General features: G+C 52.0%; 6 protein-coding genes and 2 long non-coding RNA genes across 42 annotated transcripts; 3 read left to right on the forward strand and 5 right to left on the reverse strand.

Annotated features, from left to right (window-relative positions):
- Window positions 1–47,267: 47,267 nt before the first annotated feature.
- MAP2K3 (mitogen-activated protein kinase kinase 3) lies at window positions 47,268–66,734 on the reverse strand. Its single transcript, XM_081583390.1, has 12 exons — window positions 66,477–66,734; window positions 55,948–56,014; window positions 55,624–55,672; window positions 54,779–54,892; window positions 54,564–54,683; window positions 54,025–54,141; window positions 53,066–53,117; window positions 51,850–51,977; window positions 51,352–51,429; window positions 49,508–49,647; window positions 48,407–48,452; window positions 47,268–47,919 (listed from the first exon to the last, which is right to left on the reverse strand). The coding sequence occupies exons 1-12, from the start codon at window positions 66,523–66,525 to the stop codon at window positions 47,836–47,838; spliced, it is 1,044 nt and encodes a 347-aa protein (XP_081439516.1). The 5' UTR covers window positions 66,526–66,734; the 3' UTR covers window positions 47,268–47,835.
- Window positions 66,735–77,014: 10,280 nt separating this feature from the next.
- Window positions 77,015–82,795, reverse strand: LOC145543069 (uncharacterized). Its single transcript, XR_014080422.1, has 2 exons — window positions 82,627–82,795; window positions 77,015–80,361 (listed from the first exon to the last, which is right to left on the reverse strand). It is a non-coding gene; the product is annotated as an uncharacterized LOC145543069 (long non-coding RNA).
- A 5,149-nt stretch (window positions 82,796–87,944) lies between these two features.
- NATD1 (N-acetyltransferase domain containing 1) lies at window positions 87,945–95,509 on the forward strand. Its single transcript, XM_081583429.1, has 3 exons — window positions 87,945–88,179; window positions 91,992–92,110; window positions 93,004–95,509. The coding sequence occupies exons 1-3, from the start codon at window positions 88,074–88,076 to the stop codon at window positions 93,118–93,120; spliced, it is 342 nt and encodes a 113-aa protein (XP_081439555.1). The 5' UTR covers window positions 87,945–88,073; the 3' UTR covers window positions 93,121–95,509.
- A 1,331-nt stretch (window positions 95,510–96,840) lies between these two features.
- On the forward strand, window positions 96,841–110,441 carry TMEM11 (transmembrane protein 11). Of its 17 annotated transcripts, XM_081583412.1 has the most exons (6): window positions 101,162–101,234; window positions 103,658–103,781; window positions 104,855–105,028; window positions 105,680–105,857; window positions 106,349–106,566; window positions 109,633–110,441. In XM_081583412.1, exons 5-6 carry the CDS (start codon window positions 106,451–106,453, stop codon window positions 110,147–110,149), a joined length of 633 nt encoding a protein of 210 aa, XP_081439538.1. In that variant the 5' UTR covers window positions 101,162–101,234; window positions 103,658–103,781; window positions 104,855–105,028; window positions 105,680–105,857; window positions 106,349–106,450; the 3' UTR covers window positions 110,150–110,441. The 17 variants fall into 17 exon arrangements, with proteins under 17 accessions (XP_081439536.1, XP_081439538.1, XP_081439549.1 ...); XM_081583423.1 differs by lacking the exon at window positions 106,349–106,566 and having other exon boundaries at window positions 105,677–105,857; XM_081583421.1 differs by lacking the exon at window positions 106,349–106,566.
- Window positions 110,442–111,501: 1,060 nt separating this feature from the next.
- Window positions 111,502–151,765, reverse strand: DHRS7B (dehydrogenase/reductase 7B). Of its 10 annotated transcripts, XM_081583399.1 has the most exons (8): window positions 131,650–131,701; window positions 129,876–130,011; window positions 123,538–123,716; window positions 119,165–119,274; window positions 116,252–116,468; window positions 115,817–115,909; window positions 113,312–113,464; window positions 111,502–111,967 (listed from the first exon to the last, which is right to left on the reverse strand). In XM_081583399.1, the coding sequence occupies exons 2-8, from the start codon at window positions 129,995–129,997 to the stop codon at window positions 111,762–111,764; spliced, it is 1,080 nt and encodes a 359-aa protein (XP_081439525.1). In that variant the 5' UTR covers window positions 129,998–130,011; window positions 131,650–131,701; the 3' UTR covers window positions 111,502–111,761. The 10 variants fall into 10 exon arrangements, with proteins under 10 accessions (XP_081439525.1, XP_081439526.1, XP_081439528.1 ...); XM_081583400.1 differs by lacking the exons at window positions 129,876–130,011; window positions 131,650–131,701 and adding an exon at window positions 151,732–151,765; XM_081583402.1 differs by lacking the exons at window positions 129,876–130,011; window positions 131,650–131,701 and adding an exon at window positions 151,436–151,765.
- Window positions 151,706–184,802, forward strand: USP22 (ubiquitin specific peptidase 22). Of its 8 annotated transcripts, none has more exons than XM_081583394.1 (13): window positions 151,706–151,951; window positions 173,482–173,614; window positions 175,859–175,972; window positions 176,467–176,568; window positions 176,947–177,116; window positions 178,235–178,382; window positions 178,690–178,795; window positions 178,888–179,046; window positions 179,700–179,826; window positions 180,602–180,693; window positions 181,391–181,453; window positions 181,897–182,099; window positions 182,313–184,802. In XM_081583394.1, the coding sequence occupies exons 3-13, from the start codon at window positions 175,870–175,872 to the stop codon at window positions 182,606–182,608; spliced, it is 1,569 nt and encodes a 522-aa protein (XP_081439520.1). In that variant the 5' UTR covers window positions 151,706–151,951; window positions 173,482–173,614; window positions 175,859–175,869; the 3' UTR covers window positions 182,609–184,802. The 8 variants fall into 8 exon arrangements, 7 of the variants coding, with proteins under 7 accessions (XP_081439520.1, XP_081439524.1, XP_081439523.1 ...); XM_081583398.1 differs by having other exon boundaries at window positions 181,897–182,046; window positions 182,364–184,802; XR_014080423.1 differs by lacking the exon at window positions 151,706–151,951 and adding an exon at window positions 165,368–165,661 and having other exon boundaries at window positions 180,602–180,725; window positions 181,316–181,453; window positions 181,897–182,046; window positions 182,364–184,802.
- LOC145543075 (uncharacterized) lies at window positions 155,907–165,216 on the reverse strand. Its single transcript, XR_014080424.1, has 3 exons — window positions 165,094–165,216; window positions 158,688–158,798; window positions 155,907–156,996 (listed from the first exon to the last, which is right to left on the reverse strand). It is a non-coding gene; the product is annotated as an uncharacterized LOC145543075 (long non-coding RNA).
- Window positions 184,803–186,982: 2,180 nt separating the features above from the next.
- TNFRSF13B (TNF receptor superfamily member 13B) lies at window positions 186,983–213,657 on the reverse strand. 3 transcript variants are annotated; one of them, XM_081583432.1, is made up of 6 exons: window positions 213,492–213,657; window positions 200,949–201,086; window positions 198,317–198,562; window positions 191,606–191,791; window positions 191,016–191,279; window positions 186,983–190,889 (listed from the first exon to the last, which is right to left on the reverse strand). In XM_081583432.1, the coding sequence occupies exons 2-5, from the start codon at window positions 201,055–201,057 to the stop codon at window positions 191,029–191,031; spliced, it is 792 nt and encodes a 263-aa protein (XP_081439558.1). In that variant the 5' UTR covers window positions 201,058–201,086; window positions 213,492–213,657; the 3' UTR covers window positions 186,983–190,889; window positions 191,016–191,028. The 3 variants fall into 3 exon arrangements, with proteins under 3 accessions (XP_081439558.1, XP_081439557.1, XP_081439559.1); XM_081583431.1 differs by lacking the exon at window positions 213,492–213,657 and adding an exon at window positions 213,324–213,389; XM_081583433.1 differs by lacking the exons at window positions 200,949–201,086; window positions 213,492–213,657 and adding an exon at window positions 213,324–213,389.
- Window positions 213,658–259,463: the final 45,806 nt, after the last annotated feature.

Genomic DNA, 259,463 nt, shown 5'->3' on the forward strand with positions numbered 1-259,463 from the left:
GCTAGGGAACAGACAGGAACACCTTGGATCAACTCTGTGTCGAACTCAAACAGGTCTTGGGACGAGGGTACCCTCAGCCCCAAGTACAGAGCTCCCACCCAGAGGGACAGTCTCAGAGCTAGTCAACCGGACCCCGGGGCCCCAGCCTCCCGCAGAACCTTTATCAGACCCATTTCCCAGAGAAGCAGGCATCTTCCCAAGGTCATCCAGCAGAGGTATAAGCCTGACTCCTCGGGCTCTGCAACTCCCTCCTGATCTGCCTGCCAGGTGGGAACTCAATTCCTAACCCTAATCGCACCCACCAGCAGCCATTTTGGGCCCTTGGCTGGGCAACAAGGGTCACTAGCTTCCCTGGGGGAGCATTCCCATGTCTGGATGCAGGCACTGTCTAACTGTGGACAGAGGGCTCATGGCCCTTCCAGGGCACTGCCCACAGCAGTGGGGGGCATCACACCTCCTTCTGATGTGGAGGGGGCCAAGCAGGGCCAGGTAGGGGGAACTTGGACTCGCCCTGTGAGGTACCACTTCCTTCTCTGTAAAACAAACCCCCTCCCACAGCTGTGTGAGAAGCCAGTGAGATGAGCAGGAGCTTCGGCTACAGCCAGCCCTTCCCAGCACACCTTACTCTGAAATACTCTCTTCTACTCCAGGGTGGGGCCCAGGCCCTCCCAGCTTTGAGTGGGGCACACAGTAGCTGTTCAAGAAATATTTGCTGAGCCGGGCATTCTCAGAGCCACAGATAGGCCAGAAGGGCAAAAAGACCCTTGGCTCAATTGAGCCACTCCTTTATTTGAGAAATGCGAGGCCCAGAGACTAGGGGCTGCTCCTGAGGCCACAGAGCCATGAGGAGCAGGAGTGGGTGGGTAGGGGACCCCGCAGGCTGGGGTTTACTGGGCTGAGTGGCCAGCAGGCTCAGAGCTGCCAGCTCCTATAACACTGGCATCTTAATATGACAACACCAGCGTCAATTAACCAGTGACTGGGATGTGAAAACCAGGCAGTGCCTCACTGGTACCTTGCCCTGCAGGCTGCCACCCTGAGGCTCCCAAGGTTCCTCTCGGTGTCACAGCCCCAGGAATTGCCTCCTCCCAGGAACCTGCCCAGGTCTCTCCTTCCTCAGCAGGAAAACCTCAAAACATACAAGGGGCTCACGGCCTCCCAGGGCAGGACAGAGAACCAAAGTCCCAGTGCTCCCCACCCTCAGCCTCCCTGTTCCTGACACACTGCCTGGCCATCCAGGCCTCGGACACCAACAGCTGGGTTCTGCTGCTGAGCCCTCCTCCCAGGTTGTTCTTCCTTCAGGGGCACCTCAGGGCACCTCTTGGAGAGGCCCGCCCACAGTCTCCCTTCCCCTGTTTTGCTTTCTTCCCAGCAGGCCACTTTCTGCAGCATCTTGTTTACTGTCAGTCTCCTCCAAGGTATGTCAGCTGCATGAGGACAGGGATAGCATGCTCACAGCCCACAGCCCCAGAACAGTAGGAAAGGATTGCCTGGGGAGGATGTGACAGGTGCGCAGGCCGAGGCTGAGGTCCTCTGTCAGGGGTGCTGTGGAGACATGACTGCAGGGAGAGGTCCAGAAAGAGACAGCTGGGAGCTCCTGGCCACGCATTCCCCTGTCCCTGGGCACCTGCAGGCCCTGGGCTGACCCTCAGCATCTATCTGAGGAGAACAGAACTCCAGGAACGGAGGGCAGCCCTGGAAACAGGACACTGAGTCCTGCCCAGCCGGTCAGGAAGCAGGCATTGATCTCAGCCTGGAGCGGGCTGGCTGATGTCTCCCTCCCGCAGGCTCTGCACTCAGCCTCCTCCCCATGCTGCCCCGCGGCTGCAGCTGTCTGGAGGTCAGGGGGCAGCACCCGGGTGAAGGCCACTCTGTCCAGTGTCTCCTGTCTGCTGAGCAGGTGCTGTCCTGGCTGGGCCACTTGGGAGGCCTCGGTGGTCCACATCCTCCCACTGTTTGGGCCCCTCTCCTGAGAATCTTACCCAGGCCAACCCTGTGCCCTCTGCCACCTGCTTGCTGGAGGGATGGCTGGAACCACAGTGAGCCCAGAACACAGGTGACCCAGCTTGGTTGTGAGCTTTACTGTGATTGGTTGGGGGTGGGCATGTGATCGAAGCCAACCAATGAGAACCAGCCCCGAGACTTAACTGGTCAATGAACTCTGTCCACAGGGGCTGCTAGGGACACGTGCCCCAATGTGGGCTCAGCTCACCTGAGAGGACCCCTCCCAGAAGAAAGCAGAGGTGTGAGTGCAAAAAACAGACTCCAGACGAGGCCGTGGGAGCCCCTTCAGAGCAATCCCTGGGCTCTGCTCCAAGCGTCAAGGGGTTGCTGAGGACCTAAGCAGTCCAGCAAGGCCTCCACACCACCCCCAGATTTCCCAAACCTCTCTCTCCTCCTCCTTGGCAGAACTGTGGGGGGTCCAAGACCTTCTCCCTTCCTCCGGAGGGGCTGGATGACCTGCGGGTCCAGGCCGACAGGAATAAAGGGCAACAGAGCAGGGGAGGGAAGTCGCTTCAGCTCTCACAGTTAAACATTGCTTTACCCAAGAAGGCCTCCCTGCTGGGTTAATCCACCCAGTGGGCCCTGCCTGCACCCACCGCAGTCTCCACAGGGGGCCATCACCCACCTATGGAGCCTCTGCCCCAGGCCAGCCCCTCACCCCTCCCTCCTCAAAAGGGGGCAGGGCTGGAGCTCTCTGCCTCCATCTCCTCTCCTCTGAACTGGGCCTGACTCCGAAATAGAGGTAGATCTGTAAGGCCAGACAACCGAGAGTGAATTGGCCAAGACACCATCTCCACTTCCTCACTAGCCCCCAGAGGATCAAGAAGCAGAACAGGGCCTATTACGTGATCCTATTTATGTTAAGAACAGCTACAGATAGATTTGCAACAGCAAAGCAAAAATTCTGGAGGTCTGGAGCCTTTTTCCCTCACTCACTTCTGTGTGGAGGCAAATGTCCACCCTGCTTCCTGAGTTCTCTGGGCTCAGGCCGGCCTGGAGGGTCCCTGCCCCTGCGCCGCCCCCCACCAGACCTCTCAGCAGGAGCTCAGCCTCCACCCTGAGGAACGAGAGTGGTTTGCACAGTACAACAGGTGGGTTTCAGGGCTGGTCGTTTGGGTTTTTTTGTTTTTTCTTTTTAATTTTGTGCAGAAAGCATTTATCACTTCAGCATTTTTTAAGTCAAGTTATCTTGTAAAAGTAACAAAGTGAAGAAAAAAAAAAAAAAAAAGTAACAAAGTGACAGGGTGGCCAAGGCTCCCTGGTGTCCTAAGTTCCCATCTCAGGGATCGGCCTGGGTGGAAGCACCTATTTAAGGAGCACCCACAGCCTGGGCTCTTAATAGGGGCAGGGCTGGCCTGGAGGGAGGGAGGAGACTGGGTCTCGGGGGAGGAGACTTGGCTCCGGCCTTCCCCTGCCATACCTCCGTTTCCTCTGCTGTGGAGCAGGTGCGGTGAGACCCAGGTATAGCGCCCAGCACCTGGGCGGCCCTCAGATGCTTCACTGGAAGAGCAGACAGAGGACGCGGCAGCACAGTAGGGGCTCCCTCGGCCTCGCTGGTACCTCGCCCTCCCAGGCCGGGTCCCACGCCTGCCCTAGGCACCCACAGCCTGCCAGCTGCCCACACATCACTGTCCTTCTCCAAGCCTGATTCTCCCTCAGACTGGGGGCTCCTCAAGAGCAGAGGGGACTTTCCCCCTCCCCTTCGCCAAACACATCCCCCTTCCAGCTCAGATAGCTCCCTCTCCACTGCATTGGGACCACCTCCAGCCTGGGTCACCTCCCTGCCTGCAGCCAGGCCCTGACATATCAACCACGGTCTGGCTACCACCAGCCAAGTTAAGAAGACACATCCCTTAATGCTGGGGATTCATCCCACACCCAGGGAGGTGAGGAACATGCTCTGTGAGGACACGGGTCTGGCAGTGCCACAAGACAGCACTCAGTAGGTACTCGATAAATACTTGCTGAATGAAGGTAATGGGGCAAATTCTTTAAGACACAGTGAAGAAGCACAATGCAGAAGAGATGGGATTGGATGTCATCAGTGTATGTTGCTTAGGCAGGGCATGTGCACACACACAACCTAGGACACCTTCTGGAAAGACACCAGAAACTGACTCCCCAGAGGAGGATCAGGAGGTTAGGGGCAGGAAGGAGATGTGCTGTTCTCTGTGGGTCGGTTGTGCCTTTACACCACCTTCAAGGGTTCCATGCACCACCACCCCCGCCCCCCCCACACACATCAATTCATTTAAAAATAGCTCAGGGACTTCCCTGGTGGTCCAGTGGTTGGCAGTCTGCCTTAGAGTGCTGGGGGCATGGGTTCGATCCTTGGTCCAGGAAGATCCCACATGCCGCAGGGCAACTAAGCCTGGGTCAAAACTACTGAAGCCCGCATGCCCCGGAGCCCGTATGCCACAACAAAAAGAAGCCACTGCAATGAGAAACTGCATGCCCACAATTAGAGAGTAGCCCCTGCTCCCTGTAAATAGAGAAAGCCTTCCCACAGCAAGGAAGACCCAGCATAGCCAAAAATAAATAAAATAAAAGCTGGAGGGGAGAAGGAGCTCCCTGCTGCCCAGGAGGCTGGTCCAGAGAGCCATCCTGACCCCCCTTCACTCCCCCCACCCCCCGCGGCTCCTTCCTGTGACTGCTCCTTCCGGCTCCAGATTCCCCATGGAGCTGCCCAACCCCGTCCTGTCTGTGGTGATTAATAAACACTCTGTGATGACCTAAATCTCACAGAAGGCTCCTTGGGGACAGCTTCGCCCTGTGCCAGGGGCCAGGAGGAGCTGCTGGTCTGAGGGACGGGAGCGCATGGTTCCCCAGTGGTCTGTAGGAGCCTATACACAGACCTGTGCCTGCCCTTTTCTCTTGGCCCAGTGCTACCCCTACTGGCATCTTGGCCACAGGCTCAGAGCTGGAGGGAACCCTGCCCCCAGACTGGCCCATCCACAGCTGGGGACAGTTAGTACCGCCTCCATTTAAAATCCATTTACCTAGGGATGGGGACGACAAACATAGAATCAACTGTACATCCTTAGAGCCTGGCCCAGCCCCAGGGAACATCCCTCTGTAAACACAGAGGGTTCAGTAATGACCACAGGTTCTGGGGTTAGATAGGCTTGGATTAAAATCCTGATACCATCACTTACAAGCTGTGTGACCTTGGGTGAGTTACTTAACTTCTCTGTGCATTAGTTTATTCCTCTGCACAATGGGGACTATACTAGTGCCTACCCTGCAGGCACTATGGTAAGGATATGCTGTGTGTACTTAGTTGCTTCAGTCGTATCTGACTCTTTGCGACTCTAGGGACTGTAACCCACCAGGTTCCTCTGTCCATTGAGATTCTCCAGGCAAGGATAATGGAGTGGGTTGCCATGCCCTCCTCCAGGGGATCTTCCCAGCCCCAGGATCAAACCCAGATCTCCTGCATTGCAGGCAGATTCTTTACTGTCTATGCCACCAGGGAAGTGGTAAGGATAAGACACAGAAAAATCACTCACCCAGTGTCTGGCACAGTGCAAGGCCTCCATAAAGACCAGTGATCGTTACTTATCACCATCCATCACTGAAGGTGGCATTATTATTGCTGCTGTTCTTCCTGGCAGAGAGGGTGGAAGCAGGCAAAATGTCAGGGATGGACTTGGGCCCACGTGTTTGAATGGGGAGAGTATCACTATTTTTACCAAGCACAGCTGAAATTTAGCATTTCCTTCAGCTGTAAATTGAAGCAACAAACCCTGGTATCTGCAGTAGCAGTAGATGAAGTAGTAGTACTTCATCACCAAGAAGAGTCACAGAAGCGTTCATATCCCACTCTTGGGGCTGGGGTTATGTCATTTATGTTCATCTCTGGCCCCAAAGTGTGGTTGAGATGAAACGTGCCGCTCAGCTTTATCATCAATGTGCACACACAGCTCACATCTTGCCATATCACAGCAAGCTTTTTAGCCTCTGTGATAACTGGCTCCATGGGGATCCTGGATCTTAAGTGATGCACTAAAAGCTAAGATTCTGAGGAGGTGTCTAAGGCACAGGAAAGGGCCAGAAAGCCCCAAAGAGGCGGCACTACAATTCTGGTCCTGGTCCTGGGCCTGTGGCCACACATCTCAGAGCCCCAAGCTCACCCTTCCTCGAGCACAGCTATCTGCATAAGCTCCAGGGTCCCCTCAGGGGGTCAGACCAGAAGGGGATTCTGAGCCCTAGGGTGTGGGCCGGGAAGGTGCTGTCTTTGGGGGTGGCCTAAGAGACCTCGTGCCTTCACTGCTGGCCTTGCCATTTCCAAGTCCACCAGGGAGCCGTCTTCCCCAGGTGCAGCTCTTGGTCCCTCCCCAGCATCCGGGCCAAGGCTCCTGACACCCCTGGAAAGCCAGAATCTCTAGCACCCAAAACCAGCACTCAGAAGACAGGGCAGCGAGGGAGATGAGAGGGCCCAGGTCGGGGAAGCTGGGAGGCTGCAGGCATTGTCTACAAGGGGCTCTGTAATGGGGCAGGTGGGTTGCCTGGAAAAAGCAGCCCTTCCTCCAATTCCCAAAGCAGGCATCTCCGCTGAATATGGGGGCCCAGAACCCGGGCTTCTTGGGGAGGCCCCAAGACCTCAGGATATTTTCAGCTCATCCCTGGGTTCAACACACTGAATTCTCCAGGCAACCTCTCCACCCACATCCCCATTCTCCCTGTGAGAGCATCTTGGCTACTTTGTGTTGAGGGGAACCAAGGTCCCCCTTGGACTCGAGAGACCTCGAGTCCGGTATCATACAGCCACGAAGTACTGACTCCAGACTTGAGGTTCACAACAGCTGCTGCCCACTTCCTGAAAGAGTCTCAGGGCTCAGTTTCCGCCTAGTCCTCAGGTGCCTAAAGGCCCAGCATTACAAAATGAGTGGGAGCAAGGTGGGCCTTTGGGCAGAGAGAAAAGACAAATGGTTGGTGGTGGGACCAGGTGGTAGGTGTGGAATCAAAGTCTCTTGGAGGCCAAAAGTCAGCCTCCTTCTGGTCCATTCTTCCTGCAGAAGAAAGAGCAACTTTCCCTACCACCGAAGCAGCTCAAAGCCAGACAGAGCTGCCGTTGGGGTAGTCAGAGCCACATTACAAGAGGTATGCAAGTAGCCAGGACTCTTCTGTCCTTGAGTAGCAGGCGGGAGCTGCTTCTGTCTGGGTGGGGTTCTGGTCAGCATGTTGTGTGTGTGTGTGTTCATTGGGACAGGGGGCATGTCGAGATGAGAGGGCAGTGCCCAGAGCTGGGGCACCACTGTCCAGGGATCCCTCCTGGGCCTTCCATCAAACCAGGTCTTAGGCACAAAATGGATGCAGTGAGGGAAGCAAGATGAGGAATCCGGGGTTTTGTGTCAGCACGTAGCTCACACCGGGTGAGGAGGCACTGCCCCTACCTGGGCCCACCATCCCGGTTGGGGACCCTTTCTGCCTTGCTGGTCTCAGGGACTCTGAAGGTTGGGCTCACACTCATCCCCAGCATCATTTAAGGAGGACAGAGGGAGGTTGAGAAAGGACTTTCGTCATTTGCTGTGAGCCCTTAGTAAGTCATTTCACATCTCAGACTCAGCATTCTTCATCTCTGAAATGGGGACATAAATGCCTCCCTCACCAAGTTGAAATGGGAATTTAATGAGATTGAGTATGTGAAATGCGGGCAGGGCACATAGGGATCCCTCAGTGCATGATTTTTCTCATCATCGTCATAACTGTCCTTCTCCTAGCCATCTGTTCACCCATCCATCCTCTCATTGATTGATCCATCCATCCATCTGCCTGTCTATCCAGCCACCTATTGATCCATTCGTCTATCCATTGACCCTCCATCTGTCCCTCAGTTCCCTTTCTTAATCATTTACAGCATCAGTTTTTTTTATTCACCTCTCCCCTACATCTAGCGGGGAGGTTGAAGTCAGATGGAGGTGAGAGGTGAGTGAAAAAACTGATACTGTAAATGAGGAAGAAAGGAAACTGGGGGATAGATAGGTGAACGAGGGCTCAGAGGGGTGGGCACTCAGGAGGGCCTCCTCTGGAGCCTGGAGAAATCTTGACCTTTGTCTCCACGGGAGGCAGAGCTGTTACAGCTACTGTCAATAACGCTGAGCCTCTCTAACACACTCAGTCCTCCATGGAGACCTGAGTGTTCCCATTTCACAGATGGGGAAGTGGAGGCCCATGGGGTGGCTCCTGGGAGCCCCCAGAAATGATTCTCCATCAGATTCCCATTTCCCAGCCACTGTTCCATTCCCAGACACATTTGTGAAGGCAAAATCATGATTTAAAAAATTAGTTTGAGGGGCTCCCCTGGTGGTCCAGTGGCTAAGACTCCACACTCCCAGTGCTGGGGTCCCAGGTTCCATCCCTTGTCAGGGAACTAGATCCACATGCTGCAACTAAGAGTTCATCTGCTGCAACTAAGGATCCCGAGTGCCACAACTCCTGGTGCAGCCAAATAAAATTTTTTTAATTAATTTGAAATTTAAAATTTAATTCTAAAATGGAATTCAAAATGTTCAGCTTTTCCTCACTCACCCTGACTACCTGCCAAGGGCCAGGCTCTGCTGAGGGCCGAGCTCCTAGGGATGACTGATCTCTGGCCGACCACTGTGGAAACCTTCTCCAGGGCCCGCGGGTTGGAGACCCTGATCCTTCCCAGCACAGGCACTTCAAAATTCTGAGATTTCAGTCCAGCCTCCATCTCAGCTGAAGAGATGAGGTAACTGAGGACCGAGGACACACCAGGGACTCCTGCCAGCAGGTGAGACACATGGGATGATTTACTGAGGAGAAAAGTTGAACCAAACCAGGAAAAAATGACATCAAGTTCTCCAGCTGTGAGCAAAAGGAAGATGGTGGTCCAGGGAGCAGGAACCTACCAGGCCTGGTTAAGAATCAAAGCGGCTCAGGGCAGGACCCGGCAGGGCCGGAGGGAGACCATGAGACGAGGTGCTGAGGACCACTCAGGCCAGGGAACTGGGACCTTATCAGGAGGGCGAGGTGGGACATGGAGGGTGTTAAGCCGGTGGTGACCCAGACAGAGATAAACGCTGGTCTGTCCTTCCCAGGAGGCCCTCCTTTCCACTTAGCATGATCAAGGAGAAAGGGTCTGTCTGCTTCTGGGATCCTCACCAAAGTGTCCCCCTCAGCACCTGGAATTCCTCCATCATGAGGGCATGAGCTTGTGGGGTAAGAGGACCCTCCTGGCCTTGCAACTTGAAGAAACTTCCATTCCTCCCACCCCCAGCACCAGCGCCCCCCCCACACACACACAACAGCTTTGCCGAGATTTGGGGCTCTCTCCTCACCCTGATGGGCTCGATATAAAATAATTGAGCATGTGTAACAGTTTTTCTCCTGTGCTTCTCAGTTGTTTCAGTCATGTTCAACTCCTTGTGACCCCATGGACTATAGCCCACAGGCTCCTCTGTCCATGGGGATTCTCTAAGCAAGAATACTGGGCTGGATTGCCGTGCCCTCTTCCAGAGGATCTTCCTGACCCAGGGATCGAACCCATATCTTCTGCAGCTCCTGCATTGCAGGCAGATTCTTCACCCGCTGAACCACTTCCTGGAGCATCCCAATTACAACACCACTTGACAGTCCTCCCACTTTAAGACCGTCTTCCCCTCCCCCCACCACCCCCTTAGCAAGGCAGGCAGGCGGCCGCCCTCCCACCGCACCCACGCACACTCCTCTCCAGCCTGTCCCCCATGGTTGGCAAAGACCGGATCCGGACCCTTGCTGAACCTCAGTTCCTTCCTGCATGAAGCCCAAAGGGTAGCAGCCCGCATCTCATCAGGGCCTCAGGAGGAGCCAGCAAAGGACTATTATGAAGCACTCAGTGTGGACAGCCTGGGTCACCGGCCAGTCCTGCCATGAGGGACGCAGGCGGCACAGGCTTTCAGCACCGCCTCTGCAGTCCACCAACACACTGGGGGCCTGGAGCGGGTCAGGCATGGTGGTTTCAGGGGCGGTTGAGTCGGAGTTGGGGGCAGGCTGTTTCAGGCAGAGGTGGAGGTTGACCCAGGGGGCTGATGCCACAAGGCCAGGAGCCAGGTCTCCTGAGCTTCCTGTCAGTGTCTGAGGCCAAGTGCCCAGAGGCTTCTCATTCTAGTTCTAACTGGGAGTGTCTAATCCTCAGATTCGCAAGGCTTCTAACTCCTGATGACTGGGACTCCAAGCAAGTCCAAGTCTGTTGCCGCCCTTCACTCTCCCTGCCTGAGACTCACCAAGACACTGGCAAGAGCCACCTCTCAGGCCTCCCTCCTGGCCCCTCTGCAGCCCCGCACAGCCAGACGAGCCCTTGGAAACGTGAGCTGGATGGAGTCCAGCACTGCTCTGAGCTCGCTGACAACTGTCCTGTGTGTAGCAACAAACCAGACCCCCAGGGTCCTCAGTGCCCCCATGCCCTCGCCCACCTCTTGCTGTGCTTCTCACTGGCTTCCGGGCTTCCTTCAGCACCCCAGGGCCTTCGCACTTGCTGTGCCTGCTGCCTGGAGCACTCCTCCCCTAGCGCTCCACTTGCCAGGCTCCTTCTCGCCATCCGGGCCTCAGCTCAGTGGTGTCCTCCTTGACAGCCCCCAGCCCAAGTCTCCAGACCACAGAGGCACCCCCCCCAACTCTTGCTCACGGGAAACCGCATTTTATATCCTACACGGCACTTTCCTTCAGAAATTGCCCCATAGGTCGCTTCACATGTTTATTTTCCACCCCGCCCCAGGAATATTTGTCTCTTTCACTGCTATGCTCAGGGCGTGGTATACAGTGGATGCTCAATAAATAGAATTAGACTCTCCCAGTTAGAGAGTATAAGAAGCTGGCAGGAAGCTCAGGAGACCTAGTATTGGTGAAAGAATGAATTCGGTAACTAGGGGAGTCTAAGTCTTGTTCTCACACTGAAGGTTTGATAGAACATTGCTGGCTGTGAGTTTGGTGGATGTTTGTTGACTGCCTACCTGTCTGGCACAGCTGCTCCTGGGTAAAAGGCACTTCACGCACGCTGGAGGGAGGACGCAGAGGACAGCATATGACCCCTACTTGGTAAAGGGACAGAGGGGAGTTTGTGCTGAGTTGCTAGCCCCACAGCCCACCCCCTCCCTACCTGCCATCACCCCCTGCTCAGAGGTCCAGCCACCAGCTCACACCTGCCAGGCTCTCCCTTGCCTTTGTCTTCCTCAGCCCTTTGCAGGCTAGCCAGCCCTTGAGCAGAGGTGGGGGCCTCTGAGCCTGCAGGGTTAGTGTGGGGGCAGAAGCTCTGCCAGGAAGTGCAGGTCCCCGGCTGGAGTGGGGGTTGGGACGGGGCTAATGGATTGTTAATGGCCAAGCCGCTGCTGCGACCTGACCCAGTGGCCCTCGCTTCCCCGGGGGCTGTTAACAGTGTTAATGGGGCTGACGGGCCCTCCAGAAGCAGCCCTCCCCTCTTGGCCCAAGGTCATCAGGGCTGTTAAGTGGATAAGTAGCAGAGAGGGAGGGGAAGAGCAAGCCCCACTCCTCCACTACCCTGGCACTCGGGTAGCCTAGGGAGTCTAAAAACCAGCTTGGAACCCGGGGAGAGGACACTGCCCTCCACGCCCCCTCACAAGTGAGAAGACAGAGGCCAGTGCCTGGGTCTGCTTCTGTTCATCCCTCTCCTTTGCCCCTGTGATCATGGCTCACCTCTTCTCTCTGGGCTGCAGGAGCCCAGTCACAGACCCTCAGGCACGCTTCCAACCCAGGCCAGAGGGGCATCTGAGGATGACTCAGCAGTGGGGCCCATGGGTTTTAAGGACCAACAGAAGGTGTAAAAGAGGAGAGCAGAGGGAACCTAGTAGGGCCGTGAAGCCCAGCCATGCTTGTAGTTTGGGCTCCTACTGTCAGCAGTAGCAGGTGAACAGAGGATCTCTGTGCTGGGAAGGTTGGAATCAGGTGCCAGAAAAATCCAGATGCCATGTGAAGAGGAATCTAGGTGGACAAGTGTGACCCAGGGTGGCCACAAGGCAGCCACTGACCATGTCCAGCCAGGGATAGTGGCAGTGGAGGTGGGAAGGAAGTTTGGAATTCAGCAGGTGGAACTGCAGAGGTTACTGAGGGTCTGGGTGGGGGGGAGGGGAAGCAAGAAAGTAAAAGCCCACCCCAGGGCCTTTGCACCTGCTGTTGCCTCTGCCAGGAATGCTCTTCCCCAAATGGATTCTCATTCAGTCCTTCACCTGCTAAGTCATTGCTCAGCCATGACCTGCCCAGGGAAGCCTTCCCAGACCACTAGATGTTAACCTGCAGCTCCTCCCACCTGGCAGCATGGGCCCTTCTCGCCTGCCTTTTTCTTTTCAATGCACTATGTCCCCCCGATATTTATTAATCCCCAACTTGAATGTCAGCTCCATGAGGACAGGGCCATTGTTCTGCCACCACTGTGCCCCTAGCCCCTTGCACAGGGCCTGGCATTCAGTAGGTGCCCAGTAAGTGTCATAGAATAGGGAAGACTGACAGGGAATGGGTTTGGGGGGCAGAAGTCAGTGAGCACAGAATTGGCAACCATTCATTCGACAATATTTGCAGAGCACCTACTGTGTGCCAGGCACAGCTCTGAGCACTGAGGGGTGAGCACATCAGATGATGTGGAGGTAACACTCCCCAGGGAGACAAGAGGTAAACATGCCAGTGCAGCTGTGGGAAACAGAATGGCTCAGGTGTGCATGGGGCCAAGAAGACACAGAACACAGGTGCTGGCAGACTGCCCAGGGTTGGCACAGAGGGGACCCTGCCCATCTTCTGCCCGGGGACAGGTGGGGACAGCTCCAGCTTCCTGGCGGTCTTGACACCCCATCTGATCTGGGGACGTTGTCTACCACCTGAGGTCCTCTGGGCCCCTCCCCCCGCCTGAAATGGGAGGAGCAACCCCCATCTGCCACACCGGCCTCGCACCTCTGGGAACTTCAGTTTGCCCAAGTGCTCGGTGGTGGTAGATGCACGGCTTCTGGCTGCCACCTCAAGCCAGGATGAGTGCCCCCACCCCAGGAGGGGAGAGGGGCCTGGATGATGGGGGAGGAAGGCAGAGCCCAAGCCCAAAATAGCCTGAGATGGCAGAATGATGGAGGCGGCGCGGGCTGGGCAGCAGAGATGGATGGCTGTGTGCCGGCCATGAATAAAACATCGGGCTCCCTCCACCCTGTGCTCAGTGTTCGTAGGGTCGCCCTGCCCGTCCTCCCTGGGTCCTGCCTTCTCCTACGTCTGCTTGACTCCTCAGTACCAAGAGGGCAAGTCGAGGCTCTCACAGGCCGGTCCTGTCCCCTCCTGCCAAGCCAACAACCTCACTGCACCCTAAACGCACACTCACGGCCACACCTCCCTGACTGGCCTGCAGTGACTCACCTGCCAGGAGGCCCTGCCTCCTTCTCACCTGCAGCAATAATTCCTCCATCTGGAGGGCCAGACAACATCAATCTCTCAGGAAGACTTGCCTGCCCCTGACACAGAACCACCCCTTATGACAGCCAACCACCTCACCAGGGGTCCCTCCCCCTCCCTCAACCTCTACCCTGCCAGTGCACTCCAAACTCAGTCGACTGGAGGTACCATTTCACCAACAGATTTTCAAAGTCCCCAGAAGGGCATGGGGAAGTGGGCATCACATTCATCACTGGCCAAACGGCCACCATGGGGGGCCATTCAGACAAGCTTGCCAGAGACCACTGACCCCCAGGCCCGATGAACATTTTTTTCTTGTTTAGTCACTCAGTCATGTCCGATTCTTTGTGACCTCATATACTGTAGCCCACCAGGCCCCTCTGTCCAATGGGATTTCCCAGGCAAGAATACTGGAGTGGGTTGCCATTCCCTCCTCCAGGGGATATTCTTGACCCAGGGATCAAATCTGTGTCTCTTACATTGGTAGGAGCCACATGGGAATCCCACTGAAGACTCTAGCTCAAGAATATCTGCAAACACGTGTGGCACGCCTGATGAAGGACACTTGCTGCACCCTGTTTCAGTTCAGTTCAGTTGAGTCCTTCGGTCGTATCTGACTCTATGCAACCCCATGGACTGCAAACGCCAGGCTCCCTGTCCATCACCAACTCCTGGAGCTCACTCAAACTATTGTCCATTGAGTCGGTGATGCCATCAAACCATCTCATCCTCTGTCATCCCCTTCTCTTCCCACCTTCAATCTTGCCCAGCATCAGGCTTTTTTCCAGTGAGTCAGCACTTTGCATCTGGTGGCCAAAGTATTGCAGCTTCAGCTTCAGCATCAGTCCTTCCAATGAATATTCAGGACCGATTTCCTTTAGGATGGACTGGTTTGATCTCCTTGCAGTCCAAGGGACTCTCAAGAGTCTTCTCCAACACCGCAGTTTAAAAGCATCAATTCTTTGGTGCTCAGCCTTCTTTATGGTCCAACTCTCACATCCATACATGACTACTGGAAAAACCATAGCTTTGACTAGATGGACCTTTGTCGGCAAAGTAATGTCTCTGCTTTTTAATGTGCTGTCTAGGTTGGTCATAGTTTTACTTCCAAGGAGCAAGTGTCTTTTAATTTCATGGCTGCAGTCACCATCTGCAGTGATTTTGGAGCCCAAGAAAATAAAAATCTGTCACTGTTTCCATTGTTTCCCCATCTGTTTGCAATGAAGTGATGGGACTGGATGCCATGAACTTCATTTTTTGAATGTTGGGTTTTAAGTCAGCTTTTTCACTCTCCTCTTTCACTTTCATCAAGAGGTTCTTTAGTTCCTCTTTGCTTTCTGCCATAAGGGTGGTGTCATCTGCATATCTGAGGTTATTGATATTTCTCCCGGCAATCTTGATTCCAGCTTGGGCTTCATCCAGCCCGGCATTTCACATGATGTACTCTGCATATAAATTAAATAAGCAGGGTGACAGTATACAGCCTTGACATACCCCTTTCCCAATTTGGAACTAGTCCGTTGTTCCATGTCCAGTTCTAACTGTTGCTTCTTGACCTGCATACAGATTTTTCAGGAGGCAGGTAAGGTGGTCTGGTATTCCCATCTCTTTAAGAACTCTCCACAGTTTATTGTGATCCACACAGTCAAAGGCTTTGGCCTAGTCAATGAAGCAGAAATAGATGTTTTTCTGGAGCATTCTTGCTTTTTCTATGATCCAACAAATGTTGGCAATTTGATCTCTGATTCCTCTGCCTTTTCTAAATCCAACTTGAACATCTGGAAGTTCTTGGTTCACGGAATGGACTGTTGAAGCCTAGCTTGGAGAATTTTGAGCATTACTTTGCTAGCGTGTGAGATGAGTGCAATTGTGTGGTAGTTCGAGCATTCTTTGGCATTGCCTTTCTTTGGGATTGGAATGAAAACTGACCTTTCCCAGTCCTGTGGCCACTGCTGAGTTTTCCAAATTTGCTGGCATATTGAGTGCAGCACTTTCACAGCATCATCTTTTAGGATTTGAAATAGCTCAGCTAGAATTACATCACCTCCACTAGCTTTGTTTGTAGTGATGCTTCATAAGGCCCACTTGACCTTGCGCTCCAGGATGTCTGGCTCTAGGTGAGTGATCACACCATTGTGGTTGTCTGGGTCATTAAGATCTTTTTCATACAGTTCTTCTGTGCATTCTTGCCACCTCTTCTTAATATCTTCTGCTTCTGTTAAGTTCGTGCCGTTTCTGTCTTTTATTGTGCCCATCTTTGTATGAGATGTTCGCTTGGTATCTCTAAATTTTCTTGAAGAGATCTCTAGTCTTTCCCAGTCTATTGTTTGCCTCTATTTCTTTGCACTGATCACTTAGGAAGACTTTCTTATCTCTCCTTGCTATTCTTTGGAACTCTGCATTCAGATGGATACATCTTTCTTTTTCTCCTTTGCCTTTTGCCTCTCTTTTCTCAGTCATTTGTAAGGCCTCCTTAGACAACCACTTTGCCTTTTTTCATTTCTTTTTCTTGAGGATGGTTTTGATCACAGCCTCCTGTACAATGTCACAAACCTCCACCCATAGTTCTTCAGGCACTCTGTCTATCAGATCTAATCCCTTGAATCTATTTGTCACTTCCACTGTATAATCATAAGGGATTTGATTTAGGTCATACCTGAATAGTCTAGTGGTTTTCCCTACTTTCTTCAATTTAAGTCTGAATTTGCACTAAGGAGTTCATGATCTGAGCCACAGTCAGCTCCCAGTCTTGTTTTTGCTGACTGTATAGAGCTTCTCCATCTTTGGCTGCAGAGAATATAATCAATCTGATTTCGGTATTGACCATCTGGTGATATCGATGTGTAGAATCATCTCTTGTGTTGTTGGAAGAGGGTGTTTGCTATGACCAGTGCATCCTCTTGGCAATACTCTGTTAGCCTTTGCCCTGCTTCATTTTGTACTCCAAGGCTGAACTTGTCTGTTACTCCAGGTATCTCTTGACTACCTACTTTTACATTCCAGTCCCCTATGACAGAAAAGACTTCTTTTTCTTTTTTTTTTTTTTTTGGTGTTAGTTCTAGAAGGTCTTGTAGGTCTTCACAGATCCATTCAACTTCAGCTTCTTCAGCATTAGTGATTAGGGCATAGACTTGGATTACTGTGATATTGAATGGTTTGCCTTGGAAACGAACAGAGATCATTGCGTCGTTTTTAAGATTGCACCCAAGTACTGCATTTCAGACTCTCTTGTTGACTATGAGGGCTACTCCATTTCTTATAAGGGATTCTTGCCCACAGCAATAGATGTAACGGTCATCTGAATTAAATTCACCCATTCTGGTCCATTTTAGCTCACCGATTCCTAAAATGTCGATGTTCACTCTTGCTATCTCCTGTTTGACCACTTCCAATTTACCTTGATTCATGAACCTAACATTCCAGGTTCCTATGCAATATTGCTCTTTACAGCATCAGACTTTACTTCCATCACCAGTCACACCCACACCTGGGTGTTGTTTTTGCTTTGGCTCAGCCTCTTCATTCTTTCCTGAGCTATTTCTCTGCTCTTTTCCAGTAGCATATTGAGGCCTGGCTCAGTGGTGGGAGCGACAGGCCCATGGAGGCTCCATGGTATAATGGTGAGCCTCCTGGACTCTGAGATCCCAGAGGAAACACTGTCAGCTGCTCACACCCAACCACACCCCACGGGGTGTCAGCAGCCTGGGTGCTCGTGGTGGGATGTTTAAGATTCAAGATGGTGGAGTAGAAGGATGTGAGCTCATCTTCTCCTGTGAGAACGCCAAGCTTGCACCTCACTGCTGAACAACCATCGACAGGAAAATGTTGGATCCCACCAAAAAAAGATACCCCATGTCCAAGGGCAAAGGAGAAGCCCCAACAAGATGGTAGGAGGAGTGAAATCGCATTTAGACTCAAACCCCACACTCACCAGAGGTGCTCGGAGAGCTCAAACAAAACTTTGTGTGCACCAGGACCCAGGAGAAAGGAGCTGTGACCCCACAAGAGACTGAGCCAGACTTGCCTGTGAGGGTCCAGGAGTCTCCAGCAGAGGCGAGGCTTGACAGTGGCCTGCCACAGGGTCAGGGGCACTGAATACAACAGTCCTGGGAGCCATTACCCCTACCATAGTTTGGCCTCAGGCCAAATTACAGGGAGGGAACACAGCCCCACCCATCAGCAGAAAATTGGATTAAAGATTTACTGAACATGGCTCTGCCCATCAGAGCAAGACCTAGATTCCCCCACAGCCAGTACCTCCCATCAGGAAGCTTCCACAAGCCTCTTATCCTTATCCATCAGAGGGCAGACAGAATGAAAACCACAATCACAGAAAACCAAACTGATCACATGGATCACAGCCTTGTCTAACTCAATAACACTACGAGCCATGTCACGTAGGGCCACCCAAGACGGAAGGATCATGGCGGAGAGTTCTGACAAAACGTGGTCTGCAAGAGAAGGGAATGGCCAACCACCTCAGCATTCGTGCCTTGAGAACCCCATGGACAGTATGAAAGGGCAAAAAGATATGACACTGCAAGATGACCTCCCCGGGTCAGCAGGTGCCCAACATGCCACTGGTGAAGAGCAGCCTGTTTGCAGAACGAAAGTTTGGAGAGTCAGGACGCCCACCACGGGGCACTGACACAACGGATGTCGGTGCCCTCAGAGCGTCACAGAGCTGAGACGGAGAGCACAGTGACTCGATCGCTCTGGCCAGGAAACACTTCCAGAGGTGACACATGAAAGAAAGGCAAGGTGTGGGGCAGCATTCACACATGCTGCCTTTTTCTGTTCAAAACAACCACAAAAACAATTTTGTGTCAATGCTGTGTGTACATGGGAAGGACACACAAGGAACCCAGTGGTCGCCTCTAGAAGGGGCACATGAAGGGCCGGAGGAGGCTGCTCCCTCAGACTCCGTCCCCACGTGTCCATTACAAGTTCAACGTAGAAATGAAACCCCCTGACCCACTGACCCAGGGACTTTACCACAGCCAGCAAACCCTCCAGAAATAATTAAGATATGTGAAGTTGTAACCTCAGCATCTGTTTTAGTGGCTAAAAGAGGTGAAACGGCCCGATGTCCAGCAGGAGGGGACAGTGTCTAACATGTGTGTGGCAGGTCTGTGGGCCACTGCCCACACAGAAGGGTCCAGCGGCACAGCCTGGGCTTCCTGATGGGGGCCATCAGCAGCATCGAACTCCACCCTGTGTGTGCCCACCCTGTGTGTGCCCACCGCCAGCCCTTCCTGCTGGCTCCTCCAGGACATCTGACTGTCACCATCCCCACCGCAGGGCTGGGCACCAGGGAAGGACCCGGCGCAGGCCCCACTGCTGGCCTGCCTCCAGGCTGCCGTTCAACTCACATTAGCTGCCCCCTCTCTGGGCTCAGAGACAGGGCCCCCATCTCCACATGACCAAACTGGCCCCAAAGAAACACACTCGCACTGCACCTCCCGGTCTCACACCCACAGGGAGAAACCGGTGAGGGGGACAGACTTGGCCGCGAGGAACTCCGAAAGGCTAGTCACCCCCACACAACACACCACACCCCTCCTTCCACAGACAGGATCCTGTCGGTGCCCTTAGAGGACTCGTAGGTAGTGGCCCCTCGGTTCCTGGGGCCCCACTTTGCATCTTGCCAGGTGTCCCCAGGCACAATGGGCACACTCTATTTGAGTGCTTGGGACTCATTTGGCCCCCGGTTCCAAGCTTCTAGGAAAAGAGCAGAAGAGGAAAGGAATGAGAAGCTGGGAGGGGCTGGAGGCAGAGCACAGCAAGGGCAGGTGCTGTGTGACCCCAGGCCAGTAGCTCAGCCTCTATAGAAAGCCTCACTCAGAGTGTGTAACGGGACCTTGTGTGCCCACAGGGCCGGCCCTTTGAGATTCCCAGGGCTGCTGGGCTAAGTCCCTTCCAGTGAGGGCTGGCCTCAGCTATAAGTCCCGGGATGCAGAGTTGAGGCCACAAAACGGGCCTTCTGGGCCCCACGCACCTGGCCCTAGAAACGGGCGGAGCCTAGGTAGTAAACCAGGCCTGAGTGTTACAAGGCTCTGAGTCCGCAGGAGCAAGAATGAGAAGGGCCCTGGGTCCATCCAGGGCCGGAGCCCCACACAGCTGCTTCGGAGGGGCAGGAAAAAGAAGTCAAGGCAGGGAGGGTAGCTGGGCCAGTCCTCTTGCAGAGAGACCGGAGGGCCAGGGTCCCCCTGCCAGCCGCCCCTGCTGCTGTGTGGACAGCGCCCAGTCCTGGACACTGGACCTCAACCAGTATCTGCTGGGGCTGTGGGAGGCCCCTCCCACACACAAACCAGAGGTGTCCCTGAGGGGCCTCAAGAGAGGCGTGCTCAGGGCAGGGGGCTCCTCATGACAACCTTGAGCCCGCCCACTGAACTTGCCCTGTCCCCGCCCACTCCAAGAGGGACAGGAAGTGGTATCATCTGGTGTCTGACATCACCAGACATCATCAGAGGTCTGGCAGCTAGTGTCTGCAGCCCTGACCCCTCACCTGTGGCCTCGAGAGAGCGCGTGTCCTCCAGGAAGCTGGGTCCCCTCCTCTCTAAGAGGGGATCACCCCTGGAATGCCAGCACCATCTAAGTGGGCCATGAGGCATGGGTGCACCAAGGCCCTCTCTGCCCCACTGGGCAGAGCTCTGATGTCCACCAGATGAAGGATACCAACAGGCAGACCCCAGGCTGGGAAGCGGGGCCCCAGAGCACCTGGAGCCCTTGGTTCTCATCTCTTCCTGCAACAGGGCCAGGTCCGAGGCAGCTTCCCCCACCATGCCCCATTGGGGCTTTTGACTCACCCCACCCCATCCCACCTTGGAAAGCTCTTGCTCCCGGCGCCTCGCCCTGCCCAGGTGTCCACTCGGGTGGTGCCTCCTCTGAGAGGCCTTCCCCAGCCTTCGCTGTCCATTTTTCTGTGTTATTTTCCCCGACAGTGTTGGTCTCCACCTACCATTTCACTATATCTGTTTCCCCAATGAGAACATTAGCTCAAGGGCTTCTGAGCACAGAAGGGGAACAACCCTTGCCTGCAATCCTGAGCCTCTCACCAGGCCCAAATCCGCCCCTCGGCCCTAGTGGGCAACCCACGTGCACAGTGAAGTGAAAGTCACTCAGTCGTGTCCGACTCTTTGTGACCCTGTGGACTATACAGTCCGTGGAATTCTCCAGGTCAGAATACTGGAGTGGGTAGCCATTCCCTTCTCCAGGGGATCTTCCCAACCCAGGAATGGAACCCAGGTCTCCCTATCTCAGGCGGATTCTTTATCAACCAAGCCACCAGGAAAGCATGCACAGTGAGGGCAGTGGTAAATATAGCCCCTCAGGGACACTCAGGGGCTTCCTCGGCCAGGGCAGGAAGACAGATGCGCTGGTCACGACGATGTCTACCAAGGGTCCACGGCTGCTCAGAAAGGGTGGGGGTGGCATGGCCAGCCGCGAGGGGCAGGGGCTGTGGAAGGAGGAGAGCCAAGGCCGCAGCCCCATCCATGCTGGCGCTGGGGGCAGGGCCGAGGGCCTTGGGTTGTGCTGACAGTCTCTTCCCCCTCTGCCCTAGGGCTTCAGGAGTCCAGGGGGAACTCTCAGCAGGCTGCCGTGGACGCAGAGACCCTCCCTCATGCACACCGGGAGCCTGTCCAGAGTACCAGTCACACCCTGGCCACTGAGCAGCCTGGGTCCCATCCCCGACGTGTCTTTACCCATTCGAGCCATGATGCTTCTTGGATACCTCCTGTTGAGGAAGAAAAATTTACGCGAGGCTGGCATTCTGCTGCAGAATCTGCCTGAGGTTTGCTCTCACAGGAAGTGTCACGCCCTGTCCCAAATTTTTGAGGAAGACCAATGCCCCAAGAAGAGGGACCATGAGTGCCCCACAGCTTGGCTTCCTCCGAAGTGAGCCCCCCACCCCTGGCCTGGCGACACAGCGACAGTGTGAGAGCCAAGACTCGGGGGTCCGGTGGGCCTTTGTCAAATCCCAGCTCAGCTCCTTGACACTGGGCCACACCCTGTTTCCCCGTGGGCCTTGACTTCCCTGTCTGTGACCTGGTTCCTCCGAGCCCTAGGCCCCAGGCTGCAGCCTGCGGGGTTGAGGGAGGGAAGGAGCAATGTGCAGCCTGGTGGGAGGACAGAAGGAGGTCGAACTCTCCAAACCCCAGGGACTGTAACTCAGAAATGCCTCTCCAAGGTCTCCACCCAAAGAAACTTAACCCAGGATTCACACAAGACCGTCTATGAAGGTTGAGAACATCACTGCCCACAATGGCCAAAGTGGGAAACAAACCAAGTGATGATCAGCGGATGAACAGACACACAAAAGGTGGTCTGTCCATGCAGTCAAATAGTACTCCACCCTGGGAAGACGACCCTGGAGGTTACTATGCCAAGTGAAACAAAGGACAAAGACCATGACTCCACCTACACAGAGTGTCCAGAACAGGCAAATTCACAGACGAAGGCTGCAGGGGTGCTGGGTGCCCACTGATGCATATGGGGTGCTGCTTCTGGGGGTGAAGACGCTCTGCAACTGGAGCGTAGAGCTGACCGCAGAGCACCGCAAGTATACACACCACTGAGCTGTGCGCTTTGGCTAATTCTACGTCACCTGGCTTTTACCTCAATAAAAAGAGGGGAGTCACCAAGGACAGGGCAGGACCACAAGCAGCCACAACAGGTGACAGAGTGAGCAGATGTCTGGGCACATGTGCCTCCAGCCACCTGCTGGCAGCGTGACCTTGGCCACGTCCCTTCTCTGAGCCCCCGTGTCTCCACCTGGCAGAGGAGGAGAACACACCAGCTCCGGGGCCATGAGGAGGGCCAGTGGCGGGTTTGGAGTGGGCCTGCTGCCACTTGACCACAACCAGCAAGGGCCCTTGCTGGCGGAGAGCTGAGCCACAGCGGCCATCCCTCCATGTCCCTGGTCAGCTGGCGTCTCGTCCCTGGGCCTTGTCCACCCGTCTGTGAAGGGACTGGACACCAGCCGTCTATGGAGCCCCAGGCCTAGGACCTTTCTGTTCCTGGAACTCCACAGGCTGGGCAGCGGGGATTAGGCAACAGGGGGTTCAGATCCCAGCTCCCTGCTGCCCAGCCCTCCACCCTCAGGACCACAGTCTGAGGCTCCGTGCCTCCGTCTCCTGATCTGTAAGTGTGGGGTAACTACAAACACTCTGTGGGGTGCAGGGAGACTTGACTGAGTCCTGCCTCAAGGCACAGGCTCCACAGGTGTGAGTCAGGCACCCAGGCTTAGGGCCCTCATTCTTCAGGTGAAGAGACAGAGAGTCAAGCTGGTGTGTGGAGAGGGGGCTACAGGCTGGGTTGCTCCACACTAGGTGGGCTAAGCCCAGGGCCCCCAAGAGTGGACACTCAGGCTGGCTGTGCCAAGAGGGGAGGCCAGGAAGGAAGGGGGCTGAACGGGGTGGCGGCGGGGTGGGAGAGCCGGCTCTCATACATGCGTTTGGACTTGCGTGCACACACACACACACACACACACACACACACACAGGCAGGAAGAGCTGCACACACACATACAGGCAGGAAGACACACACACACACACACACACACACACACACACACACAGGCAGGAAGAGCTGCACACACACATACAGGCAGGAAGAGCTGCCCAGAGGGACGGGTAGGTGGCCTGCATCAGGTGGATTCAGCCCTACCAACCACGCTTTATAAATTTTGCATCATCTCGGCTATGAATAGCTTCCTCCACAGCAAGACAGACAGTTCAAAGGGAAGAGAAGGGCCTGTGGCGGGTTATAGGGGTGGCAAGACGCACTGAACCCCTGCCTCGAGCTCTGGAGCCATGGCTGGCGGGAGTGGGGGAGTGCCGGAGAAGGGGTACAAGGGAGCTGGAGGACAGAAAGGACCAGGTGTGTCGGGCCCAGGAGGACACGTCTCAGGTGGGCATGCTGAGGCCCAGGCCTGGGATGAGCTGGGCCTGTGGTGAGTGTGGGAAGGGGCCCAGGGAGCTAATAGGGTGGGGTGAGTGGACCCCAGCGCATGGGGTCTGGGAGTGTGGGCGAGGTGGCTTCCAACAGCCACTTCAGGGCTGAAGGACCTGGGGAAAGAGGCAAGACTTCTCTGTGCTGATTTCCCAGGAATAAATGTGCGATGACACCGCAGCTGGTGGGGGAGGTGCACCCTCTGGGCCCCTGCCCAGGGTTCAAGCCCAGCCCTACTGCCCACTAGCCATGGAAGTGGCTCCCTGCAGAGTGGCCCTGCACCTGGCACAGCGTCACAGCCGCTCCCATTTGCCACCACAGTTAGTTTTCTGGTTAGTGAAACATGAGAGGCCCCTCACCCGTAAAGTCACTGCTGGGCAGCCCCACCGGCCGGGAGGGTATCATCCCTAGGTGTCTGGGGCCCCCGTCTGGTCCCCACTGGGCCATCGCCAGTGAGACCAGGGGACTCAGGGAGGGGACACTAGCTGCTGGCAGGCCACACCCCATGGGGCTCTGTGGGCAGCACGGCCTCATTCACCACCCACGTTCCCAGTTCAGGGACCTCAGGCCAGCGCCTGACCCTGCACTGGGGAGCAGGCTTATAAACTGAGGAATGTAGCCTGCCTCATGGGGCTTCTGTGGGAACCGACACCCCAGAACCTCATCCGGGCCAGTTATGAACACGACTCTGACAGCCGCCTTCACCCAGACACATACACGCCAGATGCTGTTTAAACACTCATTCCCCACTTCGAACGACTACTCACCCGAGGCAGATACTGAGAGCGTCCTGTCTGACCGACGGGAAACAGAGGCCGTGGGAAGCCAGCGGCCTGCCCCAGATATGGGCTCATCCTCATCGCTCCGTCATGATGCTCAGTCCTGGCTCTTCGCTTAGGCCCTAGGACACCCGTCCTCTTCCCAGGCCTCCACGCCCTCAGCAGCGATGGGTCTGAGGCGACCAGAGTGAGACCCAGTCCAGCCGCCCCTCTGCCTGCCGGCTGGGGAGGCAAGTCCCAGGCCTCCTCTTTCCTCCACAGAGCAATGCTCATGCTCCAGCACTGAGCAAGGCGAAGTGCAGGAAGTCCTGGGCAAGAGCCACCTGAGACTCCTCCTTGCCTGAGACTGATGGGAGGATGGGGCTCCAGAGAGCCAGGACCCACGAGGCCTGTGGGCAGCCAAGGCCCCACCGAGCAGGGGAGTCTGGGGCTGGCTGTCCCCAAAGCCTCCCATCTGCTAGAGCCCTGCCAGCCAGGCAGAGGAGGCCCCAAGGAAGCAGACTGGGGAGTGGGCCTTCCTTGAGGAGAAATATGGCTTCACCAGGCCCTCAAAGTCCCCCTTCCTGAGTACCCGCCAGCCAAAGGCCCTGGGCCTGGACGGCTCCCCTCCTGGTAGCTTGGACCCCAGACTCTTCAGAGTCTCGGTCACCCAGAAACCCTCTGGCTCCCCACTTCCAGCAACATGTCCCATCACCCAGATGTCGGGTGGCATGGCCCCATGGCCCTGAGGTCAATGGCTCACCTACTGAATCACTGGGGTCAAAGCCAGTTGGCCCAGGACCAATCTCAAGCTAAGTGACCTCAGCTGCTCGAGTGTCACCTAATAGCCCAGAGCCGACAAGACCATCACGAATACCTGTGGTGAACAACAAGCCCCAATCAGCACTTTTGAGCCAAAAAAGCCCGTTAGAGCTTGTGCCCCAGACCCACCTCCATGACCTCATTTCTGCATCGGATCAGAACTTCCCTCGACTTCTCACACCTTGGGTGTCCCCATCTGACCATGTCTGCCTCTTCAGCAATCAGAGCTTCTGAAGAGCAGAAACTGAGTTTGATTTCTCTCTGTGGCCCCAGCAACACCCAACATGAGGCCTGGGAGCTCAGAACTTGTTTACTGATTAAATGCATGATGGCTTTTAACCACACGTAAATTGCAACCAAGGTCACAGATTCCCTGTGTTGACCTCTATCAGGAGACAAACTCTATTCCCCGTCGCTTTGCATCACGAGCTTGGCAGCAACAGGAGGACCGGCAAAGGTGATGCCAAGACCAAGACCAGGTCTCTAACAAGTTTGCAGACTTCTGCCTGGGCTAGCCTGCTGGCAGGTACAGGGCCTTTTGGAAGTGAGGCCCAGTCATCCCACCTGAGTTGGCTAACAGTGAGCAAACCCAGTGGAGAACAGCTGAGTTCAACCCAAATCACCAACCCAAAGATGGTGAGCAAAATAAAAGTGCCATTTTGTATCTACATTTAGGGGGTGTTTGTCACAGGGCAATAGTTAATTGATACACACCATATCCCCACTTCACAGATAAGGAGATTTGAGGTTTCAGTGGGTCAAAGCTCCAGGCCTCATCTCCATCTGCAAAGGGGCATCCTACCCACCATCCATCGCTAGGAAGTCAGGGGACACAGAGGGAACAAAAAGTGCACACCCTCAGGATGGACGACTGTAACAGTCCTGCCAGCACTCTGACAGCTTATTGATAAAGATGCGTCATTGCACATAAAGCTCACACCAAGGGCGCCTTCTCATTCCTCCTGACATTTTGCACCGACAGCTCACAGGTTGAGGGGCAGCTTGGCCCCACCAGAAAAGAGTACAAGGACCAGCATCAGCCCGCTCTGCACTGACTCTGGGCCCACAAGGATGGGTCTTCTCCTCCACCTGAGAGTTGGCTGTGGCCTGCGTGGGGGCGAAGGGAAGGTGAGGAGGGGACTCAGAGCTGCCTTGCTTCCCGCTGGCATGCACCTGCAGCCCCAACTACACCAGGCTGACTGGCACTCTCTGCACTTGCCACATCCTCTGCCTGATGCAGCCTTTCCTCCTTCCTTGCCAGCCCATGGCCAACTCCTGGGCAACCTGCAAAGCCCAGCCACATTAATCTCCTCCTGGTCCTGCTCATTGTCCCTGATTCCAAAAAGGATCCATCTCTGTGTCCAGCCTAGCCCCGGGCCCTGAGCTAAAATGCTCAATGAGGCACATCTTTCCTACCAGCATCCCTCCAGCCATGCTGCCCACTCCCCGTCCTCCAGCCCTACATGGGCCAGGTCGCAGCAGAGACTTGACCCCAATTAAGATAAAAGTTAGAGGAGATAAAACTCAGTCACCACCTCTGACAACACTTGTCTGGGAAAATGCATTTCCCAGGTACCATGTCCATTGCAGCCATCTCAAACCCAGTCAGTCACAGTTCTGAGTCACTGGATGAGGACTAGTGGTGGGGTGGGGGCACAGTGGGGCAGAGGGGATGGGAAGGGTGGAATGAGGGAAGGGTGGCAGAGGAGGGAGGGCAGGGGTTCCACCTCAGACTGCAAATCAAATGCTATGTGGATGGGGATCTGGAATTTGCATTTTAACAAACTTTGCCCTCTCCGGCACATGACTCCTACCCATGGGAAGGAAACAGAGGTTCATACTGGGTCCCAGAGCACCCTAGGATTCACGTGTGACCTGGCACAAGAGGTACAGTCTCCCCCACCGTGAACCTCTTACTCCAGTTTCTATCCTGTTTTACATAGTGGGCCTCGGGAGTATGTTCCATTTTTTTCCTCAGTGGGTTTGTTAACTCCTCCCATACTGTGTGGATGGGAGTGTAATTAGGACAAACCCCTTGGAAGCCATCTGACAGCATCTGCGAAAGCCTGCCCATAGCCTGTGACCCAGCGGTCCACTCTTGGGTGTGAACCCCCAGGAAATGAATCCACTGGAAGATACACTACAGCGTTCTTGCCGCTTTATTCAGAATCGCCCTAAATTGAAGTAACTCATCAAGAGGAGGAAGGGCAAACACATCATGCATATCCACAGAGAGGCACGCAGCACAGCAACCATGGAGACCTGCCACGGGGAGCGGCCACAAGGACCAGCCATGAGGACCTGCCATGGGGAGCAGCCACAGGGACCTTTACTCAGAGAGAAGGGATCCAAACACAGAGCCACACACATGCCTCCAAATGAACCAAATGGTTCTGGGCGATGCTGTCGGAGCAGGGCTGCCTGTGGGGTGCTGGGCCTGACCTGGGCAGTGGCCACATGGTAGATGCATAAACACACTCATGAATTTTATTTAAGGGGAATCATGAAGAAAGGTTGACAAAATGAGCCTACTTAACCCTGCTACTGAGGGACACCTGCCCCAGGGGCTTTCGGATCCGGGCTTGCTCTAGTTCAGCCCCTCACCGGCCTCACGGCCTCAGACCTGCTCACCCCACAGAGCTTGCAGACCCAGATCAGGCCGATTCAGCCACTGGAAAGGGACACCATTGTCCTCTGAGGGGACCCCAGGCCCTGCTGCTGCCCTCCAGCCACAGCTACCCCCAGCCCTGCTGGCCTGGACACCCAGCAAGCTGCTCTTTCCATTCCTCACCATGAGCCCCTTGCACCTGCCCAGCCAGAACCGCTGTCCCCAGCCTCATAGACTTCATATCACCTCCTGCGGGGGGAGGGTCAGGCCTTAGGAAAGGCCCCCTCCCCGCCTCATTCCTCTCATGACTGGTTAGGATGGTTGTATCTCTGGCGTCTGTTCACTGCCCCCATCCACCGAGCCGACCCCCTGGGGCAGGTCAGGTTTGGGGCTATGTCCGTAGACAGCCTGCTTACTGTGGGTCTGGTGAACATGTGCTGGATGAGTGACTGAGTGAATCAGTGGATGCATAGCCACTCTCTACGCCTGAAACTGAGGGCGGGAAGGCAGGCAGGCAGGGATGGGGGGTGGGGTTCCTGGAGCAGAGGCGGCGATGGCAGGATAAGGGTGTCGGGGCCAGGTCTCAGCAGAGAATGGGAGCCGTGGACTTGGGGCCCTGGAACCAGCCTCACCCACAGGGTCCTGGCAAGCAATATGGCCCGGCACTGCCCACCTAAGCTCAGAACTCTGCACTGCACCCTCCAGAAGGGAGCTGCCCTGAGGTGGGGGCTCACTGCAAGTGGCATAAAAAGTGCTCAGAACAGAGCTGGCTGCACAAGTGTTAGTGTTTTGAGTACTTGCTGTGACCTGGCCATGGTCATGCTGGCATCCACCCCCGAGGCAGCACTGTGATGTCATTTTGCAGATGAGGAAACTGAGGCACGGGGAGGTAAAGTGACTCCCAAGGAGGAGCCTGGATTGCAGCTGAGTCCTCACTCCAGAGCCCAAGGCTCCATTCCCAGGCCCTTCAGCCCCCAGCTCTGCCCCACACACAGTGTGACTTTGGCCATGTCACCACCCTCTGGGCTCATCCCCCCACCACCACTCTCTCAGGAGGCCGGGCAGCCCATTCATCCTCCCTGATGGCCAGACCAATGCTGACTTCCAGCCCCGGCCAGCAAGGCTGCAAATACATCCACATGACGTTTCCATTGAATTTCTCTGACTTATGGGCTAGGGCCTGCCCCGGCTGCTTCAAACTCTGACTCCAGAGCCTCAGAGAAGATGCAGGCTCTGGTGGAGCCAGGCCAGGAGACACTGCCCCCTGCAGCCCAGTGGGACCACCTCACCTTCCCCCCACCCAGGGTCCGCCTCACGTTTCCCTGGGCACATGTGCACCAGGCCTCTCCGGCCCCCACCCCATGGCCTGCCCCCACCCCGTGGCCTATAGGCACTGCAGACTCAGAGTGTCAGTCAGTGGCAGCGAGGGTGCAGGGCTGTGCGCTGCTGCGTCCGAGTTTGTGCTCTAAGCAGGGCCTCCGCGGAGACACCAGGCAAGTGGTCGGCATGCTCACCAGAAGCTGGATATATGAGTCAGAGATCTTTATAGGTGCCCAGGTCAGGAGCTGTGCTTTCTATGGTGCCAGAGGTGGGACCAAAGTTTCTGGAAGGGATGTGTCCAGCGCATCTGCCGACCCACCACCAGGTGAGTTCTCCCCAGGGTCCGACCTGGGGAAAAACGGAAGTGCCTGTGGCCATGGGGGCCCTACCCTCCACACACACGCACTCACCTGATCTGCATCTACTCACCAGGAGTTCCTCAGCAGACCCATGCTGACCCTTTCTGAGCCAGCTCCCTCCTCCCCAGTATCTGAACCCAGACCTTATTCCAGCCATGCTCTCTGATACAGGAACCTCTCATCACACCTAGCTATTTAAATTTAAATTAATTAAAAGTTAAATAAAAATTCAGTTCTGCAGTCTTGCTAGCTACATACAGTTCAAGAGCTCGGTAGGGACATGAGACCAGTGGCCTCCATGCTGGGCAGCACAGATCCAGAGCATTTCCCTCTTTGCAGAAGTTTGTTAGCTCTAGAGGATGAATCTAGATGGGGCTAACCTGGTCACAGAGTCCCAGTGCCAGTGGCTGAACAGGGAGACATAAAGGAAGGCTGAGAAAAATGATCCTCCTGGCACAAAGGGACAGACCTGGGAGGAGTGGACACTTTACACACTGGTTACCCCCCTTCTCTGCAGCTTTTGAAGGCCATGGTGAAAGGATGTGAAGGCTGGAGCTGAGGCAGCCTTTTTGTAGCTATAAGGCAATAAACCTAAGAACAAAAGCCAACACACAGCAGGAGGCAAAACAGTAGGATGGCCAGAGACGGCTTCCACTGAACAGTGGAATAGCTGTCTCTGAACTTTTCTTTACATGAGATAATTCGATGTATTTTTTATTCAAGCTGCTGTACTTGAGGATTTCTGTCACCTGCAGCTTTCTAACTTAATAAACTATGAAACCATACCTGCATTCAACTTCCAGGCCTCCAAGTCATTCCCTCTAAGTGAAAGGTCTCTTTCCTCATCTCTCTTCAAATCCCAACCACGTTTTAGGGCCCAGATAAAGGGCCACCTTCTGGTAACATCCTCCAAAAAGCCGGAAGTGACTGCTTCTTCCTGTAACCCCAGGCAGGCCCATGTCTTCCAACATTTTGCACCAGTCACTAGCAGAGCGAGGATAGGGTCACTGTCCTCAGGGAGCTGTGCCCCAGACCCTACAAAAGTACCTGGCAAGTTGCAGACACTCAATATTTGGTGAAAAAAAGACTAGCTGCTTCATTTATCTCCTCGCCTTGTCCTGCACACGGTGTACCTTTAGCTCCTCCCCTTGCCCTGAACGTGGTGCACGTTTACACCAAAGCTTGTGAAAAAGTGGAGAAATTCAAATGTCTACCTCTACCTCACACCATCCACCCAGTCCTAGTCAATTAAAGGATCAAATACAAAAGCAAAGCATTCACATTTTTACTTCTTTCTTTAAAATTCTATGTGGATGGTCTATGCATGCAACAAAATGTTATTCAGCCTGAAAAAGGAAGCAAATCCTGACACTTGCTGCAACATGAGAACGTTGTGCTAAGTAGAATTAAGCCAGTCACAAAAATACAAATATTACTCTATGCACAGGAGGCACCTGGAGTCGTCAAGTTCATAGGGAGAGAAGGCAGAATGGCAGATGCCAGGGCCTGGGGGCAGAGTGGGGAGTTGCTTTTGTTCAGGACAGAGTTCAACATGAAAAGAGTTCTGGGGACTGGCTGCACAACAACGTGGCTGTACTTAACAGGAATGAACTGTGCACATAAAAACGGTTAAGACAGTAGTATTATCCTACATGTCTTTTGCCACAATTTTAAAACTTTTTAACGACATGTGGGATATATACAGACAGAATGGAGATACAAGATGACTGTCCAATTGAAGCCAGAACACTCGGATGGGACCCAGGGGGCCCACAGCCATCTGAAGAAATAGAGCTTCATAGTCCCTCTGAAGCCCTGAACACCTCTGTCCGGCTTCACCCCACCCCTTAGAGGAAACTGCCCAGCAGACGCCGTGGTCACTACCTTGCTCACCTTTACACTTTCGCCAGAGGTGTTCCTAAACAACAGGTAGTTCAGTTATAACATCTACATGAATAAAAATAAATAAAGCAAATGTATATCTCTTCTGAGACTTCTTTTTCTCTTGGTTCTTTTTGGGGTGGGCATTTTTATTCCTATTATTTGTTAAACTTGCTTCGTGTAACAGACTCTTTGGTATGTCCTATAGGCTTCACAGTTAAAAATAAATAGATACAGTGCTAAATGTAAAGAATGAAGTTCTTTTTTAGAAAGTGGAGGGGGCGGGGATCTAGGTGACTGTTTTTATCATCTTCAACTGAGGAGGGACTCTCTAAGTGTCACACAGAGACAGAGCCACAAAGGAATAGGCGGACGTGTTGGATGACAAAACAGCTCAAAAACGTCTGTGGATAAAAAAAAATGCCTGAAGCAGAGCTAAAAGGCAAAATGAAAACTGTGAAAAGTATTCACAGCATAAGGCAGGAGAGATTAACATCACCACTTTATGAAGGGCTCTTCCAAATCTGTCAAGAAGAAATGAACACGCTCCCACATGCTGGTCCTGATACAAGCTGGTGCACAGTTTCAGAACATAATATGTATTGATACATATCAAAAATCAGAAAAAAATGTTTATACCCTTTAACCTAGTAATCCCACGTTTAGGACACAACCAGAGATGTGTACCACCATCACATAGACAATGTCCTTCACGATCTTATCTGTAATTGGGAAAAAATGCAAGGGCCCTAAATGTTAACCAGGTGGAGATGCTTTGAATTAACAAAACCACTGAAATCCTGTTTCAGAAAAATGTTTCCTTAAGCAGGGAAATATTAATGATATACGAGTTAACTGTAAACACAGGTTATACTCTGATGGGTGGCTTATCAGGAGACGAAAATGGTAGAGTCACTTGAGAACACAGCTTAGCAGCTTCTTCTGGGGTCAAATATACATTTGCACACAACCAAGAAATTCTCCTCTAAGGGATTTACCCAAGAGAAAGGAAAACATGACCACAAAAATTTGGGCACAAATGTTCATAACAGCTTCACTCGCAGAAGCCCAAACCTGGAAAGAACCCAAATGTCCCTCCACGGGGAGGCAGAGCCATGCACACTGTGGAGGGCTGTTCGGCAACAAAAAACAACAGACTCTCCGGAAAACCTCAAAAGCATCATGTTAAGTGAATGAAGCCAGACGCAACAGGCTACGTACAGTGGGATTCCATTTATACAGCTTTCTGGAAAAGGCAAAGCCATCATGTCAAGAAGCAACTAGCCTTTGCCAAGAGCCAATGGCAGGACTGGAGGTTGACTACCAAGCAGCCAGAGAGGATTTGAGAAGAAGGAAGTGCTGTCCATTACTTTGGTGGATGTGATGGTTACACAGCTGGTGATCTTTCTCAAACTCATCAAGCTGTAACTTAAAATTGGGGGATTTTATTTTCTAGAAACCATGCTTCAGTGAACCTGATTGTTAGCTTTAAACAAGAATGTTATAAAAGAATATGGTTGGTAAGGTCTCAATGTTGTGTAAAAACACAGTACACACCTGTGTTGGTTAAGATGGACCAGAATATGCCAGGATGACAAAACCCCACAATCTTGGGGGTTTATGCAAACTCACGTCCCGGCCTAGACCAAGCAGGACAATGGCCGTACCGCTGTTCCCCGCATGCTGACTCCAACAGCACCGGCAGCCTCCACCCTCCACTCAGAACCTGCAGAGTTTCTGTCCAGAAGGAAATGGATCAAGGGGCTCCAGCTCCCATTGTGTCATTCTGAAGTCAACAGACGTCACATCCACTTCTAGCCCATGGCCGGGACAAGTCACATGGCCCTAGCTCAATGGCAAGGGGGGCTGGAGACACGGACCTCCAGCGAGCAGGTGCTGCCTCTGTCCAAGTCCTCCAAAGAGCCCTCCTCCGTCCTCCCTGCATGGAGAATCCACGCCTCGTCCCGTCCAGCACGGCCTCCAGCTCAGGGCAGGGGTCTCCGGGGATGGAAAGTGGCTACTGTCTGGTGGCTCCTCTCACTCCAGAGCCTCATGAACTAAAACAGTGGGTTATCCACCCTCTCCACACACTCGAGATGCAGGTGTCAGACGACCAGAGCAGGGTTCCGTCTGGAGCCCACCAGGAACACTGTGCAGCCCCATCTCGAGGGCGAGAAGGCTCTCTCTGTGAGTCATGTCCTTGGGGCCCTCACTCTGCCTTTTGGGGGTGTCCCTCCATGTTTCCTGTCTCATCTTCCTGGCTGCATCTGGAGTGACTGTCCTCAGTGCTAGGGCCACTCCCCGTCTGTCCCCTAGGAGGGTAAAGGCCCCAAAGCCATATCATCCCCTTTCAAACAGTGACAGGCAGAGGGCTGGCTACCCATGCCAGGTGTGTGTGACTGTAATGAGGCAATGTGTGAAGGGGCTGCAGAAGGCTCACAACTCTTAACATGAATAACTAAACTCCCTGCCAGGGCAGGGCCCCATACTGAGAAGGAGGTGCTGAGAACAGAATCCAAAATGAGCAGACGAGGCACAGGGGGTGCCAAAAACTAGAAATGAAAGGGGTGGGAGAAGAGAGGGAAGAAAGGGAAGGAAGGAGGAAATACAAGACCATTTTTTTTTTAACATGTCATGAAAACAACAGGAAAGAGTACTAAAGATTATGAAGCCGACCCAGTCCTGCTCTCCAAAGTTCTGAAAGTCATTTCAGATGAAAATGAACAACAGAGAAGATTATAGTCAAGTCCCATGCAAAGTTACAGGAGAAATGAAAAAACTTAACAGTGTCCTTACAGATAATGAAGGCATTCCAGAAACACAGGCCACAGAACCACAGCCAGAATTTTTTTTAATGCACCCTAAAACTCTTACATGAGTCAACAAAAAGTAAGACAGTAATAAAAGATACGAAAGAATAACAAATCAAAATGAGAAGACCTAAGAAAAGATGTGCTAGAATTGAGGAAAGAATTAGGAAGAAAAGAAAAACTCATTTCAGAATGACAACTATTAATAAACCAGAAGGAACACAACACAGCTAAACACAAGAGATGATGCCTAAGAGAATCAGAAGTTAGAATAGGTGGAAATTTTTAAACAATAAAAAAAGTGGAAGAGATAAACAGGATTTGAGAGAAAGTGACTACGTGGAGAACAGGCAGAAGATGGAATGTGTATAACACAAGTCGCTGAAGAAGGAAACCAAGTGTTCAGTCAAAGACTAAATACTGTAATAAAAAAAAAATGTTCCTGAAATATGTAACAACTTGAACAGCATTGAGTATATGGAAAAACTGATCCAGAACAGCCAACAGAGAGACATGTTATCCAACATGTTCTACGGCTGACTTTGGGAATTCAAGCAAAAAAAGATGAAGTCGGTTCCCAGGAAATCAGGCTGTTGTCAGCGTCTCCAACACAAGCCTTCCTACCAGCAGCCTCAGAGAGGGGCAGATCCAGCCAAACTGACCTGCAAGTACGACAGTCATAAACAGCTATCAACAGGCAAGAACTTCAGCACTGTTACTTCCACCTGCCTCCTAAGGACCCGCCAGCAAACAAGTCTCAAACAACCAAGATTACCAGAGAAACAGCCCTGAGGTCTGACTGTGAGTACTAAATGTGCAAACACATGAGAATCTACACAGTTAAGACCAATGATGGTTACACTTCGCATGCTGCTCAGTCGTGTCTGACTCTTTGCAACCTCATGGACTAGCCTGCCAGGCTCCTCTGTCCATGGGATTTCACTTGCAAGAATACTGGAGTGGGATGTCATTTCCTTCTCCAGGGAATCTTCCTGACCCAGGGATCGAACGCATATCTCTTACGTCTCCTGCATTGACAGGCAGATTCTTTACCATTTACCACTATGCCACCTGGGAAGCCCAATGGTTATACCAGATATAGTATATTTGAGGGAAAGTGGGAAGAGCATGTAAAAAACAGAATAAGCAAAAAAAAAAAAAATGGAATCAGCTTACTAGCTGCCTGTAGTTAATGTCTGGGCGTAAAAGGCGTGCGTGCGTGCTAAGTTGCTTCAGTCATGTCCAATTCTGTGTGACCCTATGGACTGCAGCCCTCCAGGTTCCTCTGTTCATGGGGATTCTCCAGGCAAGAATACTGAAGTGTGTTGCCATGCCCTCCTCCAGAGGATCTTCCCAACCCAGGGATCAAACCTACGTCTCTTACGTCTTCTGCATTGGCAAGCAGGTTCTTTACCACTAGTGCCACCTGGGAAACCCAAGAGTAAAAGGATATTAATTCAAATCAGATACTGTGGAAGACAACTGTAGCAAGTTTCAGTATCACTCATAGTAGGAAACCAATAACAAAAAAAGAGAGGACCAAGTCACTTACAGATGTTACTATAAAAGTAACAGTTGTGACAAAAATAGGAACCCTTCCTAAGTACCAAAAAATAAAGTGGAGTGAGAGAGAAAATAAAACCCACACTGAAAGACACATTGTTTAAAAGACTTGCACAGGTAGGTGTGAATGTAACATAAAACACCATGCAGAACTGAAGCTAAACATATTGATCGTTCCATCTTAACTCACCTATTAATAGAAAACATATTTTCAGGTTGGCTTAGAAAGGAAACTCCAGTGCTGGAGTGACAGCCAGAGCCTGCAGTCCAGGGAAACCAGGGGAGGGGGCCAGGGGTGTGCACTGGGGTCACCGAAGCTCCTCTTCAAAGCGCAAGTGGAAGAGAGAGTTCTGAAGACCTACTGCCCCATGATTCTGGGAAGACAAGTCCATGCAGGACGCACCTTGCAGTCTTCTTTTCCTCGTGGTGCTGATGGCAGCCCCTTGCTTGCATCCAGAGGGAGGACGGGCTGGCCAGGAGGCTCCCCAGCACAGGGCTTCCGAGGAGCCAGGCTCTGCGGCATGGTCCCCCCAGCAACTCGGGCCCCTCACGCCCATCTGCCACACTCTGCTGGTAGCTGAAGAAGGCCCAGTTCCCCAGAGTCAAGGTGGGAGACGGGAGTCCAAGAATTCGTAGCTGTGTTCACAACTACAAAGGCCACCAAGGGTAAGCCATCTTCTTAATGATTACATACAGGGGAGAGACCCTCAGGAAGGGTAATTATCATAATCAGTTGAAACACATAAAAGATCTTTGGGGTTTCAGATTTTTTCAATATTTATTTTTGTTTATTTATTTATTTGACTAAGCCTGGTCTTAGTTGCATCATGTGGGATCTAGTTCCCTGACCAGGGACTGAACCCAGGCCCCCTGTATTGGGAGCATGGAGTCTTAGCCACTGGAGCACCAGGGAAATCCCCCAAAATATCTTTGAATCCATGTGTTCCTAAGTGTTGTTTTAATCCCTACTTGATCACCATTGGAAGACAAACTTAACTCAGAAAACTGTTACAGGGACAGGCAAGCATACATCCTTGTTGTTGTTCAGTCGCTAAGTTGAGTACAACTCTTTTGTGACCCCATGGACTATAGCCTGCCAGGCTCCTCTGTCCCTGGGATTTCCCAGGAGAGAATACTGGAGTGGGTTATCATTTCCTCTTCCAGGGATCAAACCCGGGTCTCCTGCATTGGCAGGTGGACTCTTGACCACTGAGCCCCCAGGGAAGCCCAAGCTTACATCCTGCCTTTCCTTTAGAACCCACACCACCAGTGCAAACACTGGGGAAGGGCAACTTTCTCTCCACGAAAGCTTTCAGCTAACAAATGAAGCAGGAATGACAGAATTAGGATGTCACCAGTTTGCAACCTCTAATAAATTAGAGAATCCAGGCGCTGCAAATCAGTAGCTGTTAACACAGGAGAGATGGCAGGACGCTGTACCTCTCCCTGGGGGAATACAGAGCCCCCGACCTAATGTTCTTGTCCAGTAAGTAAATAAAGTCCCAGCCGAATCTGATCAAGTCTCCAGACCTGGCTCCCAACTTACAGGAAATACAGAGACTGTGGGAAACTCTATAGGTCTAACAACCTGGTTTTCCCAACTGGTTACAAGGAAGAAAAGACAGGGGGTGAGCCTTTAGATGAAAGGTATTTAGGAGATACATCAGGCAGAGTGATATGGGGATCTTATTCAGATCCTGATTCAAACCATATTTTGTTCATTCTGACATTGAGGAGACAACTGTAAACTTAGACTGGATATTTGCTAATATTAAGGAATGGCTGTTACACATGAAGATCTAAACAATGATACCGTCATTGTCTTTTAAGTCATAACCTTCAGAAATGTATTTTGAAACACTTGTGGATGAAATTACACGATGTCTGGGATCAACAGGATGACTGCTTGGGAGGGGAAGAAGTGGCAAGGGCAGAGATGAGACCATTCTGGTGTGTGCTGACCACTGCTGAAACTGGGAGCTGGGTGCCTGAAGCCTCATGACCCAACCTAGCACTGCATATGTTTGAACATTTTGTAATAAAAGGTTTATGCATGTGAATTTTTGCATGATAGAAACTTATATATGGGGAAAAAAGACTGGAAGGATATAAATCAAAATGCTAGCCGCACACTTTTAGCTCATACAATGTTATATGTCAATTTTATCTCAATGAAGATGAATTCTAAAAAAATGCTATCTATAAATATTTCCGGCAGATGGGATAATAGATAAATTTGCTCTTTGAATTGCTCAGTATCTTCTAAAATTTCTACAGTGAACAGATAGCACTTCAAAAATCTTTGAAAGAAAGACTAAACGAAACTGGCCTCCCTCCCCCTCCCCGCCCCGGGCTCTGCAAGCAGGTGGGCCACTCAGCACAACCCAGCCAGGAAGCTATTTGGCTCCAAAAGCCGTGGCCTCACAGGCAAATGTGCTTCCCTCCGCCCCAGTCCTCTTCTGGGAATCGTGCCCAGGGAAATCACCTAAATCTGAAATGCCAGCTGACCTGCTGCTCAAGGATGTCCATGTTATTGGGGTGAAAGCTTGGCATCTACTGGAGGCCACATCCTGCTAGGGGGTGCATGGTGAAGAAGGGACCTCATGGAGATGGACCACTGGGCAGCCACCAAAATGGAAACTCGTGGACTTGGTGCTGTATGAACCAAGAAAGTACATCTGTACTCCTGGCAGGATTCTGGTTTTGCAAACATATGTGGAAAATGAGCGAAGCCCTCATCAGCCCACGGGACATCCTGTGGGTATTTTAAGTTAAGACGCTGTGAGCCTGGCCCTTCATGGGGGAATTGGCTTTCTCTGAGATCCTTCAGTGCCACTCAAATCCAGCATGCTCTGGCCTGTGTCGCTCACATTCCCTGGTCAGCTCTGTCTTTTGCAACTATCCCCGCTGCTCTTAGACAGCCCCCACCCAGACTGAAGTGGGTCACACGTCCACTCAAAAGTAGACGCGGGTAGGTTTCACAGGAGGGGCTCCTTCCACAGACCACTCCTCCTGGCCCATTCCTGTCCCTGCCTTGCCAGCCCCCACTGCACTACAGGAGCCCTAACCTCCCCTGCACCCCATGGGCTTTCCCTGACAGGAGCGCCTTTACTGTCACAGACTCTAAGCATATTTTCTTAAATAAAGACCATTATCTCTGAAGGAAGAATACAGTTGCAGCTTCACAGTAATATTCTGTCCTCCCTCTGTGTCCTAGCATGAACAGATCTCCCCTGTTTCTGTCCCCCTCCTCCCAGACCACAGGGCCCCTGGGGTTTAGGTGGGCACTGAGCTGCATGTGTGGACTACATTTCCCAGCCCCCCTTGCAGTGTGGTGACTATTTGACTAAACTGTTCAACCTGAGGTGAGCCAATAATGTGTATGCCCTTCAAGGGGAGGGAGGTGCCGCTTCTCCATCTCTACCTGCTGCTCAGAACATGGGCTGGTGCCAGGGACCACCTGGAGTGGTGTGAACAAAGGCCTCAGACATCCAGGATGGAAGGAACCTAGGCCCTGTGCCATGAAACTGCCCTTTTGCTACAGACCGCTGACCCTCAAACTGTACAAGAGAGACAGATGGTTGTCTACCTGCTTTAACCATCGTTAGTGTGATTTTGTTGGTGTTTTTAATAAGCCGCCACACCTCGATCCTGACCAATAGACTCATCTGATTAAAATACACCCAAGATACCTAGTGCCAGCAGGTGGTCTAGTCAGATTCTCCCAGAAGCAGAGTCTGAGGCAAGGATTCAGGTTGCACAACCTCTGGAAGGATGCTCTCCCTGCTGAAACCAAGGCGGAGTAGGAGCAAGGGAAGCGGGAGAGAGCCAGAGTAGCCCACCAAGGGCGGGTTTCTGTCCTGGCCGCGGCCTGATCCCAGAGAGCTCTGGCCTGTAGATCACGCCTCTGCATCTGCGCTGCTCCAGGCGAGGAGCGCCACCCCTGCAGCAGCAGATGGGCGGGGTTGCCCCGGGATGCAGGCTCCCAGGCACTTGGACTGCACTGCGTTCTCAGGGCAGTGCGGCCCCAGGGCCTGAGGGCCACTCTCTGAAGCAGGTCTCAGCCAGCAGCCAAGCCCAGAACAACACGGAGACCAGCATGAGGTCCCTGTAAGGAGGTCTGCAGGCTCTGGTGAGGCGGCAGCGCTCCACACGCAGGAGGAAGCCCCCCAGACCTTTTGCAATTTCCATACTTTCAGCCTCTTCACCCCCTCACACCGAAGCCCCAGACACTTCTCCGGGACCCTCAGACAGCCACGACACCTGAGATTCGCTTGCCCAGTGAGCCATGTTGGCATTGGCCCTGAGGAGGCAACAAGTCCCAGCACAGAGCGAGTAAGAAGTGCAGTCACTTGCCCAAAGCCACACAGCTAAAGCGGAGCGACTGAGGGGGTGCGCCAAGAGAGGAGCAGTGTTACGACAGAGCCCTGAGGGAACCCGGGAGAAGTAGAGTCCAGATTCTGCGGAGAGCCCGGGGCGTCGACGGAGAAGGAGAAGCGGGGCGGGAGGGTCCCTGTGACGACTGCAGGCGTCACTTACCGAGCACATCTACGGACTGAAAACCTGACCTCGGTTAGCGCCTGCGTCCCCACCCTTTTTCACAGAGGTGCTCCGTGTAGCAGACACCGAGAAGGGTTTAGGTGCAGGGGAATCCGGGGCAGTGCCTACGAGGAAGCGAAACAGCGCGAGTTCCCACACAGTTCCCCAGGTTCCTGGAGCCGCACCCAGCTGAAGCAGCCAGCGGCAGCGCGGAGGCAGGAAACCCCAAGCAGGGGTAGCGAGGCACTGGGGCGGGGTCTGCAGGCAGGGGCAGGGGGCGGGACCCGTGGGGCGTGGCCTAGGCGTGGCCCGGTTACGCCATGGTTGGGGCGGGGCTATGGGCGGGGCTGGCGGGGCGGGGCGGGGCTGGCGGGGCGGGGCGGGGCTGGCGGGGCGGGGCGGGGCTGGCGGGGCGGGGCGGGGCTGGCGGGGCGGTGTAGGAAGACATGGGGCTGGATGGATGGAGGGAAGCAGGGAGCTGGGGGAACCCTGCAAAGGAGATGACCAATACCTGTGGAACTAACTTTTGAGGAATGAGTAGGAGTAGGAATTCACCAGCAAAAAGAGGGTGTAGGAAATATGTGTTTTAGGATGGGGTTGACTGTTCAGTACCCAAACTCCTTCTTAATGGGGAGGAGTCCCTCTGTGTCGAGTCCCCCGTGGGCAGGGTTCGATTTCCCACTACAGAAGCTGAAAGGACCAGACTTTGGTCTGGTCAGTAAACTACTCTTGCCTGGGACTTTGAAGCTTATTATCTGGGGGAATGATGACAACACAGTCCTGACAATATTGGCCTTGATGCCCAGGCCCTTGTAGCCCCTTTGGCACCTGAAAGTTCTCTTGTCTACTCTATAAGCCCTGAGATTGATCCGAGAAATGCCCCCCTTTACTTATGGTGGACAGTCACTTTGTGTTGCTTGCAACCAAGAACTCTGAAGGGAATTCCTGGAGGAAAGACTAAAATGAGCAAGAAAGGAAAGGGAGCAAGAGCATGAGTCATCCTGGCCCCCAGGCCCTGCACCTGGGTCCTGCCCTCCTCCCCAAAGCTTTCCTAACTGAGACCATTGGGATCACACAGGGAGCAGCCTGACCAATCCATTTCACAACAAACAAGTCTGAGCCTTGAGAAAAGTCATGACTTGCCCATAGACAGAGGGGACCAGTCAGCTCTGACAGAGGGTCAGACACCAGCTAGGCTCTGTCCTGGCTCCAGTCAGAGCCTCCAGCACCCTGAGATGCACAAGCCCATCCCCACCTGTCATAACAGCCTGTGAAATCTTACAGTTCCAAGGGCAGACCTTGAGACCAAGGTTTAAAAGTCAAGCCCAGGACTTCCCTGGTGGTACAGTGGATAAGAATCTGCCTCCCAATGCAGGGCATACAGGTTCAGTCCCTGGTCCAGAAAGATTCCACATGCCACAGAGCAACCAAAGCCTGTGTGGTGCAACTACTGAGGCCCGTGGGCCTAGAATCGGCCACCACCATGAGAAGCCCAGAAGAGTAGCCCCCGCTCACCGCAACTAGAGAAAGCCCGCGTGCAGCAACAAAGACCCAGCACAACCAATAAATAAATAATTAAAAAATTAAAAATTAAAAAAAAATAAAAGGCAAGCCCATCTCAGCCACAGACATGCATCCCGTGGTACCACAAATAATGAGGCTTTGTTTTAAAGCAACTGTGAGACGGAAAATGAATTTGGAGTCACTGAATACCATGCCTGAGACCCACAATTCATGCTCTGGGCCTAGCCCAAGAGCATTAACTTCATATCTACTGTGTGCCAGGATCGTGATGGACCTTGCGCTCTCCAGCATTTCCTGGAAACCACCTGCAATCCTGTAAGATCGGCATTACTAGTCAATTTGCAAAGAGGAAACTGAATCTGAGAGATGCTATGACATCTTCAAGGTCACTGTGCAGGGTGACAGAGTCAAACTCAGTGTATCTGAACCAAGAACTGAGGGTGGGAAGCCTGGAGCAGAGCTTTGAAGGCAAAAAGGCATGAGAACATCCTAGAAAGATGCTCCTCTCATTACTGTTGTTCTTCCCCCTCTGGCTCCAGGGCTTTTGCACAGGCTGTCCCTGGCATGCTTTCTCCACTCCTCACCTATGAGATTGCCAGGCCTCCTGCTGCTGCCTACCCTATCAGGTGGAGTATTCTGAGGCTGTGGGCTGCCCCCCATGACAAGCACTCAATAAGGGTCCTCCCTCATGTGTCCCCTTTTTCCTCCACTGAGTACAGATTATAATCCTCTAAACTAAACCATGCATTTTCAAGGGAGGCAAAAATTGGTTCTTGGAGGACTGAAAAAATAGATGTTACAATTATTTGTGGCCCCATATGACAAAATCATTTTCATTAGTATTGCATCTCTCATCAGAGAGAAATTAAATAATTTACTTAATTAAAGTGAGTTACTTAATTGCCGTTAAGTTTAATTAACTTAAATAATTTAATAATTCGATGCTTCTCCTTAGGGAATGACAATGGGAAGAGAGTGGGAAATGCTGCTTTAAGCTTTTATAAGTTTGCTTATGCTCCGTCTGATGCTCTCTGACCTCAAGGAGGGCAGGCCAGGTCTGTCGAGGTCCAGCTATAGCTCCAGTCCTAGAATGCTGCTGGCACACAGTAGGTGCTCAGGTGACACCTTCCTTGTGCCAAACCCTGCAGAGAATAATCTAAACAAGGCTCTGCTGTAGAAATGTGGAGTTGGGCCTCCTTTCCCTGAATCCCATGGGCAACAGGGAGCCGTAGAGGGTTTGGGAGCCAGGAAAAGAAGAACTTCTTGGGCTGGAGCATCCCCAGCCAGAAATGGCAGCTGCTGCTGCCTCCCAAGCATCTCCTCATCCAAGTCCTGCCACCAAGCCAGTCCAGGACAGAAACAGAGCAGCCCACGACTTCTGCAAGGCTGGAGGGGGTGAATGCAGCTAAACCCAGCTTGGCAGGTGGCTCACTCAGAGTGGGGGTTGGACAGGACTCCTGGGTTACTGAGCTCACTGTCTGGAGGGCCTCAGGCAAGCCTGGACCCTTGCTGAGGCTTTGTGATCTCCAGGAGAACCTGACTGCCCTGGGCCTGAGGATAAACGAGCTGCGATAAACATAGCACAGCTGATGTATATATAGACCCTCCCACCTGGTTTCCAAAAGTATTCAAAACGGCTTTCACAAGAGGCAAAGAAATGAACATTTTGAGTGTGCCAGAGTCTACACATGAGGCTCTGGCATCACAAGCCTCAGGGAGTGGAACCAGGACAAGAATCTGAGATCCCTCCAAGAAGCACGTCTGAATGAGACCGGGCTCCCCATCAGGGGAGGTGTGCAAGCAGAGGTCTCAGCCCCTGGTGGGCGTGTGACTAGGGAGGGATCCCCGCAATGGACAGAGGTTTGGCCAGATGCTGTTAAGTCCCTGCTGGGAGAGGAGATGACCCCAGCCCAGCTTTCTCATCCACTGCCCTTGCCCACAAAGCACTCAAGGACACAGCAAATGCAGGCCTGCATGCTGTGCCATGCCACATGCTGGCCCCTTCCCTTTCCCCTGAGCCAGAGCCACCCTGACAGGCTTAAAAACTGGAGAGGGTGGGAGAAGGATAAACCTTACTCACTGCCCTGGGACCACTGTGCTGACAACTGCAGTGATGCAGGCAGCCCCGTCCCCAGACCTCACCGAGATCCCAGCTCTGATGTTGCTCCCTGTGTGACCGTGAGCTCATCACTTCCCTTCTCTGAGTCCCCAGTCAGTACAATCAGGGGTGGCCTTGGTTCTAGAGAGCCCTCCTGGGACCCACAGCCTCAAAGAAATAGAAGGGCAGTCCCCAGCCCACCTCCGAGCCATGGCACAGACGTGGCAGAGCCTGGCTCTCTGGGCCCCATTGCATTGCTTCCAGCACCGTTCTGACACCAGAGGGCAGCTTCCCTGCACCTGCCTCTTCCCTGTGTCATTGCCTGGTCCTCTTCCGTGCCAGGCTCTGAGCAAGACAGACCCAGCTGGCAAGACAACTCCCAGTGTAGTTGGAGAGCTGCTCAGCAGGCAAGAGTGTGAAGAAAACACAGCAGGGCAAGGGGTCAGAGCGACAAGGCGGTCAGGGAGGCCGCTCTGAGAGGACGGCATCTCTGAGGTGAGCAGAGACGTCCTAGGCCAGCCAGGAGGACTGACGGGGCAGAGTGGCATGTTCTGGGCACAGAGAACAGCGAGTTCAAAGGCTCTGAGGCAGGTCTGAGCATGGCGTGGCTGAAGCACAGGGAGCAAGAAGGAGTATGGGGTGGGGGGGCTGGCTGGCGTGGGCCACCAGGAGGCATGGACTGGAGGAGGCAGGAGGCACAGCAGGGCTCTGAGAAGAGGCCAAGCTGATGTCTTAATGGGTGAAGCTACCTTCCCTCACTTCCAGAAAGGAAATCACCAAATCCCCCCGCAGGGGCCACCTCCTGTTCCCAGCTAGGCCCGGATGCTGGCTTTCAATGCTGCCCGGTGACGAGGCTCTCACTGCTGCACCTGAAGCAGACAGTTCATGTGGCCTCACCGTCTGTCAATCCAGAGAGACTCATTCACCCCAGGTCTGGGAAGGCCCCTGCCCACCAGGTCTGGTCCCTGTGCCCATGACCCCCACCCACATGGACAGTGGAGGGAGCCTCCAGCTGGCGTGCTCATGGCTGAATAAACCGTCATGTGATTTTGTAAATGTCAGTGACCTGCACGCAGGCTTCTCCCAGGTAGATACCTGGACTCCCTTTGTGAAGGCTGCAGGGTCCCCTCCATAGTACCCGAACCTGTAAACAACCATGTTCACACCAACGTGAAGAGGAATCTAGGAACTTTGTTTTGCAAACTGTGAACCACTGCTGGGTAAAAAGCGCTTTGCAGCCCTTCAGAGGGCCTTGTTCTCGGTCAATTATTACTTTGTAAGCTGTGTTTTGTGAACAGCTCTGGGCTTTGTAAACGGCAAAGTCCTTTGGACATTGCAGATGATTTACCAGCTATAGAGCGCAGTGGAGGACAGGGGAGCCTGGTGCGCTGCAGTCCATGGGGTCGCCAAAGGTCGGACACGACTGAGCGACTGAACAAGAGCGCTGTGAGCCCAGAACGGGGAGCTCCCCTCCCGGCATCCGCGTGGAGGACCGGCGCTTGGGCGCTCCGGGGTCGAAGGGTAGAAGCCGGGGGTGTGCCGCGCCGCCTGGTGGCTGCGGAGGGAGGAGCACCCCGGGCTGTGCCCGGGGCTCGGGTCGGCTGGACCTGCGCGCGCGGAGGACATGCGTGCGGGCGGACGTGTGTGTGTGCGCGCGCTTGTGTGGGGGGGGGGGCGCGCACACACAGAGCCACACTCGCATGCTGGCCGATCAGTCTATGCATGTATCCACGGGCGCACCTGCAGGACCACGCCCTCAGTCCTTTCTAGCGTGTTCATTCATTAGTGTTTCCACTGATCACAGGTGGAGCGCTCCCCGCTCCGCAGCTTCCGGCACTGGACACACGATAGTGGCGGGTCTAATTAGTACATCGATGGGGCCATGTACAGGCTGGCCTCCCTGGGGAAGTGACAGAGGAGTAAGGAGCACTGATAAGTAGGGACCCACAGAAGGTGGGAAGGGGCGTTCCAGGCACAGGGTACAATCACAAAGGCCCCCTCAGGTGAGAACGGCCTCCCCGCCCAGATGGAGCTTGAGGCTGTTAAATGCTGCATCAAGGAGGACTACCGGCAGAGGCTGTCCCAGGCTGAGGCCACCTTGGGCATGAAAGTCACACTCCGCCTCTGGCTGAACTGAAGATGGGAGGACTGGTGGACAGAGGCAGAGGAAAGAGGGACCCCAGGAGGATCCGTGGGAAATGGGAACATGCCATTTCCCCTAGAGGGCCAGCGAGGCCCTGCTCTCAGATCTTGGAGTGCAAGCCAGAGAACTCTCCTGAGCAGGATCCTTGCGGTCCAAGATGGGCATGAGGATGAGCCTGTGACCCTTCCCAGCCGAGAAGAGCCAACCCTGGGGCTTCTGCGGTTCTGGACCGCTTTGCTAAGCTGGCAGCAGCTACTGAGTCCTAACATGGCCCCATGTGGGGAGTGCAAAACTGAGACAGAAAAAACAAGTAAGGTGGATTTAAGTTCCACGGGAGATTAACCTGGCTCCTGGATCCCACGGTGCCTGAAGCCAGGCACACTTCTGCTTATGTGAGCAAATAAATTCCCCTCTACTCCCTTGTAGCTCAGTTGGTAAAGAATCTGCCTGCAGCGCAGGAGACGCGGGTTCGATCCCTGGGTTGGGAAGATCCCCTGGAGAAGGAAATGGCAACCCACTCCAGTATCCTTGCCTGGAAAATCTCATGGACAGAGGAGCCTGGTGGGCTGTAGTCCATGGGGTCGCAAAGAGTCGGGCACGACTGAGCGACTAACACTATACACTCGGTCTGAAGGAAGAGGGTTTCAGCCTGGGCCTCAGGGATCACAGAGTCAGAGCCCTGCCAAGGGTGCCGTCCTCCACTCTTGGGTGCCCCACTCCCTCTTCCCCAGAGCCTAGTTCTCCAGTCATAAGCTGTGTGGCTCTGGACAAGTTACTTCACCTCTCTGGACTCATCTGTGAGCTGGGGATAATGATATTACCTCAGTGAGGTGACTGCCCAGCCCAGGTGCAGCACCTGACAATGCCCGTATCAATGCCCCCAGGGGACTAGGCCTAAGTCTCCGCTCTGTCCAGCATCCAGCAAGGGCCTGGAGCCTCGTCACAGTCCTGAGGCAGCCTTGTGTCCTCGCATGTGGAAGTGCTCAGCCCTGGAAGGTCAGAGGCTCCCCTGACCATACTGTCCTGTCCCTGTCCCTCAGAGCCACCAGCCATCACTGAGCAGCAGGAGGCCTCACAGCTCTGACACACAGTCACACAACCTTTTGCCCCACTTTTTTTTTTTTTAATGAAAACAGCAATCAGCCAACTGCCCCAACCCATCAGGGACAGGACCCTGCACAGGCAGTCCTTTCTTAAAAAAAAAAAATATATATATATATATATATATACGTATGTGTGTGTGTGTGTATATATATATATATATTTTTTTTTTTAAACAATACCAAAAGCAAATCCACAGCCCCTGTTGAGCGGGTCCCCAAGGAGAATGAGCTGGATGGCTCCCCTAGCACCTCTCTGGGCAGAGACCTTAGGCCCATCTCCCAAGACCCCAGCCTGAGCAGAGAGGGCAGGTCTTAGCCTGCTGGTCCCCTAGCAGGTGACAGAAAAGTGATCGGCTCCAAACCATGCAAGAAAAACCAGCCAAACCCACAAAGCGAAAGAAAAATTCAGAAAGATAAATTAAAAAAATAAAGGTGAAACAACACCCCTAGAGGTGGCAGGAAAGGGCAAGGTGACCCCGGTGCCCTTAGACCCCCGTCTGCCAGTGCTGGGGTGAAGGCCTCGGCGGCTCTGGCACCTGCCTTGTGGGGGCTCCAGGGAATTCACGTGGCTCATCCCCATGCTGGGTCCCCCCACCAATGCCAGGACAGAGGTGTGGCCAGCCTAGGCCAAGTGTGCAAAGTTCATTCAGTAGAGAGATAAAAAAATATACAACTTGGGTGGCATCCAGGACTGGGCCAAGGCAGTGGCCTGCACAAGGCAGGGTTGCCTTCTCTGTGAGGGGCATCAGGCCCTTCCAAGTCCAGAGTCTTGGGGTCCTTGGAGCAGCAGGGGCAGAGGCACTGGGGGTCCCCGGTGGTCTGGTTCTTTGGCACTTGGGACCTTGCCTGTCAGGCAGGAGCAGCCCCCTGGATTCCTCTTGGGTGCCCAAGGCCAGGGCGGCAGTAGCTTATGGGTGTGGGCAAGCACTGCCCCAACAGAGGGCTGGAGCAGGTCCAAGCCCTGCCCCTACGAGTCCTCTCCCAGGATCTCCTTCACGAAGGCAGCGATGTCAGTCTTCTTGGTTTTGTGCGAGGTGAAGAAAGGGTGCTCCTGAGGGTAAAGAAGGCAGTCACCTTGGAGGGGCAACCAGCCAACTCCTAGTCCTAACCCACACCCTGACCCTTCCAGCACCTCTGCCCCTGGAGGCCCTCCAGGTAGAGAGTGTTCAGGCTTCCTCCTCAGCTCTCTCACTGCCACCCTCAACTCACTCTTGCTTGCACATGCCAGGACTCTGCCCACAATGGGCCTTCCATGTGGAGTGCCCTCTCCGTCGGCAAGGAGATCCTCATTCATCCTTTGAGGCCCACTTCCCCTGCAAGACCTCCTGACACCTCCAAATAAAATGGCCCACCTGCCCTGCTGGCCCTCTGCCCCACTCCAAGGGCCTGGCATGAAGGGTGAAAGAGGGTGCCAGAGTACACGAGTGAATGCGAGACAAAGTTCCTCAAAGAATTTTGAATGCAGAGGCAAGCCAGAGGAGCTGCCTGCTGCTGCGCATAGAGGCAGCCCTCTCCTAGAGAGCCCCACCCACACTCACCATCAGCTCCAGGTAGCTCATGCGTTCCGCGGGGTTCTTTCTCAGGCTAGGAGAGAACAGGGTAGGCTGGGGCCAGGATGGCAGGGAAGCAAGTCCAGCCCATCCAGGCCAGTCAAATCAGGCTGGGCTCAGCCCTGCCCAAGCAGCAAGGGGACACACATGCTCCCGGGGCTCAGGAAAGAAAGGGCTGGACTGTCCTGGGGGCTTCCAAGGGCAGAGTAGGTAGGATCCATGGTGCCCACCACAGAGACTGGACCAAGTTTCTTTGCCTCCTGGGGTGCGAGCTTTCTTATCTCTATAGTGACCTAGGAGATTTCCAATGATCCCAATACTAAAATGCTACCATTAACCATCATATGCTTGGTGTCCTTAATTAAGAGAGGACGTTCCTTACCATGGGTCCTGGGAGAGAATGACACTGTCTGCCAGACGCACCTGTTTTCAGACTTTCTTATTTTCCAGTGAAAAAAAGAAAGGCTGTGAATTCTCCCCTGAGCATTTCTCTGGCCACAGCACATAGCTGTTGGTATGTTATACTCTCACTGTCTTCACTCTCACTGCTTTATAATTTTATATTTTAGATCTCTCTTATAACCCAAGAGTATATTAGAAGAATTTACTTTTAGTTTCCTTGTAGCTTTTTTCTCCATAGCTATTTATTTCCTGTTCCATCTAATTACAGTCAGAGAATGTGGCCTATACGAATTTACCTCCTGCCTTTTCCCTTATTTCCTCTGTAATCTCAAACATAATTAATCTTTATAAGGATCTTGTGGGCATTCTTCAATGTGATACAAAGTTCTAAACATCAATAAAAGCAAATTTACTATGTATTTAAATCCTCCATATGCTCTTCATTTTCTTTTTTGATCTATGTGATCTGTCCATTTCTAGAGAAACTGTATTAAAAACTCCTCCCAGGACCATAGTGTGTCAAATTATCCTTATATGCTATTTCTGCCTACTATTTTGATGCTGTTATTTGGGTTTACCTGCTAAAAAAGGAGATTGGGCCCAGAGAGGGTGGGATCTGGCCAGGGCAGGGAGGGGGACTGTCTGGGCTCAGGGAGGCCCTCAGGTCTGAGCAGGATTGAGACTCACCACTGTGCAGTGAAGTCCACAAACTCAGGGGAGAAACGGTCAGCTGGGAGCTGGGGGGACGGCTCCTCCACCACCTGCTTCAGCTGCTGGAAGGGGGTCCCCCAGGACTCATAAGGAAACCGCAGAATGGCCATCTCGATCTGCAGTGGAGACAGCAGCACCAGGTTAGAGGCACCCACACTCTGCACACGGAAGCAAAGCCTTCAAAGATCCTGCCTGTCCTGGTCCAGCATCCAGAGCTGGACTGTGAGGCAGGTCAAGGGGCTGACAGGTGACCTCAGTCCAAAGATGAAAGCCAAGGGGACAGAGAAGTTAGTTCTTCTGTCCCAGCCAGCAGAGACAACAGCTCATGGAACAAATTCAACCCTGAGTTTTGACTGGCTTGGCTATTGGGTTTTCAAACAATCTGAATTCAGAAGGCTTTGCATTAAAACCCAGGTTCCAGCTAACCTGGAAAAATCAGAGGCAGCCTGGGGTGCTCCCCACAAGGCTGCTGTCAGCAAAGCGCCTTAGAAGAGCGATCAGCTTCGAAGTTCCCCACAGACCACTCCCTCCTCCCTAATGTCTCAGCAACGCCTTAGCGTCTGCTGCCATTTATGTGGGCTGTTGTTATTACTGAAAAGGCAAGCGGGAAATGAAATGATTCTCATGAGCTTGCAGGAGGAATGTTAGACTGAGAGGTTCATCTTCTGGACTGTGCAGCAATCCACCAGGCCCCATTAGGAAAGAAAGTCTGCAGCCCTTCCTCCTCCACAAAGCCCCCACCACCCAGCCACCAACACCTGGGAAGCCCATCTCCAATGCTTCCCCTCCAGGAAGCCTTCCTGCTCTGATCTTGTCACTGTTTCTCCCTGACTCCCTGGACACAAGGCTGCCATGGCCTCATCTCTTCTACTAGACCCAGATCTCCCTGTGCCCCATGCCTCGCCTGCAGGAGTCATTTGTAGGAAAGACTGGTTGGCTCACAACAAACTCTACTTTCAATTTTGACCACTGACATGAAAACTCAGGTCCACCTCCCTGACAAGCGATCACCGTAATAAACAGGAGAGACCTCAACTCAAGCAGACGCACCCAAACAGGTCACTAGTTGTGCTCAGGAAGCACCTTCTCATCAGGCTCCAGGCTCCCCTCCAGCCAAGACACAAACACGCCCACAGCTGGAGGTGGCACAGTGTGGCAGGTATGGCTAGGACCCTGGATTTTCATAGGACAAAGACAGCTTCCTTTTTTTCCTAGAGTTTCCACTGACTCCGACACACAGGAGTGAGGACCCTGCCTGGGCTGTAGAGAGGGATGAAGTGGCCACCAGAGCTTGTAAGGACGAAGACAGAGAAGTGTCCAAACCTTGGACCTAGTCATTCCTCTCCTGGTAATTCTTTTCTAAAACAGCTCAAAAAATGAAAAACAAAAACATAAGCAGCCTCTGGGCACAGAGACACATGGTACGGCATTATTTGTGGGAGGAAACGTGAGAAGGGGCAAGAATGAGCAGGGCAGGGCTGAGCCTCGCCACTGTTGTGAAGCCCTCGTGCACAAGGAGCCAGGTGGTCTGGGGCTGGCTGTGCATTCTCAGTGAGCACCACGAGCCCTGAAGAAGTCCAACAGGCAAGTCATCACAGACGAGAGCAGCATAACGCTGCCTGAACCCAGGGAGGGCGTGAGGCACCTGCGGACGCTCCGCTAAGGACACCATAATCTTTAATGGCACTGTCTCTGCTCACATCATGAAGCCAACCAACCCTTCTGTCCAGGCTAGACTATCTGGCCCCCAGAAGCTCACAGACCTGGCACAGCCCCCCACCTGTGCTCCACTCGACCAGCAAGGGTGCCCCAGGCCGTACCATGGTGATGCCGAGGCTCCAGACATCAGACTTGACATTGTAGCCTTTCTGGTTCAGTTCTGGGTTGATTCTCTCGGGCTGGAAGAGGAACCAGAGCAGGGTCACCAAAGCCCCCTCAGCTGGGTCTGGTTGCCCCCATAAAACTGAGGGGCCAGTGCTCACTCATCCTACCTCCCCCAGAACAAATGTGGAAGCTGAGGGCAGTGAGGGCCAGGGTCTTCAGGTGGAAGCCTAAGTCTTGCCAAACAGCTGCTACACCCAGGGGTCCGACCTTGGGGAACTCCCGCAGGCCCCACCAGCCACCTCCCTGAGGTGAAACTTATCATTCAAATGGACACGGTGGGGCCAGTCAGAAAGGGGTGGAGAGGGTTGAGCAGGAGACTCCCTCTAGCAGGAAATTCGGGGTCTGGGGAGGCCTCGTTCCTGATGGAGCAGGAAGACACAGCCGAGTGCCCAAGCCTGGCTGCTTCCTCTGCACGTGGCCTGGGAAGCACTTACGGCCATGTAGGGTTTGCAGCCAGCGTCCATTGTCTTGGCCACGGAATCCACCAAGTAACCACTGATCCCAAAGTCACACATCTTCACGTGGCCCTCCTTGTTGATAAGGACGTTGGACGGCTTCACATCTGCCAGAGGTAGGACATGTCTTTCAGCTCCTGGTTGTTGGCCCCCACTGCCCAGGTCAGAGCTGGTAGCCACAAAGTCAGGAGCCCCGGCCTCCAGCCACAGGTGGGGAGAGAAGTTGGCTCCAGGGCTTCCCCCAGGACCATGTCTTTGCAGCTTCATAGCTGAGACTCAGCCTTCACTTACCAGTGCAACCTCTGGCTCTGGGGTCCACACAGATGCAGTGAACCCATCACTAACAGTATGAGCACTGTAAACCACCCAATATCCACCCTGAGGAGTCAGCAGTCTTGGCCAGGAAGCACAAGGCAGCAGCTCAAACACAGGAGGCGGGTCTGTGGGAAAACCCAGAGCCCCAGGACTCAAGGTGGACACGGAGAGGATATGGAGTGAGCTAGGGGGCAGAGCAGGACCATCCAGCAAGCACAGGCACAGGATACATGCGTATCCCCCCTGCCTTTTATGAGGACTTCTGCAGGTGCACAGAGAGATGACCAAAGGTTCCACGACAACCTACCGACAGCAGTGACCTGGGGACCACTGAGTGGTCAAAGGGGCTTAGCCTAATGAACTCCGTGTGGAAAAGCAGACCCCTCAGAACACAGAGGGAGGCGACGGGCAGAACACACACAGCCCCACTGAGTCTCAGAATCATTGGGCCAATTGGGAGGCTGAGAACAAGCAAAACCAACCCCCGTGGGAGAATCAGTGGAGTCGGGGGCTGGGGCGTGTTGGGGCAAGAAGGGGAGGGGAGAGTGAGGGGTGACCCAGTGTAAAGGATGACCGGATTCATGCAGCGGTACACACCCCACCTGCACGCTCCTCAACACGTAAATAACACGCCAAGACAAGACGGGCCGGCTTTCGCGGGATGAAGGTCCACCCTGTCCATGCTCTGAGCACCAGGGAACAGAACTGGGACTGGGCCTGGGGGCTGGGAGGAGTGGCTGGGAGGAGTGGACAGCGGCCTGGACCCAACGGGCACATCACAGCCTGTCACCTCCCAGAGCCTCGGCATTGCAGGCCCAGCAGGACCGCGGGAACGTGTGTGAGGCCAGGCCCCTCCTCACCAGCCCGCCCAGGCACTGACCTCTGTGGATCACAGACAGCTTGCTGTGCAGGTGTTCCAGGGCCCTCACGATCTGGTGTTTGGGATAGGAAGTGGGGAGAGACAGGTCACATCAACACTGACAGAGCCAGAAGACTCCCCATCCAGGGCCGTCTGTCGCCGTCTCCCAGGTAATACCCAGCCCCTCACCACCTGAGGCTCCCGCCCACATCCCAGCCTTTGCTGTGGTGTCCTGGCCACCCTGATGTGGTGTCCTGGCCACCATGATGCTGATACACCCAGTTCCTACACTGCTCTGAAAGGGCCAGGGTCTCAGGTGATGTGACCAAGACCCTGCAGAGTCTGACTTATGAAGCCCCAGAGTGCTGTCCCTCCCTCCACCAGACTCCTGGGTAGAATCTGGCCCTTCCGCAGCCTCCTTGCATCCGCTCCCCACCTCCGCTACCAGCAGTCACTGGGCTACATGCTCAGAGCCACTCCCCACAGGAATCACCCCAAAGATTCTGACTCAACACTCTGGGGGGTATGTTTACATGTTAGCAGCTGCGGTCAGGAATGAGGACCACAGGTACACGGACCCCACTCCCCTTCTGCTTTGGCTGCTGGGTACTCATGCCCAGGGAGCCACCTGCCCTAGGACATGCAGTCTCAAGAGGCAGACCCATGGGTTTCTCCCCTGACCGCGTGCCTCTGCAAGCTGCCTCCAAGCATCTTCAGGATAAGGAAGCTGTGAACACTAAGTCCTCTTCTGTGGCCTTGAAACTCAGGAGCTACACAGGAAGGCCCAGAGATCCTGGCTCTGCCAAATCTGTGTGGCTCCAGGGCCCCGGGGTTTCCTGAGCAGGGAGGCTCAGGTCCAGGGCGGGGGCACTTGGGGCTTCCAAGGGCAGCTGCCCAGCTGCAGGGCCACAGCTGGAGGCCACACAGGGGGCCCAGCTCTGCCCAAGACACTACCATTGGGACCCCCCCACCTCACTTACAGACACAGCGATCTCCCCAAGAATGTCTTCTGGGATCGTCATGCCCTTGTCTAGCACCTTCCGGTAGAATTTGTCCAGGGACGTGTCCATGAGCTCCATGCAGATCCACACATCTCCCTGCAGGTGGACAGCCACAGCTCAGCCACACCCGCCCAGGGCTACCTAGCCCAGCATCCTCCCATGCCCATCTCCCTGGAGCCAGCCAGCCCCTGACACACCTCCACCCCTCAGCCCTCAGGGGTTCCCTGACCTCCCAGCCCCTCCCCCACAAGACTTGCCTGCACTGCTGGGTCCACATGGCAGCCTCCCCCCTCTGTCACCTCAGCTCTCCCCAACCAGACTCCTACTTCTATGGCTCATCCCAGCTCTGACCCTGGCCAATGGGTCCCTTCCCCAGCAACATACCGTCCCCCACCCTCACCCCCATCCAGGACAGCCTTCTGAGAAGGCTGGGTGCAGCATTCCCTGGGGTAACCTCAAGCTCCTGGGCTCCCTGCCAGCTGACTCAGCCAGTGGGGAAGCTGGCTGTGATTCCTCACCTCTCTAAAGAGGGCCCCGTAGAAGGTGACGGTGTAGAAGCAGTCGACCGTGCGCATGTTGACATCCAGGTCCATGAGCAGGCGCTTCTGCTCCTGAGAGTTCACGGTGGCCCGGATGCGCTGCGGGGGTGGGGCTGCGGTCAGAGCCTGGGCGGCAGGGGTGCAGCCCCAGGTGCCCGCAGTTCTGACGGCCCTGGGTCAGGGACACTGCTCACCTTCACAGCCATGATGGTGCCGCTCTGGGCATGCCGCACCTTCTCGACCACCCCATAGGCGCCTCGGCCCAGCTCTGAAATGGTCACCAGGTCATCCGCCTCTACCTCAAAGTTCTTAGGGGACAAAAAGGAGAGAGGGTTCAGGGAGGCCAAGTCAGGCACCAGTGGAGATGCTGCATCAGCAGAAAGAGAGAATCTCCAGCCAGTCAGACCTGTGCTCAAGTCTTGTACCAGCCACTTCTGCTGTGTGTCCTGGGGTAAGTCACATAACCTCTCTGAGCCTCCCCTCACCTTCTCTAAAACAGGCGCAGCACCTACATCCAAAGGCTGCTACAGAGTGTCAGCACATCACCCTGGGAAATGCTCCCAGCAGCGCTGGGCCCTAGAGAGATGCCCTTTTCCTCTCACCCCACCCTCTCAGGTGGCCACATTCACTCATTCATCACCTACGGTGTGTAAGTCCCTGTTTCAGGATCTGGGGACACAGATACGACAAAAGAAAGGCCTTGCCTCCTAAGGAGCAGCGTGCCCACCCTCCCTCTTGACCTGCTGCCAGAGGAAGCAAGGAGGCGGATGAACAAGACCCTTCAGCATGTCCTGTGGGCAGCACACGGCCTCCAAGCCCGCTTCCCAAGGGAACCACTGGCGTCGAGAGATGCCAGTGAAATGCAGGCCCTTTGGGCAGAGCCAGGGATCTGCACACTCAACACCATGACTCTAGCTCCCCAGGGCCCAGGAGGTAGCCACCAGATAGGCCACCTGGTCAGCATCGGGGAGCCAGCCCCCATCCACAGCCCAGCTCTGTCTACACCCACAGACACCTCCGAGGGTCTGTTGACACCTACCCTGTCTCCAATGGTGATGAAAGCCCGGGAGTCCAGGTTCCGGGGGAGCCTGCAGGGGAGAGCGGAGGCGTGAGCCCCAGAGAGCTCTGCCCTCTCAAGGGGGTCCCCGCCCCCCACACAGTCACCAAACATCTGCCGGGCAGCACATGGCCTGTCACATGGACAGGCCTTCAGATGGGCAAGGAGGGCTCCAAGAAGACGTGCAAGGCACACGGCCCCCACAGCTGCTTAGAGGAGATGCCGCCCGCACAGGTGGCCTGGCCCCCACATTGGCCCCTACAGGAGGCCTTCCAAGTAGTGCCAAGGGAACCAAGGCCGACTCACGTGGGGCTGGGTGCTGGCGGCTTGGACATGCAGGAGATTCGTAAATCCTTTTTCCTCCTGGACTTTCCTAAAAGGGAGAGAAGGGAGCGTGCGGTCAATCACTGGTCAACCAACATCCCCAGGGACAGAGAGGGCCCGGCACAGACACAGACGCCAAGGGCCAGTGTGGTCAGTGCCGGGATGGGACCCCAAGGCCTCTGGGCACCCAGAGGATTTGCCCAGCCCAGGCTAGAGGGTCCAAGCCCCACCGGTTGTCCTGAAACAGTCACTCCACGGTCATCTGAGAAAAGACAGCACCCTCAAGGAAGATGTGCCTGCTCCCCAGCCCCCATCAGGCCTCTGCGCTCCCAGGCCTGAAGAGTGAAAGCTGAAGTCCCAACACCCAGTACCTCTGAGCATGACCCTACTTGAGATTTACAGAAATGACCAGGTCACAGTGAGGTCACAAAGTGGAGCCCTGATCCAACACAACAGGCTCCTTAAAAAGGAGAAGCTTGGACACAGAGACAACACATGCATCAGGGAGGAAGACGACCATCTGCGGCTGCAGCAGGACCAGCCCTGTGACACCTAGATGGGCTCCAGCCACCAGACAGGAAGTCCAGTATTGAAGCCACCCAGTGAGTGGGGTTTTGTCTGACAGGCATCACCCACAGCCAGGCCCATGGGCTGGGACCTGGTATGCAGGCACCCTGTGTGCAGGCCCTGTGTGTGCAGGCCCTGTGTGTGCAAGTGCCCCATGTGCAGGCCCTGTGTGTGCAGGCACCCCGTGTGCAGGCCCCATGTGCAGTGCCCTGTGTGCAGGTGTCCTGTGTGCAGGCATCCCGTGTGCAGGCCCCGTGTGTCCAGGAGCCCCGTATGCAGGCCCCGTGTGTGCAGCACCCTGTGTGCAGGTGCCCTGTGTGTAGGCATCCCATGTGCAGGCCCCGTGTGTACAGCACCCTGTGTGCAGGCCCCTTGTGTGCAGCACCCTGTGTACAGGCACCCTGTGTGCAGGCCCCATGTGTGCAGCGCCCTGTGTGCAGGCGTCCTGTGTGCAGGCCTCGTGCATGCAGGTGCCCCATGTGCAAGCCCCGTGTGTGTAGGCGCCCTGTGTGTGTAGGCGCCCTGTGTGCAGGCCCCATGTGTGCAGCACCCTGTGTGCAGGCGCCCCATGTGCAGGCCCTGTGTGTACAGCGCCCTGTGTGCCGGCCCCCTGTGTGCAGGCATCCCGTGTGCAGGCCCCGTGTGTGCAATGCCCTGTGTGCAGGTGCCCTGTGTGCAGGCATCCCATGTGCAGGCCCCGTGTGTGCAGTGCCCTGTGTGCAGGCCCCCTGTGTGCAGGCGCCCTGTGTGCAGGTGCCCCGTGTGCAGGCCCCATGTGTGCAGCGCCCTGTGTGCAGGCCCCGTGTATGCAGCGCCCTGTGTGCAGGCTCCGTGTGCAGGCCCCCTGTGTGCAGGCGCCCCATGTGCAGGCCCCGTGTGTGCAGCACCCTGTGTGCAGGTGCCCTGTGTGCAGGCATCCCGTGTGCAGGCCCTGTGTGTGCAGCACCCTGTGTGCAGGCCTCCTGTGTGCAGGCGCCCCATGTGTGTAGGTGCCCTGAGTGTGCAGCGCCCTGTGTGCAGGTGCCCTGTGTACAGGCATCCCGTGTGCAGGCCCCGTGTGTGCAGCACCCTGTGTGCAGGTGCCCTGTGTGTAGGCATCCCATGTGCAGGCCCCGTGTGTACAGCACCCTGTGTGCAGGCCCCATGTGTGCAGCACCCTGTGTGCAGGCACCCTGTGTACAGGCACCCTGTGTGCAGACCCCATGTGTGCAGCGCCCTGTGTGCAGCACCCTGTGTACAGGCACCCTGTGTGCAGGCCCCATGTGTTCAGCACCCTGTGTGCAGGCGCCCCATGTGCAGGCCCTGTGTGTACAGCGCCCTGTGTGCCGGCCCCCTGTGTGCAGGCATCCCGTGTGCAGGCCCCGTGTGTGCAATGCCCTGTGTGCAGGTGCCCTGTGTGCAGGCATCCCATGTGCAGGCCCCGTGTGTACAGCGCCCTGTGTGCAGGCCCCCTGTGTGCAGGCGCCCCATGTGTGTAGGCCCCCTGTGTGCAGCGCCCTGTGTGCAGGCCCTGTGTGTGCAGCGCCCTGTGTGCAGGCCCCCTGTGTGCAGGCGCCCCCTGTGTGTAGGCGCCCCATGTGTGCAGCGCCCCATGTGCAGGCCCCGTGTGTGCAGCGCCCTGTGTGCAGGTGCCCTGTGTGCAGGCATCCCATGTGCAGGCCCCATGTGTGCAGCACCCCGTGTGCAGGCCCTGTGTGCAGGTGCCCTGTGTGCAGGCATCCCGTGTGCAGGCCCCATGTGTGCAACACCCCGTGTGCAGGCCCTGTGTGCAGGTGCCCTGTGTGCAGGCATCCCGTGTGCAGGCCCCCTGTGTGCAGGTGCCCCATGTGCAGGCCCCATGTGTGCAGCGCCCTGTGTGCAGGTGCCCTGTGTGCAGGCATCCCATGTGCAGGCCCCATGTGTGCAGCACCCCATGTGCAGGCCCTGTGTGCAGGTGCCCTGTGTGCAGGCATCCCGTGTGCAGGCCCCCTGTGTGCAGGTGCCCCTTGTGCAGGCCCCATGTGTGCAGCACCCCGTGTGCAGGCCCCCTGTGTGCAGGTGCCCCTTGTGCAGGCCCCATGTGTGCAGCACCCTGTGTGCAGGCATCCCGTGTGCAGGCCCCGTGTGTGCAGGCACCCCATGTGCAGGCACCCTGTGTGCAGGCCCCATGTGCAGGCACCCTGGCCCCTCTCAGCCTCAGCTGCCCCAGCAAGGGCCCGGGTGGAGAAGCATGAGGACACTTCCAGGTGGACCCACAGTCACACCTGACACCATCAGCACTTCACCCCAACTCACTCCCGACTGGTGGGGGGTGGGGAGGAGGTGGGGGGCTGGTGGGGGAGGTAAGCCCAGCAGGCCTACAGGGGTCAAGGCAGGGCAGACTCAGGCCTGAAGCTGGGCCCAAGGCCTCATCTCACCCCTGCCCACTGACCCAGGCAGGCTTCACTTCCTCTGGGCCTCAGATTCCCCATCTGGGAGGAGCCCTGTTCCCAGCTCCAGCTAAGAGGGTATGAGGTGACAGGGGACCAGCAGGGTCCAACCTTCCTGGGAATAGGCCCAGGCTCCTGGACAGGACACCCTGAGGCACAGGCAGGGCCAGCCCTGGCCAGGCCCACTCTCTCCACACCTGCACAGTTTGTGCCTTTGCTGTTTGAAGTTTGCCAACATCAAGGGCCCCACGAAGCCCGCTCCCCTCCCCAGGGTGCTGGATGGGCCTGAGCCCCAAGACAACACCTCCTCACCCACACCTTCTGGGGACCGACGAGGGGTCACCTCTCCAAGTAGTAGTGTCCTCGCCTCTTGGCCAGCTGAGAAATGTGGCCGGTGCCCGGCCTGCAGTTGGTGCTGAAGAAGAATGGGCATCACAAGCACTGGGCAGCCCTGGAACTAGACCAGCAGGAGCAGAAACAGTGACCACATGCCTCTCCTGCAACCCAGTGCATCTTCCAGCCTCTCGCCCGAGGCCTGCACCCCTTGCCACAGTGTGCACACCCTCCTGAAGCCACCTCTGGACTGGGTTTGGATCAAGCCTCCAGCACACCCTGCTGTACAGCCTCAGGACCTCATCTGTGAACCCAGATGGGCCCATGAGCTTGGGCCCAGCAGTAGGGGGCCAGCACTGCTTTCCAATGACAGGCAGGAGCATCAGCGCCCCTGGGGAGACAAGGTCCAGGCCAAGCTGTCCTGAGAGCGGGGTGAACCACCCACCTCTGGGAAGGGGTCCAATATCTGCCTGGGATGGGTGGACAGACACCTGCAGCCTCTCCTCAGAAGGCCCCCAGGCCCCCTTCATCTGTGGGCCTGTCTCTCTAGGCTGGGCATCCTGGGCTGGAGCGTCCTGGCTTGTGGCGTCCCACCTCTGCCCTGCAGATGCCAGCAGCATCTGAATGTCTTCAGACCTGTCCGCAGGGCCTGCTTGCTCGGTACTGAGGGGATGGAAGCTGTGAGCTGGATGGCTTGGGACCCTCCCATGGACTCTGCAGATGAGAAGGGCCTCAGGAGGTGGGGGCACAAGGGAGGCGGGGTCCCGGGGCTTAGGAAGCCAGCGTGTGGCCAAGTGGCCACCTTGCCACTGTTGAGGGGGGCGGGGGCAGGGCTGCTGGGCTGAGCGGCCCTGGCCCAGCCTGGTGCTCCCTGTGGGCTCAGCACTGGGTGTGCCATGGCAGGCGCGGGCCCGGCCATGGAGGCTCCTTGGAGTGGAGAGCCCTGGTTTCCCTAAGTGAGGTGAAGCGAAGAGCTCCTCCTCCAGGGGCATCATGGTGCCTAGAGGAGACAGGAAGGGCCTGGGTGTAAGTGGCAGGCTGCTGCTATCATGGGCAAGAGGGCGTTGGAGTGAGGCCCCCACCCCTGACAACCAGCCATGTTGCCTTGTCTGTAAAACGGGATGAAATCACTCCACACTGAGGTCATGGCTGGGCAGTTGGCACACCCCCGTGCTAGGGGCAGGCTCCGAGTGCCCGGTCAGGTCCTAAGCAGGCCTGGGCTGGAGGTACAGAGGTGGGGACATAGCTCGATGCAGGCTGGGCACTGATTTAAGTGTTCTGCCTGACAACTAGACAGGCAGGTGCTTTTTTCATCCCCACTGTATGAATGAGGATACTGAGGCTCAGAGAGAGGGAGGGACTTACCCAGGACCACCCAGACTGTAAGGCACAAAGGTGGGATTTGAACTTGTCGCAGAGAGAGCCTTGCTCTTGGCCACAGGGTTGCACAAGAGCCGAGGCAGGTGTGGAGTGAGTGGAGACCCGGCTCTGGGGCTGCGGGCTGTGCCGTCAGGACACACGCTCAGCTGTGGGCCCAGGGCCACCTGGGTCAGGGCCTTTGGCCAGGACTGAGCCTCTGCTGCTGGCCCCCAGACACCAGGCTCAAAGTATGTCCCTTTTCACTCCCTGATGGCGCCCAAACACCTCTGCTGACACCCGAGGTCCTTCACTTGTCCCCTTGCACCATTCACTTGTGCAAATCTTAAGACAAACCCTGGAAGCTACACAATGATGCAGTCAATGAAAGTCAGGGCGGGTGGTACAGCTGCCCAGGTGGAACACTGCACCACTGGGAACTTGAGATTCACTTGAAGCAATAACAGCTGCAGATGCTGAGACACGCTCAGTGCTTCCACATGTTAGCATGCTGACTCCTCAACAGAGGCCCCAGTATCACCCCCATGGTGCAGTTCCTCACTGCCGGCCAGTTCCAGCCTCTCCCCATCCCCACCACAAACCAGCACCGGCCCCACAGACCACGGTGTTGATGCTGGCCCAGGACTCCTGCAAGTCAGTGAACTTAAATATACCACATATACCTTAGGGCTCAATTTAAAGCAACAATACAGAAATGATGAGCACAAAAGTCAGGACAGTCGTCAGGAAGAGGCAACACTGAAGGGCTTCAGGGGCACAGAAATGTGAGATCTTTTTTAGCTGGTTGTCAGGAGTACAGAATTCCCTTTTCTTCATTCTTTAAAATGCAGAGGTACATTGTATATATCCTTCTGGCGTCTGCGATATCAGTTCAGTTCAGTCGCTCAGTCGTGTCCGACTCTTTGCAACCCCATGAATTGCAGCACACCAGCTGCGATATAACACGTAATTAAAACATGTAATTAAAACACGTAAAAGGAATGGATGCCCACCTGCTGGGAGGTGGCAGCAGAGGCTGCAGGCCCAACCCCCACACGGCAGGAGGACAGTTCAGGGTTGCCTGGAGGGGCACCAGGGGGAGAAGGGTGACTGGACATAGCCTCCCAGAGAAGCCAGGACAACCCCTGGGTTGCCAGTTCAGCCTGCAGTGACACCCCAGAGAGGGGTCCTCAGGACAGGGGGAGGGTGACAGGCACCGGTCTCCATCAGGGTGAGTCTGGTGACCCTTTCTGGGGGGGCAGGGATCTCCAGAGCCACTGTGGGGGAAGCAACCACAGAAGCAACTGGGCAAGAAGCCTGACTCACGTGGGCAATGCTGTGGGCCCCTCCAAGAGGCGCCGCTGAGGGGAGGCAGGTACAGTCCCTAGAGGCGATGAGCTCCAGTGTGCAGAGCTGAGCTCCGGGCAGGCCCACCCCATCTCCCCCATCCAGCCGGCATGGGGGTCTGTATGTTGTTCTTCCTCTGCAGTCCAAGAGTGACCCTTCCCAAGACACTGACAATGTTCCCCACGGCCACCAAGGCTCTGCCTCCCGGCTGCTCCCCATCAGCTCAGTGGCAGACCTTGAAGCTGGACCCTCAGAATCACTCCCCCACCACCTCCTTCTCTCCAGCCAGGGTGCTCCCCGGTCAGGACAGTCTTCACCCAACCCTGCATACCCACAGCAAGCGCCCTGCCTGGCCCTGAAGGGGCTCTGCCCACTGAGCAGCTGGCCTAGGAGGCTCCCACTCTCCTGACTTATGGTGCCACATGCCCCACACTGTGGGGGAGGCAACCATCCCATTCTCTCTGCTCCCGACGAGCCCTCCCCAGGAAGGCCCAAGAGGCCATGAAGCTCCCGGCTCCAGCATGGGGACCAGAGCCTGGCAGATGCCAGCTGCAGCCAGAGTCGTGTCATAGGGCTTAAAGTCCACCATCAAGGTCCCTGTCCTGTTTGTTCATCCACCAATGAACAATTGCCACCACCACAACAACGAGAAAATAACAGATGACATTTGTTTGACAAACACTATCTCCCACCTTTACCACCACTCTGAGATGGAGGGTTGGTTACTCTCACTTTACAGAAGAGGAGACTAAGGGTCAGAGAGGGCACTTGAGGAAGCTGGGAAGCAGCAGAGCGAGTCAGAATTCGAACACAAGCCCATCCACCCCTGAGCCCAGGCTCTGCCCCACTTCCTGTCTCACTGTGGTTCCTCGTAGGAAGAGGGCAGTCCCTGCTGTCCCTGTACCTGATACTCAGCGAGGGGGATGAGCTGTCTACACACGTCCTTACAGCTGCCAGCATGCAGGGTTCCCATAACCATTCTGCAGGTGAAGAAACTGAGGCCTTGCATCCGAGAGCTGGGCAATGCCAGGGGACTGAAAGCATTACAGCGGGCAGTGGACATCCAACATTACAGCAGAGGGGCTGGGCTGGGATCTGATCACAGAGTCTTTACCTCTGTGGAAGTTCGGGGCACCCCGCACCACCTCTGCTCCTCTGCAGCCTGGAGCCCCCAGCTGCACATCTGAGCAGGAGGAGCCCACAGGCCGAGGGCGGTAAACAGTCACCACCACCTGCTCTAGCTCCATGAGCAAGAGGAAGTTCCTGGGGGGATGGGCGAGGGGGGCCAGGAGCAGGGGTCTGGATCCACTCCGTACCAGGTCCAGGGAGGGGGCTGCCTCCACGTCCAACCCAGGACCAGAGGCCGGCCCATGAGGCGGGGACTCAGCCCCCCTCCCACCCACCAGAAGCCAGGCATTGGCCCTTTAAGCTGCAGCCGGCAGGCTGGCATGCCCCAAGAGTGAGTCAGTGCCCAGTGCCCGCTGACTCACCCGCCGGAAGCCTCCCGCTGCCCCGGCCCTCTCCCCACACAAGCGACTGAGAACTTTGCTCCCTTCAGGCCCTGAGCCACAGGCTGGCTGATAGACAGTTTCCTGTGTGTCATGCCAGGGGTGGGGGAAGTCCCCAAGATGCCACCTTCCAATCTTTCCAAGAGCCAGGGACAGGACGGGTAGGGGAGGGCAGCCACATGGCAGGAAGGGCCAGGACACTGTGAGCCTGCAGCCTCAGTGTGCCCAGGGTGCAGCAGGAGGCACAAGAGGATCAACCAGGAAGTGCCCACGGGGGCGGCACTCACAGTGCAGCTGGGGGCACCCCAAGGACAAATGTGGCTGGAGGCAGCAGACCCAGACTGTGCTATCCAAACGTGCCCTGGCCCTCTGACCCTGGCTGCTCTCAGCCTCTGATCCCAGGCAGAGATGGCCTATGGGCAAGGGGGCTGGGAAAATATCAGGGCTATGGGGCCTGGGGCCTCATGCACTCTTGGAAACTCCCCAGGCCAGTGGCAGGGAAGGCAGGGCAGGGCACCCCTGCAGGGCAGGAAGCTCAGGGGTAAAGCTCCCTAAGGTCAGGTGCCAACCACACCCTGCTTGGTCCAAATTCCTCAAGAAGGCGTGAAGGAGGACATCACTATGGGAAGGACTAGGTTGAGCCACTCCTCCTATCTGACCTCAGTTTTGTCACCTGTCAAATGGGCCTCACTGCAGTGAGCATAAAGTGTGCCAGCTGTAAAGGGTTGTGCACACATAAGGCACCATCTCTGGCTCAGGCCATCCTCCAGGTCAAGCAATGGGCTCAAGGAGATGCTTCCGGACAGAGGTGTGATAGGGGAAGGGGAAGTGTCCCACTAGCTCAGCACAAGCACTCAGCACAGAAATGGGACACAGGGGTGCACTGGGCACTGAGTACTAGAACCCCACCTCCATCTGTTACAGCTGTGTGACCTCAGGCAAGGCGCTGAACACCTCTGAGCCTCAGCTTCCTTGTCTGTGAATGAGGCTGTGAACCATAAATGGGTGAATACATGGCACATGGGAAAAGTTTGGGATTTTCTGGTGGGGGGGAGGCATTGTGGCTTCCCTGCCACGTGTTGCCACAAACCCCAAAGAGGTTAAGGGTGTCCCTGGGCCTTAAGTAGACCCCTGACCCTCCATCCAACCCACTCAACATCATCTGTTATCCTGACCCACAAACTGGAAACTCATCCTGGCCCTCTCTCTGCTGAGAGGCTCAAAGAAGACAATACCAGGGCTCAAGTCACACAGCATATGAGTGTTTCCCCAAAGTGCTTTATTCCTTCATATGCATGACTCCTCTCCCTTCCCAATCCTGCAACTCTAATTTTTATTTTGATGAGGCATCCCCTGCCTGGAACAGCAGAAAGGGACTTCAAAAACAAACACTGCTTCCAATCTCTTCTTTCTGCCCATGAAAACCCTGTGGCCCAGAGAGGTTGATGGACCTGCCTGAGGTCTCACAGCCTGGCCAGGCTAGGCCTACACCTGGAGCTGGGGAAGAGAAATGTCTGATTTCCCGGTTCCCAAGCTCCACAAGGTTGGCGCGGTGCAAGTCCCTGCTGGGTACTCACAGTAGCTAGGCAGCGGTCAGGGACCCAGCCTCCCACTTAGGTTAAGGCTTAATTTACCCTCCACCTGGCCGCTGGGCTCAGGTCCACAGCCACTGCAGCCACGAGGAGCAGCAGCAGGGAAGGAGGACCCACACCTTCCCTGGGACCCCACAAGCCCTCCAGCTGCCACCCTGGCCCCACCCAGAGAGAGAGAGGCAGGGGTAACCCCTGATTAGGGCCCCCTAAGGGCCAGCTGTTACCTTTCTCCTCCTCACTCTGCAGCTACAACCCAGGAGAGGCAAGGCCTGGATCCCACATGGCTGGGGCCTTTCCAGCAAGAAAAATGGTAACAGTAACACAGTCAGACTGTCTGCTAAGCGCTTCTCATCCTCATCGCCCACAATTGGCTAGAACTCTTTAGTATTCACTATCTCACATCCTACGCCTGAAGTCCACGGAAGGTAGGTGTGATAAGGACACTCCTGCTGCTGGCGTGAAGCAGCAGGTTAGGGAGGCGGGGGCAGCCCATTCATTACGGATGCGTCCGGTTTGGAAATCTCTCACACAGTCCAGCCCTCTGAGACTCCGACATGCCAAAAACATCCTTTCCTTTTCCTGCCAAAAAAAATCCCCCTTTCACCCTCCAAGTCTCATCCTCCCCCTCTGCATGACAAATCCTGCTGCCGCAGCCGCCACCTCACAAAAATTTCCAAGAAGGCCGGCTGCTTGGAGAAGACAAAAGCAAGACCATTGCATAGCCAGCAACCGTCTGGCAGTTGGCCCTGGACCCACAGACAGCCGGGACAGATCTGGTAGCAATCAACCCTGCAGACATCGGCACAAGAGGAGGTGAGGTCCCCCGGTGCAGAAAGAAGCCTGCAAGTCCAGATGAGCAGAGCCAATGGAGAGGCCATCCAGTAAGGTGTGGTAGGAGGCCAAGAGAGGTACCCCCCTCACTGAGACAGGGCTGAAGAACGACCAGGAATAGGGCTGTGTGGGGCCTACTAGGATGGAGAGCCTTGGGGGAGAGATAGGGGAGGGCTGGACTCCCTGGACTGGAGCCAGGACACCCACATGGGAGGGGGCATTTACAGAGAGATCCCCAGAAGGGCAGTTAAACCCCAGCCAGGATACAGCCCTGGGACGCAGAAGTGGAAGGGGGCTGGGTGCAAGATGGGAGTGAATCCCACCTGGGTCCCAACTGAGGGATCCAGACTGGGAGCGTTTGTTCCTGTCCATGCTGCAGTTAAGGCCCAAATGGGGAGGTCCAAGCAAGGTTTCTGACCTGGTGTGGGGTGATCAGAACGAAACCTTCGCCAGAGTTCGGGCTGGGTCCGAGACCGATCAGGGAGGGGTTCCGGGCCGGGAAGCTGCCCGGGTGCGGGCCCGGCCGGGAGACCGCGCAGAGGTCGGGTCCGCAGCCCGGGCGTTCCTACCTTTGGACGTGGGCACGCCGGCGGGCGGGCTCGGGGCAGGAGACTCCATGGTGCGGGCGGATCGGGGCGGCGGCAGAACTAGTCCAGGGGGCGGCGGGCTCGGCCCGGGCGGAGCGCGCTCATGGCTACGGGCGGGCGGGAGGGCGGCCCGGGTGGCGGGCAGGGCGGCAACAGGGACGTGTCCGCGGCAGGCGGCGGGGCCAGACTGGGCAGTGCGGCCGGGCCCTGGCCGGACGGCGCCGACGTAGGCCCCTCCCCGCGAACCCATTGGCCCGCCAGTCTCCGGGCCCGGCCCCCGCCTATCAAACCCCGGCCGAGGCCTGCCCGTCAAACTCAAGCCTCACCCTCCTGGGGCGCGGCTTCTCCCACAGCCTGTCAAGTCCGCCCCTCACCGGGAAACCCGTCAGGGCCCCCCCCTCGGGGCCCGGGCGGGTCCTTCCCGCTGCCGGTCAGGAAGCGAGCCCAGCCCACTCCCGGGCCCGCCCCGAGCGCGCAGGCTGGAGTGCCCAGAAACCCTGGGTACCCCTGGCCCGCCCAGCTGCGGCTGGGGGAGCGGGAGGGTGGGTGCTGCGGACGTCAAAGTGCGCCCGCCCCCTGGTGGGGTCGAGATCACATCCCGCTTCGACTACTTCCTGGCCAGGCTGACCTGGGCAAGTCATGTCACCCCGGAGCCTGTTTCCGCGTCCCCGCCTCCGGGCGCTGCTGAAAGGAAGGGACCCGGGCTTCCGCAGACACTCAGAAGGTGTTTGTTGACTATTCATTCCGGACGGACCAGCCCTCTCTTCTGCTCCCACGTGGAGCCTGGGGGATTTCAAGAGTCACTCACCAATCTGGCACTGGGACCAGGTCACTAGAATGAACAGTCTAACAGAGGTCACGGGGTCAGTCCCTCGCTTCACGCTTCACGTGGGCGTGAATGTGTCACCTGCCAGGTGCCTCATGTGAGGGAAGCAGATTCCACCACCTCCTAGAAAGGCTTGAAGCCTTCCCATTTGTAAGATGAGGTGGCCACAGGGCCCACCCTCACAGTGATGAGGAGGCCCGATGAGATAAGGTAGGGCCTCCTTATTATCATTATTTCCTCCTGCACCCGGGGCGTGTGTAGAAAGACAGGAGCTATGGACTCAGCAGGTTGCGAGTTCAAATGCCAACCGTGCCACTCAGAGGTGGGTGCTGAGCATCTCCATGCCTGCTGACATACCTGTGCCACAGGGACAGGGCAACCTCTCTGAAACGGGTTCATGAATGTGAGCTCACAAGTGCCTGGCTTATGGCCTGGCACTCACTAGATGCCCAGCAAGTGTTTGTGAACTTCCTATGGGAAACTGACGCGGGCTCACCACTCCTGGGTGTCTGGAGTGGCCCAGAGCACTTGGCCCCAAATGGGTCATGTGACCTCGGGACCTGCTGCTTACCCACCTGCAAAATGGGCAACAGTACAGACACCTCCCCACCAGGACTGCAAGCCTGGTCCGGTGGGTTTCCTGGGTTTGGGCCCCTGCCAACCACTGGGACTTGTGCTCCTCCCATGCTCCCCCTGGCACCCGCTCCACACTGTTAGCGGGTTCTCAGTGCTGCCCCTTGTACACACGAATACCCATCCTACCGTGAGGCCTGCACCTCTGCTGTTCCCTCAGCTTGGTACATCTTTTTCCCCCAGCCTTCCACCATGATTCCTGGAGCTGGTCTCTTTCATCTCATAGGCCTCCTCTTTTTTTTTTTTTTAAGATTTTTTTGATGTGGACCATTTTTAAAGTCTTTATTGAATTTGTTACAATATTGCTTCTGTTTTACCTGTTGGTTTTTTGGCTGGGAGGCATATGGGATCTTAGCTCCCCAACCAGGGGTCGAACACTTGACCCCCTGCAGTGGAAGGTGAAGTCTTAACCACTGGGCCACTGGGGAAGTCCCCTGCAGGTATCCTCTGAAATGAACTACCTTAAGAGGGCTTCTGGCCATGCACCCAAATCAGTTGTATTCCTCTGCACAGCATTCATGCCACCAATGCCTTTCCTATTTCCTCTGCTTTTAATATGACTCTCACTCTGGACCATCAGACCATCCTGGGCAGGAATCTTGCCAACTCACTCTCTGCAGCACTCCTGTTGCACAGCCCAGGGTTGTGGACATGTTATGCTATGTCGCACAACCCTGTTCCACATAGTAGGTGCCTAAAAAGTATGTGAGGAATGAACAAAGGAAGCATGGAAAGCATGCTACAGACACTGGAAGCAACTCCTGTCCCAACCCAGCCTGCTCCTATGGCTCCTATGACTCAGATGAGGCCTGCCATTGCAGGAGGTGACGCTTAGTCAGGGAGTCTGACAGACAGCTGGAGAATCACAAAACTCCATGTGGGCTGCTATAAATAGACACGTGAATGAGGTGCCAGACTCCACCTGGGTGAGGTCAGGAAGGCTCCTCAGAGGAGGTGACTTTGAGACTGGGCCTTTAAAGACCAGGAGGAGCTCATCAGGCAGAGAAGCCAGAAACAGAGGGTTGGAGCTGCACAAGGGACCGCTTGTGAGAGTGTGAGAGCCCGGCTTGGACGCAGAGCTCCTTGGTTGCAGCCATGTCTGTTGGCCTCCCTCTGCCTCTAAGCAGCACAGTGAAGCTGGGTTTCCCCTACCACTCAAAAGCCAGAAGGGACTTTGGACAGGGTGCCTGTAGCAGAAAATAAGTCCTCAACACCCTTCCATGTGGACTCAGGGAAAGAGGTGTAGCCAGATCAGAATGTGGGCCCTGAGGTGGGTTCAGGGTGGGAGGTGGGGCTGGAGAGAGGATGGCTGAACCCAGGGTGGCGGCCCTCCAGGAGGTGACTCTTGAGCGAACCTCACAAGCGAAATGCCCAAATTAAATTATAGTCGTCAGGGTATGCGTTCCCGGTAAAGGAGGGAAGGGACTGGCGGGCGTCTGAGGGCGGGGCTGTGATTTTAGAGACGGAGGAAGAGCCTCACTGCAGCCTCAGGAGGTGAGGGAGGGGAGGGAAGAGCACCCCAGGAAAGGGAACAGCGTGTGCAAAGGCCTAGAGGCAGGGGCCCTGCACGAGCTCACTCACGCCCTCGGCCCCCTCCCACTCGCGAGTGCACACGCCCCAGATACACATGCAGACGGTCGTGAGCACAGCGGGATGCACAAGCGTCTACCTGTCCGCGGAGCGGCCACTCAGGCTCAGGCACGTTCACAGACACCATCCACACACACATCTGGGCACACTCGCATACACACACTCACACACACACGCAGGCACGCAAGCACACCCGGCCCTGATGCCGCAGGGCACCCTCAGCTTGCGCTCACAGTGCCCTCTGGTGGCCAGTCCTGGCATGGCGCCTGGACCTCAGCTGGTCACTGTGGATCCCTGGACACTGCCAGGACCTCCTCTGCTTCCCCTCCCCGTGCTTCCTGCCCCCGGTTCCTCCGCAGCAGCCAGAGAGCCTTTCAAAACAGGGCTGGCCAAGCCCAGACGCTTAGCAGAGAGCCTCCCTAGGAGTCTCCCAGACCCAGCCACTCCCAGACCCAGCTCTCCTCCCTGAACTTTCCTTTGCAAAGGCTGTTCCCTCAGCTGGGAATGCCCTTCCCTGCCTTTTCCACCTGACTCATTCCTACCCCTCAAGGCTCAGTTCTGAAACAGGGAGGGGAGGCTCTCCCTGACACTGCCCCCGAGGGACCCCAGCTCTGCCAGTGGCTGCAACCCCACCTGCATCTCCAGCAGAATTGAGCTGCTCCAAGGTGGGGGCTGAGTTCTTTCTGGCTAGAGGTAGTGCTTTAGGGCTGTAAGTAGTTACCCTTGAGCCTGGAAGGAGATGGGAGCCTCTTACTCAGGGTCAGGCCTGGATGCTGCAGTCTACACAGAAGGAAAGGTCATGGGTGGGGGTGCAGGAGCTCACCTGCTCTATCTAAGCTGTCATCACTCTTGAGTATCAATGGTGAATTCACACCAGTTAGGTGGTTCTATGAGAAAAACAGCGAGTCTTACTATGTGCTAATCCCTCGAAGTGCACCATTTTGTGGACTCACTATAATCAAGCTGCATGGAGGCATGACTGCTCTGGTCACTGCAGTGTCCCCTCACACCACAGGTGCACTGTAAACTCATGTGGAAAGGAGGAAGGCCCTCAGTACTGCAGCAAAGTGCACGCTGCCATCATCATCTCTGTGTAACAGATGAGAAACGGAGGCTCAGAGAGGGGCAGGAGGCTGCTGGTAGTGCCACGGCTGCTGTTGGAATGGCCAGAAGGATATAAAGTTTTCCCCGCCCAAGCCTCCATTATAGCAGTTTGAGACACCCTTCTGGGAAAATCACATTGCCCCAAACTCCTGCCACGTCTTTCTGGGAAGATGCCAAGCACTTTGCTTCTGACTGAGCCCTGTGGTCTGTCCTGCCCAGGACCCTGCAGGGCTTCACAGATACCCAAGGCATCCCCCTAGGAACCTTCCAGGTGCCAGGAGACTCTGAGCATCCCGGGAGCCCTGGCCTGGAGCCTCTCTGTCCCCAAGTCCTCATGTGTAGCACTTCATGCCCAGGAGGCAGGGACAAAGTTTGACTTACAGGCATTGCACTCCAAGTCCAAGACTTCACGTGACCTGGCAAGGCTAGTGTAGACAGACCTTCATTTCATAGAGGAGAAAACTGAAGCTCAAGGTTTCAAGAATCTGGCTCAGGTCCCACCACCATGAAGGATGAAGTCAGGCATTTAGCCTTGACCAAGAACAACCTGCTATGTACCAGGCATTTTACTAGCAGGCTCAACATAGAACCCATAACCTGAGAGCTGTTCTCATCCCATGGTTTGGGGGAGAAGTACAGCAAACACAGAGTCAAGCCACACGCCCAAGATCACAGGACCGGGGGAAGAGAGAAAGAGCTGTGCCCAGACTGGACTGATGCCACTACCAGACATATCCCAGTATCTGCCTGCAAAGGGCTGTTTTCCGGTCTGAGGGGAGTCCTGGCTCCACCAGGAAGTAGCTGAGTGACCTTAAGCCAATCACCTGTCTCAGTCAGGCCTTGGAAGTGATCACATCCTTCTCTCAAGTATTTGTGTCCCCTGTCAGCCATCCCCAGGCCTGGACTCACCGCCCCCTCCATGAGGGTCTCACCTTCTCACTGTCAGTATCTTCCAATCCCAGCAAACTCTGACCATTACCAGCTTCTTCCTTAAGTTATGCTGAAGTTGCTTCTTGGAGATCCCAGGCTCAGCTACATCCATCTGTCCAACACATATTTCCTGAGCATCTATTTGTTTCTGATACCATGTTAGGTGCTGAAGGAGCAATTAAGAACAAGACAGACAGGGCCCCTGCCTTCATGGAGCAAGCCTTCTGGAGGAGATTGAAAAAGAAACCAAATACATCAGTGAAAGTAAATCTATAAAATAATTTCAAATAGTGATAAGAGCTAAAAACAAAGTAAGCAGGGCAACATGACAGGGTGGCTTCATTAGATGGGTGGCCAAGGAGGCCTTCCTGGAGGAGGTGTCTTCTGAGCTCAAACTTGGGTGACCAAACAAAGCTATGTGAAACTGGATGTAGGGGCCAACTTAAGTTAGTCCATAGCACACAGCAGATACTCAGAGAAAAGATGAGGGGGACTCCTACCTAGTTAACCATGAACTGAACCAGGATATTTTTCTCCCTTCCCTCCCAAATCCCCACAGAAGAACTGTACAAAAAAGATCTTCACGACCCAGATAATCACGATGGTGTGATCACTCACCTAGAGCCAGACATCCTGGAATGTGAAGTCAAGTGGGCCTTAGAAAGCATCACTATGAACAAAGCTAGTGGAGGTGATGGAATTCCAGTTGAGCTATTTCAAATCCTCAAAGCTGATGTTGTGAAAGTGCTGCACTCGATATGCCAGCAAACTTGGAAAACTCAGCAGTGGCCACAGGACTGGAAAAGGTCAGTTTTCATCCCAATCCCAAAGAAAGGCAATGCCAAAGAATGCTCAAACTACCGCACAATTGCACTCATCTCACATGCTAGTAAAGAAATGCTCAAAATTCTCCAAGCCAGGCTTCGGCAATACGTGAACCGTGAACTTCCAGATGTTCAAGCTGGTTTTAGAAAAGGCAGAGGAACCAGAGATCAAATTGCCAATATCCGCTGGATCATCGGAAAAGCAAAAGAATTCCAGAAAAACATCTATTTCTGCTTTATTGACTATGCCAAAGCCTTTGACTGTGTGGATCACAATAAACTGTGGAAAATTCTGAAAGAGATGGGAATACCAGACCATCTGACCTGTCTCTTGAGAAACCTGTATGCAGGTCAGGAAGCAACAGTTAGAACTGGACATGGAACAACAGACTGGTTCCAAATAGGAAAAGGAGTACGTCAAGGCTGTATATTGTCACCCTGCTTATTTAACTTGTATGCAGAGTACATCATGAGAAACGCTGGGCTGGAAGAAACACAAGCTGGAATCAAGATTGCCGGGGGAAATTTCAATAACCTCAGATATGCAGATGACACCACCCTTATGGCAGAAAGTGAAGAAGAACTAAAGAGCCTCTTGATGAAAGTCAAAGAGGAGAGTGAAAAAGTTGGCTTAAAGCTCAACGTTCAGAAAACTAAGATCATGGCATCTGGTCCCATCACTTCATGGGAAATAGATGGGGAAACAGTGGAAACAGTGAGAGACTTTATTTTTTGGGGCTCCAAAATCACTGCTGATGGTGATTGCAGCCATGAAATAAAAAGACGCTTACTCCTTGGAAGGAAGGTTATGGCCAACCTAGATAGCATATTTAAAAGCAGAGACATTACTTTGCCAGCAAAAGTCCGTCTAGTCAAGGCTATGGTTTTTCCAGTGGTCATGTATGGATGTGAGAGTTGGACGGTGAAGAAAGCTGAGCGCCGCAGAATTGATGCTTTTGAACTGTGGTGTTGGAGAAGACTCTTGAGAGTCCCTTGGACTGCACGGAGATCCAATCAATCCATCCTAAAGGAGGTCAATCCTGGGTGTTCATTGAAAGGACTGATGTTGAAGCTGAAACTCCAATACCTTGGCCACCTCATGCGAAGAGTCGACTCATTGGAAAAGACCCTAATGCTGGGAAGGATTGGGGGCAGGAGGAGAAGGGGACGACAGGATGAGATGGTTGGGTGGCATCACCAACTCAATGGACATAGGTTTGGGTAAACTGCGGGAGTTGGTGATGAACAGGGAGGCCTGGCGTGCTGCAATTCATGGAGTCGCAAAGAGTCGGACACGACTTAGCAACTGAACTGAACTGAAGAAAACTTTAAGGTACAAACTAAAAAGCCTCTTGATGAAGGTGAAAGAAGAGAGTGCAAAAGCTAGCTTGAAACTCAACATTTGAAAAAGAAAAAAAAGAAGAAAAAAACAAGGATCATGGCATCCAGTCCCATTACTTTATGGCAAATAGAAAGGGAAAAAGTGGAAGTAATGACATATTACTTTCTTTGGCTCCAAAATCACTGTGGATAGTGACTGTAGCCATGAAATTAAAAGATGCTTGCTCCTTAGAAGGAAAGCTATGACAAACCTAGGCATCATATTAAAAAGCAGAGATGTCACTTTGCTGACAACGGTCTGTATAGTCAAAGCTATGGTTTTTTCCAGTAGTCATATGCGGATGTGACAGTTGGACCATTATAAAGAAGGCTGAGCACCGAAGAAGTGATGCTTTTGAACTGTGGTGTTGGAGAAGACTCTTGAGAGTCCCTTGGACTGCACAGAGATCAAACCAGTCTATCATAAAGGAAATAAGTCCTGAATATTCATTGGAAGGACTGATGCTGAAGCTGAAGCTCCAATACTTGGACCACCTGATGCGAAGAGCTGACTCATTAGAAAAGACCCTGATGCTGGGAAAGATTGAACGCAGGAGGAGAAGGGGATGGCAGAGGATGAGATGGTTGGATAGCATCACCAACCCAATGGACATGAGTTTAAGCAAACTCTGGGAGGTAGTGGAGGGCAGAGGAGCCTGGCATGCTACAGTCCATGGAGCTGCAAAAAGTCAAACAGGACTTAGTGACTTAACAACTATAAAACACAAACTCACAAGAGCGAAGAGAACAGGAAAGTCAATGACAGGGACAGAATCTACAAAATTTTTGAAGCTGTCAAATGAATAGAAAATGGTAACCAACTTAGTAGAGTGGAGGAAGGTGAAATTAATGTCTGCAGGGGAGGAAGCCAGTCTGAGTCCAGACACCAATACAATACCAACACCAATATCAATACACCAATACAGACGTCCCCTTGGACATGGCAGCCTAGGAGACACCAGGTCCCGCTGAGGGTGGGAATACAGGTAAGGATGAAAACAAAATAAGCTAAGAGTTTGTAAAAGGAGCAGTTATGCCTTCCAACTTCCCAGAACTGAAGGCCATGAGTCCCAGGTTGAAAGGACCCCTTGAGTGCCCAGAGGGATGTAAGAAGAAAACAAGTCAATGATTAATTCCTGGAAAAACAACACAAAATAGAAAGTGTAGTCATAAACTACTGCACAGCTCAGCTGTGAACAATATTTACATAATCACAATATGTAAACCAAAGCACCAAATGCTAATGTATCTGGAAAGAGAGTGGGTGCTGGGGGAGGGGAAGTGCAGGGATCCATGTGTAAGGGACTAAGTCTTTGTCTGCAGTAGGAAGCGTCAGACACTGTCTCACACTTAAAACAAGCGTGTGACTGAGAAGTAAGGGGGCTAAGAGGGTTGGAAGCAGTCCTACGAGAATGTCAGCTGAGGGAGCATGTGTTGAGGTCTCTGCTGCACCCCCAACACCTAGAGCCCAGTATACAGTAGGTGCTCAAACAGTTCCTGTTTGTCCATAGATATTCCTGTTCTCCAGATGGTTCTTGCAATGCTGTCTGACTTCTATGTGCCTGCATGGCTTCTAGGAGAATTGGAAGTCAACTCAAAGCAGCACTTAAAGGCCAGCGTGTCTGGAGCAGAGCTCGAGCAGAAGAGGATCGGGGAGTGAGAGCCTGAGGCTCAGAGGTCAGCAGCCCTAGGTCGTGGAAAGCCAAAAATGGAATATTTTTAGAATATCTGGACTGCCCAGCCTGCCAGCCTCACCTCAGGAACAAAGATGCAAGTCTCCCCAGAGCCCTGTGGACCAGACGCCCTCCCACAGCCTCTGTGGTGCTGGCCCTGCGGCCACGCCTGGCGCCGCCCTTCTGCCCACAGCTTGGTTTCCAGTGAAGCCTGAGTGGGGCGTGGGTCAGGTGGGCACAAGGCCAGCGAGCAGTCTGCGGGGGCAGGGGGAGGAATCCAGGCCAAGTGGCCATCAGACTCCCAGTCAAGCCCCAGATCTGTCCAGCATGGTGCCCCACAGGGCACTGTGACAAGTGCTCTGCAGCGGAAAATGCTATAAATGTCGACTTTTTTCCACCAGCGCACTCCCCTCCGGCTGCCCAGGCCCTGCACTCGGACTGTTTCTAACGCCCTCGAGATGCCCAGCTCGTCGGACAAGCCCTCCTAAGCAAAGACTCCCACCAGCCTGAGTCTGGAGGCTACTATGCTTGGGGCGAGCCCAGAGGTGGTGGGAGGGGTGCTGGAGCTGGCATCCTTGGGCTGCTCTGTGAACAACCAGGGCACCAGCTGCATGATGACCTTGCTGTTGGCAGCTCTGCAGCATCAGGGGAGGAGGGCAGCACACCAGCACCTCCTCAGGGACAACATGCCCCATGCCTGGCCTCCTCCGGCTGGTGAGAACGCCTGTTTCTGCCAGCTGGTTTGTGCCTTGTTTGAACCACGGGGAGTATTTGCCCAAAGTTGCAGCCTGGTCCAAACTGCAAGGTGGGAAGGTAGGAAGAACTCCAACAGGCCAGCCATAGTGATTTCTGGGCCCAGTTTCACAAAGAATGTGATTATTTTCTTCATGCTTTTCTTGTCGAACATTCCTGCAAGAATTATGCACTTTTGAAAGTGTGAAAGTGTTAGTTGGTCAGTTGTGTCCGACTCATTGCCATCCACGATCTGTAGCCGGCCAGGCTTCTCCGTCCATGGACTTCTCCAGGCAAGAATACTGGAGTGGGTTACCATTTCCTACTCCAGGGGATCTTCCCTACCCAGGGATTGAATCCAGGTTTTCTGCATTACAGGCAGCTTCTTTACCATCTGAGCCATAGCATTTACCCTCTGCCACGTTACTTTTAATCTAAATTAAATTATATAGTATTTTAATATGTCAATTCATATATTACTTTGATATTTTAATGTAAACAAGCAAAATGGCATGATTATTTTTAGCTCTGGCTATTCTTTGCAACCAAATCTTGCCTCTTACATGCAGCCTTCCTGGATTACCCAAACTGATCCTCAAAAGACTTGACCACACCTAGTGACTCAAGACTCTACTCCAGTGATGTCAGGGATTGAGTATATGTAGTGGTTTGGGTGGGGGTTGGGGGGAAGATGGTCATGGCCAGTGTCCCCTGATTCTAATCCAGTCCCATAGATTTACAGGGAAAGGGTAAACAGTGGCTCTAGGATTTGACCTTGGGCTTGTTGTGGAATCTGGAGTCACAAAACACACCTCGGAGGACACTCAAGACAGTGGAGTACAGTTTATTACACCAGCAGGTCCAAGGGGAATCAGTTACCAACAAAGACCCTAATGTTCTGAGAGGCCCAGTTTTATACCCCCACTCCCCTGCTACGTGACTGGTTACATGTCAGTAACCTCTGTGTTGTATATGATTGAGCTTTACAACAAGTAGGTGCTAGGAGAACAATTAAGGTTAAAGGAGGGGAACAATGATTATACATCGGGGCATGGTTAATCTAACAGGGGCAGCCTGATCTCAACTATCTCCATTTGCCATCTGTAGGGAGGTCTCCAGGAGACCTGGTTTTTATTAGCATCGGTTTCCTCACTCTTGGGCAGGGTTCAGGCCCAGCTCACATCCTGTCTTTAAGATGGATGACAGGCTTCAAGACGGAGTCTTTCCTACTTTCCTCACATTGGCCCCAACAGGTTGAGTTCCAAGCCAGTGCCACTTTGGCAGTCCCCAGCCTCTCACAGGTCCTAGCAGAAATGGGTTGAGAAAGGAACAACATCAGAGATGGGGAGAGTCACAAAATCCCCCTCTGCTTGTTTCCTGCTTCCTTACAACCCTAAACCACTGGTGTGGAATAACTATTTTCTGACACTGTCTCTGTCCCACCATGTCTGGGGTCTCTGTTGGATTCCTTCAGAGAGTGTTTGTTTCCAAGTCTGGCACCTGGGCCAGGAGGACTCCAGGGCTGGGCCCTGTGGGGATGCAGTGGGCTGGAGCCCCTCTACACAGCCTCTGCCCCTGTTCAGGGCTTCTGCACAGGGAGAGGACAGAGGTTGGAAGCTGCGTGGCCCTTAATGCTGGTGTCACGTCTGCCTGACTCTACTGGCCAAAGCAACTGGCCTGGTTTTAAGGGGCCAAGACACTGAGGCTGCCCCACAGTGAGTGGAATGAGAATTGCAGCCATTTTTCAAAACCTTTCAAAACCCCTTCTCCAGCTTGCCAAGGGCAGTGGCCATTCACAGAGCTACCTACCTCACTTCCCAGGGTGTCAGGGTGACTCACAGTGTGGGACCCCAGAAGGGACTTCCTCTTCCAGGGAGGAGGCAGGAGAAAGTCCAGGAGGGGCAGGAAGGTGGGAGTGGGGTCTGAGAAAGATTCAGAGGCCTGAGTGGCTGGTGGGAAGAAGGGAGAGGATGAGGCAGGAGGCCACCTCCAGGCCCTGGAGGAGGGTGCCAATCAAGAGATAAAACAGGGCGGGGCAGTAGGTGTGGGAAGAGAAGATAGTGAGGTTGGTAGGAAACAGCTAGACTGAAGATCTGATGGCTACCTCATCCTCCCAGGCTGAGTGCCAGCACCACTTCCCCCAAGAAGCCCTCCCGGCTGCTCCAGGTGGAATTACTGCTCCCTCCCCTAGCCTCCCCAAAAGGGCTGTGCTGCCCTCATCCCACGAGGTTGGAGCCTTCAGTCCCAGGCTGGTGCATCTTTGGGGCCCAAGTCACCCAGGACAGGAGAAAGGCACCTCCAAGCTGAGGGGCCTTCTGTCCCCCCACAGGGAGAAGCTGAACCCTCTAACAGCTGCCAGGAGCCTCACAGACAGGACTTCTGCTCCTCTGCCTCCAGCTAATTAAAGGACTTCAGAACTGCTCTGAGCTTCAGTCTCCTCCTCTGTAAAGTGGGGGTTTTAATGGTCTTCACTTTTAAAAGTCAGAGTGAGGATCAAAGGTGCCTGGCACACAGTCAGAGCTCAGTGAGGCTGGGCTGTGAAACCAGCCTCCTCCTGAAGCCGGGCAGGGGCAGGCCAGGCATCAACTCAGTGGCTGCCTAGGGTTTTGAGCTGGACACCAGGCTCCTCCCTCGGGGGTGCCCAAAGGCCACAAGGGAAGGACTGATGGGAGGTGCCCCCCTAGAACTTATGGGGAGCAAATTTAGAAAAGGGAGCCCTCCCCCAACCCCCAGGTTACTCAAAATAGGCATTTCAGGGGATGGAACCAGAGGCAGCCTCCGGAGGAGGGAGAAATTTCAGTTTGAAATTCAAGCAGTGATAAGACGTGGAGTAAAAAGTGTCCCCTGCTCTGTTCCTCAGCACCCGGGCGCCCGTGGGGCATGACCAGTGTGCACCTTCACGAGGCCAGGCAGCCTCTGTTCTCTGCACACTGTCCCCTTGTGACTCAACGTCCAAGGCCACGGGTGTCCTTCCAGCTCAGCCTGGGGAGAGCAGCCATCCTCATCACAGCTACCAACAGTGTCCACCGGGTGACTCTCCCACAAGGCGTTCGGTGGTCCCTGCTGAAGGCATTTGGGTGCCTTCCAGTCTTCTGCACTGTTTGCCATGTAAACACCATGTCCCACCCACATGAGTGTTTCAAGGAAGACAGTCCCAAGGGGGCCAGAAAAAGGAACACACTCCTCCATGTAGCCAGATCTCACCACATCCCCCTCCACACTTCGGGGCCAGCAAAGGCTGTGAGTCAGCCACGTAGTCCACGGGGAGGCTCTGCTGAATGGGGAGGGAGGGTCCTTGGGTAGGGAGGGAGCGGGGAAGCAGCCCTGCACAGATAAGGGTGCAAAGACAGGGATGTCACAATGAGCTTGAAGGCAGAAAGGAAGTGGGGGAGTCATGGGCAAAGTGAGGGTGCCATGACTAACTTCCAGTGGGTATCATCAGTGAGGTGCATGCCACCCCCACCCAGCTGGGGCAGGCCCCACGGAAGGGACAGAGGCCATGGGTTCAGCCTGGCCCAGCAGTCAAGCACTCAGGTTAAGGGGACACTGATTTCTTCAGTGAGTCACCTGGGCTCCCTCAGCCTCAGTTTCCTCATCTGTAAAATGGGACCTTAACAGCTACTCCCTGGAGGGAGATCTTTCACCCAGAGCCCTGTGCTCAGGAGCCCCTGTCTGCTTCCACCTGTCCTCAGCCTGAGGGGCATCTGCTGAGTACCAGTGCTGCAGACCATCCCGTCGGCGCACGAGACCCAGGGTCTTCCGGGTGGTGGGTGGTGAGCTCTGGGTGGCCACATCGCCTCCTCTAGCCTCAGCTGTCTGGCAGACAGGGCGTGGATTCTGTGTGCCACAGTGAAGCACGAATGAGGGGACATGTCTGTGCAGGCCTGCCCAGCATTAGGAGCATGGACTGGGGATGGCAGGGACATGGCTGTGTCCTGCGGGCAGAGCAGGAGGGCAAGGCCACCTCTGGGGCTTCCTCTGGGCCCAGGCGGGCAGCCGGGGCCAGCTGGGTGGTTTTGATAAGTGAACATGTAAACAACAAACAACACAGATGTCCTGGGCTCCAGCGGAGGCTGCCCCCGCCCAAGGGAGTTCCAGCAATGGGGACCTGGAGGTGGGCAGCCGCATTGCAGGTGCCATGGGGAGCTCCGGGTGCAGATATGTGAAGTCTTGTTCTGTCAAGGGACAAAACAGAGTGATATGCAGCAGTAGTAAAAACACTCATAACGATAAGAGTACCCACTGACTTGGGCTTCCCAGGTGGCTCCGTGGTAAAGAATCTGTCTGCCCGGAAGGAGATGCAGGTTGATCCTGGGTCAGGAAGATCCCATGGAGGAGGAAATGGCAACCCACTCCAGTATTCTTTCCTAGGAAATCCCACTGACAGAGAAGTCTGGTGGGTTACAATGGGGTCACCAAAGAGTGGGACACAACTCAGCAACTAAACAACAACCCACTGACTTCATGTTTATGATGTCATTTAATCCTCAAAACAGCCCTGAGAGAAAATATTTTCAAAACACATCTCTGATAAAGGGCTTGTACCCAGAATATACAAAGAATTCTTACAACTCATAAGAAAACAAACAACCCAATAAAAACTGTGCAAAAGACCTGAGTAGACACCTCACGAGGAAGCTATCCAGACAGCAAACAAGCCCATGAAACAACACTCTCATCACCAGTCACCAGGGCTTGCAAACTGAGACCATGGAGAGTGTCCACTGTGCACCTGTTAGGATGGCTAAGGTTTTTCTTATACACAGATTTTTAAGAATTGAAGTGTAGTTGATTTACAGTTTCGTGTTAATTACTTCGTGCTAATTACTGCTGTACAGCAAAATGGTTCAGTTGTACATGTATATATATTATTTTTCTCATATTCTTCTCATATAGGGCATACATGCTCAGTTGTGTCCAATTCTGTGAGGCCCCATGGACTATGGTGTAGCACAGATTTTTTAAATAATTTTTTTAAATATTTATTTGTTTATTTACTTGGCTACCTTGAGTCTTAGTTGCAGCTAAGATCTTTCTTTGCGTGAGATTTCTTTGCAGCACACGGATTCTCTAGTCACAGTTCATGGGCTTAGTTGCTCTGTGGCATGCGGGATCTTAGTTCCCTGACCAGGGATTGAACCCAAGTCCCCTGCATAGCAAGGCAAATTCTTAACCAATGGACCCTCAGAGCAGTCCCATGTTATAGAATATTGAATATAGTACCCTGTGCTCTACAGTAGGACCTAGTTGCTTATCCATCCTATATATAAAAGCTTACATCTGCTACAAACAGGTTGGCAGTCTCCTATAAAATCAAACGTATACCTGCCTATGACCTAGCTGTTCTACTCCCAAGAGATGTGAAAACCTACACTGACACACATAAGAAACCTGTATGCAAGTACTAAGAGCAGCTTTATTTATTATAGCTAAATCCTGGAAAAGCCCTAAAGGCCTGTGAACTTGCGAATGGACAGATAGAGGTGATCAGTCTGTCAACGGGCGGCTGCTCAGAAACCAAGGAACAGGAACAAGACAATGCACCCCAAGGTGGTTGAGTCCAAGACGCCGAACCTAAAAGGTGACTCCGCAGGATCCCACTGTTTCCTGAGAGTCACTGGCATAACCTTCTTCTCCTACCCGTCAGCATGTGTCCCCAGAGAACAGAGACCTTCTCCTCACAAGCACAAGACAATTACCCCATCTGGGACAAAAGCCATCATTCCACAGATAGCTAACACTCAGGCCGAATTCAAGTACCCCGTTAGCCCCATGTGCCTTTTACAGCTGATTTTTTCCAAATCAGGATCTCACCAATATTCCCATATTCTATTTGATTTTATCTCTTCTGCCCCGTTTGTTTGGGTTTTTTTGCATTTTTTTTTGCTGCAAGCATGCAGGGTCTGCGCTCCCTGATGAAGGTCAAACCCACACCTCTGCCTTGGAAGCACACAGTCTTAACTGCCAGACCACCAGGGAAGCCCCCCCCACAATTTTTTATTTTTGAAAAATTTACATCTCCAGAAAAATGTCTGGAATCCTGCAATGAACATGCTGATGGACTTTATCTGCCAGATCCTCTGTCTCTCTCCCCAGTAAGAGTAGCAGCAGCTACATATAACTGTGTATTTAATCGGTTGCCATCATTTAAGCAACAGGAGACCTCACTTTAGTTTTGTTTCCAGCTCCTATTGGAAAACCAGAAGATCCGGGACAGGTTTCCTATGTGACCCATCAGATGGAGGGGGTAGGACAGGACACCCCACTCCGCCTTAGTCCACACTGCCCCTCTTACCTGGCACCTGGCCCGCCTCCCTGAACCCAGCCCGCCTCCCTGTGCCCACCACACTCTCTACCCCCACCTTCCCCAGAGGATCTCAGGGCCTCGAGTGGTCTCAGCCGTCCTTCACCTGCAAGTTCAGCCTTGGACTCAGCCTCACCTGGTTTGAGTCCTGGCTCTGCCACCTCCCGCCCGGGAGAACCTCAGGCAGCCTAGTGCCCTCGCCCAAGGGACCCCAACTTCTCAGGCAGGAGGGAGAGGAATTGCGATCCTGACCAGGAGCATTCAGCGCAGCAAGAGCCTTGGCGCCCACTGCGATGGCCCAGTGCGGGGCGTCAAGAGGGTCATTGTCTCCTTAAGGAAGTCTCAGTGGCAACAGAGGCTGTATTTAGAAATGACTCAGGAGCCCGGGGTTGCTGGAGGTGGGGAGGCACTGCCAGGGCCTCGTCATCTGCTAATGACATCATGGTGTCCACCTACTACCGTGCACCGGGCACTGACTGTCACTGGGTCCCCGTGGCTCAGTGACAGGCTTCACTTTGCGGTTAAATAGCAAGGGGAAGAAAGAATATACATTTTTATTTGGTCGGGTTTATGTATGGAAAACCAGGAAAATTCACAAAGTAAGAATGTTTCCCTCTGGGAGATGGGAAAGTGGGAAAGGACCGGGAAAGTGGGAGAAGGAGGTGGAGTGGGCCCTGGGGCTTGTTTTACTTTTGGAAACATGTGAAAATATTACATAATCAAAACTTAACCATAAGAATATCCTTAAAGAATGATTCTGTTGGACTTCCCTGGTGGTCCAGTGGTTAAGAATCCACAATGCAGGGAACATGAGTTTGATCCCCTGTCCGAGAATGTCTCTGGGCAACTAAGCACGGGCGCCACAACTATCAAGTCTGTGCTCTAGAGACTGGGAGCTGCAACTACTGAAGGCCACCCACTCCAGAGCCTGGCGCGCTCCACAACAAGAGAAGGCACTACAATGAGAAGCCCGCTTACAGAAACTAGAGAGTAGCCCCCTCGAAGCAACGAAGACCCAAACAAATAAATAAATAAAATTAAAGACAGGGAAAAAAACCCTCAAAGCATAAAAAAAGAATGCTTCTGTGGTTTTCTAAAGAACTTGCTCATAGTATTTTATTAAATTGGTAGAATGAGTACAAAACGGTGAACATGAGCCCATCTGTGTTGGAAGAGAACACTTTTCCTGCGTGTAAAGAGCTCACGCCAACAGCTTCAGTGCCTTGTTTGCCAAGTTCTGAGTGTAGGATCGGGGCCACCCGGCGGGACCCTGTGAGTTGCGAGGGGCTCGGTCTCCTGGGTGTTTTCCTGCTTATTCTGAAGACTGTAAATCAGCCCTCTCGTGCATCCACTCAGGCAGGAAGAATGGGAGAGGAGCCATCCCTGGGTGGGGGCGGCGGGCCAGAGCAGCATGGTGGGGTTCCCTGGGGAGGATGTGGGCCTGAGGGTCAGCACGAGCACCATCCCTCCCACCGCCTGCACCTTCCACACAGCCCTGGGGCTGCCAGAGGGAGGGGGTGGAGGGCCCCTGAGGTCCACAAGCAGAGCTGCCGCAGGACATCAGACACTTGATGACATTATTCTGACCCCTTAAGAGCGAGGCTCTGGATGCACCAGTGCAAATTCTAAATATGTTTCTTCTCTGACTCGCCGTGCAGCCTCAGTCCCCTCTTGTCACCGGAGCCCAGGATGCAGGGTGGTGTGGGCGCCGAGCCCTCCTGCCACCTGTACTGCATGCAGCAGGGTCCCCAGGCACCTGAAGCTGTTGGGGTTGGCCTCTAGGATTCTGAGGTCAAGCTTGGCTGCCTCCCTGGTGCTGGTGGCCCCTGGCCCTACAGTGGGGTCAGAGCACCTGCCAGTGTCCACAGAGCCCATTGGGGGCCCATGGAGAACCGCTCACGTTTGGGATGGAACAGAGAATAGTTGGGTATGAAGTGGACTCTGCCACAAACCGATGGTGCGACCCACGCCCAGCTGCCGCAACTCATCTGTGGAACCGTTCTTGCTGGGTTTCTGTAAGAACTGGGAGCTCAGGCTGGTCCTCAGCCTCCTGCTTCCCCTGCACAGTCCACACCCACGTGGTGGGCAGGAGCCTTGAAACAGTGGAACAGACCTCCTGCAGCCCCCTTTGGAAGGATCACCATGCAGTTCTATCTGGGGATAGAAAACAGGTCCGGTTGGGAAGAGTTGGAAGGGGTGGGCTAGGGGCTTGAAGGGGTCATAAAACTGCTTTATAAATGGGTTGTGACGGCAGCTGCAGGGAGCACACATTTGTCAAAGCTATATGCTAATGCCTTGGAACAACTAAGCCCATGCGCTACAACTACTACGCACTCTAGGACACTCAAGCCACAACTATGGAGCCAATGTGCTACAACTACTGAAGCCCAAGTGCCTGGAGCCTGGGCTCAGTAACAAGAGAAGTCACTGCACTGAGAACCCTGCGTACCTCAATGAAGAGTAGCCCCTGCTCGCTGCAACTAGAGAAAGCCCGCGCAAAGCGATGAAAACCAAGCGCAGCCAAAAATAAATAAATGAAACGATTAAAACAAAAAACACTACATGCTGAAAAGGATCATTTTTACTGTATGTAAACACTACCTTGGGCTTCCCTGGTGGCTCAGTGGTAAAGAATCCACCTGCCAATCCAGGAGACATGGGAAGATCCCCTGGAGAAGGGAATGGCAACCCACTTCAGTATTCTTGCCTGGGAAATTCCATGGCAGAGGAGCCTGGAGGGCCATAGTCCATGGGGTCGCAAAGAGTCAGACACAACTTGACTAAACAACAACAACCACAACAAAACACTACCTTAAAATTATTTTAATAAAAGAAAGAAAAAACACAGAAACAAAAACCTCAGCCGTGATGGGTGTGCTGTGGGCTTCATTTTATAATTCTATTTACACACAGGTTTGAAATTTTCCAATATTAAAAAACAAACAACAAATCCTAAGATCCTTGATCTGCTCAAAATCCTCCAGTAGCCCCTTCTGACTCAGAGTGAAAGCTGAAGACCCCATGTGGCCTCAGGGGTTTAAACCCACCACTGGGTCTTTGCACTGGCTATTCTCTCCACCTGGACTGGGCTCCCTCACCTCCTTCAAGTCTTTCACTGAATGAGCCACAATTGGTTGAGGTCCTCAATACCGTCTGAAGCCTCCCAAGGTACCTACTCACCCCTCCCCACACTGAGGCTCCCCGGCCCTTAGTCTCTGTTTCCTTCTTGGCTTGGTGTCTCCCTCCCCTAAAATGTCCCTCCTGAAGAGCAAGGAGTTTGGTCTGTTTGTTCACTGGGTGCCCCTAGGACAGTGACTGGCACACAGTGGCTGCTCACATACTTGGGACCCAGTCTCAGCATGGCCCTGCTCAGCCTTGGCCGGTGGGGCTTTCAGGACCCAGGGCCCATCCACCCAAGACTTCTGGGACCCAATTCTGCTTTCTAACTTTGGGGTGAGGGGGTCACAGGTTCATTCAGCAGCCCCTCCCAGATGCTCCTCCACAACCAGTATGCTTTGGGGTGGAAAGATAGACAAGCCCTTTCAACTCTGTAAACACCAATTTCTTGCTTCATTCTTTTATTGATCCACTGCCTTGTTCCACAAAGGATTTCTGCAGTATTTAAAAACTCCAACAAGATAACAGACATTTAAAATCAGAGAAGAAAGGAATCAAAAACAGGGAAGATCTTGGGCTCTCATGGTGGACCTGGTGTGCACTTGGCCCTGCCTGGAATCTCCCCTGGACCTGGGCTGGCAGGGGAGCTTCGATGAGGACTTTCCAAGGGAAGTGCATGTGCAAAGGCCCAGAGTGGGAAATGGCACTGCCAGGTGAAGGGATTTCCAGAAGCCTGTCTGTGTTCCCCACACCACTCAAGCTCTTTGGAGACAAAGAAGTCTCCTGAGTCATACACAAGGTTACATCTCCTTCAGGATTGCAGTCAGCCCTGATTCAGCTCAAGTCAAGGCCCTCTCTGATCTCAGGATCCTTTTCTATTTCCTTGTAAATGATGACTCACTCTTCAACCCTGTTTTGTTTCCAAACTCTGTGATACAATACACATGTTTTTCTTTAAAACGAAAAAAAATGTCTGCAAGGATAGGATATTCTCAATAAATATATCTGACAAAGGACTCATAACTAGACAACAAAAAGAACTCCAATTAAAAAAAAATACCCACAAAAATAGATACCAAAAGGGCCAAGAAGTGGATGAAGAAGGTTCAGCCTCACGGGTCATCAGGGAAAGGCATACTGACGCCTGGGAGCCACCACTTCACATGCACCAGAACGGCTGGAACTAGAGACTGGTGACACCAAAGGAATGCTCAGAATTGTTGGCAGGAGTGTACAATGAGGTAGCCACTTTGAAAAAGGTCTGGCTAGTCCTCATAAAACTCATGGTCCTAAGACGCAGCCACCTTCAAAAAGTGCCATGTTCAAGAATGGTCCTAGCACGTGTAATCATAACAGTCAAAATCCAAAAACAATCCAAACGCCCATCAACAGTGGGCAGATAAGTACATTGTGGAATATGCACCTGGTGGAATACTACTTGGTCATGAAAAAGATACACTCAACAACGTGGATTAATCTCACACAAAATGTTTTATTAAAAAAAACGCTGAATCCTGAAAGGGCTTACTATATGATATTGTTTACATGAAGTTTTAGGAAAAGCAAATTAGTCACGGGGTGGGGCAGTGGCTGGAGAGGGGAACACAAATGATGGGCATCTTAAATTGGGCGGTGGTCACATGGGAATGACGTCATGCTCACGCCTTCACCGGCAAACTAATAAAACCTGCAGTTACGTGACTCGGTGGGCCTCCTTAGATCCAAGCAGTTGGGGCGGGGGTTGGAGGGAGGTGTTGTCCCGTCCCCTTTCAGAAAAAATTGTCTGTTCCCCACTCACCCACCGAGTCCTGTGTGTCCTCAAGCAAGTCCCTGGCCCTCTTGGGACTCAATCCCCCCCCCCTCCCCCGTGAGTGGGTCCAGGGATCTCCAAGGCGCTTCCCTCATTTGTCTTTGGGGTTAGAGGTGGCATTTCACCAGATCCCAAGCCAGGCTTCTCGGGACAATCGTTCCAGCGGTGTGTGACCCTCGCAGGTCTCCCCCAGGCGCCTGGGTCAAGCGCACCTACTTCCCGGCTTCATGAGCGCTTCCTGCAGCTTCCGGGGCTTTGCTGCGCGCAGGCACACAGCAAGCGCTGAGTAGGTGGTGGCTGCGAGAGAACTGTTAGATCTGCCCTACAGGTCGAAACGTGTGTTTGAGACGGGGTCTGTGGGAGTGCCCCAGAGTCTCCCGCAGGTCGGGGCCAGAGACCCAAGGGCCCCGGCACGGAGCTGTGTGCGGCGCGGCGCCTTTAAGAGGCGAACGGAATGTATCAAAACAGAGCGGCTGCGCGCCCACTGGTCGCGCGCCGCACGTGACCGCACAGCTGATTTCCTGCTCCCCCCTTTTTGTTGCTGCGGCCGCCGCCGAGTGTCAATTTCCGCGCCGCCGCCTGCGGTCGCCCCCAGTGCGGCTCCGCGCGCCGCCCACCGAGCCCACCGCGCGCCCCTGGCCTGGGTCCGAGCGCCCATGGCGCAGCCGCCGGCAGCAGCGTCGCCTGGAGCGCCGGAGCAGGGCTGCCCCATCCGCGTGGAGCACGACCGTCGGCGCCGCCAGTTCACCGTCCGGCTCAACGGTAACGCCGGGCCCGCCCGCCCCCGCCTTTTGTCTGCGCGCCGCGGGGCCGGGGGCGCACTCGCGGGCCAGGTGGGGGCGGGCGCCCGGGCCAGCGCGAGCCCCGGTGCGGCGGAGGCAGGCGCCCGGCGGCTCCGGTCCTGCCTCGGCCCGGGGGAACCCGCACCTGCTTGGCCCGGCTGTTTTCCGGGCTGCTGCCGAGGTCCCGGGGAGCGATGTCCCGCCATTTCCCCTTCCTCGGTGTTGAGTGGCTTCTGGCTGCCCCTGCGAACCTTCGCTTTTTCTGCGCAGAGGGGACTGGAAGACCCTTCTAGGCTTACCGGGGGCTGACGGACTGAGGGGCTTCGGCCAGTCAGGGGCGAGGCGGGGCGGAGACGGGGAGGGACGGTGTCTCCTTCAGACCCCAGCGGCTTTGGGGCTTGGCCAATTTGCCTCATCTCTATGCGCCCGTTTCTCGCCTCTACAGTGGGATTAACTCCTGGCTGGTAGGAAGAACTGGATGCCCCAGTAAGAGTGAGGTTCAGAACAGCGCCTGCGGCAGGTAGTCAGTGCTGGAGGACATGGACTGGGCATTACTGATTTTTTTTTTTTTTTTTACTGGCAGGATCTTAGTTGCAGCAGGCGAACTCTTAGTCGCTGCATTTTTTATTTTTTAGCTGTGGCCTGTGGGATCTAGTTTCTTAACCAACCGGGCGCCTTGCATTGGGATCGCACTGGACCACCAGGGAAGTCATTGGGCATTACTTTTTAAACCATAAGCGAAGTCAAGTCCTCCACCGCTTACTAATCCACGCCCCCTCCGCCTGATTGTGAAATGGAGGGTTGAATTCCTTGCATCCCACCCCTCTGTGTTAATAACTTTTTCCTCCCTCCCAGCGAGGCCTTCTGTGGTAGTGTCCAAGCTGAATGGGCCCATATAGGCCACTGTGCCCTTGTCTGAGGAGGGAAGGGCGAGGCTTCCTGAGGTCAGGCAGTGGGGGGAGGGGCAGAGCTCGGATAGGGTCTTGTCTGGGCTGACTCCTCCCACCTGCGCTTGGCGGGTCTGTTGGAGCTGGGACTTTACCTTCTCAGACCCCGTTTGGCTGTGATCTGCTTTGAACTCGGTCCCAACACACGTCTGTTACAACACTCTCGTGACGTGGCCATCACCACCCTGTGTTCAGAGGAGTAAGCTGAGGCCCCCTCAGGCCAGAACTCAAACACCTTTTCCTTCCTCTTCCTCTGCTGTGATGCTATCCTGGCACACCTGGCCATGACTCTCAGGGCGCCCCCGCCCCCGCTACTCTCCTTCCAAGAGGCCCCCTGGCTTTTCAAGGCTCCTGAGAGGCCTCTGATTTCCTTATGGGTGCTCAGGAGACCCTCAACACTCAGAGAAAGAAGAAAAAGGGGACCTTTGGGGGTGTTCGTTCTTTCTTTCCCTAATGAGTACAGTCATTAGGATCACCCTCTTGAGTTGGCTGGGGTCAGGACTGGATGAGCCCAGCCGCCTTTGTAAACTTGCCCCGTCTGTCACCTCCTGCTCAGATGGCTAACTCTAAAGTGGACCAGGATCCCTGGCCAAGCCCAGGGAGCCTGTCCTCACCAGTCTGCAAGACCGGGCTGTGCATCCAGGCCCGAAGTGGTCTGGGTGTGTATAGGGGTGGGCCGAGGGCTCCTCTGTGCCCAGGCCCCCACCCTGCCTCAGCTGGGGACGGGAATGGCCTGCCATGGTGACTTGTGGCCAGGCCCTGGAAGCCAGCTCACTGTGCCCATTGAGAGAGGTGAACACTGAGGCTGAGAGGTGGAGCAGCCCTGTGGCTCCTAGCTCAGGTGTGTGCCAGCCATCCCCTGGCAGAGCTAGGCTAGTGAGTCTCCAGCAAGTTCCAGGTCTGGGGAGGAAAGAGCAGCTGTGTGCATTCAGTCCTTGGGTTCCGGGCATGCCCTTCACACTGGAGTCACTTACTTTATCCTCAGGATTGCTGGCAGTGTTGGTGGAGGGGCTGCTCTGCCCATTTTACAGAGGAGGAGACTGAGGCAGGGAGAGTGACCAACATGCCTGCAGTCTTGCACCTTGGAGGTAGAAGAACTAGGATTCATGCCACAAGTGCTTCTTGAGCGCTTACTATGTGCCACACATTGTTGTAAGTGCTGGGGGCTCAACCATCTGAGGGTCAGTGGACAATAAAACATAGACCGTCCTGAAGAACAAGACCTGTGAGAAATAAGGTTGGGGTGTTGGGAAAATGCCAGTGATTTTTTTTTGGCCACACTGCATGGCATGTGGGATCTCAGTTCCCCAACCAGGGATCAAGCCCTGCCCCCTGCAGTGGAAGCATAGAGTCTTAACCACTAGACCACCAGGGAAGTCCCAAGGGCTGTTGTTTAGAGTTAGGTGTCCAGGAGGGCCACCCAAGAAGCAGGCAAGGAAGGGAGCTACAGCAGCAAGAGTGCTCCTTGTCGAAGGGGTGGCAAGTGCAAAGGTCCTGGGGTGCCTGGTGTGTACTGGGAACAGCAGAGAGGGGAGAAACAGAGCCAGGCCACAGAACAGAGGACATCAAGAGGCATGGGGGCAGGTGGTGCGGGGCTGTGGAAGGCATTATGAGAACTTGGCCTTGACTCTGGGTGAGGTGGGTGCTTGGGAGGGTCCTGAGCAGAGGGTAGATCAGATGTCATGGGCTCCCTCAGGCTGCCTGGGGCCAGGCAGTGTGAGCAGATGGGGAGAAAGCCCAGTTCCTCAGTGCTTGCTGAAGGAAGTGTGGATGGGTCTTGCTGACATGGGGTGTGAGAAGACATGGGTGCTCAGGCTTTTGCCTGACCACCAGATCCAGAACCCCCTGAAATGCTGGGGTTATACATGGGCTAACCTCAAATAGTGAGGACCCAGCCCTGGGGGGCTCTGAGGGGGGTGGTGCCAGGAAGAGGGAGCAGCTGGCTGAGGCAGGTGCACCTGAGGGGCCGCAAGGAGGCCACTGAGCTGAGGATGGGTGGGATCTGACTCTGCTTCCACGGGGGGTGCAGGGGCTAGTGGACATGTGAACAGTGGTCAGATTCTGGGCACATTTGAAAGTTCTGCCCATGGGCCTGCTGAAGGCTCAGACTGGGGTCTGAGAGACATGTGAGAAGGACCCCAAGCACCTTGGCCTGGCTTGTTCGTGGCCATGTCCCCAGCTCCCGAGAACTGCCATGGATGGGCTCAGTGAACTTTTGTCAAGGGGGCAGAGGGGTGGGTGAGCATGTGGTTGGATGGACAGACAGGCTGGCTGACAGGCTGGAACTCCAGCTAAGTGTTTCTCCAGCAGGGGACTGGGGCACACTGGTGAACCAGGCCTGAGAGGGTGTGAAGGTCAGTTTCCTGTGCTTCCTGGGCCTGGTCACTTTCCTGCAGACTCTGGTTCTGCTGCTTCTGACCTTCCCCAGGGTCTAGTAGGTGGTCCAGCTCTCTAGTCTGTTCAGGCTCTGGTCTAGTTGGCAACTTGCTGAGCCCCGCTCTACATCCAGTGTTGGGCCTGGGGCTCCTATAGCATTGGGCAGGTGCTCCAGTGAGGGTGCAGAGAGCTGGGCCTTGGGGGGCACCAGGAGCCCTGGGATGCTAAGCTTGATGATGGCAGAAAAGGCCCACGTGGGGCTCGCTGTGTTCTGGGCACTGTTCTAAGCACTCTAACCCTCCAGACACTCCTGCGGAATGCTCTGTTACATCCATACTTTGTGGATGAGGAACTGAGGCTCGGAGAGGTGATTCCAGACCCAGCACTGCAGCCCAGCACTGAACCCCTGACCCTCCCCCCAGGCCTCCCTGCTGGTTCAGGGCCTCACTCGCCCACCCCCTCCCCACAGGATGTCACGACCGGGCAGTCCTGCTCTATGAGTATGTGGGCAAGCGGATCGTGGACCTACAGCACACGGAGGTCCCTGACACCTACCGCGGGCGCGGCATCGCCAAGCACCTGGCCAAGGTAGGGCGTGGAGGCTGACCCCACTCAGAGGAGACCAGGCCCAGTGGTGGCCAGGCCCCGCCCTCCCATGGGCTGCAACTGCCACCCACCCCCTTTCGCCTCTACACCCCCACCTCCCAGGCTGGGCCCCCGGGGACCTGGACACCTGCCTTATGTGGGGAGCTCACTGCTGGGACCCAGTGTGCATGGATGGTAGGTGCCCAGTGAACTCTCCAGGGGGCCGAGCCTGGCGCCAAGGCTCAGAGTGGCCGTGAATCCCCTAAAAGCTACTCGGGGCCCCGCCCTCTGCTGCCCTCCTGTCTCCACTGCCCCTCTGCCCTTTTCAGGAGCAGCTCTGTGCTGGTCTGTGGGGCCATCCTGTTACCAGCGAGGAGCCCTTGGTAACAGGAGCGGGGTGGGAATCTGCTGGGCATGAGGCCGCTTACCTGCAGCCCCCAGTTCATCTGCAGAATGGGAGAAGAGATTGGAATCCTGTCACCAGAGGGTCTCAGGCTGAAACCGGAGGTCAGGTGTGGGGTGCTGAGTGATCAGGCGGTTCCAGACCCACTGGGTCGACAACTGCAGGCTGACCGCTCCTACTGCTGGCCTTGGGATCCCTGTGAACACTGAGCGGCCTCTGCCGGGAGTGCCCTGATGCAGCCCACAGGGGTGGCTTCCTGGAGGAGGAGGCATCCGGTGAAGAATGAGTGGAGAAGAGGGTTCTCCCGGGGCGGATCTGACCCTGGCCCCCTCGCTTCCCTGCCGTGTCCCTCAGGCAGTTGATCAGTCTGCCCCGGTTTCCCAACTGTAATGGGAGTGGTGGCAGTACCTCTGCCTCCATCGCAGACCCAAGGGAAAGCCTGGAGTGTGAGGGACTGGGGCTCTGACCACTCTTCTCTCTGCCCGGCTGCCAGGCCGCTCTGGACTTTGTGGTGGAGGAGGACCTGAGAGCCCATGTCACCTGCTGGTACATCCAGAAGTTCGTCAAGGAGAACCCTCTACCGCAGTACCTGGAGCGCCTGCAGCCATAGCCCTGGCTCCACAGGGCTCGAGCCCGCCTATAGGACCCCCAGGCTTTGCCCTGGCCTCCGTGTGCTCTCAGGAATCCTGGTCCCCACAGGGGACGGACTCAAGAGTTATTTTTGTAAGGACACTCGTCTGTGGCCCTGGGAGGTGGCTGGCCGAGGATGGGCCGTGGTCCAGCTGCCATGGCGAAGCAGGGCCCGGCTGTTCCCACTCTGCAGACGGCGTGAGGGCCTGCAGTCGAGACCAGAACATGCGTCCCTCTGCCAGGCCGGGTCCCACCTGCTGCTCCGTGCTCTGTGAGGGGCAACAGGGGGTCTGCTCCCCAGATGAGGAGCAATAAGGAACTATATGTGCCAACTTCCAGGGCCATTGGGCCAAGCGAGGTGGCCCCCGTGCTGCCCCTGCTCTGACTGTGTGCCTGGTGCAGGAGATGGCTGCAACCACGGGAGCCCTCCCCAATGAACAGGGCCAGGAATGGGCTGGGTGCCAGTACAGGCTCAGCTGTGCGCGCGCACACACGCACACACGGCTGGTGTTTCTCCTTTATATACACATATGCGCGCGTGCACAGCTGGTGTCTCCTTGGAAACCCGTCCTGCAGGATAGTGGTCCTCTCCCTCCACCCCACCCCCGTGCCTGCCCTCCCCTTTCATCTGAGTGTCTTGGGGATACCTGCCCCTCATTGTGGGTGAGCTTTCTCAAAGAGGACCCTTTGGAGCTGGGGTGGGAGGGAGAAAGCTGTCCTTCACAGACCAGTCTCACCACTCAGAGGAAGCAGCAGTTCGGAGGGATTTCCTGTGCAAACAGCACACGTCAGAGTGTCCTTCCCTTCCTGCAAGCCCGTGGCCCATCAGGAGTCTGAGGCCCCTCCCAGACTGCCTTCCTGGGAACAGCTTGGGGAGCACCCCAGCACCTTTGTTCTGTGGAGCCTGCCTTTCTGGGGACTTCCTTTTGGGGGCTGGTTGAGGCTCAGAGTACAGTCTCCTGTGTCCTGCTCCCCACAAGGGCCAAATTCATGCCTGCTCCTCTGTAGGGCCAGAGGGCAGCTCAGGAGTCCCATCCCTCCAGGGCTGAGATGTGAGTTAACAGTGAACCCCTGGGATGACATAGCCCCTCCAGGCCACTGGCTAGGGTGGACTGCTTGCCCCAGTGACCCCTCCCTGTCTGACCTCGGCAGTCCTCTCCAGGGTGCTCCCACTTACGTACGACATCTCACCCAGCGGTGGGGACATCTCCATTTACATGTGTCCAAAAGCCTGGCAGCCTGGAGTCACTGTCCTCGGCCCCCACACCCCTCCCAGCTCCCAGCCCCGCTCTGGCCTCCAGGAATTCCTTAGAGGTTGCAGGGCACCCTCCCCTTCCCTCTGTGCCTCTGGCTGTGTTTGCAAAGAGATTTGGGGGAAGCCCCTCTGAGGCCACGCATGTGCCCTCCTGGTGCAGCGTAAGAGCAGAGTAGGTAGTAGGCCTGAGAGTGGACTGTCAGGCAGCCCAGGCTCTGGGCTATTTCCATCTCTAGCATCACCCCCTCCCCATCCACACTCCCCATGTTCAAGCACAGACTCCCATCATGAATACTCTCCAGTAGCTCAGAGAGCTGGTGCTGATGCCTTTGCGGCCTTTCAGGTGAGGCGACCTGGTTCCAGGAGGCACTGCCTGTGGGAGGGTGTCCTGCAACAGTGGCACAGGGGACCCCAGGGAAAGTTGCATCTGGAGGGACTGGAGGGCTGGGTGGCACGAGGGGGCCCGCCATGCACCAGCCTGCACCTGTGTTCTCCCAGCGGGTGACTCTGGCTTCCCAGCTGGCACACACAGCACTTAGTACTTGAACCAGGGATGTACAGGGTCCCCAGGGCCCCTGTGGCACTGGGCCAGGGACAGCTCGTCTCCAGTTTCTGCAGGTGCGACCTGGGCCCCCTTGCCTCGGGCTGCCTTACAAAATGCTGCTGCTCCCACTACGGCCCTTGACAGCAGCAATGGCCAACTCCCCCAATCGGGTGGGTGTGCTGCAGACCCAACCCCAGAACCCCAGTTCCCTCCACCAGCACTCCCAATCCTGACTGCCGGTGCTAGCCCGACTGTCCGACGTCTCAGCCTCGCCCTCCCGCCCGACCCATCCCAGGAAACTTGGGGAACCCTCACTCAGGAGGCAGGTCATGTGGGCCAGTTTGTGTGCCGCCAGCAGGGAACGGGAAAGCTCAGAGACCCACCAGGCCCCCAGCAGATGGCCCCATGGTTGCATGCTCTCCTGCCAGGGCCGTTTGGTAGGTCTCTCACCCAGTTGAGACAGGCGGCCACCCATGTGCCTTTCCCACTCAGGACCTGCTGCAGGTGGCGTCTGGGCCAGGGCTGGTCTCCAGACGGAGTGCGTGACATTTCAATAAAAGGTGTGACCCAGTGTGGCTCTAGGACTGCTTCTGGAAGGGCAGGGGTGCTCCCCTCCCTCGCCTCCGCTCCACTCCCAGGGCAGCCAGGCTCCCCAGGGTGGGAAGCCCTCAGGAGTGAGGGAGGAGCGAGAGGGCAGACCTGGCAGGTGCTCTGGACTCCTGCATCCTCACTGGCAGGGAAGCGAGGCCCTAAGAGGTGCAGGTGGCATCAGGATCTGGGGGTCTGCCAGCTAGGCCTGCTCCTCCCAGGTACGGGCTCCTATGAGCTCACGGTCATGCCTCCAGCACCAGGCTCCCCTCGCTGGGAGCAGCTGGACAGGGGGACTAGGAGGAGAATGTCACGTCATGTCATCTGCTCCATCTGCCCCTCTTCCCCCAGGAACCCTCTCCGGGCTTCTGTCCATCGGGGGAGGCAGAGCACTCAGGCAAGCCAGGGCCAGTGGCACTTAGGACACATGGGATGGAGAGCCTCCTGCGTGGAGTCTGGAGCCTGAGGACTCCAGGGTGGAGCATGTTCCTCTAGGTCCCCCGAGGGGCCTCTGTGGTCATGACCAGCTTGGCTTCCCTAGCAGCTCCATGAGAAACCAGGTATTGGGAACTGGAGGCTGGGGGTGGGGGGTCTGGAGGCTACAGAAAGGTGAGGAGAACAGGACCCATACCCAGTTCCTGCCCCCCCATGTCCGTGTCCTGTGGTGGAGCCCTTGCAGGGCGATACCCAGAGACATGCCCAGCAAATTCCCTACAGCAGCCTGGGGTCTAGAAGTAAAACCCATGTTACTCTCCACCCCGAATCTGAATGAAACAGTGGGGCAGGGACAGGACAGGCTCAGTGAAGTCCCAGTGGGAGAAGGGAGGGCAGGAGCCAGCAGCCAGGTGGCTCCGGGGTGGGTGTTGGGTGCTGCATGCCCCCACTTGACTGGCCCTCCCCCTCTGGTGTCCCCGCAGCCACCTCTCAGGAGTCTGCTCACTTTCCTGCCCACATATGTGTCAGCAGGCTTTCCTCCAAGCAGCAGCTCAGGGGCCCAAAGGCCCTTCTAGCCTGCAGAGCCGCCATCCCCAGAGCTGACTGTGTCTATCTGTGGCACAGGTGGGACGGGACCTGCTGTGGAGGAGGTTGGGGACAGGTTCCAGGCATACAGACAAGGAGCCTGTGTTCTGAGGCCTGGATGGGAAGAAGACAGCACAAGCCTGCTGGATCTGGACTAGGGGAGGGCTCTTTGCTCACAGGCTGGGGCAGGGTCCCCTCAAGGCAGCCTGGCTGGCAAGGTGACCCTGGGTGGTTCAAAGCTTGGAGTTAGATGGCAGGAGAGGCCAGCACACACAGCTCTTGGTCTCTGGGTAAAAGAAAGCAGTTTTGTTTTTTTAACTGAGGTATAGTTACTATACAATTAAATAAGTTTCAGGTGTTCAAGATAGTGATTCAGTTGGCCTGCTCAACACTTCCACAAACAATGCCCTGTATTAAATCCATTCCGTTTGAAATACCTAGGGTGGATTTTTTTCCCTAATTAGACACTGACTACTCCATTTACAGTTGAGAAGGGTGATATTCAGAGAGAAAATGACTAACCAAAGGCAAACCCAGTATCTCTCCTGTCACCCTGGTCACATTACTGGGTCACAATGCTCTGTCCCCAGCTTTTCCTTGTACACTCCTCCTCCAGGCCCCATGCAGATGCCATCTCTTGAAAAGACCCCTAGCCACCTGTAACTTCCAAGTCATCTATTACATCATTCTGCTTAATTTATTTTCACTCTGGAAATAGTTACTTGTTAATCCCATTGGACTGGAAACTCTGAGACCAACTGCAGGGCATGAGGAATCTTAGTTCCCTGACCAGGGATCAAAACCCTACATTAGAATTGCAGGGTATTAACCACTGGACCACCAGGGAAGTCCCAGACCAGGAAATGTTTGTCTTAATAAGTGCTGTGACTCTGGTGCCTAAGAGTACCTGGCACTGAGTGTGCACATGACAATTACTTGCTATAAGAATGAATGGCTCACTGGTAAAGAATCTGCCACCAGTGCAGGAGACACAGGTTCGATCCTTGATCCAGGAAGATCCCACATGCTGCGGAGCAGTGAAGTCCATGTGCCACAACTAGAGCCCAAGAACCACAACTAGTGAAACCCATGTGCCCTATAGCCTGTGCTCTGCAACAAGAAGCCATCACAATGAGAAGCCTGCACTGCAACTAGAGAGCAGCTGCCACTTGCCACAACTAGAAAATGTCGTCACAGCAATGAAGACCCAGCACAGCCAAAAATAAACAAAATTATATATATGTATGTATATATTGTTGTTATTCAGTTGCTCAGTCATGTCTGACTCTCTGCGACCCCATGAACTGCAGCATGCCAGGCTTCCCTGTCCTTCACCATCTCCCAGAGCTTGCTCAACCTTATGTCCATCAAGTTGGTGATGCCATCCAACCATCTCATCCTCTGTCATCCCCTTCTCCATCTGACTTCCATCTTTTCCAGCATCAGGGTCTTTTCCAATGAGTCGCATCAGGTGGTCAAAGTATTGGAGCTTCAGCTTCAGCATCAGTCCTTCCAATGAATATTCAGGACTGATTTCCTTTATGATAGACTGGTTCAATCTCTTTGCAGTCCAAGGGACTCTCAAGAGTCTTCTCCAACACCACAGTTCAAAAGCATCACTTCTTTGGAGCGCAGCCTTTGTGGTCCAACTCTTACATCCATACATGACTACTGGAAAAACTATAGCTTTGAATAGACGGTCCTTTGATGGCAAAGTAATGTCTCTGCTTTTTAAAACGTTGTCTAGGTTTGTCACCAAAAAGCAAGCATCTTTTAATTTCACTCACCATCTGCAGTAATTTTGGAGTCCAAGAAAATAAAGTCTCTGTTTCCATTGTTTCCCCATCTATTTGCCATGAAGTGATGGGACCAGATGCCATGATCTTCATTTTTTGAATATTGAGTTTTAAGCCAGTTTTTTCACTTTTCTTTAACTTTCATCAACTGGCTCTTTAGTTCTTCACTTTCTTCCATAAAAGTGGTATCATCTGCATATCTGAGGTTATTGATATTTCTCCCGGCAATCCTGATTCCAGCTTGTGCTTCATCCAGTCCAGCATTTCGCATGATGTACTCTGCAGTTAAATAAGCAGGGTCACAATATATAGCCTTGACGTACTCCTTTCCCAATTTGGAATTAGTCCGTTGTTCCATGTATGGTTCTAACTATAGCTTCTTGACCTGCATACAGACTTCTCAGGGGGCAGGTAAGGTGGTCTGGTACTCCCATCTCTTGAAGAATTTTCCAGTTTGTTGTGAGCCACACAGTCAAAGGCTTTAGTGTAGTCCATGAAGCAGATATTTTTCTGGCATTCTCTTGCTTTTTCTGTGATCAAAGGGATGTTGGCAATTTGATCTCTGGTTCCTCTGCCTTTTTGAAATCCAGCTTGAACATCTGGAATTTCTCTGTTCATGTACTGTTGAAGCTTAGCTTGGAGAATTTTGAGCATTACTTTGCTAGCGTGTGAGATGAGTGCACTTGTGTGGTAGTTTGAACATTCTTTGGCATTGCTTTTCTTTGTGCTGGAATGAAAACTTATCTTTTCCACTTATATATATATACATATAAATGCATCCTTTAAAAAATGAAGAATGAAAAAAAAAAAAGAATGAAGAAAAGAGTGGTAAGGGAAGTGGCACATGATTGCTGAGCACCAGACCAGCTAGAACCCATCTGCCCTGTAGGCTACCTCTTTGCCAGCAGTCAGTGGTCCCTGGGGGCCTACAGGGATTCCAACTGCAGCCAGTCAGATTGTGCCCTCAGTGGGAGCTGTTACTATATGCTGAGGGAACACTGACTGTGATGCTTCCGGGTATCTGTGCATTGGCAGTGATCCAGAGGTGACATTCTGAGGGGTCTCTGCTCAAGTTAGCAGGCTGAGGCAAACGGCCTATTAGAAGTGCAAGTGCGGGGAGAGGATCCCAGGTCCACAGCTTCTGAGCACTTTCCTCTGTGCACTAGACCCCAGCCTGACTCTTCCTGAGAGGTACCATAAGGAGCAAAATCTCAGCAATCAGATAGCTTGGGCTCAAATCCTGGCACATGAGGTCAGAGAGTCAATCAGGTAGGTTCTTCTCATTTGCAAAATGAGAATGTTGATAATAACAGTATCACTTTCATCGGGCTGTTGTGAAGATAAAAGTCACTCAAATTTTTAGAACAGGGCTTGTCCTGACTTAAGTCCGTTGATTGATTGTTACTTGTGTGCTGAGGTCCTCAGGTGTCACCTTATGTAATACTCATATTGGTCCTCTTAGGAGAGGCGCTAGCTAGTATCACCCCAAGGTTACAAACCAGGAGGCAAAGAAACAGTGGTTAAATACGCAGTCCCACATGGAGATCCACACTTCAAACCCAGCTGTCCTAGAACCCTAGGAAACCCTCTGAATCGGCAAACTAGAGAAAAGAGACTAACCACAAGGCAATATGGTCATCGTTCATCTGTCTCTAGTAGTGCTGGCATCTGGAGGTGGAACTGTGACCCAACGGAAGAGCAGGTACTGCTGAGGGACGGTTGGTGGGGAGAGAAAGGCATTTTAGGCACAGCATGGACCGTCTGTGGTTCACCTCGCACTCTCTGAATCTGCTAACCTGGCCAGCTTTAGGCAGGAAAGGGAGGTAATTGAAGCTGGAGCGGGGAGCAATCTCTATACTTGCGAGGGGCTTCTGGGTTGCACTAAGGAGCCTGAGTTGCATCTTGTAGGTACTGAGGGCTTGTAAGAGAATTTGACATTTAAAACTATTGTAGATCGTGAACCGGAAGGAAATCCTGGGGAATCCTCAACGACAGGAGCCTCACCTACACCAAAGTGCCCTCCGGCCCTGGCTCAGCAGGTTCCGCCAGCCCCGAAGGCTGACAGCAGGTGCCGCGGTTCTCCCGTCTCTGAACTCGGAGCAAGTTTCGACAGGAGAGTTGCTCAAATGCTCATAGGTCTAATTAATATGTCTAGCAAGGCTGTCGGTCGGAAGCAGGAGAGGGACTACACGTTCCAGGGCTGCGAGGAGCCCCCAGATCAGCCCCCGCTCGGAAGAGACAGCGGGCAGGAGTCACTGGGCTCCGTCCGCCTTCCCGACTCGGTAGCGTCCAGGCAGGGCTCCCGCCGGCGGGGTGAGGAGCCAGCAATCGCCTTCGAAGACGCCCGAGAGTGGAGCTCTGTCCTCGCTACCGCGGCCGGACGCGAGTGGGACGTGCGCGCGGACGTCTCTCTGCAGCCATCGCACTTTACGTTCTTCGCCTTCTCCGCTTCCAGACCCACTCGGCCAACAGTCTGGCAGCAGGGACTCCGCGGCGGCGGGGACCTCGTCTCTTGCCTTCCGAGTATTTGGGGGATGAGTGGCAGTGGCCCTTCGGTGACCTCAGCGGTCGAAGCTCTCAGAGCACAGGCGGCCGGGCGAAGTCTAGTCCGGAAGTGGACCCTCAGCGCCGCCTATCTGAGCCCGCGTTCCCAGGCGGCCGCGGGGAGGGCTTCCGGAGCGCGGTGCATTGTGGACTTTGTAGTCTCGCGGGGCCGGGCCCTCACCTTGCGCGCCGTCCGGGAAGGCAGCCGGACTACATCTCCCTCCCGCCCGCGCGGTGTCGCGCGGCCGCCCGGCGCGAGGCGTTCGCGAGCGGAGAGTCTCCAAGATGGCCGCGTGGGGAAGGAGGCGTCTCGGCCCGGGCAGCGGCGGTGGCGGCGCTCGAGAGAGGTGAGGCGCGGGCTGCTCCCCGCGAGCGGTTTAGGGCGGGAAACCGGCGGCGTTCTTTGGACTGCAGCGCTGTCCCCGCCTCCGCCCCGGGGTTCTCCCTGGTCCGCCCCTAGGCGCGCGGGGTCTCAGTTCCGGTCGACGCGGTCTCAGCGGGAGGCTCGGGGAGGGGTGATGGCTGGCCGGACACTGCCGGGCCGCGGCGGGACCCGGTTGTATGCCGCGAGCCGATCGGCGCTGGAGCTCCCGCCCGCCTGGCCGCGCGTGTGGTCTTCGCCAAGCTGCAGCGAGGAGTGGTTCCCGGGACGGAGAAGGAAGGAGAAGCTTTCTCAGGGAGCCGGTGCGGGGCGGACGGGACGGACCGCACGGTTACCGAGGGGCCTCAGCTTTCCGCGCTGTCGCTCCGGGCGGGGAGCTGACCGCTTTCCCCCGAGGGTGCTCCTTGGGACTTTGGAGGCGTCTCCGTGAGCGCCTCTGCTGTGGAAGTCCTTTGCAGTGACCTTCCCTAACGAATGTGCGTGGGTAGGGACCCGGGGGCTTGGTTCTTCCAAGGTAGATCTGGATGTGAAGGACTCATTTCTAGATGAGATTGGAGTAGTTCTCGTGTTTCTTGTTAAATTTACAGTTTTTGCTTCTGGAAAACAGTTTCAGCTTAGTAGAAGCTGTTCAGACACCAGAAGTTTGGGAAACGAGCTGTACTGGTGGAGTCACTCGCTTTGTACTGTCCTGACCCTTCTGTTACGAGTGGGCTGGTGCGGCAGAAATCAGCAGGATCTCCGTGGTGGTTTCTTTTTCTCCAATGAGGATTGTTAAACAGAAAAGTTATCTTCCCCACCCCTCGCCTTTTCTCCCAACTACTCTGCGTTATTCTTTTGTTGTTTTTTTTTTTGATCGTTTGCACCACCTCCTCTTTGCGGTCGCCTTCTGTTTGGTTGTGGTTTAGTTCGCTAAGTCGTGTCCCACTCCTGCCGACCCCATGGACTGTAGCCTGCCAGGCTCCTTTATCCATGGGATTTTCCACGCAAGAATACTGGAGTAGGTTGCCATTTCCTTCTCCAGGGGGTCTTCCCGATCCAGGAATCGAACCCGGGTCTCCTGCATTGCAGGCAGATTCTTTACCAACTGAGGTTAGTTGTGTTGATAGAACCCTGTAGCTTGCATTTTATTCTTGAGCCCAGAGTTATCCAACGTTGTCTCTTCTGCACTTCCTCTTCCTTGAAGTAGCAGCAGTAAATGGCAAAAAGGTACTTTTGTTTTTCCAACTCCCACCTGGTGTTTCTTAGATCGTACCATAAAAAGTTAAGGAGGTGATCGCCTCACTGGATAGAAACAACAGAAAGGGCCAAATGAGGATACCCAGACCTCATACAGGGCCGTGCCAGCAAAACAGAAGCCTTTACTGATCTAAGAAATAGATATTGGGGGTTTTTTCTCTTTGGTTTAAGGCAAGTGTTAATTCAAAATTGAGTTTGCAAACCAGGATCCCAAAGGCTGAATCCTTGACTATGACCCTCAGTTTTTAAGAGAATTTAAGTTAGTTATCAATGCTTGTAAATGGAAAGACTTCAATTAAAGTCTCCTTGGAAGGCTCTCAGTGGCTCTCTTTGATTAGGGCAGGTGCTCATCGTTCCTACCTGACTCATTGCAGTTACGTGCCCGGTCTCCTTAAGTGTTCCCACTACACCCTTCCACCTGAACAGCAGGCTCTGCTTGTACATGCGCGTGTTGTGTGTCAGACAGGAATAGGGCGTCTAGTTTTGTGGTTTGGGTGGCACCATCTGCCCTCCTCCCAGATAACGTGGTGTGGCTGTGGGACCCCTGTGTTTGCTCTGCTGGAAGAGCATTTGCCTGGGCCTGGTTTCCCTGAGCTCCTGCACACTGAGCACGGGGTGGAAACCTAACCCGCTCAGGCACACCTCCATTCCTGCTCAGTGAGTGGGAGGACTTTGGGGTGGGGCAGGCGGATTAACTGCCCACAGCATAGACTGAAGCCCAGGGAGACTAGAGGCTCCGTGACTACAGTAGGCTGTTTATGGCACTCTTAAGTGACTTTGTTCCATGTCACATTTGTGCTGACTCAGATTTCAGCTCCACACTGTAAGACCACTTTTCCAAGTTGTCACACACCCTTGACTGGAATCTGCTTTATGCTGACACTCTAGGAAACATGGTCTGGTTTGGGGCATTGGCTGGAGCAAAGCAATGCTTTGGGCAGGCTTTCCAGATTTGCCCAGCAGCAGCAGCAAACTCCAAAGCCTGCCTTGTGCTTGAAGGCCCTGCTTGGTGCCCGACTGTTGGCAGGAGTTACTGCTGTCATCTGTGTGTTAGTGGCTGTCCAGTTTAGAAGGCACAGTGTGTGGGTCCTCGCTTTACCTGGTTCTTGAGTCTAGAACTGTGTTAATTCAGTGCCCGTTTGTCATTTGCAGCAATTAAATCTAAATTAAAGTGAAAACTTCAGCTCCTCAGCGACAGTACTCACACTGCAAGTGCTCAGTAGCCAACCATGGTTTGTGGCTCATATACTGGATGGTGCAGATAGAGAACAGAAAGGTCAGTGCTGGTCTAGACCAGGATAAGAGAGGGATGGAAATAAAGAATGAGAGCCACTTTCATGTTTTTAAAGTTTGTTTTATTGAAATATAGTTGATTTACAATGTTGTGGGGTTTTTTTATTTTTATTTTTTTTTAAGAGAATCCCCAGGCTTCCAGTAGAAGCTGTTGGTCTGGACCGTTTTAAAGTCTTTATTGAATTTATTACAAAATTGCTTCTGTGTTATGTTTTGTTTTGTTTTCTTGGCTGTGAGGCATGTGGGATCTTAGTTCCCCAACCAGGGATTGAACCCAGATCGCCTGCCTTGGAAGGCGAAGTCTTAACCACTGGACTACTAGAGAAGTCCCTTTTTTTTTTTTCCAGTATTTATTTTTGACTGCATCAGGTCTTGGTTGTGGAACACAGGCTCTTTCCTTGAGTCATGTGGGCCTGCCTCTCTCGAGTTGAGGCACATGGGCTCAGTCGCTGCAGCTCATTGGCTTCCTTGCCCCTTCTAACTGTTGTGATTGATGCTGCTGTGAACATGGGTGCAAAAATATGTTTGAGTTTGAGTCCTGCTTTTAACTGTTTTGGATCTATACCTAGAAGCAGGATTGCTGGATCATATAGTAGCTCTATTTTTTGAGGAGCTTCCACACATTTGCCACAGTGGCTGCTCCAATTTACATTCCCATCAACAATGCATATGTGGGGTCTTCCCGAACCAGGACTTGAACCTGTGTGTCCTGTATTGGGAGGTGGTTCTTAACAACTGAACCACCTGGGAAGTCCCTAACTGGCCTTTGAGTCCACAGCATAGGATTTTACCGATTTCCTTGGCTCCCGAGGAAGTGATTTGGGGTTTGCCAAAAGTAAGTTTTCCTAGACCCCGGTGGGGGGAGGAGAGGGTTAGTAAAGGCAACCACCTGGTGTGGTCACATGACCCCATACTTCCTGGGTGGGAAGCAACTTTATTAATAGTTTTTAACAATATATTAGTTTAATTTTTACAATAATTTAAGTTTTTCAGCCACAGGTGCTCTAATTACTGTAGTTTTCTCCTCACTCTTTTTTTTTTTTTTTGCTGTGTTAGGTCTTCATTGCTGCATGCTGGCTTTCTGTAGTTACTTCTCGTGGTCTTCTCATTGTGGTGGCATCTCTTGCTGTGGAGCACAGGTTCCAGCTCAGGCTCAGTAGTTGGTGCACCAGCTTAGTCGCCGCACAGCATGTGGGATCCTCCCAGACCAGGTGTCCCTTGCATTACAAGGTAGATTCTTAATCACTGGACCACCCAGGAAGCCCTGTTGTCACTCCCTTCCAAAGTACTTCCTCTAAGTCTGTTGGGAACCTGACACTTTCAGGCCTGGGGCAGGGGTAGAGGGTGACTATGATGATGACAGTCACAGCCCTCAAGGAGCTTTGCGTCACCTCCTGTGTTTGAGCTGAGTACAGGAGCCCAGGGCCACTCCAAAAAAGGTCCCTAAAGCAGGTCCCTGCCCTGGTTCATTTCACCTGGTTCCAGCATGACCAGAAAAGATGGTGGGTTGCAGGGCCAGTGCCCACTTTAGTGGAACAGGGACACGGACCACAAGACTGTGAGACCACCTTGGCCGCGGGAGTGCAGGCCTCTTCGTGGGGCCCAGGAAGTTGTTGGAGCAGAAGGGGTTCTTTCCCCTCAGCTGGGAGGCCCCGGCCTGTCTGGTCTCCTTTACCTCAAGGGTTACAGAGCTACTGGTTTAAGAAAAACTTTATAAAACTTTCTCATTATAAAATAAACATGTATTTATTTTTTGTTTTTGAAAAGTACAGAAAACTATGAAGAAAAATAAAATTTAAAAAGTTACCTGTTGAGCCACCATCCAAAGAAAGGCCATGATTGGCCTTTCTCATGCATAGCATCTTTAATGCTTCCCAGCAGGTATCTTGTCTTGGAGTTATAAAAATTGTATGTTAAATCCATCAAAAGTACCTCTCATGTGAAAAGTTACAAACTTGCTACCACATGTGGGGCCCTGGAGGCATGAAGCTGAAGGAAGAAAGCAGCCCCAGCACATGTGCCCTGCGATGCCTTCCTGCCAAACGCCCAGAAGAGGCAGGTATGCAGTAGGGAAGTCCCCTGGTGATTGCCAGGAACGGGGGTCGTGGGGGATGGGGAGCAGTGGGGTTACTCTTTGAGATGAGGAAGACACTCATCTTTACTCATCATGAGGAAAACTGATTGTGTGTTAACTCAGTGACAGTGTCGAGCCACTGACTTGTGCAGTGTAAGTGGGTGAACCTATTTCAATAAAAGCCGTCATGTAGGAAGCACAAGTCAGAACTACCATAAGATGCCACCTCACACCCACTGTATGGCTACTATTGAAAAAAACAGGAAAAAAGTGTTGGCAGGGATGCAGAGAAAAGGGAATTCTTGTGCACTGTTGGTGGGAGTGTAAATTGGTGCAGCGACTATGGCAGTGTGGAAGTTTCTCAGAAAATTAAAAATAGAGCTACCATATGATCCTGCGATTCCGTTTCTAAGTAAATATCCAAAATAATTAAAAGCAGGGACTCAGACATACTTTTATACCTATGTTCACGGCAGCTAGAAGGTGAAACCTACCCATCAACCATGGATCGGTAACAGAATGTGGTCTCTACATACAAGGAAAAAAGGAAGGAAATCCTGACACATGCTGCAGTGTGGATGAGCCGTGAGGATATTATGCCAAGTGGAATAAGCCAGCTGCCAAAAGAAGTATCACCTGGTTCCACCTATATGAGGCCCTGGAGCAGTCATATTCATGGAGAGGCCGCAGAAGGGCAGCGTGGGAGTTGTGGTTTAATGGGGACAGAGTTTTAGTTTTGCAGGTCAGAAAAGTTCTGGAGATTGGTTGCCCAACAGTGTGAGTGTACTTAACCTTACTGAACTATATACTTAAACTGGTTAAGAGAGTAAATTTCCTGTTAATGTATTTTACCATAATTTAGAAAAGATCAATAAACTGAGTGCTAGCATTTCCCTGGCCACACGTCCCTCCCTGCAGAGAGCAACCACCTCACTCTTGAACCCTCCATCATCTGCATGACGACGTGTGTGTGTGTGTGTGTGTGTGTGTGTGTCTTTCTCTTTCTCTGCTCTTGTAAGAGGTCTTCTGCTCTCACCAGACAGTACTGCTTTGAACATTCTTGTTCAACCCTGACTTTAGGAGGATTCTCCAGACTTTGGGGTTCCATGCCTGAGGTTCCTGTTATCCCAGGTTCCTTTGAGACTGGCTTTGTGATGGTGTGGGGTCTGTCCTGTGGGTTCTTTGTGGGGGCCCCAGGGTACCTTTGATGACTGTTTCCTGGGTGCTGCTGGGGCTGATTCGGATGAGGAGAGGGGAGACTGACTGGCTGGAGGCAAGTTGATCAGCCCCTGACCCTGCAGCAGCAGGAGCCTGGCAGGCTATGCTGTGCACTGGCCAGTCCCGTTAGTTCCACAAAACCTACTGGATTCAAAGGCTTCCGAATCAGTTAGTAAAACTAGCTCCTCTTCTTCCTGGAGCCACTCCATTCCCTCCCCAGGGACAGTCATAACACTCAGGTCTTATATCTGCTCAGAAGCGTTCTGTGCATGTAGAAGCAAACATAACTCTGTTACAGAGATGCACTGAAGATGGCAGGCTACAGACACTGTTCTATACTTGACTTTTTCACTTGACTTTGAAGACTTTTCCATTATCAGCCTGCTCTCAGTTTTGTTTTTTAATATGGGCTCCTTTTACTATGTTCTCTTACTGTTCATTTCTCACCTTCAACACAATGCAAAAATATAGTCTCTTAGTAAGCTTAGGGCTCAAAGGATCCCAGTTAGCTATTGTTGTTGTTTTTAATTTGCTTTTGTGCACAGGATTCAAGTTGGCTGGTGATGCTGAGATGGTTCAAGGTAACCCTCTAACTGGGTTCTTTCCTTAGTTGGGTTACTTTTGACCCAGAAACACAGCAGGCCACATACAGTGGGTGCTGGGGTAGCCAGCCTTGGTGGCCGTGGCCCCTGGCTTCTGAAGCAATAGTCTGTCAGCTGGGGGACTGGATCTGGGGGTCTAGGCAGGGTGGAGGGCACCCCAGCCAAGGGTGTGGGCGCTGACCACAGGGTGGGTCCTCTGAGTGAGTGGCTCTTGTGAGTCTGTGTAGACCTTGCACTTGTCCCCTTCCCTGCACTGGACCTGTTTCTCTGGGTGTCGCAGTCCATCCTCTCCTGAGGGTCAAGAGGTTTGGCTTCTGAAGCAGAAGTACTGGTGAGGGCAGGGTGGCATGCCCACAGGGCTGGCTCCCAGCCTGCTGTGTGAGAGGGCCCCTGGGAGGGTTGGTTCATGGTTTTGGACGGGAGTCCACAGTAAGACCTGGGGGGCTCCAGGCGGCCACAGCGGGTGATCACCTGGTCCACACCCCCTCAGCCGGTCCATCCTGACTGCCCCGGTCCACTGACTGTTGCTCTCTCTCCTATCGGGGCTGAGCCAGTAGCCTGGAGGGACCTGTGGCACACGCACCAATCTGTGGGGATGGCCTTGTCCGGCATGCATGTGGGAGGAGCTGGGGAAGCCTGCCTCCGGTGTGGGTGCTAGCTCAGCCAGAGAGGTGAAGGCCAGGGAGCTGGGAAGGGCTGGATGAGCATCAGGTGAGGGTGGGGCCTGCCCACCGACATCCCCCCGAAATGGAACAGTCTGTTCAACTGATGCTTTCCTATTGGGCCTATCTTGTCACTACACTTTGGGTGGCCACAGTCTGCCAGGCAAGCGGAGCACTGCACTCAGGTAGATCAGGGTTTGGGCGAGAAAGCTCTGTGATTCCGACCTTGTCCCTGCGTCTTGCTCTCAGTGCTCCAGAGGGACTCAGTGGCCAGAAAGCTCCACTTGGATTCTGACGGCAAGGCCTCACCCCCAGACACCCCTTTGTGGGTTAGCAGGGTGCACAGACCCCACCCTGCCCTACCCGAGCTCCTCTCCCGCTGCCTGTCTCAATTATGAACTTGAGAGCACAAAGGAGATCCCAGGCCAGGATGGCTCCTCTGAGACTGAGGCCATGCCTTGTAGGTTTGCTTGTCTGCTAAGGAGCTGAGTCCCACCTGGAGCCTGTCTCCTCTCTGAGTTAAAAAATCAAATGGGGAGACTCCAGCAAGGCCCCAGAGGAAGACTGTCTCTTCCAGGTTCATTGATTTTAGTGGTTCAGCTCATTAACTGCCTAGAAAGGCTGCCTTGCTAACTGGACCCTGTAGGCAGTGCCTGGGGGTGTCCCATCCCCAGGGGACGGCTTCTTCCCACACCCACAGTTTAATCGGGGCCTGTAACTTAATTGGGGGGCTTCCCTGAGCCCAACTTAGGTACAGTTAACTATTCCAGAATAAAGAGCCCCTCTGCCTAAGTCCCAGGCCCCGGTGGCACCTCCCCACCCTCTCCCCTGCAGCCCCGGGAGAGCATCAGGCCCACTGTTCATCCACCTGGAGGGAAGCTCTGCCTCCTGAGTTTGCCCACTTATTTGCTTGGGTAGCTTTTCCCACCAAATCCCCTGGGAGAATGACCAGAAGGACATCAGCAGCCAGCTCCCCATCGCCCCTCCATCCTCCCAGAGCTCTGCCCGGCAGTCCGGCCTCTGCTGCCCTGAACACATAACTGTTTCCTGCTTTGAAGGAAACACTGACCATGGAGATTTCTGGGCAGTGGATATTTTCTTCACACACCTCCCCTGGTCCCAATGTGCACGGTCCCTGACTGGGAAGCTCCGAGCGCCGCTCCCAGTGGCCTTTGGGAATGCGCAGGGTGGTGGGAGGCTTGCCTCTGCATCTCCGGGCCACAGAGCAGCCACCAGTGCCTAACTGTCTCCTTTTTCTCCTCACCTCTCCTTCCTAAGGGTGAGCCTGTCGGCCACAGACTGTTACATCGTGCACGAGATCTACAACGGGGAGAACGCCCAAGACCAGTTTGAGTACGAGCTGGAGCAGGCCCTGGAAGCCCAGTACAAGTACATCGTGATCGAGCCCACCCGCATCGGCGACGAGACTGCCCGCTGGATCACCGTGGGCAACTGCCTGCACAAGACCACCGTGCTGGCGGGCACCGCCTGCCTCTTCACCCCGCTGGCGCTGCCCCTGGATTACTCCCACTACATCTCCCTGCCCGCGGGCGTGCTGAGCCTGGCCTGCTGCACCCTCTACGGCATCTCTTGGCAGTTTGACCCCTGCTGCAAGTACCAGGTGGAGTACGACGCCTACAGACTGTCCCGCCTGCCCCTGCACACACTCACCTCGTCCACCCCAGTGGTGCTGGTCCGGAAGGACGACTTGCACAGAAAGAGACTGCACAACACGATAGCGCTGGCAGCCCTGGTGTACTGTGTCAAGAAGATCTACGAGCTCTGTGCTGTATGACCGCGCCGCGCCGCGAGGCGGCCAGGCCAGGGAGGCATCTGGTGTCACGATTATTTTAAAGAAATAACAGGTGACAAGTGCACCAGGGGTTTTCTCAGCTCGTCACACTAAGATGTGGATTTCTGCCACCATGGGGCCTGCAGCTGTGGAAGTCCCACTGGGCAGCAGGATGTGATGGAAGCAAGGCTCCGGAGGGGGTGTGGATGCGCTTGGGGGTCGTTAAGTGTGTCATTTAACTGTACCATCCAGAGCCAGCCAGAGGCTAGTGACCATTAAAATGATGAGAATTTCAGCTCCAGGTGTCTGCTCTCTCGTGACGGCCCTGGTGGGAGTGTGCAGGCAGCAGGATTGGGCACCACTTGCAGCAAGAATAAGCCTCTCACCAGGCAGGCCCAGCCCCTCCCGGAGGAGCCTCATGTCTCACCTGGGCCTTGGTTCAAGGAGCACTGCCCGGGGCTGCTTAGGGGCGGGGCCGGGTAAGGCCAGGCTTGCCAGTCTCTGGGTCTCCGCTGAGTTTGCCCAGAAAGCTGGGGCCTGGGGTCTCTTGTCCAGGTTCTGATTTAGGAGAACACAAACTAACACCTGTGTTTTTTTTTTTAAGCATCGAGGGCGTCCTGCTGTGGACCCTGAGTTCAACCTGCTGCCCCAGGCTGAGGGAAGACTCCCTTCGTCTTCCACCAAAGAGGGGGCCCTGCCGGCCCCAGACTCTGCTCGGGCCCCACTGAGGGCACGTGCGTGAGTGACACCTGGAGTTTCAGAGGGTCCCTCGGGAAGATCAGATACCAGAATGAGAAGGGGTGAAGGGGAGGCATCGGGGTGCGTGGGGCAACGGGGCCATTTGTTTACGGGGGGGAAAGCCAAAGATTTTAGAACAGTTAGAGAAACTTGGACTTAATTCTAAGAGGCCTAGAAATGCTAGTCCTCAGCTGGGCGGCATATGGTCCACAGGTAACCTGGCAGTGACTCAGACCTCGTGTCCACCGTGCAGGGCCCACCACCCTCCTGAGCCTGTGGGTGGGAACGGGGTGCGGGCCAGATCTGGAAAGGGAGCCTGGCTCTGCCTGCAGACCAGATTGGGGGGAGGTGGCCAGAGGCAGACAAACCGCGGCCGCCACAGGGCAGCTGAGCAGAAGCTGTCACTGAAACAAGCCTGGTGCCGGAGGGCAGCTCCCACGCACTGCACAACGGGGAGGCCAGTCACATGCTGACCATTTGCTGCGTCGACCAAGACACTGGGGGCCCTGTAAACAGTTCGAAGGCCGCTGCCTTCTCCCTGAGAACCAGGTTCAGGTGACATGAGGGTGTCTTCTGACCCTAAGATGCAGGGCTGAGGTATGAAAGAGGCGTAGTTCTGCCTGCCCTCAGGGACCACAGCTCCCAGGCTCCTTCCTTTATTTCATGTCCCAGAGTTTAGACCCTCCACCCGGAGGAAGCTGTCCCTCACCCCTTCTGGTTCCCAGACGTCCTCCTAGTTCCCGTTCCCCGCCATCAGGCCTGGCCAGGGGTCTGCAGGGGGAGCGTGTCTCCCTCCTTCCCCACCCGTGAGGCAGAAGTCCAACACACACAGTCCCCTTGGAGCAGCGACTGCTCCACCTGCCCACCAGGATGGGCACTAGCTGTGCTTGGACTTCCGCTCCTTCCTGGCCCAGGAGGCCATGAGTCTGAAGAAGAGCCCAGGAGCCAGAGTTCGAAGGTAAACAGCCAGGGAAGGCATCAGGTCGGCCAGCACCACATCCTTCTTCTTCTTCCCCAGAGCAGCCAGGATGTCTTGGGCCACCTGCACAGGACTTCGGCCCTGGGCCGTGGTCTCGTCCATCACTGAAATGAAACAGGAAACTCACTGAGCTTGGGGGCAGCAGCCCCAAGGAGGACCTGAGCCAACTCTGGACGCTGGGTCTCCCAGGGGCTTGGGCAGCAGGTGTAGCACTGTTGCTGCAGTCCAAGGAGGGAGGTGGACAGCTCAGAACCATGGTCCACAGCTGGGGGGTGCCCAGCAGATGCTCCCTTACTCCCTGACCTGGGGCATTTCAGCCAGTTGGGGCAACCAGTGACTAAGGGTGCTGTGCCAGGGCAGTGGGCCATGCAGGGGGCCAGGTGGGTGGGAGGGCTGCAGAGCACGCTCGCTGGAGTGAGAGGAGCGAGGCAGGTGGCAGGGCCCGTGTCTCAGGTGTATGGTTGACAGGAAGGAAGCCTTGGTTTGTTTTGGGGACCAGAGGTCAATGCAGGGGCACAGGATGTTACTTCTTCCCTTGTCACTGGTGAACTGTGCCCACAAAGCAGAAGCAGCGAGCAGAGGGGAGGCCACTGACAGCCACAGTGGTGCTGCCTGGCTTCCTCTCCACCATCAACACAGAACAGCAGGTTTCTGGTGGCTGCTCATTTTTAAATGCCACATCATTTTTTAAAATAATTCTTGGGACTTCCCTGGTGGTGCAGTGGTTACGACTCTGTGCTTCCAATGCTGGAGGCATGGTTGCAATCCCTGGTCAGGGAACTAGATGCCACATGTCATGGGGCGTGGCCATTCTTCTAGGAATAAATGCATACGAACTTATCCAGCCCCGTGCCTCTGTACGGCTTCTGCCGCCTTGCTGAGTGAGGGGGCTGCTGCCCTGGGCATGGGTGGTCTTGGTTCAGGCTTGGCCAGGAGGCCCCTGGTGAACACCCAGCATACTCCCAGGAGGCAGCCCCGAGCAAGCGCAGGAAGGCAGCTCATGTCAGTCCACCAGCTGGGGAGCCAAAAGCCAGCTGGTCCTGGTTGGCCCCACCTGCACGCTGGGGCCTTGCTGATGGGGCCACTAATGGTGACTGCGGGTCAGCTTTGCTGTCTTTGGCCTCTGCCTACCCCTGAAGTCTTGTCCCCCGACACTGCAGGGGAACCTCTTGGGAAGAGACCTGGTCACTTTAGCACTAACAATGGGCTAGCTGGAGTCCTATTAGTGTCTCAGCAGGGGGCTCCCCCCAGCCCTGGGCCCTGACTGGGGGCCTTTTCCCACAACTTCTTCCAGCCTGCAGGGTTCAGGGTAGAGATGGTTGGTGCTGAGGTTGGTCATCAGTATATATGACCAACCTCAAAACGTGAGGTGGTTTAAACTGATACTCTGCATGAAAACTGCAAAATCATCAGGGAGCTTTCACAGAGGAAAGCAGCCGGGGCCTCACCTCCATACTTGGACCCGTCGGCTGTGACTGCGTTAAGGGAGAGATTGGTGTGGATGTAGCCAGGGCTGATGACCGTCACCTCGATGTCATGCTGCTCCACTTCAGCCCGCAGACAGTCAAAGAAGGCCTGGGTTGCATGTTTGGAGGCCGCATCTGCAAAGGTCGGTGACCAGGGAAGGTGGGATGATGCCGGTCAGGACCCTGAACAGGAGGGCATCAGGTCTCCCACTCCGGTTCAGGGAATACCCTATGCATCTTACGTACATGTACTCACACAGAATACGACACAGCACATGGTCAAAGGTTCATGGGCATTCTTGCTCCTGCAAGTTCTAAGTGTGAAATTAATCTAAATTAAAAGTTAAAAAAAAAAACTCTACTGTGTAAAACATTCAGATTATTCAGAAGGAACTAAAGTAAGAAAGCGAGAGTCCTCCTCACAGCTTCCAGCACAGTTCCTCAGAGGGGCCAGGCTGCTGGGGTCTCACGTCAGCCAGGTCCCTGCACAGAGGAGGACATGGCCACAGGTTGCTCCTATGGTCCATGTTACTCATGCTCAGGCTCTCTGTGGAAGGCTGGCTGGGTGGCTGCCGTGTGACTCAGGGTCACAGCCACAGAACGGGCTCAGTGTTGTTTCAGGTTTCATCACTGAAAATGAATGTCCAGGGATGCTCCCTGCCTGCATAGCAGCATGTGTGCAAACCCACGCCAGGCCTCCTCACGTCTGTCTGTCAACTCCCACGGGGCAGCCTCTTGTGCAGAAGAGTCCCCAGAGCTCTGCGTGCTCACCTCCTGGATCCTCCCACCTGGCCTCACAACAGCCCCAAGGGGACGAAGCCCCTCCCACTTCACGACTGGGGAGACCGCTGCCTGTGGGTTGGCCAGTGTGGCCAGGAGGCACCACCTTGTCCAGCCTGGAGGTTATGAAGCTTCCAGACCAAGTGTGACCTATGCAGTCACAGCCAAGAGGAGGGTAAAACTCAGAAAGACCAAATCCAGTGACGTCTAGAAACCACTCAGTACAAAGAGCACCATGCACCCCCCACCCTGAATCCCTGGTGTGGCCCCTGCTGTCAGCTGTGACGCCCACACATTTCCTGAGGAAGCCGTCCTCTGCTGGTGACCGGAACCACCCACCACCCCAGGACAAGTGTGGACATGGCATCCCCGGGTGTCACAGGTCGTCCTGAGTGTGGCCATGGGGGTGAGGGAGCTGGTGTGGGCTAGCGAGCCCCACAGCTGGCCCTGGACACAGGCTCGCACCAGGAGCGCTGGGCTGCATCCAGTTCTGAAGGGCTCCCTGTCCAGCTGGGTGTGGCATGTGGCCGTCCTCTCCAGGCTTTGCCCCTCCCCTCCACACGCCCTCTCCCCTCCATGCCCCCTCTCCTCCACATACCCCCTCCTCTCAGCCGCCTCAGGCATCTGGGGGTGGGGGGCACAGTTACAGTTTCAACAGAGTGTTTCCTTGCAGACAGGAGACCAAATAACGCAGTTACCAGGACAGTTTGTGACATTACCTCTTAACATCTTGAAACAAAAGTAGAATCTGCCTGCTGGTGCCCTGTGATGGTGCAGTCCCACCATCCTGGCACAGCTGTGCACACTGGGAGGTGAGTCTAAACAGGTTGAGCTGGCAGCATTTCCCCTTTCTGGAACTAATCTTATTGAAACCCTTTCACAGCGAGTGAGTGCCCAGAGATAAAAACACTGAAGGACGCTGCACGCAGCACATCCCTGCTGCTGGCCACTGAAGAAGGCAGTTAGTTCCCTCAGGCACCAAGACAACCCCTGAGTTATGTGACACCCATCCATTCAGCAAGTAGGGAGCTGCGTGGAAAGATACTGTAAAGCAGGATAATGGAAGCACAGAACTACATATAAGGGCCCCAGCGCTGTCCGTCGGAGAAGGCAATGGCACCCCACTCCAGTACTCTTGCCTGGAAAATCCCATGGACGGAGGAGCCTGGTAGGCTACAGTCCATGGGGTCGCTAAGAGTCTGACACGATTGCGTGTCTTCACTTTCACTTTTCCCTTTCATGCACTGGAGAAGGAAATGGCAACCCACTCCAGTATTCTTGCCTGGAGAATCCCAGGGACGGTGGAGCCTGGTGGGCTGCCGTCTATGGGGTCGCACAGTCGGACACAACTGAAGCGACTTGGCAGTTGGCAGCAGCGCTGCCCACCTCATCACATGCAGGAGAACTCTGGAGGCGTGTGCAGTAAACGGACGGAGGGGCAGCACCTGTGGGCTGATGGTGGTGGTGGCACTGGGAGGGGGCCTGGCATGCGGTCACACGTGGCGTGAGGAGCAGAGCTGGGACTGAGCCCAGGCTTCTGCTCAGGGGTACACGCCTCTCAGGTCCCCACACGCTCTGTGCTGAGCATCCCTCTCATGTCTGAATTCTGGATAGGGAGCCTGCTGTCTTCACAACAGGAGTAAACGACAGATGTGCGGGCAGGAGGAGTCTGGGCAGGAATGCCTGGCGGGAGGAGGAAGCACTCACATGCAGATCGGAAAGGCAGGCTGATCTTGCCCTGGATGCTGCTGATTGCAACCACGTGGCCCTGGCGCCTTCTGATCATTGCAGGCAGGAGCGCTGTGGGGAGAGGGGAGAGGACACCGTCGCTCACATGGAGAGCCCAGGGAGGGCCATGTCTGAGAGTGCTCGGCCCCCTGCACCCTGCTGTGAGAACCGTGGCAGGACCTCAGAATGCCTCTGCCGTGCCCCACCTGCACCTGGTAGGTCGCCAAACATGGTGGAAGAACATGGAGGCAACAGCGCAGGCCCAGGCCCAGAAAAGCCAACCCCGAGTCGCAAGGACAGCACTGACCCCACGGTGGAGTGGATAAGACAGCAGGTCCAGGAAGAAGGAACCACAGGAAACAAAAACAATGCTAACCTGCCCGGGCACTTCTCCCTTCTGACCCAAGACCTTACCCTTTGTCAGAGCTACTGGACCAAAATAGTTTGTCTCCATCACTCTCTTGTCCACGTCTGGGCTGGTGTCCACAATGGCGCCTCGGTAGCTGATCCCGGCGTTATTGATGAGCACATCCACGTGGCCAAAGCACTGCAGGATCTCGGAGGCAGCCCCTGCTATGGCCCCAGGGTCTGCGAGGTCGAAGGTCACCGTGTAAGGCTTGTGTGTCTGCACCTGGTCAAGTGCAATAGAAGACAAACGTACCTTCAGAGTGACGGTCTGGCCTGGCTTCTCATTGTGGGGGCGGCCTAGCGTGAAGGGCAGGCTGCAGCACTTCCCTGAAGAACGTGGCCTGGGGGAGCCTGCCTGTCATGCTCACACCTGACCTGGGCAGTGCTGTGGGCAGGGGTCACAGACAAGTTGAGCAGGGCCCCCTCCACTCGGGGCCAGCAGGACGCTGTACACTGTCCCACGTTACAGAGCTGCTATGCCGCTCAGGCCAAGTCAGTTTATTCTTTGTTCACAAAACATTTTTATACACTCCTATGTGCCCAATGCTGGAGACACAGCAAAAGCAAGGCAGACACGTTTCTGTCCTAAAGCATATGGTCTCATGGGGAAGACTGACACAGTATAGCTGTAAAGAACGTCGCGAGAAGAAAACGACTAGTGGACATTCTGACTCAGAGGATGCCCTGAACCTAAGCAGATGAGGGAGGGGTGTGGAGTCGGAGAGGACATGCAGGAGTTGCCCTCTGCCTGGACAGCTCAATGGCAGCAACTCAGCTCTGAGGTCAAACTCTTTGAACGCTTGCAGCTTCCAGGGGGCCTGCTTAGCCAACAAAGTATAGAAAATGTTGCCTGATTTCAACCATTAGCTCTGTGGTGGGAAGCTGTGAGAAAGGCAACCCACATTTCTTGTGCAGCTTCCAGGAGCCAAGGTAGACCCTGTCTCCCAAACACTGGGGCTGTGTTCCAATGGTGGATGCTGTTCTAATGGCCAGCCTGCGTCGTCTTGTCCAGGCTGCAGGATACAAGATCGATACAAAACACCCAGCTGTGTTTCTGCATACCAACAATGAATAATCTGAACAGGAAATTAGGTGAGCAAGATCATTTATCATAGCAGCTAAGAGAATTAAATCCTTAGGAGTAAATCTAACTAAAGAGGTGAAAGATTTGTACATGGAAGGCAGGAAGACACATGATAAAAAATGAAAGAAAATTTAAACACATGGAAAGACATCCCATGTTCATGGACTGGAAGACTTAACATTGTTAAGGTGACAATACTATCCAAAGTGATCTAGACTTAACACAATTCCTATCAAAATCTCAATGCCATTTTTTTCAGAAAAAAAAAAAAATCCTAAAATCCATATAGAAGTGCAATGGCTATTCAGGAATAGCAGAACAATTTTGGAGACAAGAGCAAAGTTGGAAGATTCACACTTTCAGTCTTTGAAACTTACTACTGAACTACATGGATTAAAACAGTATGGTACTGACATAAGGACAGGCATATAGATCAGTGGAACAGAATAAAGTGCCCAGAAATAAACCCTCAAATTTAGATTTTTGACAAGGTTGCCAAGGCCATTCATGAGAGAAAGGAACTCTGGGCAAACTAGATATCCACATGCAAAAGAATGAAGCTGGAATCTTACCTATCACCATGTACAAACATGGCCTCAAGGGCTTCTCTGGTGGTCCAAGGGTTAAGAACCCGCCTGCCAATGCAGGAGACAGGAGACTCAGTTTTGATCCCTAAGTCAGGAAGATCCCTTGAAGGAAATAGCAAACCTCTCCAGTATTCTTGCCTGGAAAATTCCATGGATAGAGGAGCCTGGCGGGCTACAGTCCATGGCATCACAAAGAGTCAGACAGGACTGAGCACACACACTCAATATCTAGAATATACACAGAACTCCTCAACAACAAACAACTTGATTACAAACCAGGAGAAGGACTTGAATTGACATTTCTCCAATTAAGATATATAAATAAGCACATGAAAAGATGCTCAGCACCTAGGGAAATGCAAGTCAAAACCACAATGAGATTCCACTTATATCTCCTAGGACAGCATAATTAAGAAACAGAAAACAAGAGCTGGCACGGATGTGAAGTCAGAACCCTGTGCAGTGCTGGTGGGACTGTAACTTGGTGCAGCTGCAGTGGAAAACAGTTTGCAGTTCCTCAAAAGGTTAAACTAAATCTACCACAAACCCTGCCATTCCACTCCCAGGGATGTCCAAAACAGCTGAAAGCAGGGACTGGAGCGTATACATGTCCACCTGTGTCCACATCAGCATCATTCACAATAGCCCACAGGTGGAGATGCCTTGCAGTACGTCAAGAAAATGGACAGACCAAGTGTGGAACATCCGTATACACAACGGAATACCAGTCCATCAGAAAGAGGAAAGAAGTTCGGACACATGCTGTAACGTAGATGAACCCTGAAGACATTATGCTTAAAGAAATAGCTAGTCATAGAAAGACAAATATTTTCACTTCTATGAGGTATCTAGAACAGGCAAATTCACAGAAAGTAAGACATTTCCAGGGACTGGAAAGCAGAGGAAAATGTGGATTGTTTAAGTGGCAACACAATTTTTGTTGGGGACAGACAGGTGATCATTACAAACATGGTGAATGCACTTACTATCACTGAACTGTAAGCTTGTAAGAGGTTAAAATGATAACTATGTGTATACCCTGACAAATAAAATGTTAAAAGTCATTGCCAACCTCCCACCACCAAAAAGAGATGAATAGGTACTGGGGGGAGGACGGGCAGAACTCGCAGAGAGACCTCTCTAAGCACACATTGGTACAGAGTGGTGGGTCTGAGCCCAGTCTGCTGTGAAGATCTGCAGAGGATGGGCTGCACCTCTTCCCCAGGCAATTCCCCCAGGCTCACTCACCTCCGGAGCCCGGGAAGCAGCAAGTTCTTGGCTGAGCTCCTCCAGGGCCTCGGCGTTCCGGCCACAGAGCACCAGCCTCGCGCCGGCAGCGTGAAAAACTCTGGCACATTCTAGGGGACAGGAAAGCAGCCTGTTGTCTGAGGAGACCCAGGCCTTCGGCCCCGTCAGCTCAGCTCCCAGCTCCCCAGCCTCTAACTGCGGGCCGTTTCTTCCCCAAGCATCGGTACTAGCCCCGCCGTGGAGGGCCGTGGGGCCGGGAGTCAGGGCCCTTGCAGCTGTGTTCAGGGCTGTGACACATCCACGGGCAGGAGGGAGGCTAGAGCCAGGGGACAGACTGTTGGGTACCAGGCTCAGGATTTTCCAACACAGTCTTCAGCTCTGATCCCCGCTGTGAGCAGGATCCCTGCTGTCACAGTGAAGAAGCTCCATGAGGCAAGGGACATACCCAACAATCAGCAGCACCAGAACCGCACCCCTCCCGAGGCCTATGGTTTGTTGTCACCTCAATATAACAGGCACACATCTGCCAGGGGTGCTTCTGTGGATGCACAGGACTCTGGTGAGAGGGGGTGGGGAGACCTCCCCAGACCTGAAGCCTGTAGGGCTGTTCCTCCCGAGATTGCCCAGGCCCAAGGGCTCGTAGACACACATGCTCTCTGCACACTACGTTGTTCAGTTGTGTCCAACTCTCTGCGACCCCACGAACCGTAGCCTGCCAGGCTCCTCTGTCCATGGGATTCTCCAGGCAAGAGTACCACAGTGGGTTGCCATTTCCTCTCCACACAGTGAGGACAAAAAGTGGGAAGGCTGACAGCCTTGCAAGGAGGTTAAAGAACAGCAGGGGGACAATAAGGGGGACATCATTTTAAAATGATGAGGGGCAGGGGGATGAGAGACCAGACTCCTCTGAGTCACTAGAGCATCCAGGTGACAACTAAGACCATGGCAGGGCAGAGTCCAAAACTACCTGGCCACCTGTCTTCGTCAGCATTCTTTGGTGGCAAAGCAAAAAGTGGGCTTGTCAGGAGGGTTCCAGGCAGCTCAGGAATTCAGAGAAGGAGCTGAACAGTCCAGACGGGGACAGGAGTGGGCTGCCCAGGGTCCCAGGCAGCAGGAGCCCAGCTCTCGGAACGCTGGTGGGTCCCTTCCCCACTTCATCCCCCAGCCTCTCAGAGCGGGTGGGGCTGTAGGCAACTCTTGGTTCCCACGAACACCACTCCCCAGCCAGACAAGGGGGCCTCTGACCTGTTCCCTCCAAGCTCTGGTGTCAGAATTTGAGGGAAGGGCCAGATTGGCCATGGTGGAGGCAGAATCACCAGGACTGGGCCAGCCAGGGTCACCTGGGAACCCCAAGACCACAATGAGAAGGGCGGCAGGAGCAAGGAGTGATACTCTAAACACGGCTGAGTGGTGACTGCCGCCAAGCTCAAAGCCCCGAGGTCAAGAGAACGGACGTGAATGAGGCTTCCTGTGGCGGACTCAGTCTCCCTGAGAAGCCTCCTCATCCCCACTTCCCTCTTGCGAGGACTGAGCGCATCCCGGCAGCCTCAGGCAGACAGAAAGTGCCAGCCAGGGCTAAGTGTGTTTCTAAGCCACCTTTTTAGACTGCTCAAGGGACATCCCTAGTGGTCCAATGATTAGGACTCCCCACTTCCACTGCAGGGGGTGACCGTTCAATCCCTGGTTGGGGAATTAAGATCCCACATGCCATGCTGCAAGGCCAAAAAAATAAATTTAAAACTGGATGTTGGCAAAAATGGAAATGTGGGGTTTAAAGGGCCACAGCCTGTCCTCACTGGAGGCTTGGTCTTGCTCAGGTGCCCACGAGCAGGTCTGTGCAGCCCCCACGGCCCCAGCTGACCATGCAGCCACCCTAGGTATCAGACTGAGTCTCAGGCCCAGCAGTCAAGTGGAGTCTTGGTGCTGTGGGCTCACAGGAGGAGCATGGATCCAGGTATGGAGGAGGCTCTGGGGTCCAGGCAACGTCCTTCCCCAGCCAAAGTGAGGGCGTAATGCCAGTATCCCTCAGGAAAGGAGGGAGGAGGTCCCAGGTGACAACACCCTCTTTCCAGATACAGCTCCTCCTGCAGTCTCACTCACTCCCTTGACCCAGGTGGAGCTTTCTGGAAGGAGGTTCAGGTCATGTGGTCTCATCTTCCCTGAAGCCCATCCTGACCAAGGGCTCAAACCCAGACTGAGTCGAGCCCCTGCTCTGGCCCCGGGTGGGCTGCTTGGGTCACAGCCCAGCTGAGTCTCCTTGGGTGGGGTGGGGTAGGGGTGGGGGGGTGCTCTCACAGAGACCCCAGCGTTCCCGAGGCCAGTTTCCTACCATTCCCAGAGCCCTGCTGGCTTCCTCCTCCCATTTCATCCTGACCTGACCGCCATGGTGGACATGCTGTGAGCTGCCACCAAGACGTAAGGTGGGGGACGTGGGGGTCCACACAGCTCTGGAGACTGTCATCCACTGTGCAGCGAAACAAAGGGAGGAAATTAGAGCTTGTACAGGAGTGATGGGGATGCAAACAACAGACTGGGGAGATGCCATTTCATTTCCTGAAAAAGCTGATACAAAGAGGCAGAAGGGTGGAGGGAGAAGGAGCACATTTATCTTGGCTGCCAACCAGTCCCCAGGCCTCTAGCCCTGCTAGCTTACAACCCCCCAGCTGCTCACAGCCGCGGAGCCAAGACGTGTCCCTTCACCCAGTGTCCTGCTGATCCACAGGGCAAGCTGGGAGACACAGCAGGAGGAACACGGAGGGCCGTCTGAGCACCCGGCATGCCTGCCAGGCCTCCAGGGTGGCCAACGTGGGCACAGCCATGAGGGTGGGCGAGGTCTCCTCCCCACAACCCATGGGCAGTGGCCAAGGGGTGTCTGTACTGAGGCCAGAGGAGAAGAGAAACACGGCCTCCTGGCTCTCTGATGGGACCCAGGAAACAGTGGGGAGAGCACAGACACACAAGGACACACAGGCCCCAGTGCTGCGGGAGGAAATGGGGTGAAGAGAGGACAGCCTCTCCCCTACGCATGTGCATGCTGGCCCCGCAGCCCGCCTCTCCCACACAGCCAACCCTCAGACGCTCTTCAAGGACGTTAAAAAAACGCTTCTCTCTGCTGCGAAGCGGCGGCTGCTAAGAATCTATATTTAGAGCTGAGTAAGGCCAGAGGCTCGGCTGTGGCTTGGGGCTGGCAGATCCGATGACAGGCCTCAGGTCACCCCCAAGACCTCACCTGAACACCATGCTGGCGCACGCACGGACCCCTGCTCCTCGAAGCCTGCAGGCACCCTGGCCAGCCGCACTCCAGTCCTCATCTGCTCCCCCATGTTCCCGCAGCCCCCGCACGGCCCTGCTACTCTGGGCCCTTCCTGCCCACCTCGCCACCTCCCCAGGGAGAGGAGATGCGGGCTTCCATTTGGCTTCGGGTTTCTGCCTACAGATCGCAGGAGTCATGCATTCTCTGAGTGTGTGGAGGACTCGGGAGATGAGCCTGAGCCAGTACACACCTGTGTGCCGTGCCTGCCGGCTGCAGAGAACACACGGGGTACACACGGGCAGAAGTCCCTCCTCTCTGCAAGACCCGGGCACCCCGAGGGAGGACCCTGCCTCCCGTCATCTGTCCCAGCATGTGGAGGGAGACACAAAGGTGCTGGATGTACCCCACCTCAGGGTGCCTCTCGGCCTGGTTCCATGCAACTGAGCACCAGCATGGGGAGTATGTAGGGTGGCGTGGCACATGTGCAGATTCTGACACACCTGCACTGGTACACTCTGCTGAGGGCGGCCTGGGACCCAGAAGCTCCATGTGGGTCTAGAACCAGACTAGAACCAAGCTCAACTGGAGACCGGCTGAGGAACAGCTGATGCCTTGTTGATGCTGTCCTGATCTGCCCGGATACACCTAGAGGCCCCGTGAAGAGCAGCGAGGAGAAGGTGACCCCAGAGCCTTAAACTAGGGATGCAGATGAATCCAGTAAAGATCCTCAGAGAGGCAAAAACATTCTTCAACTCAACAGACATGAGTTTGAGCAACTCCAGGAGATGGTGAAGGACAGGGAAGCGTGGCATGCTGCAGTCCATCTTTGGGGACCTCTTCGGGGTCGCAAAGAATCAGACACGATGGAGTGACTGGACAACAACTGGGAAGCTGGGTGCCACCACATGCAGATGCCCGTCTCCACACTGACTGGCCCCAAGGCCACCCCGGACACGCGCATGGCCTTCTCCCTGGCTGCCACCTCCAGCCCTGGTGTTCCCACAGCCTTTTCCTTCTGGACCAGGGGCCGGGAGGCCCTTGCTGCCCAGTCGCCGGCCGACCTCATGTGTCTGCACCCGCGCCACTGGCCCCTCCCCCACAGCGCTGCCCCAAGACCCACCTCGGCCCAGGCCTGACGTGGCGCCGGTGATGACCACCACGGCGTTCCGGACGTAGGCCCTCATGCGCAGCCACTGAAGCAGCTTGAAGAGGCTGAAGAGGCCCACGCAGCCCAGGAGCAGGGGCAGAATGGCCGTGGAGGTGATGAAGTCCATGACTCGCGCCCTTAGCAGACTCTTCCTGGAAGAACAAAGCACATAAATTAGTGACAAGCTGGGGGGATGCCAGGGACTTGGCCACCCTCTGCCCCTGAGTCTGACACAGACCCCAGGTCCCACGTCTGGGCCTCAGTTCTGAGCCCAGCAGGATCTCCCCAGACCCCGCACCCCGTGTGGACCGCTCAGCATGATAGAACCAGTTTCCTCTCTGCAGGGACACAAGTGGGCATCGCAGGCTTAGCTGGGTGGCTGAGGACCCGCTCCTGGAGCGCGTCAGCACCTACCAGAGTCTCCCTCATAAACCTGTTTTGGGGAAATTGATACCACCCAATATTATTTTCAATTCCTGGTATTTGTGAAGTGAGAAAAGTTTTTCTGTAAAAAAAGGAAGCCATACAATCCTTACACTCCTCTCAGAAGAGACGTCCCCTGGATGGTGACCTCAGTGGCCATGGGCCTCAGGACGCCCCAAGGGACTCACAGCATGGTGAGCACCCTCTGCGATGTGGGGGCAGACTCAGGCCTGGAGCAGAGGCCCTGCACACTATGGCCTGTGCCTGCCCAGTGTCACTGGTGAGCCATGTCCCCCGAAAAATCAGGAGGCCATGGCAGTGGGCACACAGCTGTGCATGGTCCACACTTAGGAAATGTCCACTCCTTCCAGGACCTACCCCCCACTCCCCACACCCCCATGCCCAGAGGGGAGACATGGGGCTAAAGGCACGTTGAAGAGGAGCTGAAGGGAGCAGTACCATGCATACCACCCAGAGAAGGTGGCCCCAGGCCCTCCAGGACCACAAGATTAGGGGCTCGGGGAAGAAGGGCTGCAAATCAGAAGGGATTTCAGTCATTCGTCGGACTGAATGACTTCAGTGTCCTTGCCCAATCCCAAGCCCTCAGTTCAGTTCAGTCGCTCAGTCATGTCCAATTCTTTGCAACCCCAAGGACTGCAACATGCCAGGCCTCCCTGTCCTTCACCAACTCCCGGAGCTTACTCAAACTTGTGTCCATTGAGTCGGTGATGCCATCCAACCATCTCATCCTCTGTCATCCCCTTCTCCCCCTGCCTTCAATCTTTCCCAGCATCAGGGTCTTTTCTAATGAGTCAGTTCTTCACATCAGGTGACCAAAGTATTGGAATTTCAGCTTCAGCATCAGTCCTTCCAATGAATATTCAGGACTGATTTCCCTTAGGATTGACTGGTTTGATCTCTGTGCAGTCCAAGGGACTCTCAAGAGTCTTTTCCAACACCACAGTTCAAAAGCATCAATTCTTCAGTGCTCAGCCCCACATATATAAAGATGTGTTTCCCCCCTTCCCATGACAGCACCTACTCTGGTACCTCGAAAGCAGGGACACATGGAACCCTCACAGGCCCACCTGTGTGTGCCTGTGCTGCACTGACCCTGACATCCAGGTTTGCGAGGGCCATCCCAATCTAAGCTACAGGGCTCTGTTCCAATCGGAACTGTCAATGAAGCTAGTTCAGTGTTCAGATTAACTTTTCACCTGCCTTTCCTATACACCTACACTCTTATTTAGCATAAAAAATTAACATTCGTGGGCAAACATCTGCAAAAATGACTCTTTCCTATCAACCTCTACTTAATCTACTTCTGAAACACCCCGGCTACTGTCTGCTAATTGGGCATTTTCCCCTCTCACCCAACACTGTGCCAAGCCCACACATGGATGTCCTGGCAATCCAAGTGGCTTCCAAAGCACCTAGCTCTTTACCTGGGTACTACTGGCACCAATGCCTGCCCTCAACTGAATGTTCAGGCGAGGCTGAGCCCCAGAAGCAAGGCAAGGCTCTAAAGGTCCTTTGTTTGGCACCTAGGAAGTTCTCAGAGAGGTTCAGTGCAGGCAGGAGCGCCTCTGGCACCCGTGGATCTGCGGGTACTGCCTGGAGGCCTTCACAGGGCCCAGCCCTGAAGACCGTGGGTGCACTTCAACCCAGTAAGACAGCTATGTGGGAAAAGCTTTATCCCCATGGCAACCCCAGATCCTCAATACCAGGTAGGTCCCAAGAAGGAGCATGCTGCTTGGCTCAAATGACCCAGGCCCACCCACTGCCCAGGAAGCCCAGGAGGTGGGGACACTGCTTATGGAAGGACAACAAGCTCAGCTTTCCGGAGACCACAGCCGTGTGGAGTCTGCCCATCTCAGACTTCACTGAAGGCTAAAAGTGAAGCACCAAGCACCAACACGCAGCCCTGTTGCCTCCCAAATTGAGAAGTTTCCGAAGCCTTCTGGAGAACACAAACACAGGGCAGTGGCAGCGCAGGGACTCCAAGAGGAGCCCTCGCCCTGCTGGCCGGCTGGCCGGGTGCACAACCTGCTTCGGCCTCTTACCAGCCTGAGTGGGGGCCACTCCCCTGGGGTCTTGGCACCCGAGTTTGTAAAGCGAGGTCTGTAAAACAGGTTTGTTGCGAAGGATGAATTAACACATAGAAGTATGTGTACGGTCCCTGGCCCAGGGTAAGAGCTCAGTAAACACGGCTGGCACCAGCAGCAGCATCATGACCCATCACTAACTGAAAGCCCAGGAGTCAGTTTCACAGCAATCAGATTTCCAAGGTTGTCTGAAGGGGTCTCTGGTTTATGAAATAAAGGAAACTCATCAAATATTGCTATAACTTAATTTTTATGCCTCGTAAACCTCCTGGTTTAATTAAAGTAACAAATAGGAAGAAAGAGACAGAAGCCCATATCCCAGACTTCCCTACTGGTACAGTGGATAGGAATCTGCCTGCCAATACAGGGGACACAGGTTCGATCCCTGGTCCAGGAAGATTCCACATGCCACAGAGCAACTAAGTCCATGTGCCACAACTACTGAGCCTGGCTCTAGAGCCCGGGAGCTGCAACTACTGAGCCCACGTGCCCTAACTAGTAAAACCCAAGCTCCCTAGAGCCTGTGCTCCACAAAAGAGAAGCCACTGCGATGAGAAGCTCACATACCACAATGAGACAGCAGCTCCAGCTCACTGAAACTAGACAAAAGCCTGCACAACAATGAAGACCCAGCACAGCCAAAAATTTAGAAATGAATAAATAATACTGAATATTAACATACAGAAATTGGTTGCATCACTTTACACTAACAATGAAATACCGGAAATGAACAACCAATCCCTTCAAAAATAGCATGCAACAAATAAAATAAAATACTCAGAATAAACCTGACCAAGGAGGTAGAAGACTTATATGCCGAGAACTATAAAACATTAATAAAGGAAACAGAAGGTAATTCAAAGAAATGGAAAGATATCCTGTGTTCTTCAACTGGAAGAATACTGTTAAAATGGCCATGCTACCCAAAGTAATATACAGACTTAATGTGACCCCTATCAATTTACCTATGACATTTTTCACAGAACTAAAATAAATAATCCTAAATTTTATATGGAACCATTAAAGACCCAGAATTGCCAAAGCAATCCTGAAGAAAAAGAACACAGCAGGAGGCATAAACCTCCCAGCCTTCAGATAATACTACAAAGCTACAGTCATCGAAACAGCATGGTATTGGCACAGAAACAGACACACGGATCACAGGAACAGAACAGAGAGCCTAGAAATAAATTCAAAGACCTATGGACACTTTTCCAGTAAGCAGCCTGAGGTGACCCCTAAAAATGGTGCGCTATTCACTTGACCCAGAAAACCCCACAAAATCATGCAAATCAAGAGGTTCAAATCTTCGTGTTCACTTTAAGAACATTCGTGAAAACTGTCCAGGCCATAAAGTGTATGAATATCAGAAAAGCCACCAAGTATCTGAAGGATGTCACTTTAAAGAAGCAATGTGTGCCATTCCGTCATTACAACGGTGGAGTTGGTAGGTGTGCACAGGTCAAACAGTGGGGCTGGATGCAGGGTCGGTGGCCCAAAAAGAGTACTGAATTTTTACTACACATGCTCAAAAATGCAAAGAGTAATGCTGAACTTAAGGGCTTAGATGTAGATTCTCTGGTCATTGAACACATCCAGGTGAACAAAGCCCCCAAGATGCGGCGCAGGACTTAAAGAGTTCATGGTCGGATCAACCCCTACATGAGCTCTCCCTACCACATTAAGATGATCCTTACTGAAAAAGAACAGATTGTTCCTAAACCAGAAGAGGAGGTTACACAGAAGAAAAAGATATCCCAGAAGAAACTGAAGAAACAAAAACATATGGCTTGGGAGTAAATGCCACAGAAAATAAATGCAAATAAAAGTAGAAAAAAAAAAGACCTATGGACAATTAATCTTCAACACAGGAGGCAAGAACATACAATATGGGGGGAAAAGTATGTTCAGCAAGTGGTGCTGGAAAAGCTGAACAGCCACATGTAAATCAATGAAGTTAGAACACACCTCTCACACCATACATAAAAATAAACTCAAAATGACTTACAGACTTAAATATAAGATGTGTCTGACTTTTTATGACTCCATGGACTGTCCATGGAATTCTCCAGGCCAGAATACTGGAGTGGGTAGCCTTTCCTTTCTCCAGGGGATCTTCCCAACCCAGGGACTGAACCCAGGTCTCCCACTTTGCAGGTGTATTCTTTACCAGCTGAGCCACAAGAGAAGCCCAAGAATACTGGAGTGGGTAGCCTATCCCTTCTCCAGCAGATCTTCCTGACCCAGGAATAGAACTGAGGTCTCCTGCATTGCAGGTGGATTCTTTACCAATTGAGCTATCAGGGAAGCCCAAGTATAAGACAAGACATCATAAAACACCTTGAAGAAAACACAGGCAAAGCATTCTCTGACATAAATGGTACCAATGTTTTCTTAGGTTAGTCTCCCAAAGAAATAAAAATAAAAGCAAAAATAAACAAATGGGACCTAATCAAACTTACAAGCTTTTGCACAGCAAAGGAAACCACAAACAAAATGAAAAGACTAAAAGAAAAATGAAAAGACTGGGAGAAAATATTTGCAAATGATGTGACCAACAAGGCTTAATTTCCAAAATACATAAACAGTTCACACAACTAAATAATAAAACAAACAAACAACCCAATCGAAAAATGGGCAGAAGACCTAAATAGACATTTCTCCGAAGAAGACATCCATGGGTAACAGGCCCAAGGAAAGATGTTCATCACCATTAATCATTAGAGAAATGCCAATGAAAACCACAGTGAGGGGCCAACTCTCTCCAGTCAGAAAGGCCACGATTAAAAGTAAATGTTGGAAAGGATCTGGCGAATAGGGAGCCATCTTACACTGTTGGTGGGAATGTAAGTTAGCGCAGCCTGTATGGAAAACAGTATGGAGGTTCCTCCAAAAACTAAAACTAGAGTTGCCATGTGATCCAGCAATTGCACTCCTGGGCATACACCCAGACAAAACTATAATTCGGAAAGATATATGCATTGTTAGGTTCATAGCAGCACTATTTACAATAGCCAAGACCTGGAAATAACCTAAATGTCCATCAACAGATGAATGGATACAGAAGATGTGGTGTGTATATACACACACACACACACATGCAATGGAATATTATTCAGCCACATAAAGAATAAAATAATGCCATTTGCAACAACATGGATGGACTTAGAGATTATCATACTAAGTGAAGTAAGTCAGAAAGAGAAAGACAAATACCATATGATATCACATATGTACAATCTAAAACATGACACAAATGAACACATCTATAAAACAGAAACGACTCAGACATAAAGAACAGACTTGTGGTTGCCAAGGGGGAGAAAGGGTGGAGGAGGGGAGGGTTGGGAGTTTGGAAATAGCAGATGCAAACTACTATACACAGAATGAATTAGCAACAAGGTTCTACTTGTATGGCACAGGAAACTATGTTCAATATTCTGTGATAAAACCATGATGGAAAAGAATATGAAGAAGTATATATATAACTGAAGTATATATACAACACTTTGTTGTACAGCAGAAGTTAACACAACACCAAATCAAAGTTTAAAAAAAAAACACAGAAAATGTGGCTGCCACCACAGTCACCGAGGCTGACACAGCAAGGAGAGAGCAGACAAGGGCTGCAGTGTCCTGTCCACTCCTTTATCACAGCCAGGGAGGAGCAGGATGAAGATAGACCCACCCAGCAAAGCACACCACTGACACAAACGCAGCTCCATGCACCTGTTCAAAGCCCAAGTCAGCACCTCTAACATAAAGAGAAGAGAAACCACACACCGTCTTGGACACATCTGGTGTTCCTTGAGCACCTGACACAACATCGCACACCAGCCTGGGTCTTCTGGCCCTGGGGACCACTCTGCCCGAGGCAAATACGGCACCAGGTTAAGGGGGTCCATTCTCAGCCCACTTTCTGTAAGGAGAGTGCACCTGCATTCAGTCTGGCAAGTTCTCAAAATCAGAATGTAAAGTAAACTAGAAACCAGCACCAACTCTGCCCAGTAGCTCAGGACGAGGGTGGGAAAAGGGACACCCCAGAGCAAGCCACTTATTTTAGAGTCAGGTTCAATTTCAGCATCACTTCCCTGAACAGGTGAAGCTGCAAACATAGACAATCTCACCTCTTTCTGGGAGTTTCTCAAATTCTTAAAGATCTCCCAACTTTCATTCTGCTCTGCAGTGCACACGGCCACACAAATGGGCCCCTGGGTCTCCTAAACTCTCAGAGGCAGCTGTGCCAACTCCTTTCTGTTTCACTCCCACCAGTGTGGATGGCCAAGAGAGCGAGACACAGAAGTAACTCAGCCCGGCTGCCTTGGTGTGATGTCTGGGCCTTCTCTGAGCAAAAGAGCGGAAAAGAACTGAGTCTCAGCTGGCCATATTTCCTGATCAAGAAAGAAATCTCCTAAATGAAGCAAAGGGTGTATACTGGGGGTGGGGTGGGGGGTGGGGTAACATGGCACATAACATGTTTATATATTTTGCATCTTATATCAAAATGCTTAACTGCTCGTTGTAGATATAAATGGAATACAAGACTGGAGGTTTAAAAAAAAAGGGGGGGAGTGGGGAAAAAAATCTTGCTCACGATTCCCAGCATTTGGAGATGAGCTTATAGCACGATGTGCAGTCAGACAGGATGGGAAGCACGTGGAGAGAGGGGAGGCGGGGCACGCACCAGCCAGGTGTCCCCTGGACTGGAAGCAATGGAAGCGTGACCACACACTGAGAGCCACGCCCACTCTCTCCAGGACAAGTCACGAGCCCAGGATCGGCTGGTGTTTTCAGGCCCAAGTCAAGTGCATGAAGGTGGAAAAGCCCTTTCACAGGCGGCAGGAAGGTTGTGGGTGTGCACTGCTCTCCTGCTCTCTACTGAGGTTCTTTAGACAGGCTTTCAGAACCTCAGTCTGGAACTCCGAGGAATCAACTTGAAGTAGGCTTGTCACCTCTTATGCCATCTGTTCCATTTTCCATCCTTTTTAGTCAGAATCCTACCCTGCATTTCACAGATGGAATCTGCTCCTAAGATCCCTTTCTTCTCTCAAACCATGACAAAAATAAAATAAACTGAAACTTCAATAAAAACAGGTTGTTAGAATCCACTCTAAAGCCACACACAGAAATTAAACCATTAACAGCCACATCTGAAAATCAAAGGCAGGGATCTGAGAACCCTCCAAAGTCAAAGATAATGATGAGTTCAGGTCTGTAAGGGTCAGTCATGAAATAATTTGCCATGTTAAGTACAAGAAAATGGGGCAAAAGGGTAGAGAAGGGTTCCAACCGGGCGGCAGGACACTGAGGCCACACGGCAAGGAGGGGCCTGGCAGCAACAAGAGTCAGGCTCCCGTTCCCACAGCCCACATTTAATTCCACACAGCTGTTCTGCTAAAGGTGACCTAAGCTACAGGTCATGCTTGTGACCCAAATCTGAAAATACATATCTAATTTCAGAAAGTAAGAACGACTGAAGCCATTCTTTTGTGCTCCTAAGCGTACAAGAAGCAGCAGCTAAGGCCATCTTCGACAGGAAAGACAAGACAGCACCTACCTCAGGCAGCAGGCGCTTCACCAGTGGCAGGTCCTGACACCGAATCTAATCTGGTCTTTTGACCTGAAGCAGAGTGACTCAGACCAGAGGCCAGAGGATACCTTCAGGTCAGCAGGCCCTCCCTGGAATGCTGGAACGAGCCACGGATGAGTGGCCTGTGGGGTGTATTTTGAGATGCCAGCCTTAGGGCCCCCAGTTCAAAGGAGTGCAGGCTAGCATTAGTGAAGACAGAACCAAGAGGAGGGCCTGAGAGTATTTCAGACCAGCTCCGGAGCGTCCCGTCCTAGAAAAGCAACCACGCTGAAGCGGGCACTGCTCTCCAGTAAGACGCTGAGCACCGACTGCACACAGCCGGTCAGGGAAGGTGGGAAGAGGGGCGCCAAACACAGCTCCAGACCCTGCAGGGTGGACTGCCGACACAAGGACAGGATGCTGGAGGCTAACCGTTTATTGTGGGCCAAAGTCTTCCTTCGGTTTTTAAAAACAACACTTAACGATAGCTGCCTAGACACCACGTCACTAAAAACAACTTTGGTTTCTAATGTGCTTTATAAAATGAATTTAGTATAACTAGAAGATACCCGCGTGACCTTGCCCTCTTCCTAGAACACACACCAGACCCGCACCATTGCCCCAACAGAAACCACACGGTGCTCACTGCAGGGGTAAAGCAGAAAAAGTACCAAGCTGGCACTGGGGAAGGGAGTTCAAGTTCACCTGTTGTGTCCTTGACACGTGAGCAGATTTACTCTCTGCAACTAAGCTGTGCTAACTTACAAAATGGGGCTGACTATTCCAATGAGAAACCACATGGGAAGCACTCTGTAAATGCTAACATCCTGCTGACTCATAAAGTGACTGAAAAAAAGCACTTCCAGAGAGGATCTCAGACAGGAACTGCACACAGGCAGCCATCTTGAAGGGCGTTCAGCAAAAAGACCAGGCTCTCTACTTTCCATCCACATGTCACGTGCAGAGCCTCTCAGCTCAGCTCTGGGATGGCTCTGGCCCACCTATTCATCTATGGCACATCGGCTTCCATTTGCACCAGGAGCTGGGCGGGCCAGGGCTGTAGGGCGATGGACCGGTGAGACACAGGTTCTGACCTCATGGAGTTCACAGCCCAGACAGACAGACGATAAAAAAAGAAACAAAAATTAAATGACTGGACTTGTGATAAGGTGGCCTGTCTAGAGGCCAAGTCTCACCTGAAGCTTTGATGCAAAGTCAAAATCACCCAAACAGGCATGCTGGCCACACGGCACACAGCCCATCCCAGGGCAGCTGCCAGCTGCAACTCCCGAGTTTTAGGAGAGAACACTTTCTAACTCATTCCATGAGATAAGCAAGAAAAAACAGTAAGAAAACTACAGACCAATACTCCTTTTGAACAGTGACACAAAAATCCTCAACCAAAAAAACCTAACAAACCGAATTTAGCAGTATAGTAAAAGGATTATACATCCCAACCATGTGGGGTTTGTTCCTAGGATGCAAGATTGGTTCAACACATGAAGGTAAGCAATGTAATACACCACATCAACTGAAGGAAATAAAAAACAAATGATCGTCTCAACTGAAGCAGAAAAAGCATCTGATTAAGAAATAAGCATCTGATAAAATTTGACACCCTTTCATGATGCAAGCACTCAACAAATAGGAATAGAAGGAAACTACTCAACACAATTAAGAGTCATATACTAATAAACCTCCATCAAACATCAGACTCAATGATAAAGAATGAAAGCTTCTCTTCTAAGATCAGGAACAAAGCAAGGATGCTGACTTTTACCATCTCTATTCAACATAGTACTGAAAATTCTAGCCAGAGCAATTGGACAAGAGAAAGAAATAAAAGGCATCTAAATTGGAAAGGATGAAATAAAATTGTTTGTTTGCAGATGGTATGATCTTGTTTGTGGAAAACCCTAAGGACTACAACATACACACACACACACACACACACACACACACACAAACATGTGTTTTAAAATGTGTTAGAATAGAGGACTTCTGTGGTGGTCCAGTGGCTAAGACTCCACACTCCCAATGCAGGGGGCCCGGATTCGACCCCTGTTCAGGGAGCTAGATCCTACATCAGTTCACTCGCTCAGTGTGTCTGACTCTGTGACCATATGGACTGCAGCACACCAGGCTTCCCTGTCCCTCACCAATTCCCGGAGCTTGCTCAAACTGATGTCCATCGAGTCGGTGATGCCATCCAGCCATCTTATCCTCTATCGTCCCCTTCTCCTCCTGCCTTCAATCTTTCCCAACACCAGGGTCTTTTCCAATGAGTCAGTTCTTCACATCAGGTGGCCAAAGTATTGTCCATGTGTAGAGTCATCTCTTGTGTTGTTGGAAGAGGGTGTTTGCTATGACCAGTGCATCCTCTTGGCAAAACTCTGTTAGCCTTTGCCCTGCTTCATTTTGTACTCCAAGGCCAAACTTACCTGTGACTCCATGTATCTCTTGACTTCCTGCTTTTGCATTCCAGTCCCCTACGATGAAAAAGATATCTTTTTTTGGTGTGAGTTCTAGAAGGTCTTGTAGGTCATCATAGAATCATTCAACTTCAGCTTCTTCACCATTAGTGGTTGGGGCATAGACTTGGATTACTGTGATATTGAATGGTTTGTCTTGGAAATGAACAGAGATTCTGTCATTTTTGAGACTGCACCAACGTACTGCATTTCGTACTCTCCTGTTGACTATGAGGGCTACTCCATTTCTTCTAAGGGATTCTTGCCCACAGTAGTAGATATAATGGTCATCTGAATTAAATTCACCCATTCCTGTCCATTTTAGTTCACTGATTCCTAAAATGTTGATGTTTACTCTTAGCATCTCCTGTTTGACCACTTCCAATTTACCTTGATTCATGGACCTAACATTCCAGGTTCCTATGCAATATTGTTCTTTACAGCATCGGACTTTACTTTCACCACCAGACACATCCACAACTGGGCTTTGTTTTCACCTTGGCTCAGCCTTTTCATTTCTTCTGGAACTATTTCTTCACTCTTCCAGTAGCATATTGGGCACCTACTGACCTGGGGAGGTCATCTTTCAGTGTCATATCTTTTTGCCCTTTCATATTGTCCATGGGGTTCTCAAGGCAAGAATACTGAAGTGGTTTGCCATTCCCTTCTCCAGTGGACCACATTTTGTCAGAACTCTCCACCATGACCCGTCTGTCTTGGGTGGCCCTACAGGGCATGGCTCATAGTTTCATTGAGTTAGACAAGGCTGTGATCCATGTGATGAGTCTGGTTAGTTTTCTGTGATTGTGGTTTTCATTCTGTCTGTCCTCTGATGGATAAGGATAAGAGGCTTGTGGAAGCTTCCTGATGGGAGGGAGTGGCTGTAGGGGAATCTGGGTCTTGTGATGGGCGGGGCCGAGCTCAATAAATCTTTTTTTTTTTATATTCATAATATTTTTATTTAAATGACAAATCTAAATTTTTTCATCATGTAATGAGTATTTTAAAATAAGAGCTTCTCCCCCATCCCGTACAAAATTTTCAAAACCTGATGTGTATTTTATACTTATAGCACTTCTCAGTTGGGGCTATCAACATTTCAAGTACTCAGTAACCATGTGTGACCATTGCTACCCGATTGGACAATGCAGACAGACATTAAAACAAGTTAAACTGCAATCAGTGTCTTAAAACGTTAAACGAATTAAAAGTTAAGATTAACTTTCTTTCTGCCGTTTTGTTGCTAAGTGCTCACTCGTGTCGGACTCTAGGACCCCATGGATTGCAGCCCAACAGGCTCCTCTGTCCATGGCATTTTTCCAGGCAAGAATACTGGAGTGGATTGCCATTTCTTCCTCCAGGTTCTGTTCTTTTAAATTAAAAAATAAAAAGCTTGAAGTCTCCAGATGCTAGAATTTAGGATTTTCCTGATTTTAGGCAGTAATGCAGACCATACCTATATATTACCTAATGTGTTCCATTTAGAACTCTGGAGCAACCCCGTGTGATCAAATGCATGAATATTTATGCTGAGAAATAAATGCACTAAACTGAATAAACGAAGACTGTAAATAGCCTAACATCATTTTAGGTCATGTTTTGATGCCAAATGAGTTTTGGTGTTAATTTTTTTAAACTCATATTTTAGAACTTTTCGGTATTCAGAATTGTAGGCGAAGAGATATATGCTACACAAGTTCAGGTCCCAGCTTTGCTACTTACTGTGACCTGTTTGAGCACTATTAAAAAAAAGACTTAATTATTTTATAAGGTTCATATGAAGTTCAAATAAGATATAAAGTTTACTGAGATAATATATAAATACTTGTGTGTGTGCTTAGTCAATCAGTCGTGTCTGACTCTTGCGACCCCATGGACTATGGGCTGCTAGGCTCCTCTGTCCATGGGATTTCCCATCAATAAATCTTTAATCCAATTTTCTGTTGATGGGTGGGGCTGTGTTCCTTTCCTGTTGTTTGGCCTGAGGCCAAACATGGTAGGGATCAAAAGGACTTATGCCAGCACTGTTGTATTCAGTGCCCCTGACCCTGTGGCAGGCCACTGTTGACCCACGCCTCTGCCAGAGACTCCTGGATGCTCGCAGGCAAGTCTGGCTCAGTCTCTTGGGGGTCACAGCTCCTTCCTCCTGGGTCCTGGTGTGCACAAGATTTTCTCTGTGCTCTCCAGGAGTCTGTTTCCCCAGTCCTGTGGAAGTTCTGTAATCAAATCCCACTGGCCTCCAAAGTCAGATTACCTGGGGGTACTCAGTCCTTTTGCCCGATCCATAGGTTGGGGAATCTGTTGTGGGTCCTAGAACTTTCACAACAGTGCAAGAACTTCTTTCATATAATTATTCTCCAGTTTGTGGGTCATCTGCTCAGTGGCTCTATGGTGCAGCTAATGGCCACCTCCTCCAAAAGTATTTATGCCACACATTGTGCCTCCCAGGTCTGCTGCAGCCAGAGCCCCTGTCCCTGTGACAGGCCACTGCTGACCCATGCCTCCGCAGGAGACACTCAGAAGCAGGTCTGGCTCAGTCTCTGTGGGGTCTCTGGGTCCTGGTGCGCACAAAGTTTTTTATTTGAGACCTCTGAGTGTCTCTGGCGAGTATGGGGTTTGATTCTAAAGGTGATTTCACTCCTCCTACCATCTTGTTGGGGCTTCTTCTTTGCCCTTGGATGGGAAATATCTTTTTTTGGTGGACTCCAACGTTCTCCTGTCAATGGGTGTTCAGCAGCAAGTTGTAATTTTCAGTTTTTGCAGAAGAGGAGCGCATGTCCTTTTACTGCATCATCTTCCAACATGTTGCAACTAAAAAGTCCCACTTACTGAAGGAGGAAACAGAATAGGCTCCATCTTGAAAGTAGGACTCCATCTTGGGCTGGACTGTGGACTTTGAGCTATATGCCCAGTATCTATGGAAACGACATACCAACTGGAAAACCAGACCCCGCACCCCCATGCCTCTCCCCAATTGAAGAGCCCTGGGGCTTCTACCTAGACTCTCCGTTGCCTAAAAAAATACCCTAATTATCTGTGTAACCGAATAGAATCATAAATTCTATTATGCTTATTGGGGTATGACCATAGGCCTATTGATAATTGTCCACTGTTAACTACCTAGGCTTAAGGCATATGAATCACGGGTTAAATTTGATTGTATCTTTCTTTTCCTTTGTTCAGACTAGTTTCAGAGAATTTGGGGAGGTGGGTTTTAGAATATACACTTAGGGTATATAAGGTTTTCACAAAAACTGGTCGGGGTCCTTGGCTAAGAGGAGACTCTGCCTTGGGCCCACCGGTGTAATAAACTGCATTCCACTACCTGCATTGTCCTTCTGAGTGAGTTTGTTTCCCAGAGTGCGTGACTACAACATTGCCACAACTAAAGATCCTGCATGCCACAACCAAGACCTGGTGCAGCCAAATAAATACATAAAAATTTTAAGTAAAATAAAATGTATTAGAATAAATCAATTCAGCAGCAGGACACAAAGTCAACACACACAAAAAAATCAGTTGTATTTGTATACATGAAAAATGAATAGTCTGAAAAAATTTACAAAAACAATTTCACTTACTATAACAACTAAAAGAATGAAATACTTAAGAATACATCAGGGAGGTGAAGACTTATACAATGAAAACTATAATATATTGCTGAAAGAAATTAAACAAGACATTAATAAATGGAAACATATCCCACGTGCATGAAGTGGAACACTTACTACTATTAAAATGTCAATCCTAATCAAAACAATCTGCAGATTCAATTCAGTCCCTATCAAAATCCCTACTATGTCTTTTGCAGAAAGAGAAAAACTCATCCCAGAATTCACATGGAGTCTCAAAGGAACCAAACAGTCAAAAGAATCTTGGAAAAGAGCAAAAGAGCTGGAAGAACCACTTCCTAATATCAAAACTTACTACAGAGCTAGAGTAATCAAAGCGGTGTGTTGGCACAAAGACAGACATAGACCAGTGAAATAGAGAGCCCAGAAATAAACCTTTGCATATATGGTCAAATAATTTTTGATAGGGATGTCAAGACAATTCAATGAGGAAAAGACAGTCTTTTAAGCAAATGACGCTGAGAAAACTGGATATCCAAGGACTTCCCTGGTGGTCCAGTGGTTAAGACTCCATGCTTCTACTGCAGGCGGCATGAGCTCAATCTCATGCCCTCTTCATGCTGTGTGGCACAGCCAAAAAACAAAAAATTAAATGAAAAAAAAAAACCTGTATATCCACATGCAAAAGTTCAAAGTTGGACCCTTTTACAAAAATAAACTCAAGATGGATCAGAGACCTCAGTGTAAGACCTAAAGCATATTTCTTAGAAGAAAAGAAGCAAAAGCTGATTTTATATTGCACTTGGCAATGATTTCCTGGATAAGACTCCAAAGGCAGAGGTAACAAAAGAAAAACTAGATACACTGGTTCATGAAAATTTATGTGTTGTGCATTAAAAGACACTATTCACAGAGTAAAAAGGTAACCCACAGGGTGGCAGAAAATATTTTCAAATCATATATCTGATAAGAGAGCAATATCCAGTATGGAGAACTCCTAAAGTTCGAAACAAAACAACCTGATTCAAAAATGGGCAAAGGACTTGAATAGACATTTCTCTAAAGAAGATATAAAAACAGCTAATAAGTATATGAAAAGATGTTCAATATCACTGGTCATTAGTAAAATACAAATAATAACTATGAATACAATGAGATACCACCTCACACCCATTAGAATGACCACTATCAAAAAATCAGAAAATGCAAAGTGGGAGGATATGGAGAAATTAGAACCTTATGCACCATGGGTGAGAATGTAAAATGGTATGGCCACTGAAAAAAACACTATGGAGGTTCCTCAAAAAAATTAAAAATAGAATTATCATATGATCTAGCAATTCTACTGCTGGATACACATGCAAAAGAACTGAAAGCAGGGTCTTGAAAAAATACCTGTGCTCCCACGTTCACAGCCGCATTATTCACAACAGATAAAACACAGAGATTACCCAAGCAAAATGTGATACATGAATACAATAGGATATATACACACAATTCAGCTTGAAAGGGAAGCAAATTCTGACACATGTTACAACATGGATGAACCTTATAGACGTTTATGCTAAGTGAAATAAGCCAGACACAAAAGCAAATACTATATGAGTCCACTTACATGAGCTACTTAGAGTAGTCAAATCCTTAGGGGCAGAAAATTGGGGGTTGCCAGGCGCTGGGGGCAGGGAAGGAAATGGGGAGCTGTGTTTTAATGGGTACAAAGTTTCCATTTTACAAGATGAAAAGAATTCTGGAGACAGATGGTGGGGATAGCAGCACATTATAAACGTATTTAGCACCTCTGAACTATACTTTAAAAACAGCTAACAATGTAAATTTAAATTATGTATATTTTATTATAATAAAAAATACTTAAGCATGTCATTCATAAAGGATAAAACATTACATGCTGTCTAATTTCAAGTAGGTTCATGGCTGAAATCAGATGATTCAAAAATTCTAACAAATTAATTTCCTCATGGATTTGGATAGATTTGCCTTGGCCCACTGTTCTCTCTTAGACAATTTACTTAGGATGATGGTTCACTCCGATTTCCAACTCCAAGTTATTTTTAGAACTGAAAACATAATTGTGAAATGTAACTATGAAAGGCCCTTTACTCTGAGGCAGTTTTTATAATGCTTCCACTTAAAGCATCCTCACTTTAATGCCAGAAAACATATGGAAAGGACCTTCCATCCTGGAAGGACTAAAGAAGCAGAGTAACCAGAGAGGGTTTTCCAGAGCCAGCCGCTAAGTTTTCACTTAAAAATAGCCTTGCTGGGGCCCTGTCACTATTTCCAGCACCCCACCAATCACTCCCCAAGGACACAGCCCTGTCGTCAAAGGTCAGGGCCACAGCAGCCATCAATCAAGCTGTTTATCTCAACAAACACTGTTGGCAGGTTTGCTTTTCCCTACACAGATTTCCCCCCTTATTTCTCACTCAGAGCCTTTTCAGGCTTGGAAAAAATTACTTGGCAAATTCCAGAGCTTATATTAAAAGAATTAAAAAAAAAACCTTAAGTCGAAAATGTCTTTTATGCTTTTACCACATTTATTGTTAGAGTATGTAACAAAAAAAAAGGCTATCTTTTTAAACTGCATTTAAACCAGAAAGTCAATATATACTGTTAAATAACAAAATTTTTCTGGTCATGTTACCATTAATAAGCTTAGCCACAGAATAAGGTGAAAGCAAACACATTTTAAAATCAAATTTATGAACCAGGAAATGCAAGATTTAAGTTTCTTTGCTCCCAGTGTAACAAAATGCCGATGCCTGTTGTCACTGGGCAGTGGGTACATGGGAGTTTGTCGTGTGTTTCTCTTCAAGCGTTTCTATAATTTCTCCTTCATGCTCAGCTTTGCTAAAATAAGGTTAGAAAAGTGAATAGTTAGCTACAGTCTAAGTATCAACCTTGTAAAATAAAACTAGCTAAAAAATACCACCAAATAGAACACCAAGAGGAACAAACTGGCCAATGTCAAGTGGCAGTGGCATCTTCATGGGCAGCAAGGTGGGTGGGCCTTGATTTGGACCTTCGATGGTACCTGAGACCAGGTGACTAAAGAGCAAGTCACCTGACTGTCCCAGGCCCACTCTAGTTTCTGTTATTTTTCTTCTGCTTACTTTGGATTTAATTTGCTCTTCTTTTGCTTGTTTCCTAAAGTGGAAGTTTAAAATGTTGATTCAGATCTTTCTTCTTGTTTAATATGGGTATTCAATACTATACAGTTGTGTCTAAGCACTGCTTTTACTGCTTCCTCCACATTGTGTATAAGCCGCATTTTCATTTCTATTTAGTTCCCCCCTCCCAAATTGTTTTTACCACTCTGTGCAGCTTGTGGGATCTTAGTTCTCCAACCAGGGACTAAAACCAGGACACGGCAGTAAAAGCACAAAGGCCTAACCACTGGACTGTCAGGGAACTCCCTGAGTTCAAAATATTTTTAAGTTTCTCTTAAGATTTCTTTGTTGACATGTGTTATTTAGACATGTATTGTTTAATCAGCAAGTATTTGGGGATTTTCCAGCTTTCAGTTACTGATTTCTACTTTAGTCCCATTGTGGTCTCAGAACAAACAGTCTGTTTTCTATTCTTTTAAATCTGCTAAGGTGTGTTTTTATGGCCCAGAATATGGTCCAGCTTCAGAATATGTGATATACTGTTGTGGGATGAAGCAGACTACAGATGTCAGTGATAACCAGGTGACTGATGATACTATTGAGTTCGAAGACGTCCTTAAGTGCTTTTCTGCCTGCTGGATCTGTCCGTTTCCGATAAGTGGTGCTGAGGTCTCCAGTGGTGCTAATTCACCTATTTCTCTTTGGAGTCCTATCAGTTTTTGCCTTGTATAGTTTGACACTTTGATGTTAGGCACACACACTCTCATGAATGTCATGTCATCTTGGAGTACTGACCCCTTTATCATTATGCCATGTCCTTCTTTATTCCTAATCACTGTCCTTACTCAGAAGTCTGCTATAAAATTAATATAGCTACTCCTATTTCATTAGTGCTGGCATGGCTCTCTCTATCCCTTCACTCTCCATCTATATGTGTCTTTATATTTAACATTGGGCTTCTTGGATGTGTATATTAATGTGTATAGTAACCTGAATAACATACCCCAAAGATGGGGGGATTCCACGTGCAGACCTCTAGAACCAATGAGTATGTTACCTGGCTGATGCAGTAAAAGGTACTTTCAGATGTAGTGAAATTAAGGACCTTGAGATGGGGAGATTATCCTGACTATATCTGGCCCAGTATAATTACAGGAGTCCTCACACAAGGGAAGGAGGAGGGTTGAGTCATAGAGTAGATATGACAACTGCTGAACAACAAGAGGTTGAAGTGATGTGAGGAGGTCCTGAGCCAATGGATGCTGGTGGCCTGGAGACAGGGGGAGGCAAGTGGACAGACTGTCTTCCAGAGCCTACAGAAGGTACATGGCCTGCTGACACCTTGATTTTAGGACTTCTGACCACCGAGACCATAATATAATAGCTTTGTGGGGTTTTAAGCTACTGTGTTTGTGGTAACTTATTACAGCAACAATAGGAAACTAATACAACATTTTTCATCAGATTTGGAGATATTAGGACATTATTTCTTCAAATACTTTTTTCCTACCCCATTCTCTCTCTCCTCTTCTTCTGGGACTCCCAAAGCTTGGCACCCTTGATGTGCTCTGGACATCTGCAGCTCTCTTAATTTGCCTTCCACCTTTGTTCTGCTCTTTACATTGGATGATTTCTACTGATCTTTCTCAAGTTTGACTGCCATCTCAAATACGTCCCTCTAAAGCGTTCTTCATTTCAGTTATTGGGCCTTTCAGCTCCAGAGTTGGTACCTGGTTCTCTTTTATATGCTCCCTTTATTCAGATTATGTGTTTGTAGAATCTATGTCATCATATTTCCCCTTAACTCTTTAAACATGGTTTCCTTTAGTTATCTGAACATATTTATAAGAGCTGTTTTGGAGTCTCTGTCTTCTTAAGTCCAAAATCTGGGCTAATTCAGGGTCAGCTTCCATGGAATGCTTTTACCCCCTGAGTTCAAGTCATACTTTCTTGTTTTTTCACATCTTATAACTTTTTTTTTGAACAACTGATACTTCATTGATACTACAACTGATACTACTACATCAGTGTCATTCTGATACTACATTGCAGCAACTCTAGATTCTGATTTTCCCTTTTGGAGACTGGTATAGTTGCTGGTGGGTTTTTTTTTTTTTTTTGATTGTTTGTTTAATAACTTGCCTATACTAAACCTATGGATTTTGCAGTTCAAACCCATGTTGTTCAAAGGTCAACTGTAGTTAAAATTTCCTTATCTCTTTTCATTCACCAATGAACAATGAATCAACCTTTTCTTTTTTCATTAATTGAGACCCTTCTACACAATACAATATTCTACAACATGCAACACACCAATGAATGTAACAGACATTTTCCTACAAAGTTGCATTTAAAAAAAAAAAATTCTAAACAAACTTTTTGAAGAGTAACCATTTGAGAAACACAGTCTGAAAAAAATTAAGTGCTATAATTTTTAAAATTACTTATTGAGGACTTTCCTGGCAGTCCAGTGGTTGGCACTCTGCACTTCCACTGCAGGCGTGCAGGTTCAATCCTTGATGAGAGAACTGGGATATGGCATAGCCAAAAAAAAAAAGAGCTGATTACAGCAAATGAGTTCAAACTACTGGTAAGCAATACTCAATCACTTCAGCTGCCATCAACAGATCTGAACCTCCAGTAAGCAGTTTAGGAGCCGAGTCTCAGGTTACCCCGAACTTCAGAAGACGGGAGGGACAACTCAGGTAGAATCTAAAGGAGAGGCAATTGAATTTCCTTAGCTTCCAAGCGGAATTTACATGCCTTTCAATATCATTTTCCATCCCCATATTTACAAACTTCCAAAGCAGACAAATGGAGGGTTTATTTCCACATAAAATCATAACATTACCTGGCAAAGGTCTTGTGCTTTGAGACTGGTGTTAAAAGAGAAAAATATGCTCAAAATGGAGTCACTGATACACAGCCCATGTCACCAAACTTCTCCTAGTTAGTTTCAGCCTCTTCCAGAAATGAACTTCCCTGATGGTCCAGTGGCTAATAATCTGCCTGCCCATGTAGGGGACACAGGTTTGATCCCTGGTCTGGGAAGATTCCACATGCCATGGAGCAACTGAGCCCATGCGCCACAACTGCTATCCTGTGCTTTAGAGCCCACGACCCGCAACTACTGAAGCCAGTGTACCACAACTAGAGAGTAGCTCTCGCTCGCCACAACTAGAGAAAGTCCATGCACAGCAATGAAGACCCAGTGCAGCAAAATAAATAAATAAATAAGAAATTAAGGCTGTTTTATTTTTCCTTCAGAAAAATAGCACAGATGGCCACCCCAATCACCAGGTGAATTTAGGATGAAAGCACAAACAGCAAATGGTGCTGTCTCATCTTTTTACATGGAGACAAACTATTATTAATCTTGAGACTATGTATGCAATGGTCTATAAACGGTAAGGGTTTGTTTTCTCTGTTTTGTAGTCTCATTGGCAGACTACCTATATTGTATTCCACTTTCGGTTAGTGCCTGTTCAATAATAGAATTCTTCCTTCTCCACATTTGTGGAGAGTATTTTCCAGGTTGGCCGGAAATCTTATTTTTATCTTTCCTCAACATAAATGTAGAGAAACTGTATTCTCACTAGACCACTTCACTGGTCCCACCTTGACAGCTCTCTCAATAAGGAAAAGGTAGGGACTTACTTCCCTGGCAGCCCAGGGGTTAGGACTTCACATTTCCACTGCAGGGGGTACAGGTTCCATCCCTGGTTGGGGAGCTAAGATTCCACATGCTGTGTGACAACCCACTTAGATTATTGCAAAGACATCTTGCTCAAAACGGAACTTATGTCCTTCCTCTGGGTTCCGATCTCAGGCACACGGGTCAGAAAACAAATCAGCCCTGAACTTCCCTCTTCTGTCTCAGCCCAGAGTGAACCTATTACCACTGATCCTACCATTTAAATAGCTCTCACACCCATGACTTCCACCTCCACCAAAGAAGGAGCTAGAATGATCTTTCATAAGATCATACACCTGCTGGTTCTATTCTCTTGACTGAGATTCTTCAATGGCCTCCCACCATTCTGAGCAGAAGCCCTGGACAACTGTCATGACCTGTGAGGCCTGCAAGGTCTGACCCCTGCCTACCTGTCCAGCCCCATCTCCCTGACTCAGTCCCCCTCCCTCTCTGTCCCCCAACCCCCAAATGGGAGCTTAAACTCCAGGAGGACAGAGACCATGTCTGTTTGTTCATCCTATGTCCCTAGCACAATGCCCAGCACACAGTAGATGGTAAATAAATACATCTGAAGAATAATATTGATAGAACAACTGTAGCATCTTAAATGGAAGGCAAATAAATATATGTCTGTACCCTACATAGCTAACATAGGACTTGGACCATCATGAGACTAAAAAATGTTAAATAATTTTGCAAACCAGAGACAAACAGGATGAAATACAACACTGGCACACCTGTTTATTCAGTTTTGCCACACAAGTTACCGACACTGAGGTCTCTGCCCCTCCAGACACCCGTCCCCAGCCAAGGCAACAAGAGGCCTAACCATGTCTGAAGGAGAAGACCAGGAACTGGAATACTGGCACGGTCTGTGGAGTTGATTATATCAAAGTGAAAGTTGCTCAGTAGTGTCCAACTCTTTGCAACCCTATGGACTGACTACACAGTCCGTGGAATTCTCCAGGCCAGAATACTGGAGTGGGTAACCTATACCTTCTCCAGTGGATCTTCCCAACCCAGGAATCAAACCAGGGTCTCCTGCATTGCAGGCAGATTCTTTACCAACCTAGCTACCAGGGAAGCAAACACACCCTGGGGCGCAGCATTGCTCAAATGAGCTCCAAACTGCATCCGCGTCTGCCTTGGAAGCACTCTCTACCGCTGGCCCATAAGGGCCAGACACGGCTCCTCCAACCCTTGGGGTCTCACGTCGGTCCTCCTTCTCTTCACTCTTTGCTCAACTGAACTCCAAGTCGGTCCTTAAGGTCTCAGCTGAACACTACCTGCTCAGGAAAGCTGACCCTGTCCTTCCTCAGCTCATCTGCTGCCGGTGGCCCCGTTATACATCCTCACAGCCCCCTCTACTGTCCCCATGCTGGGTACCACCACCACTGTCAATATTTAGCTGGTCATTTTCTATTTCCGGTCTGTCTCCCTTGCTAGACTCACTGCTGATGAGTTGCTACTTCAACCCAAGTTGCTACTTGAGGACAGGGGATGTGTCTGCTTTGGCCATCAGTGTATTCCCAATATACAGCACCTGCTGGTACAAACCAGCTGTTCCTTAAATATCTGTGAGTGAAGGGATGAATGAAATATACAGATAAGCACTAGCTTTTGAAGTGACATGAAACTAACTCTGCCCTTACTATCTCAGGGATAAATTTCTTCCCATCCCTGAGTTCATTTCTTCCACTATAAATGAAAATAAATGTTTCCACTTTACAGGATTATTGTAGGGATTGAAAAATCCCATAACTACTTAGCATAGTGCTAAGACTCTCAGTAACTATTAACTATTATTATTTTCTTAGAAAATGGAGAAAAAGAGGAGTGTATGTGGTAGGGAAGACACATTCCATGCTCTAGACTCAGGCACAAATATAGCTCCCTAATGCAAACATATAGTTGCATATCTGAATAAAAAATACTTTTTGAATATTTATTTATTTTTATTTATTTGGCTGCACCAGGTCTTAGTTGCAGCTCACAGGACCTTCGATCTTCCATTGCTGCATGCAGAATCCTTAGTTGCAGTGGGAGAACTTAGTTGCAGCATGTGGGATCTAGTTCCCTGACTAGGGGTCGAACCTGGGCCCCCTGCACTGGAAGTGCAGAGTCAGCCACTGAACCACCAGGGAAGTTACAGAATAAAAAAATAGTTTTAGATGATACTACAGGAATGTATCATCTAAAAGAATCATGAAATAGATCTGATGAACTATAGTCCATGGGGTCGCAAAGAGTCCGACACAATTTAGCAACTAAACAGCAACAGCATAGAACCAAGCATCTTGGAGGATGTGAGGTGATCACACATTTACTTCCTGGACTCTGTGCACAGCGTCAGGGTCTCTCAAAGCAAAGCACATGAGGAATCCATTATTTCAGGGAAGGAAATTCCAAACCTGTGCTTCAAAACCTAAAGGACCTCGGTCTAGCAGTGCTGACCTCAGTACAGGACATCTAGTTAGAACAATAGGTTTTCACCTTTAGGACAACTGCTCTTCCTTTCTAATAGGAAACTCCATACCTTAATAACAAAATGGCCCTATGCTCTAGTGTCCTCCAGCATCCCAGGGTCATCTGCTTCCCCCTTTCTGTGGCATTCCACATCCCCCAGTACTCCCCATTTAACTTTGTTTCCATCCTCGCTTAGATCTTCCATTTTTGGACACACCATTTAACTGCCACAAGTCTCAATTTCTTCATCTGTAAAAACGGAACTAAAAATGTACTTTCTTTTTGACTACATGGCATGGTATATGCCACACATTAGTACATGACAATATTGTTTTAGTGTCTCTACCAGATCCCTAATCAATCTACAACCTAGAAAAAAATCACAACAAAGATCCTTGCCAATGGTTTAAATGTGGTTTTTTTCAGAGTCTGTGTTTTTTACAATAAAAGAACCCCACCCACCCTATTAATTAATATACTAGAATAAAGATGATGCTGTTAAAAGTGCTGCACTCAACATGCCAGCAAATTTGGAAAACTCAGCAGTGGCCACAGGACTGGAAAAGGTGTTTTCAGTCCAATCCTAAAGAAAGGCAATGCCAAAGAATGTTCAAACTACCGCACAATTGTACTCACACACCAGCAAAGTAATACTCAAAATTCTCCAAGCCAGGCTTCAACTGTACATGAACCGTGAACTTCTAGATGTTCAAGCTGGATTTAGAAAAGGCAGAGGAACTGGAAATCAAATTGCCAGCATCCGTTGGAACATCAAAAAAAGCAAGAAAGTTCCAGTAAAACATCTATTTCTGCTTTACTGACTACACCAAAGCCTTTGACTGTGTGGATCACAACAAACTGTGGAAAATTCTTAAAGAGATGGGAATACCAGACCACCTGATCTGCCTCCTGAGAAATCTGTATATAGGTCAAGAAGCAACAGTTAGAACTGAACATGGAACAACAGACTGGTTCCAAATGGGGAAAGGAGTACGTCAAGGCTGTATACTGTCACCCTGCTTATTTAACTTACATGCAGAGTACATCATGCAAAATGCTGGGCTGGACGAAGCACAAGCTAGAATCAAGATTGCTAGGAGAAATATCAATAACCTCAGATATGCAGATGACACCACCCTTATGGCAGAAAGTGAAGAAGAACTAAAGAGCCTCTTGATGAAAGTGAAAGGGGACAGTGAAAATGTTCACTTAAAACTCAACATTCAGAAAACTAAGATCATGGCATCTGGTCCCATCACTTTATGGCAAACAGATGGGGAAACGATGGAAACAGTGAGAGACTTTATTTTCTTGGGCTCCAAAATCACTGCAGATGGTGACTGCAACCATGAAATTAAAAGACGCTTGCTTCCTTTAACATATTGAGTCCTTTTTATCTCTGTCTCCCTTTAAGATCAGAGAAGGCACTGGCGACCCACTCCAGTACTCTTGCCTGGAAAATCCCATAGATGGAGAAGCCTGGCAGGCTGCAGTCCATGGGGTCGCTAAGAGTCGGACACAACTGAGCAACTTCACTTTCACTTTTCACTTTCATGCATTGGAGAAGGAAATGGCAACCTACTCGTGTTCTTGCCTGGAGAATCCCAGGGACGGGGGAGCCTGGTGGGCTGCCATCTATGGGGTCGCACAGAGTCGGACACAACTGACGCGAGTTAGCAGCAGCAGCAGCAGCTCCCTGAAGAAAAGCTATGACCAACCTGACAGCATATTAAAAAGCAGAGACATTATTCTGCCAACAAAGGTCCATCTAATCAAAGCTATGGTTTTTCCAGCAGTCATGTATGGATGTGAGTTGAACCATAAAGAAAGCTGAGTGCCAAAGAATTGATGCTTTTGAACTGTGGTGTTGAAGACTCTTGGGAGTCCCTTGGACTGCAAGGAGATACAACCAGTCCACCCTAAAGGATATCAGTCCTGAATATTCATTGGAAGGACTGATGCTGAAGCTGAAATTCTGGCCACCTGATGAGAAGAACTGACTTATTGGAAAAGACCCTGATGCTGGGAGAGACTGAAGGCAGGAGGAGAAGGGGACAACAGAAGATGAGATGGTTGGATGGCATCACCGACTCAATGGACATGAGTTTGAGTAAGCTCCAGGAGTTGGTGATGGACAGGGAAGCCTGGCATGCTGCAGTCCATGGGGTCGCAAAAAGTTGGACACAACTGAGCGACTGAACTGAACTGGAATAAAATGTTGGTCTCAAAAAAATCTCCAAATGGTGCAAAGAAAAATGATTAAACTAAATGGTCCTCTATTTCCATGTATACCCATTTTTAGGATGCCTTCCGTTAAAGCAAGCCCTATTAGGATGACGTATACTTCAGTTAATCTGGAAATCTCACCATGTTGCTTCATGGCATAGCAAAATGCCACCAAGAGAATCTCAGCGAGAAGAAGCACTGTCACTGGTCACTCCTTACCAAGGCCTAATCACAACCTACCCCTTCCTTCCATCTCACTCCCACGCAACATAAGCCACAGGAGAAAATGGAAGCCTCGTTATCTTAGGAAAAAGTTGGGGACCTCCATCTGGTTGGTAAGATGTATTATGGCAACAATTCAGATTACCTTTAAATATAAATTCTTGAGCAAAGACCTCTTCAAAAGCAACACCTATACTGGAATGAGTATGTTTTATATAGAAGCCTAGTCTTATTTTTTCGGCAGAGCCTGGTGGGCTGCCGTCTATGGGGTCGCACAGAGTCGGACACGACTGAAGCGACTTAGCAGCAGCAGCAGCAGTCTTATTTTTTAATTATTTTATTTATTTATTTTTGGCTGTGCTGGGTCTTTGTCGCTGTGTGCAGACTTTCTCTAGTTGCCACAAGCAGGGGCTACTCTCTAGTTGTGGTATGTGGGTTTCTCACTTCGGTGGCTTCTCCAATTGGGGTGCATGGGCTCTAGAACCCAGGCTCGGCAGCTGTGGCGAAGGGGCTTAATTGTGGCTCACAGGCTTAGATGCTCTGCAGCATGTGGAATCATCCTGGACCAGGGAATGAACCTGAGTCTCCTACATTGGCAGGTGGATTCTTAATCACTGGACCACAAGGGAAGTCCAGAAGCCTAGCTTTAAAAGCCTGCTTCCCTCATTTATTGGCTGTGGGTGTTCTCAGCACCCAAATGGTCTGGAAGTACAGTCATGCCACTCACGACACTCTCCTGTGTTAGGAGTAAGAGATATTCACCGAGTCATTCTGGTGGGCTCTCAAAAAAGTTAGTTCGCTGCCTATCCTTCTTAAGAATTAGATCATTTTTGCTAATTCTATCCCTGAATCACGGCTTCCCTGGTAAAGAATCCGCATGCCATGCAGGAGGCAAAATGTGTTCTATCCTTGTGTCCATAAGAACCCCTGGAGAAGGAAATGGAAACCCACCCCAGTATTCTTGCTTGGGAAATTCAATGGACAGAGGAGCCTGGCTGGCTGCACTTCATGGGGTCACGAAGAGTCGGACACGACTTAGCAATCCCTGTATCACCACGTTGAGGATCCTTTTTTCTATCTGCCACTTTTCTAACAACTGACTTTCTCTGTTTTCCCCACGCATAGGTTGGAAGATGTGAAAAGCACTTCCTGGTAATTCCATTAAGAGAACCAAGTATTATGTTCACTAAACACACATGCATATGAAGGTCAAAAGTTATTTCAAAAGTAACTTGTCAACTCAAATCACTACAGCAAAGCAAACTAAAAATAGGGTTCTATGGGTACCATTTGTTGAGCCTGTTCTGTGCCACATGTAGTTGGAACAATCGGCTTTCACCTTTAGGACAACTGCCATTCCTTCCTAGTAGGAAACTCCTTGCCTTAATGACAAAATGTCACTTTGCTCTGGTGTCCTCCAGCATCCCAGGGTCACCAGCTTCACCCTTCCTGTGGCATTCTACTTTTCTCAGTACATCCCATTTAACTTTGTTTCTGTCCTCCCTTAGATCTAAAAACTGACTTTCTCTGTTTTACACACACACAGGTTGGAAATGTCAAAAGCACTTCCTGGATAGTGTACCATCCACGTGCAATCTCATCACGCTTCTCGACAAACTCATGGGTGGGCATTCTGCACATCAGAACACAAGTCCAAGCCGCACAACTTGGGGATGGCAGAGAACGGGCCGGAAGAGCCAGAGACGCCGTGGCAGTCCCGCGGGCGCGCAGCAGGCACCACCGCGCTCTGCCTCCGAACAAGGGTACCTGCTGCCCTAACTCTGCACTGGCCAGGTGCCTCAAGCCTTGGCCACGCCTGGCGCGGAATCGGGGAAACCTGGGGAACCGGATCAGCCGCCCGCCTACACTCACTTGTAGCCGCGCCAATCAAGGCTCCCTTGCGGCTCAGTGGTAAAGAATCCGCCTGCAATGCTGGAGACCTGGGTTCGATCCCCGGGTTGGGAAGATCCCTTGGAGAAGGGAAAGGCTACCCACCCCAGTATTCAGGCCTGGAGAATTCCGTGGACTATATAGTCCATGGGGGCGCAAAGAGTCGGACTGAGCGACTTTCACTTTCAAACCAAGGCTCAGAGAGTAGCGAAGGCGCGGCTCTGCACCAAAAAACCGCCGAGCCCGAACTCCGACGCGGGCTCCCCTCCGGGTCCGCTCAGCCTCCACACCGCTTCGTTCCCCTCAAGAGAGCGGGACGCGCTCGAGCCAGGATCCGCCGCGCGCCTCAGTTCAGAGCGGGACCCCAGTAGCCACCGAAGTTCCCCCGCCGGCAGCCCTACCTGGTTGCTGCGGAGACCATGACGCGTCAACGCCAACAGCCCACCAGTGACGTATTTTTCCCTCGCCCAGTGGTACGGCTCCGTCCAATCACGGCCGTGAGACTGCGCGTGCGCCCCTCAAGCCACAGGGAGGAGCTGCGGGATGGGGCTGTCTGAACCTTGTCTTCTGATGTACGGGCCCTACTTCCACATTCCGGAGGGAAATTAAGAAAGTCACGGTGTGAGTTTCGTGCACTCTGCTGTCGTGGGGGGAAGGGAGGGTAGGGAACACAGAGTTGGGGAATGTGTGTGCTCAGTCGGCTTACTCGTGTCCGACTCTTTGCGACCCTATGGACTGTAGCACGGCCAGGCTCCTCTGTCCTTGGGATTCTCCAGGCAAGAATACTGGAGCGGGTTGCCAGTTCCTTCTCCAGGGGATCTTCCCGACCCAGGGATGGAGTCGTCTCTCTTGCATCTCCCGCATTGGCAGGTGTATTCTTTACCACTAGCGCCACCTGGGAAGTCGTGAGAATGTATGCTAGGTAGTATAAAGCCTTAGTGATTAAAGCCGTGTAATATTGGCTGAAAGATGAATAAAAAGATCAATGGGAAAGAAGAGAGAGGCCAGAAACAGACCCTGGGGTATGTAGTCACGTGTTTTCTCACAAAAGAGTCACAGTAATGCAATAGAAAAGTTCTTAGCAAGAAAAAGAGCTTGATCTGTTGAATGTGGTTGTCAGGGTTGGGGAATGAACCGTAACCCCTACTTCATGCAAGAAAATAAATCCAAAATGGGTTGTGTCATGGTCTGTGCAAGGGTTGGAAAATAATTTCCAGACATGAGGCAGAATGAGAGGAGAATAGAGTTTATTAGAGCAGGTGACTTGTTAGAACAGTGGGCCAATATCCTGACAGATCTGGGAGAGAAGACCCTTTTCATGGGTTAGTAGTGCTTAGTCGTGGAGAAGGCAATGGCACCCCACTCCAGTACTCTTGCCTGGAAAATCCCATGGATGGAGGAGCCTGGCGGGCTGCAGTCCGTGGGATCGCTAAGAGTCGGACACGACTGAGCGACTTCACTTTCACTTTAAATGGCAACCCACTCCAGTGTTCTTGCCTGGAGAATCCCAGGGACGGGGGAGCCTGGTAGGCTGCCGTCTATGGGGTCGCACAGAGTCGGACACGACTGAAGCGACTTAGCAGCAGCAGCAGTGCTTAGTCCAACTCTAGAGGACCCCAAGGACTGTAGCCCACCAGGCTTCTCTGTCCACGGAATTTTCCAGGCAAGAATACTGAAGTGGGGTTCACTTTCCTCCTCCAAGGTATCTTCCCAGCCCAGGGATTGAACCTGGATCTCCTGTGTCTCCTGCATTGGCAGGCAGATTCTTTACCACTGAGCTTGGGAAGCCCCTTTCGTGGGTTTGTAGCCAATTTTTATAGTCTCAAGAGAAAAGTTCCTGCTGGAAGGGTGGTATTAGGTGATTGGTTAAGGCACTATAGGGTGAGTACCTGGGTGGGTATTTCTATCTAATATGGGGTCAGGGAGGTGGCCAGTAAAGACTAGGGGGGTTCTTAGCAACGGTTACACTGGGGCTTAGTCAGTTCCGGAGATGACCTTGGTGGGGAGCTCTGCATCTGTGGCCTTGGTACAAGACCTCACACCTGGTACAGGGCGCCACAGATTGTAGACCTAAATGTGAAAGACACAACTGTGGATAGTAACAGCTAACTGCAGAATATCAGGAGCACAGGCCCTAGGTGCATGGTCTTCAGTAGTCAAGGCACATGGGCTCTGTAGTTGCAGCTCATGGGCTTTAGACCTTGGGCTCAATAGTTTTGACTCACAGGCTTAGTTGCTCTATGGCCTGTGGAATTTTCCCGGATCAGGGATCCACCCGTTTCCCTTCCCACGTTGGCGGGTGGATTCTTAACCACTGAACCAGCAGGGAAGTCCAACTGGTAGGTTCTTGAGGGCAGGAACTGTGTTTCTCTACCTTACCCTTTCTGGCACAAAATAAGTGTTAAATACCTTTTCTTTTTAATGACTTTTTAAAAATTGCAGTTTGGGAAGGTGGATTTCCCATACACTTCCTGCCCCTACACATGCATTGTGTGCTCAGTGGCTCAGTCATGGTCAACTCTTTGTGACCCCATGGGCTGTAGCCCACCAGGTTTCTCTGACCATGGGATTTCCCAGGCAAGAATAATGGAGTGGGTTGCCATTTCCTCTTCCAGGGGATCTTCCCAACCCAGGGATCGAACCCGCATCTCCTCCGTCTCCTGCATTGGCAGGTGGATTCTTTATCACTAAGCCACTTGGGAACCCACACATGCATTGCCTCCCCCGTTATCAACATCATTCATCAGATGGTACACTTTCTACCAAGGATGAAACAACACTGACACATCATAATCACCCCAAGTGCTCACTTTACTTGAGGGTTCACTCTTGTTCTGTATTCTGAGCGTTTGGACAAACGTATAATGATGTATATCCATGATTATAATATCATATATTTTTACTGCCTTAAAATTTCTCTATGCTCTGCCTATTTATCTTTTCTCCCCCTCCTATTAGTAACCTTTTATTGAGGAAAGTTTATGACATAAAACTTTATTTTTTAATATATTTATTTGGCTGCACTGGGTCTTGTGGCACACCAAGATCTTCACTGCAACATGTGGATTCTTTAGTTGTGGCATGTGGAATCCAGTTCCCTGGCCAGGGATGGAACCCAGGCCCCCTGCATTGGGAGCATGGAGTCGTTGCCACTGAACTACCAGGGAAGTCCTAAGACATGAAACTTGAAAGCATCATCATAAATTTGTGGTTATGAATACTTAATTTCCCCCCTTGTAATTCAGGTTCTGATATATGAAGTCATAAGACTGATCTTGGGTGGCCTCAGCCTGCAAGGGCTTAGAGCGAGGCTTGAGTTCCCAACCAGAGACTGGGCTGGGTCATGTCAGTGAAAATCCCAGATCCTAGCCACTAGACCAGTGATCAGGGACAAGTGCCCTGGCCCTTTGGTTTTGCAGGAAAGAATTTCCACAATGACAGAAAGTAGTGAAGCAAGTAAAGTGTTTACCAAGAGGAAAAAAAAGTACAGTACGTGTGCATAGGTAAGGGGCAGACTCAAAAGGATGAGTTGTGCCCTCTTGGCAGTTTGAATCACTTATATGGGACATTTCTTCCAGTTCTCCTTTGGCCAATAATTTTGATTTGCCTGGTTCACAGTCTATATTTGGTATATCTCAGGATCCTTCCATGTGAGCACACATCTCTCTTAGCCAAAATGGATCCTACCACAAACTTATCTGGGTATTCCCTGACATTGCTCCCCCTTTGGCCTGCAAGCCGGAGGCTTTCTGCCCACTTGTGGTTGGGGAGGTCTCTGGATTTCGGTAATGAGAGATACGTGGTCTGGGCTTGGCCCAGCCTTCTCCCTTAATTGTCCAGCTATTCCTGTCTTGGAGTTTCAGTCCAGAGGGAATCAATCTCCAACTGCTTTACCCTGGGGGTTCATCTGCCTCCTGCCTCAGGACTACTAATCTACAAAGGGAATATGGACGATGGATAGTTATTTTGAGGTTGTAAGGCACTTTGGGGTCCAAATGTTAACTGGTGTATTACTGAATGCAGGCTGAGGGTGGCAAGCCTCATAACTAAGGGACCAGAAAATGCTTGCGGCCTCGAATTCTCTTAAATTCTGATTTCCTTTCCTCCCTTTGGGTTTCTGGTTCTGTGTGAAATGGATACCGTCCTCCTGGTGATTGTTGGGGAATGGGATGTCACTGTTATTTTTCTTTTTTGTTTTGTTCTTAATTTTTTAAGTTGTATAAAGTGAAAGTGTTAGTTGCTCAGTCGTGTCTGATTCTTTGCAACCCCATGGACTGTAGCCCACCAGGCTCCTCTGTCCATGGTTTTGTCCAGGCAAAAATACTGGAGTGGGTTGCCATTTCCTCCTCCAGGGGGTCTTCTCAACCCAGGGATCCAACCCCCATCTCCCACATTGCAGGCAGATTCCTTATGGTCTGAGCCACCAGGATATAGACTATTTAAAATGTTGTGTTAATTACTGCTGTACTGCAAAGTGACTCAGTGATACACATACACACTTTTTTAACATTCTGTTCCATTATGATTAGTCCCAGGATACTGAATACAGTTCCCTATGCAATACAGTTCTCTGCTATTGTTGCTCAGATGTCGCATTTTTTATTCCCACGAGTTACTCACTTTTCTTTTTCAACTGACATTGAAAGCCGGGAGATGCAAAGCCTGCCCCCCAGCTAGAGAGGGAGGCCCTCCGGGAGGGTGCTCGCAAGGGTTCTGGCACCAGAGACCTAAACTAGAGCGGAAGGTTGGGGAAGCACCGCAGGACTGGGCAAAGGCCCAGAGCGACCGACGGCCCTCAGGAATCGCCCGTCTGTCAGGGCCCTCGACTGTCAATCAAGAAGTCTCCTGGCGACTGGGCCAATCAGGCTCCGAGGCCAGGTCTCCGAAAGCGCTAAGGAGGGCAGTTGGCTGACCTTCCCAGCACTGGGTGCCATGATGATGCTGTGTTCTTCCTGTTGCTTCATCCCCACAAAACCCCCTTCCCTCACTGTAGAGGAAAGAAGCATCGCCCTTCTCAGCCGGCATCGCCAAGAGACCACCTGGCCCTCTAGGTCACTCTGCCCCACAGGAGACTGCACTTCCGCAATGCTTCACAGATAGGCGGGCCAGTAGGACGTCAGCAGCTTGCGACCACTTCCGGCGTCCTGGTGGCAAGTCGGCTGGGGGCTGTGACAGGCAGGAGGTCCAGACCCACGAGGTGGGGCAATGGGTCCCTGAAGCCAGGGAGGAACCCGGCTATTGGGGGGTCGGTGTCTCACGCCCGTTTTCTATGGGAAAGTCTCAGGATTTGGTGCCGAAGGGGTATCCTACCCTGTAACCCACCAACAGAAGGGCCGCTACGTGCCTGCCCGCCCCACTCCTAATTGCCCAAACCCAGGAACGGCCCAAATCATTCACCAACAGGCAGTTGGGGTAATCTTTCAATGGGCTGTCAGGAAATCGACGGATAGGGCAGATGGCTCCGTTGGCGGGTTGTAGAGAACTGTTACCGGACCAAGATGGCGGCAGTCTGGCTCCACCTCATTTCCTGTTATTGTTGTTAAGTCGCACAGTTGTGTCGGACTCTCTGCGACCCCATGGACTGCAGCACGCCAGGCTTATCTGTCTTTCACCGTCTCCCAGAGCTTGTTCAAACTCATGTCCATTGAGTCTCGGATGCCATCCAACTGCGGTGACCCAAGCACGAAAGAGCAGATAAAACCAAGTAAGGTCTTGGAATGTAGGAAGGGAACAACCAGGCCCTCCCCCATGTAACTATTAATAGAACTGTATAATCTGTCCCTCCTCCTACCCCATAGGCAGAAGGTATTTGCCCTGCTCTTCCCCCACCCAGTATACATGCCTCATCCAATTAGCAAATGACCCACAAGACCCCACAATATGCAACATAGACAGCATATTAAAAAGCAGAGACATTACTTTGCCAACAAAGGTCCGTCTAGTCAAGGCTATGGTTTTTCCAGTAGTCATGTATGTATGTGAGAGTTGGACTATAAAAAAAGCTGAGCACAGAAGAACTGATGCTTTTGAACTGTGGTGTTGGAGAAGACTCTTGAGGGTCCTTTGGTCTGCAAGGAGATCCAACCAGTCCATCCTAAAGGAAATCAGTCCTGGGTGTTCATTGGAAGAACTGATGTTGAAGCTGAAACTCCAACATTTTGGCCACCTGATGTGAAGAGCTGACTCATTTGAAAAGACCCTGATGTTGGGAAAGATTGAGGGCAGGAGGAGAAGAGGACAACAAAGGATGAGATGGTTAGATGGCATCACCGACTCAATGGACATGGATTTGGGTAAACTCTGGGAGTTGGTGATAGACAGGGAGGCCAGGCGTGCTGTGGTTCATGGGGTCACAAAGAGTCAGATACGACTGAGCGACTGAACTGAACTGAACTAGGTTGGTTACAACTTTCCTTCCAAGGAGTAAGTATCTTTTAATTTCATGGCTGTAGTCACCATCTGCAGTGATTTTGAAGCCCAAAAAATAAAGTAAGCCACTATTTCCCCATCTATTTGCCATGAAGTGATGGGACTGGATGCCATGATCTTAGTTTTCTGAATCTTGAGCTTTAAGCCAACTTTTTCACTCTCCTCTTTCACTTTCATGAAGAGGCTCTTTAGTTCTTCTTCACTTTCTGCCATAAGGGTGGTGTCATCTGCATATCTGAGGTTATTGATATTTCTCCCGACAATCTTGATTCCAGCTTGCGCTTCATCCAGCCCAATGTTTCTCATGATGTACTCTGCATATAAGTTAAATAAGCAGGGTGACAATATACAGCCTTGATGTGCTCCGTTTCCTATTTGGAACAAGTCTGTTGTTCCATGTCCAATTCTAACTGTTGCTTCCTGATCTGCATACAGATTTCTCAGGAGGCAGGTCAGGTGGTCCGGTATTCCCATCTCTTTCAGAATTTTCCACAGTTTATTGTGATCCACACAGTCAAAGATCCTACATGCTGCAGCTAAAAGATCCTGTATGCTACGATGAAGACTGAAGATCCAACTACAAGTAAGACCTGGTGCAGCCAAATAAATAAATGTATTGTAGTAAAAGGCGCAGGTTCTGGGGCCAGACTTCCTAGGCTTAAATCATATTTCCACCTCCTACTAGTGGTATAGACCTGAAGAAATTGTTTAACCAGTTTCCTCATTTGTAAGATGAAATACTCATATAACCTACCTCACAGGAATGGTGACTTAAATGAGTTACTGTATGAAAAGTGCTCAGGATGTCAAGAACAGAAGAGTGCATGCTGCTGTCATTGGTGCTCTAGGCCCTCATCATCTGCCCCTTCTCAGCCTCCCACCATCACCTGTCCCCCTTCACCTTCCAGTCTCACTCAAGTGAACTTACCCATGCTCTTTTACTTCTTGTCTTTTCCTGTGCCACTCCTTCTACCTGGAATACCGTTCCCCCACACTGGAGCACCTAACATGTAGTTTGAGCACCAGCAAAGCAGGGATCCTTCCAAAAAAAAGAAAGCGAGGGAAAAAATACATAAGGTGTTTGGTTGATATGCACCCCCCCAACCCCCAGGACGGAGTAGGAGTTATTATGGGAAAGCCAATACTTTACTGAACCGCATTGCACCTGTACTGTGGCCTAGAGTTATTTGTATTTGGGTTACATTTCAGTGGTGGGAGGAGACACAGCATAGTCTCTCCGGTACATGGGGCTATTACAAACCTTCTGAGGAGTTTATATTTTCCAAAATGGCCACAAAGATATCACCCATCCTACATCTTCTGAAGTGACAATCGATATAACCACCACTGAGAAGCAGACTCTTCACCCTTGGCGGATTCATGTTGATGTTTGACAGAAAACAACAAAATTCTGTAAAGCAGTTATCCTTCAATTAAAAGAAAGAGAAGCAGACTCTTCCCTCAAACCTGGGAGGACTTGTGACTGGCAAAATGAGGCCATTCACTTCCAGGTGAAGGTGGGATAGCTTTCTCCTGGTTCCTTTGGTATGCTTACTCTTGGAATCCAGCTGAGGACGTCCAGGCTGCATGAAAGGTTCTGGTAACCTATCTGTGGCTCCAGCTGGTGTCAACTATCTGATGTTTCAAGGATGAACCCAGTGCCAGCCACCTCTGTGAAACCATGAGAGATCCTGAGAGAGAACATGCTGACCAGCCCCGCTGACCATGAGAATTTGTCGTACAGAAATAGACAACTGGAATGGCTTTCATGGGTGCTCCTCCCACTCTCTCTTTCCATATCTGGATAATCCTATTTGTTTTACAAGATTGGTCCCAGGGACCCACCCTGACCTCTACGGCTGGGTGAGCTGCCCATCATCTGGACCTGTACAGCCTGTGTGCACCCTCTGTCATGTCTCCACCAGGCCTGATAACCACTGTCAAATTGTCGGATGCCCCCACTTAAAACTAAACTTCTATGGACAGTGACTGCATTTTTCATCCTCTGTTCCTAGTGGCTAGGACAGAGCTAGAAAAAAAAAAAGTAGGAGCTAGGGACTTCCCTGGCTTCCCAGTGGTTAGGACTCTGCACTTCCACTGCATGGGTTCCATCCCTGGTTGGGGAACTAAGATCCTCCAAGCCGCATGGAGCAACCAAAAAATAAAAGCAGGGGCTTACCAGTCAAGCAATGGCTGGAATATGGCAGAGAGGGTCAGAGTGGGCTTAGAGAAAAGATGGCCTAGTTCCCTGTTCCAGCTAGGCAACCCCAGGCAAGTTACCCAGCTGTTCTGTGTTCAGTTTCTGGACTACAATAATGGTTGAAGGAAAAAACCCTATGTACGAGGTTGTTTTTTTGGCCGACGTGGGAAATGCAAGATCTTAGTTCCCTGACCAGGAATCAACCCTGTGCTGCCCCCTGCAAAGGAAGTATGGAGTCAACCACTGGATCACCAGAGAAGTCTCCTTGTGTACAAATTTTGAGCCCTGAGTGAAAGTAATGCATACATTACTTTCATGTAATGCACACAAAGTCTGGCTTCCAGAAAAACTGGGAAGCAGATGAAAAGGGATACTGTGTAGAGTTCAGGTTATTATATACAATCAAATCTGATGGAGTAGAGTAGTCTTCTTTATGAAAACCAGATATTCCTGTCTTATTCATAAAAATCAGGACATGGTTTGTTTGAGATGCCAGGTTTTTGGTGTTTGTGCTTCAAGGATTTGGGGAGGCTTCTTTATCTTGGCCTGTCTCAGAATCCAAGGTTTTTATCCATGTAAACCTTTTTACTTTTCGTAGTATAAACATCTTTTGCTGCGGCAGGCTTAAGAGTGGTGCATCAGTATTAAGATAGAGCTAGTCTCCGTAACCACTTCATTAATCTGTCAGGAGGGTGTTTATATTAATGGAACACTGCTTGGTACAGAGTGTGTGCTCAGTCACTTCAGTTATGTCCAGCTCTTTGCGACCCTATGGAATGTAGCCCACCAGGCTCCTCTGTCCATGGGATTCTCCAGGCAAGAATACCAGAGTGGGTTGCCATGCCCTACTTCAGGGGATCTTCCCTACCCAGGGACTGAACCTGTGTCTCTTGTGTCTCCTGCATTGGCAGGCGGGTTCTTTACCACTAGACCCACCTGGGAAGCCCAGCTACAGAGTAAGTATGCAATAAACATTAGTTGTTGCCATTACTATTTGTATCACCGCCGTCCTCAAAGGCTGACAAAACCAGACTGCAGTCCTCATTCTGCCACAAAAACTCTGAGCCTAAACAGGGCCCCTCACAGGAAATTAATGCCTATTTCACAGGGCTGTTGTGACAATTACACAAAAGTATGGATGGTAAAGCGGTTGTATCAAGAAATATAAGAAGTTATTACTATCTTGAATGTTTTCCCAAAGAAAGTTAAATATAGGATAGCTTAATTTCAAAGAAGAAAAATTCAATACACTGCTCAGTTTCATGTCGGTATTAAGTAAGATCCGTATTCAGTCTTTACTCCATTTCTGCCAGCAAAAAAGCACTTTACAGATATGTTCTTTGCATGTGGTGTTGAGTAGGAGGCTATTTCAGAGCCAGGCCTTAAAAACTGGAAGTCTTAAGTATTAACAAGGGAGCTTCAGAAAGAATTGAAGATTTAAGTGTTAAAGAGAATGTTCTGCAACATAAAGTGTTTAAATTAATCTATTTAGGGACTTCCCTGGTGATCCTATGGCTAGAACTCCATGCTTCCAATGCAGGTGGCCTTGGTCAGGGAACTAGATCCTATATGCTGCCTATAAGCATTATCATGCTGCAATTAAAGATCTTGCAAGCCACAATGGAGATCAAAGATCCTGCATGCTGCAACCAAGACCTGGCACAGACAAATAATGAAATATTTTTAAAAATAATCTATTTAAAATAACTGATCTTAAATAATGTAGTCTTTAAACAGTTTGTTACAATCACAATTTAAAATAATTAGTTTGATAGGATGGTAAGTTGAGAGTGGTCATAAGATCCCATCCTCTGATGCGAAATTGGGACTGGTGTGACTATAACTTGTTTGTGATTAAAATAAATTTTTCTTGCAAGTGTTATTTGAACACAGAATCTATAGAAATTGTTGCCACATTCTGCAAAAGCGAAAAAAAAAAAGACCCTACAGAAAGGACTTTATTTCTACAGGGTTATATATTAGTTGATAGTTTGTGGGTCTGGGGGAGTCTTGTAATTGATATCTGTGTATTCTTAATAGGATTTATCTGTTACATCTGACCACAAGGATCATTGGCCCCTTTCCTTTCCCCACATGCATGACAGAAAATGTCCAACTCTCCTTGGATTATTTAACAATGGGTTTGAGAGTTTAGATGAAGAGTGTGAATTCTGCTGATTAAGAAATTGTGATCATTCAAACTGCTCAGGACAGAAGCTGATAGTAGCATCTAGAAAAACTTTTCCCCGACACCACAGTTTTATTTTTATTTATTTACTTATTTTTTTGGAGAAGTTCAAACTGAATTTATTGAGAGGCACTGGAATTACATGCAGACAGAGCTACATCAAAAGATTCACAAGTGGCATTGAGGGCCTCTGACATTTCATAGTTACGAGAAGGGGACTCAGCCAAGAAAACTTAGAAGGAACAGCAAGAATCTAAGATGAAAACCAGAATCTGGTGAGCAAGTTGTTTTGGACTTGCTGAGTCCAGATGATTTGAGAATTATCACTTAGAGTTTAGCATCTCTGTGGGCCTAACCCAGATTTCAGATGACAGGTAATAATATTATTCAAGTGTTTCAAGATTTTTCCTAAAATCTCATTAATCCAGATTGCATCCAACAGGCATACTATAAATAATTTATAAGAATGGCTAATATTTGAGAGCTTAATTAGAAATTATGTCCTTTACAATGCACACTCCAGGAGCAGAGGAAGAATTTAAAATGTTGGAATACAAATCATTCATTAAGAAATAAAGTAGGCCAAGCTGTAATTAACATAGCCAGTTGTGTTTTTTTTGTTTTTTTCTTTTAACTTTACAACATTGTATTTGTTTTGCCATACATTGACATGAATCCACCATGGGTTTACATGTTTTCCCCTTCCAGAACCCTCCTCCCACCTCCCTCCCCATCCTATCCCTTTCGGTCATCCCGGCGCACCAGCCCCAAGCACCCTGTATCATGCATCGAAACTGGACTGGCGATTCGTTTCACATATGATAATTTACACGCTTCAGTGCCATTCTCCCATATCATCCCGCCCTTGCCCTCTCCCATAGAGTCCATAATGCTGTTCTATTTATCTATGACACCACAGTTTTAGTGTTTGAATATAGTGGGCAGTACTGATTTCAAACTGAAAACCAAATAATACTTTTGGAATTACTTTATTAACACAATTATGGTTAGAAAGTCATAACATGATTTGGAGAAATTTTAACATTTCAAGATATTAATCACCACCACTTTTTCTATCTAAAATAGCTGAGGAAAAGAGCAACCAAGAAAACCAAAATTGATTAATATACACAAATATGATCAAAATTAAAGTGTGCATATTTATTAGTTTACTTTTTTTAAAATAAATGCCTTAAATTATTAAAAAAATATTTGGCAGGATCTTTCAGTTGCAGGCACGTGGGATCTAGTTCCCTAACAATAGATGGACCTCAGTCCTCTGCATTGGAAGCAGAGTCAGCCACTGGACCATCAGGGAAGTCCCATTAGTGATTTTTAAGTATGAAATAATATATAATTAGTTATTATTATAAAATAACTCAAATATTACAGGCAAAGTTCTCCCTCACCAGATATTAACTATGATTGATGGGTTTGTTTGTTTCTTCCAGCCCTTTAATATACACCTACATACAGTCTTATTTTTCAATAAACATTACCATACTACTTGTATTTTTCCGCAACTTGCTTTATTCATGTATCTTATATAATTTCTATATTAGTGTTATTATCAGCTTCCCAGATGGCTCAGGGGTAAAGAACCTGCCTGCCAATGCAGCAGATGCAGGTTCCATCTAAGTGGTGAAGATCCTCTGGAGAAGGAAATGGCAATCCCCTTCAGTATTCTTGCCTGGGAACATCCCATGGCCAGAGAAGCCTGGCACACTGCAGTCCTTGGGGTCGCAAAGAACCAGAGGCGTCTGACAGACTGAGCACAGCACAGCATTGATACCAGCACTTAGAGACCTATGCCATCCATTTTAACAGCTGCATAGCGTTCCCTACAAAGTCTAGTCAACAGTTTACTGAATCAGTCATTTGCCTGTTAATGGTCAGTTAGCATGTTCTCAGCTTTTTTCCCATTAGAAAAAAAAAACTGTTAAACAGTGTCAACCGTGACTCAGTTGGGAACTGCTTTCCAAGGATTGTGTTTTACTTTTATTTATGTATAAGGCTGTTCTGATTACAGGGCATTTGAAATCATTGCTTACAATTCAAGTAGATAGCATAGAAATTCTCCCATGTTTGGATGACCAAATTCATAAAAAATGTGCTTGATATTAGGGGCCTGAATTCTAAGGGCACATTCTTGAAACCGAGTCATATTTGTAAGAACAACAATACTGGAATACTCATCATACGTAACGTTAATAGAGATGAATCACATGGAATTTGTAATTCTTAACTTAAAATTTCATTGTTCACTTTTTTTAAACTGACACTCCTTTAACATATCCGTAATGTGCCTTATTTCACTCGTGTTTTAGTCTGAGAATGATTGCATTAGATTCTTCTATAAAAGTTTCTTTGGGTTAATTAATTCGCTAATTAAACATTTATTTTTGAAGACCTGCATGTAACCAGTGGGCACTGCTGGATACAGACTTTAATAAAACAGAAAAGTAATTACCATCATGGGAGATTTCGTGCTACTGAGGAAAATAGTTAATTGTTTAAAAAAGTGAATAAGTTCTTTGGGTAAGGAGATGAAGGGTTGTGTGTGTGTGTGTGTGGGGGGGTCGTAATGTCCAACAGGCTGGAAGGAAGGCCTCGCCGAGCTGGCAGGTGGCCCATGCCGCCGGGCCCCGAGCTCCAGCTGCCAGACAGCCTCTTTTATTTTTGTCTTTTCCCTGGGATGCGGGCCGGGGCGCATTTGAGCGGCCCCGAGAAACCTGCACCTGCCCTCACGGACCTCCCGTACCAGCGGGGCCGGCCCGCAGGTGGACAGGATCGCTCAGAGGTCGTGGACTCGCGCTCCCCGGGCTGCGAACGTGCCGCCCGGCGGGATGGCGACGCGCGGGCCGAACCGGACCGAGTCAGCGAGTATGTGATGCTCTGCTTCCCACCCGGAAGGCCTGACTATGGGGAGCACCAGTCCGAACTCACCGGATCCGACTCAGCGGACCGCTACCGGGACCCGCCCAGCAATCGCCCTCCCCTGCTCGCCAGTCCCTGCGGCAGCCCAGCAGGCGCAAACCAGCCCCGTCCCGCCTGCGCCCGCGCCCCTCCACGGAGGGTAGGAAGTCACCAATTCTCTCGGAAGTCTCCTCTGCCGACCAATGGCCAGGGGACGGGGCGGGACCGGGCCAGCCCGTGGGGGAGGGGCGCGCCTAGCGCACGCGCACCGGCCGCGATGACGTAGCGCCGCCCCGGCCTCGGCGACCTGCAAGCGCCTCGCGGGCGGTGCCCGCCACTCAGTTGCGCTGCTCCCCTTTGTCCCGGGCCCGTCCGTCAGCCGGGCCGCCTGCAGCCTCGCGCCGCGCTGGCGTCGTCCTCGTCCCCGCCGGCGCCCCGGCCCGAGCCGGACGGCGAGGCCATGGACGCGGAGCTCGTGGTGACGCCGCCGGGCTGCGCGCATCTGGGCAGTTTCAAGGTGGACAACTGGAAGCAGAACCTGCGCGCCATCTACCAGTGCTTCGTGTGGAGCGGCTCGGCGGAGGCCCGCAAACGCAAGGTGCGCTCCGGTGGCGCGGCTCCGGGGCCGGGGTTGCGCCCGTCCCCTCCCCCACCGCCTGCTCCCGGCGGGGGCGGGGTGGGCGCGGGCGGGCGTGGGGGGCGGTCTTTCCCGGAGCTGCTGGGTGGGAGGGGGAGGGTCTCCGACGTCGCCGCACGGGGCGTGTCCTGGGGGACCCTCTGGCGGGGGCGGGGCGGGGACGCTGCCGCGGAGGGTGCGGCCTGTGCCGCCGACGCTGTGCTAGTTCTCCGCGGTCCTGGCGGCTACTTGGGGGTCACTGGGCCGGAGACGGGCGGTCGGGCGGGGTCCCCGGACGCGAGTACAGCCGCCACGCACCTGGGGTGTGCAGAGACGCGCGCCGCTCATTTCAGCTCGGGGCGCAGAGTCCACAAGGACGCCCTCCCCCTATTTCAGTGCGGGGCGCAGAGTCCACAAGGACGCCCGCCTCCCCCCCCGCCCCCCCAGTATCAACGCCGGGCGCCCTCGGGTCGCAGGGTCCACAAGACGCCCAAGCTCGCCATTTCAGCGCGGGGCGCCTCCCCGACCCAGATCAGCGGGGACCCCCGCCCTTCCACTTAAGCGCGGGCCAGAGTCCGCGAGGATGCCCACCCCACCTCATTTCAGCGTGGGGCGTCTCCTCGGCCCAGATCAGCAGGGACCCCCGTCCTTCCACTTAAACGCGGGGCTCCCTCGGGTCGCAGGGTCCACGAGATGCCCCCACCCCATTTCAGCACGGGGCGCCTCCGGCCCAGGTCCGCAGGGACGTTCCAGGGTGCGGCCCCTCCCTCCAGGTGTGCGCGAGCGCGGATGCGGAGCGCCGCCGGCCCTTCGCTTGGAGTCGAGTCGCTCTTGGCATGAGGGGATTTGCAGGTCACCTGTCGCTGCGCAGGAGCGGTGTAAAGGGGGCCTATCTGACGCGGGCGCCTCCCCGAGGGAGCTGTACTCGGTGTCCTGCCTTTGGGCTTGTTAGCTATTTGGAAATTAGAAAATGGCGTTATTGCCTTCTCCTACCTGAAGAAAGTATGTTGTTTCGTGTATGGCGATTTTGCAGTTCGCAGCCCGAGGGCAGGCGCTGTTAGGCAATGTCCACCTTGAATAGCATTTTTTTGTGGTAAAACTAACATTTGCTGAGCACGTAGGGAATGTTAAGCACCATTTTCTTTCTTTTTATCAGTGGATGTTGGGAAGAACTGGCATTTAGGATGAACTGAAATCGGAGATAAAACAGGCTTCTGCTAGGATGGGAGTGAGGTTCTTGCTTATGGAGTTGTGTGCCCTTAAAATAAATCACTTGGTTGATTCTGTTCTGAAGGCGATAAGCTTGTTACTTACTGCTCCGTGTTGGTTAAGATGTGTAATTTTTTAATATCTCTTCAAAGAGTCAAGTTGAACCCCTCGTTAACTTTGCCGAATTTCCTGAGGAAAGATTGACTTTTGTTGTTGTTGTTACATGTGACTTGAATTAACCTTCTGCTGTTAATTGCTTAGTTTGAAAATTGTTGACACATGTCTGTATTACTCGCCAGTGAGAACTTGAGCTGCAGAGAGACAAGAAGTGAGGTAGAAGCCTCTTTCAGAACTCGGGTCTGTCGTGGTGCCGTGCGTTATGGTCAGTCCCGCCATTGAATCCTTGTGTCCTCCATCCATTACTCCCTGAATGTTCGGGACTTCGTGCACTTCTAGAATCCTGGTGGCCCAGCCAAGGAGGAGTGTGGTTTGAGAAACAGTAATGTACGTTTGGTAGTTTGCAGAAGTTTCTCAGAAGAGGTGCAGGCTTAGTAGTTTGGTTTTAACACTGGAAAGTTGCCTATAAAATACTTCACCCTAAGTTAAACTTCCTTGAGGTTGCTCAAGGAAGCTACAGTGAAGTCTCAGCTATAGTGTAACTACAGGAGTTCAAACCCTCCTTTAAGTAGAGGTGGGTTATGACTTCTGTATCCAAACTCTGCTGCTTCTCTTGGTGGGCACGATCAGATTTGAGAATTGAGGACTCAGCGCTGCTGTGCTTTTCTGGCATGGTTCTTGCCACTTGAGGGATTGTATGTGAAGAGGGAAACCAACAATGAGGACAGCAGGAATTTTCAGTTCCCCTGGTTGTTATGAGTTAACACAGTCTGTATTATATTTAAATATATAGACTTTTTGGGGGAACAGGTAATGTTTTTTAAACAATCATTTCTCTCTTTCTGAACTGTTTCTGTGATTCTGAAGTTTTCCAGCAACTTGTCCTCAAAAACACAGCCCTTTTTGTAGTCATAATAAATGTTTTTACTGAAATACTTCACCACAAGTGAGGCAGCATCAGCACTCTTGGGCCATTACTGATTCTAGTGTAGTTTGGACAGTAATCTGGAGGATGACAAACCACTTTTGAAGTCTTCTCAGTACAACATTTGGTGACAGCATTCCTAATCCTTTGGGTTGGAACTCTCTGAGAGGTTTTTTGAGGAAAGGGGCTGGAGACGTTGTCTTTTTGTTTCTGGGTAGTCTATATTTTAGAAGCATGGTTTAAGCCTTTGGTTGTGGTGTGGAAAGGGAGGCATTTCAGATGGAAAATGGTCTTATTTATCTTGAGTCAGTGTTACTTTACCATGTAGTTTAGAAAAAAGTTTAGGGTTCTTACTGGTCACCTCTTTTAATCAGTGTTGCTTCAATTCTAGAGTCTGAGATCTGAATGAATCTCTTATGTTTGAACTTTTTAGTAGAAATCATCTTTGGAGAGGAACAGTTCTGTTGTCACTGGCTTAGACAAAATACCTGAGTGACAGCATACAGTGTCTGGTAGGTAGATGGTAGACTTAGCTGTTAAATATCCAGTGTTAACTGACTGCAGTGACTAAATTAGTCTTTTTTGACCAGGCACTTAGATGATGGTGAGAATGCTGCAGACAGCTGTCTCCTGTCCCTTCAGTTTTGTTTTTTAATTCATTTTTTGGATATGTCGATTCTTTTAAGTAAAAGATTTTCTTTTTCAGAACTTCTTGCTTTGAGAAATTATCTTCTGCTTTATTTATTGATGAATTAGTTCTTTCAGGTTATTAGACCTGAGCATTGCAGCACTCACAGGGAGCAGAAGACAGGCGGTTCCAAGTAAAAGATCTAAAATGAAAACGTTCCTTTTGAGGTAATGTAGATTAACCTGCTGTTGTGAAAAATACAGAACTTGTGGGGTTTATCCTTATGGTAACATCTAGCAAGACTAATTCACTGTTAAAACCACTTGCCCACGTGGATACAATCCACAGCTTTATTCCTGATTTTCCTGGTTTCCACTTTTGCTCATTTGTGTGTGTGTATTTTGTTCTATGCAGATTAATAACAGTAGTTTTAGATTCAGGTTTTAGATTTACAGAAAAGTTATCAGAAATAATACAGATGGAGAAGGAAATGGCAACTCCAGTATTCTAGCCTGGGAAATCCCATGGACAGAGGAGCCTGGTGGGCCCCAGTCCCTGGGGTTGCAGAGTTGGATACGACTTAGCAACTAAATAACAGCAGCGACAGTGGAAATTCTAGACAATATATGAGAACAAAAAGTTGTAACCAATTGGGAGTTGGGGCTGAAACAAAAATCTTATTGTTTACAGATGTGATTATCTATTTAGAAAAACCAAAATAAACTGTAGCCGAATATTTTTTAAAAAATGATAATACAGAGGTCCTATATCAATCCCTAGCATCTTGCTGATGGTGAAGTTTTTACATTTCTGTGGTAACGTTTTGTTACAACTAATGCACAAGCGTGATATATCATTATTAACTAAAGATCATACTTTATTCAGATCTGATTAGTTTTTCTCTCATCCCGTCTCAGGAGATATTTAGTCCATGTCTCCTCAGGCTCCTCTGTTGCCTCTGCAACCTGGCTTGTGGGATCTTAGTTCCCCCACTAGGGATTGAACCTGCACCCCCTGCTGCTGCTGCTAAATCGCTTCAGTCGTGTCCGACTCTGTGCGACCCCATAGACGGAACCCCACCAGGCTCCGCTGTCCCTGGGATTCTCCAGGCACGAACACTGGAGTGGGTTGCCATTTCCTTCTCCAGTGCATGAAAGTGAAAAGTGAAAGTGAAGTCACTCAGTCGTGTCTGACTCTCTGCGACCCCATGGACTGCAGCCCACCAGGCTCCTCCGTCCATAGGATTTTCCAGGCAAGAGTACTGGAGTGGGGTGCCATTGCCTTCTCCGGCACCCCCTGCAGTGGAGTCCTAATCACTGGACCACAAGGGAAGTCCATTTGTCTTTTTTCTCCCCTATCTTCCACCCTCGGCTCCTTTGGATTGTGATGGTTTTTCAGGTTTGCCTTTTGTTTGTTTTTAATGACCGCAGTGGTTTTGAGGAGTATTGGAGTATTAATCAGGTATTTTGTGGGATGTGTCTCAAGTTGGATTTGTCTGATGTGTTTCTCACGGTTCGGGGGGAATCCTGAGCCCTGTTTGTGAAGGTCCGAGCTTTGTGCGGCAAGTGCAGGGTCAAAGCGCCCCCACCCCCCAGCCCATCCTCTGGATGCTGTCCCAGTGTGGCTGTTGTGTCTCGGTCTCCTCACCCCTCTCATCCCCATAGGGACCTGCTGAAGAGCTCCAGGCTTTGCCAGGATCATTCCTGGGTCTGGATTTGCTGGCTGCAGGGTTAGGTTTCATGTTTTGTTCTATTTCCTGTAAGTTGGCAGCCAACTCATAGGCTCCATCAGGCCTGAGTTTGGTCCTCTGGCAAGATCTGGAGTGGTGCTGTGTCTTTCCTAAAGGTTCTACTGTCTTGAGCACCTAATCTTAAGGGGGCAGGTGTCCAGCAGATGTTGAGAGGTGAGGTACAAATAAGGGAAATTGGTTTCTAGGGACTGAGCTGACCTGCCTCATCTTAACCTTGGCAGCTCCTGTGGCAGTGGGTTTGTCAGTCACTTTCATCACCTGTTCCAGGTTCTAGGGAATGAAGTGGGACCAGGAGGTTACATGAGGTTCTAGGAGAATCTGATGGCTCCCTGGAGGTACTTGTAATTGACAATGGGGAAGGTGATTGAAATGTGAATTAAGGACTGATTGAGGTGGTCAGTACAGAGGTAGGGGGGTGGGTGTTTGCCTGAGTCTTGCTTCTGCTCACCTGTGTGGCCTTTGACCTTGTGTGGTCCCACATCTCTTGGGGTCACAGACTTCTCATTTATAATACTATTACTTTGTATTTACATAGCGTTTTTCATATTATAAAACATCTCTCACAGTATTACATTTTGATTTTGGAACTCAGGTTCCACTTTTTAGGTGGCCTTGGCAGTTAAGTCTCCTGACCTGTTCAAGATTGCAGATTAAATGCCAAGTTTGGGCCTTGAAATTAAGTCAGTCTGACTCTGAAGTTTGTGATCCCACTAAATTATTTGGGCATGTTTTCCAGCGCCACCAAGTAATTGTCCAGTCTGCACCAACACTAACTGGGTGTCACATAAACCTGACCTAGTCTGACTGTGCGCACCTGGAGTTGGTGTCTGATCCTGCAGGTTCCAGCAGACACCCCCACTTCAGTGTCCAGTCATAAGACTCTGCTCCCCTCCTGTAGCTCACAAAGCTCAGGGAAACATTTACTGAGTTTTACTTGTTTATTGTAAAGGTTATTATGAAGAACACAGATGAGCAGCTGGATGAAGAGATACTTGGAGTGAGATCTGGGGGACCCAGAGCAGAGGAGCTTGTGTCCCAGTGGGTTTGGGGTGCATCCCCCAGCATAGCAATCAGTTCACCTCCCCAGAAGTGCTCTGAACACCATTATTTAGGGGTGTTATGGAGGCTTTATTATGTAGTCACGATTAACGGGCAGTGATCAAATCATTACACAGGTGTGACTGATTAAATTACAGGCTGATGGGGGTTGGAACTGGACATCAAAAATGAAAAGATAGTGAGCAGAAGAGGTTCTTGTTTACTGGTGTAGCAATTCTGTATTGGTAACAAAGAAGCAGCGTTTGATTGTCTTACAGTAGCCAAGTAGCCTAGCCTGTGCACTAATGAATGAACCATTGTAAAATGTTGATGGCCCACAGCATTGCTGTCCTGTTCAGAAGGTGGTATTAGAAACATTGTTACATTTATGTAACACCATGAAAAGACTGTGCAGTGTGTGTGTTGGTATAATTTCAGTGGAGTTGGGTATTTTTTGTTGTTGTCTGGTGTATAATCCGTTCCTTTTGTTACTCATTTTTATGTTCAAATCGGGCCAGAATTGCCTCGGGGAATTCCAAAAGCAGCTCCCATTCCTTCTCAGGCCCATCAGCATCAGCTGGAGTCAGTGGCTTGTAAGAGTTGCGGCTTGTGTTTGTTTTTATTTGGGGAGCACCCATTAATCCAAGAGTTGTTTACTCTGGGGTATGTGACAAATCCTTGGTGTTTACAGAAAATAGATTTGTGCTTGGGACTGCTTTCCAGTGGAGCCCTAGTTGTAAAATCTGAATCAGGGCCTTAAAATGAGTCCTGAGCATGGGCTTTTTTATGTGTGAAAAAGACTTAGTCAAATTGTGTGTGTGTGTTTGTTACCTCAGGCTTCCTTTCCCTTATCTTGATAGTTTCAGGATGTGACCAGTCTCTTTCTCTCTAGTTGTAGCCCATCTGCCTGTGTTTAATTCTTGTGGTTCCCTTTTTGTGTAGCTAAAATTCTTGACACCTGTTTTCTTTCAGCAGATTTTTCTTTGGGGAGGTGCTGCAAAAGAACAGGTGACGCAGATTTGGATTTAAAATTCAGGGCTTAAATTTTTATCTGTTTTTAAAACTTTTGTGTGTTTTAAAGGGAAATAATGTGTTAAAATTATGTACTTAACCTGATAAGTTTATATTTTGAGAGTAATACTGGTCTTGAGTTTTTTCTTGAATTATATAAACAGAATTGGATTGTTTGTTTATTAAGGTCATAGAAGAGTTTTTTTTTTTAATAAAACCATGGTCATCCATTTAATGTATCCAGAGTGATAAAAACAAGGAACACCTCTTAGTTTTTTCTTTACATCTGTAGCCATAGGGGGCGGTAAACAGATTCTAGGAGTCTGTTTGTAACAATATGTATATAAAAAGAAAACTTCCAGGCTACTGGGAAGCATTCATTGTTATACATCAAGTAGCTATTATGTAACTTAAAACTTCCCTTGTGTTACTGAGAACAATTAGAAGTAGTTAATTCCTTAGATTGATCGTTGGCAGAATAAATAGGTGATACAATTACTGTTTCTTGTATTGCAACATTTTAGAAGTCTTTCCCATGAACCTCCTACTCCTATGGAATTGCCCTGGAGCAGGGCTTCCTGCTGGGAGGGGAGAGATACTTGGGAGGGTTGGGTGGAAGAGCATTGTTTACCACAGTGCTCATGATTGCTGAGGTTATAAAACTTCAGGTTTCTGTGGTCTAGTTCTCACCCACACACCATTCTTTTTCTTGTTTCTGTGTATTGCTTTGATTCACATCCATCTTTATTGATTATAGATTTGCTGTGGTCTTGGAACCTGGAGTATCAAACTTGAAATGGTGTGCTGGTTACGGGTGCCCTGGGGGTGGGGGGGCCCTCGATGCAGAAGGACCTTTTCCGCTCCTGAAGCTTCACACGCTTGGTCTGAGTGGCTTTGGGTTGGTGTTTGAGACGGCTGAGTCCTCTTTTAAGGAGCCTGTCTGAGCTAAGTGACCTACGTGCCTTTTGGGTCGATTAACAAGATTAAGGAAAAGATCTTTCAGGTGGGGAGATCTTGAGAGGAAACCCAGGCTTCCACTTCCTCCTGAGCTGTGCCTGTCGGAATCACCTTGCTCCGGTGTCTCTGAGAACCCCAGGTTCCCAATTCTCTCTTCTGACTTTTAGGCGAAGTCGTGCGTCTGTCATGTGTGTGGCCTCCACCTGAACCGGCTGCACTCCTGCCTGCACTGTGTCTTCTTTGGCTGTTTCACGAAGAAGCACATTCACGAGCACGCCAAGTCCAAGAGGCACAACCTGGGTAAGACCCTCCTGATGCACACCTCCTGGGCTTTGGGGTCATCTTCCCAACTCGCCGCTGTGACTTTGACCTTCCACTCTCCCAGGAGTCTGCCCTTATCTGAAGTGGTTTGTGCTCTCCTTGGAACTCCTGTGGGAAGGGGAGAGAAACTGAGCCCACAAGTGTTACTGTCCAGCTTGCTTGAGGTCACGTGGAGTTGTGTGACCTAAAGGACGACTTTCTCTGAAGAGTGCGTTTCCTGCAACGGAACATCAGAGACTTGTCTTTTCCTCTGAAAAGCATGGTTAGGTGTTAGATTAGGCAGAAATCTGCAAAGGCCTTCCATGCAGCTTTAGGTTATTGATGTCATTATGGGGTTGGGGGTACTGGGTGAGTTTAGCGCTGTCTGTGAGGGGTTTGCCATGTTGTTTGTGTTCATGGAGAGGCTGGAGGTGCTGGCATCAAGGAGGGGTTACATGAAACTGAGTTTTGCTCTAGTTTTTATTTTCTGACTGCTGTCACTAAGTTTTTCTCTCCTTGAGAATTGTGTTTTCTGTCAAACGATGGTGAGGTGGTGAGGATTCCTGTAAGGAAATTGCTTTCACGAGGTCCAGACCACAGGCCCTTTCCTACAACACAGCTTCCTGTGACCCAGTCTTCCTGTGTAGAGATGGTGTCCAAACTCAGTCATTTCCAGAGGTCGTGCTTCATCTCTAGCTGAGAGCTTGAACCAGGCGGGGGAGGAGTCAGCCCAGGACGAGGCGTTAACTGGCCTTTTCGGAAGGAGAGCCGATAACACTGATGGTGCTTCATAGGCTGTGGGTGGGTGGCCGCCCAGTAGGGCCAGCAGTCAGCAGTGGCATCTCACCCAGAGGAACCAGAGAGAAGGGCTGATGGTCATGGTGGGGGGGTGGGATCCTGTGGTGTGTGGTAGAGAACTTTGTGCTTCATTCCGTCTGACTCTCAGACACGACCATGTAGGGTCTCACATGTGGGCTGAGAGTCTCTGTGGTTAGGAGGGCTGTGCAAAAGTGGGAACACGTTTACTCTTAAAAGACTGTCTGAAGAATCTTACTGAAACCCAGTGTTGTCTACAAGAGTCACTTTAGAAACTTTGTATTTGTTCATGTTGTCAGCCTGCTTGATAAACTCTGCCTCTGTTTTTGCCAGAATGAGTCAGTTTTAGGAAGTTTGCTTTAAGAGACAAAAGCACAGAACAGGAACAAGATCCTGCCCGTTGCTGTGTTAGAATGCAGTTTACAGAAGAGAGAGAGAGAGAGTGTGTGTGTGTGTGTGTGTCCGCTTCAGGTGCTCCAGATTTACATGTTTACAGGAGGGAGAGAGAGAGTGTGTGTGTGTCCATGTGTCCACTTCAGGTGCTCCAGATTTACATGTTTACAGGAGGGAGAGAGAGAGAGTGTGTGTGTGTCCATGTGTCCACTTCAGGTGCTCCAGATTTACATGTTTACAGGAGGGAGAGAGAGAGAGTGTGTGTGTGTCCATGTGTCCACTTCAGGTGCTCCAGATTTACATGTTTACAGGAGGGAGAGAGAGAGTGTGTGTGTGTGTCCATGTGTCTGCTTTAGGTGCTCCAGGTTGACGTGTTTACGGAAGAGAGTGTGTGTGTGTGTATGTCTGCTTCAGGTGCTCTGGGTTTACGTGTTTACAGAAGAGAGTGAGAGCGTGTGGGGGGGTGTGTGTGTGTGTCCGCCCGCTTCAGGTACTCCAGGTTTACGTGTTTACAGAAGAGAGAGTGTGTCTGTGTGAGTGTGTTCCAGGTTTATGTGTTTACGGAAGAGGGTGTGTGTGTGTGCGTGCGTGTTGGGAAGCCTTGGGCACGGGTCCAGGTTGTTTGCTTGGCGGCTGTGCTGCCTGCATCCTGGCAGTGAGCGCTGCTAGGTGCCTGGGTCACAGAGCTCGGGTCCCAGGAGTCTCCGTGGGCTGATAGGAATGCAAGTTTCCCTTGTTTCAAAGGACAGGCAGAGGGTCCTGGTACCGAGGGGTTGGGTCCTTTGTAAAGTACAGACGTGGCACCTCTTTCTCCCTCAGATTGCTCAACCCTTGAGGGAGCTTCAAGGGAGAATTCACATGCCTCAACTGCTTTTGGACACACTGTCTGAAGCGGGGGCACAGCCTTTGATAATAGTGGGATTTTCTGGTTAGAGAAATGGTACCTAGAAAACTTACGTTGTTTGTTTGTGTCTTGAAGTGTTACCTTTTGATTTTTAATTAAGTTTTGTTTCTTTTCTCCTTTCTCTTTTTCAGCCATCGAGCTCATGTACGGAGGTATCTACTGCTTTTTGTGTCAGGACTACGTTTATGACAAAGACATAGAAATCATTGCCAAAGAGGAGCAGCGAAAAGCTTGGAAGATGCAAGGTTTGGTTTTCTGGAGCTCTGTGAGCCTGGTTGAGTCTTACTCTGCATCCCCTGCCCCTTATCTGTCAGGGCACGAGGGGAGGGAGGTGGGAAGAGCCCCCATACCTGCCTGCTCCCTCCTGCAAGCTCTGGAGGGGCCCAGGGAGGCAGGTGCGGTGCCCACGGTTTCCTGGACCTGTGCTTTTGCCTGGGTACCCACGGGCTTGCGACTGCTGCAAGGGATTCAGCCTTGGTCCGTCTACTCCGGGATTAAGGCCAAGGAGATGCTGGTCTCAGGACCAGTGGCACTTCTCTGAACAGGTTCTGCTCTCCTCTTCTCTGGGAACGTGGCTTACTCACGGCGCATTCTCTGAAGGAAGCTCCTTTAAGTGTCTGGGACAGGGTCTTAGAAGGACCCCACATTGCCCCATCTTTGAAACACAGCCTAATAAACTCTGCTGCCACCACATTGGTTCATACACACAGTGTAGCTAATAGCACCCTCCACTGCTTAGGTGTCGGGGAGAAGTTTTCAACATGGGAGCCGACCAAACGGGAGCTTGAGCTGCTGAAACACAACCCCAAGCGGCGGAAGATCACGTCCAACTGCACCATCGGTGGGTGGGCGTGTGCCCAGTGGGGCCTCATGGGTGTGTCCGGCAGGGCAGAGCCCACGGGTGGGGCTCTTCAGGAAGCGGGTGTGAGTGTGAGCAGTCTCCCTGGCCCTGCCGATACTGCAGGGGACACGGCGTGGCTGCCAGCTTGTTGGGGAAACTTCTCTCTGACCTGTGCCCTTGTTACTGGCGGCCTTCAGGCAATTCTGCCAGAATGGTTGATGCTGAAGTTGGGGGCCAAATGCTAGGGGTCAGCACTCCTCGGAGCCTTTTCCTGCAAGAGGAGCACAAGCCTTGGAAAGAGGCTCCGTTCTTCTCACATGAGCGGGGCCGTGGGCTGGCAAGGTCGTGACACCCACTGACCCAGCCCTCCGCTGCCAGGTCTCCGCGGCCTCATCAACCTGGGGAACACGTGCTTCATGAACTGCATCGTGCAGGCGCTCACGCACACGCCTCTGCTACGCGACTTCTTCCTGTCCGACCGGCACCGCTGTGAGATGCAGAGCCCCAGCTCCTGCCTGGTCTGCGAGATGTCCTCCCTCTTCCAGGAGGTGCGGGGGCGGGAGGGGGCAGTTCTGTCACCTCACCTGCGGTGGGCATCTCATACACGCCCCTGTCATGGAACCATGTGTTCTTCCCAAGAGGATCTCTAGCCGAGAGACTCCGCGTCATTCTCAGAGGCTCACTGCTGCCATATATGGGGTATGAGCAGCGGATGCTGGCCCCCTCGCCCCCCCAGCCCCCATCCGTCAACTGCTGCTTTGTCCATAGGGCGGTGGGTCTTGTTGCCAGCCTTGCTGACTGAGTCACCAGAGGTCCCTGTCCCTGATGGGCTCACAGGCTGACCTTCCAGGCTCAGGGCCCAACTGCAGGACAGGGTCCCGCTCCTTGGGTGCTGGGAGGACCCAGGTGTCTTCAGGTGTTGGCCCCAGGCCTTTGATTGCATCCTCTCATTTTCCTGTTACACCTTGGCTGCTTGGAGCCTGCCTGACTACAGTGCTGGAATTATTCACCGTCTGGCCCTTTTCAGAAGTCTCTCGATCCCTGGCCCATCCAGTCCTCACGTTCCTGCAGCCTGCCAGCAGTGGCTGGGGTTACAGGAGTGAACAAGCTGAGTGGTATCGTTGGGCCAGAACAGGGGACATGGGTGCCGTGGAATAGTCTGGTGGGGGTCTCATTCGGGCACTGTTGGTGGTGAGTTTATCCTGTCACGTTGCTCTTTAGGCTCTGGTTTATGGGGGTACAATTTATACACAGCAAAAGTCACCTTTTAGTGTATATGTGTGTGTGGGTATTTAAAAAAAGCTTTTTATTCACGTTTGACCAAAGTGAAAGTGTTAGTCACTTCATTGTGTCCAACTTTTTGCGGACCCATGGACTGGAGCCCACCAGGCTCCTATGCCAGTGGAATTCTCCAGCTGAGAGTACTGGAGTGGGTTGCCATGCCCTCCTCTGTGTGTGTTTCGATGAAAGTTTGCCACAGTTCATCACTTAGACATATTTCTAGAAAATAGATGTGGGGATGGAGAAAACTTACGTGCAGACTCCAAATAAAAACACAGTTTGCATGAAAAGGAGAGGAAGCGACCATCTTGGCTGACTCGTCGGGTGTGCCCGTGGGGCCTCTGTGTTGCTCCTGATGAGGCTGCCGCTCCTTCTCTCTGCACAGTTCTACTCGGGGCACCGGTCCCCCCACATCCCGTACAAGCTGCTGCACCTGGTGTGGACGCATGCCCGGCACCTGGCAGGCTACGAGCAGCAGGATGCGCACGAGTTCCTCATCGCGGCCCTGGATGTCCTGCACCGGCACTGCAAAGGTGGGGCTGCGGGGGTGGACCTTCCAGGGTGGGCTCTGCAGGGGTGTAGGCTGCAAAAGTGAGCGTCCAGCAGGGGTGAGGACAGGGCTGCTCCTGGACCAGTTATTGCACATGAGATAACATTTAGTGTCAGACCAATGGCAGGCAGGTCTTAGGGAGAAACAAGGGGAGAAAACGGAACACACGGCAGGTTCACCCAGGCCCTCCTGCTGCAGCCTGCCCTAGGGGACCGGCCTTGTCCCTAGGCTCAGCAGCTTGATGGCAAGCTGCCTTGGGGCCCAGGGTCACAGAGCCGTGGTCTCCCCAGGTGACGATAATGGGAAGAAGGCCAACAACCCCAACCACTGCAACTGTATCATAGACCAGATCTTCACAGGGGGGCTGCAGTCTGATGTCACCTGCCAGGTGTGCCAGTAAGTGTTCCCCCTGCCCAAGGATTCTGGGGCCTTGTCACTCTGCTGCCCACAGGCCATCCTTGCTCACATGTGCCCCTGCTTGCTCCTAGTGGGGTCTCCACCACCATCGACCCCTTCTGGGACATCAGCCTGGACCTCCCTGGCTCTTCCACCCCCTTCTGGCCGCTGAGCCCTGGAAGCGAGAGCAGTGTGGTAAATGGGGAGAGCCACGTGTCAGGAACCACGACCCTCACCGACTGCCTGAGGAGGTGAGGTGGCCATGCCTTATGGGCAGAGGAGCCCTCCCTGTGTCTGCTTGGGGAGAGTCCTGGGAAACCCAGACCTCGGGCCCCACCTTCCCACATAGGAGCTGAGGGGGCACATTTGAGGAATGTTGTATCCGTAGAATTGTACATCATGTAATCTCTCATGGTTGACTTTTCCACTCACCTTAATTCTCTGGAGACTCATCCAGGTTGTGTGTATCACCAGTTGCTTTCTTTTAATTGCTCAGTAGTATTTTGCAGTGTACACCGGTTAATCACTCGTTTGCTGAAGGACATCTGCATTGCTTCCAGGTTTTTATTGGTCCTTACAAATAAAGCTGCAGTTAGGAATCACTCATGTACAGTTTTTTGTGAATGCTGGTTTTCACTTTTCAGGGAGTAATTTGACTGCTGTGTCTTACGGTAGTTAGAAAATCATTACTTAGGGTGAGAATTCTTTATGACAGAGAAGAGGAAGAAGTAGCTTTTTTCTTTTTTCATTGTAACGTCACAAGCGTCCTTAATTGTGCATGTGTTTAGGAACAAAATGAACTCACTGAAAGTGATAAAAAAAGCTTTTCTCTCTTCCCTCTCTTAGTGTTCTCATCTTTTTTTTTTTTTTTTAATTAAAAGTGCACGTTTTTGATGTGTTGCAGATTTACCAGACCAGAGCACTTAGGAAGCAGTGCCAAGATCAAATGCAGCGGTTGCCATAGCTACCAGGAGTCCACCAAGCAGCTCACCATGAAAAAGCTGCCCATTGTGGCCTGCTTCCACCTCAAAGTGAGTTCCCCAAGCACGTCCCGGGCCCGAGGTGGGTGTGCAGTGCCCATCTTGCCTCTGGAGCACATAGGCCAGTGTCTCCTGTAAGTGACTGTTCGTGTCTGTTGTCAGGAGGTTTGCTGTGAATCAAAAAGATACTACTTTATAACTAAAACAGAGCAAGTTACTCTGGGTAGGGGGTGGTTAGGGGTTTACTCCTCCTCCCCTCCAAATTCTTCCATCTTCAGCCCAAGTTTTCTGAATTTCTTTTACTTAAAAGCAAAGACCCTTTGCACTAAGGTCTAATCCTGGGGTCAGCATGCTTTCTGTGAAGGGCCAGTAGCAAGTGTGAGTCCTGTGTGATGAGTTAAGAAAGAATACGCGGCAGAGCTGCCGTGTTTGCTCTTCTTGGGCATTTTTTAATGGTCTCTGTTGCTTATTTTTCTGTTTTGTGACCCTTTAAAGGTATAAGACAACCCAAAACCCCAGCTCTGCCTTGCTAGTGGTCCAGTGTCCTGTTTTGTGGGGAAGCGTCCTGTCTGGCAGGGGACACAGGGCGTGGGGCATGTGCCCTGTTTTTCCTGCAAGATTCTGTGTCATGTCCACACCTGCCGTCAGGCCCATTGTTTCAGGGGTGGTGGGTTAAGCCCCGTGGGGTTTGTCATCCTGTGGATTCTGAGCTCTGGCTCTGGGCAGAAGCAGGGCACTTCAGAAAACACAGGAAGGCATGTTAGAAGCCTTGGAGACACGGTGGGAGGAGCCCTAACCTGTCTCCTCCATCCTTCCATTTCTGCAGCGGTTTGAACACTCAGCCAAACTCCGGCGTAAGATCACCACCTACGTGTCTTTCCCCCTGGAGCTGGACATGACCCCCTTCATGGCCTCCAGGTTTGTTCTCTCTCCATGGTCGGGTGGGTGTGGTGCCAGGTCCCTGATGAGGCCCCAGTGAGCCCTGATGTCATGGAAGCCCCTGACCCCGACTGTTCTGATCCCTCCCCGTGTGAGGGAGGCTGGCCCCCAACTGGCTGTCGTAGGACCGACTCAGACATAGGCTGTCTGCCCTTCAGCAGCATTTCAGCCACAGGCACTGGGGTTGGATACAAATCACCAGGGTGGTTTTGCAGCTGCAGATGTCATTCGTTTTGTTTTCGAGTCTTTGTTTCCTGGACCACTTAAAATTTACCTTCACACAACGCCGGGACACTTACTAGTGTGTCAGACAAGGGCTGCTGTGGTGGACAACTGCGGGGGGATGTCGAAGCAGCAGATCCTTGAGCCCATGTAGGCTGGGCCCAGGTGGGTCCAGTGAGGCTGACCCTCTGGCCAGGGGTGGGGTGAGGAGACAGGATGGGTTGGGGGAACCGTGGGTCCTGGCTGACTCCAGCTCTGTGCCTTGGTGTGGATGGTCCACTTGGCCAGCCTGGGCCTCGGTTTCCTCACTGTAAGTTGGAGGCCGTCTCTGCATGAGGCAGAGTTTCTGGGAGAACCAGACGCATGGAAGCCACATAAGCGTGGTTTGCAAGTCCCTGGTGAGGGTGATCGGTTAACGTTTTGATCAAGGCTGAGTCTGCCGCTGTCCTTACAGCAAAGAGAGCAGGATGAACGGGCAGTATCAGCAGCCGACAGACAGTCTCAACAACGACAACAAGTGAGTGGCTCCACCTGGCGGACGGGCTAGCGTCTTGAGTGAGAGTGGGCCCTGGGCCTTAGGGAGGCCCCACCTGCATTGCCTGGGAGACTGTGTGTCTGTGTCTGTGTGTGTGTGTGTGTGTGTGTGTGTGTCACTGGCCGGCCTCCTGTGGTGCTGTGGCCACTCCTCTGTCAGGGCAGGGCCTCCCCCACCTGCATCTAAGCTTGCCTCCTTTTGCAGGAGCCTGACCTTCCCAGCGCCTTGACTAGGCCCTGTCCTCCTTTCCCGTCCTTCCTACTGGCGGCCGAGGGGAGGCTTGCAGCAGCTCCAGTGTCTCCTGGGTGGCCTGTCCCCTTACCCTTCCTCGTCAGCATTCATTCTTGGGCTGCTGCCTGTGGGGACTGTGGTCCCGGGTGGTGACAGGTTGAGTGATCTCCATGTCTCTGCTGCCATCCCATCAGGTACTCGTTGTTTGCGGTGGTCAACCACCAGGGGACCCTGGAGAGCGGCCACTACACCAGTTTCATCCGACAGCACAAGGACCAGTGGTTCAAATGTGATGACGCCATCATCACCAAGGCCAGCATCGCGGACGTGCTGGACAGCGAGGGGTGCGTCCCGCAGGTCCAAGGTCCCCTGACCGCAGCTCCCCCTGTGCCCATCCGTGAGGCTCCTGCCCCAGATGACCTGCTGTGACCCTGACAGCATTTGGGCTTGGAGTTCTAGGCAGCAGGGCAGCCTTGAGATTCCGTGGTGGCCCTGAGAGATCTCGGTGGGTGGAACCTGGGGCAGGCATCCTTCAGAGAGGGACCCCCACCCAAGGGAGGGCAGTCTTGGGCTGGGGCGTGGGCTGGGGGCCTCGGCTCTGTGGGGACAGGTGCCCCACAGCCACCCCAGATGGGTGGTGAGCTTGCCTTCTCCTCCACAGGTACTTGCTGTTCTACCACAAGCAGTTCCTGGAGTATGAGTAGCCCTGCGGGAGCCCCTGCATGCCTGGGGCCATGCTGTGCAGATGCTTGGCAGGAGGTGGGCCCAGGGGTTGAGGGCAAAGGAGACAGTGCCCCCATGTCTCCCATGCCCCTTGGAGTGCCAGCAGCTCCAGGCTGGGGGCTCAGAAAGGGCCAAGAGGAGACGCGGGCCTTGCGATCTTTCTCGGTGAATTTGGGGTCTTGAGTATGCGTAGCATGGATCCAGGGCCCGGAGCTTGTGGAGCTGACAGCCCAGTGCGGCCTCCGGCTTGTCTGTCCTGCAGATGCCAGCATTGTCCTGCATGCGGAAGGACCTCCCCATTTTCTAGAAATAGGCATTTTCTTATTCTCCCTCTTTCTCTCTTTTCCATGATTGTGAATTTCATGAATGCAGTGATAGTAATGTGAACGAATTACCGAGTTCAGACTGAACCTTAGATCATTTTCCCTTGATTCTGGAGAGTGGGTCTTGCTTCTTCACTGGTGCTGCTTTTGTTGCCCCCACCCCTCATCCCCAGGGACCTCCGTGTCCGTGTCAGAGCCGCGAGTGAGGAGCAGGCTGGGCAGGGAACGGTCTCCGTCTTGCAGTAACTCAAGTGTGTCTGGTGGTTTCACTGTTTCTCTCCTTGTGTTTCCTTCCTGGCCACCTGGCCCACGAGCTCTCCCAGTCGCTGCCGGGCAGTGGACATGTTGGATGGTGTGGGGGGGCCTTGCAGGGATGGGGGGTGTTGCTGCATTCCACGCTGGGGGTCTCTGCTTTCTTTCTGCTTGTTTCTGTTGCAGCAGGAAAGACGGCCAGGACAGAGGCAGTGGGACGGGCTAAAGGAGCAGATGCACCCGTCTGTCCACACCCTTAGATTGTCCATTCTGAGAGAGTCCAAGCTGGAGACGGGGACAAGCCCGTCTGCCCTGAACTGTGAGGGCTACTTCCTGGAGAGGAACACATCCCCCTGCAGCTGGGTCCGCAGACTTTCCGCAGAGGGCCAGCTGGTTGGTGCTCCCAGCTTGTGGGCCCTGTGATCTCTTTCACAGCTGACACATAGACAAATGTAGCTGTGTTCTGGAGAACTTTACATGAGCATGGAAATACGAATGTCGCCTGCTTTTCTCATGTCACAGGGTGTTAACTTTTTTCACTCTTTAAAGGCGTGCACATAGTTCTCAGCCAATGGGCAGTGGACCGGGTCCAGCTTGTCAGCTGCTTGGGTCCAGGAGTGGCGTGGTTGCCGTGCAGGGTGGAAGGTGCTGGCTGGGGTCCCTAGGCCGGGTCATCATACCTGGCAGATACGGCCCAAGTGCCGGCCAGGGTCATGCAGTTCTGTTTCTGTATTTCAGGAACACAAGTTGTTAAGCTTATTTTGAAACAGCCATGAGCATCATCAGACGTGCGGGTGGGCACCTGTTCTCGGGAAAAAACCACCTGCGTGGCCCGTGCACTATGGCTGCTCTGAGGGCTCTGGGCAGAGGCCTCGCAGGCCAGGCCCTGGGCTGGAGGTGATTGTGGAGCTCTGGGCCTGGGGCCTCCGTGTTAAGTGGGGACAGAGTGGATATCCTGGCCTCTAGTTTCTGTCGGGTCACTCTGTCCCTCCCTGCACCCTTTCTGGGCCCTTAACTCATGTCTATAGCCCCTGGCTGGGGAGACAGTGAAGCCAGGTTTCTCTTTTCTAAATGTTATTTTTGAATTTTTATATCTGGATTAATCCTCTTGACTCCCTCTGGCCTGGTGTTGTGAGCACTTAGCTCTGTGTCTGCTAAAGATATCGCCCCCTGACTGGAAGAGCCACGTGGGGTGGAGGCAAGGTGGGCATGACGCTTTGGCTGTGCCGAGGTCCTGCCGTGATGTCAGGAACAGGGGCTGTGTTTGGGAGCCCTTTCTCTCAGCTCCCGATGCAGCTGCTGGAAACAGTTTCCCATTTCTCACAACCACCCGTGTCAACGTCCAGACCACGGAGGACTCCTGGGCGACTCCTCCCCCAACACTGGTGTATCAAAGTGACTGTCTCTCTGAGACATCGGCTGCTGTGTTGACACGTCACAGGGAGGCGGTGGCTCTCTCTCTCTGGGGTGTCCTGAGTTGGGGAGTGGGGGCCCTCCTTCCTGCACCAGAACGCCTGGGACTCACCCTTCTGCAGTGTGTACACTCGTGCTATCGTAGCTTGCTCAGTGTAGATGCTCCCATCGTATAAAATTGCCGTTCTTTTGACAGTTCAGGTAACTGATTTACTATAACTTTAACAAAATCATAAGAACAAGATGCCAGTGATTGTGCTGTGGATTTTATCATGAGGACGTCTCCATGTCCCTTTCCTTGCCGTTCTGAGGGACTGTTTGGCTCCTCTCCTCCCTAATGGCTTGTAGTCTTTCCTGTGTCGTAATAAAGTTGCATTTTATTCTGAAAACTGGTTGGTCTCCCATTACTGGTGCCCAAGGCCCGTCTGACGCCAGCCCCTTCATTTGCTCCAACCCAGACCTGCCCTGGGCCAGGAAGTCCATGTCGTTTGCATCTTCTCATCCTGGGGGTGAGAGTGACTTGAGCCTGGGGCTCAGGGCCATATGGTCTGTCAGATTTTGAATTTAATGTCACCTGAGGGGCTTTAAATGCAGGAATCCTTGGAGACTTTGAGCACAGGACCTGGGACGTGGTGCAGGGACACGCATGTGGGGAAGGCCACCCTGCTGTTGAGCAGGTGGCAGGTGTGAGTCAGTGAGCAGAGAAGGTCCCTGGCCTGGTCAGTGCTGTTTGACTCTGCACTTGTCATGGGCTGTGGCCCATCCACCCTTCATTTCTGAAGCGTCTTTTTCAAGGTACGTGAGGCGCAGACTCCTTCAGTTCCCTCACGCGGAAATACCAGCAAGCGCCAGCAAGCCCGTGGGGCTCCAGAGTTGCCATCCTTGCCTTACCCCACAGTCTCTCCACGTTAACCAGGACCACTGCTGTATCCCTGAAGAAAGGCACCCCCCCCGCCACCCCCCACTGCCCCCAGGGTCTTAGACCTTCAACCCAGAGTTGTCCAGGCTGGGATTGAAGACCTACAATGGGGTTGGTATAAAGCTGTAGTGTTCCAGCAGCCTTCGCCCTCCGTTCCAGGACCTGTGCGTGCTAACCATGGTCTGGTTAAAAGTGTTAAGTTGTCCTGGAAGTCGTGCCTTCAGCGGTTGGGCTTGTGGAGCGTCGTGTCCTGGGGAGTGTGGACAGGCAGGGCAGGCAGAGCTGAGTCCAGAAGATGGGTCCATCCCACGAAGACAGATGCTGACCCCTGTGTAGTCAGCTGGCCAGCAGGTGGCCACCTGTTGCTGTGATATGGGAAGTCACCTCCAGGCTTCAGAGCTGGTTTGGGAGCTGGGCTGGTCAGGCATCCTGCAGGAGTGGCTGGTGAGCTGGGCCCGGGGCCTGACATGGAGCCTGTTCCAGTATCCCCCCGCTACCCCATTTTGATGGCCCCTTTGTTGTGGGCCCTTGGAGCAGTGGCGTGGGGGCAGTGAGCCGTCGGCAGCTGCAACAGGCAGCTTCGTCCACCTGGTGAGCGTCCTCTGTCAGGCTTCTTGGTGAGCACAATCTTCCTGACCTGAGAGGTCTGTCCCCACCCACGTCTTCTGTCGCTGGCCTTTTAATCCTGTTCCTTCTGAGTCTTTAACTGTCCAACCAGCTGTTGGCACTGCCCCAGGAGTCCACATAGGTCAGTACTTGTAGCCAGTCTTCTTCCTGACAAGGTGGGTGACTGGATATAGTACTTAGAGTTTTGCTTGGGGCGAGGACTTCCCTTTGTTGCTGTCCTTCGGGATGCCCCTCGGGTCCCTGGTCACAGTGTGTGTGGATGTTGGGGCCACCACGCCCACTGCCCATGCGTGTCCACTGCTGCACACTCACTCTTGTGTGTTCAGGGCGCTCGGGCCATGCTGTGTCCGTGTCAGGTGCTCGGCCCGAGTAGCAGCTCTTCCTGTGGAGGAGGATGGACCCCCGAGGTGGGACAAGGTCAGCGTGCTCGCAGCACCTGTGCTGGTGCCCTGGGGTCCCTGCTGAACTCCTGATGCATCCTAAGGCTCAGTGGTGCGGCACGCTTGTGCTCCTGCAGGTCCTGCTTTAACTGGGAGCCATGTGCTGCCAGTATAGACAGGTGGACTTAACATGCCCTAACGTGTCAGTAGGGCTGCCTGTTCACACGGGAGGTGTGGGGGTGCAGTACCTTGTCTTCCTGCTTCAGACCATGGAATCCCTGGAAATGCCACCAAATTGGGGGGCCCGTGAGTTTGGGGGTTTCTCATGTATTTATAATTTTTTAAATTCTTATTTGCTTTTTTATTGGAATATGGCTGATTTACAGTGTCATGCTGGTTTCTGCTGTACAGCAAAGTGAATCAGTTATATGTACACGTATATCCACTCTTTTTAGATTCTCTTTCCATATAGGCCATTACAGAGTATTGAGTAGAGTTCCCTGTGCTTTACAGTAGGTCCTTATCAGTTGTCCAGGAATCTGTATATATGTCAGTCCCAATCTCCTAGTTTATCCCTCTTCTTTGTTTTCTACATCTGTGACTCTTATTTCTGTTTTGTAAATAAGTTCACTTGTACATTTGTTTTTAACATCGTGCTTTATTTAGTTCACTGTTACTAAAGTAGCAACTAGCCAAAACCAGTCTGCAGAACATTGTCAGCTTGGGGGCCAGCGTGATGCTCCATGCAGTACTGAGATGATACATGGTCTGTGGACTCCAAGCAGAAGCAGGGTCAGTGTGGCCCTGAAGCGTCAGCAGGAAGGACACTGAAGGCTCCTGCTCTGGGGTTGTGGGGTGGTGAGCAGCCAAGACAGGACCCCGTGGGGGAAGCACTGAGGGACACGGTGTGCACTGTTGAGGGAGGCAGGAAGGCACACAGCAGCTGGGGAGCCGCTCCCACCTGAGAGCATGACCCCGGGGGCGGGTGAAGCCAGGGGCCCCAGGGTGATCACAGCAACAACAACAACCCAGCCAACTCAGCCAGTGACTCAGCGACTCGGCCCCTCACTGATGGCCGGGCAGAGAAAGGCTGGCCAGTTCCAGACCTGGAAGCTTCATATCTCAGTCTGTGGCATCCTACACAGGTCTGGTGTTCAGTAAGAAAAGCACAGGACTCACAAAAGAGCAAGTAAAAACAGCTTCCTGCCAAGAGACGGCAGCAGAGCCAGAGTCCGATGACCTGAATGTTGAAACTGTCAGGCGGAGATTCTGAGTCATTAGGGTTAATGTGTTGAAGGCCCTCGGAAACCGTGTGGAACAGATGGGCCCTCAGTGGAGTGAGGGGAGCTCCTTGGAAGGACCTTCTAGGAGATACAATCATGGTGACAAGAAGAACACCCTTGACAAGCGTGTCAGCACTGTGTGACAAGGACAGGTACTGGCCTCAGCCAAGGGAGGAGGCGCTGGGACCACCCAAAGAGAGGAATGGGGTAAAAACCCAAAGAACAGGGTACCTGTGGTGTGGGGCAGTACCCAGCAGTTTGAAGGGATGACGGTAACTTGATAATGAAAAACATCAAATGGAAGATGCGAGCTTTCTCAGAGAACCCTAAGCAGGATAAGTAACAAACCTACCCACAGCAGAAAACTCCAGGACACATCTTCAAACTGCTAAAAAACAAGAATGTATAGGCACACATTGCAAAGAAACAAAGGTGGGAATTCTCGCAGCTGTCTCATCAGAAAAGGAGCCAGAGAGAGTGGAGCGATGTCTCTGAGATGCTCAAAGGAAGAAACTGGCTTCCCAGAATCTACCCAGAAGGAATCTCAAAAATGAAAGATTTTCAAACCAAATTCATCACTTGCAGACTCAGACAAAAAGTGCTGAGGAAAGCTCTTTGGACAGACCTGGGTCTGCACATAGAAAATGATTTCTAGACTTGAAGGTAAATATACACGGCATTGTTTTTCTTATTTTTAATCACTGTTAAGGTACTGAGTTTCTAAAGCAAAAATAATACTGATGGATCATGGGCTTCAGGGCAGCAACATGAAGATGGGGCAGCCAAATGAAATGCTGTTTGTGGGTTAACTGACATCAAGTAAAGGTGTGTGTTGCAAATAGCTCTTGCAAAAATGTAGAGAGGGGTAAGCATACAGACGAGTGTTTAGAGAAAGTGCCGAGTGGTGGTCACCTGGGGCTGGAAGTGGGGAAGGGGGAAATGCTGACCAAAGGCATGAACTCTCAGGGGTGAGACTGACATGCTGTGACGCTGTGTCACATGAGTGATCATCTCAGGGTCAGAGGAGGGTTGTGGTCGGGGGTCCAGGTGTTCCTGAGGCATGTAGAGCATATCCCAATGTATAAATGTGTCTTGTGTCAACTTGCACAGTGTTACCTGTCAGTTACATCTCAGTAAAGCTGGACATAAAGATGGTGAAGTGGGGCGGGCAGTCTGAGCTGGATCCTTGGAGCCCAGGCTGACCCACTGCCTCATCCTGGCCGGCCGAGTATAGCCAGAGTAAGTGGCCACAGCGGGTGAGTGCTGAGTAGTCGCTGCAGACTCTGTCATCACTGCCTTCTCAGAAGACCTTGCTGAGCTCTGGGCCTGGGAGACAGGATGGCCTCAAGGCCAGTGGGGACTGGTGTCCCGGGAACTTGGCTGGAGCTGCAGGAAGCAGCAGGAATCAGATCCATCAGAACAGAAAACATGGATAAAATGGTACTTAAAGTTTCAGATTTTCTCTCCAGCAAGGAAACTCTGTCTTAAAAAGGCAGTGGGGGAGAGGATGCCAAAAAAACCCCACATAAACTTATACAAAAGACCAGTGGAAAAACTGACCAAAAGATTATTTTTGTCTGTGGAGAGCTATATAGTCAGGCATGCATTTCCCAGGGTTTTCAGCAGCTCCCACTCCCCCTCTGCCCCCCACTTCAGAAGTCTCCCCTGGGGTTCAGAGAGCTGCAGAGGGAAGGGAAGTCTGCACACCTTTGAGACAAGCCTGCCTTCACGTCACGAGCACGTCGGTGCAGCTCAGAGCTGTGCCAGGACTCTGCCAGCACCCAGCAGGGCTGCCCAGAGACGCTGCACCAGGCCATCCCCATTGCCACAGGGGGCCCTCAGGACAGCAGGTCAGAGCTCTGCCTTCAGACTGAGCTGAAGCAGAGGCAGGCTCTGGAAGAACCATGTTTTGGGCAGGATGTATCCCCCCACTCTCAAGGGTTCAGGTCCTAACCCCGAGAACCTCTAAGCGCGACACTATTTGCAGGTTTACAGATATGATCAAGTTCAAGTAAGGTCATGAGGGTGACTGGTGGCCTTATAAAGGGAAATTTGGACAGAGACACGCATTGGCTGTTTGCAACCCATAGTGAGGGTGGGGTGGCTGCTCCCATCACTGCCATGGCAGGAACAGCCCTGGGACACCTCAGTGGGGAGGCAGGAGGGTTCAGAGCTGAAACTGCCCAGTCTGGGAAGCAGACAGGGCCTGTTAACAGAGGATGGGGAAAGAGGGAGTGTCTTTCCTGTCTGCACCTCCAGGAATGTGTGTGAACCTTTGATGCATGTAGGTGTGCCATGCAGTTTGGGGAGGTACAGGATGAATGGTTTCCATAATCTTGTGTTTATCTATGTAGCTGCTTAGAATAGTTTTGTATTTTCAGGTTTAAATGCTACTAAAATAAAGGTTTCATTGCTCATTTAGATATTGATATAAAATACATGGGCTTCCCTGGTGCCTCAGAGGGTAAAGAATCAGCCTGCAGTGCAGGAGACCTGGGTTCAATCCCTAGATTGGGAAGATCTGGAGAAGGGAAAGGCTACCCACACCAGTATTCTTGCCTAGAGAATCCCCATGGACCCAGGAGCCTGGTGGGCTACAGTGCATGGACTCACAGAGTCGGACATGACTGAGCGACTAAGCACACACATAAAATATATGTAACATCAAAAATTTGTGAATGCTCAGATACAGTGTTACCAGTAAAAAACCATAAAATTTACCAAGTAGGTCTGGAAGAAAAGTTGATGTAAAGAAAAATACTAAACAGTAGTGCAGGTTGGTGTCTAAATGAGAACACTCCCACCCGTGGACCCGTGGCATGGTCCCAGGCTTTCCAAGCAGCTTGATGCCTGGGCTCAGCCTGCCTGCCCTTCTGTCCACCCCACGCCCCTGACTGGTGGGGGCAGCGCTGCACATAGGCATGTACAGGGCACAGGCACACTGCTTCACGCCTTCTCGAGGAGAGATGGAAGGGAATGGGTTTTGTGAGATCGATGCAGGCTGGCACAGCCCTACTGCACCATATGTCGGCCACGTGCAGAGCCCACCACCTCCGTCCACATGTGATCTCAGATCCGCGGAGACCAGGCTTGGAGCCCAGGGGCAGCAGGAGCTGTGAAACTGGGTGGTCACCACAGGGAGACACAACCCAAACCAGGACAGTGAGGAGCGGGCAGTGTGGGAGGTTTTATTTCCGCGAAGGGGCCCCGGGGCTGAGTCCAGCAGGGGCGGTGCCTTTACCGCAGGTGTGTTGAGGTGACGGTGACCTACAGTGGAGACCTGGGGTCAAGAACGGGGTCCCTAGTCCTTTCCCCCAGCTCTTCTCCCCTCCTCCCCCATCACCTCTTGCTCCCCTTCTGCCCACCCCCGACCCCACTTCTCTCCCCCCTCACCATTCCCCCAGGTTCACGTGGCCAGGCCTCCTTCCTGCGCAGGCGTGTACACCACCTCAATCCCGCCATTCACAGCGCGCACGCAGGGCTGTCCGGCTGCGCTCTGGCCGTGGCGCGCCCTCCTCCCTGTGCGCTCGGACCCGGGTGTCGCGGGCGCGCCTGCGCTCTCCTGTGTGGGCGCCCTGCACTCCGGGAAGCAGAAGCGACACGTCTCCACAGGCTCGGGTGGCGCCCCTGCCACGGGGCCAGCTTCCATCCAGTGATCTGTGCAGGGAGGAGAGGGCGTTGGCCTCGGCGCAGGGGCAAATGTGCAGGTGCGGGCCTTACAGTCCCAAAGCGCCAGGGGACCCACCACCTCCGGTTTTAGCACTGCAGGCCCCGCATCCCCACCCCACCCCATGCATCCACCCACCCTTCCTCAAGCCCTGTCTCTTCTCACCTTGATGTTTGACCTGGTTCATCTAGTCTGAGAGGGTGCTGCACGGACGGACCGGCCCCAGGCCTCCCCAGGAGGAGCTGCCTGGCGCTGTCCACTTAGAAACAGGGAGGGCCAGGACAGAGAGATGCCTGGGACCCCAGTGAACACTCACCCTTGGAGGTCTTGGCCGGCGTGGGACACGGCCCTGGGCGGGTGGGGCAGGAGACCTGGACCCCCCTCCTCTTGAGGAAGCAGGCCACAGCCAGCAGGAAGCAGCAGACGATGGCACAGAGACACAGGCCCAGTGTGCTATAGACCAGGACCAGCTGGTCGGCGCTCAGCTTCAGCCCTGCAGGCGCTGCAGTACAAGGCCGGGGTGAGAATGAGAAGGGCCTCCCTGAGGCAGCTCTCCTCAGGGAGCAGCCCCTCCTCCTCACGCTCGCTCTTGCCCTGTCAGCCCATCGCAAGCTCTGTGGTTACCCTTCACTCCCTCGGAGGGTCAGGCTCAGCCTGCTCCCATCCCGGTCTGGAGCAGTCTCTGAGATGGTGGAGCTGGATGCCATTTTTGTCATCTCCTTTGGCATGTGACTTGGGGCAGTACCAGAGGTGGCTGGGTGAACAGGGAGATAGCTATCCAGGGAGGGTGTGTGTCTGTCTGACCTGGGGGCACAAGCTTCAAGAGAGTGACAGTGCACTTGCTTCTGAGTTTGGGAGGCAGGGGTAAAGCCGGGGGACCCTAGGGAAATGGGACACTGGTTCCTCTGCCTCTCAGGGCCTGAGCCAAAGCCCTGCCCTCGACACCTCCCCTGGGTCTCCCCCCACTTGGAGGAAGGGCTGCTGGCCGCCTGCTGCCCTTGGAGCATACAGCGCTTTCTTTAGCATCTCCCAGATCCTCGTGCTCTGGGAGTGAGGGCTGGTCGCCTCTTTAGAGACCGAGGTGTAGTCCGTGGCTACATAGCTGTGAAGTGGAGGAGGCAGGGTTCAGTGTGTTCGTAGGGTTATGCAGCCGCTGCCTGGGGGCGGGTCCAGTACCGCATCCATCATGGTGACCCTCCCCCTCTCAGGCTCCATTAGGCAGTCTCTGCACTAGTTCCAGCCACCGACAGACTCTTGCGGCCAGGGCCTTTGTGTCAGCCCCTCAGTGTGTTTCTGAAGCTCAGGCCTGTGGTCACATGTGTCATTTGTCTGTCCACAGGGAACACTGGAGTTCTGTCACCCTTTTGATGCTTGCAGGTTTCCTTATGGACCTTGTGTTCACTCTCATGGATGCATCCCGGGGGTGGAGTATGGAGCAGATGGCAGCTCCGTGTTGAGCTGTTTGAGGAGCCTGACGGTTTTCAACAGAGGTTGCACCGTCTTACAGTCCATCTTGCAGGAAACAAAACTGAGCCTCAGAATCAACATGGTCCCAATTGCAGAGCTGCAATCAGGGGCAGGCCTGATGGACTCCAGGCCAGGGCCTGGCCAACCACACACACACACATGATGAGCATGGACACTGGTCCTCTTCCTTACACACATTCCCAAGAGAGAGTTGTATAAAGTGACTGCTGGCCTGTGCTGCCTTGATGTTTACAGAGCTCTGAGCGGGCTGGTGTCACCACCCCAGGCCAGCCGTACTGACCAGAGCTCAGAGAGGCCTTGGGTGGGGGAGGGAAAGCAAAGACCCTGAGTGAGGCTACAGATCTGGAGGCCGAGATCCTGAGAGGTGAGAGGATCCAGGGAGAGGTCACAGGGTGTGCAGAACCAGGTGACACCATGTTTCCCAGGTCTCTCCGTCTGCTCCTGCACACCCCAGGATAAAGGGAAACCATCAGGCCGGCTGGACAAGCCGTCCCGTCAGAGGTGGAATTGCCAGCCACCAGCGTCTATTCTCTGACGCTGCTCAGTACACGGAACCTCCAGGTCAGTTCACAACCACACATCTGCATATTTCAGGTTTTTTCAGCGTGAATTCCAACACTCAGACTGACTGGAGACTGGCTGCTGGCATTCAGAGATGGTTCCCGATTTCTGCCCTTCAGGTCAGGCTGGGCTGGGCCCCCTGTTGCACCCAGCGGAACATAGCCAGGGTGACACAGGGTCTGGCTTGTGCTCCGAGGAGGCCTGTCAGCTGCTACTCTGCTTTCTTGTGTGCCCCAAGCCCCCACGTGAGAAGCCAGCTGAAGAAGCCCCATGGAGAGCATCCCCCTTGAACTAGAGGGAGGAGAAGCGTGGTTCAGTCACCCCAGCATCAGGGCTGAGCCTCTAGGTGACTCTATCCACAGCACCGTCCACCTGCCATGGTGATCCTGGGCGCCATCAGCAGGGACCCGCCCCCCGAGCCCCCCTGCCCCCTTCCTCTCCCTGCCCAGACCTGCAGAACCAGAAGTGAGAACAGGGGTGCTCTCCTGCCATCTGAGAGTTCAGCTGCTTTCAGATGCCACACTAGACACCCTGAGCAGGGACTCTGCTTCTGAAAGGCAGGTTCTGCCTTCTCTCTGTCTCTCGGCCCAGACAGAGATCTGGGGCTTCCCAGGGAAATGGAACTAGTTCCTGCCTGGCCCCCCTGGCCCCTGCACATGCCTCACAGAGGCCCTGGCCCGGAGGAGAAGTGCAGTTAAAACCGCAGAACATGTCACCTTCCAGCTGCATCCAGGCTGGAGACGCGGGCACGCTTTCAGAGTCCCACGGACTCTACACTGTCACTTCCGGTGACGTGGATGCAGTCCTTGACTGGGGACCAGCTGCATGATGGATACTGAGATGGGCTGGATCCCAGGGGTAGGGAGTGAGGAGGGAGGGGAAGGCGGGTACTTGGCTTACAGCCTGGGATGAGATGTGCTTTGATGGGAACACCTGGGAATCGACAACCCCGCCTCCAGCAGGCGTTGCTTCTGGGGAGAGTGCCCCAAACCTCGGTCTTAATGCCTTCTCTCTCCCATCACAACTCATGCATGTCACCCCTTCCAGATGGGAAAGCAGGGGGGAGCCTGCTGGCTGCCAGATGGGAGGACAGGGTCCCCGCCTCTGCTCTGCTTCCTGTGCTCAGTCACCAAGCCGTTCAGGTCTGCAGCTTGGTCGCTGCCCTGTCTCGGCCCTAGTGACCTGGCCCTGGGATGGAGCGGCCTGGCCCGGTGCCTCGCTGTCTGCTGACCCCAGACCCAGGGACTTCTGTCTGGAAAGGACGTGACCTCCGTGCTTGCCTGAGAACCAGGCCGGCAGAAGCAGTTCTGAGCACTGCCACTAGGGGCAGCGTTTGGTTCATTTCCAGGCAGGTTTTCCAGCCATCAATGCAAAGAAATAGAAGAAAACAATAGAATGGGAAAGACTAGAGATCTCTTCAAGAAAATTAGAGATACCAAGGAAACTTTTCATGCAAAGATGAGCACAATAAAATACAGAAACAGTATAGACCTAACAGAAGCAGAAGATATTAAGAAGAGGTGGCAAGAATACACAGAACTATACAAAAAAGATCTTAATGACCCAGATAATCACGATGGTGTGATCACTCACCTAGAGCCCGACATCCTGGAGTGTGAAGTCAAGTGGGCCTTAGGAAGCATCACTATGAACAAAGTTAGTGGAGGTGATGGAATTCCAGCTGAGCAATTTCAGATCCTAAAAGATGATGCTGTGAAAGTGCTGCACTCGATATGTCAGCAAATTTGCAAAACTCAGCAGTGGCCACAGGACTGGAAAAGGTCAGTTTTCATTCCAGTCCCAAAGAAAAGCAATACCAAAGAATTTTCAAACTACCACACAATTGCACTCATCTCACACGCTAACAAAGTAATGTTCAAAATGCTCCAAGCTAGGCTTCAACAATACGTGAACCAAGAAATTTCAGATGTTCAAGCTGGATTTAGAAAAGGCAGAGGAACCAGAGATAAAATTGCCAACATCCGTTAGATCATCGAAAAAGCAAGATAATTCCAGAAAAACATCTACATCTGCTTTATTGACTACGCCAAAGCCTTTGACTGTATGGATTACAACAAATTGTGGAAAATTCTTAAAGAGATGGGAATACCAGAACACCTGACCTGCCTCCTGAGAAATCTGTATGCAAGTCAAGAAGCAACAGTTAGAAACGGACATGGAACAACGGACTGGTTCCAAATCAGGAAAGGAGTACATCAAGGCTGCATATTGTCACCCTGCTCATTTAACTTATATGCAGAGTACATCATGTGAATTGCCAGGGTGGATGAAACATAAGCTGGAATCAAGATTGTTGGGAGAAATATCAGTAACCTCAGATATGCGGGTGATACCACCCTTATGGCAGAAAGCAAAGAAGAACTAAAGAACCTCTTGATGAAAGTGAAAGAGGACAGTGAAAAAGTTGGCTTAAAACTCAGCATTCAGAAAACTAAGATCAGGGCATCCAGTCCCATCACTTCATGGGAAATAGATGGGGAAACAATGGAAACAGTGACAGACTTCATTTTTTGGGCTCCAAAATCACTGCAGATGGTGACTGCAGCCATGAAATTAAAAGATGCTTGCTCCTTGGAAGAAAAGCTATGACCAACCTAGACAGCATATTAAAAAGCAGAGACATAACTTCACCAACAAAGGTCCATCTAGTCAAAGCTATGGTTTTTCCAGTAGTCATGCATGGATGTGAGAGTTGGAATATAAAGAAAGCTGAGTGCAGAAGAATTGATGCTTTTGAACTGTGGTATTGGAGAAGACTCTTGAGAGTCCCTTGGACTACAAGGAGATCAAACCTGTCAACCCTAAAGGAAATCAGTCCTGGATATTCGTTGGAAGGACTGATGCTGAAGCTGAAACTCCAATACTTTGGCCACCTGATGCAAAGAACCGACTCACTGGAAAAGACCCTGATGCTGAGAAAGATTGAAGGCAGAAGGAGAAGAGGACGACAGAGGATGAGATGGTTGGATGGCATCACAGACACAATGGACATGAGTTTCAGTAGATTCCAGGAGTTGGTGATGGACAGGGAAGCCTGGCGTGCTGCAGTCCATGGGACTGCAAAGAGTCGAACACGACTGAGCGACTGAACTGAGCTTTCCATTTGATTTGATTTATACTGTTTTCAGAACCAGTCTCACCTGGAAACTGCTGCTGCTGGGCTGGAACTCCGGCCGGCTAAACTGGCAGTGCTGTGACCATCCTGAGGGCCCTGGTGGCTTTGGCTTGGCTGGTGTGGCTGAGGTAGGACAGGATTTGAGCCTGGGCTCATGGCCACTGGTGCTCATGGTCAGGTCTGCCTTCTGGGGGAATGGGGCAGACACTCTGGCCTCCGTGCTATTGGCGCAGCCGGACCCAGTGGAACATTTGACCAGCATCCCTGTGGCCCTGGGTCAGCAAGTGGGGCAGGCTGGGGAGGAGTGAGGTGGGCACACAAGGCTGTCTGCACCTCTTCCCTGGCTTCAGGCCTGGGGCAGCCCTCACAGTGGTGACGTCGCATGTGGCAGTGGTGGGGATGGGAAGAGAAAACACTCCATGCCCCAAGATAAGCAAAAAGCCAGGGACAAGACCGACCACCAGGCTACCATGCCAGTGTGCCCCCAAGGAGCTCCCAAGGTGGGCACCCCCCCACATACATGTGACCTGATTTGTGAGAGAGGAGCCTTTGTGGATGTGACCAAGTTAAGGGTCTGGGGAACTTCCCTGTTGGTCCAGTGGTTAAGAATCTGCTTTGCAGTGCAGGGGACAGGGGTTCGATCCCTGGGCCAGGAAGATCTCACATGCCATGGAGCAACTAAAGCCCATGTACCACAACTACTGGAGCCCGTGCACCACAACTAGAGAGCAGCCCACAACTCACCACAACGAGAGAAAACCTGCTGGCAGCAACAAAGACCTAGTGCAGCTAAAAATAAATAAAGTTGGGGAGAAAAAGAATCCATCTTACAATGCAGGGGGCGGGGGTTCGATCCCTGTTTGAGGAACTAAGATCCCACATGCCACAGAGCTATTAAGCCCGAGAGCTGCAGCTACTGAGCCCTGAAAGACCCTGCATGAGGCAGGGAAGATCCCGTGTGCCACAACTGAGACCCGATGCAGCCAAAACAAAACTGTAAAAAAAAAAAATGTAAGGATCTGGAGATGAGGCTACCCTGGATGAAAGTGGCCCTGAATTCAATGACAAGTGTCCTTAGAAAGAGGAAGACAGACCCACAGAGAAGCCCCGTGAAGACAGAGACAGGAGGGAAGTGGCCACAGGTGTGGATGCCTGGAGCCCCAGCCCAGCTAAGCTTCCACTGTTCCCATCAAAGGAGTGGCCTTTCCCAGAGATGTGGAGTGGGCCGAGGTGGGGGTTGGCAGGGTGCGGAGTGAGTGGGGGGGCAGGATGTCGGGAGCAGGAGGGGATGGAGAGAGGTCAGCTCCGCTGTGTGACCATCTTCCATGCCCCACTCCCACCCTCAGGACCCGAGGCCTGGACTCGGCACCTCTGTTTACAGTCCTTGCCAAGCCCAGCTCTGGCCTCACCTGCACACACACACGTGTCGAGACACAGTGGGACTCGTGTAAGCCCCAAACCTCCGGAGGGACATGGTGTGGGGCAGACATGGTCTGTAGGCCCTGATGAGTCTCTGTTTCTCTGAATGGGATTGGGGGTCTTGCTCACAGGTTGGCTGTACGGTCACTTATGGCCCTGTGTTCTGAGAGCTCATTCAGAGGCTGTCAGGAGACTCCCAACTGTCTGGTCTTTTTTCCTTCTGCTGCTTTCTTCTTGCCCACGGACTTCTGTAAACTTTGCCTAGTTTTTCTTCCTGTGATGACCACCCCACAGTCGGGCTTCTGGTTATTTGCATGCACTAGACTTCCTGCTTCACAGCCCCTCCTTATTGAGGCCTGGTGCCTGCCTTCCACCCACTTGGACCTTGAACAAAGCGCAGGCCAAACACAGCAGGTGGCTTACCTGGACCCGCATCCAAGCCTCTGTGCTCTGGCACCTGGTACCTCCCCAGGGTGTCTGCTCGGGTCGGGGCCTCTCCGGCCTGCTCTCTCCTGACCTCTGGTAGGAGGCTCACTTGGCTCCTCAGCGTGTTCTCACAGTAGTGTGTGCACTGCTTGGGGTGACGTCCACAGATGGAGGCACAGCTGATGCATTCCCTCAGGAGCAGATCATAGTACCTGCCTTGCTCTTGGCGGCATCTGAGTGACTCTGGGAGACAGAGATCAATGATGTTACTGGGTGACGGACACACGCAGGACCTGCAGGTCTGGCCTTAAAGGGCATCCCAGTGGAAAAAATCCTAGTCCAGTTCCTCAAAAGCAATTCCAGAGTAATCCCAGTCCTTTTCCATGATGCAAACACTAGACGGTACCTTGTCCACTGTGTACTGTTTAGCTGCACTGTACGTGTTTTGATGTGTAGCATTTTTTCTCTATATCTAGTTTAAAATGTTATTTTCCATTAGTATTTGTTCTTTGCTCTACATATTATTTAAAAGTCCATCTCCTCGTACTAACCATATAAGGATTTTCTAGTTACATTTTAACACTGATATTTAAGCTATTATGTTGTCACAGGAGTTCTTTACTTGGATTTTTCAAATCTCATAAAGGAGAAGCATATCTCTTATTAATACAAGGAATAGAGAACAAAGCCAGCATACCCCTTGGGGAGTTGGGGAGGGGCCAGGACAGGAGGTGGGAAAGCTTGAACAACAGTGTTCTTCCTGTTCTAATAATAAATGACAGTCACAGGAGGTCAAACATGTATCACTACCAGGGGCATAAGTGAAGCAAAATGAAGGCCGTTCACACTTGCTCAGAGAGCAGTTCTGAGGGCGTTACAGATCTGCCTTTCTGCAGGGCAGGTCTCCTTTGTCTCTAAAGAGGATTCTGTTCCTATGGAACTGTGACTTGCTGGCAGATTTGCAGGCATTTTGGAGGCAGCACACGACAGAGGCCCAGAAACCAGACCTTGACGTTTCTCAGGCTTGGGGTGCCCTCATTCCCACTTCACGTAGCAGCTGGGCCTCTCTGTGACTCAGTCTCCTGTTTTCCAGGAGAGGGATAATCGCAATATAATATGGCGATTTCTTACAGTTGCTGTGAGGATTTGAAGTCCCCAACACAGTGTCTGACACATAGTGAATAATGCTCAAGGTTTAAGTAGAACATTCACCGCGCCTCTTTGCAATGCAGACAAGCCAGCCCTTATGTCCTTTTCAGAGTAGAGAACAAGACCAGGGAGGTGTGGATCTGAGACCTTCCCTTGCCCTGCCCAGACCTGGGCCCCCGACCCCAACACAGGGGGCGTTAGCTTAATGGCGGTCTTGTCCCAGGGTTGCCATGACCTCCTGCCCTCCTCAGGTCCCCCATGTGCCTGTGTAGGTGACAGCTCCACAGGCCACCACCCGCACTGCCAGACCTCACAGACTCCCCACTGGGCCTCAGTGTTTCTGCTGTATTTTCGGGGTCTTGTGCCTTTGTCCACACTGGTCCCTTCTCGGGGGATGCCCTTCCCCCTCATCTGGCCTCCACTTCCTCAGCCTTCAATGATCAATCTCAGGTGGTACCTCCTACAAGAAAAATTCCGTGCTCCTCAGCCCATCAGCAGGTGGTGGTCTCTCCCAGTCATGGTGCTTTATGGTTCATCTTTTAACTGTGAAACATAGTCATTTCCATTCCTCTTTCCAGAATTTGGTGGTCAACATAATGAATGACCACCTCACTAATGGATAGTGGCTCAGAGTCATGGTGTTGGCATCAGAGAGTCATTTTTCAAATCCTGTCTCTTCCACTGTTATGCTGTGTGTTCTTGGGCAAGTCACTTAGCCTCTCTGAGCTCCACTCAGCCAGTACTTATATGAAGCACTGTGTGTCAGGCACTGTGCTATGCTTAAGAAAGGAATTGAGCCCGCAGTCTGGTGGTTGAGACACACATAAAACAAACGCACAGGAAAGAACATGATACAAGTCACGATGAGTTCCATCAGGCAAGCAAAATACACTTGTCAAGACAATCAGAACTGGATATGACATGAGTGTAGATGATGTTAAAGAATTTCTTCTGGGAGTGATAAAATGTTGAGCTTGTATTTTGAAGGCCTATGTGTTAAGGATTCATGATCCAGTATTCACAGGTAAAATGATACAAGTTCTTGGATTTACTTTAAAATACACAAGTTAAAACATTGATTGGGGACCAAAAAAGCAGTATTTCTAAAGCTGCTGACGGGTAGACGGGTTTGTTATGCTGTTCTCTCTCAGTTTGATAACTTCTATAGTAAAAAGACTCAGAAAGAAGTGCAAGCAGAGAATGGAGAAGGAGTGCCCACTCCCCATCCAGCAGTCAGAGAAGAGCTCTGACTTGGTGCTGAGACCTAAAGGTCAGGCAGGAGGGAGCCCTGGTTAAATATCCCTGTGCAAAGGCCCTGAGGCAGGAAGAAACAGGGCACCCTCCGGGAAGCTGCAAGCTGGCAGGAGGGTCGAGAGGCAGAGGGTCCCACACTGTCCATCCTCCTCCACCCACTTCAGGTCCCATGTGTGAGGAGTAGAGGCTGCTTGCCTCCAGCAAGGGCCTGGGCCCCAGAACTCACTGCAGAAGGCCGCACAGGTGCGCGGAATCTGGCTGCTGCAGATGGGTTTGCAGGAGACGCAGGTGTTCAGCAGCGAGTCCCAGTACTGCTCTTCGGGGCAGGGCTCCATGGCCACCCCCCGCCGCGGGCCCTGTGGGGCTGAGAGGCGGGAGCGTGAGGGCAGCCGCAGGCCAGAGCCCAGGCGGCCTCCTACTCTGTGAGTGGAGGGGAACGGACAAAGCTGGCCTCCTCCCCAGCTGTGCTCGCCTGGCAGCCGGGGCCCGCCACACTGAGCCTCAGTTTCCCAGCCGGGACTCGCTGGTTTGGAGGCCCCACCCACGACAGCGAGCCCTGCTCTGCCTGTTCTCTGCCCGTGTGGACGCGCACCTCCTTCACGGGATCCTTGCGTGCGCTGGTCCCTCCGCATACCATGTTCTTCCTGCTGCGCGACTGCTCACTTCCTCCTGACCCGTCAGATCTGTTTCAACTTCGTTCTCACGGAGAAGCCTTTCTGACACCCTGTCCTCGCCCCCCATCTGCATGTTCTCCCATCACTGACTCCCCCTCTCTGGTGTCTCCCCGGTAACCAGTAGTGCCTGGCAGGCACAGGCGCTACTTGTTTTGTTTGCTGCTGGGTCCCCAGGATCTCAGTGGTGCCTCGGTCATCGTAGGTGCTCATTAAATGAATGAATTAGAAAGAAAAGCAGACCGAGCCAGTGCCTAGCAAACAGCAGGCACTCAAGAAGTGTCCGTTTCCATCCCTTCTGCTGAAACACACAGTGACATGTCTCAAAAGTGCAGCCTGACAAACCTTTCCATGTGTGCGCACCTGTGCCATAGCCACCATGTCAAGGTGGTGAATGTTTCTTGCCCCCCAGTGACTCTCATGGGCCCCGCCACCCAACACCTGCTCCCAGCGGTGACTCCTGGTCTGAGCTTAAGCTCAGAATTATTTCAGCCCACAGGATGCTGGCGCCACCCAGTCTTGAACTTCTATGTCTGGTTCTTTGGCTCCACAAGGCTTCTGGGACTCATCCCAGCTGGTCGTGTTTTGCTGAGTCTTCTCTAAATTTCTGTCTGATTCCATGGCATTTGCATACCCAACAACTTCTCTTAAACGCATCGTGAGGTTTTTGCTTATTCTTTAATGAAAAACTGCCAAGAAAAGACCAGCGGCTCCCACTTGACTTGGCAGCTTAAGCACAGGGGCTTATCTTCCTTCCCTCCTGAAACCAAACTAAAAGGACAGGAAAAGAGAGTTGTCCTCGGGGGCTTCCCTGGTGACTCAGTGGTAAAGAATCTGCTTGCCAATGCAATAGAGGTTCGATCCCTCATCCAGGAGGGTCCTACATACTGCGGAGCAGCTCAGCCCACGCACAACAACTATTAAGCCTGCGCTGTAGAGCCCAGGAGCCACAACTGGTGAAGCCTGAGTGTCCTTAAGCCCGTGCTCCACTAGAGCTCATTCTCCACAGTGAGAAGCCCAAGCACCGCAACTAGGGAGTAGCCCCTGCTCAACGCAACTAGAGAAAAGCCTGTGCAGCAGTGAAGACCCAGCACAGCCAAAAAAAGAATAAATAAATAATTTTTTAAAAATATAGTCATCCTCAAGAGTAGAATGCAAGAAGTAGCTGCAGCAGGGGACAAATGACAGCAACATCTTGGAAGGTGGAAAGCAGGTGGCCTGGGGTGACTGGCTTCAGGTGATGTCTCTTTTGAAGTTCACGGGGGAGGAAGCAGAATTGTGTCACTGAAACTTAGGAAGCTCCTGGAGCTGGAGGCTCTGGTGCCTCTGACAACGGCGATGGAGTGCAGAACCGTGGAGTAGGGTTGGGGGAAATTTACACAAAGAGGGCTTGACCCCAGGCAGGTGATGGCCCCTCACCCACCCAAGCAGGAGGTTGGGGGTCTCCTCAGACACAACTGAGGGTGGCTTTGAGGTCCACTCTCCCCCCAGCCATACCTCAGAAGTGTCATGGCTAGGTCTGTAAAAATGTATCCTTCCCCATTCTGCAAGTGGCAGAAAACCAGCAGATGTGGCTCTGGAAAAACTGACCCAAAGGAAAAGGCCTGGAGGCACTGCCTGGGAGAGTCTGTCAAGAAAATGACCACGCTGCTGCCTGACCGTTCGGAGCAAAACTTCTACATGAAAACCTTGTCTGTTTACCTATGACTTCCAATCAGCTGTCAGTGCCACAGTCTGAGTTGGAAACCACAGCCAGGAGTTACCCGATATTGGAAAACCACCTCTGCATGAAAGAGATCTGGGACAAAGCAAGCACAAGAAACCCACCCTGAGCCAATAGAGACAATTCAGGGAACAGGGGAAAACTAAGAGACGATCAGCAGACATCCTCAGAAAGAGAACTTTTGCATCCATGAAAAAGGTAATGTGCTACTTTTATTTTAGTTAGGATCTTAGTTCCCTGACCAGGAATCGAACCCAGGCCCTTGGGAGTGAAAACACAGAATCCTAACCACTGGATGCCAAGGAGTTCTCAATGATGTGCTACTTTTAAAGAATAATATGCATAGAACAAATGAAAATGACTAGAAGTTTAAAAATATAATAGCTAGAATCAAAACATCTATAGAAGGGTTATAAGATGTAATTAAAGAAACATCCCAGAAAATACAGAAAAGATATGAAAATATGGAATTATTTCAGGAGATATGTTGACCTATGGCAGTTTCAAGACATGTTTGAAAGACATTAGCCTCTAGATTCAAAGAGCCAGTCAGGTCTCCTGCACAGTAAGTTCTCTCAAACCAAGACCTATCATCATGAAATTCAGGAGCAACAAGGGACTTGGGGGAAATCTTTGTCAGGTCACTGGCTGACTGCAGAGATGAACAGAAACTTTGGTGACCACACACAAGGAATATATACTTTATAAAATAGTTTGGAAAAGTCACAAACAGACTCCAGCTCTCAACAACAGCAAAATCAGCAATCCCTGAGGAATGAGGGAATTAAATTTCCAGAGTTACCATAACATAATGCTCAAAATGTTCAGTTCTCAAAAAAAGTACAGAACATACAAAGAAATGAGAAAATGTGGCACGTTCACAGAGGGAAAAAAAAAAAAGGGTTTGACAGAAACCATCCCTGGGGAAACCTAGACATTGGAAATACTATTCAAAAATGTTAGATCTACTGTCTTAAATGTGTTCCATGAGCTAAAGGAAACCATGGACAGAGAACTAAAGGAAATCGGCCAAAGGATGTATGAACAAAATGAGGATATGAATAAACAGAGTGATTGTAAAAAAGGAACCAAAGCTTGGAAGCAGCCAAAATGCCCTTCAGTAGATGACCTGATAGATAAACTGTGGCTCATCCAAACAATGGAATTTATTCAGCACTAGTAAGAAGTGAGCTCTCAAGCTATGAAAAGACATGAAGGAACCTTAAATGAATATGACTAAGTGAGAAAAGCCAAGCTAAAAAGTCTACACACTGTGATTCAGCCATATTACATCCTGGAAACGGAAGACAAATCAGCGGTTGTCAGGGGTTGAGGGGAGGGAGAGAGAAAGTTGGAGCAGAGGGGACTATACAGAGCCGTGAGACCCTTCTGTGTGATACTGTCATGGTGGGTGCAAGTCATTATACATTTGTCAGAAGCACCGAGAGTGAACCCTGATGTGTACTGTGGAGTTTGGCTGAAAACAATGTGTTGATGTAGCGATGTGCCACTTTAGTGCAGGATGTTGGTAGTGAGGGAGGCTGTGCATGTGTAGGGGTAAGGAGTATATGGGACTTCACTGTAATTTCCACTCAACTTTTCTGTGAACCCCAAGCCATTCTCAATATTCTATTAAAAGATGGAAATGAATTCTGAAATTGAGAAGTCCAATAACAAATGTAAAGACTCCCCAGAGAGATTCAGTAGCAGATCTGAATAGCCAGAAGAAAGAATCAGTGAGCCTAGAGATAAGACTACCGAACTATTTAGAATGAGAAGCAGAAACAAAGAAAGATGAAAAGTAAACAGAACCCGAGGGACTCATCAGAGTCCATCAACTATACCACCGTATGGAATCATTTGGAATTCCAAACCCCAGAGAGAAGAAATAATGGCTTGAGACTTCCCCAAACTTAGGAAAGACATGTATATGTATGTTTGAGAATCTCAGTGGACTCCAAGCAGGATAAACTTAGAGACCCACATTGAGACACACTGTAAGAAAATCGTGGAGATCCAAAGACAAGGAGAGAATTGTAAACTATGAAAGCAGCAGCAAAGAAACTAACTCCTCCCTTATTCGAGGAGTCAGACATTTAAGGAAACCTTAGCTGGATTGACTGAAAAAAATAGAGGAAACCCAAATTACCAAAATCAGAAATGAAAGTGGGACATTGGTACACATTTTATAGATTTTAAGAGAGTACCATGAACAGTTGTGCACCAACCGATTGGGTAATCTAAATAAGCAGACAGTTCCTAGAAACATGCAATCTACAAAAACTGATTCATGGACAAAGACTATCTGAATAGATCTATAACAAGTAAGGAGGGTGAATCAGTGATCAGAAACCTTCCAGCAAAAAGCCCAGGACTTGATGGCTTCACTGGAGAATTCTACCAAACATTTAAAGAAGAGTTAAAACTAATCCTTCCTGTACTCTTTCAAAAAAGTTGAAGAGAGAGCACTTCCCAAGAATGAGTGACCCTGAATAGGCCAGCATTATACTGATGACAAAGTCTAATAAAGACATTGTCAGAAAAGAAAATTAAAGACCAATATGCCTTATGAATATAGATGTAAAAATTCTCAACAAAACATTAGCCAATCAAATCCAACAGCATGTTAAACAAAATTATACATTATTACCAAGTAGGATTCATTCCTTCCCAGAATGCAGTGCTATGTTCAACATACGAAAATCAATTGATGTACATTACTACATTACAAGAATGAAGGAAAAAACTACAGGGACCTCTCGATGCAGAAAAACCATTTAACAAAATTCAGCACCTTTTCATGATGAAAGCATTCATTAAAGTGTGAATAGATGAGAAACTCCTCTACATGATAACAGCCATGTATGACAAACCCATAGTTGACATCACACTCAGTGATGAAAGATTGAAAGCTTCTCTCCTATGACTGTTAACAAAACAAGAATGCCTACTCTTATTATATCAATTCAACATAGTACTGGAAGTTTCACCCAGAGCAATTAGGCAAGAAAAAGAAATAAATGTATTCAAATTGGAGAGGAGAAAGTAAAATTATCTGTTCATAGATGACATGATCTTATATGTAAAATCTCTAATAATTTCAAACACTGAAAACTGTTAGAGATGAAAACTCAGAAAAGTTGCAAATACAAAATCAACACACAAAAATCAGTTGCATATACATATATTTGCAATGAATGACCCTAAAAGGAAATTAAGAAAACAAATCTATATACAGAGGCATAACAATGAGTTAAATACTTAGGAGAAAGAAGGACTTCCCTAGTGGTCCAGTGGCTAAGACTCCGTGCTGCCAAGCAGGGGACCCAGGTTTGATCCTTGGTCAGGGAACTAGATCCCACATGCTGCAACTAAGACCTGGCACAGCCAAATACATATATAAATAAACAGTTAAAAAATACTTAGGAGTGAATTTAACCAAGGTGGCAAAAGAAGTATACCCTGAGAACTAGAAAACATTGCTGAAATTAGAGATGATCCAAAAAAAGACATCCCATGTTCATGGGTTAGAAGAGTTAATGTTGTTAAAATGTCAGTACCACCCAAAGTGATCACAGATGCAATATAATCCCTATGAAAATCCCAATGACTTTTTTACACAAATAGAAAAACCCCCCTCCTAAAAATTTCATTTGACCCCGAAAAGTCAAAACCACCTTGAAGAAGAACAAAGTTGGAGGACTCATACATCCTGATTTCAAAACTTACTATAAAGCTAAACTAACAGTGTGATGATGAAATAAAGACAGATGCTCAGACCAGTGAATAGAATGTGTGCATGCATGCTAAGTTGCTTCAGTCACGTCTGACTCTTTGCGACTCCATGAACTGTAGCCTGACATTCTCCGCTGTCCATAGATTTGTCCAGGCAAGAATACTGGAGTGGTTTGCCATGTCCTCCTCCAGGGAATCTTCCCAACCCAGGGATCGAACCCATCTTATGTCTCCTGCATTGGTAGATGGGTTCTTTACCACTAGTGCCAGCTGGGAAGCCCAGTGAATAGAACAGAACCCAGAAGTAAGCTCTCCATCTGCGTACAGTCAATTGATTTTCAACAGATAGAGGAGAGGGAAAAGCAGGTCCATTGCAGCCAAGAGGTGCAGGTAGAAATTCTCAGAGTGGTGGTGGAGAAAGTCCCAGGACTCAGCAGGAGGCTGAGCAGGAGCTGTAGCTCAGATAAAATAGGTGGGAAGGGGGAGGAACACCTCCAGTGCAAATGAAACTGCAGATAAGGGAGTCTGCTTGCCCTGTTGTGGAGAAGGCAATGGCACCCCACTCCAGTACTCTTGCCTGGAAAATCCCATGGACGGAGGAGCCTGGTGGGCTGCAGTCCATGGGGTCACTGAGTCTGACACGACTGAGTGACTCCACTTTCACTTTTCACTTTCATGCCCTGGAGAAGGAAATGGCAACCCACTCCAGTACTCTTGCCTGGAGAATCCCAGGGACGGGGGAGCCTGGTGGGCTGCTGTCTATGGGGTCACACAGAGTCAGACACGACTGACGCGACTTAGCAGCAGCAGCAGCAGCTTGCCCTGTTGAGAGGCTAGATCTACCCCAGAGCTGGGAATGAGTTACTGAGGTGAGCTGCACATGGCTTAGCTATGATCGCAGTTTACATCGTCATAACGATTGAACACCAGTCAGGGTTTGAATTGTTCCTACTGTAGAATAGTCACTCACCCGTGACAGGGGACACCCTTCAACCACTGTTGTAAACAGGGCAATGACAGGACTTAAGTGACAGGAAAGAAGGAGGGAGAAAAGCTGCAGAGGGTTTTGCATTTGGGGCAAACGGCTTAGCTGGCAACAAAGTGAGTGGTCTATCCTTGAGCACCTGATGGGCTGGGGGGGTCTGAGAGAATTTGAGTTTCATCATTTGGGGTGACACGTGGGAGAATGACAGTGTTTACAGTCTCTCTTTTATGAATCAGGAAGAAGGAGAAAGAGGAGAGGGGGAGGATAAGAAGGAAGAAAGGTGGGGATGACCGTTCCTCCTGTTCTCCTGTTGTTAATTTCTGCCTCCTTTTGGCTCATTCTGAAACCTGATTTGCCGCGTTTCAGCGACAGAATGTGTGTGACAGCAGCGGCACCCATGGGGGGTGGGGGCTGGGGGGCAATGCAGCTGAGTCACCACAGTCAGCTTGGGAAAGGCGATCAGCACCGCCCTGGTTTTCCTATTCTGTAAACTGGGCTGTGTGTGCTCCTTTGCAGAGGAGGTTTCCTTAAGGACATGCATGTGACATGCATAGAGTTGATCCAAGACACAGTTGCCAGGTGGTAGTTATTATTTGGATAAAGTGGTTTAAAAACATAATGGATTAATTATAATCATTTCATAATCACCAAACTCGTGCTCCAGACCTGAGAACTGCACCCAGAACCTCAACTTGTGGCTGAAACACTGTAACTTCCCAAAGACATTTGTTCCTGCAGCTGCCATGTCGCCTGGCCTCTGAGATGTCTCGGGTATGCCTTCCTGGATGGCCATGTAGTCTGAGCACCCTCTATGTGGTGGCATTTCTTTCTTTTTAATATTTATTTATTTGGCTGCCCCGGTCATTGAGGCGCTTGGAATCCTTAGCTTCGGCATACAGACTGTTAGTTGTGGAGTGAGGGATCCAGTTCCCTGACAAGGGATGGAGCCTGGGCCCCCTGCACTGGGAGTGCAGAGTCTTAGCCACTGGACCACCAGGGATGTCTCAACCTGCTGATGTTTCTTATTTTGAATTGGATATTTGATGGTGTAGCTGTCTGCCTCCTTATACTGTCTCATCTGTCTCTGAGCCCACTATAGTGGGCATCCATAGTACTGGGCACAAGTAGGTCCTGAGCAGATGCTCACAGAGCCATCCTCAGGGAGGACGGGTGGAGTGGGAAGCAGTCCTCGTTCCTGTACTGTGCATCCATTGATGCACTGACTGTGATGCTGCTGAAGAAGAGGAGTGAGGACACTCTCTCTCTATTGCTCTGGAAAGAACTTTAAGATATATTAAGCGGAAAAACAAACAAAAACCATGTTCCATAACAGCATGCCTCATAGGCTCCCTTCTTCTCTTTATTTTTGCAAAAAGGAAGAAAGTCTACATTTACTGGTACATACATAAAGAAACACTGTAAGGTAACATAGGAAACCAAAAACAGTGTTTTAAATAAAATACTTAAGAATACATTGAATGAAAGAAGTACAAAATTTGTACACTGAAAACTACAAAACATTCCTGAATGAAGACCTAGGTAAATGGAAAGATATCCCACATTCATAGATGGAAAGACTTAATAGTGGTAAGATAGCAATACTCTTGAAATTATTCTACAGATTCAATGCAATCCCAATCGAATTCCCAGATGGCTTTTCTGCAAAATATGACAAGCTGATCCCCTAAAATCATATGGAAATGCAGGAGACCCAGAAGAGCTGAAACACTCTTCAAAGAGAGCAAATTTGGAGGACTCACACTTCCCAATTTCAAAATGTACTACAAACCAGCTATAAATAAGACAGTGTGGTGCTGGCATAAAGACAGACATGGGTCAATGAAATAGAATTTAGAGTCGAAAACTAAAGCCCAGCATTTACAGTTAGTTGGTTTTCAACAAGGGTACCAAGATTCAACAGGAAAAAGTATAGTCTTTTCAACACATGGTGCTGAGACAGCTGGATAGCCACTTTCATAAGAGTGAATGTGGACCTCTGCCTCACACCAGAAAGTAACAGTGGATCATAGACCTAACTGTAACTAGACAACTTTTAGAAGAAAACAGGAGTAAGTCTTCATGATTTGGGGCTAGGCAGTGAGACCAGATGCACAAATGATTAAAGAGAAGATTGAGAGATAGGGCTTCATAAAAATTTTAAACTTTTGTGTTTCACAGAATACCACCAAGAAAATAAAAAATAGTTCACGGACTTGGAGGAAATATTTGCAAATCGAGTATCTGATAAGGGATTTGTATCCAGATTATAGGAAAAAACTTTTGCAACTGAATAATGAAAAGACAAATAACCCAGTTTAAAAATGGGTTTGGGAGTTAACGAGACATTTTTCCAAAAAGCTGTCTAAATGGCTAATAAGCACGTGGGAAGATGCTGAACAGCATTTGTCGTCAGGGAAACAACCAAAACCGAACTGAGACACCTGCTGGGATGGCGGAAATAAATGCACAGACAATGACAAGTGTTAGGGAAGATAGGGAGGAACTGAACCCTTGTGTGTTCAGCAGGATCTTGAAAACAGTGCAGCCACTTTGGAAGACAGTCTGGCAGTTCCTCAGAAATGTTAAACACAGAACTGCCATAGTAATGTAGTAGTGTGTTCTCTGTCACGTCAGACACTTTGCGACTCCATGGACTGTTGCCCACCAGGCTCCTCTGTCCATGGAATTTTCCAGGCAAAAATACTGGCATGGGTTGCTGTGTCCTCCTCCAGGGGATCTTCCTGACCCAGGGATCGACCCTGTGTCCATTACATCTCCTGCGTTGCAGGCAGATTCTTTACCACTAGTACCACCAGGAGTCACAAGAGATGCGGTCCATCCATACAACGGGATGTTACTTGGCCATAAAAAGGTGTGAAGTACTGACAACTTGCCACATGGATGAACCTCAAAATCATTGTGCTTGTGGAAGAAGCCAGTCATCAAACGGCACGTTCCATTTTTAGAAAATGTCCAAAATAGGCAAATCTAGAGACAGTGGTAGCCTAGGGCTGGGGGTGGGGAGGACTGAGGCGTGATGAAAATGCTCTAAAATTAGATTGTAGAGACGTTGCACAGCTCTGTAAATATACTGAAAACACTGAGTTGTAGACTTTAAACCGGTGAACTTTATGTCATGTAAATTCTCTTAACAAAGTTGTTTATTGCAGAAGAGACAGGAAAACTGGGCAGATGGAGGACGTGGAGGAGAGGAAGGCTGTGTTCTGTACCTTTTATACTTTCTGGGCTCCCAACCTGGGACTGGCATCTATTCATGAAGCAAAGGACCTAAATTAGGGGTTTGGGGTTAGCAGATACACACTACTATATATAACATAGATAAACAACAAGATCCTACTCTACAGCACAGGGAACTATATTCAGTATCCTGTAATATCCACAGTCACTTTGCTATACAGCAGTAATTAACACAACATTGTAAATCAAGTATACATTAGTTTAAAAAAAAAAAAAGCAAAAGGGCCAAACAGAATTGAAGGGAGACTCCTGATGATCCTTCCTTCACTTGGGGAGAAGCGGGGGGATACCGGCCACCCCCCCAGTCCTCTGGGAGGTGATGGCTGGTGGACAGAGGTAGATGGGATGCAGGCAGCCGAGGCAGCCACCAAGACCCACTCAAGGTGGAGATGCACGGAGCCACTAGGCCTGACGGAGACATACAGCACACTTGGCCAGGTGACAGCCGCCTAGCTGACCAAAGGGCATTGTCCCTGCCCACCCCTCCTCCACCCCCAGGACCTACATAAGGTTCCAGAACCCTCCTCAGCCCCAAAGAAGGGCAGGAGACCCCTGAGATTGACCCTGGCTGGCAGGATAGAAGCAGTGCTGACCACAGGGAAGGAGGGAGGGCTCTTGCAGGCCTGGGCTCCCCTGCGCCCCAGCCATCCGCCGTCTCCCCCACACGCCTGGCCTCATAGGCGCTGGAGCGAGAAAGGCCCCTGTGGTCAAGTTAGTTTGAAAAATGCTGGGCTAAGGAAAGTCAGAGTTTAGTTTTGTTGTTTCCAGCTGCAGTCCTTCTCAGAGCCTTCGCCTGTGGCCCTTCATTCAGATGGGGCTCTGACGGGTTCAGGGCCCAGCTGTGTTTTTTTCAGGGATATCTGGTAGGGCAGAGGCAGACCTTTGTTTTACAACTGAGGGAGAGAAGCCCAGAGAGGTGAAGGGGCTCCTCCAGGGTGAGATCTTAACCCCCGACCAGGCATCAAACCCAATCCCCTGCATTGGGAGGGGAAGTCTTAACCACTGGCCCACCTGGGAAATCCCACCCCTTACTCTTGTAGAATATCTCTACTGTCTTTAATGTCCTTTGGAGTTTTACCACTTCTACCAAACAGGTGGGTTAGATCATTTAAAACGTCTTTTTTCCAGGCAAATACACAGGCTTTCCTAAGGAGTTATAATTAACAACACAGCGAGTCAGTGGACCAAGGAAGCCAGGACTGACTCTGCTGCTCCTGTGGGCTCTGGCAGTGCCAGGCCCAGGTCTGGCAGGCTCCTGACTTGTGGACCTGAAGGGTCCACTCTGGTGTCAAAGCAACCCCTGGTCCCCACCTGATCCAGCTTTCTCAGAAGTCTTGTATATTCAATCCCGTAGCTGGGGACACGTCTTGGGATGTGGCTGCTCCCCACAAAGAGAATCACAGAAGGGTTGTGTTCCCTGCCTGGCGTGTGAGGATGGAACAGCCTGGCCCTGCACAGCGAGGGACCTGGACGCTGCCTTCTGCTTTGGCCTTTGAACAAACCTTCAGAACCTCCTCTGATAAAAATTCTACAGGATAAATGATCTGGTTTCTTCGATTAAAGAAAAGCAGCAAGGGAAAACATGAGGCATGATGGGAATGTTCTAGATTAAAACGTGTCACCAGAAGGATGGCAATTGGGTCCTGATTTGAACAAACCAGCTGGAAAAGACACAAGATAGCCGGGAAGTGTGACACAGGCACTCGGTGACACTGAGGAACCATTCTTTGCAGAAGTCATCCTGGCATGAGGGCCTTTGGGGTTTTGTTTTTAAGAGAGAGATCCGGAGGTATTTACAGATCAAAACTGTGATGGCCTTTGAAGACCCCGGCAGGGCCCAGCGCTCCTGGAAAGCACACGCTGGGCCATGTCTGTGGGAGGCTCCTTAAGCGCTCCTACTTTTGCATGTGTCGACTTCAACATAGACTGTCTTAAAAATGTCCTGGCCCACCTGGCTCTGGGTCCTGGGCAGTAGAGGGACTTCCTGCCCATGTGGCTGACCCTCCGGCCTCGTGGCTGCTCCCCTGGAAAGCAAGGCCAGCCCCTACCCTGGGCCCCCAGTTTCTGGGCACTCCACGTGCAGGGTACACCCCTGGGAAGCCCCAGGGAGCCCTGAGCTCATCCATCTGCCACAGGTGCCATTCTCCCTGCACCCCCAAGGCCACACGGAGCCCCCAGCCAAACCCCCTCGCGGCCCCCTCTCCCCACACCACCTTCCCGGCTACTTACTCGGCTCCTCCTGGCCCGCCAGGCTGCGGCCACCTTGCCTTCTCCAGCCCAGGCCACTCATTACTCAGGACGTTTATTCTTAGCCCAGATTTGGTTAGTGCCCGGCTGCACTTCCTGGGTTTTCCCCCCACCTATAGGATGTAAATCAGTGGCTCCCTCCTGCCGCACCTGCGCTGTCTGTCTCGGCCAAGGGGGTGGACTCGCCTGATGCTCCAGGAGCCCTGAGTGCTCTCTGCCAAGCCTCTGGGTGCACTTCACATGCCAGGCTGCAGCAGGGTGGCCCAGCCCTCTTTCTCAGCAACGCTGTTCTCTTTCATTGCCCGGTCATCTCCTCCTCTTCCTTCTTCAGGCCCACCTCTTTCAGGAAGTCATCCCTGACTGCCCCTACGTCAGGTGAACTATGATTCTCTGTGCTTCCCGAGCCCCGACCTGACTCCCAGCAGAGCAGTTGTGAGGCTGAACTAGAGGTGGACAGACTGGGCTGGGGTCTTGGCTCAGCCACATCCCAGCAGGAAGCCATGGTGGCAATTTAGTACTTATCTGTGCCTCCGTTTCCCCTGCTGTGAAGTGGGTGTAAAGGCAGCCCCTGGTTCACAGGTCACGGGTGGTGATGAGAAGGGGCTGAGTGCACCATCAGGCCTCAGGGTTGTTCTCAGGGCTCAGCGTCTGGGACGAGCACTGCGGCCCTTGTCAGTGTCACTTTTCATCCCCCCAGATGACAAAGTCTTAAAGTGTGCTGACTGGAGAGTGGAGGAAATCTTGGGAAGCACGAGCCCCGGCCCGTGGGAGAGAGTGTGTTGGTACCTTTGTGTGGATGGCAACACAGATGGTACCTCTGATGTGGACATCCACATCAGGTAACATAGAGAACCTATGCCCGACCCATGACCCAGGAGCTCTTCTCCAGGGGCCACGGACACCCACAGAGCATGCCCAGCAGAGCATGGTTGTCATGGAAACAGCGCCAATACCCACCAGGCAGCAATGGCCAAGCACACAAGACTCACAGGCACAACCTGGAACACAGCACAGCCATCATAAAGAGTGAGACAAATCTGTACCCAGGGATGTGGAGAGATTGTTAAGACTGATGGTCGAGTGAAAAAAAAGTAGTTTGCAGCATGATTCTTGCAGTAAGAGGCCTTTCAGTGAAACAAAGACAAGCAGGCCTCCTCACCCACTTGCACACCCCCAGGGCTGGGGCTCTCACCACCTCACAGAGAAGCTGGCTCCCAGGAGTGAGCAGACGGTGCCTCCAGGAACAGACCCATTGCACCGACTGCTGTCTCTATGGCCACACACGGTCTCGCCCTTTGGAATTCTAACACCAGCAAAGTTATGCATGAAATGAAAAACAAGATCCACCCTGGTTCTGGGCAATGAGAGCTGAAGTCTCAGGTCCCCCAACCACCCGTATCACTGCTGATCACAGCTTGTTAATGCTTTTGTTCAAACACTGTTTACAAGCAATGGGTTTTGTTGACTCTCTTTTCTTTAATTGGAGGTGTCATTTACGTGTAGTAAAATACAGTATTCTCAGCACGCAGGCCAGCAACTACTTACGAGGGGGCAAACCCAGGAAATGCTCCCCAGATCCAGACCTGGAACATTTGCAGCCCCCGGAAGGCCTCCCTCCCCCTCACAAGCAGCACCCCCACCCTGCCCAAAATAGCCAGCATTCTGATGCTACCACAGACTCACCATGTCTGCTCCTGGGCAGGGAACCTACAAATAGGATTGCCACTTCTTTCTTCCAGCCTCTTTGCTCAAGGTTAGATTTTATTACACCAGACAGAACAAGCTGGGGAGCCTTTGGGAATCTCAGGGAGCCTCATTTTCTTTTTTTCTTTTTTTGTTTTTTTTTTGGGAGCCTCATTTTCTTCTGCCCAAACAATGAACATGAAGCTCATATAGGACGGCAGCCCATGGGACCCCTCCCCCGCCACAGCCCTCAGGCAGCAGGAACTACCCCACTGTGTGACTCTGCCCCCACCAGAGACTGTCACCCCCCAGCAGGGACTACCCCCCTGTGTGACTCTCCCCCCGTAGGAACTGCTCCCCCAGCAGAAACTGCTCCTGTGTGACTCTCCCCGCAGCAGGAGCTGCCCCTCCTGCAGGAAGTGCCCCCTGTGTGACTCCCCCCCAGCAGGAACTGCCCCCTGTGTGACTCCCCCCCAGCAGGAACTGCCCTCTGTGTGACTCCCCGCCAGCATGAACTGCCCCCTGTGTGACTCCCCCCAGCAGGAACTGCCCCTTGTGTGACTCCTCCCCAGCAGGAACTACCTCCCCAGCATGAACTGCCCCCTGTGTGACTTCCCCCAGCAGGAACTGCCCCTGTGTGACTCCCCGCCAGCAAGAACTGGCCCCCTGTGTGACTCCTCCCCCCCCAGCAGGAACTGCCCCCCTGTGTGACTTCCCCCAGCAGGAACTGCCCTCCTGAGTGACTCCCCCCAGCAGGGACTGTCACTCCCCAAGCAGGAACTGCCCCCCTGTGTGACTCTCCCTGTGCCAGGAGCCCTCAGAGCAGGTGCTGAGATTTCTGCTCCTCATTTTGAAAGCAGCCCTTTCTCAGTGTCTCAGGGGAGACTCAGGATTCTAATTTTAAGCTCCACTATCAAGGGGACGTGCGAGTTCTGGAACTGGAGCAAAGACAGGGTAACCTCAGGGTTTGGAGCTGGTTCCACCCCACTGTGTCCTTAAACAGTTAAAAATAGAACACGGTAAAGAGAAACTTGAACCTGCTCAGGAAGGGCCTCTCCTGCCAGGCAGGACAGGAGGCTCTGCCACGGCCAGTGAGCTGATCTAGCCCCTTGGCCTCCGGCAGAACCTAGATGCACGTTTCACCAGGTGATGGATTTTGCCTCATCACCCCCCACACATTTTTTTCTTGCAGATTAAACACTGTTAACAGGGTCCTTTCCCCACTTAATACATCCTATCAATCAAGTCCTTGTCTTTTTAGATAAGTTCTTCTGTACTCATCCGGAAAAATAAAACAGCTCTGCAGACTCTGTTCTAAATGTCCCTGCTTTCATTGCACGCGTGTTTTACCTTTTCTGTGTCTCACGCTAAGGCTTGAGTTCCTTAGGTGGAATTACTCAGCCAGACGGAATGTTCCAGCGAGATGGCTCCACTATCCACATGTGCGTGTGAGGTTTGGGCCCTGAGGTCCCGGCCCCTAGAGTGGTGTCAGCCCCTCGGGGCCTGGTGGCTACCACTTCCCCAGCACTGTCTGCCGCCCCCCCCCCACACTCCAGGCCTGGAGGCCCAACCCACTCTGAGAGAGTCCCAGGGGCAAAACAAAAGCAAGAGTATCCAAAAAAGGACATTTCTTAGAAATGCAGCGAAAGCCCTGATTTTCATGATTCGATTTACATACCCGACTCAGAGGTGCTGAATTTCCTCTTTGCTACAGTTTGTGCTAATTTCTCAGAAATGCTGGAGGCCGGCATTTTAGCAAAACCCACTTCGAAGAAGCAAACAGTGGTTTCTTTATAGTGAATTCCCAGCTTTTTGTGGAAAGACTTATTTTCCATTAAAAAAAAATTTCCCCTCAAAACTTTTTTATTATGAGAACTTCAAACGTCAGAGAAAGGTTAAAAGTGGGGCAAGATGAATACCCCTGGGACCTGCAGGGGCTGAGCCCTGTTCACGGCAGGGTCTGCCATCCTCAGTCGGTTTCCACTGGTACCTTCTGCTGACCTTAGGACGGCGCTTTTAGACACCTCGCAGGCGTCCCCAGAGAAGTGGACCTTCTTGCACACAGACTGTCACATCCATAGCTAAGAGAATCAGTGATAATTCAAAGGCGTCATCTAATACCTCGTCCGCATTTAAGTTTCCCAGTTGTCCTAAGAAGCTTTCGTGGCTGCTTCCTTTTTTTTTTAATTTTTATTTGTTTATTGTATTTTTGGCTGTGCTGTGTGTTTGTTGCTGTGCAGGCTTTCTCTAGTTGCAGCAAGTGGGGGCTACTCTCCAGTTGTGGTGTGCTGGCTTCTCATCGCGGTGGCAACTCTTGTTGCAGAGCGCGGGCTCAGTAGTTTTGGCTCACTGGCTTAGTTGCCCTGCAGCACATGGGATCTTTCCAGACCAGGGATCAAACCCATGCCCCCTGCATTGGCAGACAGATTCCTAACCACTGGACTACCAGGGAAGTCCCGTGCCTGCTTCCTGTGATTCAGGATCCAGCAAGGGTCACGCCTGCCGTTGGTTTGTCTCAGGTTTTTTTCCTTCTAGCATCATTCCCTCCCTTTTGCTCTTTCTCCTTCTTCGCTCTCTTCTTTTCCTGTCTTCTGTCGCATGTCCCGTGGAGTGCCCTGCAGCCTCCTCTCTGCTTGCCCCTCCCTGCCTGGTTTGACTTTGTCCTCCTCTTCCTTCTCTGAGTCCTGAATGCTAAACAGTGTCTCTGTGGGCTCCCCTAGGTTGGGCCACACATTTTGAGAAGACCCCCAGGTGAGGTGTGTCCTTCCTATTGCATCTCATCAAGTGGAGCCCTGTGTCAGCTCACCCGCCTCGCATGACACTGACGGGACCAGATGTCCCCACATAAAGGCCCCGGCACACCCAACCAGTCACCTGTGGCTGATGCTTTGGCACCCCGTGTGTCCTGGTCCCCAGCCACTGCGGGTGATGGCTGCAGCTTTCGCTGATGGCTTTCCAAAGCTGTCATTCCTCCCACATCTCCTAGACTGTGTTCTTTGTGAAGGAGAGCTTTATTTTTGTTTCCTTTTATGAAAAAAATATACAGAAAATAACAATGAATAATATAACAAAACCTGTATTTTCACCACCCAGAATCACGTTATGAGGTTGGCATATTCGCCTTCAAGTTTTTCTTTTAAAAAAGAAAAGATTACAGTGAAAGCTCTTAAGCTGCCTGCCCCCGCCTGACTCCTCCCCTCACCAGGAGGAGCCACCCTCATCAACACGGCTGTCCTTCAGGCTTATTTTTATGCCTTCAAAAGAATGTGTTTATCTCTGAACGTACAGTACATAGCACTATTTGCATGTTATTTTTAAATGTTTTGTATAAATAGAACTCTGTATATATCATCATGTTTTTACCCATTGTTGCAATCAACTAGAATTAGTGCACACATGGCTGGTGCATTCCTGGTGTGTTCCTGGTGTGTGCCTAATGTGTTCCTGGTATGGACCTGGTGTGGTCCTGGTGTGTGCCTGGTTTGTTCTTGGGGTGGACCTGGTGTGTTACTGGTGTGGTCCTGGTGTGGACCTGATGTGTTCCTGGTGTGTTCCTGGTGTGGACCTGGTTTGGTCCTGCTGTGATCCTTGTGTGTTCTTGATGTGGTCCTGATGTGTTCCTGGTGTGGACATGGTTTGGTCCTGCTGTGGTCCTGGTGTGTTCTTGGTGTGGTCCTGATGTGTGCCTGGTATGGTCCTGATGTGTTCCTGGTGTGTGCCTGATGTGTTCCTGGTGTGGTCCTGGTGTGTGCCTGGTTTGTTCTTGGTGTGGACCTGGTGTGTTCCTGGTATAGACCTGGTGTGGTCTTGGTGTGTGCCTGGTGATCCTGGTGTGTTCCTGGTGTGTGCCTGGTGTGTTCTTGGTGTTGGATCTGGTGTGGACCTGGTGTATTCCTGGTATAGTCCTGGTATGTTCCTGGTGTGTTCCTTGTGTGGACCTGGTATGTTCCTGGTGTGGTCCTGGTGATCCTAATGTGGTCCTGGTGTGGACCTGGTGTGTTCCTGATGTATTTCTGGTGTGGACCTGATGTGGTCCTGATGTGTTCCTGGTGTGGACCTGATGTGTTGCTGATGTGTTCCTGGTGTGGACCTGATGTGGTCCTGATGTGTTCCTGGTGTGGACCTGATGTGTTGCTGATGTGTTCCTGGTGTGGTCCTGGTGTGTTCCTTGTGTGGACCTGGTATGTTCCTGGTGTGGTCCTGGTGTGTTCCTGGTGTGGTCCTGGTATGTTCCTTGTGTGGTCCTGGTGTGTTGCTGATGTGGTCCTGGTGTGTGTCCTGGTGTGTTCCTCATGTGGACCTGGTGTGATTTTGGTGTGGTCCTGGTGTGTGTCCTGGTGTGGTCCTGGTGGTCCTAATATGTTCCTGATGTGTTCCTGGTGTGGACCTGGTGTGATCCTTTTCACCACCCCACACCCACTCCCCGTCCATCCCCAGAGGAGGAACACCTAGGTTGTTTCTCATTCCTTGGTGTTATGAGCAGCGGTATCCCAGGGATACCTGTGTAGTCTCTTTGTGCCAACACACAAGCATCTCTCCAGGGGGTGGGTGTTGTCCAGCAGGATCTCAGACCTTGAGGTATGCACACCCTGATTTCAGTGACTATCGCCATCCTTCTCACTCCCTGTGGCGATGGGCAACCTTCCTCCTTCTTCTGTGTCTCTTTTTGTGCAGGACAGGGTTGTTTAGATTTTTGGCAACCTCTCATGTGAGAAGTGTATGTTGTGGCTTTAATTTCCCGATTGCTGGTGAGGCTATGCACACGTGCTCAGTGGCCATCGAGAGAAGGCCTGTGGTCACTCAGGGGGAAGGAGGGGGCCTGGGGAGTGCACCTGGGCCCCCAAGTCAGAGCAGATGCTGTGTTAGTGACCAGGGAGCCCTTGGAGCCACCGTTAGGTGGGCCTGTGGAGGTAGTGTGCTTATCCTCAGCTCGTAAGGCTCTCGTGTTTCTATTAATAATAGCACTTGCCACCCATAACTGGCTCACCATGCACCAGGCACTTTACCTATTCAGACCTTATTTGATCCACTTGGAAATGCTTGTATTTATTATCCTGTTTTGCTGAAGAGGACATAGAGGGTCAGAGAGGTGCACCCACATGCCTAAGGTCACAGAACTGGTAAGCGTGCTGCCTCCAGCCCCAAACCTTTCCCTCCACGCGGCCCCTTCCACCTGCCCAACACTCCTAGAGGGGAGAAAATGGCTCGAGCTTTGCTTCCCCTCCCCTGGGCTGTGAGCAGAGAAATGGTTTGTAAATGAAAAAGTCCAGCCTTACAAATAGTTCCCAGCTTTCTAAACAGGATTTCTGGGTCAGAAGACAGAAGGCTGTCCAGTGCTCCTCCCCAGGGCAGCTCAGGAAGGAGAGGGGGGTGGTGGTCTCCCAGTTTCTTGTAGTTTTTGGACAGGTTGTAGCCAGGTGGGGGGATGGAGTGCAAGGCTCCAGACACCTGGTTGTGTCTTGGGTTTGGGAGCAGGAGGAACCGCTCTCCCCACTCCCTCCTGGCCCCTCCCCCAGCCCTCTGTTTCACACGTGGTGTTGGGGGAGACATTTCCAGGCCCCTCCTCGACCCCCAGCAGCAGGGCTCCAGGAGCAGGTGCCTCTGCCCAGGTCCTAGGTGGGAAGGGAGGCTGGGAAGGACAGCAGAGCGGGGAATGGTCCTCAGAGTCCAGCGATGAGCTCTGAGCACAGTACACACATGTCGAGTGAATAAAGGAAGGACAAGAAGGCTGAAAATTAAGAGCAAACAATGCTTGCGCGTTTGCCTCCTTTGGGTTCAGCTGGGTGGAGGGAGAGGAAGGAGACCAGCGAAGTGGGTCCTTGGTGAGAAGGTGATACTTGACCCCACGGGAGGCAGCGGTGCCTCAGCAAGGACCTGTCCATGGTCCCCGAACTGAGGAGAAGCATGAAGCTGGACCGGAACTGGATGAGGTCCCCCTCAAGCTGCCTTGGCCTCCCGGGTCTCCTCCCCACCTCCTAGTCTTTGTTGATTCCGGGCTCTGGTGCTGAGGGTGACACAGAGCTCTGGTGTCTGGCTCCCGGGCACCTGGGCTAATGGTTTCTGGTCCCCAGAAGCCCAGGGCCGTCCCCTCCCATCGAGTCACCTCACCCCAGGCTTGTTTTGCCTGATCTTGACCTTGGAGAGAAGCCCTCGGGGACCGTCTGTGCTTGTTGGTGTGGCCCCCACTCTGCCTGTGTTGCATGTGTTGCTGTGGGTCACCCACTGTGTCCTCAGGCTGATGGACGTTAGGAAGTTCAGTTCAGGGTTATTACAAACAGCTGTGCAAACGTTCCTTTGCTGCAGAGCTTACCTGTGAGTGAAATCTCAAGCTCCAGGGAGGCCTAAGTCATTGGCTCCATCCCCAGAGAGGATGGCTTTGCACAGACAGCAAGGCCCTGCTTCGAGCCAATGTGTCCCTTCTCTGACCCTCAGTCTCCTAGTCTGTAAAGTGGGCGGTGAAGACAGGTGAAATGAAGGCCTTAAGCTCTTCCCCAGGAGTGACCCTCCCTTCCTTAGAATCCACAGGGAAACCGCTGTGGCCCAGTGGGCTGGTGGTAGTGCGCCAGGTGTGGATTTCGCTTGTCCCAGGAGGATGAGCCCTGAATCTTCCTTCCAGGAACGACACCGCCGGGGTCAGGATTCTGATTCCCAGAGTTCACACTCCCGCCCCCTCAGGGGGCTTTATGAGCCAGCTTCCCACCTACCATCCTCTCAGGTGATGGGGACCACGGCTGGGCCCACAGAAGAAGGGCACAGGGCCCTGCTCCCCAGTCTCTGCCGCCCCATCTGGGGCCCCTCCCGGCTCAAGGTGGCTGACACCCAGGGCAGGGCAAGGCCAGCACCCAGTCCATCTCCATGAGGCTTTCCGCCTGAGTTAGTGGTGCCAGGAGACCCTCCTGGGAACCATGCTAGGGAGAGGGGCAGAGATGGCATACCTGTGTCACAACCACCCCCCACACCTATGTCACAACCACATGTTTCACAACCATGCCCCACACCTGTGTCATCCTGGCCCACCAGTTGACATTTCTCTGCCTGCAAACCCTTTAGTGTCTCACCGGCCACGTCCTGTGTTGGCTCAGGGCCCTTGCACACTCTCTTCCTTCTGCTGGAAACATTCTTCCCTCCCTCCCTCCGCCTGCCTGATACCCAACTTCCTTTGTGCATCAGCTCCGCCACTGGCACGGGAGGCCTCTCCTGGCCAACAGAGCCCGGGTGCACCCCTAGGCTCCGGCCCCAGCCCCACTCGGCCTCCTGTCTCAGCCTTGAGATGTCATCTCCTGTGTCCTTGGAAGGGACCTGGGCTGGTTCACCTGTGTCCTGGGGGAGCAGTGGGAGGAGACACTCTGGAAACACCTGTCCAGTGGCCCCGAGTCTGATTCAGGAAGAAGGGGGATGTGGAGAAGGAGGAGACTTGGCCCAGATCCCCGTGAGCAGTAGCCCTGGTCTGGTAACCATCAGAACCGCCACTCCTGAGCCCTCGCTGAGCAGACTGCTGGGTGCTGAGTGGGAATCTAGGGGGCGGCACAGCTAGCGGTCAGCCCGGTGCTGCACTCATAGCACTCGTGGGCTCCAACTCCCCTCTGCCCTCCACACCCCCATCCATTGAAGGTGCAGGAATCCCTTCAAGGTGATTTTGAGACGACCACTCTGGCCTCCGGCTCCGCCTCCTCTAAGCCACATCCCCCTCACCTGGCCTGGCCAGGTGGCTTCCACACTGGCCGTTCCTGCCCATGTCGGTGATCCCGCCTGGGACCAGCGCAACCGACAGCCCAGGACACAGCTTTGTCCTTCTCTGCCCAGAACCCTCTGCCTGGGAGACCGAGTCCCTCCTTCTCAGAGCCCACCACCCCAGACCCAGGCTCCCTCCCGGGCCTTTGCCTGTGGGGTTCCCTTGGCCTGGAAAGCCCTTTGCCTGGGTACCTGCTCGGGTGATCCATTGGCTCCTGCAAGGCTCTGTCTGAACCTCACTCCTCCATGAGGACAGCCCTGACCGTGTCTGGTTCGTGGCACAGGCCCCACATGGCCACTTTCATTCCAGTGAAATCGGGTCTCAGTGAAGCCAGAGAGCAGCCCAGATGGTGCAGAAGAAAAGGCTGCAGAGGGCTGCCACAGAGGGGCGGGGAGCCGGGGAGCGGGGGCAGCCCCCGTCTGCCCTGATGCAGACCCCAGGACCCCAGAGTGCGCACAGCCCTGGCCCTGCTCCCCCGTGGCTCAGCCTCGCCCACTGGGAGCACGGGGGTGGGGGTGGGATGGGGGTGGGGGTGGGCGGGGGAGAGGCCCCGGGTCCAAGAAAACCCATCCTGTTCCTGCTCCAGACGGGCAGCCCTGCCCCCCAGGAGGAGTCCCAGGCTCTGTGGGTGACCTCAGCCCAGGCTCTCCATATCCTGGGCCTGTTTTCCTTCCATCAAAACCAGGGGAGGGATGGTGTGGTCCCACAGCAGGCCCTCTGATTTGAGCAGCTATAAATACCACGCTCAGCACTTATCTGCTAGGAAACATGCCCGTGGAACACACCCGGCCTTCCAACGTGGGTGTCACTCTGAGCATTGACCGCTGCACCTGTGCCGGCTGCACCCCAGACCAAGGGCAAAGTCACCTGGTGCCCCCCCTTCCTCTGTGGAGGGACTAGGGTTTCACACGGAGCAGCCGAGACCCAAAAATAGCAACTGGCTACTCACAGGCCAACCGCCTAGGCCCCAAAAAGGAAGTGAGAGAAAGGTGGGCACTTTTGTTCTTTGTACAGAAGAGAAGTGTTTCTGAGGACCTGCCAGGGCCCCGCCCCTGCCCCACCCCCCGCTGGTTCTTTATGGGTGGTTGGCTCCAGCTGTGATGCCCCAGCCACGAGTGAAGAGAGAGAAGTACAGAGTCATGCTCACAAGGGCCAGGGCTGAGGCTGGACCCAGGACTCGGTCCTCTGTCACTCTGTGGATTGCAGGGGTTCAAGGGGGTCGTGCTGACAGAACTGTGTAAAGAAAACCCCATGGTGGGGCTTGCCTGGCCATCCAATGGTGAGGATTCAGCACGTCCACCACAGAGGACCTGAGTTCTATCCCTGGTCAGGGAACTGAGATCCTGCAAACTGCATGGCTGGGCCAAAAAAGGAAAAGGACCCATAGGGTTCTCCTGGTGACCCTCCAGGAGGTGACTCAGGGTAAATTCCTTTGTGAGGTGCCTTCATTTGTAGGTCAACATAGTCATCCTACGCAGAGTCAGACACAACTGAGCATGCACACAAACACACACGCATGTGTGCATACACACAGACACGTGCATACACACAGAGACACACGCGCACACACACAGACACATGCACAGGCACACAAACAGACATGCACAAACACACACCTTCTTGGGTAGAACTACCCGGGGTAATACAGAGTCAGACTTCGTGGCGACCTTGGAGGAGCTTCTGCACAACCCCCTCCCTGAGAACAATGGTCCCTGCAAGGATGTTCAAAGCAGAGGCTTGGGGAGGGTGTGAGGGTACAGCTCTGGCCAGCCCCGCCCACATTCATTCAGCTTCTTGTTTTGGCTGCTCCAGCTATATGTCCCCATCTGTCCATCTCCTGCCCAGACTCTGCCTGAGGCAACAACAGGGACCTGGATGAATAAGACATGACACATCCTGACAGTGGGATGCTGCGCAGCAGGAAGAAGAAGTAGATCCTGTGTGTCACCTGGGGTCTGAAGAAAAGCGGCTTAGTTGGTGTGAATGTTAAACACAGACCCCAAATAATATGCGGTGCATTTACACCCGGGTGTAAACTGCAAAAGCTGGACTGAAAATGCAGAAACCAAACTACAAGAAAGGTTACCTCCAGGATGCGACAAGGCACCACCGGCCTTGTTCAGAGAAAGCGGCTCAGAAAAATAAGGAGCAGACACAACCCGTTGTAAACAGGGCCCCTCTGGGGATTCCGTCAATTATTTCTTGCATGGCTTTGAATATTAAAACCTTCTAGGCATTTGTTCAACTGTTGACTTTTTTTTCTTTTGCTTTTGGTGTTGTGTCTAAAGTCTTTGCTTAACTAAGATTTTCTCATATTTTTTCTAGAAGTTTTGTACTTTTAGGTTTTACATCAAGGTCCGTGTTCTCGTTTGTGTTGATTTTTGTATACAGTGTATTAGCAATATTTTGTATTAAATTTGTTTATTTACTTATTTACAGTAGGTCCTTGCTGATTATCTATTTTATTATTTTTTAATTAGTTCATTTATCTATTTTTTAACTTTACAATATTGTATTTGTTTTGCCATACATTGACATGAATCCACCATGGATGTACATGTATTCCCCTTCCCGAACCCCCCTCCCACTTCCCTCCCCATCCCATCCCTCCGGGTCATCCCGGTGCACCAGCCCCAAGCACCCTGTATCATGCATTGAACCTGATTATCTATTTTAAATATAGCAATGTGTACATGTCAATCCCGAGCTCCCAATCTATCCCTCCCCCTATTAATTTTTATGTATAAATTCAAGTTCTTTTTTTTTTTTTTCCGCATACAGACCTCAATTGTTCCAGCACCATTTGTTGAAAGACTGGCCTTTCTTCACTGAGTTTCCTTTGTGCCTTTGTTGAAATTCACTTGTCCAGACGCATAGGTCTATTTCTAGACTTTCTGTTCTGTACCATTGACCTAATTGTCTGCTGGACCCCAATGCCACACTCTCCTTTACACTGTAGCTTTAAACCAGCTAGTGTCCGTTCTCCAACTTTGCTATTTCTCAGAGTTATTTTGAATATTCTAGGTTCTTTGCATATCCATATGACTAGGGTACATAAACATGTACATATTTCTCAATTCTATTGGTTCTCTTTCTCTGGAAAATGTTGACTAATACACCCAGTGTCTGGCACACAGGAGGCCATAAATGCTTGCTGAATGAATTAATAAGCTTCTCTGTTTGTTCATCCCTATACCCCTAGCACCTGACAGGCAGAAGAGTAAATGTGGATGTGCATTTGTCTGGTTTAAGACCAGGAACCCACAGACAATGCTGTCCAGGGGTTCAGCTCATTCGCTGGTCTAAACGCTCCGCCTTCATGCCCCTTCACCTGTGGCTCTGGGCCAACTCCCTCGGAACTGCACCACTGCTACGTGGGGTGATTATGAAACCGTAAAACCACAAGGAGACCCATTTGTTTTATGAGGCAGGTCTCAGGGGCCATCTACGAGCTTTGCAGGCAGGAGGGTTTTGTTTTTGAAAACTGAAATTACAGAATAAGTGCCTAAAGAGGCGAGAGAGAGAACTTCACTATTTGGGTTCAAATTAGCAACCTGAGTATTCTGGGCTCCCGATAGGAAAGGTGGGTGCTTTCTGGGAGGAGTGCCTGCAGGGCTGAGGGTTTCGTCCTAACCAGGCCCCCGTGGTCCTGCCACGAGAGGAGCAGCTGCGGGGAGACTAGACACCTAAGGGGCCACAGAGAGCGGGGCTTGTGGGCAAGCACAGTGATGATGTTAGTGGGATGGGAAGACCTGCTGCCTGCTGGGGCAGGGTGATGAGCTGACCCCAGAGGATCTCAGGCCCTGCTGCTGAGCAGGGCCGTGGAGGGGAGCCACCAGGTGGGGCAGCACACGAAGGCAACTGGCGTCAGCACAGCCCCTAAAGTTTTGTGGGATTTACACTTCAATTCCAATTAAGTTAAAAATTCAGCATCTCAGTTTCCTGATGTGCTGGACACCAAGTGGCCAGTGGCTGTACTCAGACTGAACAGACAGTCCATCTCCAACCACATGAGTCCCTGTGGACGGATGGTGCTCGGGGCTGCCTGTGTCTCCCCCTAGTTCTTCTCACATCCTTGGCTCCCCTGCTGCCCCCCAAAGGGTTGGAACTCCCCAGTTGTCTGAGAATGTCTCTCTTCCATCCTCGAGTGGAAGAACATGATCTGGTCTCCAATGACTGGGGCCCGGAGCCAGGTCATCTGGCTTTTAAACTTTTGATTGAGGTACAATCTACCATTTTAGCCATTTTCAAGTGTGCATATCCGTGGCGTTCAGCACACTCACCTGCAGTGTTCCTGTCCCCTGAGTCTAGTTCCAGAATGTTCTGTCACCTTGGGAGGAGACCCTGTCACCACCTGTGCACCCTTCCCACTCCCCCCAGCCCCCAGCAACCACAGTCTGCTTTCTGTCTCTGTTACCTTTTCATATAAACAGAGCCATGGTTGTCAAGTCTGGCTTCTCTCCTTAGGATGAAGTTTTAAGGTTTATTCATGTTGTAGGAGGAATCAGTACTTCATTCCTTTTTATGACTGAATAATATTCCATTGTATGGACTGACCACATTTGTGTACCCCTTCATCAGTTCATTGGCGTTTAGGGGTTTCCACCTTTCGGCCACTGTGGATAATGCTGCTGCGAACACCTCGTATGAGTATTTGTTTTTAGTGCTTTTGGGTGTATCCCTAGGAGTGGAAATGTGGGGTCATATGGTAATTCTGTTTCACTTTTTGGAAAACTGTCAAACTATTTCCATCAAACTATTTCCACAGTGGCTGCATCATTTTACATGCTTATCAGCAATGGAAGAGTTCTCATTTTTCCACATTTTTTGGCAACACTTACTTACTATTTTTCCTTCAAAAGCAAACTATAACTATCCTAGTGGGTGTGATATTTCATTGTGGTTTCAACTTGACTCCTTAATGACATTACACACATTTTCATATGTTCATGTGCTCATTGGCCATTTGTATATTCTGGGGGAAATCTCCACTCAACTCCTACACCCATTTTAAAATTGGGTTATTTGCCTTTTTGTTATTGACTTGTAGGAGTTCTTTTTGTATTCTGATCTGAGACTTCCCTGATGGCTCAGTGGTAAAAGAATCTGCCTGCAAAGCAGGAGACTCAGGACACCTAGGTCCGATCCCTGGGTCGGGAAGATCCCCTGGAGAAGGAAATAGCAACCCGCTCCAGTATTCTTGCCTGGAGAATCCCATGGACAGAGGAGACTGGTGGGCTACGGTCCACAGGGTCACAGAGAATCGGACACGACTGAGCAACTGAGCATGCACATGAGACTTTTGCAGATATCTTTTTCTACTCTGGATTGTTTTGGCTGTTCGGGGTCCCTTGCAATTCCATATACATTTTAGGATCAGCTTTTCTATTTCTTAAAAAAAAATTAAAAATGCTTTTGGGATTTGAATCTATTTATTTGCTTTGGGTAGTATTGCATCTTAACAATGTGAAGTCTTCCAATCCGTAAACACAAGATGTCTTTCCATGTATTTCTGTCTTCTGTCATTTCTTTCAGCAATATTTTGTAGTTTTCAGTGTACAAGTATTTCACCTCCTTGGTTAAATTTATTCCAAAGTATTATTCTTTTGAATGCCATTGTGAGTAGAATTATTTTCTTAATTTCCTTTTTGGATTGTTCATTGCTAGTATATAGAAATACAGCTGATTTTTGTGTGTTGATCCTGTACCTGGCAACTTTGCTAAATTCATTGATTAGCACTAATAGTTACTCAGTGGATTCTTTGAATTCTCTGTATGTAAGGTCACATCAGGGGCTTCCCTAGTAGCTTAGTGGTAAAGAACCTGGCTGCCAATGCCAGAGACCTGGGTTCAACTCCTGGGTTGGGAAGATCCCCTGGAGGAGGAAATGGCAACCCACTCCAGTATTCTTGCCTGGGAAATCTCATGGACAGAGGAGCCTGGTGGGCTACAGTCCATGGGGTCACAAAGAGTCGAACACGACTGAGCGATTAGACAATAGCAACAACAAAGGTCATGTCATTTGGGAACAGAGATACTCTACTTCTTCCTTTCCAGTTTGGATGATTTTTGTTTCTTTCTTTCTTTCTTTCTTTTTTTGTCTAATTGCTCTGGCAAGGATTCCACCACTACGCTGAACAGCTGTGGTAAGGGCAGGCATTCTCATCTTGCTCCTGTCTTAGGAGGAAGCATTCAGTCTTTCCCGCTGAGTATGATGTCCTTTATCACATTGAGGATATTTCCTCTCTTCCCATTTTGGTGAGTGTCTTTTCCTAAAGGACGTTGGCTTTTCCAAAATGTGTTTTCTGTATAGTTGAGATGACCATATGGCTTTTTCCCTTTGTTCTATTAATGTGACGTATTATATTGAAGGATTGGGTAGCTCTGATTTTCTAAGACAAGCTGGAAATCTGAATTTCAATGGGAAATATTTATTCTTTTATTCTTTTTTATTTTTTTCCTCTTTCTTTAAAATGTTGACATGAATTAAACAAATCTGCCTGGGGCAAATCAGATTCAATGGACATGAGTTTGAGCAAGCTCCAGGAGATGGTGAAGGACAGGGCAGCCTGGCATGCTGCAGTCCATGGTGTCGCAAAGAGTCGGAAATGACTGAGTGACTGAACAACAGCAGCAAATCAGACTCAGCTGGGAGACAAAATGGCTCTGCAGCCACCAGTTTGAAATCTCTCATCAAAAAACTTAAAAATTATTTTTCCTTTTGACTTAGGAATTCCACTTCCAAGGGCCTATACAGAAGAGGTGATCCAAAATACAGGCAAAGTTTTAAATCTACACTTGAGTGTCAATTTTAAAAAAGTATTAATTTTTGGGGGGTGTGCTGGGTCTTCACTGCTGCACATGTGCTTTCCCTAGTTGCCATGCGCGTGCTTCTCATTGGGTGGCCTCTCTTGCTGCGGCTAGAGAGTGCATGGGCTTCACTAGTTGTGGCCCCGAGGCACGTGGGATCTTCCTGGACCAGGGATCAAACCCATGTGCCCTGCATTGGCAAGTGGATTCCTAACCACTGGACCACCAGGGAGGTCCTTGAGTGTCATTTTGAAAGCCTGAAGTTGGAAAGTTCCTGAACACCAGCAGTGGAGGTCTCAGGGTGCCGTGTTCACCAGAGAATCGGGGTTTTGCTGCCACTTTATGGGGGTTTTAATGAGGACAGAGGGCCAGCGACAGACACGGGTGAGCGATATTAATGGTTATTGTTCTGTGTAACCAGAATTGTCATCTACTTTGAATAAAAGCTTTTTTTCCCCTTCTTCTGCCTCTTATGACAAGAAGCAGAGGGCTTGCCCAAGGCCTCCCTGCAGGCCAGGTTCAGTTCTCAGCAATAGATCACACCCCGCCCATTTCCCAAATGTGGCACAATGTGCTGATGTAACTTTTCTTTTTAGCACTTTCTGCATTGATTTGCTTTTGAAAACATTTTAATCTCAGGAGCATGTTTCCACTTTGCTGCTTATGTGGTCCACACCCATTTGCTGGCTGGTCATACACAGTAAGTGCTTGGGCAGAAATCTGTTCCCCTGCCCCAGGCCTCCCTAACTTCCATAAGCACTGGGGCAAAGCCATCTTGAACATGGTTTTTGACATTGCTGGCTGACAGGGTCAAGAATTAAAAAAACATCCAGGACAACAGTGTTCCTTCTGTTTTGCTTTCAACCATTTGAACTATAGCCGTTCACTGAGCCATGTGGGTAAAGGCTGAGATTTGCTTTATGAAACATGCCACACCACGGAGATCTGATAGTTCTTTCTGTGGGTTCATCCTGTGAATCCTGAATTCCATCTGAAATAGTCCAGGTCTAGGCATCCATGAGGGTGCCTTAGTAAGAGGGGAAACAAAATCTTGTTGCAGTTTGAATACCCACGTGGGGCTGGTCCCATTCCTGCAACATAAGAATGGTGCAGGACTGGAGAGTTCCCTGGCGGTCCAGCGCTTAGAACTCTGTGCTCCAGTACCAGAGGGCCCGGGGATTCCAGCTGGGGGAACTAACATCCCACAAGCCACGAGGCACAGTCATTTTAAAAAAAGGATGAGGCTGTGACTCCCCTTCCCAGAGTTGGGCACGGTGAGGCAAATCCAGTGCAGACCCCCCCTACAGCCCAGGTGCCCGGCTCGGAGGACAGTGGCTGGTCCCGGCTGTCGGGGAAGGCTGCAGGGAGGAGGAAACATCAGAGGCTCTACCGAGTTCACTAGCGTGCCCTCAAATTCACATCCCCAGGCCGGTGATGTGACCTCGTCTGGAAATGGGGTCTTGGTAGACCTGATCGGGGTAGGATGAGGCCGTACTGGAGGACGGAGCAGAGATGGGGCCTAGGGGCCCGCCGCCCACGCGAGAGGGGTTTGGAGGGCCGGGAACGACCCCGGCCGGCTTGGAAGATAAAGAAGGGTCGATGTCATCCCAGGGTGCGGAGACCCGCCGGCAGCCGGAAGAAGCCCCGCCCTCCCCGCCGGCAGGTGGCGCCCGTCCGCTCGGCTGCCGTGCAGCCGGGCGTAGCCTCAGGAGCAGTTGTGGCGGGAGGGCGGTGTTTGCAGGCCTCCCTGATGCTGAGGCTCGAGTCAAGCCTCCTACCTGATCCGCCTGCGAGGGGGAGGTCGGCTCCGAGGGCCTAACCAGCTCCCCCGTCCTTCTCCCTCGGGGCCGGCCCCCGAAGGACTCGGGCTCGGAAAGGAGCGCGGAGTCTGGATTCGGGCCGAGCCAGGCCCAGCCGCATCCCCAAACCCCCAGACTCAGTTTCCCTCCGAAACGCATGCGTTGCGCACCTGCCCTGCATCGATCGAGGCGTGCAAACACGCGGATACGCACTCCGCCCACAGACCAGGCACCCAGCAGAGGCGCCTCTCGGGTGATCGTGGTGTTTATGTCGGGGGAGGTGGGGGCGGCGGGGTTGTTGTGTTAGTATTTTTGTTATGGTAAGTACTCTTAACAGTAGCATTTACCATTTTAATCATTTTAAAGTGTGCAGCTGGGTGGCGTTGTGTTCACGTTGTTGTGCAACCGTCACCACCCTCCACCTCCAGAAATTGTTCATCTTCTCAAAACTAAACTGTCCCCAATAATCCCTCGATCCTCACCCCTTACCCAGCCCCCGGGCACCACCTCCTGTGTCTATGGATTGGGGCTCTGGGTGTCTTATTTAAGTGGGTCATGCAGCCCAGTATTAGTCCTTTTGTGTCTGGCGCGTTTCATTCACCATAATGTCTTCAGCTTCATCCACGTTGGAACCAGGGCCGGCACCTCCTCTTTTTCTAAAGCTAAGTAATGCTCCATCGCGGGTATGGACCGCACTTGGTTTGTCGTTTGCCTGCTTCCACCTCTTGGTTACTGTGAATTGTGCTGCTCTGAATACTTGTGCACAAGTATGTGTGGGAGGCACCTGTTCCCCACCCCCCACCCCCGCCCCAGGCCTGTTTCTTAAGGACCTCCCGCTAAGTGTGTGTGCCCTCCATGGCAGAACGAGCCCCCTCGCTGGCATCAGAAGTGGGCTGTGTTTGCAACGTGACACCCACACCTGGGCCTAGCCAGGAGTGCATGCCCAGATGTGAGCCTGATCCACCCTGCAGGTGTCCAGCTGGGCTGAGGAGCCGGGAGAGGCAAGTTTCTGAAACAGAACCACCTCTGCCTCCCACTCTCCTTCCCAAAAAAGCACTGCATTCAAATATCTTCTCCAAAAAAAAGACAAAGAATCTTGTCACCTTGAAATCTCATCACTTATGATCCTTAAAATCATGCACATGTAATATTTATGTAACTGTGTTCACATGACACATAAAGGTTTTGAAGCTGCCTGGTGCCTTCAAGGGCAGAGGAGGAGGAAGAAGAGGGGAGGAATTGCTGTGCCTGGTTTGTCCACAGCCCAGCAGTCCAAGACCAGCTGGGGGATAGGTTGTGACCGCTGGGTGGTCACACTGCCTGGGCTTCTGCTCTCATGGACCAGCAGGATTTTCACTGTCCCCTGGAAGCAAAGCCAGACCGGTGGAGAGGCGGGTGTTGGCTCAGGACAGAGACAGGCTTTCAAATGATTAGAGGAGTGACCTTGAGAGGTGGTGAGTCCCCTGTCCCCAGAGGTATGCAAGTAGAGATTAAAAGACCACTGGTGAGGGATACCATAACAAGCAGGTGTGTGTAGGGGGAGGAGTTCTTGGAGAACCTGGGTGGCCCAGGAGTGCTGATGCTCCTGAGGGAACAGTGTTCGCCAGGCTGCCTGGACGACACAGTCTCAGGGGGCAGCGTCCAGGAGGAACTTCATGCAGACAGCAGCACTAGCTCCTGGGCGTGGGCCTGTATGGAGGGCCGTTCATGGCATGTCCTCCGGGTAGGAGGGCTGTGTTAGGAGCCCAGCTGTCTGGGTCCAGCTCCTCTGTGAGACAGGAGGGGACCCAGATGGAGGAAGTTGCCATGGAGGCAACAGTGAGCCTTTCCCACGGCCAAGAAGGGAATTGCAGATGCTCCTCATTGAATCATCACCACCACCATCATCATCCCTGTGGGTCTGCTACGGGCCAAGTACCAAAGAAACTCATCAAATCCTCCCAAGCCCTCCATTCTAAGGCAATGGAGGCCCAGAGAGGTTTATTAACTTGCCTAAGGTCACACAGCCAATCAGTGGTAAAATCTAGTGAAGCTGGGATTTGTGGGGGCTCCAACTCTGTGTGCCTGTGCACAAGTCAACTACCTGCAGCCCCTACTTCCACTGTAATGGGACCCACAAGCCCTCCGAGCCTGCTGCCAGGGGCACCTTCTTGACCACAGGCTGCATCAGTGGCGAGTCACCTCCTTCCTCCCAAAGAGAAGCTGGTTAACCCTGGGTTCAGCCAGCAGACTAGCCCGTCTCCTTCTGGAGCCCCTCTGCAGGCCTGGTCACCTGCCTTTCTGCATGCCCATTCTTCAGGAGGCCCCGAGTTTACACACCCTGGTGCTGTGGTCACATCGTAGACTGACTGCTTTCTGGTGATGACATGGGGGCCAGTGACCAGGTGAGTCTGAGACTCATCCTGGGAGGAACACCTGGGCCAGGTGCTCCACCCCTGTCTGGAAAGCCAGGCATCCCCCATCTGGAGGGCTAGCTCAGGCTTTGCACACAGCTGGCCTAAGCAAGGGAGGAACGCACTTGCTGGCATAACCTGGGTCTTTGGTGACGTTCAGGGCAGGACAGTGTCTCAGCTCTGACATCTGAACAGGCCCTGTCCCTTCCTTGGGCCTCTGTTTCCCCCCCGGGACCTCTCAGGTGTGCTCCGGACACTGTTGACACTTGACTACACCTGTTGGGTCCCTTTCATCAGACCCATGCACTCTCTGAACTGCCCGTGTGTGCCTCCGCCTCACAGGGCTCACTCCTGCACCCTGGCCTGGCCTCGTCAGGCAGAGCCTGTGGGTGACCCTCCTCCAGCCCATCCCAAGGGTCCCAGCTAGTGACCCATGAGGGCCGGACCCCACCTACTTCCCCAAGATGGAATTTGTGCCCTGAGCCTCCTGCAGCATCTGGCTGGGGTGGGGCTTCTCCCCAACAAACCACTCATATCAACAATTGTTGGTGTCGGGGACTGCTTCCAGAACCAGCCAGAGACTCTGGCATAAATCCCCCCACAGAGCTCAGGCCCACCTGACCTGACCCCGTAAGAGAGCAGCTCTTATCACTCATCTTGGAAAGCACCTGTGATTATGGATGATAAGCCCTGTTCTCGAGGAGAGGCGAGACTGCGTGCATTCCCGAGGGGCTCTGTGTGCCTCCAGTGAAGGAGGAGGACAAACCATGTCGGCAAGGCCCATTCAGAACACTTAGCTTCAGGAATCAGACTTACTTGATTCTAGGAATGGCTGGCACCGGAGAGCCCTTGTCCCTCAATATCCCAAATAAGGCAGAAGGAAACAGGGCTTGGATGTTGAGTAGGAGCCTGCTTGTCACCTGCCTAATGTCTCATCTCGCCTTCTCCCAAGATGACCAGGTGAGCAGCTAAGATCACCTTTCCACCTCCCTAGCAAGCAGGATAGCCAGAGACACAAGCAGAAGCTATTGGGTTAGAACATCCAGTAAAGAGCTGTGTGTGCGCCTCTTGGGCTTCCCAGGTGGTGCTAGTGGTAAAGAACCCACCTGCCAAAGCAGGAGACAAGACACGGGTTCAATCCCTGTGTGAAGAAGATCCCATGGAGGAGGACATGGCAAGCCACTCTAGTACTCTTGCCTGGCAAATCCCATGGACAGAAGAGCCTGGTGGGCTACAGTCCATGGGTCACAAAGAGTTGGAGATGACTGAAGCAACTTAGCATGCACGCACATGTGCACCGCTTATTTTCTTCCCTTTTCTCCCTGCTTGGAACATATACATGATGTCTGGCACTCCAGAGGCCATTTTGTGACCTTAAGAATGGAGCCAAACTCTAAATATGCAGGACAGAAAGGATTGGGGGTTCCTGATGATGCTCTAGAATTATCACACCTGTCCTGGGAATACCTGACTTCTTGGACCTGTGAGAATAGACCTCTATTTTATCTACGCCACTATTTCCCAGTTCTCTGCTACTTGTAGTTAAATACAGTTCCTAACTAGTATAGATGTTACCACAGGTCTACAGTTTTGGTCCAGAGTAAAACAGGATTCTCTCTTCCCGAGCTTCCTTCAACAGGGTGACCTGGTCCTGCTCACAGAGGCTTGATGACAAGGAGCAGGTGACCCTTTACATCCCTGAGAAAACTACGCCAGTCCTGGGGACCAGGCCTGCTGAAGACAATCGGAGAATTCCATCCTCTGGCCTAGGACCAGAGTGGAGACAGACAACACCCCAGAGGGGGAGGGCAGCTCCTGGTTCTGCACAGGAAAGGGGGAACCGGAAGTGGACACGGTCCAGTCTCCCTCTGTGGGCCCTCCATCTAATGAGTGACCGTGACAGAGAATCAAAGTGCCAGAGCAGCATGGTTCCTAAAACAGGGAAAACCCTGGAAACAACTGAACATCCACGAGCAGTAAAATGGGTACATTGTGTGTCTTCAGCCAGGGGTGCTATGCCACTGAATCCCCGCTGCCGCTGGGGGAGACACGTGCCTCTCACAGGTGTGACATCCAAGAGGAGATGCTGGATACGGTTGGTTCAGCTGCGTGATTTTGTTCTGAGTGTGAAGTTCAAAACCAGGCAAAACCCATCTGCCGGTGGGACACCAGGAAGGCCACGACCCTGGGGAAGGGCAGCAGGTGGGGTGAGGAGACTCTGTGTGCCAATGAGGTTCTGGTTCTCATCTGGGCTTTGGTCCCACAGGCATGTTCACTTTTTAAGGTTTGTTGAGCTGTGTACTTACAATTTGTGCACATGTCTGTGTGGGTTGAATTTATGGAGAATTGGCAGTGATAGGCCCAGAGGAGGGTGGTGACCTGGTTTGGCAGATGTAGCACAAAGCAGGCTTAGCACATAGTGGGGTCTCCATAAGTGGCGTCACAACTCTGTGGAACTTCTGATGCGAAGGGCTGGGTGTTCCCTTGCAGGTGGGTCAGCTTTGAAAAGGGCTTCACTCAAGAGTGACCAACCCTGTGGCGTTTGGGGTGCTGGGCCAGTGCAGGATGGTGGAGCCACCTTGACCCCCCAAAGCTGCACCGGGACCCCTTCCTAGCCCCCACTTGAGAGACCCAGCTTGCCTCTGGGTCCTGGGGCAGAAGCAGGAAACCCCACTTAGTATGCACCTGGCACCCCACACCCCATCCGGCTGCAACGCACATGTTAGGTCTCTTCAAGATAATGCCCTAAGCTAGTTGTTACCATTGCAATCAGAGTGTTAGTCAGGGTTCTTTTGGTTGCAAGTGAAGAAAATCAACTCAAACTGGCTTAACAAGTGAGCCAGGAAGAGGAGGAGGGAGAGGGGAAGGGGAGAGGGAGGGGAGGGGAGGAGTCTACACAGATCCACTGTATAGTTCATAGCTGCTGTGGGCTTTCTCATCTTGTGAACATACTATCATTCAATGATCCTTCGTTGATAGAAATCTGAATTGTGACCAAAGTAACCAGGGGCCGTGTGCGTGGACCTGTGCACACCAGGGTGAATATTCCCCTGAGCTGCTCCTCACGGGGGCAGGGCCTTGGATGAAGGAGCACATGTGTGTGGATTCCCTAACCTGGTGGGTGTCCCCTCTACCCCACCCCAGCCCCTGCTGCACAGCTTTGCACCCGCAACGCTCTTGCCCCAGGGCTCTCTCCTCATGTCCTCAGTGATGTCCTCATCCACTGTAAATTTGTGCTGACCTGATGGGCCCGTGGCGTCTTGTCCTGTTTCCTGCCTCTCTGCCCCAGGGTCACGAGTGGGACACCCATCTGACACTTGTGGTATCTGGGCATGTCACCTCTCGGTGTCCTTTTCCAGATCGCTCTCTCTTTGCCTTTTTCTTGCTGATTTGTGTGGCCTTTTTACAAGGTGGATGGTAGCTCTCCACCTGTTCTGGTTGATGGGTTACGTTTCCTCAGCTGGTTGTCTCACTTGCGGCCCTGCTGATGGCGGTTTGCGTGTTTGTTTTGTCTTGTGCTCGGCGTTCAGAGGCACTTCCTCCTGCTCTCGTATAATCACATTTGTCATTCCTCCTCTCTGTCCTTTCTGGTTTCTGTCCTAGGGATCCCCCACTCTCAGCCTTCCTCTGAAGACCACCTGCCCACTCCCTAGACTGACACACCCTCTGTCCCGTCTGTGGTCCCTCATGGAAAGCCAGGAGGCCATCCTCCTCCCTGCCTGGCACAACCCCACCCAGGATCCTACCCGCCCTCCCATCCACCTCTCTGACCCATCCTGGCCCACCCTCTAACTTTTTGTCTCTCTGGAGCCTCGGAGTGCAGCCTGCTTACCCCTCCCTGATCTGACACAGTGCTCCACACACCTGTGCGTCGGCACCCTGCCCAGCCCAGGCCAGGGTCTGCACACAAGGTCAGTCTTTCTCCAGAAGAGAATCGTCTGGTCGGTCGTCCAGAGGATTCTGGAACAATCTAGAATCATTGTCTGTGGCTTTGCCCCAGGTCAGCCCTGCTGGTGCCTACTTCTGTCTTCTCAGCCCAACCCCGGCCTCCTCCATCCCCTCATCGTGTCTGCCGGGATGGGGCACTTCACCTGCAGACCAGGCTTGTCAGGAGCCTTGCAGACAGGCACCCAGCCCTCCTGCAGCAGGCTCCATGTCCTCTCCTCCCCTGCTGGCCAGTGGCAGGGCATGGGGGCATGAACGGCCTGAATAGTATCTCCACAGACAGAGCAGCTGTAGGGAAAAAGGTCGCTGTCAACAAACCCCATCCTGGGCTCCAGGTGCCCAGGTCGGGGCTGCCTTGGCCGGAGCAGCTATTTCCCTCCGTGCCCTCTGTGGGCTCCGGAAGACCCCGCCCTGCAGGTGGCAGGAAGGGGGCCCCTGCCACCGCAGACAGCTTGGTCCTCACTTTCGCCTCCTGTTTTCATTGGCAAAGGGCCCAGCCGATGTGACCGGGAGCCGCGCTCAGGTGCGCTGGCATGCGGCTGGTTCCCAGTGCTCGGCAGTCTGCTGGGGTCAGCACACATTTCTGCAGCACCTGCTGTGTTTTCTTGGTTCACTTGGGACTGGGGCTGCAGCCTTGAGCAAAGATGGCACTTTGGGCCTTCCCAGAAGTGGACAACAAGACAAGCTAGATTCACAAGAATCGTTGGGGGACCCCCTGTGGTGAGTGGGGCGGGGCCTGAGCAGTCAGGGGAGGGGCCTGAGCAGGCACGGGGAGGGGCTTGAGCAGGCAGTGGGAGGCTCTGGCCCACGGAGGAGTCCTTGGGCGCTGCAGCTGGAGGCTGTCACCTGACTGCACGTCTTGTGACAGCGTCTCTGGAAGGGCCGTTGGTCCCCCACGGCTGCTGCCACAGGGAGATGGGAGGCAGCTGACATTTTCCCGGGGTGCAGGGAGCGGCCGGTGCCAGCGTCTGCAAGCAAGGAAGGAAGCTTCCCTCCTCCTGTCCTCCCTGCTGGTAAGGACAGGGACGTAGCTGTGAACCATTTCTAGTGTTGTGGGCGAGAGAAACGCCCCAGGGTGGCCAGACAGGAGCCGGGGGCCCAGCTCTACGGAGCCGAGCCTCACGCCAGCCCTGATCCGTGGACTCCGTCTGTTTAAGCCACTAGTGTACGGTGCAGCCGAACCTGGCTCCTTAACATAGGCGTCCCAGTCTTGTCCACAGCCGGAGTCTGTGCAGCAAACAGTGGCTGGAGACCTGCACAGGCCCCAGCCCTCAGCGCGGAAGCTTAGCTCGGAGAGAGAGGGCGAGGGAGGAACTCTTCTGGGGCACATGACACCTTTTTCTATGTGTAAAATACATATAACATATGTACCACTTTAACCATGGTGTTTAGTTCAGTGGCTTAACGTCCATTCACTTTGTCCAACCATCACCACCATCATCTCCAGAACTTACTCGTCTTCCCAAACTGAATCTCTGAAACCCTCACTCCCCACCCCTCCCCCAGCCCCTGGGACCCACCTTCCACTTCCTGTCTCCGTGGACAGGAAACTCTAGGGACCACCTATGAATGGAATCGTGCTGTGTTTGTCCTTCTGTGTCTGTCTTATTTCACTAATGTCCTCAAAGTTCATGCATGTCCTCGCAGGTGTCAGAGTTTCTTCCCTTTTTAAGGCTGAGTAATATTCCATTGTGTGGATGGACCATATTTTATAGTCGTCTATTCATATGTTGATGGCACTTGGGTAGTTTCTTACTTCACTTATTTAATTTTTTGGCTGCTCCACATAGCATGTGGGATCTTAGTTCTCCTACCAGGGATCGAACCCACGTCCTCTGGAGTGGAAGCTGGAGCCTTAACCACTGGACCACCAGGGAAGTCCCAACACTTGGGTGGTTTGTTTTCGGCTGAATGATGCTGCTGTGAACATGAGTGTACAAGTATCTCTTTGAGTCCCTGTGTTCAGTTCATTTGGGTATATTTATACCTGTAAGTGGAATTACTATCTAACAGGTTAATTCTGCATATGATGTTATAACTTGTTTTCGACTTACTTGGAGCCTGAGTCCTAACAGGGCTAGTCCCTCCCAATCCAGCTGGGAGGTGGTCAGTCCAGTTCTCCAGAGCTCTGGGCTCCATGGCCCAGGAGGCCTGAGGCATGTGGCTTGGGACCAAGGCTGATGGCATTCCCTTGGCCTGGTCTCCAGGGCTGGGGGTCTTGGTGTGGGGCCCCCTTAAAAACAGTTCTCCTGTGATGCTGCAGGTGCCAACAGATATGTCCCCCAGGAAGTCCAGTTACAGCTCTCCAGAGGCTGCCACCAACCACCCCACACTGGGCTCCTCCAGGTGGATGGGGGCTCCTCGGGAATGAGGGGCAGGTTGGGAAGACGGGGTGCCAGGTACCAGGCCTCCCCTCCCGAGTCACAGGGAGGGTGCAGGCTGAGCCTAGAGGGCCTGTCTCCCTCCCAGGGCACCCTGCCCACCAGAGAGCCACCAGGGGGCTCTCTCTGGGGGTGAAGCCCCTGCTGCCTCCCCACAGGAGCGGGAGAGACACAGGCGGGCAGAAAGGGGCTGGGGTCGTCCTCAGGCAGGACCCCTGACCGCCAGCTGGGAGGCTGCTCCCAGAGGAAGTTGCGAAATCTCCCTCGGGACTAATTTGGGTTTTGGTTCGGGGCCAAGCAGGCCTCTCTTTATGACTCTGGGAATGTTCCCAGCGGTAGACATTCCTCCCGTGACGTGGCTTCATGAACACTAGACTCCTGGCCTCCTGCCCTTCCTGGGGGACTGCCTGCTCTGCTTCCCCGAAAAAGGGAGGAACCACCAGCAAGAGGATCAGCCCCTCCGGTACGGCTGATGTCACATCGCAGGGCTCTTGGCAGGGGGTCTGGTCCCAAGCCCTCTTCTTGGTGGCTCCTTCAGTGCTGGCAGAGGAGGGGTCTCAGGCTGGCAGAGCCAGGCTGGACCCCAGGGGCACGGTACCCTGGCCTCCCTGTGTTGTTCCTGCTTTCCCCAGACCTGCCCTCACCTGCGTCCTCACGACCAACACATGGTAATGAGAAGAAACTGACAGATGGAGGAAAGCAGGCTGAATACAGACAGGATACAGACAATGTAGAGAAGGAAAAGACCAAAAATGGGTGCGCTCCACTTGAGGGAAGCCGTGAGGCCCACCTGGAGCGTACTGGACTGGCTCAGGTCTTAATAGTTGACCATGAGCCTGCAGTCAGAAAGTGGGGAGGACAGGTGCCCTGAGTGGCCGGCGTGGTGGTGGTTCACCCTTTCTGAAATGCTGGGACGCCTGCCACCAGGCGGGACCTGCCAAGTGCCTTTAAAAGCCAGCAGTGTCCCCCTCCCCACCCCGGTCTCCCACCCTAGAATCTCCCCAAAGAGCCTGAGCAGAAGCGCGGCAGAGGTGAACGGACCAAGTGTTGTTTAGAAAGGTGACAAAAGGAAAGCACTGAGGCCGCTACTGGGAGCTACTCAGAGTGGTGTTTTGGAAGGAGATTTTGTTACGCAGGAAAATGCTCGTGATATAATGTTACACGAAGAGGCCAGGGTACCCAGTTGTGCATCTTCAGGGAAGGAGGCCTGCCGGTGATGTGAGCGGTAAAGGGGGCATCTCCCCAAGGACTGAGGGACCCGGTCCAGGGCCTTTAAAATTTCTGTTCTGGAATAATTCTAAACATACAGAAAATGTATGAGAGTAAAGAAAGAACTTCCGGGATACCCTTCGCCTAGCATCACTATGGTCAGTGTCTTATCACGTTTGTTGCCTCATCATGCTTTGTGATGACATGGGGAGTAACGTGATGCGACGCTGTATGTGCCATACGTGAGAGTTACTCAGGGTGGCATATCACGTATGCATGTTTACTGAGGTGTTCTTCGAGCCACTCAGTGGTCAACTGCACACCTCAGGCCCTTCACTGTGAAGACTTCCAGGTGATCCCTTGGGGTCCTGAGATCAAGGGCGTTCTCTTTTCATGGGCAGTGATAGAATTCACAAAGTTAATGCGAATAGACCTGGTATGCTGGTCCACTTCAAACTTTGTCGCCAGCCCGATAACAGTCTTTATAACCCTTTCCCCCACCCTACCCCCACAAACCAGGGCCACGTCTATTTCACTTCCTTTAATGCTGAAAACGTCTCTCTGCTTTCCTTCGTTTTCCATGACTGTACAGAGCTGCTTTATACAACGTCCGTCACTTTGGGTCTGTCAGGTGTTTTGTGGTGATTAGATTCACACGTGCACTTTGGGAACACGGTGGCAGAGACCCCTCAGGGGGCCGAGCCTGAGCTAGAGGCTGGGTGTCCTTGCCTGCAGGAGAAACCCTTGCACAAGTGTCTCTGGGGGTCTGGCAGGTGGGGGAGCCCAGGTGCCCTCAGCTGGGGGCCTGCCCACCACTGCAGCCCACCTGGGCTCCTTCCCTCCCCTTCCCTGCCTCGTTTCCCCACTCATCTATCCCGATCCCCTCCACCCAAGCCTCCTGCCCTCAGAACCCATCTCAGGCGACGGTACCCCCAGCCAATGGAGCTCATGCAAGAGCCCTAATGCTCCCCCACCCCCCGCGGCCGGCCATGAGGTGTAACTGGACATTCTCGACCTGTAAATTCCACACAGTCCTGACCTGCCCTTTGTGCTCATTTCTGGTCCCCTGCCCTGGGGGGCTGGCCTGTGGGAGGCACCTGGTGGGTGCTTTTGGGGTGTGGTTCCTAAACAGAAGGCAGGAGGGGGTGCCTGAGGGACGAAGAGCCTTTCCCCAAGTGACCTGGCCACAGTTTGGAAGGGCTGAGTGCCATCCACAGCAATCCTGCCAAACCGGCTGGAACCTGTCTGGCTGCATGCAGGGCCCCTGAGACTTGAGTCTCCCCACTCGGGGGCAGGTGGCGTCAGACAGGCCCCCAGAGGCATTCCCAGTGCTGGGCCCCTCCCCAGACAGAGCCCACTCCAGACCTGCCTGGGGCCACACCCTGCGATGGTCCAGCTCTTTTATATATAAACCCAGATGGACTCCAGAATTCGCTGGTCATCACTGAACATATCCAGTGTGCTGGACACCAGGCTGGGCAGTGGGATCTCACGGGATGTCAGCCTCCTAGGGGAGCTGGGCCTGAGTGAGTGTTCTGCTCTCAAAACTCCAGAGCTGGGCAGGGAATGAGTGGGCAGCTCTGAGGGCTGAGGACAGAGGGGCAGATGTGGGGCAGATGGAAGGTGGCTTGGCTTGCAAAGATGATTTCAAGCAGGGCAATCACAAGTGCAGAGTTCCTGAGGCCGGAGACCCCAGAGGGAAGCCAGAGGGGCAGCAGGGTGGGCGAGGCTAGGATCACGGTTGCTGATCAGGAGAGATTCTGAGTAGGCTGAGAGCCCCCCCCCGGGGGGGGTTGACAAGAAGACAGCCAGAACTGAATCTGTGTTTCTAATCAACTCCTGTTCAGTCAGGACTCCACTGGAAGGTGCACGGGGAGCTGGGCTGTGACTGACCTCAAGACGCAGGCCCTGGGATGGGTGTGGGACCTCTGCCCAGTTCACACTCCAGGTAACTGAGGCTCAGAGATGGGAGGGAATTTCCCAGGCTCCCCAGCGGCACTCTGTGGAGCCCCTGACGCCAGGCTGTTCTCCCCCCATGCCCTGACGTCCTCTTGTGGCCAGTGCGTCTGTCCCCTAAGAGGGAGGGGTTTCCCGCACAAGCTCCAGCCTGCGGCCCTGCCCCACCTCTTCTGTGTTCTCATGACTTGGTTTGCTCCATGTACTGCCCTCACTGGCCAGGAGGCAAGGACAGGGGACCGGCGGGTCATGGGGCTAACAGGCAGATGTGAAGGAGTGAACTCAGAGGCACCCTCCTCTGCTCATCAAGGCCTGACCCTACCCATGGAAGCCAGCCGACGTGACCTTGGGTCTGAACTCACCTCCTGCTGCCATCTCTTGTGGGGCTGCCTGACCCCTCCAGCCTCCAGGCTCCCGACTGGAACCAGAGGATACTTAGAGATCCTTCCAGCAGGTCTGGGCAAGCAGGGCCTGAACGTTGGCCAGTGGCTGCTGGCCCCCCACCCTTCAGCTCCATGGGGTACCTCCCACTGAGGCCTCTGCCAGGTGACTGGGCTTCCTCGGGGCTTCTGTCATGACCCCTGGGGCTGGCACACGAGCTCAAGGCCTCTTTCAGTAAGGAAGTTCTGTCCTCTCCAGCCTCAGTTTCCCCTGCAGTGAAGGGTGGGAGGGGTCTGGAGAGGCGGAAACAGATTCCCAGAGTCCCAGGACCGCCCACGCCCTTTGTCCTGGGATCCTGAGAAAGGCCAGGCTGATAAGGCTGTGGGTGGCCAGATGACAACATTCTTGGGACTCCAATGAGGTGGGAGGGGCCCGGGGGGCAGCAGCCTGGGCCCCTGCTGGCCAGGGCGCTGCCTTCCTGGCATTTCAGCGATGCGGAGGCGCTGGCCACAGCAGGCAACCTCAGTCTTAGGAAGGTTGAGAGTTCGAGGGCAGAATGCCCTTATGTGGGAGGGAGGCAGGGCTCCCCCAGACTCTCCGGAGAAGCACTACTGTACCTTCTCCCTGGAGGGGGGACCGCTCAGCCCGTCTGGGGGTGGGGTGCAGCACAGCACTGCCCCCCTCCCTACCACCTTCAGCCCAGCCTCACCCCTAGGCCTCCAGCTGCATTTCAGCCCATGCCTAAAATTCCACCCTCAAGGCACAGTTCTTGCCAGGTGAGGCATCACCTTGGGTGAAAAATGTAGATTTCCTGGCCTTGAAATGTCAGCAGGATGGATCCAAATGGTTTCGAGGAAACTGGCTACATGCTACATGTGTGCGTGCTAAGTCACTTCAGTCATGTCCAACTCTTTGTGACCCCGTGGACTGTAGCCCACCAGGCTCCTCTATCCATGGGATTCTCCCGGCAAGAACAGTGGAGTGGGTTGCCATTTCCTCCTCCAGGGGATCCTCTCGACCCAGGGATCAAACCTGCATCTCTCATGACTTCTGCATGGGCAGGCGGGTTCTTTACCACTAGCACCACCAAGATGGAATACAAACAGTTTCGAGGAAACCAGCTACTCTCCCAACGCCCAGAGAAAGCTGCTGCAGACAAGCAGGCCCAACAGATGGAGCTGGTCCAGGCCCAAGGCTGCCTTGCCCAAGGGGGATCTTGAAGGCCTTTCCCATGGGTTAGAGGAGTGGGGACCCCAGATCAGTTAAGGTGGGGTCCCAAGACACCTGCATTGGTGCCTTGAGATGTGGGTGTAGGGGAAATGGGAGCCCTGAGTGCCCCCACTTGCCATGGGACCTGTGCTGTCTTTAACCCACTGAGCAGTCTTTCAAAGGGGTGGGGTCATGTGGTCCTCCTCTCAGAGCTGCTGAGAGAAGGGGTGTGAAGGCGGAGCCAGGGCCAGGCATACACTGGGTGCTCAGTAAACACTGGTGACCTGACAGATTGCACCTGGTCCCCAAACACGTTTGACCTCCAAGCCTTTTTCTGTGGGGCGTGCCCAGTAGTGCCTGGTAGTGGGAAGATCCCCTTGTGAGAGGTGAGCTCCCTGTTGGTGCGTGAGGCAGGTCATCAGAGTCTGGCAGGAATGGACCTCCAGTGGAGAAGAGGGAGGCTGCAATGGCCAAGGACCCAGGCTGGGGGCGCTGGGAGCCTGGCGGGCCTCTTCCCACAGGGTCAGGCTCAGGAAACATCCACACTTCCTGTGAGCATGGCCGCAGGCTGGCCTGCTGGGAAGGCTGCTGAAGACGTGGTCAGCGGGGCTGTTAAGTAGCATCCCTGAGGCTGATGTCCGGGAGGGAAGCAGGAAGCCGAGGTTCAGGAATCCTTTTTCTTTTCCCTTAATGTTAGACCATCTTTTCTTTAGTACATTAGCAACCATCATCCCTCGTCAATGCTCAGAGACTCATTCTCTGCCTCCTCTGATATATATATATATATATATAATATTAAATATATTTATATAATATATATATTTAAGTATATCAGTTGTTGTTGTTTAGTCGTTATGTCATGTCTCTCTGTGACCCCATAGACTACAGCATGCCAGGCCTCCCTGTCCATCACCATCTCCCAGAGCTTGTTCAAACTCATGTCCATTGAATCAGTGATGCCATCCAACCATCTCATCTTCTGTTGCCCCCTTCTCCTCCTGCCTTCAATCTCTTTCCCAGAATCAGGGTCTTTTCCAATGAGTCGGCTCTGTGTATCCGTTTACTGGTTAACACCAAAAAATTATGAGATCTTTCAGACATCCAGAAAAATGTAAAGAACATAACAAATATCCACGTTTTCACCTCTTGAACTTAACAAATGTGAGCATTTTCCCGTGTTTCAGGTCTTCTTTTAAAACAAAATTGGGCTACACATCAGCGATGTGTAGATAAATAAAATGTCGTCCATCCATATAAGGGAAAATCGTTCAGCCTTGAAAAGAAGCACTGACACACACTACAACATGGATGAACACTGATCTCATTATACTAAGAGAGAGAAGCTGGTCACAGAAGGTCACACAGTACATGCTTCCACATACTTGAAGTATCCAGAACAGGCAAATCCGAGAGACAGAAAGCAGAGCAGTAGTTTCCAGGGATGAGAAGTGGAGAGAATGAGGGTCCAGGGTTTCCGTTTGGGGTGAAGAAAAATGCGTAAATTTCTATCAGAGTGATAGGTACACAAGTCCATGAATAGAATGAAGAGCCCCAAATTGCACATTTTAAAAAATAATTCTATTTATTTATTTAGGTTTGGCTGCAGTGGGTTTTCGCTGCTGCTCGGGCTGTCTCTAGTTGTGGCAAGCTAGGGAGCTACTCTTCACTGCGGTGCTCAGGCTTGCCGTTGGGGTGGCTTCTCTTGTTGTGGAGCATGGGTGCACAGCTTCAGTTGTCATGGCTCCGGGACTCTAGAGCACAGGCTCAGTAGTTGTGACACACAGGCTTAGTTGCCCCGAGGCAAGTGGGATCTTCCTGGATCAAGGATTGAACCTGGGTCTCCTGCATTGGCAGGTGGATTCTTTACCACTGAGCCATGAGGGAAGCCTGGATTGCACGTTAAAAAAAAACTTTTAGTTTATTTATTTAACTGGGTCTTAGTGGGAGCACGTGACATCTAGTTTCCTGATGAAGGATGGAACCCAGGCCCCCTGCACTAGGAGTGCAGTCTTAGCCACTGGACCACCAGGGAAGTCCCTTTAGGGGGACTGTTTTAAATGAGTGAATTCTGTGATGTGTGAGTTACACCTCAGTAAAGACATGCGTTAGTTTGCCAGCGCTCTGGACAAAGCCCCACAGGCTGGGCGGCTTCAACACTGGAACCTCCTGCCTCCCGGAGCCCATGCAGGGCTGGTCCTGCTGCAGATGTGATGGGAGGAGCCACCCCATGCTGCGGACGGTTGTCTTCTTCCCTCGATGCCTGTCTGTCTCTGTGTCCAAATATCCTCCTTTTAAGGAGACCTGTAATGTTGGGTCAGGGCCCCGCCCTCATGACCTCATTGTAACTCTGAGCCCCTGTGAAGACCCCATCTCCAGGGAAGGAGACAGTATCATTCTTTCAGGCATGTGGTCTTTGATGCAGAGACCCTGACGGCTCACAGCCAGAAGGATGCCCCTGACATATCTACGGTCTCTGGAGTCCAGGGCTGCAGCGTCTCCCTGCCCCCTACCCCCATCCCCAGGGGCTCTGCCTCGTGCCCTGTGTTCCCAGCACTAAGCTCTAGAAGAGCCAGAGGACCCTCGATGGCCACAAAGCCTCAGACATAGGAGCGGAGCACAGGCCAGAAGTGTGGGGACAGAGAAGGAAAACCAAAACCCAGCCTCAGAGACCATCAGGGTAAGCTACTCAGCCTCAGCCTCATTCGCTGGTGGGGAGCAAGGTCTGGAGCCCTGTGGGGCCAGAGCGGGGTGTTTGGGGTGCCCAGGGTGGGTGGAGTCAGCAGCAGTGCCTGGGGGTCCTCTTCTCCAAGAGTGTCCTAGAAGCACCCTGCCCTAGTGGCGGGCTCAGTTTTGTCCGACTCTTTGTGACCCCATGGACTGTAGCCTGCCAGGCTCCTCTGTCCATGAAATTTTCCAGGCAAGAATACTAGAACAGGTTGCCATTCTCTTTTCCAGGGGATCTTCCCAACCCAGGGATCAAACCCATCTCTTGCATCTCTTGCATGGGCAGGTAGATTTTTATCACTGAGCCACCTGGGAAGCCCTGGGAGATACCCAACTCCATCCCCTGGGTGGGTGCATTCCGCCTCCCCAAGGCCAGGACCAACCACTCATCCTGCTGAGAGCTAGCCACCGTGGCCACCAGTGAACTTGGGACCAGGAGGGCAGCCGGGTCCTGGCTGAGGCCACAGTGAGGCTCCCTGTGCCCTGCAGGACCTTCCTGAAAGCCTGCGTGTCCAGCTGTCCTGGAGGCCAGTGCCGTCCTCGGCCCTCTGGTCCCCACCCCCTGGCCAGTGGTGGCTCTCTTCAGTGGGTTAAAAGCAGATTCTGAGAAGAGCATCTGGGGACAAGATTGGAATGGGGACGCTGGAGATCCGCCCATGGACTCACGCCCTCAATGGCACCAACTGCCAGCCCTTCTGTCTTCTCCTCTCGTGGTGACAGGCACGGAGGGACATCAGCTGGGACAGCCGGAGGAGCCAGCCCAGGGTCCCGGCCGAGGCCGTCATGAGCTGTGCAACTTCAGGAAGTCACGTCCTGGTGGAGGAAGGAGCTGGCCTGTCAGCCCCCAGGGAGAGGCAGAGTCGGCCCCAGCACGTCCGCTCCACCTGCCTGGCCCAGCCCAGCCGAGCCCCACGTCTGCACTCGGAGCTCTGAGGGAGCGCGTGTGACATAAATGTCTCACGGCTCCTGGTGTCAGTCTTCCCTCGCTGATGACAACCAGCCACTGGATCTTCCTCCAGGCCAGGCGTCCCTGTTCAAGCTTTAGGCCTGGCCCACCCTGCAGAGGGCTTCCCAGGTGGTAAAAGAATGCCTGCCAAGGGTGGGGAAGATCCCCTGGAGGAGGGCATGGCAACCCACTCCAGTATTCTTGCCTGGGAAATTCCATGGCCAGAGGAGGCTGGTGGACTACAGTCCATGGGGTCACAAAGAGCCAGACATGACTGGATGCCAAACAGCAAACATCAGCAGCCACCCCGCGAGACCCCAGGAGGGGATCCTGCCCCCCAGAGGTGGTGGCCCAGCGGGGCAAGGACGGTGCATCCCCCAGGTCACCCACTAGAAGGAGCATCAGGATTTACACCAGGCTGCAGAGCTTGTGTTTCTTTTTTTGGGGTTACCCATTTAAAAAATTTGTGTAGATCTGAAGTGTAGTTCAGTGAGTGAGTGAGTGGGCACACACGTTTGGCGCCAGATGGGGACCCGGCTTGTCTCTGAGGTCCTTCCTTGCTGTTCATTCCTCAGGTTTTATCATGACCCCTCTCTTTGCAGACGAGGAAATGAGACCTCTGGGGGAGGGAGGGGGAGGTCACAGCCAGAGTCAGACAGAGCTGGGACCACACACCTCCCCCCACGCCTTATCGTGTTCTCTAGGCAGGATCTGGGGATCCTGTAATGCTGAGAGATGTTTGGTAGGGGCTGTGTAGGCCGAGTCCTGGCTCCCTGCCCACTAGCTCTGCAAGCGGGGTGAGTGCTCCCAGCCTCTGCTTCACTGTCTGCAGAATGGGCGTGATGGGGTCGGGAGGGTTAGACAAGTCAGGGCGGATGTAACAGGCCTGCGCCAGGATGTAACACATACTGTGTTTTACTCCCATTATAAAGTCTTGGCGTGTGGTCGAAAGGTCAGATAGTGCCGGTCCTCATTCCTGGAGCTGCTTGGGCTATCGTGGGTGGGGGTGGGGAAGCCCTCCACCAGCGCCTCCCTGGCCCCTGGACAGGTGGACAGCCTCCACCTCCGGGTGGGGCCGGGAAGGAATCCTGGCTGATCTGGCTGATCGCTGACAATGAGCCGCATTCTTCCGAGAGGCTGCCCAGTTCATGGTCCACCCCACCGACTGACGTAAGCCCAGGGCGTGGCCAAGCGCACCCAGGGGCAAGTCTGCAGCCAGGTGCCCTGACCGTGACCCGGGGAGGCACACGCGCATGCAGGCCTCGGGCTGCCAGGCAGCCCGGCAACAGCCACCACAGGCAGGACTTCCAGTTGCACCTTCTTCATGAGCTGCAGAGTTCCCACCCTGAACCACAGGCCAGCGGCCTGGAGAGGTCACACCTGAGTCTTACCCATCATCGGGCAGGGCAGAAGTGGATGCCTGAGGCTGAGCTGTCACCTGGAAAATGTGCCCGCAGCCGCACCAGCCACTGGCCTTTGACTCACCAGGCCTCTCCAGTTTGGGCCAGACCGAACACCCCTCTCCTCCATTGGATCCAGGACCCCTTCCTCTAGGCCACAGTGGGATGGCTGGGGTGGTGGGCTCTGCTCTCCTGAGCTGTCTATTCATTCCAAGAGCCTCTGAAGCCTCCCACAGGCCAAGTAGTTTCAGAAGGAAACTCGGGGGTGGGGGCAGGATTTGTGCAGAAGCAAACAAGATACACACAGCTCTGTTCTCAGCACTGGCCGTCCAGTGCAGGAGATGTGGGATTTCAGAGTGAGGGTGACCCACAAGGGAGCACAGTCCCAGCTCTGCCCACTGCTCAGGACGGGGTTTCCTGTCCCATTCTTAGGGCCTTGGGGGCTCCTCTGCTAGTGAAGCATGGCTATGCCTTTGCTGTGTTTAAAGAGGATGTTCTTTCTACAGTGGCACCAAGAGCCCCTCCTCTCGACATGAAGCCCTAGATTCTTCTCTGGGCCCCCTGGCCCCAAAGCAAGCTGGCTCCTCTGGCCGCCTCCACACCAGCTCCAAGATTGCCATCGTGGTGGGGAAGTTAATGAAATGCCAGATGACCTAAAGCATCTTCCTGTGCACCCAGGGCAACCAGATGGGCCTGTTTTATCAGCCCGGGGATGCAGGGAGAGGAGCCAGGCCTTGGAAGAGCAGCTGGACCCCGGGCACTGAGGGAGGCTGGGGAACTGGTTTGAGCACTTCCATATAGCAGGGACTGGGTCCTGTGGGGGAGGGTGAGCCAGGGGGACAGTACTAGTAAGGGTGTTCAAGTCAGTGCCCAGTGACCAAGAGGAGAGAAGGGAGCCTGAGAATCAAGTGAAGCTTAGCTTCCGGTATGGTTTGCTCCAGGACCCTGAGGTTCAGGGTGTGACTAGTGGCTCCCCTCCCCCCTTGTCCCCCAAAGCATATTTACCTTCCTCCCTGAGACACAATGGCGTTCTTACTAGGTCTCCCTCCTTCCACTCCCCCCCATCCCCCACCATGTATCCATTCTCCATGTATTTTAAAAACCATACCACTCCCCTGCTTTTAATCACAGCCTGTGGCTTCCTGGTGCCCTTAAAATCAAGCAGAAACTCCTGGTCAAGGCCAGTGGCCCCCAGTGACCTCCCCAGCCTCATCTCGGTGTCCCCTCCGTCCCCACCACGCTCCTTCCTCCCTCACGGGCTTTGTCCCTGCTGCACCTTACTGGCACATGACGTAGCAGCTCCTTCTCTTAGGGGCAACTCAGGTGTCCCCATCTTGGGCCACCCACGCTGCGGCCCCTCTATTCACTGTCCAGACTGTGCCGTCCAGCAGGAACTTCTGTGATGATGGAAAAGTCCTCTCTCTGTGCCGCCCAGCTTGGCGTCCACCAGCCACACATGGCTAAGGCTCAGCTGAGATGTGGCTGCTGCATCCAAGGCATCTTTCATTTTACCGAGGGGAGTTGTGGCTGGTGGATACCTTAGTTGGAGTCGCCCGGTGTCACATGGGGTGTGCCTGGCATGAGTCGACGTGGTCATATTTCTGTGTTTCTTGTCTGTCTCTCTGACCAGAGGGTAGGCTCCGTGAGGGTGAGAGTTGTGTCTGTCTTGTCCATGCCTGTATCCCTAGGGCTCAGAACTGAGCCTGGCTTCAGTAGGTGCTCAATACTTGTTTTTAATATATTTATATTTATTTGGCTGTGGTGGGTCTTAGTGAACTCTTAGTTGTAGCATGTGAGATCTAGTCCCCTGACCAGGATTGAACCTGTGCCCCCTGCATTGGGAGCACAGTGTCTTAGCCACTGGACCATCAGGAAAGTCTCCATCAATACATGTTTTCTGAATGAATGAATCACTCCTATGGGCTGTGAACCCTGGGATACCGGGCTCTATGAAGGAAATGCTAGTTCTGCTGGGGATTTGCTGTGTGTCCTCAGGTCAGGATCTTGCCCTCTCTGGGCTCAATGTCCTCATCTGTAAAACAGGGGGACTGGACCAGAAGGTCTCCAAGGGTCCCTCTGGCCTAAGGCTCTGAGGATTCCTGCACCTGTTACTCAGTCCAGCTGTTTCTGTTCACCTATCACCTCAATATTCCACCCCTCCCCCAGCCCATACCCCTGCTCACCTGTAAACAAATTACCTTCAGGCAGTACTTTTGGGTGTGATGAAGCTGTGGGGGCTGTGTCTTAGGTAAAATACTCTCTGAAGGGCAAAGTCAAGGGGCCTCCAGGAGCCACACTGAGGCAGGCTGGTGGCTGCTCCATGTGTACACAAAGGAGTGGACTCCTGAAGCTCTGAGCCTGGACTCTGCAGCTGGCCTGCCCTTGACCTTCTCACTCTGTGGCTGGAACTTGGGCACTTGTGGGGCTGCTTGGACCCTACATAGGGACTTGTAGGAACCAGGGAATTGAGAATCTGATGCTGACTGAATGACCCAAACTCTGAGCCTTGATCCCAACACTCCCACATACATGCACACATATATGCACTCAATGGACACAACACACAGCTACATACAGTAACATACACAGAAGCATGGACATGTCTGAGATGCCCATACATACAACAGACATACAAGCAAACACCACTCAACCGAACAGAGCAGACACATAGACATAAACACACATATGCACACATGTATGCATACATAGTGCAGACACATAGGCAGTCCCATGGAAGCACAGATATGTAGGCATCAGGGCCAGCCAGACAGGGCAGCTGCCCACAGACACACGTAAACGTAGAGCCTTGTCTCACATGTGTACAACAGAGGCCCAGATGTGTGCATCTGTACAACACACGCACACACAGTTGTGGACCTGTGGGTAACACGCCAATACTTGTGTAGTATACACGAGTAGTGTACACTCGTGGTAACACACCAATACATAACATGGCCATGCCTATGTACACCTTCAAAGATGACCAGACCCCCCAGATACACACAGACATGGACGCCCCAGGGGATGCTGGATCCATCACTCACACGCACACACATAGAGTGACCTGGCCAACCAGAGGGTCAGAACCTGGGCATGTGGGCCCTGAGTAAACCTCTGCCCCAGCCTGGCTGTGTACATGGCCAAGGCTGGGAGAATGGCATGCCCACCCATAACCCCCCTCGGCGGCTGGCTGTCCTCCAGGCCCAGGTGCAGAGGGGCGCAAGGTGGGATGGTGCTACTGGCGCCCGGCTTGCAGGCCTCTTTGCACCCCAGCCCTCTTCTCCTTAGCCATGCAACCCTGGAGGCTCTCTCCCCACAGCTGAGTGGGCCCTAGAGACTTTGGTAACAGCCTGGATCTCTATTTCTTCTGAAAAATGAGAAGATCCATCAGAACCGTTTCCACATCCTGCAGGACAACTGGTTGGAACCAAGAGGCTGCTGCCCATTTCAGAAGGATGGTGGCACCTCTCCCTAGCCCCAGGCCTGCAGCCATGGGCGTCTGTGCGCCCAGACATTGTCTTCCCGTGTGTTTGTGCATGTATTTTGTGTATACCTCCATTCATGTATATACACACACTTGGTTGGTGACTTATTACAAAACTGGGGTCATTCAGCAAAAACTATATGAGTCTAGACACAGACTGCACCTTTCATGTATCATGTTCCTGTCCCTATGCTAAGAAATACCTACCTTCCGTTGCCTTAAAATACTCTTACTTTTTGGAACAGCTTAGCTTTGTAGCCAGGAGAACACACTCAGCTCCTGTCCACGCTTCACGCAGCCTCCCTGAATGTGAACTTCCCCTACTGAACCATGGCACGTTTGCCAAAACTAAAACATTAACATTAGTAAATTATCATTCACTAAACTAGGAGCTTCATCAGGATTTTGCCGGTTCTTCCGCAGCTGTCCTTTTCCTATTTCCAGACCCTGTCCAGGATCCCACTTGGGGTTCAGGCCAAGCTGCTTCCTCTCCTCCTGTTCTGCAAACTTGACAGTTTTGAAGGGCGTGCTCAGGCATCTTGTAGAATGCAGGTTCCTTTGGGTTTGTCTGATGTTTTTCTCATGATGTGACTAGAGTGACAGTTTTGGGGGGAGATCCGTCTCACTGCATCCCATCTGGGCACCTGAGGTCTGTGTGATTCATCACGGCTGATGTCCAGGGGGAGCGTCTGCTGGGCTTCTCCGCCATGACATATGATGGTCCCCCTTCCCTACCCCGAGCCTTGGATGCCCACCGGGACGTTGGGCCACATTCGAGGGAATGGGAGCATCTCTGGGTATTATCACAACCAGCTCAATGACAGGGCCACATTCCATTATGGTTCTGCCCTTGTTTATTGAGCTAGGACCCTAGCGTCTTTCAGTTCTGTTGCTTTCGGTTTTTCCTTTTACAAACAAAGCAGCAGAGAACAACACTGGAGTTCAACCTCACATTCAACAAATATTTTCCAAGCAGCCTCGCTGTGACAGGCGCAGCACACCCGGCAAACGGCGTCTGCCTCCCTCTTTCATCTTGTTTTCCTGGAATAAATTCGTGGGTCGGGATTGCTGGGTCAAAGATAAGCACATTTTTAAGGCTTTGATAAGTGTCACTAAACAAACCTCCAGGAGGATTGTACCAGCCTGCCCTCTGGACTTGCTTTCTTTTCAGTTTCAACCTTTATTATTATTATTGTTATGAAAAGAATTCATGTTTCTATGAGATAACTAGAAATGACTTACTGGACATTAGATGATGTTAAAGAATTATTATGTTTTTAGATGTCATCACGGTGTTGTGGCTGCTTTAAAAAAAAATAGCCCTTATCTTTTAGAGACACATGTTGAAATTTTTTTGTGTGTGTGTGCACCTTGCTTTATTGCAATATTCATTTTATTGAAATGGTCTGGAACCAAACCCACAATGCCTCCAAGGTGTGCCTGTGTGTGATCTTTGCACGCAGTGAAGTTTTTATGGAAGAAATGGTATGAGTTGGGGGTCTGCTCTAATAGAATATGAGAGGGGAGGAGGGTGCCTAAAAGGAGATTCATCCTGAGCTGGTGACTGTGGAGTTGGGGGTGGGAATACCAACCTTCATCACAGGATTCTCTTTATTAATAAAAACCAAATGTTTGTACACTGTAAATCTGTAGCTTATCTGAGAGTTCCCATTCTTGTACCTCCCAGGGTTAATTTCAACAGTTTGGTGTCTGTGCCTTTAGACTTTTCCTGTGCAAATGCTGTGTGTGGATATATTATCTATCTCTATCTATCTATCTATCTATATACTTCAGGCAGGAATCAGCACAACACACACCATTTCCCCACCAGCTTTTTTTTTTAAAGGTTTATTTGAGATGACATTGACTCCTTTATTAAATTTTTCTTTCCTTTTTAAATAATTAATTAATTCATCTTAGTTTTTGCTGCACTGGGTCTTCGTTGCTATACGAGGGCTTTCTCTAGCTGTGATGCATGGGTTTCTCATAGCGGTGGCTTCTCTTGTTGTGGAGCGTGGGTTCTATAGAGTTTGGGCTCAGCAGTTGTGGCCCACGGGCTTAGTTGCTCCACGGAATGTGGGATCTTCCCAAACCAGGGCTGGAACCTGCATCCCCTGCATTGGGAATGGGGCATCTGGACCACCTGGGAAGTCCCTCCCACCAGCTCTTTTATTTTCAAGTAAAAACATAATATTTTTTAATAATTGACCGCATGACATACCCCTACACTTTCTTCCTACGTTTACATTTTTTTTAAATTGGAAGATAATTGCTTTACAATATTATGTTGGTTTCTGCTGTACAACAATGGGAATCAGTTGTAACTATATATATCCTCTCCCTCTTGAGCCTCCCTCCCACCTCACCCCCCCCAACTGGCTTTTAAACTTCACCTTATATTGCAGAAGGCTGACCACTTTGACCCTCTCACTCTTCACTGGCTTCATGGCACTCCTCTGTATCAAAGAACTATCATTTATTTATCAGATCTCCCAGAGGTGGCCACCTGGCTCATCGCCATGTTTCTGTTCTCAAGAACAATGCTGCCTTGAGTATCCTTGTCCGTGACATACCTTTGTGCACCCGCCTGAGCAGTTCCACACCTGTCTTCCTAGAGGACTCACTAGGTCAGAGGGTGTGCATGCTTAAAATTTTAATAGGACAGCTAAATTGCCCGCCTGCTGGACTTGATCTGCCCAGGGCCTGTCGTATCTGAGGGCTGTGGTCATTTGGTGCCTGTGGGAATCACAATGGAAGGAGCCTACACGCTCCTCTGACCTCCTCCGAGGGCAGCCTCCCTATTTACTGGTTCTACCACCTTGATTGAGGTCCTTGACCTCCCTGTGCCTCAGTTTCCTCATCTGTAAACTGAGAGTAATACTAACCCCAAGCAGCAGGCGGGGAGGGGCTGGCAAGCTGGGTTTGCAACATTTGAAGTATAGGTCATTTGGGGTGGCTTTGGGGGAGACTACTGGGAGATGAAGGGTACCAAGAAGCCCCACCAGGCACCACTTGGCGCTGTGGGAACTGATATGCATTTAGTGAGATTATATGTGCGAGAACACAGAACCCAGCATGGAGCACACTGACAGCGCTCCACGGCCACAGAACCACAGGGGCTAGACCAGGACCAGGGAGACCCACCTTCCTGAGAGACTGGCCAGGACAGGGAGGCCCGACTGACAGGAAAAGAGAGGACTCAAGGGAGAGGGCCAAACTGGCCCTCTACTTGTTAGTGTAAATAAAGTTTTATTGGAACCCCACCTCACTCATGCACTTATGTATTGCCTATGAAGCCTCCCCGGAACAACAGCTGAGTGGGTGCTTGTGTCAGAGACCATGTGGTCTGCAAAGCCTAAAACATTTACTAGCTGGCTCTCTACAGAAAAAGCTTGCCAACCCCAGCACAGGGGTTCTAAGCACAACAGTAAAAGCAGAAAGCTTCTGAGCAACTACTGTCACAAGTATCAAACTAGACACATCCTGTGTGTTAATATATTTCATCCTCACAGTAACCTATGAAGCAGACAGTTTGTGGCAGCCAGTCTCAGGGGCCCAGGGAAGCACTCCTGGAGATTCACGCCCTGGGGCGGTGCTGGGGCTGGGCAGTGGCGCTGACTCGGAAGATGGAGGAATGGTGGACCTGGTGCCAGGCTGGGAGAGGCCTGCTGGTTTTGCCTCCTCCCTCCCGGAGTACTTTGGGGATCTCTGAGCTGTGGGGAGAGGCCATGGGACACAGGAGGAGAGGGAAGGCCTCAGTCTGGACACCGTCTCACTGTGCTCTTATGAGACCCAGCAGAGCCACTCATTGGGCCCAGTCAGCCCACAGAACCGCAAGAGGCAGTAAAGCAGAGTCAGTCATGAGCTGGGTCGGGTAGGTGTTTTCATGCAGCCGCATGACCTCCTGGGCCCTCCCAGGCCAGCGACCTCTTGGCTTGTTCCTCCCACTCTGCCTGAACCAGTGGGCCGCACCCCACTGCCCCGACAGCAACCCCTCAAGGAGTTTTTCCAGAGGCTGATTAAATCAGAATATGTGGGTGTAGGGGCCCAGAGTAGGTGTTTTTTAAATCCCTTAAAACAGCTCCACCACTATTCCCAAAACTTGCCCAAAGATCAGGTAGGCCTGGCACAGCACCTACAGCGTAGCTTTCTGGGTGCCGCTGGGCCCAGGTCCAGCATCTCCAGGGGGGGCCATGAGCTGGAGGGGCAGTGTGGCCCCTGGTGAATCTCATTACCAAGTTTAAAGCAAAGGGGAGAGGACAGCCAGCCCCTAGGTTGGAGGACTGTTTGGCAGTTTCCTGTTACGTGAGACACACTCTCACCAAACACCCAGCTACCCCTTCTTGGGTGGACCCAACAAAGCAAGCGCTTTCCTTGGCCAGAGTCAGGCCAAGGATATTCCTATGAGAGTTACTCACCATGGACCAGACTGAGAGCATTTGTGGGGCAATCCAATCAGCGGACCTGAGGCAGCGTTGAGAACGCACGAGGCACTGACACGCATGACAATGCAGGATCCACAGACCCACAGCTGAGTGAGGAAAGCCAGACACAGTGCAGATTTCACTCACATGCGGTTCACGGTAGAGGAGACTCATCCACAGTGACTAAGATCAAAGGGCGGTTTCCCTCTGTGTGTGTCTCTACCCTGAGGTTCTGTCACTGAATCTGAGAGTGGATACACGCACGTGTGTGTGTATATATTTGTGTATGTATATATGTGTATGTGTGCATCTGTGTGTATGCATGTGTGTATGTGTGCATGTGTGTATGTGTATATGTGTATGTGCTTGTGTATGTGTGTACATGTAGTGCTTGTGTATGTATGTGTGTTTATGTGTCTATGTGTGTATTTGTGTATGCATGTGTGTGTATGTGTAATGCATATGTATGTGTATGTATGTGTGTGTGTGTGCACGCCCATGAGCCCTGCTCTCTTACAGGATGGTGTTGGGGCGCAGAGCAGGGAGATGCCCCTGTCTGCATTTGGAGCCCATGTGGTGAGCGCTGCTTGCCTCATCATTGCCTGCTTGAGCTTTACATCACCCGTAGAGATGTCTGCAGTGGATAGATTGTGAGTGGAGAGCCCAATGAGCATTCACGTGCAGTATTTGATGTGGTCCCAGGTGCTGTTCTAGGATCCCAGAAACAAGCCAAGGTGATAAGATGCCCTGTGTGCATGGGCATTATACTCTGGTGTGGGAGACACAACAGTGAGATGGGACGGTCAGTTTTCATCCAATCACTTTGTAAGCACCTACTCTGTGCCAGGCAGGGAAGCTCCGGGGAAATGGAGCAGGACTCCTGACCTAGTCCTACTTGCATGGTGCCATGGTCTGGTCCTGTCTGGAGGACAGCACTTAGAAGATTAAGTACACCTGATTCCCTCCTGGATATTCCCCAATTCATTCTGATTGTCTCCCCCTGACTCTGTCCTAGTTCAGGCCACTACCTGGGCTGTGCCAGTAGTTTCCGATCAGTTGTGTTTCCAGTCTCCTCCCCTGCTTTGTTCTCAGGCCAGCAGTCCTTCTTAAGTGTTCAGTCTGACAATATCACTTACTGGGTCCCAGCTGCCCAGGAAGCTCTGGGGTCAGCCTGTGTGTGTTTCAATCCTCTGTTAGAGGGTGTGTGTTGTGACCACAGGCAAGTTCTTTAAACACCCCGAGTCTCATGTGTGTTTTCTGTAAAATGGAGATAAAATGATGATAGTAAACACCAACAACCCATCTCCCTGAAGAGGCTGGGCTGTAACCTATGGTAACAGGTATCTGTCCTGCGAGGGCTGAAGCTCTGTGAGCATGGTCAGCTCTCTCTTTCCGGATCACTCTTGCCTCTGCCCCTACTTCTGTCTGCAATGTTTGCCCTCCGCCTCATCCTGGCTGGTTCTTACTCAGCTCATGTCTCAGCCCTAGCACTGCCTCCTCCAAGCAGCCCTCCCAGAAACTGCACACACACAGCTGGGTCCCCTTGTCTGGACCCTCACAACAGCCCGGGTTGACTGTCTCTCTGCCCTCTGCTCTTATCTGTCTCTGCTTGCTCAGTGTGAGCTCCTCCCAGGTGGCATGAATCA

The sequence above is a fragment of the Giraffa tippelskirchi genome, chromosome 3, assembly GCF_054371585.1.
Source record: "Giraffa tippelskirchi isolate mGirTip1 chromosome 3, T2T-mGirTip1v1.2.pri, whole genome shotgun sequence".
NCBI classification, from domain to species: domain Eukaryota; kingdom Metazoa; phylum Chordata; class Mammalia; order Artiodactyla; family Giraffidae; genus Giraffa; species Giraffa tippelskirchi.

What these genes read in the sequence shown, in the direction of transcription:
- NATD1 (XM_081583429.1), top strand. Translation starts at nt 88,074, where the DNA reads ATGGCGCAGCCGCCGGCAGCAGCGTCGCCTGGAGCGCCGGAGCAGGGC. An exon ending in GTTCACCGTCCGGCTCAACG is followed by an intron (nt 88,180 to 91,991) that starts GTAACGCCGGGC and finishes CCCTCCCCACAG; the next exon opens with GATGTCACGACCGGGCAGTC. An exon ending in TCGCCAAGCACCTGGCCAAG is followed by an intron (nt 92,111 to 93,003) that starts GTAGGGCGTGGA and finishes CCCGGCTGCCAG; the next exon opens with GCCGCTCTGGACTTTGTGGT.
- MAP2K3 (XM_081583390.1), bottom strand. Translation starts at nt 66,525, where the DNA reads ATGGAGTCTCCTGCCCCGAGCCCGCCCGCCGGCGTGCCCACGTCCAAA. An exon ending in CGGCGTGCCCACGTCCAAAG is followed by an intron (nt 56,015 to 66,476) that starts GTAGGAACGCCC and finishes TCTCCCTTTTAG; the next exon opens with GAAAGTCCAGGAGGAAAAAG. An exon ending in TGAGCTACCTGGAGCTGATG is followed by an intron (nt 47,920 to 48,406) that starts GTGAGTGTGGGT and finishes CTTTACCCTCAG; the next exon opens with GAGCACCCTTTCTTCACCTC.
- TNFRSF13B (XM_081583431.1), bottom strand. Translation starts at nt 213,384, where the DNA reads ATGAGTGGCCTGGGCTGGAGAAGGCAAGGTGGCCGCAGCCTGGCGGGC. An exon ending in GGCGGGCCAGGAGGAGCCGA is followed by an intron (nt 201,087 to 213,323) that starts GTAAGTAGCCGG and finishes CCCGCCTCTCAG; the next exon opens with CCCCACAGGGCCCGCGGCGG. An exon ending in GCCGGCCAAGACCTCCAAGG is followed by an intron (nt 191,280 to 191,605) that starts GTGAGTGTTCAC and finishes CTCCCTGCACAG; the next exon opens with ATCACTGGATGGAAGCTGGC.
- DHRS7B (XM_081583399.1), bottom strand. Translation starts at nt 129,997, where the DNA reads ATGGACCCCCTTAACCTGGTGCCGTATTTGCCTCGGGCAGAGTGGTCC. An exon ending in CTGCTTCCCGGGCTCCGGAG is followed by an intron (nt 116,469 to 119,164) that starts GTGAGTGAGCCT and finishes GCACTTGACCAG; the next exon opens with GTGCAGACACACAAGCCTTA. An exon ending in CCTGCCTTTCCGATCTGCAT is followed by an intron (nt 113,465 to 115,816) that starts GTGAGTGCTTCC and finishes CGACCTTTGCAG; the next exon opens with ATGCGGCCTCCAAACATGCA.
- TMEM11 (XM_081583410.1), top strand. Translation starts at nt 100,470, where the DNA reads ATGCTCATAGGTCTAATTAATATGTCTAGCAAGGCTGTCGGTCGGAAG.
- USP22 (XM_081583391.1), top strand. Translation starts at nt 165,524, where the DNA reads ATGGACGCGGAGCTCGTGGTGACGCCGCCGGGCTGCGCGCATCTGGGC. An exon ending in GTCCAAGAGGCACAACCTGG is followed by an intron (nt 173,615 to 175,858) that starts GTAAGACCCTCC and finishes TCTCTTTTTCAG; the next exon opens with CCATCGAGCTCATGTACGGA. An exon ending in TGTCCTCCCTCTTCCAGGAG is followed by an intron (nt 177,117 to 178,234) that starts GTGCGGGGGCGG and finishes CTCTCTGCACAG; the next exon opens with TTCTACTCGGGGCACCGGTC.